Source organism: Cervus elaphus, chromosome 18 (assembly GCF_910594005.1).
Source record: "Cervus elaphus chromosome 18, mCerEla1.1, whole genome shotgun sequence".
Taxonomy (NCBI): domain Eukaryota; kingdom Metazoa; phylum Chordata; class Mammalia; order Artiodactyla; family Cervidae; genus Cervus; species Cervus elaphus.
Window position 1 is genome coordinate 16,568,165 of NC_057832.1, and position 288,358 is coordinate 16,856,522.

The following is a 288,358-nucleotide window of genomic DNA, read 5'->3' on the forward strand; positions in this document are numbered from 1 at the left end:
TGCTATGTCAAAACCACCATATTTTGGAATCAGTAACTTTAACTCATTCTGTCCCCTATTCATAATGCAGGTTTTGAGGTCATTACATTTATTGAATAGAGCAGTTTCATTGTTAGAAATCTCAGCAAAGTGATCTATGGAGAAGAAAGGTAGAAACCAAATCTCCCCCTGATGTGTGGATGTGAAAGTCTAAACCAACACCATGAAATAAAGAACCCAAGAGTTACGTTTCTCTTGGACCACAGTGCACGTAGTAACATTCTGTATTGTGTCTATGCTGTGTCATTAATCCACGTCCTGCCCTGTGTTTGGTGATACGTCATCCTTATGTGGAAAGAGGAGGGGGGTTAGTTTACTGAGATAACCGCCCTAGGACTCCGACTCTGAGAAGCCCTCCTGGGACCAGGATGGGTCACACGACTTTAGACAGTGTCCCGGGAGGAGATCAGGTTCACTCTCTCTGTGCAACCCAATAGCAGGTTACCTGAAGTTCTCACTGAGCTTACTGCCCCCTGGGGAGGGGTGACATCACCAAGGGAAGCAGGGGGACTCTGGGCCCCCGGGTGGAGTCTCTAGTGGGGAGCAGAGGGGCTTCTTATGTGCTGAGACAACCCTCCTGACCCACTTCCCAGGGGGCTGGGCCGTTTGTTGGCAGAATCATACCTTTGTATAACCTTGTCCCATAAAATGTTTCCCTGGGATGATGGAGAGATGGCTGATGTCTAGTGGCCTTTAACACCAAAAATTAAATTTTGGAAAGCTGATCATACCTGAGATTGTCTAGGTGGCACTTCCCCTGAGGATTTTCATGGAAAGCAGTGTGCAGAGCCCATCAGGCCCAAGATAAAAACGAAATATAAGCATTTGTAAATTTCCAGAGGATTCAGTTAGCAGTGGCTTTGCAGTTTACTAAGGTCCACATGGGTCAATTTTTTAGTGATGACAAAAACATTAAATTTGCTTGACTATTACTCATACTTTAATGACTGAATGATTTCTTTGTATGGAATGAAGCCTCTTTGCCTCTGCTGACCTCTAGCACAGCCCCCACCACAGCGCACAGTCATTTCTTATTACTGTTAGACCAGAGGCCAAAAGTCTGTGAAGGCAGGAGACCATGATTTATTCCTTTTTTGTGGTCACAATTAATTTGTACTTAATGGATGCTTACTTTAAATTTTGGAATAAATGTATGGGACAAAAAGCTTTAAAGATGTCGAAGAGTGACCATAATTCTGCCTTTTCTCCATAAACCTATTAATCTCTGACTACCTTTCTCATCAGTGTGCCAAGTGTTGGTGTGCTCGATAAGGGCAGAAGTATTCTCTAACACACACTGATCAGATCAGCCGGGACTGGCAGTGGCTTCTTTTAGCCACATGAAGAGAAGTGGAGTCAATTTGGAAGGACATGTAACTCCAGGAACATTGCACGTGACCGTCAGTGCTATTTTAGCATATTCAACAACTGCTTTCTCACTTGGCTCTTGCGGAGTCATGAACACAGGGCTCTCACTGAGGACTGGAATGTGGCAATCGTGGAGGAGAAAGGATCAGTCCCAAGAGACCCACGAGTCCATGGACAGCTGGGTTGTCTGTACTGCATGTAGATGGAAGGCATAGACTTGTTCCGGGGCTCGGTTTCCCTTACTGCTCCTCTGAGAAACAAGGGTCCCCCTATTTGCTTTCTTCAGCATGAGGCGCCAATAATGCAAACTCTCCAGCCTATTCTGTTCCTCAGTTTATGGCATTATGTAAAGTCATTCTTAGAAGAAAAGTAAGTTACGTGAACGGACGTATTTGTGTGCATCTACCCATGGCCCATGGTGTGAGAGCTTTGAATGAACAGAAAAATGTTGTATTAGTTACCTTTGTACCTGCATCTCCCAAATGACTGAGCATGGAGATAATAAAAGCAGAAAGTTACAAGAAGGAAGTATTACAATTTGTGTGAATTAGACCAGATCCTTCCCCTGATGGCTCAGAGGTAAAGCCTCTGCCTGCAATTTGGGAGACCCGGATTTGATCTCTGGGGCAGGAAGATCTCCTGGAGAAGGTAATGGCAACCCACTCCAGCACTCTTGCCTGGAAAATTCCGTGGCTGCAATCCATGGGGTCACAGAGTCAGACACAACTGAGCGACTTCACTTTCACTTTCTAAGGATCAACACTACATACCTCTCTGTAATGAAACAGAATTTGGACAGGATCCCACCTGAAACCATCACAACATTGTTAATCAGCTATACTGAGTACAGTGTAAAATATACAGTGTAAAATAAAAAGTTAAATAATTTGGATAGGATCTTAGGAAAAACCCATCCTCTTATCTCATGATCCATTCATGGGTGCACTATTCTCAAGATTCGAAGGAAAATCTGACCACAAATAACCTCGCGTGATGGAATCAAGACTGAAAAAGAAACGCAGGTACACAGCTCGGACAGTTGACAACACAGCATTTTTAATCTGTATCTATAGAAAACATGTATAGAAGCTCTCTAATAGAGGGATTATAGAAATACATTTCATATATAATAGTGGACTTCAGTGTACTTACTGTGAAAATAGCACATTTATTTAGAGACGGGTTTTTTTTTTTTTTTTGCTCTAAGTTCTTGTGGATGTTTTGAAATACGTCCAGTTCTTTCTTTTGCAGTCTTTGTGACCCAGAAAAGCAAAAGGACCGACGGTTCCTCACGGTTCCTCGTGGAAAGTGTCGCCCGTTCGGCCGGCGTTTCCGAGTGGCGCAGCAGGCCCAGGCTGGGCAAGGCGTCTAGCAGACGCGAGGCGTGCGGGCCCTACATCTGGCGACATTCGTGTCTGGTGCACATGGCCTGGCGCTCGATTCTCCAGGTGCCCTCCTCGTAGGTGCAGTGACAGATGGTACACTCGTCCGTCTTCACCTCTCTGCCGGCAGGGATGACCGCCGTCTCCGCAAAGCAGTTCGGGCCTGCAAGGAAGAAACAGGCTATACTGGTGTATGACACGTGTGCCCAAGTGCACCACAGATTTAACTCGGGACTTGGCTCTCCCCCACAGCTTGTATCCACTCTCTTTCAGGACCGACAGTGAAAAAGTTACCGTTTCAGCCTGGGAACTGCTCCCACTTTTTTCCTGAAATGCAAGCCATGCTGTTGAAAAGTTTTATGAGTGACAATCCTGTGATTTTCATCGATAGACTGTTCCGTTCTGGGGCCAAATCTGCAATCGCTTGATTGAATTAATTCCAAGTCATCAAAGAAAAACTTGATTAATTGGGACTTTCAGAGAACCAGGCTTTTTAGGAGAGAGCAGAAACAAGCAAATTGCTCAAAGCAAACTAAACTCAGTGTTACCGCCACACCTCTTAGAGCAGGTTTCAAAGGTCAGCGGATGGAACAGCGGCCTGGAGGACTCCAGAAATCCTGATTGCCCGTCCCACCCCCAGGACTTCTGACTCTCAGGTTTGGGCTGGGGCCATGGAACCCGCTTGGATAACAAGTCCCAGGTGATGCTGTTGCTGGTCTGGGGCCGCATTTTGAGAAGCCCCAGCTTAGCTGAGACCAAGGGTCCATTGTCAGTAGCCTTTCTTGAGAACTAAGGACCCTTCAACTCTCAATCCACACCCCGTACCAGCTTCTCTACCAACAGAGGTGCCATGTGCATTTTACTCCATGTAAAATCCAGGACACAAAGAGATGGGTATTGGGGAGATTTCCAGTGTGAATTATTTCCAGTGGAGCAAATGGTTTCTATGTTACGGTTCACACCCCCAGCTCAGAGGGGAACAACTGTGCAGACTCCAGACCTTCTTAAATGAAGACTTGGGCCCTCACTGCAGCCTGAAGAGATGCCCTGACCCTGAATTTCAGGCCAGGCTCTCATGCTCATCCTCCCGTCCTTTGCTTCTAAAGTCTCTGACCGTGTGCTCACACCGAAGCACGTTCAATGCCACTTTTCAAGTCATCAAAAAAAAACACTGCAAAATTAAAAAAGATAAACTACTCCACTAACTCCAGGATAAAAACTGGCCTTTTTATAATTCTGGTCAGAATAATTCTAAGCAGAATAACTCATGCTTCAGTGGCTGCAGTCACTGTAGGACTCTGGATCTTTCTTTGTCAATGATTTGCAACCACTGCAGTCTTTATATTCAATTGTCCCAAATTCAGCTGGTGAGAGAGGCCAGAACGTCAGGCTGCTCTGCTCCCATGTCCTTTGACTAACCCCGTCAGCAGCTCTCAGCCTCCTCCATGTCTGCACCGACATGTTTCAGCTCACCTCAGCTCACCTCAGCCTCTTCTCTGAGGGGCCTGGAGTCCTTTGGTAGAAAGGAATATTGAGGATCCGAGACCTGATTATTGCAAGCGCCTGATATTACTGTGGTGACACGGCTCCCAGCCCCTCTCAGTGGGCACACACACACACACACACACACATACAGGTTTTAAATTGTGAGTTTACGTTGTTAGAATTCAAAATCCTTTCTTCTTAGATTTTATATATGTATATCTTTTCTCTTACAATGAAACACTTCAAATTTAACATATTTATTTGAGTGATTCCATTAACTCTTTGCTTAATTGTACTTAGATTTTAAATTATCTACCTTCTCTTGCACTGAGACTCTTGTTTATTAAAACCATAAACATGTTGGGACTTCCCTGGCAGTCCAGTGGTTAAGACTCCCCACTTCCACTGCAGGGGATGCCAGTTCAATCCCTGGTCAGGGAACTAAGATCTCACAAGCCGCATGGCCAAAATAATAATAATAATAATAATAATAATACACATTCATCTATCTCACAGTTACGTAAAAGTTTTAAAATGACACCATAAGTGTTATTCCTAGTAAACAAAAATTTTTTTTTATAGTTCTTACAGTCAATGTATTTTATTCAGAAGTTGCTCAGTCTTCGCTCTGTGTGGTCCCAGGGACAGTGATGTGTGGAGTGAGGTCCCTCAGTTTCACTGTATCCTCCCTCCAATCCTCCTTCCTCCTCGGCCACCTGCTGCCCCGGCCACTGCAGTAACCACTTTTACTGGTTCTAATTTATCCCCTAGTGTAACTTGTTTTTTAAAAGAGTAAACAAATCATTCATCTTTCTTTCACAAAAGATAACATTCTCCTAACTACGTATTTGGCTTTTTCACTTCTAATTTGTCTCAGGGGGGTCACTGCGTCTGTACACAGAGCTCATGTGAAGCAGCGGCCCTGTGTCCCCCACACACATGGTCAGTGGGGACTTGGAGACCGCCCCCCCCCCCCGCCCCGTCAAGTATAGAAAATGCTTCAATGTGGAGTGTGTTTGTTATCATTTGTTTCAGGCAAGGAAGAGATATGGTAAAGCCAGGCTCACAAGAAACTGCCGATAGCCTCCTAGTAAAATCTGTATTCATGAGGAAAAGCAAAATCCCACATAAATAACCAAGTGTTCAAAAAGGAAGATTAGGGGAATTCCCTGGCAGTCTAGTGGTTAAGAGCCAGCTCTTTCACTGCCGTGGGCCTGAGTTCAATCCCTGGTCAGGGAACTGAGATCCCGTAAGCGAAACGGCGAGGCCAAAAAGCAGTACTTGAAGCACATAATCTGAGAAGTGGGGTGTAGCAGCTCACACTGTCTCACATAGGAAAGTCTTTGCTTGGAAGCTTTCAAAATACTTAGATATAAAGTCATCTCTCTATTGTTGATTGATGAATAGTGAGAAGAAACCCAGATTTTCGGCCGCACTGAGACTCAACTCTGGATAAAATTCAGGGCAAAGGTGCTACAAGCATCTGGACCATCAGAGGTTTATCTCCCAGGCCTGCAATTAAAAAAGAGTAATTATTACATTTTTGACCATTGTTTCATGTGGATTATGTCCTATAACCCCTTCCCAGCACCTTGCAGAACCATCCGTGTTGGTATGGGCACCACGAGGGGATGGTTTTGTCCAACACGGCAAGATTGACAGGAGGGGAGAGGGATTTGTGTTCCAACTTGGTGCATTTTGTTCAAAAGTCACTTAACTCTTGTCTCTGTGTGGTTGTATCAGTGACACAGAGTTAGGCTGTATATATGTTGACCCCTGAAGAATTTACAAAATAAACTTTATATAATATATATATATATAATTTATTCTATATATAATTTATATACATATATTATATATATATATTTTATGGGCTTCCAAGGTGGCTCAGATAGATTATATAGTTATATAAATATAGATTTATATATAGAGATATACAGATAGATTTATATATGTATATTTTTCTGTATATATCTCTATACGTCTATATAAAATATATATGTTTATATATATATGTATGCATATATGGTGGCGCTTTAGTCACTAACTCTTGTCCGACTCTTGCAACCCTTGTTCTGTACCTGGCCAGACTCCTCTGTCCATGGGATTTCCCCGGCAGGAACACTGGAGTGGGTTTCCATTTCCTTCTCCAGGGAACTTCCAGACCAGAAGTTGGCATCCAGGTCTCCTGCACTGCAGGTAGATTCTTTACTGACTGAGCTATGAGGGGAGTCCCATATATGTATAGATTGATAGATGTACTCACACATATACCAAAGGAACGGACAGGTACAATGGGTGTGTACACGTCTGTGTCATTTTATCACAGGTGTAGTTCTGTGTGACTGCCACCAGAACCAAGACAGAACTGTTTCATCACCTTAAACTCAGAGTCGGAAACCCAAGTTAGGTTTTCATCAAGCACAAGTTTCGTTTTCCTACCGGGCACTGATTCCCACAGAGGTCTCTGCTCCGCTGAGTTGTGACGTTGCATATCTGTCTCTGTATGTCTGCAATTTTAGGGGGATTCGTTTGCTTTGTGATCTTACTTTTCTGATGGATCTAAAAAATATCACTGATGTTTCAGTTTGTTGAGCTTCTCATTTGTGTTTAGGAAGAAAAGGTGACTGGAAATCCTATAGATTGATTTTTGAGCCCACTTTGCATTCCTGGAAAAAACAATCCCATGTGGTCATAGCATAAAATTCATTTTATATATTGTTGCATCTGACTTGCTAATATTTTGTTGAGAAATTGTGTTAGCACATATTTATTAAAGATACTGCTTTGTACTTTTTAAAAATATTGTTTGTGTTGAGTTTTGGTATCAGGATAATACTGACTTCATAGAATGAGATGGGATGTATTTCCTCTTCTTCTATTGATGGAAGGCATGATGGAAGTAATATTAATTCTTTAAATGTTTGGTATTTTTCTCCAGTGAAAACAGTAGGACCTGGAGTTTTGAGGGGAGTTTTAAAATTATGAATTCAATTTCTTTAATAGCTTTACACAGATTTAAAAAATCAGTTGCTCAATAGTGTTGCTCTTTGCAACCCCATGGACTCTAGCCCGCCAGGCTCCCCTGTCCATGGAATTCTCCAGGCAAGAATACTGGAGTGGGTAGCCATTCCCTTCTCCAGGGGATCTTCCTGACCCAGAGATTGAATCTGGGTCTCCTGTGTTGCAGGCAGGTTCTTTACCGTCTGAGCCACCAGGGAATCACCCTTCATACAGATTATCTGTGTCAGATTCAGTACTTGAGGGAGCTCATATTTTCCAAGGAGTTGGTTCATAACTTCTAAATTGTTAATGTGTGCAGAACTGTTGTTAGTGTTCCTTTATTATTCTTTTAATTTCTGTGAGAAACATCTCCTGTTTTATTCCTAATCTTAGTAATTTGCATCTTCTCTAATTTTTTTCCCTATGTCTTGCTAGGTGTTTATCAGTTTTATTGATCTTAGAAAACCAGCTTTTTATTTCATTAATTTTCAAAACTGATGTTCGGTTTTGCTATCTTTTTGTTCTTATCTTTACTGTGTTATTCTTTCTATTACTTTTAGTTAGTCTACTTTACTTTTTCTAGTTTCTTGAGTTGGTGGCTTATATTATCAATTTGAGAATTTTCCTCTTTTCAAGTGTAAGTTTTACTTCCATAAATTTCCCTTTCAATTCTACTGTAGCTGTGGTCTCATAAGTTTTGATGTGTAGTTGTTGTCTTTTCATTTTCATGGAACACTTACTTTAATATTATAGACTTGTAGCCTGAGAACCACTAAGAGACTTGAGAAAAAATACCACATATGAGAATTTGATGAACTAAAATAGGAGTCACTGAAGAGAACCGTGACATACAAAAGCAGATTCTGGTCACCGCAGTTATTCAGTGTCAAATAAACCTTCATTAGAGAGTAGGGAATAGAGAAAAATAGTTTTTAATCTTGACCAACTAATCTAACTATGATATCTAACTTTCTTATTTATATGGTACTTTAGAAGAAATATGAAGCATGCTGAGTTTTATAAATATGGAAATGAGATACCATTAGTCCAAGTCACATGACTCATAACTAATTACTAATACATTAAATTCTGTTGATCTGGCCTGGCTAGTATTCAAGGACCCTCAGGCTAAAAATGGCTAATGTCAGAATGAACACATCATATAATGTTTTCTTGCTGAAGAACAGTTGTGCAAGTAGGTAGCTGATGGGCACTGCTGATCTGAACTTTTCTGTGTCCTTCTGACTTCAGAGCAGGGAGGTCATGGTGGGGGGGGCGGCTGTTGTTGACATCGCCGGGACCCCATTAATACGGGCACCCCTTCGCTGTGACTGACACACAGTGTCAGGCCCAGCGCAGGACTCGAGGTGCCAGTGGAGCACTGAAAGACAAGGAGGTCTCTCCCCCGTTACGGGCCCAAATCAGATCTCCCGAAAAGGAGCCTGTGTTGAGGCCCCAGCTCTGTCCTGGTTACCAGTGTGAGTAAAAAGGTGTGGCCGCCATATCCTTACACAAAGGATGCTGCAGCCATCCAGCCATCACATTACAACCACCCAGACGTGAGCCCCGAGGGCACCCAGCATGGAGACAGCAAGCCCGCCATCTAGCCCTCATCCAGTGCTAACCCCCCAAGATGGACCCCGAGGAGACTCAGGCTGAGAAAGCCCAGGACACTGGCCCCGGGGAGCTAAGGTGTAGATCAAAGGAATGATTTCAGTGAGCCCAGACCCTGCATCTTCCCACAAACAGAAAAATGCTGAATCCCTTAACTTGAGATGTCTGGTTTTCCTTAATTAACAGTAATCTTTTGATGTTCTGACCACCTTGTCTCTGTTGCAAAAATTCCTATATATTCTGGTTCCTCTCTTACCTCTTCTGAGCAGTCCCTCAGATTACCCTGAGAGGCTGATTCCTGGGCTTAAGTCTTCAGTTTTGTCCATGAAACAAAACATCATTCTCAACTTCTAGGTTGTTCCCCCCACCCCCCCCAGTAAACACCAGTACAACCCAGCCCAAGATAGGTGCATTCACTGAACTAACAATAAACTAGGCTGAGACTCACGCATTTCAAACCCAGCCTGGAGGGCTGACACCTGTAATTAAGCGCTCCTCCTGGCTGCTCCTGTGTCTCCTGCAGAGCTGCCTGTCACATGCCCCTGCTCCCCATGCACCCCTTGCTGTCCCTGGCGGGGAGCTCCTGGGAGCCAGAGCCACGACCACCTTCGAGTTGCATCCCAGGGTCCAGCACGGCACCTACACAGAGCCAGAGCTCGGGACAGCTACACCTGAGTGACAGCTTTAGAATTAAGTAATGAATTGACACAAGAAAAATAAAACTCCTGTGGCTATGTTGATGGCTAAGCTGCCAATGGTGTAGATTTTACAAGGAGTGGAGAGTCACGGGAAGACAGGATGTTAATGAAGAAGGGCCCAAATGGGTACCTGGGGGCACCTCCTCCTCCTCAGAGACTGAACACTGAGGAAGAGAAACCCGGGCAGCTGGCCTTGTGTATGTTTCAGGTGACTTTAGATATGTCAACTAAAACAATGCACAGTCTAAAAGTTGCAATTATGTTTCATCTGGCACCCTTTTGAGGACTGTAGCCCGGGAAGCAGCCTCTGAGTGAACTCCAATGGTCTATTCTGAAGAGGTAAAGGAGCAGCCAGGAGACATGGGAATTTTTGCTGAAAAAAAATATATAGTTGAACATCAAAAGATTGTGCTAATCACAAAATCCAAACATCACAAGTTAGTGATCTTAGCACTTTTATGTGTATGGGAAGATGCAAGAGTCTGGGCTCATTGAAAGCATCCCTTTGATGTGCATCTTCGCTATCTAGGGCCATCATCCTGGTTTGCTCCATCCTGAATCCACCCAGAGGGTACATGTCAGGGGTTGGCGGGGGGGGCAGCTACAGTGGCCGATGCCTTGGTGGCCCCAAATTTGTTGTTTACTGGAATGGCAGGTGTCTATTTTTTGTCCACAGATATGTTAATAGTATTTGGAAAAGGACTATTTCCTGGAGTTGCCATTTCTTCCATTCTTCATGATGCTACTGAGGCTTCTATTTTGAAGGTTAAACTTGATGATGTGCCATCGTATTGAATAAAGCTGCGCCTAACTACCAGAGTAAGATGATGAATCAATTAAACAGCCTGGCCACAGCACCTGTGTTTCCTCAAGTAGGTGAATGTTTGCAGCTTGTGTGTGGGATCTGAGGGAAGCAGGAAGAGGCAGAGGATTCTGTCAGAATCTGGGACCTCAGCCAGTAGACTGGTCCTTGAAGGAGGAGGTCCCAGGACCTGGGGACCCAGAGCCATCACAGGAGAGGCAACCAGGAGGCGGCTGCAGGCTGGTGGCCCAGATGGAATCTGAGGATGCTCACAGGCATCCCTTTGGATCCTGCTTGCACCCCAAGAGTGGATAGTGAACCCCAGGAGCTCAAGGCCCCCTTGTCAGCTTTCCACAGTGACCAATAAAACTGTATTGGAAGAAATGGTGTAAATTGGAAATAAATGAAAACAATTAGCATAACCTCTAAATATTCTATCTGAAGTCAGTAAGCCTTAGAAGGCCTTTGGCAATGGCAAATGGGCACCCTGTGGTCATCACTCACATGTAGGATTCTGAACTAGGAGGGCCAGCTGGCATATTAGGTTATACCAGAAACTTTGCAGAGAAAGAGATGTTTTGCAAAAGAAAGTCAGATATGCAATCTGAATTCAAATCTCTTGATTTCTCTAAGTTTCAATGTTCCCATCTGTGTGTTGAGGGAGTCTGAACAAAAGATCTCCAGAATCTAATATTTGTAGTGTGAACATTCTTCACCTTAATTTTTCCACCTTGCAGTTAATACTCAGGCATCTCTTGTAAAAAAAACAGAGAGTAAACAAATAAGAAATGGAATATTTCCTGTCATATCAGTAAACAAAGATGTCACAGTCACCAGAATTCCAGCCACCACAGACGGTGGCTGGTGAGCCCTGAGGAAACTCAGGAAGGAAGGGATGCCTGCCCTCTAGCCGCCATCAGACCGCAGCCACTCCCTATGGTGAGCCCTGAGGAAACAGTCTGTGGAAACACAGGACACTGGCCCCAGATAGCTGAGGTGCATACCAAAGGAATGATTTCAGTGAGCTCAGACTCTTGCATCCTCCCACAGATAGAAAAATGCTAAATTCCTTTACTTGGGATATCTGATTTTCTTTAATTCACAATAATCTTTTGACATTCACACTACCTGTCCTTTGCTGCAAAACTTCTATATAACCTTGCTTCTCCCCTTGCCTCCTCAGAACAGTTCTCTCAGGCTCACTTGACATGCTATCTCCCAGGCTTAAAGTCCTAAAAATTCTCACTGGATAGAACATAACTCAACTTTTAGGCTGTGTGTACTTTTTCAGTCAACACTATCCTACAGGGCTCATTATCTTCTCCTTACTCATTTGGGAATTGTTAGTGTTGAATGAAAAAAAATGCACAACCTAAAAGTTGAGAATTATCTTGTATTTGGTGGACAACACTGAAGACGTCAGCCTAGGACACAGCCTGTCAGGTGACTGAGGCTCAGAAGAGGCAGCGGGTGGTGGGGCAGGATATACAGGGGTTTTTGCAACAAGACCAGGGAGTTGGAACATCAAAAGATTACTATTAATTAAAGAAAACTGGATATCCCAGGTTAAGGAATTCAGTGCTTTTCTACCAAGGGAAAGATGCAAGAGTCTGGGCTTGCTGAAGTCATCCCTTTGATCTGCACCTCAGCTCTCTGGGGCTGGCGTCCTATGCTCTCTCATCCTGAGTCCCCTCAGGAGGCACCGAGGTTGGGGAGCAGCAGTGGCTGGGGGCTTGCCAGCAGGCAGGCAGCCTGTTTGTTGCCATCCCGAGTGCCCTCAGGCCTCGCCTTCGGGGAGCTGGAATGTGATGATGGCTTGATGACTGCAGCATCCTTTGCTTGGCAGCGACATTTTTCATTCACACCATGACAGAGTGTATGAAAAACTCTCCCACTGAGATCAACTCTAAGGTTTGGATAAAATATACATGCATTTTAAAAAAATGGTTTGAAGATATCAGACAGCAAAGGACTTGGAGGTCTAGCCATCAGAGAAAAGGCGGGTTCACTGAACTGAACTCCACACTCACAGCCCCAGTGCTCAGGGTGTTTACAGGATCTGGAGCAGAGACGCATGTCTGCTGAAAACGGAGCTCAAGCCTTCTGACTGAGCTGGGAGATGGGAGTTAGCATTGGAGCTGCCAGGACAGCTGGGATCTGAGAGGGAGGCTGTATCTGAGAAGAGGGAATCACAAAAAAGTGAGGAATTTTCTTCCAGGCATTTACAGACTGCAGAGCTGTGATGTGCCAGGCAAGACAAGCAGAACCCAAGCAGAAAGCAGTGGCTGGGTGGCTGGAGCCTGTAGAGACCCACCAGGACTGCAGTGCTCAGGAGGGAGGGTGGAGGAGCCCTGACAAACAGCAGGGGTTTTCAACCAGGACTTCAGACAGGCTGTGCCCTAGGATGGGGCGGGGGAGGTGCCGGGAAAGACATGCCTGAACAAAGCCTCACACCCGTCCACAGCCAGATCACTGCGCCCTCCTGTATTCTGTCGGCCCAGAGGCTTCATGCGGAGCCTGCACAATGTCACTTTCACAGTATCTGTCATTTAATTAAAAATAGCCGGGTAAGCCAAGAAATAATCCCAAGCCAAGAGACACGCAAAATAGGAAATGAGACAGGTGACTATTACACAAGGGTTTTTTGAAGGCGGGGATTTTTGAGATCTGCCATCATTTTTAAGTAATAGATTAACGTGATCCAGAAAACAGAAGAAAAGTTGGAGAATTTCACTGAGAACTGACTATACTGAAAAAGTTGAAACTGCAAGTTCAGTTCAGTTCAGTTCAATCACTCAGTTGTGTTCAACCCTTTGCGACCCTATGAACCACAGCATGCCAGGCCTCCCTGTCCATCACCAACACTCGGAGTCCACCCAAACCCATGTCCATTGAGCTGGTGATGCCATCCAACCATCTCATCCTCTGTCATCCCCTTCTCCTCCTGCCCCCAATCCCTCCCAGCATCAGGGTCTTTTCCAATGGATCAGCTCTTCGCATCAGGTGGCCAATGTATTGAAGTTTCAGCTTCAACATCAGTCATTCCAATGAACACCCAGGACTGATTTCCTTTAGGATGGACTGGTTGGATCTCCCTGCAGTCCAAGGGATTCTCAAGAGTCTTCTCCAACACCACAGTTCAAAAACATCAATTCTTCTGCTTTCTTTATAGTCTAAATCTCACATCCATACATGACCACTGGAAAAACCATAGCCTTGACTAGATAGACCTTTGTTGGCAAAGTAATGTCTTTGCTTTTTAATATGCTGTCTAGGTGCAATAACTGAATTCAGTAGAGGGTTTGCTAAAAAGATGAGGCAGAGCAGAAAAGTGTATCATTGACCTAGAAGCCTGGGCTCCCAGCAATACCTGTGAAGTGAATGTGGTGAGATCAGAAATGTGAGGACAGCCCCCTGGGATGCGCCAGCAGCCACAAAAGATACCTGTACTGTGAAGGCCTGGTCTTGCAGTTCCACATGCGGACGGCAGTAGAGTTGGCTGGTCCATGCAGCCCATCCATCCAGGCATGATGAGATTCTGAGCACCCCCAAGGTGGTTCCTGCATTGGGTGGACCCCCACCACCATCACCATATTGGGCTTCTCCAAAGGCCTGGAGGATCTCGATTTTGAATGGTAAGCTGTGCAATCAGTAATAATGTTATGAATTAGAAAAAAAAATCTACACTCATAATGGTATAAAATGTATTGGAACCAGAGTTTTCCTCACCTTGTTTTACACATAAATTGATATCTGAAAAAGAACTGGATTTCGGAAACCATTGAGCAGCTAAGGAACAGCCACAGAACTAACCACGTGGATCAAGACTAAGTTATTATGAACAAGGAAGGAAAAGGAAACCAAGGGCTGTCTCTGTGTCACATGAGCCAGGATTCAGCCTAAGGAGGGAAAAGCTGAAAGCAGATCTAGTGATGGTCTGGAAGACATTTAGCAGGTGGCTCTCAGATACAAAACTAGAAGGAAAGAAGACCCGGGAAATAGAAGCACCATTTATTTACATGTTCACCACGGCCACCCTGGAGCTACAAACATGTGACTCTGGATGGAGCCGCAGACTTGGACACAGATGTGACCGACCATGTGGGCACAAAACCCAGGCTGTTCCGGTCAGAGAACAGTGCCATTAACATGACAGTTATTTGATAATTCTAGTCAATTCTATGGAAAGACAGATCTTATGGCACACAGAACAGAACATTACGAGACATTTTTAGGAAACCCAGACATATTCCACTTCATTGAGAGTTTAATAAAAGTTACAGCTGTACAAAGCATTCTCCTATAACTTTAAATTCAGCCCTACAACTATTATATCTTCCTTATATCCCCTAATTTTATCAAATTGTGTGCGTGCATGACTGCGTGTGTGCTCACTTGTGTCAGACTCTTTGCAACCCTGAGGACTGTAGCCCGCCAGGCTCCTCTGTCCATGGGATCCTCCAGGCAAGAATACTGGAGTGGGTTGCTGTACTTTCCTCCACCGGATATTCCCAACCCAGGCATCGAAACCTGGTCTCCTATATCTTCTGCATTGCAGGCAGATTCTTTACCACTGCTGCTGCTGCTGCTGGCAAGTCCTAATATTATCAAATTAATGTTTTCTATCTTTTTTACTTTGACATGTTACCAGTTATAATTTTATTTTTTGGTCACAAAGATAGTTCTTTTGTTTTATCATTTCTATTTTTAAAAATTTTCTAATTCACTATTTTTCTATTTGTTTTATAAACTACTAACTTCTCTGTTATTTTTAGACTTTCTGTTTTTCCTCTCTGTTGGAACCTTTGCTTGATTTATTTTTATCCTTGTTTAGAAACGGAAATATTTAAGACAGTGAATCCCTTGAGGAATGGTACATATTCACAGCTGACTAGCTCGAGGGTTTGCTGTGTAGAATCTCTTCCTTCATTCTGCTCTGTCCTCTCTGTCCCTTTAGTTCAAACTGGCCATGTTCCTGCCGCTATAACCCGTCTCTATTCCTGGCTTTCACTGGGGTGGCTGGTTAAGTCCAAGAGTCACCAGCATCACTTTATCAAATGGTTTCAGCTGCATCCTTAGTCTTCTCTTCAGAACCAGCTTTCTCATTTTTTGAAATATGGATACACCGAGACTGTTACAAATTCCCAAGTTCTAACTCCCTTCTGCTTAACAGTTGTTGGACTCTTGCTTTCCTAATTCCAGAAATTCACACATTAACTAGTTTATGTCTACATATTGGACTCTTTTCAGTGCTTCTCACTGATGCTCGGTGAGCCATTTCCCTTAACAGACTCAAACATCTCTTCAACAGGGACCTTTTTGGGGTTGATTTGTATTCATGAGTTCACTGTTCTGATGCCTCCTCTAGGAAGTGAGATTACATGTTCTTCCTGACTTTCCTGTCATCATGTCCCTTTCCATCTTTACACCATTTGCCCATCCACACCTCTGAGCTAGCTCACTTCACCAATCCTATGTGTTCACCACTGCAATTTTTAAACATTAGCAAATAGGATTTCAATTTTCTAATGGGTTTCCTAACCTCCCTGAGTTATTTTAGATCATAGATAGGTCATTCTTTTCATTTATTTTGAAAACTCAAATTACCTCTATTCCATTTTTTTCCCTGTTTTGTTTAGTACATTTATTTTATTTTATTTTAGTACATTTACTTTTGCATGTGAGTTTCTGTTTTTGGATCCACCGGCACCTGGCCACAAGTCCATCAGCCTGAGCTGCTTCTCCATGGCAGGGCCTTGCTTTAATGTCCAGTCACTGATCTGGGAGGACTCTTGCTAGACCAGGTTTCTGCTTGCCGATTCAGGTGACCTCACCTCCTTTCTTCCCTCTCTCCTCAAGGTCAGACGGCCCCAGGTCCTCCCTCTTCACTTCCTCAAAGATGATTCTTTCTGGTTTTTTTTTTTTTTTTCATTTATTTTTATTAGTTGGAGGCTAATTACTTCACAACATTGCAGTGGCTTTTGTCATACTCCTGTCTGTCTAATCCTGTCTTGGTGTCTGTCTCAGAGGGTCCGGAACAGCACAGTGAGGAAGACAAAGTCCAGGTAACAAGGTTAGGGGTGGGATGAGCAGAGAGCAGGGGCATAAAACACTTTTAGACATGCTGAGAGGACGGAGTGGGAGTGGACTGCTGCTTGAGGGCAGATGAGGGGCAGGAAAATGCAGACAAAAAAGAGATGTAGATGCAGCTTATAAATCGTCACAATTCCCTTTAGGAAAGTAAAGAATCTGATTCCTTGTAGTAATTTTTTGCTTGTGCTTCTGGAATGAGACTATTCTGATCTCACGGCTTTAAGAGACCCACATTAGTCTCTTCAATTCCAGTCTGGGGGCGGGGACACTACAAGCTTTCAGGAATCTGGACACAGGGCTTGGTTCCTAAACCTTTCCTGTCTCTCCTTCCTCATCTACCTCTCCCTCCCTCTTCTCCCTCCTCTCTTCCCCTACAAAACTTGCAGAGTTGAATCCAAACTATTATACTGACACTCTAAATTACGGGGACCTATGGGGAAAAGACTGGAAGAGAACACAAAAATGGAAACAGCGGATGGTTTACAGACATGAAATAGTAGCATGTTATACTCTTTTTAAACTTGTGTTTTATTGCCATCATATACATGCAAATGGTTAACGCAAGAGGGGCAGGAGGATGAGGGTGGGGGAGGGAGCCAGGCTCTGCAGAACAGAGAGAACATTCCAGGGATCTGTCCTCCTATTTCTCTTTGCAAAGTTTGGACAACTTCCCTGTAAGGGAAAATTACTTCCCATTAGTTTTGTTTTCTGTTCAATTAATAAAAGAACAGAACAAATATTGATTGCATCACCAGTTTGTTCTTCAATTTTTTTTGGCATATGTAAATCTAGTCTTAAATATTTATATACATTCATTCTCCATGTTAAATAATTTCTAAAACAGAAAAAAAAAAATCCGCGAGCGGCAGTTAAGCAGGCAGATGGTGCTTCAATGTTGATCTAGGGGCTGTTTTCTTTTTCTCTTGGGCATATAAAATGATGTGAAAATAAATTTATTTTCAAGATAAATTTCAACAAGGAATAGAAAAACTTAATTGGAGATTATACCAAATAATAAACTTTTAATTTTAGCAGTTTTAGTATTTGTTCTTCATTTCTAAATATATCTATAAACTCAACTCTGGATACAGATCTCTTTAATAGTACAAAAATAAATTTATAATTATGTCAGTTAAAATTATTATTATATCAAAATAATTTCAGTCATCATTAAAGAAAGAGAAACTTCCCTTCATAGCTTATTTATGGTTATGCTAATATAAATCTAACGGAATGAAAGACGTTTAGGGGAAATTGATACATCCTAGACCAGTATCTGGTGGTATGTTTCATGGACACAAGCAAAGCGTTCTAGATGGAAACAGTAAGAATGTCTCAAGGAGACTGTTGGGGGACTTCCCTGGTGGTCCAGTGGCTAAGACTCCTGGCTCCCAGTGCAAGGGCCCAGGGTTGAATCCCTGGTTGGGGAACTAGATCCCACATGCTGCAACTCTGTCTAGTGAAACTATATAAATAAATTAAATATTTTAAAAACTAAAAAACAAACTGTTGGGAAAAACAATTTGTCCCCCCAAATGTGCTTCGTTGGCATGAGAGTTAATTTAGGCTGATTATTTTGAAGAAATAGAAGACTCAGAGGGTTTATATTTACCTCCTCTTTAGCTGCCTAAAGAACTGAGATAAAGGGGCTGGATCAGAGCATCGCCAGGGAGGGATGCGTCTGCAAAGAACTGGGGTGAGGGGTGGGAGTGGGGTAAACGGACAGGGCCCAGACATCAGAGTTCGCTGTGTCACTCTGACCCAGCAGACATTTGTTCATCAGCATTTCCTTTCACCAGGCTTCCCCAGTGGCTCAGTGGTAAAGATTCCACCTATAAGGTAGAAGGTGTACCTGGACACAGATTTGCTCCCTGGGTTGGGAAGATCCGCTGAAGGAGGGCATGGCAACCCACTCCAGTATTCTTGCCTAGAGAGTCCCTTGGACAGAGGAGCCTGGCGGGCTACCGTCCATGGGGTCACAAAGAGTCGGACACGACTGAGCGCTCACTTGTTTTCTCTCCCTCTTCACGTGAACTGCCTTCTTCCACTGTGAAGTCCTAAATCACTACCCCCGACATCCCCTTTTGTCCTTACTTGAAGATGGTATTTAAGGTGCAGGACTTGACCATTTTAGTGAGTGACTCAGCCTTCCTGGGTCTCTTCCATGTATGCAGGCTATTAGACTTTGTTTACTTTTTCCTAGTTAATCTGTCTCATGTCTGTCTAACTCTTAGACCAGCCAGAAGAACTTAAGGACACTTTCTTCCTCTGCAATAAAACTATGGCAGACATTTTGTGGGTCTAGTAACACATATCTTGAGTCTCCTAATTATTTCCAAGACAACCCAAACAACTAAAGCCATGACAGAAGACAAGTGGACATCTTGCCCAAGGGTAGAGGTGGGGTAGAGGTTTGGTCTAATGAACTTTTATTTTGTAAACAAATAGTTCACTGTTATTCCAGGTTTCCTCTTACCCCCAAAACAATTTCTCCTCTGGTCTTATGCATTTCTCAAGTTGGGCAAGCTATATTGTCAGGTAAAGTGGAGTTGCTAGGTGGGCAACACTCTAAAGCTGTGAACTAGTAAAACAAAAAGACAAAAAGACTTGGAGAGCTGGGGCCAAAGCTATTCTCCGTCCTCAAGCTCATGCATCTTCACTTCTTGAACCCATAGCTTGTAAAGCCTGAGGACAACTGCATGCAAGTGAAACAAAACTGGCTCCCTTGGTCCGGAAGAACCAGGGTCAGGAATGAATACTTCCAGCAAGACCAAGGCCCCCAGGCAATTGAAAAGGAACCAAGAAAGGGTGAAACATTTGAATGGATCAATTACCATAGAAAAGATGGATGAAAACACTGCTATTCAAAAAAGATACCAAGCCCAGGTAAACTAACAGTTGATTTTAAAGTAACCTTTAACCATTCAGTTCAGTTCAGTCGCTCAGTCGTGTCCGACTCTTTGCGACCCCATGAATCGCAGCATGCCAGGTCTCCCTGTCCATCACAGACTCCCAGGGTTTACTCAAACTCATGCCCTTAGAGTCAGTGATGCCATCCAGCCATCTCATCCTCTGTCATCCCCTTCTCCTGCTGCCCCCAATCTTTCCCAGCATCAGCGTCTTTTCCAATGAGTCAACTCTTAGCATGAGGTGGCCAAAGTATTGGAGTTTCAGCTTCAGCATCAGTCCTTCCAATGAATACCCAGAACTTATCTCCTTCAGGATGGACTGGTTGGATCTCCTTGAAGTCCAAGGGACTCTCAAGAGTCTTCTCCAACACCACAGTTCAAAAGCATCAATTTTTTGGCGCTCAGCTTTCTTCACAGTCCAACTCTCACATCCATACATGACCACTGGAAAAACCATAACCTTGACCAGATGGACCTTTGTTGGCAAAGTAATGTCTCTGCTTTTTAATATGCTATCTAAGTTGGTCATAACTTTCCTTCCAAGGAGTAAGTGTCTTTTAATTTCATGGCTGCAATCACCATCGGAAGTGATTTTGGAGCCCCCCAAAATAAAGTCTGACACTGTTTCCACTGTGTCCCCATCTATTTCCCATGAGGTGATGGGATCAGATGCCATGATCTTAGTTTTCTGAATGTTAAGCTTTAAGCCAACTTTTTCACTCTCCTCTTTCACTTTCATCATCAGGCTCTTTAGTTCTTCTTTGCTTTCTGCCATAAGGGTGGTGTCATCTGTATATCTGAGGTTAATAATATTTCTCCCGGCTATCTGGATTCCAGCTTGTGCTTCTTCCAGCCTAGAGTTTCTCATGATGTACACTGCATACAAGTTAAATAAGTAGGGTGACAATATACAGCCTTGACGTACTCCTTTTCCTATTTGAAACCAGTCTGTTGTTCCATGTCCAGTTCTAACTGTTGCTTCCTGACATGCATACAAGTTTCTCAAGAGGCACGTCAGGTGGTCTGGTATTCCCGTCTCCTTCAGAATTTTCCACAGTTTATTGTGATCCACACAGTCGAAGGCTTTGGCATAGTCAATAAAGCATAAATAGATGTTTTTCTGGAACTCTCTTGCTTTTTCGATGATCCAGCGGATATTGGCAATTTGATCTCTGGTTCCTCTGCCTTTTCTAAAACCAGCTTGAACATCTGGGAGTTCTCGGTTCACGTATTGCTGAAGCCTGGCTTGGAGAATTTTGAGCATTACTTCACTAGCGTGTGAGATGAGTGCAATTGTGCAGTAGTTTGAGCATTCTTTGGGATTGCCTTTCTTTGGGATTGGAATGAAAACTGACCTTTTCCAGTCCCGTGGCCACTGCTGAGTTTTCCAAATTTGCTGTCATATTGAGTGCAGCACTTTCACAGCATCATCTTTCAGGATTTGAAATAGCTCAACTGGAATTCCATCACCTCCACTAGCTTTGTTCATAGTGATGCTTTCTAAGGCCCACTTGACTTCACATTCCAGGATGTATGGCTCTAGGTGAGTGATCACACCATTGTGATTATCTGGGTCGCGAAGATCTTTTTTGTATAGTTCTTCTGTGTATTCTTGCCACCTCTTCTTAATATCTTCTGCATCTGTTAGGTCCATACCATTTCTGTCCTTTATTGAGCCCATTTTTGCATGAAATGTTCCCTTGGTATCTCTAATTTTCTTGAAGAGATCTCTGGTCTTTCCCATTCTGTTGTTTTCCTCTATTTCTTTGCATTGATCGCTGAGGAAGGCTTTCTTATGTCTCTTGGCTATTCTTTGGAACTCTGCATTCAAATGGGAATATCTTTCCTTTTCTCCTTTGCTTTTTGCTTCTCTTCGTTTCACAGCTATTTGTAAGGCCTCCTCAGACAACCATTTTGCCTTTTGCATTTCTTTTCCATGGGGATGGTCTTGATCCCTGTCTCCTGTACAATGTCATGAACCTCCGTCCATAGTTCATCAGGCTCTCTGACTATCAGATCTAGTCCCTTAAATCTATTTCTCACTTCCACTGTGTAGTCAGAAGGGATTTGATTTAGGTCATACCTGAATGGTCTAGTGGTTTTCCCTACTTTCTTCAGTTTAAGTCTGAATTTGGCAATAAGGAGTTCATGATCTGAGCCACAGTCAGCTCCTTGTCTTGTTTTTGCTGACTGTGTAGAGTTTCTCCATCTTTGTCTGCACAGAATATAATCAATCTGATTTCGGTGTTGACCATCTGGTGATGTCCATGTGTAGAGTCTTCTCTTGTGTTGTTGGAAGAGGGTGTTTGCTATGACCAGTGCATTCTCTTTGCAAAACCCTATTAGCCTTTGCCCTGCTTCATTGTGTACTCCAAGGCCAAATTTGCCTGTTACTCCAGGTGTTTCTTGACTTCCTACTTTTGCATTCCAGTCCCCTATCATGAAAAGGACATCTTTTTTGGGTGTTAGTTCTAAAAGGTCTTGTAGGTCTTCATATAACTGTTCAACTTCAGCTTATTCAGCATTACTGGTTGGGGCATAGGCTTGGTTTACCGTGATATTGAATGGTTTGCCTTGGAAACGGGGACAGAGATCATTCTGTCATTTTTGAGACTGCATCCAAGTACTGCATTTCAGACTCTTTTGTTGACTATGATGGCTACTCCATTTCTTCTAAGGGGTTCCTGCCCACAGTAGTAGATATAATGGTCATCTGAGTTAAATTCACCCATTCCAGTCCATTTTAGTTTGCTGATTCCTAGAATGTCAACATTCACTCTTGCCATCTCCTGTTTGACCACTTCCAATTTGCCTTGATTCATGGACCTAACATTCCAGGTTCCTATGCAATATTGCTCTTTACAGCATCGGTCCTTGCTTCTATCACCAGTCCCATCCACAACTAGGTATTGTTTTTGCTTTGGCTCCATCCCTTCATTCTTTCTGGAGTTATTTCTCCACTGATTTCCAGTAGCATATTGGGCACCTACCAACCTGGGGAGTTCCTCTTTTAGTATCCTATCATTTTGCCTTCTCATACTGTTCATGGGGTTCTCAAGGCAAGAATACTGAAGTGGTTTGCCATTCCCTTCTCCAGTGGACCACATTCTGTCAGACCTCTCCACCATGACCCATCCATCTTGGGTGGCCCCACACCGCATGGCTTAGTTTCATTGAGTTAGACAAGGCTGTGACCCTGTGATCAGATTGGCTAGTTTTCTGTGATTGTGGTTTTAGTGTGTCTGCCCTCTGATGCCCTCTCTCAGCACCTACTGCCTTACTTGGGTTTCTCTTGCCTTCGACGTGGGGTCTCTCTTCACGGCTGCTCCAGCAGAGCGCAGCCGCTGCTCCTCACCGTGGACGAGGGCTATCTTCTCACGGCCGCCCCTCCTGACCTTGAACGTGGAGTAGCTCCTCTCGGCCCTCCTGCGCCCACGCAGCAGCCGCTCCTTAGCAGTGGGGTAGCTCCTCTCGGGCGGGGCCCCTGACCTCCGGGGTGGGGTAGCTCTTCTTGGCCGCCATCCCTGACTTGGGGCGTGGGGGAGCTCCTCTCGGCTGCCACCCCTTACCTCGGACGCAGGGAAGCTCCTCTCGGCCACAGCTCCTGCGCTTTCGCAGTCTGGCGCTCTCCATTGCTATCCCTGACCTTGGGCGAGGGGTAACTCCTAAAGGTCACGCTTCTCCGCGGTCCGTCGCAGTAGGGCTATTTAAATTATCCTGTCACAGGAAAAATTGAATACCACCTCCCAGTAATATCAGGAAGTCAGGAAAACTTTACTACCGAAGCCTAATAAAGACAATATGATGTACTGAGAAATGCAAGTGTGGATCAAATTAGAAAATGTATTAATATGTTTTATATTAATACCTATAAACTTTATCATGAGATAATTTGATAAAATTTAGCAGATATACTTAGTAAAACATTGCAAAAGCAGAAAAGTTCTTAAATAAAAAAAAAGTATTTTTACCAAAAATATCTAATTAGAATTATCTTCTTAAATGATGGGGCACTAAAATCATTTCAGTTTAAATCAAGGACTAAAACAAAGCCAAAAACAAGGACTAGAAAAGCATATCCCCTCTCATAACTGTTTTATTTATACTTGTAGACTGTGGAAAATGAAAAGGGACAAAGAATGACATCACTCAACAAATACTGGGAAACCACTGAGGAGTCTAACATCCTGCTGCTGGTTAAGAAGAGACACAGAAAATCAACTAACTCTCCTTTTGAAAAAGGAAGTAAGGAAACAATTCCATTGACAACAGGATCACAGTGAAAGATTCTAAGAAATAATATTAACAAAGACAGCAAAAGCTTACTGAAAAAATAACTGTTGGAAGAAATGACAGAAGAACCACAGAGAAGGATCCACTGTACGCCAGGAAGGAGACACTTTACATCACAAGTACCATGGCTCAGGGCCTGCCCACTGCGGCTGCCACAGAGTTGCTTGCAAAGGCCACCATCTCTGAGTCAGGGCGCTGACGGCTACCCCTGGGTAGTGAAAGTGAAACAGGAGTAGCTGGGCCCTCGTGGGACAGAAGCTCTGCTTGGTCAGCTTGATCACAGTATAGCAAGCTGGAATGTGCAAACAGAAACCCTCCCTAGGTAAGAAAACATCATCTTTAGTCTCAAATGATTTCTGCAATTTTGCCGAAAGTATGTAGCAAATAATAAAAATGAATAAACACATAAGGAGATCAGTCAACAAGAATGAAACACACAGAATAGAAACATAATTGCTTCAGATATTGGAATTACCTGACACAGAATTTTTTTATACTCAAGTTTAAGGTACTATTAAGTAAAAGTGTAAGGTTACTATTATTGCATTTTATAAAAGACTGCAGTTGAATCTGTATGGAGACAGAAAATCCCATCTACTTTTCTATCTCTAGTCCCAGATCATGTTAGAGTGTTTATGGAACATAATTGGCTATAGTTAGGTAACTGGACTTCCATCTTTCCATGTCCTGAGATAGAAATTCTGCAAGACCAGAAAGGAATGAATGTAAACTCAATACATTAGTATAGCCCCCCAACACACAAAATGTCAATCATAAAGGAAACTGATCATCCATATCAGCAATGAATAAAACAGTCACAAAGATAAATGTCCAAGGAAGTCACAATAATTTGAATCTTATAAATAATCCCCCTGGTTCTAAGTCCAGTCTCACTATGCAGACATTTTTGATTAATGTTATACCATTCAGTTGTTTATGCATTATAAAAGTGACACAGAATTTAAATGCAGTTTGCTCATTATACTAAAGAAGGGAAAGAACAAAAATTGAGAATTTTGGCAGAGACTAGAAACTATACAGAAAAAATAAAATGAAAATCCTAGCACTATAAAAAGTAGTATTTGATATTATCGTGGCAGTGGAAAAAATAACACAGTAAGCATATCTGAAGACAGAGTGAATGAGCTGGAAGATAGTTCAGAAGAAAATATGCAGAATGAATCACAAATAGACAAAAGATGAAAACCTATGGAGAGTATGTGACAGACACAAAGGAGCTCGAGAGAAGATGAAATTAAACCAGGGGTCCATGGACCCTTTCTTAAAGGGCCACAAAGAGCAAGTGTTCTTTGCATGTGAACCGAACAGTCTCCAGCAAACTCAGCTCTGCCGCTGGTAGCATGAAAGCAGCCAAGCACAACACAGGAATGAGTAAGTACAGCTGTGTTCCAATAAACTTTATTCACAGAAACAGGCAGAGGGTCAAATTCAGGCAGTCAGCCACACTGCTGAGTCCTGGTCTAACCGACCAGAAGTTAAAATACCAGCAGTCAAGGAGAAAAATGTGCATGAGCAATTTTTTAAAAGGTTATGGCATCGAGATATGGGCAGACACAGAGAACTGATGTTGGGCACAGTGGGTGGGGGAAGGGTGGGAGGAATTGAGAGAGTACTGAAGCATACACATTCAGTTCAGTTCAGTTCAGTTGCTCAGGCGTGTCCGACTCTTTGTGACCCCATGGACTGCAGCATGCCAGGCCTCCCCGCCCATCACCAACTCCTGGAGTACTCAAACTCATGTCCATTGAGTCAGTGATGCCTCTGTCATCCCCTTCTCCCCCAACCTTCAATCTTTCCCAGCATCAGGGTCTTTTCCAATGAGTCAGCTCTTCGCATGAAGTGCCCCAAGTAGTAGAGCTTCAGCTTCAGCATCAGTCCTTCCAATGAATCTTTAGGACTGATCTCCTTTAGGATGGACTGGTTGGATCTCCTTGCAGTCCAAGGGACTCTCAATAGTCTTCTGCAACACCACAGTTCAAAAGCATCAATTCTTCCGTGCTCAGCTTTGTTTATGGTCCAACTCTCACATCCATATATGACCACTGGAAAAACCATAGCCTTGACTAGACGGACCCTTGTTGGCAAAGTAATGTCTCTGCTTTTGAACATGCTGTCTAGGTTGGTCATAACTTTTCTCACAAGGAGCAAGCATCTTTTAATTTCATGGCTGCAGTCACCATCTGCAGTGATTTTGGAGCCCAGAAAAATAAACTCTGTCACTGTTTCTACTGTTTCCCCATCCATTTGCCATGAAGTGATGGGACCAGATGCCATGATCTTAGTTTTCTGAATATTGAGTTTTAAGCCAACTTTTCCACTCTCCTCTTTCACTTTCATCATCAGGCTCTTTAGTTCTTCTTTGCTTTCTGCATAAGGGTGGTGTCATCTGCATATCTGAGGTTATTGATATTTCTCCCGGCAGTCTTGATTCCAGCTTGTGCTTCATCCAGCCCAGTATTTCTCATGATGTGCTCTGCATATAAGTTAAATAAGCAGGGTAGCAATATACAGCCTTGGCATACTCCTTTCCCTATTTGCAACCAGTCTGTTGTTCCATGTCCAGTTCTAACTGTTGCTTCCTGACCTGCATACAGATTTCTCAAGAGGCAGGTCAGGTGGTCTGGTATTCCCATCTTTTTCAGAATTTTCCAGAGTTTGTTGTGGTTCACATAGTCAAAGGCTTTGACATAGTCATAAAGCATAAGTAGATGTTTTTCTGGAATTCTCTTGGTTTTTTGATAATCCAACAGATGTTGGCAATTTCATCTCTTGTTCCTCTGCCTTTTCTAAATCCAGCTTGAACATCTGGAAGTTCATGGTTCACATACTGTTGAAACCTGACTTGGAGAATTTTGAGCATTACTTTCTAGCATGTGAGATGAGTGTAATTGTGCTGTAGTTTGAGCATTCTTCGGCATTGTCTTTCTTTGGGATTGGAATGAAAATTGACCTTTTCCAGTCCTGTGGCCAGTGCTGAGTTTTCCAAATTTGCTGGCATATTGAGTGCAGCACTTTCACAGCATCATCTTTTAGGATTTGAAATAGCTCAACTGGAATTCCATCACTTCCATTAGCTTTGTTCGTAGTGATGCTTCCTAAGGTCCACTTGACTTCACATTCCAGGATGTCTGGCTCTAGGTTGGTGATCTTACCATCATGATTACCTGAGTTGTGAAGATCATTTTTGTATAGTTCTGTGTATTCTTGCCACCTCTTCTTGATATCTTCTGCATCTGTTAGGTCTATACCATTTCTGTCCTTTATTGTGCCCATCTTTGCATGAAATTTGCCTTGGTATCTCTAATTTTCTTGAAGAGATCTCTAGACTTTCCCATTATATTGTTTTCCTCTATTTGTTTGCACTGATCATGAAGGAAGGCTTTCTTATCTCTCCTGGCTATTCTCTGGAACTCTGCATTCAAATAGGTATATCTTTCCTTTTATCCTTTGCCTTTTGCTTCTCTTCTATTCGCAGCTATTTGTAAGGCCTCCTCAGACAGGCATGTTGCCTTTTTACACTTCTTTTCCTTGGGAATGGTCTTGATCACTGCCGCCTGTACAGTGTCACAAACCTCTGTCCATAGTTCTTCAGGCACTGTATCAGATCTCATCCTTTGAATCTATTTGCCACTTCTACTGTATAATTGTAAGGGATTTGATTTAGGTCATACCTGAATGGTCTAGTGGTTTTCGCTACTTTCTTCAATTTACATCTGAATTTTCCAATAACAAGTTCATGATCTGAGCCACAGTCAGCTCCTGGTCTTGTTTTTGCTGACTGCATAGAGCTTCTCCATCTTTGGCTGCAAAGAATATAATCAATCTGGTTTTGGTGTTTACCATCTGGTTGATGTCCATGTGTAGAGTCTCTTCTTGTGTTGTTGGAAGAGGGTGTTTGGTATGACCAGAGCGTTCTGTTGGCAAAACTCTATTAGCCTTTGCCCTGCTTCATTCTGTACTCCTAGGCCAAATTTGTCTGTTACTCCAGGTATTTCTGACTTCCTACTATTGCATTCCAGCCCCCTATAATGAAAAGGACATCTTTTTTGGGTATTAGTTCTAATAGGTCTTGTAGATCTTTATAGAGCCGGTCAACTTCAGCCTCTTCAGCGTTACACGTTACCATATGTAAAATGGATAGCTAATAGGAGGTTGCTGTGTGGCACACGGACCTCACCTGATGCTCTGAGACAACCTGAGCGTGTGGGGGGGTCTAGAGGGAGGGAACAGATGTATACTCACGGCCGACTCCCGTTGTTGTATGCAGAAACCAGCACAACATTGTAAAGCAATTATCCTCCAATTAAAAAAAAAGATTACAGCAGAAAACTTCCAAAATTTATGAAAGACATTATGTCACTGATCAAAGAACTCCTATAAAACAAAGAGTATAAGCTTTAAGAAATTAGTAAACAGCTTGGAATAGCATTATAAAAATGCTCAGAAAAAACAAACATGCAAAAAAAAAAAAAAAATCAAATACAGCAACCAGAGAAAAACAGCAAAGAGCAGCCTGAATGTAAAGCTGAATGTTGGGAATTACATGATCGAAAACAATGGAAAGATATGTTCAGAGTTTTGAGAGAAAATGACAGTTAAACTAGAGGACACACTGAGCAAACATTATTTAATAATTCTTTACATAAATTCCAGGAGACTTTTTGAGGTGTCACATTTGGGTGGGTTTCAAATGAACAAGTGCTGAGGAAATTCATGACTACCAGGACTTACTAGTGGGCAATCTTCAAGCAAGACAATTACTTTCCCAGAAGGAACTCAGATTGGCAGACACTCAGAAGAGCAGCAAAATCATAAATATGTGAGTGGATACAAATGAACATCGTCTGAGAAAATGACAGTATTAATGTATTGCTATATATATAACAAAGCTGGAGGCAGGTTACCTGATTTCAAATTATATTACAAAGTTATAGTAATAAAAACATAATGGTATTAGCATTAAAGAATGATATATAGGCCAATGGAACAGATGAAGGAGCCCAGAAATAAACCCACACAAATAAACTCAACTACTCTTCCCAAGAAGCTCAAGAATATACAATGAAGAAAGGACAATTTCTTCAAAAATGACATTGGAAAAACTGGATTTACACATGCAAATGGATAAAACTGGACCTCTAACTTATACCATACAGAAAAATCAACACAAAATGAATTAAAGACTTAAAAATAAGACTTAAACCCATAAAACTGCTAGAAGAAAACTTAGGTAAAAACTCCTTTGACAGTGGTCTTGGCACTGATTTCTTGGATATGACACCAAAAGCACAGGGGAAAAGAGTAAGAATAAATAAATGAGACTATGTCAAATTGAAAAAAAAAAACAGCAAAGAACTTCTGTACAGTAAAGGCAACAATTAACAAAGTGAGAAGGCAACCTGCAGAATGGAAGAAAATATCTGCAAGATTATATTTTCGATAGGGGTTAATATCCAAAATATATAAGGAATTTATATCACTCAATCACAAAATCAAATAAAAAACCCAATGAAAAAAATTGGCAGAGTACCAAACAGAGACTTTTCTAAAGAGGGATGCAAATGACTGTGAAAAGATGCTCAACATCAGTAATCATCAGGGAATTGCAAACCAAAACCACAATGAAATATCATGTCACATCTGATAGAATAGCTATTCTTAAAAAAAAAAAAATGATAAGTCTTTGCAAAGATGTGGAAAAAAAGGAACCCTTGTGCACTGTTGGTGGGGATGTAAGTTAGTGCAACTGCTGGGAAGACAGTATAGAGGTTCCCCGGATTTTTAAAACAGTAGTAACATATACTCCAGTAATCCCACTTCTGGGCACATATCCAAAGGAAATAAAATCACTATTGTAAAGAGATATCTGAGCTCTCACGTTCATATTCACAATATGCAAGATAAGAATCAACCTAAACAGTCATTGCTGGATAAAGAAAATGTGGTATATATACAATGGATTACGATTTAGCCTTAAAAGGAAATCCTACCATTTTACAACGGCATGGGTATAACTGAATGGCATTATGCTAAATCAAATAAGCCAGACATAGAAAGACAAATACAGCATGATCTCATAATGTGAAATTTCAAAACGTAGAAACTCATTGAAACAAAGAGAAGAACTGTGGTTCCCAGGGGTTGGGTGTGGGGAGATGTTGGTCGAAAAGTACAAACTCTGAGTTATAAGAGAAGTAAGTTCTGGAGACCTAGTGGACAGCATGGTGACTACAGTTAATCTTGCATGTTTGTGATATACCTCAACACAAGGTCACCACGTGAAGTGATAGACAGCTTGAGCTAATGGAGGGGGAAAGCAGTAAAAGACCCCCAAACAGACGAAATAAATCAAGGAAGGAGAAGCAGACTTAAGCCAAATGACACAGGATGCAGGAGGCTGACCCCTGTAATGCAGGAATACACACTCTCCAACAACATTCACAGAACTCAGGGCACACTCCAGGGCAGGGAGAAGCAGACAGGGCATTCACAGGTGCCCAGCAGGCGTGGTGGGGAATAATGGCATCAGGAGACCACTCCCTGCTTCAAAAAGTACTAATCAAGGCTTCCATACAAGCTGCCTTTGCCTGAAAAGTGACCATGACTCTCCAGGTATAAAAGGACCAGGTAGGAGGTTCTCTGTGTCACAGCTACAGACTAGTATTTGTCCATCCACCAGTCTGGGCTTTGTTCACGGTAGGGTCCTAACGGAGGAAGGCAAAGGGTGGATGGATGAACGAGTGACTGGGGAGCATCTCTGAGCATCAGCTGTGTGCCAGGAAAGCACCGTGTTCTTTCTTCCAGCGTGTTCTCATTGGGTTTTCACACCACAGCGATGGATGCTAGCGGCTTCCCTCTGGCAGCATCTCTCGTTCTGGCAGAGACTGACATTCAGATAGAAAGTTCTGCAGCTCCAGGGTGTTGTGAGGAATAAATGTGGTTAAATGCACTTGATCCCCCCCAAACCTGTCAGAAGGGATTGGGCAAAACCACCATGAAACGAGCACATCAAAAGCATCTCGCTGATAAATTTAGACTTTGTGTTTTAAGTTGACTTGGCAGGTCGTGTCATATTCCTTAGATATGAAGGCTGAGCAAATAAAGGAACTCTGCCACAGTAATTAAGAGAATAGTTTTCTAGCTAATTAAGCCATATTTATGCATACCTAATGAAGCTGTGTTGACAGGTAATGATTGAATACAGATACAGGCTGTCAAGAGAAAGGCGGGGGAAGTGGGATCTGAAAATAGGATAAAATGTCAAGGATTATGAAAAGGAAACTCTTCCCCTGACCCTCACCCTGGAGCTGCTCTCCATTAATGCTCATATACTTTCTTCAAATAGGTATTTAATTGCAGTACTAAATTAAATATGAATTACATAAAAAGCATGGGCTTCCCAGGTGGCTCAGTGGTAAAGAATCTGCCGGCTAATAAAGGAGCTGCAGGAGATGAAGGTTTGATCCCTGAGTCAGGAAGATCCCCTGGAGGAGGGCATGGCAACCCACTCCAGTATTCTTACCTAGAGAATTCCATGGACAGAAGATCCTGGAGGGCTGCAGTCCATGGGGTCGCAAAGAGTCAGACATGACTGAGCATGTACAGAACGATACATAAAAAGCAGATCTCTGAATACATCTTGAGAACTACCTTATATTTATCTATGAGTGTGGTCTTCAAAGGACTTGTACATATGTTTGATTATTTTTAGAACTCCATGAGGCAAGTGCTACTTTCCCATTTTACAGATGTGAAAACCAAGGCTCGAAGCTGTTAAGCTATTTGCCACTGTGTCAATCACAGGGTGGCAAGGAGAAAAATAAAAATCAGGACTCGTAAATGAAAAGCATATATATTTTCCATTGCACCAACCATAACTGCTCCCCATGTGGCAGAGTCCCCTGTTGTGTCTAACTCTCTCAGACACTGCATCTCAGTGTCCTTCCATACGGATGTGACTTAGCCACTGACCCTGGACCCACTGGTCCTGGAGTCCGGGTGCTCAAGAGTGACTCCCACTCCTGAAACAGCTTCTGTGCAAGTCATGACCTATGAAGTGGGTTATTTCCTGAGAATGAACTTACAGAAGTAGAATCCCTGGGTCACCCATTCTGAAAGTTTTTAATACTTTATATATGTGATCAAGTCTCATTTCAGAAATGCTGTGTGATTTCACATTCCTGGTGTAGAAGATGAGGGCTTGAGTGCAATACAGTATTGGGGCCTTCTGCTCCTTCTTAGAGCTACTTGTTAGCTGTGGTAGCAAATGCCAAGGAGACAGTGGTGGAAACCATGGGCATGATTTCCATCCTGGTGCAACTGAGTCTGGGGTCCGGGCGGGGCAGACAGATGCTATGGACAGTGTAGAAACAGGACTACTGTCTGGGTGTACTGACTGTGGCCAGCTGTGTTCCAGGCACTAAATACATAGTAAGTGATGCCACCCTCATCCGACCTCATCAGACCACTAATACACCCCCTCACTGTACAGAGGAGAAAAGTGGGTACCAGGGGTGAGCTGGTGACCCTGAGCCTCAGAGCTGAGAAGGAGAGGGGTGTGCTCCCCTGCCCTCTGACCCTCCTTCCGTTAAGGGAGTAGAGTAAGTCCTCTACATAAGAATGAGTTCTGTTCTAAGAGCACATTTGTAAGCCCAGTTTGTTCCTAAGTCCAACTAAGTGAGCTGGGGAACCCAACTAACAATCGGCTCTGTAGTACACTACTGTGATAGGTGTATAATACTTTTCACACAAGTAAGACTTTGAAAGAACAGAAAAAATAAAGCATGTTTAATCTTACAGTACAGCACCTTGTAAAGCACAGCCTACAGTACAGCCGCTGGCCTACAGGGGCTGGCACGGAGCGGACCAGAGGAGGTGGGAGACAGCAGAGCCGAAGGGTCCTCAGCAACAGGAGATGGAGGGCCGGCTGCAGTCTCAGGCATGCCTGTGTTGACGGAATGCATGTTTGCATCTTTGAAAGTTCACAATTTGAAGCCTTCTATGCAGGGGACTTACTGTAATCACTCAGATGGAGGCTCCCCCTTGCAGCATGCTCCCCCAGGACACAGCTTTCCTGGACCGTTGCTAGCTCAGCACTGGGGCCCCACATGGTAAGTGTATTGGATCCAAATGCTTGTATTTTTCCACTGTATAAGTCCATTAAAAATGTATTTCCCATAGAAACAATGTCATAAACAGTTTCTAGCCTTGTCCCCCAAACTTATTTTACTCATTTGAAATGATATTAGAATGCTAAAATTATTTTAACTACATCTTTGTGCAATTTTAAAACTCATTTACAGAGAAGTTGGGAATTCCAGGAATCTGGTCCCTCCTACAAAGAGGGGCAGGTGGAGGGCAGGTTGGAAAAGATGGCCTCGGAAGACATAAAAGCCAGGACAGACTCATCACCCCACATCCCTTAGAAGGAAGTTGGCCTGCCTAGGGCTGCCAAGGGGGTGTAGAGTGAATTTCAAATCCCAGGAAAGACAGCAGAGTAAGATAAATGCCCTAGGTCCTCTCACCCAGACTTGGCAACTCTAACTGTTTTATATGTTTGTGTGGTGTGTGCCGTTCCTTGATTTTACAAACTGTGGCTACAACACCTCAGGTGAGGGTCTCTTCTCCCCACTAATTCCAGTCCCATTCTTCCTCACCCCCAGAGAAAGCCTGTATCAATCTCTGCTGTGTGTGCTCTGGCTCCATCAACGAAACTCCACACCACACACACACACACACACACACACACACACTCCAATCATAATAATCCACCAATTTTAATTTGTTCGATTTTTATATTTTAACAAGCATATTATAAAATATGGGCTTTCCGGGAGGCTCAGTGGTAAAGAATCTGCCTGCAATGCAGGAGACACAGAAGATGCAAGTTCAATCCCTGGCTGTGGAAGATTGCTTGGAGGAGGGCATGGCAACCCACTCCAGTATCCTTGCTGGAAATCCCATGGACAGAGGAGTCTGGCGGGCTACAAAGAGTTGGATATGACTGGAGCCACTGACCATGGCACAGCATGGCATAGCACATTATAATATATAATATTAACCTATCTTGCTTTTTAACTGTTTTGCTTGGTTATGCCTCTGACATTTCTCCATGTTGACATAAATTCAAATTCTGTAAAGCAGTACATTTCGTGTTTGTCCTGTATGGTAATGTACTGTTTGGTAATGAATGTACCATAATGAGCTCATCCGCTCTTCTACTGATGAACACTCTGTAGACTGTTCCCATTTTCTATATCAAAAACAATGATTCAACAAACATACATGTTCAAGTCTCCTTGTATTAACATGAATCCATGGGGGCTCTCTCCATGTTCCCAGAATCAGAAATCCACGATCACTGCACATTGCCTTGCTCTGTGTGTGCTCAGCCGCTTCAGGCGTGTCTGACTCTGTGACCCTATAGACTGTAGCCTGCCAGGCTCCTCTGTCCACGGAATTCTCCAGGCAAGAATACCGAGTGGGCTGCTATGCCCTCCTCTAGGGGATCTTCCCAACCCAGGGATCGAACCTGTGTCTCTTATGTCTCCTGCACTAGCAGGCAGGTTCTTTACCACTACCGCCACCTGGGAAGCCTGTTGCCTTGCTATACATACTTAACATTTAAAAATCTTCTGCGGAGCTTTCCCCAAAGCAGCCCCTCCCTGCATGCTCGCCCCAGCTATGTGCAGCATCATTTCTCTATGGTGAGCCAAGAGCTGTTACTCTAATTTTCCAAAATACTGGATGAGAACTGGCTTTCTTCTGTATGGTTTTGTAGTTCCCCCCCCAAAACTACAAAGGCTGAATATTGTTCTGTATAATTTCTGTATATATATTCTGTATACATAAATATTCTGTATATCTCCTTTCACCTCCTGCTCTTTTCCCAAATATTTCTTCTTATTAATTTATGATTTAATTCATACCAAATCCTTATTCTCATGGTATTTTTGTATTTTATTACAGAAAAATATTACATGCAGATATATAGTTTTTAACTTCGAGAAAAATTTCACCACCCCATATGCTATAGATTCTTACAGGGTCAATGCCTGTTTTTCACAGATGGAATCCTAAACCATCTGGGTCTAGTGTTTTCATCCAGAGTGAGGCTCTGTGAGCAGCAGAGATCAACTCGTCGGCCACTACCCCACAGGTCTTTTCTCTCAGGGTTCCAGTAGGAATGCTACCCCTTCTCCAGGCTGGGAGAGGCTGAACCAGGGTGTTTCTACATATACTGGGATATCCCGGCTGTTGAAAATCATGTTTGTCTTTTAAAAAATATTTACTTATTTATTTGGCTGGGCTAGGTCTTAATTGCCGCCTGCAGGGTCTGCAGGGTCTGCAACTCTGTTGCTGGATGTGGGACTGGCTCCCTGACCAGGGATGGAGCCCGGTCCCCCTGCATTGGGAGCATGGAGTCTTAGCCACTGGACCACCAGGGACACCCTGTAAAACTTTTTCTTTGGGGACGTTCTTGCAAATCCTTCCTGCAAGAGCTATGCTTTTCTGACTGAAGTACGTCTTCCCTACATTTTCCCGCCACAATCCAAGGGGATCACCTGGGCTTGGTTCTTGTAAATGAAAAAAATGCCTTCACTTCACCCTTATTCTCGAATGCGAGTTTTAATCACTACTGAATTCTAATTTACAATTCTTTCCTCTCCACGCCTTCAAAAACTTAAAATGCGTGTTGCCTGTTCACATGCATTGTTGTTGAGGGATGAACTGATGTCACTTGGACCTCTGGTGTTTTATAGGAAGCTGCCTTTTCTCTCTGGGACTTCGCAGGAAACTCTCCCGCAGCAGGATCCCTGGGACACGGCTGGTGAGCCCTTGTTCCCAGGCCACCCAACCAGACACTTGGTGGACACATTAAAGTCAAGACCTGGCACCCATCAGCTTTTCTCAAGAGACACTAAACTGACATCTGTAAGCTTTTTTGAAAGCGCCTTCCTCAGCTGCCTGTCTGCTGCTCCCCCTACCCATCCTCCCTGCACTGACTTGCTCTGTATGTGTGACTAATCAGCTGGAGTTTTTTACAAAAAGAAAGTGGTTTTTATTTAATTTTATTTATTTTTAATTAAAGTATAGTTGATTTACAATGTTGCATTAGTTTTAGGTGTATAGCAAAGTTAATCAGTTATACACACATTCTTTTTTAGACTTTTCGATTATACGTTACCACAAGATATTGAATATAGTTCCCCATGCTATAAAGTAAACTCTTGCTGACTATCTATTTTATATAAAATAGTGTATCTACGTGAATTCCAAACTACTCCTTTTTATCCTCCCTACCCTCCTTTCCCCTTTGGTAACGGTATGTTTATTTTTTATGCCTGTAACTCTGTTTCTGTTTTATAAATAAGTTCATTTGGAAGGAAAAAGGTAAAATTGGCATTATATTCCAATGACATGCTGCTACATATAGAAAACCCTAACGACTCCACACAAAAACAACTAGAATTGATAAACAAATTAAATAAGGTAGCAGGATACAAGATTAACCTACAGATATCTGTCGCATGTCTCCACACTAGCAATGATACATCAGAAAGAGAAAGTTTAAAAAAAAATCCCTTTTAAAAGTGCATCAAAAAATAAATAAATACTTAGGAATAAGCCTGACCAAGGAGGTGAAATACTTATATACTAAGAACTATAAAACATTGATAAAGGAAACTGAAGGTGATTCAAAGAAACGGAAAGATACCCCATGCTCTTGGATCGGAAGAACTGATATTGTTAAAATGGCCATACTTCCCAAAACAATCAGATTTAATGCAATCCTTATCAAATTACCCATGACATTTTTCACAGAACTAGAACAATAATCCTAAGATTTATATCGATTTTTAGTTTCAATGACCATATATTTCACTTGTAGGATTTTTTTTTACTTCTTTCTATATCTTAACTACCTTTTTCTGTTTCATAGTTTGCTGTTGTTTAAATGTTTTATCCTTCCATTAGTTTTAATTTTGCTTAGTTTTTAAAATTTTTCCTACATGTTGTCCTCTTACTCTTTCTTTCTCTGCTCTTTCCCCTCTCTCTCTGTCTCTCTCTAATCACACACACACACATGCACACACACACACACACACAAACTCATGTGTATATGTATGTGTTGAGGGGTATAATTTCCCATAGCTTGATTATAAAATGTGTTCTGCTTTCTGTGGTCACTACTCTCTTTGAAGAAACCGTTTGCTTGTTTTAAGTTGTCTCCTACACCTCATCCAATCTCTTGCCCCACATCTGCACAAACCCAGGCACCACCCTATGCTTCCTTCCACAACACTCCATTATCACATCGTATGGTAACAAAATGAATAAAAGCACGTAGAGGTTTTTGTTTTGTTTTCTGCAATGCTTCTCTTAGGAGAAACTACTTTTCTCTCTCTTATTTTTCTACCTAAGAACATATTATGGAACCTCCACCAAGCAGCTCATCTATAACAGAGTCGCCCCTTCTAATTACTCTGTATCAGCTCATGCGTGCACACACCCTATTTCCTTTGGTCTTTCCATTACTGATGAGTGTTCACCATAATTCTTTATTTTTTTCTGATTATACCAATAACATATGAAAAAGAAACATGTCATGTCTGGAGGTTTCACTGTACGGTGGTCTCAGGGGTTAAACTGTTGGGTTGAAAGACACATGAGATTTCACTTCTAGGTAATCACACTCTCCTTTTTACCCAGGAGGCAGTAAAAGTCTCATAAAGATACGAATGATTGGAACTTCTCTGGTAGCCCAGTGGTTAAGAATCCATCTTCCAATGCAGGGGATGTGGGTTTGATCCCAGGTTGGGGTACTAAGATTCCACATGCCATGGGGAAAGCCCATGTGCCAAAACTAAGACCTAACATAGCTAAATAAATAAAAACAATATTTTTCAAAAAGATATAAGTGATAGGTATCAGCACTCATTTTTATTTTCACTTCTCAAATCCTGCTATAAACTGATACTGTATTTCTTGATCACTTTATTTTAAAAATACTTTCTTCAAGTCCATTTTGGAATATCCCACTCTCTTGACATCCTTAGGAACACATCTCCAGTTTGTTGGTTCTGTGGGATATTTTTCATGGCTTTGTATTTTTTTTACTATGTTTTACTATTTTTGATAAAAACTCATATTCTAAAGCAGTTGGAGAGTCTAAGAGAGCCCAGCCCATACCCTGGAGCAGTTTCATAGTCACTTTGCCTGGGTGCTAAGGAGTTCACCTGCTATTAATCAGCTTTTTGATAGTTTCTTGAACTAAGTTTGCCCCACCAAAATCATTATGAAAGAAGTGGTGGATCTAACTCTCCCTCTTGAGGGTGACTCTGTTCCGGTCATGACTTACTATGCATACTGTATCTTCAGCTGTCTAGATGGATGCAGGACAGGGGGGAATTTCTGTTACTTACTCATAATACTGCCATGGTTTCCCAGCTCTTACTTTAAAAGGAGAGCTTTCTCTGACCTTCTTGATGCACATGGGCTTCTAGAGCCTCAGCTCACCTGTGCAGGTGTGAAGATTTCAACCTGCAAGATACACCCCATCCTTTATTACCCAAGTAACTGTCAGCACTACCATCTACTCATCATTTAAAACGTTTAGCTATGTATATGCATTCATGCATGCTAAGTTGCTTCAGTCCTGTCTGACTCTTTGTGACCCTATGGACTGTAGCCTGCCAGGCTCTTCTGTCCATGGGATTCTCCAGGCAAGAATGCTGGTGGGTTGCCATGCCTTCCTCCAGGGGATCTTCCCCACCCAGGGATCGAGCTTGTGTCTCTTACATCTCCTGCATTGGCAGGTGAGTTCTTTACCATTAGCACCACCTGGGAAGCCCCAGTTTTCTGTATAGTAGAAGATATAAATGCTGCAGGTTGAAGAATGTTTACACATGTACATGCTTGTGAAGCTACCACCCTGATCATAAACTACGACGTCTTTATGTCCCCAGGAAAGTCCCCCTCTTGCCCCTCACACTGTGGCATTCTTCTCTCACCACCCACTACTTATCTTGTTCTTGAACTTCAAATAAATAGAACCATAGGCTATGTACTCTTTTTTAAGGCCTCTTTTATTCGGTGTAATATTTTTGAAACCCAACCCTGTCTTGCATGTAAGAAGCAGTTCATTCCTTATGACAGCCGAGTGGTTCTCTGCTGTAGGAATTTGTCATAGCTTGTTAATCCACTCGCCTCTTGATGGGCACGTAGGCTGTTTCTGGTTTGGGGCTGTTCTGACTGGAGCAGACATGTACATTTCTATAAACATCCTTCGGTGGACCCGTGCACTGTTCTTGGGCACGTGTCTAGGAGGAGAACTGTGTGCATTGGGAGGCTTGGGGTTAAGTCTGCAGCATCACGTTAAGAGAAGAGCAGGTGCTTTTCCACAGCAATCAGGATGGTGTGGTATTGGCACAAAACCAGATGCATGGATCAATGGAACAGGAGAGAAAGCCCAGAAATAAACCCGAACCTGTGGTCAATTAATCTGTGCCAAAGGAGGCAAGAATATACAATGGGGAAAAGACATTCTCTTCAGAAAGTGGTGTTGGGAAAGCTGGCCAGCTGCATGTAAATCAATGAAATTAGAACATTTCCTCAAGCCACACACAAAAATAAACTAAAAATTTATTAAAGATTTAAACATAAGACACAATGCCATAAAACTCCTAGAAAAGAACATAGGCAACATATTCTCTGATATAAATTGTAGCAATGCTTACTTAGGTCAATCTCCCAAGGCAATAAAAATAAAACAAAAAATAAACAAATGGCATCTCATCAATCTTATAAACTTTTGCATAGCAAAGGAAACCATGAACAGATTGAAAAGACATCAAACCTATAGACTGGGAGAAAATACTTGCAAGTGATGTGACTGACAATGGCTTACTCTCCAAAATATACAAACAGCTCCGACAACAACAAAAAATGACAGACAATTCAATCAAAAAATGGACAGAAGAATTAAATATATATTTCTCCAAAGAAGACATACAGATGGCCAACAGGCACATGAAAAGATGCTCAACATTGCTAATTAAGAAAGAAATACAAATCAAAACCACAGTGAGGTACCACCTCATACCAGTCAGAATGGCCAGCATAAAAACATTTACAAAGAATAAATGCTGGAGAGGGTGTGGAGAAAAGGGAAATCTGTTACACTCTTAGTGGGAGTATAAGTTGGTGTACCCACTATGGAGAACAGTACAGAGGTTCCTCAAAAAGCTAAAAATAGAATCGCCATCTGTAGCTGTCCAGCAACCTCATTCTTGGGCGTATTTCCAGACAGAAGCATAATTAAAAAGACACTTCACCCCAATGTTCACGGCAGCAATAGTCACAACAGCCAAGACATGGAAACAACCTACATGTCCATCTCAGAGGAATAAATAAAGAAGATGTGATTTATATGCACGATGGAATACTACTTGGCCACCAAAAAGAAGGAAGTAATGCCATCTGTAACAACACAGATGACCCTCAAGACTGTCATACTGAGTTAAGTAAATCAGAAAAAGAAGACAAACATCCTCTGATATCACGTATATGTGGAGTCTGCAGACAGAGGAAACAGACTCACAGACAGAGAGAGGAGACTTGTGGCTGCCAGTGGGGGTGGGCAGGGCAGGAGGGGGAAGGGCTGGGAGTTTGGGCTTAGCAGATGTAAACTACTGTATACAGGATGGATAAGCAACAAGGTTTTATTGTATAGCACCGGAAGCCCTATTCAATATCCTGTGATAAGTCATAATGGAAAACAATATATAAAAATGTACACATGTGTGTGACTGAGTCACTTTGCTGCCCAGAAGAAATAAACACAACACTGTAAATCAGCTACACGTCAATAAAAAAGATTTTTTTAAAGAACCAGCTGCTTTACATCCTTGAGATCACTTTCTATTGGCAAGCTTTTTAAAATTTTAACCATTATGGGGAAAAACATATCCTTTTTAAACACTATCTTTTATTTTAACTCCTTTGATCAAAAGATAGCAAAATAAGGATTTAAAATTTTGCAAAAGGATCAGTATAAAAATCTAAGCAATTTAAAACTCGGAAATAATCATGACACAGTGGTTGCAACACCTATTTTGCAGTATCTGAAAGTCGCTCAGTTGTGTCTGAGTCTTTGTGACCCCATGGACTATATAGTCCGTGGAATTCTCCAGGCCAGAATACTGAAGTGGGCAGCCTTTCCCTTCTCCAGGGGATCTTTCCAACCCAGGGATCGAATCCAAGTCTTCCACATCGCAGGCAGATTCTTAACCAGCTGAGCCAAAAGGGAAGCCCAAGAATACTGGAGTGGGTAGCTTATCCCTTCTTGACCCAGGAATTGAACTGGGGTCTCCTGCATTGCCAGAAGATTCTCACCAAATTTGAAGTATCTGAGACCATTCTGTTTTCCTATCTGGAATCTTCCTACCCTACTGGAGGCTTTGGTTTTCAGTCTTCCATCTATCTGACCGTCCTTCCCCCATTCTCCACCTAGACAGGTGGACACAGCCTTTCAGATGACTTGACCATACCTCCCTGGAGTCCTGGGTGGCATGAATCCTCCACCCACTGTGTTATCTGAAAATGCTTAATGTAATTATCACATGGAATTACGGTCAATGTTGCCTCTTCTCCTAAACTTTTGAATGACACATGTTACTTATATTTATATCCACAACTTACTGCAGCATTTAAGCACCTACTGTTCCATGAATTTCATGGAAAAAATGAATGAAAAAGTAAATGATCCCTCACTTGTAGGGTTTTCAAAAATTCCTTGTCATTCAGAAAGATAAAAAACTGATATTTTTCTAAGTTGTAGTTTATTCCTCTGGAAATTACATGCTAGGAAACTCTATATAAATTTGAGACCAAAAAATCCTTCCATGTAACACGTTTCTTACCTCCCCACATGAGCCTGTTTAAATGATGCCTGTGAATGCCTATAAAAACCGGTCATAGGTGTATGGTCATCCATGCATAGGAATGTCTGTAGCCACTTTCTCTACTAGGTGATTCCGATGTTTTATAAAATATAAACATAATCTCTGTGAAATAAGTCAGAAAGAGAAAGACAAATACCATATGATGTAATTTGTATATGGAACCTAAAATATGACACAAATGAACAGAAACAGAATCATGGACATAGAGAGCAGACTGGTGTTTGCCAAGGTGGGGAGGAGGTGGAGGAGGGATGGGGTGGGACTTGAGCATTGGTAGATGCAAACTATTATGCAGAGAATGGATAAACAACAAGGTCCTACTGTATAGAACAGGGAGCTATATTCAATATCTTGTGATAAACCATAATGGAAAAGAATATAAAAAAGAATGCATGTATGTATATAACTGAATCACTTTGCTCTACAGCCATAATTAACACAACACTTAATCAGCTACACTTCAATAAAAAATAAAAGCACACTATGTCCAAGTAGACATGGTGGCCCTAAATTAGATGTACATCATCTCACAGTCACTAACTGTCATCCTCAGCTGACTTGTGGTCAAGGAAATAAATCACCAATGGAGATTTTGGAATGTATACAAAATTAATTTGGCAAAAGAGGCTGGTGTCTGCTTTAAAACAAAGCATGCATGTATGTCTCTTACTAATTAAACCAAATCGCTCCTTAAGCTCTAGAGAATTTATGTGCATTACTGCAAAGATAAGAACACAGTTATTGTAAGGAAAATGGATTATTACCTGAGTCTTTATCCCTTTGATGGAATTTTCCTGACATAAAATCCATGCTGCTGTAGGCAGTGGGCAGCTGAATCTGTCTGGGCAGATCTTCTCGCTCCCTGCTTCTGTACACGGGGCCTTGGGAGCAGCCCCATGCCCTCAAGTTCATGCTTGACTGACAGGTGTACCTTAGGGCCCGTCTCCTGTGTCCTCAGCCCAGAGCCCAGAGGAGCCGGTGCCTTAGGCTTTCCGGCCCTCAGGCATAGCCCAGGACCTGGATGTCTCTGTGAGCTTTACATTCATTTTTTAAAATTTATTTTATTGAAGTATAGTTGATTTACAACATTGTTAATTTCTGCTGTAAGCAAAGGGACTCAGTTATACATATATATTAGTATATTCTTTTTCATATTCTTTCCCATTATGGTTTATCAAAGGATATTGAATAGAGTTCCGCATGCTTTACATCCTTATTTTTAACAGCAAGTAGTAGGCGTCAGTGCGTGGGGCATGTTTCATTTAGTGTGGAGCATCACTTCACTAACATTTTTCTCAAAGTGGGCGTGCAGCCCCACCCCTCCCAGTACTGACATCTGGGCCATTACCATGCTCCCCCACCCCTCCAGTCTGTGCTGAGCGGAAAATTTTGACACGAAATAAATTAATGAGAACATAGCCTGTCTCATTTTCTCCCAACTCTCCCTTCCCAGTGATCTCCAGGAGTGAAAAATCTTTGAACATGTATTTTAGTGAGATCTTGGTCAATATCATTTCCCTGTGGAATTGTTCAAGGATATGGACAAATACAATCTGGATCTCTTTGCAGGAAGTTGCTACAATGAAAAGGCTTTCTTCCCCGCTCTTCTGTATCCGGTGGACTCTGGAGAGACAGCCACGGGATGTTTGCAGGACCCCTGGGTGTTGCCATTTAAATTTCATGAGCCATCTGCTCTCCGCTGTGAGTTATGAGGATAATGATGTCCTCACTTCTGGATGATCCCCGCTCTGGGCTAACGTCTCAGTTGGGAATCTCTCAGAAAGAGGAGGACACAGACAGCTTCCAGATCTTTCTGTCCTGGGAGTAGAGGGGGCTCTGCCTCCCCACCCCTGCTCACTCTGGGCACGTCCCTGCCTCAGGATGTCCAGACTAAAAGGAAGCAAATGCAGAGCCAATCCAGCAACAGAGGAACCCACAGGCCCTAAAGCAGAGCTGGACACTGCCCAGAACCTCAGCTCCCAAGGTGGTGTTTACAACCATCCTGTGAAGCAGCATCTCATTTTATCCCCTCCTCCTAACAAATGAGGAAACACCAGCATCCCTGACATTGGCAGTGACTCGTAGGAAAAAACCTACCTCTGCCTAAGAGTCCTTGGTCCCCCTGATGGGAGAGAGGTGAGCCAAAGAAGGAACCATTTAGCTTAAGGCAGAATTTAGAGCAAAACTGGAGCAGCTAGTACCTTCTGGATGGAAAAACAGTTTCACATTTCTAATATCACCAACTTGCAGAGAAGTCTCAAAGGAAGAAATGGCCTCGGAGAAAAACATAAAATCAAGGCATGGCCTGAAGGTCATCTTTCCTAAGAAAGATTTCAGGTGGTGCCTTGCAGAGTTCCTGCTGGACAATGCGTGCTGAGAATCACAAGGACCTTGTGTCACAGTTGAGATGCTGCCACAGTAGAGGGATTCCTGTGTGCTGAGACCTATGTGGTCCAGGACAACTGGGAGGAGTTGAGATGCCGCTCTTCGCTTGAGTGTTTGAGATGGAGGGGGTGGATCATTGGTGTTGAGGGTGGTTGGCGCTCGGCTGCTGCCATGACTGCCCCCTTGTGGACACTTCTCCGAACTGCACCCTGACATGACAGTGAAAGTGTTAATCGCTCAGCTGTGTCCCACTCTGTGCGACCCCATGGACTGTAGCCCACCGGGCTCCTCTGTCCACGGGGTTCTCTAGGCAAGAATACTGGAGTGGGTTGCCATTTCCTTCTGCAATGCATGCATGCATGCTAAGTCGCTTCATCGTGTCCGACTCTGTGACCCTATGGACAGAAGCCCACCATGCTCCTCTGTCCACGGGGTTCTCTAGGCAAGAATACTGGAGTGGGTTGCCATTTCCTTCTCCATATATACCCTACTATGTATAAAATGGGCTTCCCTGGTGGCACAGTGATAAAGAATCCGCCTGGCAATGCAGGAGACGCATGTTCGATCCCTGGGTTGAGAAGATCCCCTGGAGAAGAGAATGGCAACCCACTTCAGTATTGCTGCCTGGGAAATCCCATGGAGGAGGAGCCTGGCGAGCTAGGCTAGTCCACGGGGTCACAAAGAGCTGGACATGATTTAGTGACCGAACAACAACAATGTATAAAATGGTAACTAGCGAGAACCGACTGTCCGGCACAGGGGGCTCTACTCAGCTCTACTCAGTATAAACTACTATATGCGTACGCATGGCTGATTCATGTTAGTGGACAGTAGGAAACCAACACGACTTCGTAAAGCAGCTCTACTCCGATAAAGATTAATTAAAAAGAACAGAGAAGGGTGTCAGTGAGAAAGCAGAGGAGACAGCTTTACACACCCACCCCCACAGAGATCAGGTCTGCTGGCCTCCTGGGCGGCTCCCAAAGGTTTTCAGCGGCCAGTGAAGCAGGAAACAGGCAAGTGCTGGCTGAAGAAGAGCCCCCGGGGCTTTCACTCGCGGGCCCGGGTTCAGCCCGGTGTGGAAGCCTGCCCTCGCCTCCACGGGTGGGAACGCAGCCCTTGGTTTCCAGGGCAGCAGAGCTGACTGTATCTGCAGTGTGGTGTGTGTCTGTTTGAAGCTGTCTGGGGCACCCCGACGGAGCCGCACGGGGTCCCTGCTTCTGCTCACTCCTAACTCACTAGCGCAGAAGAGCAGCAGGCGCCGGAAAAGCACAAGCAGCCTGCAGCCACGGAGGCGGCACGTGACTGCTGACGCGCTTCTGCGGGGTCAAAGGGCGACGGGCACCAGGCCACCGGAGGCGGGGGGACTGCCTGCCAAGAGTCTACGGGGGTGTAGGTCACTGGAAAGGGCCCATGCTTATGGGAGTTCTGGAACACCATGCAGAAGCCCAGAGCAAGACACATGGTCGGAAACTTCTAAAAGGGCTCTAAGCTTTCATTGCAGGCTGATCCCTATGCTTGCAGAAGCCTCACTAAGGACTGAGGTAGGGCCCCAGCACAGACTGAGCCAGTCTGCAGAGACTTTTTTTTTTCCTACCTCTGTTCTGACCCTGATGCTGGGAAAGACTGAAGGCGGGAGGAGAAGGGGACGACAGAGGATGACACGGTTGGATGGCATCCCCGACTCAATGGACATGGGTTTGAGTCAACTCCAGGAGATGGTGAAGGACAGGGAGGCCTGGCGTGGCGCAGTCCATGGGGTCGCAAAGGGTCAGACACAACTGAGCGAATGAACTACAACAGCAACAAATTCTCAGATAACAGGAAATCCTGGAGAAGCCACAGGAAAGCTGCTACAGTTAGTGACTGAACTCGGCAAAGTTGCAGGTTACAGGATGGACGCGCAAAAATAATTTGTATTTCTATATACCAGCAAACAATCCAAAAGAAACGCAAGTTATCAATTCTCTTTCAAATAGCATCTAAAAGAAGCAAATATCTAGGAACAAATTCAATGACGAGGTGAAAAACCTGTTGACTGAAAGCTATAAAACATCGCTGAAGGAAATTTAGGAGGATACAAATCAACAGAAAAAATCCCATGTTCATGGTTTGGAACACAATATTGCTAAGGTGGCAATATTCTTCAAAATAACCCACAGATTCTATACAATCCCTTCAAAATTCCAACAACTTAAAAAAAAAATAGAAATACAGAGCCAAACCTTAAATTGAATTTGTAAGAGGTCTCAGGTAGCCACAATAATCCTAAAAAAAAAAAAAAGTTTTAGATCGACACTTCCCAATTTCAGAACTTAATACAAAGCTATAGAAGTCAAAACAGTGCAGAGAACAAAAAACAATGAAACAAAATTGAGAGTCCAAAAAGAAACCCAGACATCTACGGCTACTGGTTTTTGAAAAAGTGAAAAGTGTTAGTCTCTTTGCATCCCCACAGACTGTAGCCCACCAGGCTCCTCTGTCCATGGAATTCTCCAGACAAGTATACTGGAGTGGGTAGCCATTCCCTTTTCCAGGGGATCTTCCCAACCCAGTGATCAAACCTGAGTCTCCCGCATTGCCGGCAGAATCTTTTTCAGAAATCCACAATTCCCGCATTGTGGCAGATCTGAGCCACCAGGGAAACCCCTGATTTTTGACAAGGATGCCAAGTCTATTCAATAACATGAACAGTCTCTTCAACAAATAGCATTGGGAAAAGCAGGCAACCACATGCAAAGAATGAAGTTGGAATCCTACCTCACACAATATACAAAAATGAACTGTAAATGGACTTTGACCTAAATATAACAGCAAAACCATAAAACTCATAGAAGAAAGCAAGTACATCTTCATGGCCCCAAATTTGGCAATGGATTCTGAGCTAGACCACAAAAACAAGAGCAACAACAACAACAAACATAAACTGGACTTCATCAGAAGTAAGAACTTTTGTGCATCAAAGGACATTTTATCAAGACAATGCAAAGACAACCCACAGAATGGGAGAAAATGTTTGAAAATTGTATATCTGATAATGGCTTAATATTCAGAATATTAATAATTCCTATAATTCAGCTATAAAAGACAAACAACCTAATTTTTTAAAATAGACAAAGGAATGGCTTCACTGTGACTTATTTACTCGTTTATCAATCTCCCATCTCCTTTCTATCAAACACGCTTCTCTGAATAGAAGCCCCAGGAGAGCAGGGAGCTCGTCTACCTGGAACTCATCATTGATCAATCTACCCCTGTGTCTAGAATGGGAGGCTTGGAAAAAATATTTGTTGAATGAACTGTATGAATACATAAATAAAGTCTCCTTTTGTTCCCCAAAAACAACCACAACAAAAAAAACCCTGCAAGTAAAAAAGAAAAAAAAATGCAAATCACGCTATTTGGGCCAGATAGCTTTATTGATGGGGAAGGGCAGAATGTCTGTTGGTAATCAATTTCACTCTCATAAAAGAAACCAAGACCATGGACAGCAGCTGTCCCAGGCATGGACTGATCTGAGATAACAGGAGGACGATCTAGAAAGTTCTGAGAAGGGTGTTTGTGGGCATGCAAGGGGCGCCAGCCCCGAAAGGCAGCCTTACACACCTGTGCAAAGCAGAGGCTGGTTACCCGGCAGGGCCTGGCTCCTCACTGGCTTGAGTCTCCTCTTGCCCCGGCTCTGGCCCCCCCCACCAGACCCCCGGCTCCCGCTGCACCCTGCCTGCCTGTGGGGAAGGCGGACCTGTCCGGGAGGCAGGGAGCCTGGAGGCTGAGGACTGAGCTGGCCCTAGGGGATGATTCTGGCTGAGTGACTGCTCACATCTGCTACCACAAGGCCCCCAGAAACGGTTTTGGAGAACTGCCCTGCCCTCCAGCTCAAGCACCAATCCTGTCCTGACTTAAAGGAGCAGGATCTTCCTAAAGCCTACAGTTCCAGCTTTTCCCTCACACCATCCTGACAGGCCCCCCATCGTCACCTCTCCTGGACCCCTACGCTCTTTCATTCCTGGACCAATCACACCGACACCCTCATCCCGTGAAAGGTGAACTCCCATTCAGATGCAGTAGCCGGGTTCCTGTCAAGTCAGGGTACCCCACCACTAGCGATGTGGTATCTAATTAACCTAAGCTGTCAGGGATGATGAGAAGGATCCTGATCTTAGGATCTCCTCAGAGAGAAAATGGACTGTCAGGAGACTGTTACCCAACCACTTTAACCAGTGATTGTGAAAAACCCCAACTTCAAAGACAGTAATATGCCAAAAAGAAAGCAGTGTCTTTTGGAACTACAAGAGACACTCTTTATTCTAGTAAGAACCAGATGTGAGCAAGCTTTTCACACCATCATCTCACTGATTTGTTTTCCCAGCTTTGCTGAGGACCACAGTCATTTCTGCTTTAAAATATGAAAGCTGACAACTCCTCATCTCTCCCAAACAGATAGGACATCGTACCTGGTCTTGCATCTCTACAATATTCCCTATTTCTCTTAAGAAAATGAGTAATACTTCCTTCCCTGACCCTGAACCAGGCAGTCACCAAGGCCAGTCATTGGAAAAACAAGCTTTCTGAGCTTCAGCTTCCTCATCTAAACGTGTGAGGATGACAACAGCTGTCTCATTGAGTGTTGTGACAAATGTGACCTAGTTAGAGCATTGGGCACATGCTTGGCTCATGCTAGAGATATAGTAAGCAGCAGGTAGAAAAGTAAACATACTAAATGCCCTTTATGCAAATCCTCTCATTTAGCCTTATCCTGAGGATCGGGTGCTACCGCCATCAGGAACTGTTCGCACCTGCTCTATCCCACTGCATCCTTGGAACGGTGGACACAAGACTCAAGGGTCTGGAGCCACAATCTTCTCCCAACAGGCAGAGCAGGTCGGCCCCGGGCATCCACCCAGGCCAAGGCCCCTTCACGCAGATCCCCACGGGCCCTGGGAAGGACAAGGCGGACACCTTCATGGTGGGGCTGGCGATCAGCCACCATCCTGCAGCCGCCTGGGAGACTGCTCGTCAGAGCCTGGGCCCCCACCCAGCAGAGGGGCCCCGGTTTTCTGGGCTTGCTCCCCGCTTCTACGGGGATCCAGGGCACACAGACCAGCCTGGTGACTGTCCTCACTCAGAGACTCCCCCTGCACCCCGCTCTGAATTCCTGTGGCTTTTGCTTTGGTCCTTTGTTACCGCGGTTGTGTTCAGTGTGAGGAGGAATGGGAAGCGTGTTGGGTTGGAGGTGTGTAGTAATGTGGACTTGTCTGGAAGGCGAATGGCCTCCTCTCCCCCACGGCCAGCTTGTTCACTGTGACCGGAGTCATCAGAGGGCCACCCTCTGCCGGCGGTTGTCTGCGCGTGCAGTTCAAGGATGCCGCCACCAGATGGCGGCGCTGTCCAGGTCGTCCCCTGACGCTCGGTCTGTTTGGGCTCTGTTGACCGGCTCCCTGGGGCACGGCCTTGGGTGACCCTCCGGGATGGGTCCGGGTCGTGGATGGGTGGCCGTGCCAGGCCCGCTGCATCCCCAAGAGGCTCACACCACACCTAAGAGTATGGTGCACCACTGCAGGACCCTCTCACTTTCCAGCTTCCTCAGCCAACACGGTCCAAGGCGATGCAGGGCATCCAGCATCCCAAACAGATGCCTGTGGGATTTCTCCCTAGAGGCTGGCCCAGGCTGGCACCCGCTCCGAGAAGAGGGCTGTAGAAAGGTCTGTTCCATCAGCCTGTCTTTATCTCTTGTGTTCTGAGGCTTTGACTTCTGGTTGCTGTCGTTCAGCTGCCAAGTCATATCCTACTGTTTGTGACCCCATGGAGTGCAGTGGACCAGGCTTCCCTGTCCTTCACCCTCTCCCAGAGTTTGCTCAAACTCATGTCCATTGAGTCAGTGATGCCATCCAACCATCTCATCCTGTCGTCCCCTTCTCCTCCCGCCTTCAATCTTTCCCAGCATCAGAGTTTTTGACATCTGACGTGTGTGTGTGTGTGTGTGTGTATCAGCTTCCCTGGTTACTCAGATACTCAGATGGTAAAGAATCCACCTTCAATTGCAGGAGACGTGAGTTTAGTCCCTGGGTCAAGAAGATCCCTTGGATGGGCATGGCAACCCACTCCAGTAGCCTTGCCTGGAGAATCTCATGGACAGAGGAGCCCGTCCATAGAGTTGCTAAGAGTCAGACACGACTGAAGTGACTGAGCATGCAGGGATGTCCATACATACACAGACACCCGTTCAGAGCCCCGGTCCGCACCACCTGCTCTGCGGGCCACCACTCAGGACAACCGGCCCCCTGCCCTAATTCTCCCAGGATTGGGCACCAGACAACCAGGGTCGCCCTGTGCCCCAGCTCTGAAATGATTTGGAGTGTCAGTCCTCAGCCTCGCGCCTCCCCAGGGGACCAGACAGGAGAGTCAAGCCTCTGACCCACAACTCCTGGTCCCCTCGGGCCCCTGAGTGGTCCTGGCACCTCCCCTGTGGTGCGCATGCGCCTTCCTCCTGGGAATCTATGTTTCGGGCTCTCTTGTGACTACAGTCATCGGCTGATCTGCTGGCCTCACCATTCCAATAATCATGAAACCCCATGCTCCATGGGGTCACGGGTCTGGCACAGGGCTGGCGTACACGGAACACCATCCAGGTCTCACTCACCGTGTGGACCTCTAAAACTACCACACAGGCAACGTTGTGATGCCAAGTTCAATAGGATGAACCAGGTCTGACAGTTACACTGTCAAAGCTCACGTCACTGACATCTCTATGGAACTTAGAGCCTAATCTGTCATTATGTTAGCAAATATTCTAACTTTTTTTTTTCTTTCTTAACAATTGCATCCCACAGAAGACTCTTATTTCCTGGCGGTGACTTCTACAATTCATCTACTCTTTTAACAAGGCCATTTCTACATCTTCTGTTGTTTTGAAGCACTTTGTGAATAATAAGCCAACATTTTCAAAGACATCCAAGGTTTGTAACACAGACCTTCCGCTCCCTGAAAGCTAGAGACTTAAATTCTGCATGTAGGAAATTCACAGCCTCACACTGAATAATTCACGTATGCAATCTGTCAAACTGCTAATTATTCCTTCAAAGAAAAACAATCAGATATTTGTATCATAATATTTTACCTCATCTAGGCAAAACTGCCAAGGTGTCAGCATGATTAAGAAACCTACTTTCCTGCCTGTCAGGTGATGCTCGGGGAAATTTACATATGCATCTGTACACGAGAAGGGGAAATGCGCTCCTTCTTATGTTATGAAATTGTGGGTTCATTCGACGCATGTGGTGGGGGAGACTAATGTGTCAGGACCTCTGGGCTCCGTGGATACAAGACACAAGTCTGTCTGGTGCTCAGGGCCCAGTGTAGGACGTGAGTGAGGCAGTACCAGTAACACAGCCTGATCAGGAGACAAGGAAAGGGTGCTCTGTCTTAGACTCCCAGGCCTTCTGCATTCTGCAGGACCACATCCAAATTAGGAAGGTGCGGAGTGGCAGGTGCAGAGACAGAGGCAAGGGAGAATCTAGCTGTTTTCCAGATGTCAGAATATTCCCTGGGGAACAGGGGGCAGAGCTTGAGCACAGAAGTGAGAAGCCCCCATGTGTGACTGTCCATCCGAGGCTGCCCAAAGTAGGAAGGGCTTGTAATGGGCAGGGATGAGGTCACATCTCATCTTAGGTAACAGCTAAGCTGTGGGTCTTGTGGCAGGTGAATGGGAAAAGGAGATAGAAGGTCAGAGTAATAGGGTTTGATGGTGGAGAAGAGAGGAGAGATGCAGAGACACAGAGGAGGCAGAAAATTCAACAGATGGGACTGACTGGATGAGGGGCAGCTGTGGGTACCAGAGAGAAAAGGGAGAGAGTCCATGAAGATTTCTGGGTTTGGGCCAGAGGAAGAGAGAGTTCCTGGTGCTCCCAGGGAAGCCCTGGCTGCGGAGGAGGATGGAGTGAGAGTCGTGTGAGGGCAGTCGTGCTGATTGCTCCACCTTTAAAGCAACTCAGAACCCCCAGTGTTCCATCTGGGGAGTCTTGCTTCATTCCTAAGGCCCAGTTCTCTCTGCACCAGGGAAGAAGCCCATTGGGTTGGTCGGCTTTGCTACAGTGGAGTCAGCAGACTCAGACATGCTTCTGAAATCTTTCTGTAAATCCTTCCCTGGGCCATCTCTATAGCACATGATTCAATGAATTGTATGCTCATTAATGAATATGAATGGCTAAAAGAATGTGCCTGGAATGCAGGAGACGCAGGTGTGATCCCTGGGTTGGGAAGATCCCCTGGAGAAGGAAATGGCAACCCACTCCAGCATTCTTGCCTGGAGAATCCCATGGACAGAGGAGCCTGGCAGGCTACAGTCCATGGGGGTCACAAAGAGTTGGACATAACTTAGTGACTGAACAGCAACAGCAGGACTAAAAACCCTCAATAAATGGAAGATGTCAGCATTCCTCATTCCTGAGAAGATCAGAGTTCGAAAACCTTGGGAAGCCAGGTTAAGGAGTGCAGGCCCATGCACACACCCTGATCGGTATAAGCAATCCTGCCCTTGAACAATTGCTACCAAACTCCTCACCAAATCTCCCTGGGTTGGGACACACAGTTTAGGAGGCAGGAGCCTGCTCTGTCCCCCTTTGTTTGGCAAAGCAACAAAGCTATTCTTTTCTATTTCACCCAAAACTCTAAGATTTGATTTGGCACCAGTGCCAAAGAAAAGGCCGAGATTTAGGCATCACTGCTACATGATTATTGGGTTATCTGTTTAAGGAAGGATCCTACAGGCAAGACTCACTGTCATGACATGGAGGTGGCCTTTTCCAACGTTAGTATCCTAACCCCTATTTTATTCTCACATCAGCTCTAAATTTTTAGGGTTTTCCTTATATTGTTTAAACTACTGTATAGTTTAAATGGTCACACCTAGCAGGCATCCACTTAAAAATGAAAGTTACAGCATATTTGTTTTCTTTCTTATTCTAAGTGAGCTAGAGTGGATGGGTCATATATTTTTGGATATTTTTTGTTTCCTGAATGATCTATTCTCAACAGCCACTTTTTTTCCATTCATGTCTGCACACTAAACTTTAGCATGCATTTATTGAGTATAATGCTAACAACAGTACTTAGAAGGGGTTAAAATTTTCTCCTCATGAGGGCTGCACATTGTCTATAAAGCACGTGACATAAAATCCATATTTTATAGCAAGACAAGAAGAATGTACATACAAAAGCTTTTCTCCGCCCTTTGGCCCCTTGTGTCCCCAGCACTGTGCGCTGTGTGTCTGTCTGCACTTAGGCATCCACCAAGGTTCCCCACCGGCAGGAACACCTGCTTGAACGTACACAGCAGCATTCTCCAAGTGTCGATGGGACAACTGCTTAGCATAACGCTGCTTCTTGACCTTGTAAGGGGTCACGTGACCCACCATGATGATGCTTAGATCTGGATCATGTAAACTGTCAATAATACGTAACTAGATGTTGAGCCCTCTGTCTCTGAAAGTTATATAACCGTGCCTTGACTTCTAGTGGATGGAACAGCTCTCAGAACTTTCTGAGATGCTCTTCCTGGGTTATAATCCTCAAATTTGTCTCAAGTAAAATTTTGCATGTCTTAGATCAACTAATACATTTTCCTTGACAAGTAGAACGTGAAGTTTGTTTGGTGACCGCTCAGAACCGATGAGAAAAAAGGCCCAGCACACAGGCTCTCCCAGCTCAGAAACAGGCACAGGCGAACATGATTTCCTAAGAAAGGGGGCTCTATGAAACATGTCTCCATAGACTGACACATCGTCAGACATATGGACAAGAACAGTGAATGGGAAGAGGGATTATAAGAGAAACAGACCTTTCTGAGTCAGTCCGCACCACAGCCTTGTTAGGGAACCATCGACTAAAACTGCCCATCTTGGCCAGGCACAATGATAACAACTTGGCTGAGTGGTCTCACAACAGGAAGTCCCGACACGGGACACAGTGCTGATGGTAAGAACTAACTGGAAGTATTCAGGAGGGGCAGAAGGCAGGAGGAGACACTCGCCCATAACGTGCCCTGCCAACCTCCCAGAATCCTTTGCACTGGAAGCCATCTTGGCTGAGAGAGGCACACGCCAGCTACCAGTAAGGACCCTGAGTCGGACTAAATATGGGCCAAGTAAGACGACTGTCCGGAGACAGCCTGGAAACGAACCCCATCACCATAACACCTGAGACCGTTCTCCTGGGCTCCCTTGCCCTCCTACTCTCCACCCGGGCGCCCCTTCCCAATCAAGTCTGTTGTTTCTCATCACGCGTGTCTCCTCAGACAGTCCATTTCTGCGTTAGACAGCGCCCACACTCGGGTCCTGGAGGGGATCCCCTTTCCTGTGGGCCCATAAGCCCTCTCTCACCAGAACGTCTGAGGGAACCAGTCCCACATCCAAACCTGTTCCCAAAGTTGTGACCCGTTCTGCGGGCTCCAGTCACACTGACTGGGCGCAGGCGCGGGCGCGAGCTTCCGAGGTAAAGACACCTGCAGCTGTGACAAGGGCGGGCTTCACATCCGGAGGTGAACAGTGAGCCCTTCCTTAAACTCACCCGCACGTTTAATTTCTGCTCCCCACTCTGGAACCTTTTACTTTTGCTCGCCTACAGTTCTGTGCACTCTCAGTTCTGCTTCCTGCTTTTGCCAGATTCTCATACTTAACACAAATGATGTGTAAACATCTCAGACTGCCTCAGCAAACACTAGTGTCCACCACAAAGCCTCAGCCGTGGTTGTGTTCTCGGGCCAGTAGGGAGCTGCCCCTGCTCTTGCCCCCTGAGGCTGCCACGCAAAGGCCACTCTCTCTGGAACCCCTCCTGGGCCAGACAGACAGCTTTGCTCCTGTGTCTTATGTCTCATCACTGGGACAGAAAAACCAACCCACCCTCCTCCAGGCCCCCAAATCAAAGCAAGTACCTCAACTCTCCTCTTTATAGGGGCTCCAATCAGGAAGAAAGTACTTCTTCTCCTTCTCCTGATGCCCTTTCTGTCTGCCCTTCCCCCCCTCTGGTGCCATCAGCTCCATCCCAGTGACCAGCGGCACTCCTGCTTGGACTGGGTTACCACTGACTCAGGGTTAGAGAGAGGACAAGAGAAACCAACCCAGTATGAAAGGGGCTTGACTCACCATGGACTTGAGGGCCCCTGAAGCTGGAAATTCACGACAGTTTTCCAGAATGGCTCCCCAGTGTTCACCGCAGCACTGTTTACAACAGCCAAGCCTTGGAAGCAGCCTCAGTGTTCACCGACAGGGGACGGACAAAGATGTGGTGCATTTATACAGTGGGTTATTACTCAGTCATTAAAAAGAATGGAACGATGCCTTTTTCAGCAACATGCATGGACCTAGAGACTGTCATACAGAGTGAAGTCAGACAGACAGAGAAGGGGAAATATCGTATGACATCCCTTACATGTGCAATCTATAAAGAAATGATACAGATGAACTTGCAGAACAGGAGGAGACTTACAGACTTATAGAACAAACTTATGGCTGCTGGGGAAAAGATGGGGTGAAGGGGCAATTAGGGAGTTTGGGATGGACATGTACACACTGCTATATTTAAAACCGATACCCAACAAGGACCTACTGTACAGCACATGGAATTCTGCTCAATGTTATCTGGCACCTTGGAAGAGAGTTTGAGGCAGAATGGATACATGTGTATTTATGGCTAAGTCCCTTTGCTGTTAATCTGAAACTATCACACTGTTAATGGGCTATACCTCATAGAAAATAAAAAAGTTTGAAAAAGAAAAAAAAAACAAACAATGAAACAGTGAATAAGCAGCTTATTGTACGTAAACGTCTCAAACCGTCACTGAAGCAAGTTTCTTAGATATTTGGGAAGAAAAATAATAATTTTGAAAGCAGGCAGGACCCCGTGGTGCCCTCTTGGGTACAAAAGCTCCTTTGTTCCCTTTGCTTGTTGGTTGAAAAAGACTTCAGTCTCTGAGGCCTGCCCTGAGTTCCAAAGAGGAGATTCAAACAGTTGCTAATTAGGGAAGTTAGGGGATGCAGAAACAGAGGAAAAGCAGTCAAGCAAGCAAAGAAATGACAATAGTCCAACATAACAATATCTCTGAGTTCTTCTGCAGGAACCAAGGCCCCTGCCCCAGTGGAGGATGGTGACTTCAGGCTGAGGTCCCGTACCCGGAGCACTGCCCTCTGACCTCACCCCCAACCCATCTGAAGAAAGTCACACACCTTGCAGCCCTCACCTCAATCTGCCTTCAGAAGTTCTTCCCTGAGACTTCTGAGCGTGAGCCACCCAGTTTTCTTGCTCAGCCTTGCATAAACCTTTCTTTGCTCCAAACTAACGTTTCCATTTGTTTAGCCTCATCGTGTGTCAGGCACATGAACTTATGTTCCACAATGTTATCGATATACCTTCTCTTCCCAAAATAAATAAAAGCAGAGGAATTCCCCAAGCGATTATTTATTTGGGTGCCTGACATCACCCCTGCCATGCTGGACTGCATCATACAGCCAGGGACCTTGACTAAAGCAGCAGAACAGCCTGGGAAGAAATGGGTGGACACAGAGTCGGGTCCTGACAACATGACGTGTAGTCCCCACCAAGCAGAGGCTCCATGAGAGCTGTAACTTTGATGCCACTGGTGTGTGTCCTCTACCTCGGTGAGGACACTGCGCTGGCTACCCCCTCACCACATTCTCCAAAGCTCTAGAACACGATGAGGATTCTAACGGTTTGCATTTGGCATACAAAGAAATGTGTATTTATTTACATGCTAGCTAAGGAAATATGATAGCTTTCAAGATTGACTCTGCCTCAACCCAAGGACCCTGGCTCTTTTCAGGCAGCCTGTCCTCATGGGGAGAGGAAGGTGGCAGGAAGGAGGGACCAGACTTCAGGGCAGGAGGGCCCTGTGGGGTGAGTGGTCCCTTACCGTGAGAGAGAAAAACCCTGGTGTCCATCTCCCAAAGAAAAGTATGACGCTCACTCCAGGGGACTCACCACAGCCTTGACCTTAGGAAGACACAACTTGGAATCACGCATATAGGAAAATCATCAATAAAATCTTAGTTCAGAAGCCACTACACTACATCTGTTTTGAATACTTCTAACGTTAGGTTTTTGAAACATGGGATCTCACAATCAGCAATGCGGTTCCAACCCCAGTGTTTAACTTGGGGTCCTGTCGGAAGACGCTTCCTTTGTCAAATGACTTCCTCTCTCTCTGTAGGCAGCTCTCCCAGCCTAAAGCAGCAGGGAAGGGGGCAGGGCACAGCCTTTAAAGACTGGCACAGCCATCGAGGACACGACAGAAATTGGTTAGAACCAACTAGGTCCACAATGACAGGAGTTTCGACTCCAGGGGGCCTCGAGCCTGCTGATACGTTTGTTGTGATGCATCCACAGAACGCCACACCCGCAGGCCTCGTGGCAGCTCCAGAGCCTACTGTAAAAGGTGGTGCCCAGCTCCTGAAAGTCTCTGCCCCTCTCCAAACCAGCTGGAATAATCCTACCACTCATTAGCCAATGAAATTGCCAGCCCATAAAAATGAATCACTCCATATTTCGGGGCCTCTCGCCTTCGGCAATGGCCCACACTCTGTCCGTGGAGTGGGTTTCTCTGTAAATAAATTCACATTTTACCTATCACTTTGTGTCTCACTGAATTTTTTCTGCAATGACACATGGAGAGCCTGAGCTTCGTTAAGACCTGAGACCAGGTGTGTGATCTCAACGAAAAGACAGTGGGTTCAAGTCCCAGTCTGGGTTGTGTGGCTTCAACCTTACAATGTTTTCAACCATTTTGGGGCTCCCGGCTGCACTGGTCCAACATACCTGGTCCTGGACCTTTCAGGCCTGAACATGGGGACTTTGATCTCAGGAAAGGAAAGCAGACCGAGTTTCCACACCCCAGCCCTGCCTTTACTGAAGGTGCCAGACTCCCCAGCTCTCCTCTGTGATAAGCCCCAGGCTTCTTTTCACTCCAGTCAACAAGAATGTGAAACACAGTTCAGTGCAGGCAAGAATTCTGGAGGGACTCCAGACATTTTGGAACAAGCTAAGCCTGGATGCCCCTCAGTGCTGAAGGTATTAGACCGTGTGGGACAGAGCCTTGCAGGTGGCAGGGTGCTGCTGAGAGCAAGTGGTCACCACTGCCCAGCGGGATGCCAGCAGCAATGAGGATCTCAGGACACACACAGACTGCATCCATGTTCTGCCTTTGCATCCTGCCTCACTCAGCTCACGGGGCCATAACAAAACAACACAGGCTGGGAGCTTTAAACAACAGAAGGGTGTTCCTCAGAGTTCCAAGAGGTAAGAGGTCAGGGGCTGGTGATTCTGCTTCTGAGGGCGCCCTGGGCTGCAGGCACCTCCTCCTCCTCGTGTCCGCATGCGGCACAAAGCCGGTGTTGGTGTCCCTTGTTTTTCTGATAAGGACCCTGATTTGATTAGGGTCCTCTGCACGACCTATTTAAGCCTCACCACCCCTCACAGGCCATCTTCAACCACAGTCATATTGGGGGTGAGGGCTTCAACACAGCATTGCAAAGGGAAATTTTTCAGTCCCTAGCAATCCTTAATAGTTGTGTGACATGGGGCACCTTATACAACACTGCTGAGCCTTGTTTTTTGATTTGTGAAATGTACATTATATTTATTTCGTAGACTCACTGTGAGGCTTAAAGGATAGATTAAAAACTCACAGACAATCCTGGAAAATTTTGGGTCTTGAAACATACATTACAGTTATTTTTATGACCATCCTAACTCAACGAGGATGTTAGCTATGTTGGTTAATCCCTCCTGCAGGACTTTGATCACATCCTGCTGCCCTGTCCTCCAAAAGCAGACAGAAACCACAGGCAATTTCTAGGAGGAAGGCCCTGGAGGGCTCTCCACCTCCACATGAACGGTAAGGGTCCCTGCTCCCCCAGCCTCTGCAAGGATCCCAGCTAGGAACATCTGCTTCTCCATGGATAAGACCTGGAGAGACAGGAGTCTGCTCAAATCCTGTCCTGGCTCACAAGCCTCTGCCAAGAGCCAGACCCCCTGAAAAGCCCAAGCAGTTCTCCTAGGAATTGAAACCGAGGACTCATCTGCCAAAAGACATTCTTTAAAGAAGAGATGATAGGTAAATCTGATTGCAAGTCTTTAACACAAGACCCTTCAGGAGTCCTGGATGAAAATGTCTCACATCCATAGAGCAGCTCACCTCTCCTGGTTCTGTGTTCCTGGCACCAGCCGGGGACACAGCCCCTGACTCTGCCTCCCAGCACCCATCACCAGGCTTGTCCGCATGGAAGAGTGCTCTTGGGACCCCTGGCTGCAGCCCACCGCTACTGTAAAGTAATATTCGGATTGACCAGACCATCTGAGACTTGCTTATCTGCCTGGAGAGCCAGCTTCTCTTGGATCTGCTTCCACTGAGCTGTTCGGCACCTTCCCATCGCAGACACAGAAGGTGGAAAGCAGATTTTCAAACTTTACAGTTGCATTTCCTGTAAGGAGTTCCAAGATGCTTTTTTATTATGTTATATCCCAAGAACTTAATGGGAAAATTTCTATGGGGCCTCAAAAAAAAAAAAAGAAAAAGAAATTGATATGACCCTCTTCCAGCAACACATTTTATTTATATTATTAACACCATGGATCATGGAAGGTATTGGCTACTAGTAAATGCAAAAAAAAATGTGTATTCTGTCTCCAGTAAGTGTATATGACCTTCAGAAAGCATTGGGGTGGGGGGGGGGGGGTATCCTGACTTTGCTATTGGATTTATTTTTTTTTCCTCCTTTCTTTCAAACTGCATCAGTTTTTAAATCTTACATCGCTTCATGTTCTGTATCTTCCATGAGCCTTGTCAAGTACTTTTTCAAATGAAGTGGAATGAAGCAGATAAAACTCCTTTTTCCTGCAAGCTTCCCGACTTTGACCGAAGAACACACACAAGCCAGTGATTCCCCCACGGCTGGGCCAGGGCAGGTGGCCTATTCTGATGGGGTGGTCAGGATCCACACCCTAAACTCCCCACTTCCCCGCCCAGTCTTCAAGGTTCCGAGGCAACAGCTCACGTGAAGGATGACTCTTCACTCTGAGCCAGTGAGAGGCCCCTTCAGGTCCTTCCTGCGCCCTGGGAATATCCATCCTCCCCCTGGTATGGCGAGTCAAGACTGAGGTTATCTGTCATTACTGGCCTCTTTGTATCTAACACTAGATTTTTCTTTGTATCTATCTTTCTGACAGAGATAATTTTCAACAATTATTCTAAGATGTCTGAGCTTAATTAAGTGTGATTACATAAGGTGGTATGAGAAACATTTGCACGGCTCATTGAGTTTCACAGAGTTCTGGTTATTTAAATATCCCTCATTGAATATTGCAGTTGCAGTTCTTAATTTAAAGTCCTCACATCTCTATGGAATATGTTTAAAATCTATTTGAAAAGAACTGGGTTATTTTTTTAAGATTCTCCTTTCACTTCAATAGCTGTCACATATTTTCATCTATAAAGTCAATTTTTAATGTCACACAAACCAAGTAACTGAGACTTCAAAGACTAAAGTTTCAAGTCACTAGTGACTGCATTCTTTAGCAATAAATTGTGCACCCATTCTTATGTCTTCTGAAATTTTGTTCACAGGCAGAACAAAGGTAGTGTGAACTTCTAACCTCGCTTCTGAGAAAGTTGATCTACAGATAGTTATATCTATAACTAAACAATGGTTTGTTTTCTTTTTCAGAATACACACATAGATAAAATTATTTTTTGGCACCCAAAATTCTGAAAAATGTTGCCTGACTCCAAGAAAAAAATTTATGCATTCTGTGCATGCCTAAGCACAGATTTTAAATATGGTTGGAAATAAAGCTATAGACAAGACATTACTTTCAGTGTAAAAATATTAATGAATGCCATCAAAATTAAAAATTTTTTACCAGTTGAAAAGTCTTCCTTTAGTTACTGGGCTAAAATCGTCTGTCTAAATTAAATTTGATGACTTGATGCTATATTGGATAAATATGGGAACAGAATCCCAGACTTTGGTTAAACCCAGAAAGAATACGAAATACCTAATAGGTCCCTTTCTCTGGCTTCTATTCACGATTGTCTTCATGTTATCACTGAAATGTCCAAGAATGGATAACCAAAGAGTTGTATTTTCTCCTAAAGCAATTTAACTATCTTCTACTGTCTTGTATAACGAACTTCTCATGACGTTATTTTAGAGGCTTTGTTTTTGTAAAAAAAAAAAAAAAAATAGTAAACAGAAACCCCAAATGAATGGAGCTGGGAGGCCAGCAGGGGGAGCTCGCACACCCAGAGCCCACAGCCTGAAGCACAGAAAGACAGACCCCTCCTTTTTTCTGGCAAAGACTCAGTCAATGAGAAGCCAAGGATTCTGTTTACTAAGCCCGCCCACCTTCCTTTATCCTCCGTTAAAAGCATCCTCCTCTGGATGAGGGAGCTTGCACTTGGCTCCCCAGGGTTGCAGACTCTGTTTTGCAAGTCTCTGCTGATCCCAAATAAACCCACAGTCTATTTATTTCCAGTTAACAATTTCTTTTGGTTTAAAATACAATGGTCATTATAACAAATTGAAAGAAATATGTAAATAAAAAACCAAAAGGTTTAATAACTTTCGAAGACAAATAGCCAATACCATTAGCTTGTATATGTCCTTTTGGTGAGAATAAACAAATCTCTAGCCTATTTTGTTACACTTTCTGATTAGTTGTTCTGGTTTACAGGAATACTACTGACTTTTTTGTATCAACAATTTAGTGAACTCCTTTATTAGTTGCAATGGCTTATCAATAGATTCTTTGGATTTTTTACATTTTGTCTTCTGTGAATGAAATATTTTTCTTCCCCTTGAAATTCTTACTCCCTTTATGTTTACTTGTTTCATTATATTTATTAGAATTCTCAATAAGGTTTTGAATTTTTTTAAAATGATGAGAGTGGTTATCCTTTTCTTTTCCTTGAAAATAATACTTATGCACCTTTAAATATATTTGCTTTAGGTTTTCTTCATACTACTTCCAGATTGTTAAACTTTGTTCTTGAGATGATTTTTATTCTTTAGCCATGAATGGGGACAGAATTTTGTCATATTTTTCTATTGAATCTTTTGAAGCAGTCACACATTTTCTCACTTAATGTTTGAATGTGACTGATACCTCACTGACTTTCTTATGTTGACTATTTGTAAATCAGGAAGTAAACTCTACCAGATCATAATTTGGTTTTTGTTTCATATTAATGGATTTGGTTGGATGGTATTTTATATAGTAATTGTTTTATATTTGTAAATAAGTTTGAGTTACAGATACTGTCTTTTATCAAGGTTTTCTGGGCTCTCAATTCTTTATGAATTGGGAGAATTTCCTATCCCTTATTCAAAGAAACACAAGGTCTGCCTCTTTCTGGGAAATTTGATGAAGCCTTCCTGTGAAACAAATGAGACCTTATTTTTGTGAACAGATTTTTAAAAACTAAATCACCAGTTCTATTCTTTTAAAGTTTACATTGTTATTTAGGGCTTTACATTTTTTCTTCAGTCACTTTTGGAAACTTATGTTTCTTAAAAAATTCTTTTTTTACTTAAGTTTCAATATTTTCACTAAACTATTTACTGTATTCTTTTTCTAAAAGAAAAAGAACACATTGTATTCTTTTTTTATTAAAAAAGAGACTGTGTTGTAGTCTCTTTTATAATCTTAATTACAGTGGTAATTGAGTCTCAGATCTTTTCTCCTAAATATCACCTCTTTTCTGTTTTCTGCTGAAGCTTGTGAGTTTATTATTGTTTTGAATTGCAGTCTCACCTTCAGTGGAGTTTTATAATTTTCTGGGATTGATTTCTTTATTTCTGACTTGTGAAAATGCCATCACATGGTCTGAGCTCTCTTCTGCCAGAATGCCACATCTAAGTGCTCATCTGAGATCTGGGAACAGCCAGGTAGCACGCTGGACCAGCAAGGACTGTGCTGAGACTGAGCCATCTGCAGCCCCGGGCCACCTGTACTGCTCAGGCCACCCCAAGCCCCTGAGTCTATGAGTCTTTGCTCAGGAGAATGCCGAGTTGCTAAAGGGCCCCTGGCCAGCCCCAGAGCCCAGCCACACAGAGCAGCTCCCTACCTCCCACCTTCTATCACCTTCCATTTCTCCAGGGTCCGCACCCCCTTTCTGCTCTCTCTTCTCCCCTTAGAAACCTCCCTCCCCTCCTTCTCAACTGGACTTGAGTTCCTCTACATTGGTGTCTCCCCCACTGCCTTGGTCTGAAGATTAGTCTTGCCGTTTTTAATTGGTGCCTAGTGTTTTGCTCATGGACAATCTTCAACCCTGTTTTTTTCTGCCCCCCCCCCCCCAGCAACATTTGCACCCCTGGCCCATGTGTGTGAAGAGGAGCAGAACAGGCCTCTTTGGAATAAAGATTGTTGGGGACTGATTATTTTGACTAGCTGCCAACCCAGGAGAGCCTCAAAAAAGCACAAATTATGCTTTTGTGAAGGAAATGTGTATTTATATGGGAAATCTACATTTTAGGGGTGTTTCCCTCTAGGTATCAGAAAGAGGATAACTAATCAGAAGAAACTCTCTTCCACAGAGAAAGCTCTCAACTTAAAGTCTGCAGGACAACCTAACCTTTGTTTTCTGTGCTTTTCCTGGTCATGTCCTCACTGGACTCCTACTCATCACCCTCAACCTCATTTGCCTTTAGTTAATAAATTTCTGCTTTTCTCTTGTTAATCTGTTACTATAGGGGGTCTCAGGCAAGAACTACAAGAGGTGGTGGAAAAATTTTTCCCTCCCTACACGTGTCACCTGTTGGTATATCTCCACCGTCTACTCACCACTGAACACAGTCTACATTAGAAAACTTTATCGAAAGGGTGTGTTCTAGGTCTTCCGAGTCACAACATCTGCAGCCAAATTTCCTGTCCACACAGGAGGTCACAAGCCAATCCTTGGTTCTCCACAGTGGCGTCACTCAGCTGGGTCCAACTCTGTGACCCCATGAAAGTGCAGCCCGCCAGGCTCCTCTGTTCATGGGATTTCCCAGGCAAGAATACTGGCGTGGATTACCATTTCCTACTCCAGGGGATCTTCCCAATCCAAGGATTGCACCAGCGTCTCTCATGCCTCCTGCATTGGCAGGTGGATTCTTTACCACTAGCGCCACCTGGGAAGCCCCCAGCCGGTTTCAGACTGCCAGAGTCACTGTAGCATCGGTTGTCTGATATTCCTCTAGAGTTTTCTTCTTTCTTCACTTGTAGCCCTTGTGGGATTTTATTTACATGTTTCCTTTCAAATGAAATTGTATTTTTCAAAAAGAAACAAAAAAAAATCTATATTTATTCAGCATTTTGAATCTGCAGTAGGAGAGGTTCCACCTGCTGTGTTGCCATAAATGCTTGTATTTTCCATGGATTCTTCAGCATATTTTACAGACACTTAGTGGGACTAGCAAATCCGCTGAATAATCAGTTTGCTCATTAACTTGTTCCAGGCATTTCTATTTATATAATTGGACTCTGGAAGCTCTGAATCTTGTTGCCAGGCTGGGCTTCTTAATGTGTGAAGAAAGCTCTCTGCCCAGATTCATCCTCCATATAATTGAACTATTGGATTCCCACAGAGTCCCTCATGGAAATGAATTAGCCTCTGGGGATAATGAATAGAGGACAAAGAACATACAAATGAACCACAAGTCAACCTTGAAGTCTGCCCCAAGGCCTGCATAACCCACAAAATGTTATTCAGTGGATCAGAGCAGTCCTGCTGCAGAATGAGGGAAAAGTTGAAAAGTACAAGTGGACATCACTCCCAAATCCTATGCACCAGCCTAGGACCTCTGCTGGTCTCGCCCTACCAAGGTACCAGCCCCCATGTACAGGTCAACCTTATAGACCCTGGCTATGATGATCCAAAGGCCACGTCCACAGACAGCTCTCTGGCCTGACCTCCTCCTTTGAGTTCCAGAATAGAAATTCCTACTTGATAAAACCACTTGGATTTCTAATAGGCTTATCAAACTTAACTCATCCAAAAGTGAACTCCTAGTCTGACCCAACCACCACCTTGCTGTGCCCACATCCTTCTCAGAATCAGCATGACATCAATCCCACTTATTTTGTTGCTCAGGCTGAGGTCCCTTCAGTGAACCTGGACCTCTTTCTGTCTTGAATGCCCAGATTCAACTCATCAGCAAAGATGACTGGTCTGATCTTCGATCTCCAGCCCTCTCTCTGCTCATCCTAATTTCCTGGATTTTGCACATTTCCAACTCAAGATGTACATGGTCCATAGTTGTGATTCTAGAAAAGTTCTTCTCCCTGGGACATGTGTAGAGTGTGGTCTCCTTGAGGACCACACTTCAACCCCGGGGCCTGATGAAGCCCCTGAGGGAAGCAAATTAACCCCTGGGAACAGTTCATTGTCAAGAAGCAAATAGAATCTGAGAAAGCCTTGCTAATGTTGAATGCCATCTGAAAGTCAAGAAACTCCCCCATTCTTTTGTGTTCTGGTAAACAGTGGACTCTAAAGCGTCCCTCTTCCCCAAGGGACAGATGAAACTCACAGAGGACCCCTTGGTTACCCAGGAAAAGGTCATATCTAATTTGATTTGCAAATGGTGAGAAAATGACCCATAAATAAATAGTAAATAAAATGAAAATTTTCATAGTAACTGAAAACCCTAAGACTAGACTGGCTACAAAGAATCTGGATGCATAAATGGAGTCAAGCATTTATATTTTGTTGTGAGGAAAATGATCAATTAAAAATCATGGTTATGAGATCTTTAGTCAAATTATTAAAACACACACATTCATACAAAAGTGGGCTAATAAAATAAAAAGGAAGCCTTTCCAAAAATACTTTTTCTTTCTCCCAAACTGTCTCTCAGTTCCTGATGGAGTGTGATAATTCATTACCTTTCAGCCTGAGCAGCAGACAGCCCCCTGGAGGAGAGCCTGGCCTCAGGGAGAATGTTCTCTGACCTTCTGTCCAATCATCCTCCTTTCCCTGCTCCCCATATCCATACCCAGCTCCACCGTGATCACTCCTCTCCTCTCTATCAGAGCAAACCTACTTGGCTGGGCTGCAGACACTTGCAGAGGTGATGGTGTGATATTGCAATGGTCCCTGTTCCCCCTTGCAATAATTTTTTCTGAATAAATGTCTCTTCTCCTTCACTTGAGCGTTTACTGGTAGTCTGTTGCCTTGTTGATAGAACAGGATGGTATCATTGTTGCCCTAGTTGGGATTTGCTCTCACCGTCACAAAGGCATGGCCACCCAGTCTTCACCCACCCCTCCAGTGCGGGAGGTCGTGGCCTCCCCAGTGTCTGTCTCAATGGGGAACAGCCCCCATTACTAGGATCATCTCTTTACACCGAGACAAAATCTGCCACCTGTTTATTCCACACATGTAGGCCCTCAGAAGCTAAGCAAACAGATCTAGTCCCTTTCCCAGGAAATAAGTACTCAATTATTACATTTCTTCCTTGAAACCTCAGCAGATTCTCTTCTCCAGGTTAAAAAATTAAGCTAAAGATGTACACTATTTGTCATATTGTTCCTAAATCCGGGTGCTGCAGCATGGCATGATTCTCTTCAGGACTGCCACTGAAAAAAAATTAAATTGAGCTATCAACAATCTGAAGCACAGGATATTATTTCACAGACAGAACATCCACATCAAAATAAATTAGAATGGCTCCAAAGAGTGAGAAGAGATGAAAAATTCAAAACCACCCATGACGAACCAGTTTGATGGGATCAGAGGGGCAGAGTGGGCAGCAGGACAAGGACGCTTCACTCAGGACCCAGGAGAAGCTCTCAAAGCCAAAGAAAGGCTGTTCCCTGGAAAAAGCAGACAAGCAGATGCTATTGCTCTAGTCATGCTAAAGCAGTGAATTCCAGGGTACTCGGCAATTAATAAACCTTCCATGAGGTGAAAAATACTGAAAAGTGAAAAATAACGAAGGAGTGATGTCAAATAAACAGCAGCCCAGGAAATAGACTATATCAGCAAATAGACGTGCATGCACTTGGTCGCTAGGTCATGTCCAACTCTGTGCGACCACATGGACTGTGGCCCACCAGGCTCTATTCTATCCATAGAATTCTATCCATAGAATTCTCCAAGAATACTGCAGTGGGTTGCCGTTTCCTTTTCCAGCGGATCTTCCTGACCCAGGGATCAAACTCATGTCTGCTGCATTGCAGGCAGATTTTTTACCATCTGAGCCACCAGGGAAGCCCCCCAAATAGACACGAATCAAAGCAATAACAAGGTGGGCTTGCACGTTTGAAATTGCTTCCAGGAAACCCCACGTGGGTGAAATCAGAGCATTAGCACAGTACCCACACCCTGAGGAGGAGTGACTCTGAAAGAAACTGCTTCTCTCCTGTTCCAGGACTCATCAACTTGGAATATTTTTTTAAACTTTAAAGAAAAACAATGAAGATCCAACAACTTGCCAGGACAGAAAGAAGAAGTCCTCAGGTTTCTTCCTGGAGACTTTGAAGAAGGGGATGTGATGAGCATAGCAAGAAGAAAGGGAGGCCCCCCTGCAAATACTCATCCCATGATGCTGACTCCTGCTTTGAAGACAGAAGAAAAATATCTCAGTCGCTGGAGGACATGAGAAAAATCTGTAAACAGAGTCCTGAGACTGTAAAAAAAATCACTACACACAGCAATAGAGATCCAAGAGCAGATTAACCAGAGAAAAATAACACTAACTCAAAGGACAATGGATGAGAGTCAAAGGAATCGCTATGAAGCTCTGCCTTCAGTTCAGTATAAAATGTCTCAAGAGAGGACCATTCCCACCCCATGAAGAAGTAGTTGGGGAAACTATAAAACCTAAGCTGGTTGTTTTGTGGTTGTCATTTGTCTAATGTGTTAAGCATTAGAGAGCTGCGTCTGCAGAAAGACCCAAGTGAACTCAATCCAGAAAGGGAGAGCCTTGTATGAGACAAGAGATGCCTTTACAGTGGCAGAGTGAGGAGGCGGCAGTCAATGTGGTCACCAACTTGAACGATCGTGAGATCAAGGACCAGCCTGATACTCAGACCCCAGGAGAACACCTGCCTTGGAGGTGCATGCCCCCCGAGGCCTGCAGAGCAGAGAAGCTGCGGAAGATAAGGAAGGCAGCATCTCAGCTGGGGAGCAACACCCAGAGACCCAAAAAGTCAGTGACCAGATTGTAAATGGAGAGGGACTCAACATTTCAGAAAGTGGGTTGTTGGAATTTAACACTCAGCAAAACACACACAAGAAACCTCCAGGCAAACTGTGTTCAAATTCCAAGCCTTGCGAGAGGGCAAGTCCTGACCCCACCCTGAAAACATCCAGAGCCCTAGACGGCCTGAAAACACCTGGGGGACCACCACCTGCCAGTTGGAAGGGCTGCATTTACAAAGATCAAGTGCTAGTGAAGGGCGGGTTGACAGAGGGAAATGGCATAAACTCTCCGGTAACTTAAATACAAACCTAACCCACAGCCCACTCGATATATACCTGAGTCACGGAGGGCATGCGTATGTTTAGGACAAGACCAGCACGAAGTCCATGGCACTGTGCTTAGCACAGCCCAGACTGGAGGGGCCCAGAGGTCCATCAGATTGTAGGATGTTTATACAGTAGGTATTATTCTGCAAGAAAAAGAAGCTGAAAGACAAAGAGCACTGTGAATGAAGCTAAAAATGTTAGCCTGAATAGAATAAACCAGATACAAAACTTCTCTTCACTAATACGAAGTCTAGAAACACACAGAAATTATCGATACAGATAGAAACAGGAAAATACGTCCCTCTGGTGAGTGGGGCAGTGTGGGGATTAAAACGTAATGAACATGAAGAAATTTTCTTGAGTGATGGTAAGGTGGATAGACATAATTATCAAAACTAAGACTGGGTGATTAAGACTGCATTGTATTATACCAAAACTGTGTCTCACTAAAAGCTTGATCAGAATAGAGAAGCAGACAAAATTCATTCTGGAAACATATGCGCAGAAGAGCTTGGGCAAAGTGCTGCATTTCATGGTGGAAAACTACAGGACCACGAAGTGAAGAGCTGTCCAAGGGGCCTGTCCCCACACAGAAGTCTCGCAGTAGGACGTTGGGGCACCTGGGCCATTATGTGCCAAGACCTTAAGATAGTTCCTTGTACAAAGCAGACTTCCTAAATGTGATTACTCTTAAAACTAGGATGCAGGAACTTCCCCGGTATTCCACTGGTTGAGACTGCATTTCTACTTCAGGAGGCATGGATTCCATCCCTGGTTGGGAACTAAAGTCTTGTATGCTGTGAAGTGCAACTGAAAAAAAATTTTTTTAATAAAAAGTAAAAATAATGGTAAGAATGGCAGACAATTATGAAAGCAGCTTTTTTGAATGCAGTAAAATACAGCAGATACATTTGGCACAACGTGCGTGTTCAGTTGTGTCTGACTTTTTTGAGACCCTAAGGACTGCAGGCCCCTCTGTCCATGGGATTTCCCAGGCAAGGACACTGGAGTGGGTTGCCATTTCCTCCTCCAGGGGTTCTTTTCAGCCCAGGGATCGAACTTGTGTCTCCTGTGTCTCCTGCATGGCAGGGGCTTTCCCAGGTGGCACTAGTGGTGAAGAACCTGCCCGCCAGTGCAGGAGGGCACGCCAGTTCACTCCCGTGTTCTTGCCTGGAGAAGCCAACAGACAGAGGAGCCTGGTGCGTACAGGCCATAGGGTCACACGGAGTCGGACACGGCTGAAGTGACTTAGCACCACCTAGTCACACGATAACCTCTTGTCTCTTACAAAGGAAAGAGGGCTACTGTTCCAATGATTAATAAATACAGAAACAAAAAGAGACTACAAAGGCTGGCAACAATGTTGAACACGTCCGAAAATGGGTTCAGTGTTAATAAAACACTCAAATGAGCTGGACTCTTCCACAAAAAGGAAGATACTGCTGCATTCAGATGAATAAAACAAATTAAAGCTGGTCAAAACAACTTCACTGAGAATAAACACAAAATCAAAATAAATATTCTAAAGTTGTAGAATGGGCAAAGCTTCACTCTATTTGCATAAGTATAAAAGCTTCTGAATTGACTATCAAACTCCGAGATTATTAAAAACTACATAAAACCTAAATATAAAAAATTCAAGCCCTACTCAAAATTACAACTGCAAGCTGAGATATCTAATTGGGTTATCAGAATATGAAACACCAGGCTAAGCAAAGATAATAAAAATATTTGAAAATTTAATAAACATATGAAAACATGTAAAAGTAATAAGGAGGAGATGCCATTGATGTGCAAGTGAATATAAGACAAGGAAAAAATAATTGTGGATAAATAGTTTTTCCTGAGTGACTAAAGATGAACGTTTTACCTAAGAAAATATATCAAATTCACATAATATTAGGTTTACCATAAATCAAATAATACATACTACTTTCTGTGAAAAACTACACATCTTTATTTATATAATACACCTATTAAGTGTCAGCCTTCATTAAAGAACTTATGTCATCTTTTATGATGTTTTCCAAACTTTTAAGCAAGTACTTTAAACAATCGATTTAGAGACCTAAGAAATCTGTTAAAGACTTTTTAAATGTAACTGCTGAAAACCTCACACCAGATCTGCAGTGTATAAAAACATTAATAATAAAAATATCACTGGTTTTGACATGTAACATTTCCATTCATTTCTAAACAGTGTACAATTTCAGTATGATTTCTTCTTTAAGCTAAAAATAAGTGAGAGAAGGATTTTTCTGTTTTTCATCTCAGACACAGCCTCCAGCCTGTGGATCTGCGGACTATACCCTTAGAATCACACCTGGGTTATCATGAGTCTTCAAATGAAACTCGTTGAATCACTAACTATAAATTTCACACTTTAAAATCAGTGAATAATTCATTTGTACCTAGTATATGATTTAAGTGTTCTAAGTTGTTTAGCCATTGATTTTCTTTTTTGACTGTTAGATTTTTCTTTTTTGTGTGTGAGAACATAGACTATAGCTTGTTAAAGAACCTTCTGAAAACTCAAAGTAGAAGATTTCGATAACGGTGGTGGTACAGTTGAAAAATCCTCTTACAGATGAAAACTAGATGAAACACTAACAATTAGGAGGCACTGGAAAACAAAAGCAGGAAAAAGTCTGAGAGACTTTACTCTGAACAAATGCTGAGAACAAAGGGTGAGAGTCAGGACTTTGTACCTTTCTGCTGAGGGTGAGCCTATCACCCACCTTCTACTCCACTCATAGGAAAACCAGTGTCACTGCCTTCAGGAGACAGTCAGGGGCAGCTGGAAATGAGCAGGGAGGTCCCTGCAGTGCGAGAGTCACGCAAAGGTGCAAAATCTGAGCCCTGAACCTGCCTCCCTGATGACCAAGAAGGAGGGATCTGCAGGCGAGATCCGAGGAGCTGGCCTGAGGGAGGTGTGTGAGAAGGGCGTCCGTCCTGAAGGACAGAGCACCCTGAAACAGCCCCTGCAGCGTGCGGCTTTGGCAGGAAGAAGCTGAAGGCTTGCTGGCGGGAAGTGTCTGAGGACGCAGGTGTGATGGGCCGGGGAGTGGGAGCATGTGGGGAGAAACCGGGAAGCAAGAAACAGAGACAGGCTGGGCGGAAACATGGGCGGGGACAGCACAGGTGCCCGGTGCCCAGCTGGCATAGGCAGGCCCCGGCCGTGGCGCTGGGCAGCAGGGGCGGAGGCGTGAAGGCCTGGGCAGAGCCCCTGCAGTGGTGGGAGACACACACGTGCGGTGTGAGTCAGGAACGCCAGGGCCCGCTGGGGCAGGCAGCAGCCGTCCTCAGACACACAACAGATCTGGAGGCGGGAAGCATCCACCTACACTACACAGTTTAAAACTTTTTTAATGGAAGTATTTATTTACAAAGTTAATTTCTGCTGTCAAGCAAAGTGGTTCACTCACACACATATACACACTCTTTTAATATCCTTTTCCACTCTGGTTTATCACAAGATCCTGAATATAGTTCCCTGTGCTATACAGGAGAATCTGGTTGTTTATCCATTTTTAAACAAAAGTAAGTAGCCATAAAAAGAAACAACCACAATTATATCTACCCGCCTGATGCTGGAGGATAAAGGCTGTAGGAATCGACTCTGACAGGGTCTAAATGTTGGATATGCAAAGACAATAAAGCAGCTGTTAAAATAAGCAGGAAGAATCTTTTTAAACATGGTCTTAATGAGTCAATGAGTGAACATACAAACTCAAACCTGAAAAATGAGAACTGTAAAAACATTTCTGTAGAATTTCCAGAGCTAAAAGGACAATAACTGAAATGAAAAACTCACTAGATGAACTCAATAGCAGATTGGAGGGAGCAGAAGAAAGAAGCAGTGAACTTGAAGGTGCACCAGTAGAAATTATCTAAGCAAAGAACAGAAAAGAAAAAGGCAAAGGACTAATGAACAGATCTGCAAAGCCCTATGAGACGGTTAAGACGTTTTCATATGTGTACTTTGATCCAAGAAGGACAGAGGAGAGAAAAAGAAGCACAATAAATAACTCAATAAAAATTCTTACAAATTTGTGAACTTAGCAAGGTGGTAAGACAATGATTAACAAACAGAAATAAAATGTATTTATATCTTGAAGCAGCAAGCACATGGAAAATGAAATATAATAGCATTTGCATTTAATATTAGGAAAAATAATGTAAGAAACTGAATGAACAAAAGTAGTGCAAGACTTACACACACACACACAAAAACTATAAAACTCACTGAAAGAAATTAAAGACCTAAATAAATGGAGAGAGATGCTATATTGGTGAATTGGAAGACTCAATCAGGTCACAGTATCTATTCTCCACTGTAATCTATAAACTCAATGCAATCTTATCAAAATCCAAATAGGTTTCTTGTAGAAACTAAAAGTTGATTTAAATTTTTTTATGACAATGCAAACTCCAAAGCAATCTAAAACACAAGATTTATAATAATTCCATAGGAATGCAGAGTCCAACACTAGCAGAAATATCAATGGAACAGACTAGATGGTCCAAAAATAGGCTGAACTTATATGGTGAATCGATTTTTGACAAAAATGTCAAGACAATTTAATGGAAATAAGATAATCTTTTCACAAATGATTCTGGGACAACTTGGTATTAATATGGGGGGAAAAATATTATCCCTTACCTCCCACCATCTACACCAAGTATGAACTTCAGATGATGTGTCTGAGACATGAAATAACAAAAATTCTGAAAAGCAAAACAAGAGAAACTTTAGCAACTTGAGTTAGTCAAGTGCGCCATCGATAAGATACAAAAAAATATAAACCACAGAGGAAAACTCATAGTCCGTCAGTTCAGTCTCTCAGAAGTGTCAGACTCTGAACCACATGAACTGCAGCACGCCAGGCCTCCCTGTCCATCACCAACTCCTGGAGTTTGCTCAAACTCATGTCCATCAAGTTGGTGATGCCATCCAACAATCTCATCCTCTGTTGTCCCCTTCTCCTCCTGCCTTCAATCTTTCCCAGCATCAGAGTCTTTTCCAGTGAGTCAGTTCTTCGCATCAGGTGGCCAAAGTATTGGAGTTTCAGCTTCAGCATCAGTCCTTCCAATGAATATTCAGCTCTGATTTCCTTTAGATTGACTGGTTTGAGTCTCTTGCTGTCTAAGGCCTCTCAAGAGTCTTTTCCAACACCACAGTGCAAAAGCATCAAATTTTTGGCTCTCAGCTTTCTTTATAGTCCAACTCTCACATCTGTACATGACTACTGGAAAAACCATAGATTTGACTAGATGGGTCTTTGTTGGCAAAGTAATATCTCTGCTTTTAAATATGCTGCCTCAATTTGTCATAGATTTTCTTCCAAGGAGCAAGTGTCTTTTAATTTCTTGACTGCAGTCACCATCTGCAGTGATTTTGGAGCCCAAAATAATAAAGTCTGTCTCTGTTTTCATTGTCTCCCCATCTATTTGCCAAGAAGTGATGGGACTGGATGCTATGATCTAGTTTTTTGAATGTTGAGTTTTAAGACAGGTTTTTCACATTCCTCTTTCACTTTCATCAGGAGTCTCTTTAGATCCTCTTCACTTTCTGCCACAAGGGTGGTTTCATCTGCATATCTGAGGTTGTTGATATTTCTCCTGGTAATCTTGATTCCAGCTTGTGCTTCTTCCAGCCCAGTGTTTCTCATGATGTACTCTGCATATAAGTTAAATAAGCAGGGTGACAATATAAAGTCTTGATATACTTCTTTCCCCACTTGGAACTAGTCCATTGTTCCAGGTCCAGTTCTAATTGTTGCTTCTTGACCTTCATACAGATTTCTCAGGAGGCAGGGCAGATGGTCTGGTATTCCCATCTCTTCGAGAATATTCCATAGTTTATTGTGATCCAGACAGTCAAAGGCTTTGGAGTTATCAATAAAGAAGAAGTAGATGTTTTTCTGAAATTCTCTTGCTTTTTCTATGATGAAACAGATGCTGGCAATTTGATCTCTGATTCCTCTGCCTTTTCTAAATCCAGCTTGAACATCTGGAAGTTCTTGGTTCATGTACTGTTGAAACCTTGCTTGGAGAATTTTGAGCATTAATTTGCTAGTCTGTGAGATGAGTGCAATTGTGCAGTAGTTTGAATATTCTGACATTGCCTTTCTTTGGGATTGGGATGAAAATTGACCTTTTCCAGTCCTGTTGCCACTGGTGAGCTTTCTAAATTTGCTGGTGTATTGAGTGCAGCACTTTAACAGCATCATCTTTTAGGATTTGAAATTTCTCAGCTGGAATTCCATCATCTCCACTAACTTTGTTCGTACTGATTCTTCCTAAGGCCCACTTGACTTCACATTCCAGGATGTCTGGCTATGGTGAGTGATCACACCAATGTAGTTATCTGGGTCATTAAGATCTTTTTTGTAGTTCTTCTGTGTTTTCTTGCCCCTCTTCTTAATATCCTCTGCTTCTGTTAGGTCCCTACCATTTCTGTCCTTTATTGAGCCATCTTTGCATGAAATGTTCCCTTGGTATCTCTAATTATCTTGAAGAGATCTCTAGTCTTTCCCATTCTATTGTTTTCCTCAATTTTTTTTGCACTGATCATTGAGGAAGGTTTTCTTATTCTTATGCTATTCTTTGGAACTCTGCATTCAGATGCATCTATCTTTCCTTTTCTCCTTTGCCTTTCACTTCTCTTCTTTTCTCAGCTATTTAAAGATCTCCTCAGACAGCCAGTTTGAGTTTGACGTTTTCCACTTCTTTTTCCTGGGGATGGTTTTGATCACTGCTTCCTATACCATGTCACAAGCCTCTGTCCATAGAGTAGCTGAAGAACAGGTACTCTGTCTATCAGATCTAATCCCTTGAATCCATTTGTCACTTCCACTGTGTAATTGTAAGAGATGTGATTTAGGTCGTAACTGAATGGCCTAGTGGTTTTGCCTACCTCCTTCAATTTAAGTCTGAGTTTTGCAATAAGGAGTTCATGATCTGAGCCACAGTCAGCTCCTGGTCTTGTTTTTGCTGACTATATAGAGCTTCTCCATCTTAGGCTCCAAGGAGTATAATCAATCTGATTTCTGTATTGCCATCTGATGAAGTCCAAGTCTAGAGTCATCTCCTGTGCTGTTCGAACTGGGCATCTGCTATGACCAGTGTATTCTCTTGGCAAAACTCTGTTAGTCTTTGCCCTGCTTCATTTTGTTCAAGGCCAAACTTGCCTGTTACTCCAGGTATCTTTTGACTTCCTACTTTTGCATTCCCATCGTCTAAGATGAAAAGGACATCTTTTTTGTGTGTTAGTTCTAGAAGGTCTCGTAGGTCGTCATAGAACTGTTAGGTAGGTAGAATAGGGAAAAGGAGTCCAGAATGGTCGTGGCTAACAGACCTGGCAGGAAAAAGCCCACGAAAATAGAACAAAGGAAGGTCTGAGGACAGGAGTGAGAACCTCAGGTAAAACAAACAGCACTCCTGGCTGGCCCAATTTACATAGGACAGGCCCAGGGAGAGAAAAACATATAAAAAGAGGAGCCAAAGCTAGCTCGGTCTCTCTGTCTGTCTCTACCATGCACTGGGGCACTCTTCTCTTCGCGTCTTTGGGTCGACATGCCCTCACGCCTCGAAGATGGATTTTCCTGCTCTTATCTAAATAAAATAGAGCTGTAACACTGATTTGTCTAAGAGCTATAACACAGTCCATTCGAGACCTGAGAGCTACAACACTGTCTGACCAAGACCCGAGAGCTGTGACCCGCCGAGGGGGCTTTAATGTCCGTCACTCCAAACCTTTGTTGTGATGAGACAAAAACCGAGGAGCATACACTCGCCTGACAGAAACATCTGACTTCAGTTTTTTCAGCATTAGTGGTTGGAACACAGACTTGAATTACTATGATATTGAATGGTTTGCCTTGGAAACGAACAGAGATCATTCTGTCATTTTTGTAATTGCATCCAACGCATTTCAGACTCTTTTGTTGACTGTGAGGGCTACTCCATTTCTTCTAAGGGATTCTTGCCCACAGTAGTAGATATAATGGTCATCTGAATTATATTCGCCCATTCTGTCCATTTTAGTTCACTAATCCCTCAAATAGGAGAAGGAGTACATCAAGGCTGTATATTGTCACCGCTTATTTAACTTATATGCAGAGTACATCATGAGAAACGCTGGGCTGGAAGAAGCACAAGCTGGAATCAAGATTGCCGGGAGAAATATCAATAACCTCAGATATGCAGATGACACCACCCTTATGGCAGAAAGTGAACAGGAACTAAGAAGCCTCTTGATGAAAGTGAAAGAGGAGAGTGAAAAAGTTGGCTTAAAGCTCAACATCCAGAAAATTAAGATCATGGCATCTGGTCCCATCACTTCATGGGAAATAGCTGGGGAAACAGTGGAAGCAGTGGCTGACTTTATTTTTCTGGGCTCCAAAATCACGGCAGATGGTGATTGCAACCATGAAATTAAAAGACACTTACTCCTTGGAAGGAAAGTTATGACCAACCTAGATAGCATATTAAAAAGCAGAGACATTACTTTGCCAACAAAGGTCCATCTAGTCAAGGCTATGGTTTTCCCAGTGGTCATGTATGGATGTTAGAGTTGGACTGTGAAGAAAGCTGAGTACCAAAGAACTGATGCTTTTGAACTGTGGTGTTGGAGAAGACTCTTGAGAGTCCCTTGGACTGCAAGGAGATGCAACCAGTCCATTCTAAAGGAAATCAGTCCTGGGTGTTCATTGGAAGGACTGATGCTGAAGCTGAAACTCCAATACTTTGGCCACCTGATGTGAAGAGCTGACTCATTGGAAAAGACCCTGAAGCTGGGAGGGATTGGGGGCAGGAGGAGAAGGGGACAACAGAGGATGAGATGGCTGGATGGCATCACCGACTCGATGGACATGAGTTTGAGTAAACTCCGGGAGTTGGTGATGGACAGGGAGGCCTGGCATGCTGCGATTCATGGGGTCGCAAAGAGTCAGACACGACTGAGCGATTGAACTGAACTGAACTGAATCCCCCAAATGTCAATGTCTGCTCTTGCCAGTTCCTGTTTGACCACTTCCAATTTACCTTGATTCATGTAATGTTGTTTTTTACAGCATTTGACTTTACTTCCATCACTGGTCACATCTACAACTGGGCATTGTTTTTGCTTTGGCTCAGGCTCTTCATTCTTTCTGGAGCTATTTCTCCACTCTTCTCCAGTAGCATATTGGGCACTTATCAATGTGGGGAGTTCATCTTTCACTGTTATCTTTTTTTGCCTTTTCATACCGTTCACGGGGTTCTCAAGGCAAGAACACTGAAGTGGTTTGCCATTCCCTTCTCCAGTGCACTATGTTTTTTCAGAGCTCTCCACCATATCCATCTGTCTTGGGTGGCCCTACATGGCATGGCTCATAGTTTCATTGAGTTAGAGAAGGCTGTGATTCATGTCATCAGTTTGGTTAGTTTTCTGTGATTGTGGTTTTCAATCTGTCTGCCCTCTGATGGATGAGGATAAGAGGCTTGTGGAAGCTTCCTGATGGGAGGGACTGGCTGTGGGGGAATCTGGGTCTTGCTCTGATGAGTGGGGACATGTCTCAGTAAATCTTTAACCCCATTTTCTGTTGTTGGGTGGGGCTGTGTTCCCTCCCTGATACAGTAGATGCCACTAAAATTAAACTGCCACCAAAACTAAGTACCTCTGCTCTTTGAAAGATGCCGTTAAGAAAATGAAAATGTAATCTACTGACTGAGAGAAATATTCACTGTATATCAAAAGATTTGTATTAATCTTTTTAAGTCAATGATAAGGATCAAATAACTCTATAAAAATTGGGCTAAAGGTTTGAAAAGGCTCTTCACAAAATGAGCTGTACAAATGATAATTGGCTACATGAAAAGATGCTCAGTAGTCAAAAGGAAAAAGCAAATTTACCTCTACTAGAACTACCAGAATTTCTAAAAGTAAACACTGCCAGACCAAACGTTGGTAAGTCTGTGGAGGTAATGGTGTAATACGGTGTGCCTCAAGGATTGTGTTGACCCTGTTGTGAAGTTGGGGCTGAAATCTCTCAAGTACCCACCTTGTGCAGTAACTAAGCTCCCATCCTAACTTCTTCCCTTCTCAGGCTCTGACACTCCTAAGTTAGAATACACATGCTCCACCTGCCCCAACACTTCACACTCAGGAATGGCCTCTTCTTGTGGAGACCATGGAATTATTCAAAATCCCCAACTGCTAGGAAGCCAATTAGCTCCACCTGCAGGCCAGCTCAGTTCAGTTGCTCAGTCGTGTCTGATTCTTTGCGACCCCATGGACTGCAGCATGCCAGGCCTCCCTGTCCATCACCACCTCCCAGAGCTTACTCAAACTCATGTCCACTGAGTCAGTGATGCCATCCAACCATTTCATCCTGTTGTCCCCTTCTCCTGCTGCCCTCAATTTTTCCCAGCATCAAGCAGGGTCTTTTCAAATGAGTCAGTTCTTTGCATCAGGTGGCTAAAGTATTGGAGTTTCATCTTCAACATCAGTCCTTCCAATGAATATTCAGGACTGATCTCCTTTAGGATGGACTGGTTGGATCTCCTTGCAGTCCAAGGGACTCTCAAGAGTCTTCTCCAACACCACTATTCGAGAGAAGCAATTCTTTGGTGCTCAGCTTTCTTTATAGTCCAACTCTCACATCCATACATGACTACTGGAAAAACCATAGCTTTGTTGGCAAAGTAATGTCTCTGCTTTTTAATATGCTGTCTAGGTTGGTCATAACTTTTCTTCCAAGGAGCAAGCATCTTTTAATTTCGTGGCTGCAGTCACCATCTGCAGTGATTTTGGAGCTCAAGAAAATAAAGTCTCTCACTGTTTCCGTTGTTTTCCCATCTAGTTGCCATGAAGAGATGAGACCAGATGCCATGATCTTAGTTTTTTGAATGTTGAGTTTTAAGTCAATTTTTTCACTCTTCTCTTTCATTTCATCAAAGAGGCTCTCTAGTTCCTCTTCACTTTCTGCCATAAGGGTGGTGTCATCTGCTTTATCTGAGGTCATTGATATTTCTCCTGGCAATCTCAATTCCAGCTTATGCTTCATCCAGCCTGGCATTTCTCATGATGTACTCAGCATATAAGTTAAATAAGCAGGGTGACAATACACAACCTTGACGTACTCTCTTCCTGATCTGGAACCAGTCTGTCGTTCCATGTCCAGTTCTAACTGTTGCTTCCTGACCTGCACACAGATTTCTCAGGAGGCAGGTCAGGTGGTTTGGTATTCCCATCCCTTAAGAATTTTCCACAGTTTGTTGTGATTCACACAGTCAAAGGCTTTGGTGTAATCAATAAAGCAGAAGTAGATGTTTTTCTGGAACTCTCTTGCTTTTTGGATGATCCAGCAGATGTTGGCAATTTGATCTCTGATTCCTCTGCCTTTTCTAAGTCCATCTTGAACATCTGGCCATCCAGAACCTGCTGGCCATCTCCATGTATAAGTTTCCCCAGGTTCCTGTCACCCTGCCCCTGGAGGCAGCCGCTCTGGAGTGGTAAGTGACAAAGAGTTCTGCCTTTCACCATTCCAATGTCTTTCTGCTGTGTTCTTCCATTCAGGGACCCCTGAATGGGGTATCATTTAATTATGAAACAGAATGGAACATTCATATTTACTGAAGAGAAAGCAAAATGGAAAAGTCACTTTGGAAAACTGTTGGGCAGTTTCTGACAAAGTTAAACATGTGTATACATTCACACTTAGAAGTTTCAATTCCTAGGAATCAACCCAAGTTATCACTTTCTGCATAAAGGCTTATATGCCAATGTTTGTATCAACATTATTGGTATTTGTCAGAGACGGAAAACAACTCAAAAGTCCATCAAGTGGTAAATGGATAAATTGTGGTATACTCATAAATGGGATGCAACAAATATGTGGTTTATCCATACAATGGAATATAAAAACAACGTGGTGTATTTGTACAGTGTAATACAGTAAGATGTAGTTTATGCATACAACAGAATATAATAAAATGTGGTATATCCCTACAAAGGAGTATAATAAAATGTGGTGAGCCCCTATAATGGAATATAATAAGATGTGGCATATCCATCCAATGAAATATAATAAGATATGGTGTGTTTATGTAATGGAATGATACCCAACAAGAAAAATAATGTGACTGATACATGCAACAATAGTGTAGATGCATCTCAAAACATGATAGATGAAAGAAATCTGACAGAGATCCATCTCTCTGACTGCAGGCACATGAAATTCTACAAAAGGCAACTTAAAAACAGCATCACAACAGAAAGCAGGTCGGCAGTTGCTTGGGAACAGAGTGTATGGGTTGGGGGTTAGGGATGAGAGCTGAGAATGGAACTGCCGAGCCAAAAAGAGGCCTTTTCTTATATGCAACTTAAAAATGCTAAATGAAACAAAAAACAAAAAAACACACATTAAAACTAAAGTAAAAACACCACATAATATATATGATGAAGCAAAGCTGACTGAACCATGAAGAAAAATCTATACAAACAAACTTGTTAAAGCCACCCTTATCTTTGTAGTTAATTTATCATCTACTACCCTTAGACCCAAACTCTGTCTTGTCAACTCTTCAAAAATGTATGGTTTATTTGTCCAAAGGTAGAAGAGCCTCCTCCCTGATCACTTCATCGGATCCTTAACTCTCTGGTGAAGGCTCCCATATATGTGTAAATTTTAATACAGTCTGTGTAATTTTCTCCTTTTAATCTGTCTTTGTCAGTTTTCTTTTCAGACACAGCCATGAACTATAAGAGGATCAAGAAAATTTTTTCCTCCCCTATACTAAGAGTAATTATTTTTGGTATAGTTCAAAAAAATCTATTCAATTTCTTAACTATATAATCTCAATTTGAGAGCTCTTTTTAAGTTGCCTATTATTTTAAATATTTCATCAAATTATCTGGAATTTTTTTTTCCAGTTACATTTTATGTTAAATGGGAGGCATCCTCCTTTTTAATCGCTACTTTCACGGATATGCCAAATATTTTCACAGGTAACATCTTTACAACACTGTATAGGAACTTTCCTTAATCAATAGGTTTGAAGACAAAAATCATCAAGTAATTCATCTCTGTTTATGATTTTTTTTTGAGTGCTCGCTGAATTCAAATGTTAGAAAAGTCATGGGCTTTCTCAGTACAGAATATCTAGAGATACAGCAAAACATATAAGCTCAATCAAAGCATTCTACCCACAAACTGATATAGCCAAACACACACTAAGAAAATTTGAAAATTAAACCTTAAACATACGTGGGGGTCCCACTGTATGCTTGGCTCAGTTGCTCTGGAGACATCTCAGTATGGTCTGGTTCACAGGTTTCGTTGCAACAATGGTAATTTTTTCAGACTTCAAAAGCAGATTTTTTTCTACCTGTTGAATACTGATTACGGTTCTCCAGTTGATTTTGAAAGAAACATGCAGCCAAAATACAGAGAATTCATCTACAAAAATAAGTCAAAAATTGTTTTCAAGCACTTAGCTTGACTTCACAGTGTTTCTTCCCAGGTTCAAAAATTTCTAAAGAAAAAAATCCAGCTGGCAAAAGAAGCACTACAGCCAAGCTGAGTTTTTATTCACAAAAAGACATGCTTAGAAAATTATTTAATAATTTTGACAATTATAGCTTCTGTAGTTATTTCTAGCATATCAATTTGTTGGGACACAATTATGAATAATATATGCACCACAATTAACTTCAAATCTACCCAGCTGATTCCTTAAGTTAGGTAGGTCATGTTTTTATAATGACGCTCTTTTCTGCAAAATTGAATTCATAGTAGCAGTTAAAAATAATTTTACTTTCAACATCGAACTTCTCAAAATGCACCTAAAATAGAATTAGCAATTGCACTAGATGTTTTGTCTTTGACGAAATTAATTTCTAAAAGCTTGGCTTTGATTCCTGAAACTGAATTGTGAAAAAAAGTCAACTGACTTTGTTTTTGAAAATAGCTGAATTGATCTATCTGAAACACATGAAAAACTGATATAACACTGACATTATTTACTTTTTTTTTTTACTGTTTTTCTATTTCTATTGGAGACAACTTATTGACAGATGTTGTTTTACTTTCTGTACAAATACGTGAAACCCTGCAGTTGAAAAGGAGTAAAGTTAATCCGGATTAAACGTCTCTCAATGAGAACTCACAGCTCAGAGAATGATAGCTTTGTCACGCCTTCTACTGTCATGCCTGTTAAATCACTGTCTTTAGACGGTCTTCTCAAAATGACTACCAACTTATGAACTAGACTTCTCAAAATGACTACCAACTTATGAACTAGAAGCTGATGCTTCTTAAATAGATGGGTGTTTTCTAGTTTATTCCTATGTGATCACTGAGTTTACTACAACCCTCCAAAATGACTAGACAAAGTTTGTGCGAATTGCAAGTTCATCACCAATAGCTTTGAGAAACAGAAAATCAATACTGAAGATTTTTTAAATGTTCACTTTCTTCCTAATTTCATTCCTTTAAAAAAAATGTGTTTAAGCCTGATGCTAAGAAAATCATTATTTACTGGCTGAGCCACAAGGGAAAACCAAGAATATTGGAGTGGGTAGCATATCAGTTCTCCAGGGGATCTTCCCGACCCAGGAATCAAACCAGGGTCTCCTGCATTGCAGGCAAATTCTTTACCAGCTGAGTGATCAGGGAAGCCCTATTCGCCAAACAGTGAAGCGTTATTCAGACTTGCATGGCAGGGGTGGAGGAGTCAGGAGAGGAGGGCCGAGGCTCAGCTGCTCATTCCCGTCCAATCAGCTGCTCAGGGACCCCTTCCCGCCAGACCGCTGCTTCCCTTGTGCTAAGTCGCTTCAGCCGTGTCCGACTTTGCGACCTCATGGACTGCAACCCACTAGGCGCCTCTGCTTGGAGAATCCCTTGGGGTAGAGATGGCTTTTTTCATCTTTTTAGCAATTTCGAAAAATTTTTTTGAAATTTTGGATTTTTGCCCATTTAGTGAGGTGTTGTAAACCACTGTAAGTTTAAATGATGGGGAAGAAGAGCCAATTTCAGCTTTTCTTTGCATTCCCAGTATATGAACATGCCATCAGAACACAGAACAAAAATCAGATTCTTGTCTGTTTGATAAGAATTTGTGAAGTAAATGTTACTAGTTAAGCATTTCCCCCACAGGTAAAAGACCACTTGGAGGGCACTGGATTTCATTTTTCTTTTTTTAAATAAATTTACATTCTCTCCAAATTTCCTCTAAAGTAAGACCAGACTGTACGAAAATAGCTTTCCTTAAAACAAATATCCTTTTATTCCCACCCCCCACCCCACCCCAGCTTATAAAATCTTAATGAATGAGCCCTTCCTGGAGGCTTTTCATTACTCAGGGGCCAGAGGGAACAGCCTTACATCTTCATTATTTCGATGCTGTATCTTACATAATGAACAGCAGGCGGCCTTGGTGATCATGATTTCCTGGAGCCTGGGGTTTGAAGCAGTTGGTGTGAGATGTTCCTGGCACTCAAGATGGGTCAGTGCCCAGAGAGACAGTGGGGCTGAGGGTCAGGAAGGTATTTACCAGAGCTGAAAAGACAAAATTTCCTTCCAGGGTTTCGGGAGCTTGGTATGGTCACTCTTTCAAAGTCAGGGCAGGGAGACTGGTCTTATTTAGGAGGAAATAAGATCCTGGAAACATATAAAAAATACTGTAATTGACATTTTATTCTCAGCAGCTAAGAATGGAAAATAAAACAAGCAATTCCCTGGCCTCAGGGCCATTCACGGCTGCACAGGCAGAAACCAGCGAACGAGGCATCCCTCCTCGGGGAGCCAATGTCCGGGGGTCGCAGGGTTTTCTGTGAAGGAAGGTGAGAAGCGTGTGTAATACAGGACACAGACGTGGGCACTGGCCCTGGAAAGCAGGTCTGTTCCAGATTTTCTGACTCATTCCAGGTGGACGGAGCAACTGCAGCAGAGCAGGTGAGTGATCTGGCCGACGCTCTGGGCAGGGTCAGCCCAAGCAGGCAGGGCCTGCGGGAAAGCCGGGGGCTGTGTGCTGGGCCTCTCCGGGGTGGCGAGGGGCCTTCAAAAATCTAAATATTAGGAGACAACTGAATTTGGGACGTTTAGGGGGAAATGTATGATACTTCTGAAAATATTAATCACTTATTTCCTAAGGCCTAGCCCTCCTTTACATTTTATATATATTTTGTTGTTATTCAGTTGTTCAGTCATGTCCGACTCTTTGTGACCTCATGGACTGCAGCACGCTGAGCTTCCCTCTCCTTCACCATCTCCTGGAGCTTGCTTAAACTCATGTCCATTGAGTCAGTGATGCCATCCAACCATCTCGTCCTCTGTCATCCCCTTCTCCTCCTGCCTTCAGTCATTCCCAGCATCAGGGTCTTTTCTAATGAGTTGCCTCTTTGCATCAGGTGACCACAGTACTGGAGCTTCGGTTTCAGCATCAGTCCTTCTAATGAATATTCAGTGTTGATTTCCTTTGGGATTGCCTGGTTGGATCTCCTTGCAGTCCAAGGGACTCTCAAGAGTCTTCTCCAACACCACAGCTCAAAAGCATCAATTCTTTGGTGCTCAGCCTTCTTTATGGTCCAATTCTCACATCCATACATGACTACTGGAAAAACCAAAGCTTTGACTATACGATTTCGGTGTTCTCGCTGGAGAAGATGAGCACACATCCGTCTACTCCACCATCTTTAGTATACATTATATGTATATATGGCTTATATATGGCTTCCCAAGTGGTGCTAGTGGTAAAGAACCTGCCTGCCAATGCAGGAGACATAAGAGATGCAGGTTGGATCCCTGGGTTGGAAAGATCCCCTGGAGGAGGAAATGGCAACCCATTCCTGTATTCTTCCCTGGGAAAATCCCATGGACAGAAGAGGCTGGTCTGCTACAGTCCATGGGGCTGGCCGCCAAGAGTCAGACTCAACTGAGCAAATGAGCAGTACATATATATATATAATTTATAAAGGCAACTTCATATATATTCTCCCCTATTTTGTTTATTCCCTTGGCATAAATGAAAGTGAGGTCCAGGCAAGGCAGCACAGAAGGATGGGGGAACCCAGAGCCAGCAACCTTTCTGCCAGCTCCAGACCCCTGGGAAGGCTCCAGTCCCCCTGCCTGGATTTTACATGTCTCTCCACTCACTTTAGGGGAAGGAGATATAGGATCCTCTCTCTGTGGGTATTCAAAGAGTAAGTGTTTTAACTTTTATCTTGTTAATTTACGTAATGACTTACTGATATAAGGAAGATGGAGAAAAAAACAAGCAAACATCTGAATTAACCAAAGAAAGGAATCTTGTTCCTTCCATGTCCCCAAAGTGGATTGTTGAGTAAGGCTTCCTGGGACAGGTTTGCATTAGTGTCAAAGAATAATAGAGTTATTATTATTGTGAGACACTAAACATATAGTGTCAGTATATACATAGTGTCAAATAATAATAGAGTTTTAGCACTGAAGGGCTCTTCAAGTCCTCTGGTCCAATTTGGAAAGTATTTATTAATCTCTGAATCGGGCTCCTCAGCCTCTGAACACTGCTGAGGAATAGTTCTAATGGTCAGAAAAGAGTGCTGGACATTGCATCACTGTCTGCCTTCTTTCACAGTCCAGCCATTTTTAGTCAGTCCCCTCCAGAGGACCTGGATGCAGGTGTACCAGCATCTGGTGCTCTTGAGGGGTGAAGTTTGAAATGTTCTTTGGTACCTACTGTGACTGCACGTCTTCAGGTGACCAAAGCATTGTTCAAACTACCGCATTTTTATCCAGCGTTACGAGAATCAGGGCATCACATACGTTAAAATACAGACAGTCTATTCAGAGGCCTGCCTCTCTTATTATTTAAAACATGTGAGTGCTCCTGATTAAAGAACAGTGATGTTTCTCGCCCTACAGTAATGCTTTACTCAGCGATGGCTGACGTGTTTCCCATAGACACTCAGCGAATGTGTGATTAAAGATAAATTCAGTTCACAGTTGTCAGGATTACCAAATTGTAACTGCTCTTAAGTGAAGGCATTTGTCTGAGAAAAGATGAGATGCAATTTTCAGAACCAGTGGGTTATGGGTACCTCCCAGGGTAATGGGCTCTTTTACACCTGGAGTTTATCTTCCTGAAAGACAAATAAGAGCTTTGGGTTTTGCTGTTAGTGTAAGAGCAGCATGTGTCTGCTGATCATCAAAGAGGGTATTTTACATCTCATGGACGCACCCACTGAAGGTGTTTGAGGAGAATATTCATTGGCTTGTTCTCTGCGAGATGGAGACAGATTGGGTGAGCTGTCCATGGGGCCGTTTGTCTCAAACTGTCAGCCACTGACAGCTCATTTCTACCAGAACACATCCCATGGAAGGGTTCTGAAGGCAATTCAAGTTACCTCTGGTAATGGCACTATTGATCAGGCTGTGGATGGGGTGAAAGTACCTGCCCGCCTTGGATGAATGGCTTTACTGTATCTTGTGACAATTGATTTCCCTTTTGCTGGAGATACGTGAGGCAACTATATTAATGACCAAGCGGCTTTTAACAGATAAATGATGGTGAGGGAGTAGGTATGGATAATCTTGCAAAGGACAGATAGTCTTGCTTGTGAAATACAGCTGGAAACGTGACCTCTTTTATAGCCGAGGTCCTCACTCCTGGCTGAGGCTGGACAAGCTGCCAGAGCATTTGTGGTACAAATTTAGGGGTTCCTTGAAAGAAAAACTGGTGACATGTGGAATGTTTAAGAAGCACAATTTTTTTAAAGTATTTTTAAAACATAAATTCCTATGGCTGATTCATATTGATGTATGGCAAAAACCTTCATAATAAAGTAATTATCCTCTGATTAAAATAAATAAATTTTTAAAAATACCAAAAAAACCCTATTTTTTAATTGGAATATAGTTGATTTACAGTGTTGTGCTAGTTTCAGGGATAGAAGAGCCAAGCAATTTAGTTATATGTACATATATACATTTCTATTTTTCCCAGATTCTTTTCCCATATAGGTTATTACAGAGTATTGAGTAGAATTCCCTGTGTTCTACAGGAGGTCCTTGTTGATTACCTATGTTATAAGAAGCACAGATTTAAATGGAGCCCCTAGGAAGTCAAGGATGGGAGAAAATGGCTCTGAGGCTTGACTAGGCAGCAGGCACTTAGCATTTAATCCTCATGACAATTCTGGCGGGTGCCTAGGGATAAGCACCTCATTTGTAGGTGAAGACAATAAGCAAGTCCAATCAGGGGACAGGGCTTCAGCTGGAGACTAACATGTGTCCAGCTCCAAAGCCAGGGTTTTACACGCTGCTTCTCCATGTTTAGTCTAAGTTGTCAGCTGCACACGCTGGGCAAAGAGTATCCGTGAGTCATGGTCTTTCTTCCAACAGAACCTTCAACCTTCCCTTCCGAGTACCCTGGGTCTCGCCAGCAGAATAACTGCTTCTGTTCAAATACAAGTGCACCTCTTCCATCCCCCAGGCCCTTCTCTGGTGCCTTGCTACCTTGGGATTAAATCTGATCCCCTAATATGGCATAATGATCATTCGAGAGCTAGTCTGTGCCATCCCCTGCCCCTGCCTTTCAGGACCCAGCCGTGCCTCCACTTCCAGGCCTGTGGGACTATCCCAGCCCACAAACAGGGGCATCTTCACCCCTCCATAGCCCCCACCAAGGACTGCAGTCCTCCCTGCCCCCATCCCAGCCTCCTCCCCCCAGCGAGATCACTCCCGGTCCCTCCTGTGATCTTCTCCATTTGCCATCTTATCTCCTGGCACACAGCAGAGGATCAAACAGTATCAGCTGATTGGATGAATGAAACTCATCTAAACCCACCTCCTTAACTTGACTGTCAAAAAACATCCACAGATGTAGTTACATTTAATATGTTCATTTTCCAGAAAGGATTACAGACAAATGAGGTTACTTGATCAAATTATTATTCTGAAAACCTCATTGTATTCCAGAGCAGTCCAATAATTGTTTTTTTAATATGATTTTTTAAATTATTTATTTATTTATTTTACTTAGTTGCAGCACACTGGCTTAGTTGCCCCTCAGCATATGGGATCGCAGTTCCCAGACCAGGGATCGAACCCTAGTCCCCTGCATTGCAAGGCAAATTCTTAACCACTGGAGCACCAGGGAAGTCCCCCCAAATTGGATTTCATATCAATGACTTTCAACCATCAAGAACCACTCAACCTTCTCTTTATTTTTTTTTTTTATTTATTTTTTTTTTTACCACTCAACCTTCTCTTTAAAGTTATTTTGTTAAGAAGGTGGAAGAGTAGAACACACTGAAAGAAAAAATATCATCAAGCTAATGTCTAGTTTTTGGGCTTAATATTCAAACCATGGACACTGTTTTCTATAAATTAAATTAATACAAGGCTAGCAATTTTATCACAGAACCAGAGGTTTCACATTGTATACGACCTCCTATAAAACAACATGGTGATATTATCAGAGTGATAAAAATGTTCCCAGCCTTTGCCCTAATCATCTCACTCTTGGGAGGTTATCCTAAAGAAATAATTCAGAGCAAACAAAGGCCGTACACTTGGCGATGTTTCCTGCAGTATTACTCAGTTTTCCCCCTACTTTCCTCACCACTTTCATCATCATTCAAGGAAAGCAGCAGACAATATTTACAGACCACTAGTTTACCCCTCTAGTTGATGAACTCATTAAGGGCAGGAACCTGACTCATCCTTGCATGTCATGTAAAATATATAATAAGTGCCTCCATGTTTTATAAAAGCAATAAATATGCACACACACACACAGACTCCTCTACAAAAGTCTAAAAAAAGAGAGTCAAATATTCAACAAAAGAGCAGTTTTAATGACCTGTCTCCACCTTTCCCACATAAGAAGACAATGTGATTCAAGCTCTGAGCTGTGAGAAGGACGCACAGGGGAATTAAGCTGCTTCAGGAAGCAGGATGGAGGTTTTCTGCGTGAGGACGCTTGTGCTCACGTCTTGGCTCCAGGCCTGGTCCTCTGCAAGTTCACAGAGCATGCTGTAAAGTGCAAGTGGCCGAGCTGCATGGAGGCTGGTCTGGGACCTGAGTCCTAGCACCGTCTGAAATCCAAGGACAGATGCAGCTGGACTCCGGAAACACGCAAATAAAGCCGCAGTTGTGCGGCTTCTGCCTAGAAGTTTCAACATGCACTTCACTCAGAAAAGCACTTCATTGTGATAATCAGGCAACAGCGACTTGGTGGCAGTCTCTTAAAAACTGAGATTATGCCCAATGTTTGCAAACAAAAGTGTCATTTTAAGCTATCCACAAATTTGCAATGAGGAGCTGATGATTCAAAGATCTCCAGAGGAGATGGAAACAAATTAAGCTCCTGAATTCAAGAGATCAAACCCGACCCATCTCTTCTCTTTGTCTAACTTGTCAGAAGTGAAGAGATCTGAGGGCTGTCTGAGCTTGGGACACTGAGGGCTTGGCCCGGCGTGGACCTTAGTAAACCCAGAGCCGATCTTAGTTCACGAAGGATGAGGAACACTGTGGGGCAGGTGAATGCTTCTCTAGAACATAAATATGGGTGCCCACGGGTTTTGTGAGGATTCATGGAATAGCCTCTGAATCATCGCTCCCACCAAACCAAAGTGTAAGTAAACACATGGAATAGAAATATGCTAGCACTTTGGAGTTGAGCTCTTGGGAAATGCTAACAAGGAGGTGAATAAAGTTTTTACATTAAAAATACTTAGAAGGGAGTTAAAAAGTATAAACTTTGAGCTATAAATTTAAAAAGTCATAGGGATGTAACATACAGGATGGTGATTTTACTTAATATTGTGTTGTGTACGTGAAAGTTGCTGAGGTTAGATTTTAAAAGTTCTCATCAAAAGAAAAAAATTTGTAACTGTATGGTGATGGATGTTAACCAGACTTATTGTAAAAATTTTGCAAAATACACAAATATGCAATCATTAAAAAATATTTTAAAATGCTATTTGCAGCAACATGAATGGACCTAGAGATGATCTTACTAAGTAAGTCAGAAAGAGAAAGATAAATATCACATGATATCATTTATATGTGGAATCTAAAATATGACATAAATCAATATACCTACAAAATAAAAACAGGCTCATAGACATATAGAAGAGACTTGGGGTTGCCAAGGAGTTGCGGGGGAGAGGGAAGGATTAGGAGTTTGGGATTAAGAGATGTAAGCTAGTATATACAGGATGGATAAACAAGATCCTACTGTATAGCACAAGGAACTGTATTCAATATCCTATGACAAACCACAATGAAAAAAAAAATATATGTGTGTACACCTGAGTCACTTTGGTGTATAGCAGAACTTAAAACAACACTGTAAATCAACTATACTTCAATAAAATTGAAAAACAAAAGCACACCAAACCAGGGAAAAATATACCACATGCCTCATATCAGCAAGTTACTAAATAACTGTGATCAGATTTAAACTGTCTTGATTTTAGTTTTTTGTTTAATATAAAAAAATAAGAACAACAGTAGACAATTCTATGCCCCCAGAGACTATAAACTGGAGTGAGAAAAAAATTAATTATGTATTATTTTTAATTATTTTTAAACTGTTCAGTAGGAAGTAATTTTCTCTGGGGCATTTCTTTTTGTAGGTAATATTTATTAGGACTTTCTTTTCTGCTTCAGCTACTAGACTTATAGTCAACTCTGCAGCCTATCTCTAACAATGAGCTATTGAAACACAGGGTGTTGGGGAGCAGGGATCTGTACTAAACTATCCAACCATCTCTGTCATCCCCTTCTCCTCCTGCCCTCAATCTTTCCCAGCATCAGAGTCTTTTTCAGTGAGTTAGCTCTTTACATCAGGTGCCCAAAGTATTGGAGCTTCAGCTTCAACATCAGTCCTTCCAGTGAATATCCAGGGTTGATTTCCTTGAGGATGGACTGGCTTGATCCCTTTCATGGATCACAGCCTTGTCGTGGCAAAGGGGTTTGCACAACTCCATGATGCCTAGACCCACGTCGTGCAGGGCACCCCAGACAGAAGGGTCATAGTGCCGAGTTCTGATAAACTGTGGTCCACTGGGAGAGGCAATGGCAACTCACTCCAGGATTCTTGCTGTGAGTACCCCACAAACAGTACGAAAAGGTAAAATAAGACTACATGTTACATATTTCTATGAACTCTGAAATCTCTAGAAAAACAATAAAATGCTTCACAATCTCAAAAAGATCTCATTCATGCCTAAAGCTGCCCAGCTCCACAGTATGCTTCTTTTCTTAAATTTGGGAGGAAAAATCAAAGAGTAAGAAGATGAGTACCTCAAAGCAACAGTTTTCCAAGGATGGTTCCAGACCAAGGGCACCAGAAGCACCCAGGGAGGCACATATTAAAAAGGCAAACTCTTTGGCCGGTTCTTGTGCTTATTCGCTCAGTCATATTCAATTCTTTGCAACCCCAAGAACTGTAGCCCATCAGGCTCCTCTGTCCATGGGATTCTCCAAGAAAAAGTACTGGAGTGGGGTGCCATTCCCTCCTCCAGGGGATCTTCCCAACCCAGGGATTGAACCTGTGTCTCCTGCATTGCAGGTGGATTCTTTACTGCCTGAGCCACCATGGAAGCCCTCTCTGGCCCCAGCCCTGACCAGCTGGATCCAGAACTGTGCAGAGTGGGAGGGATCAGTGAGTCTGTGTTATAACAAGCCTTGCAGGTGATGCTCACCAGGCCTGAACGGGGTGAACACTGCATTCTGGGGTCTGGGATCCCCAAAGAGCACACTATTTGCATGAGATCTGGAGGCAGCCAGATTCTCAGGGGATCTGCAGCCCCGTGTCCTAGGAAGCTGGATCATCAAGAAGAGTCTAGAATGCCATGAGGAAGTGAGGCACTGAGGAGGGAGAGAGGTGCCTACACTGTAAGTGAAGGGTACAGAACAGGAGGTTTGCACATCTACATCATGCATGGGGCTCCGAGCCCAAAGTCTAGCAAAAGCCACAAACCTTTAGGGGTTTGTATGTCTGCAACTTTCTACAACCTCCAAGCCCTTCAAGGTACATAACAGGATATACTTAGGAGGGTCTCAGCTAAGGCACCAGCACAGGGTTTGAAACGCTTTAAGGAAAGATGAAAGGCTATGCAGTCAAGGCTGGCCTTAGAAGTCAGCCAAAGGAAATTACAAAAACTGCACTGAGCCATCTTTTAAAGAGATCTGTCTATATTTCTAACAGCTTTATTGAGGCATACTTGAAATACTATAAAACTCACTCAGTGCAAGCATACAATTTAATGATCTTAGTAACCAACCCAATTAATAAACATTCCATCACCTCAGTAAATTCCCACACACCCATCTGTGGTTAATCCTCTCTCTGATCCCAGGGGCTTTCTCCCTGTAAAAAATCTGTCTTGTCTACACATTCCAAATAAGAATCATACAATATGTGGTCTTTGCAACTTGCTTCTTTCATTCAGGATGTTTTTGAGGTACAACCATTTTGTAGCATGCATCATTTGCTGATTTCTTTTTTAAGTTTTTTTTAATGTTGGCCATTTTAAAGTCTTTACTGAATTCATTACAATATTGCCTCTGTTTTCTATTTTGGTTTTGGGGCCACAAGGCACGTGGCATCTTCGCTCCCACACCAAGGATCAAACCAGCAGCTCCCGCACGGGAAGGCACAGTCTTCACCCCTGGACAGCCAGGGAAGTCCCTGATTTAATAAACCCTGATTGGGAAAGATTGAAGGTGGGAGAAGGGGACGACAGAGGACGAGATGGTTGGATGGCATCACCGACTCAATCAACATGAGTTTGAGTAAACTCCAGGAGTTGGTGATGGACAGAGAGGCCTGGCAAGCTGCAGTCCATGGGGTTGCAAAGAGTCGGACATGACTGAGCGACTGAACTGAATATCCCACTGCCTGGAAATAAACATATGCTGTTTATCCATTCATCACTGCTGGACATTTGGATTATTTTCATTTTTTCAGCTATGAAGGATAATCCTGTCATGAATATTTATCTAACACCTTTGCATAAACATATGCTTAGTTTTCTTGGATTGAATTCCAGGATGCAATTGCTAGGACAGATAGTAAGTTTTCTCTTCACTTTTTTTTTTTCTATTTTGGCCACATCACAAGGCCTATGGTATCTTAGTTCTCTGACCAGGGATTGAACCTGGGCCCTGGCAGTGAAAGCTCTGAGTGCTAACCACTGGACTGTCAAGGAATTCACTTGCTTCACTTTTTAAGAAAATGCCAAACTGTTTTCCAAAGTGTATGGACTATTCCCACCAGCAATGGGTTCCAGATGCGGAGTCTAGTTTCTCCACATCTTCCACATCTTTGCCAATGCCTGGTATCGTCTTTATTATTATTATTATTACTATTAAAACTGTTCTAGTGGGGTACACCGGTATCTCAGTGTGACTTTAATTTTTATTTCCCTAAGGACTAAGGAGGTTGAGAATATTTTTATGTGCTTATTTACATTTGTTTATCTTCTTTGCTGAACTATCTGTTCAAATACTCTGCCCAATTTTTATTGGGTTGTTTATGTTCTCATTGTGTTATATGAATTCTTTATATATACTGGACAAAAGACTTTTATCAGATATATAATTTGCAAACATTTTCTCACAGTCTGTACCTTATATTTTCACTTTTGTAATCATATGTTCTGAAATATGGAAACTTCTCATTTCTATGGCAATTTATCAGTTTTTCCCCTTTTATGAGTTATGATTTTGGTGTTGAATCTAAGAACTCTTTGCCCAACTAAAGGTCATGACAATGTTTTATTTGTTATTATATAAAAATTACATTTAATTCTGTGATTCATTTTGAGTTAACGCTTGTATGTAGACTGATTTAAGCAAGGATCTAAGTTATTTTTTTTTCTTTTTACACAAGGGTATGTAATAGCCCCAGCCCCATTTGTTGAAAAGACTGTTCTTTCATTTTTTCCCCATTGAAAATGCCTTTGTATGTTGGTGAAAAATAAATATGTAAGGATTTACATTCTGGACTTACTTCTAGACTTTCAACTCTGTTCCATTACTGCATGTCTATCCTTGTATTAACATTACAGTTTTCGATTATTAAGACTTTATAGTATGTTATGAAATTGGAGAGCACCAATTCTTCAGTTTTGTTATTTTCCAAATTGTTTTGTCTATTCTTTATGATCCATGGGAATTTTAAGATCAGCTTTTCAATTTTTAACTCAAAAAGTATGCTGGGATTTGTACAGAATTTCATTGAATTTATAGATCAATTTTGGAAGAACTGCAATTTTGATGATATTGAGACTTCTATTCATAAAATGTCTCTCAATTTATTTATATCTCCTTTCTTTCAGTAATAATGTGTAGCTTTCAGTGTACAAATCTTTCACATTTGTTGTTAAATTTATTCCTTAGTATTCTACTCTTTTTGATGCTATTGCAAATGGAACTATTTTCTGTTTCATTTTTACTGTCTATTGCTAGTGGTTCACTGCTTGCTACCCCAAAATAGACTTTTTATACATTAATCTGACATTATTCTTCATTAGTTCTAATGGGGGTGTGTGTGTGTGTGTGTGTATGTGTATACTTTGGAATTTTTCAAATGTAGAATCATGACATGTCAGAGTAAAGGCAACTTTACCCCTTAATTTGCTTTATCATTTTCTTCTTCTTTTTTTTCCCCATCATGTAGAATATCCACTACAGTAGTGGATAAAAGTGGTAAAAGTGGATAATCTTGCCTTTTCCCTGACCTTACTGACACAACATCCAGTGTTTCACTACTATGTATGATGTTACCTGTGGCTATGGATTATTCTCTGGTGGCTCTGTCTGAGAATTTGCCTACAATGCAGGAGACCTGGGTTCGATCCCTGGGTTGGGAAGATCCCCTGGAGAAGGGAATGGCTACCCACTCCAGTATTGCTGCCTGGAGAATTCCATGGACAGAGGAGCCTGGTGGGCTACAGTCTATGGGGTCGCAAAGAGCCAGACACAACTGGGCAGCTAACACTTTCACTTTACTTTGCATAGATTATTCTTAGCTGCACTTTATCAGGATGAGAAATTTCACTTTTGCTATTTTGTTGGGAGCTTGAATCATCAGTGAGTGATGAATACTGTCAAATACTTTTCCTTCATTTTTGAGGTCATTTTTTAAATTCTTCATCTTTTTGATAATACATACATTACCTTGCAATCCTGGGATAAATTTCACTTGGTTATACTGTATCATCCTTTTTATGGTGCTGAATTCAGATTGTCAATATTTTGTCAAGGAGTTTTCCATCTATAATCACAGAAAATATTGATCTGTAGTTGTGTTTTCTGTGTGATGTCTTTGCTTTGCTTTAGTACCTGGGCCATAATAATTCTCATTTTAAAAATTCATTTATTTGTTTTTCACCATGCTGCATCTTCATCGCTGTGCAAGGGCCTTCTCTAGTTGCAGTGAGCGGGGGCTGCTCTCGGGCTGCAGCATGGGAGCTTCTCATTGTGGGAGCTTCTCCTGTGGAGCACCGGCCCTGCAGCGCGAAGGATCAGTAGTCGTGGCACATGGGCTCTGTTGCCCCACAGCATGTGGGACCTTTCCAGATCAGGGTGCAAACCCATGTCCCCTGCACTGGCAGGCGGATTCTCAACCACTGGACCACCAGGGTCAACCACCTTGTCGATTTTCCTAGTGATTTTTCTAAGCATTAAAATATGCCTCTTAATTTATCATTATCTACTCCAGATTAATACTAGTTTAATTTCACTAAAATAAGAAATTCAACTTACTTTTCTCTTGGGACTCTGTGTACCAAGAACATACCCTATCACAGAATGTTATGAAAATAGTGGTGAGTAGCAGCATCCTAGTATGCAAAACTCAGTGAGACAACTTGTTTGTATGATTCGTGGAACCAGAAGAAGGACACTGAGGTTCACAGAGTGGGAATTCCTTTAGATTTTTCTCTCTCTACTCTTCGTCCCTACTTTTCCATCTCTCTGTTTTGATGTGTTAGAATGGTTTATTCACTTGTCAGATATAGGCACTGCATATTTTTTCCAACATGTGGGCTGCTTTGCATTGGTTTAATAGTGTTGTTTGATGAATAGAGGTTCTTAATTTTAATAAAATTCAACTTATCAATTCTTTCCATATGGTAAGTCTTCTAAGTATCTTTTAAAATTCAACTTTGCCGAATCAAAATTATAAAGATGTTCTCTGTTTTCCTCTGAAAGCATTATTTTAACTTTCATATTTAAATCTGTAATATATTTGGAATTGATTTTTTGGTACTATGTGAGAAAGGAGTCAAGATACCTTTATTGTCAGACTGCTATCCAACTCACCTAGTACCATTTACTGGAAAGATCACTCCCTCCTCTGTGCCACAGGATCACCTTCATCATGCATCTAGTGATCTTTTATGCCTGAGTCTTTTCTGACTCTATTCTGATCCCATTTGCCAGTTTTTTGATCTTTGAGACAAAACCACAGTGTGTTCATCACTTTTATAGTGCAGATTTTACAGCTTCATTATTCTTCTGTATTTCACTGGCCAGCTTTTAACTTCTGTATTTCCATGTAGATTTTAAAACCAACTTGGTAATTTGCACATAAAAGTCATTGTATTTATTTTTTATTGGAATTATGCTGAATACATAGATTTTGTTTATTTAACAGAATAATTTGAGGCTGCCAGCATCTTTACATTACTGAGTTTTCTGATCATGACATTGTCTATCCTTCCATTTACTGAGGATTTCTTTAATTTCTCTCAATAAAGCTTTAAGATTTTTAGGTGTGCCAATCTTGTACAACTTTGTTATATTTACTTCTAATTATTTGATATATATGATGTTATTTGAAAGAGTACTTTTTAATTCATTTCTATTTGTTTGTTGCTGGTATCTAGAGATACAGCTGATTTTTACATACCAATTTTATAAAACAAACAGTATAATCAAGTATTAATTCTGATACTCATAGTTTCCTTTATTTTTTATGGACAAAATTGTATCTTAAGCGATGACCAAGTGTTTCCATGAGATAGGTATTGTTTCTTTGGTAAAAATTTTAGAAAAGTATAACATTGAAGCCATGTGGGAATGGTCTTTTCCTTATGAGAAGGATATCTTGCACACACACACACACACATCATTCCACGCTGTCCAACTCACTACATGTGGTTTAATTATGATCTTATCCTGCTGTCTGAAATACACAAGAGAAAAAGCAAAATCCAACTGTGTCTAATTCTTAGTGCTTTTCACATATTTTCCAAGAGAGTGCTTCTAATAATGTGAAATCTCTGTATTTATCTTAAAAGTTTCGTAAAAACTGTCCTTTTCCTCCAAAAAATAGCCATCCTCATTCTCTGGTGGAAATAAAGCTGCAAATAGCTAACACCAAGCAGCACTGAATACTTCAGGGAGATACACAATCCCTGTAAATCGTGCTTTTGGTGGACATACCCCCTCAGGTATAACACTCCACACTGGAGAGCCAGAGTTAATCCCAACAAGACTCTCACATTTCAACGCCGACGTCCTACATTTGTCAGCCTTCTTCCTCTGAATGCTCAAAGTAAGAAAACGTGCCCACATGCAGGATGCGGTCTTCTGACCCCCGGCTTGAAAGGAATGTGTACCATGAATGCCAGCCTCACGAGCACCAGGGAGAACCCAAAATCCTGCAAGTCAGCAGAACACTCACTGTATCGTTGGAAAAATCTGAAAATCAGTTCCACACAAACAACCATTTTATCAAAGAAAATCCTTGGGAGATTGATCTATACAAGTCAACAAAGTGAATATTTTAAGTCGTATGTGATTTGTGATCATTTATTTATATTCCAGGCATTCTTGATTTCAAACTTCTGCACCTTTAATGCAAGTGATTTTGGCAGCTTGCAACTGAACTGTTATTATCCTTCTGTTGGGAGAAGGAGTTAGTTAATGCCACAGGTTAAAACATTAGAGTGTGAAAGTGAAGACTGATTTCCCAAGATCAGGAGTTAAAACCTTCACGTTCCACCCAAGCTAAGTCTATCCAAGCATTTAATTTTATATAAGGCATCACTTCTGATGTCCTATAATCTGTAATCTATCAGATGTGTAACTTTTTGTTATGAAGACACTGATTTTTGTGTGCAGTTATAGGGACAGACCACCATAAATTATTCACTGATCTCAACCAGCTATCATAGGACTTTCATTTCTAGGAGAAACTGTTCTCATTCTTCAAGCAAAATTTTCACTAAGAATTCCAAACACTATCTGCCCTGTCAAGGTCAAAATACCCTATAGCTAGAGACAGATGAAACCTAGATTATGTCTAGTGAATATGTTATAACAAAACTTAAGAGAGAACTTACATGATTAGACACATTTAAATTTATTTCTGGGTCCATTTCTGAAAATAAAAAGTTGTTGTTTTGATATAATTAATCTAACCTTTGAATACAAATCCTTTTGTATTAATCCTTCTTAATCTAACTTTTAAAAAACATATTCATCCTCCTTCTAAGAGTCTCTAAGATAATACTCACCAAATCCTGCCTTATTTCATCTTATGCTGTCTCTCAAGGTTACAGGCAGAGCATTTAGAAGTTTGATTTCAGAGCAACCATCTCCTCTCCCCTCAAACCATCAGTGCAGTATTAAAACATCCCATGAGTCTCTGACCAGACCTTATTTATACAGATCATACTTTTGAACATTGTTTGCTTATCCAAAAAATAAAGTTATATCTTAATAATAAAAAGTGAACCAAACAGAAATAAGTGACTTTAAATCTTCATAAGAGTTCAATATATCCACACAAGAGAAAGAATTAATTCAAATAAATTATAACTGTATACCCTAACTGGGATATATCTTAAGGGCAAAAAGAACTGCAAAAAATCATGAACTTTGCCCAGTAGGTTTCATGCTGATTGTGGTATAAATAGAAGATACCCGTGTGCTTTATGGAAAAGAACAACTAAGCAAATATATTGATAATATTGAGTTATATACAGAAGTGGGGACACACAGAGATCAAAAGACATAAAGCAAACGAAACAGGCAAACGTGAGCAATGGGTATATATAGTGAAGGGTATATCTCTGTTCCTTGTGCTATTTATCAATATTCTGTAGCTTTGAAATTTTTATAAAGCTTTGGGGGTTGGAAAAATCCTCAAGGATGCAAGCCACGTTTTCCTATCTTTTGTAAACATTGAGATGAGGACTCCCTGACTGTCTAAGGCCAAAACTTTGTTTTTTATCATAACTGACAAGTGAGACACAGTATCTTGGATACTTAGGACGCCAACTATTTGAGCCACTTGTATTGAAGCTATTCACTAAATACTGTTGACTTGGGGAAAGGCGGAACCAGGCCGCCAAGCACAGGGTACTGCAGCCTGGACCTCAAAGGTCCTGGTCCCAAACCTAGGCAGAAGCCAGCTCCCCCCTTCTCCAGGATCGCTTCTCTTCACAGCCCACTGAGATGCTGCCACCATCCTGCTTCCACAGAAACTTCACTTCCTCTTCTATTGACTTCTTTCAGGAATCTAAAAATCTCCCGTGTGACATCTGGATGTCTGTGTGTCCCTGGAGGTGTCTGAAGCACCTCGCAGCTATACAATGTCGATGGGCATGATGGCAGAATCTCAGAATTGCCTCAGACACTAATAACAGCCTGGGCTAACCATCCGCCACTGACAAGGCCCACATCTCCTGGCTTGATGTCCAGCAACTCCACAGCTGATAAGCTGGTAACCTCATAAGTAAGCTCATCTCTTCTTTGACACACTCTGGCCGTGGGGGAGTTGCTTTCATCTTTCTGAGACACCCTGCTCTGGCCTCATCTTGCGTCATGGCCGTGGGACCACACAGAGGCAGCCCAGCCCCCTCCCAGGGCAGGACCCCTCTGTACCTGAAGATGCGCTTGCCTGACCAGAGTCAACTCTCTTCAAAGCACTTCATCCACCCACCCACCTGGGTCACAGTTCACCCCACCCTCCTGAAGAACCCACTCTCATCAACACCCTCGTAGGTGGTGCCCAGACAGGCTCAGAGCTCAGGTACAAAGCAGTTTCCATCCTGCAGGCTGAGGAGACCCTCTCCCTTGCTAACCATGGCCATCCTGCCATTTCCCTTTGACAAAGCGCAGGAGGCATCCGATCTCCCCTGGCCTCTCACACGGAAGAAGAGAGGCTTTTTTCTCTTCCTGCCTAATTTGCTTACGAAAAATATTCATCGATGTCCCACGTTTAATTCACTTAGTAATGAAAAGTAAATGAGCCCAACCGGCATGTTTGATTTGTGGTGGAAAGACAGAAACTGCTTTGCAAGAACAAACAAAGTTAAGTTAAAGTAAGCGACTTGCCCCGAGAGTGGAAATTGAATTTTCCTCCAAAGACCTTAATGCCTTTAAAACATGGGACTGATACCGATGATAGAGCAGACCTTACTGGAACCCAGCTCCCGTGGGTTCCCCGGGGCCCAGAGGGCCAGGACTCGCGTGCTAGGGCGTGGATGCAAATATCGAAATTCACAAGCATCCCAGCCTGCATCCTGTTCTTTATCCGGTCCTGCATCCCATCGTGCCTCTCTTCCTGCATCCACGGAAGGCGCTCGGGAACGCGCGCGTCATGGTGGCGCGCAGGGCCAACCGCGCAGGCACCTACCGTTTTTGCAGATGGGGCAGCACTGGTCCGGCTCGTACACGGGGTCCACGCACTCGGTCTGTGGACACGCGGACACCGCACACAGCACTTCCCCGCTGGCCTCGCAGCGGCACCGCTCACACGGCGACACCTGCAACACAGGCCACGGTCAGGGGCAGCGTCTCCATCCTCGGCTGAAACCTCACACTTCCCCAGCCCGTGAGGACAGGGACTGAGGTTGGGGAGGCTCCCCTGGGCGTGAGTACACCGACCCGACGGGGACCGAGGTTGCTCTCTCCCTCCCAGCTCCACACCCGGGAGCCTCTGTATTTTTATTAACCCACACTGTGAGCTTCTTTACAAGCTTTCTGTTGAAGAAAGATTTTTGTTTCTCTAAAAATTACGCAGCACGTTGTACTGGATTCTTGCCCACCCAGGCATCCCGTAGATGCTGCAAAGCCCTGCCCAGGGCCAGCCGGCCTTCAGGGCCCACTCTCAGCATCTCTGCCCAGTGAAGACAGCAGAGCACGACAGGAAGGGGAGGGGCGAGGGAAGGAGGAACCTAGGGCTTCTCAGAGCTGGGCACCTGGCCAGGGGCTGTCCCAACAAGACCTCATTTAACTCTCAGGGAAGCAATAACCACACCTACTCCAGTGAAGGCCCTTGTTTCTGGCAAGGAAACTAAGACTCAGGTGTCAGGCAACTGGCCACAGGTGGGGCAGACCTTTCATCAGGGGCAGGGCTTCGGCTCCAGAGTCCAAGGCCACGCATGGGCCATCGCTTCCATCACCCAGTGTCACCCGTCCTTCACATCCTGGCTCCAACTGGCCTTGCTGAGTTTGCCAGCCGTTGGCCCCAGTGCTACCTTTTTGGATCTCTCCAATCAAGCACAATAAGGGGCTTCCCAGGTGGCACTAGTGGTAAAGAACCTGCCTGCCCAAGCAGGAGATGTAAGAGACACGGGTTCGATACCTGGGTTGGGAAGATCCCCGGAGGAGGGCATGGCAACCCACTCCAGTATTCTTGCCTGGGAAATCCCATGGACAGAAGAGCCTGGGGGGGCTGCAGTCCAAAGGGTCGCACAGAGTCGGACATGACTGAAGCAACTTAGCACGCAATCAAGCATTATGGCCATTCCTGGCAAGGCTGGACACTGCCAACAAATCCCCCTGTAGTAACTCAGACAGGTCGTGGTGGGGATGATATTTATTTTCCTGGAAACCCCCAGTGGAGTGATTTTTCATCTGGGTTGACCCATGACAAAGTGAAATAGGACATGCAGACCCAGCAATCAGACACTGTGATGTGGGATGCATGCTTTAAAGGACAGTGCAGATGGGGGAAGGGTTGTCAAACCGAGTTTTCTGGACAGGGAGGCCCTGCTTCGCTTTTGCCGGTAATACCTGTGGCTCAACCAGCACCACACAAACGACTCTTGTGGCTGCTGCCTTGGACTAAACAGTGCAAATGCCCCAAACTGACATGTCCACTCAATGAACTGGCATCTCCACCGAGTGGCCTGGTTCCTGCATGAAGCAAAAACTCTATTTGTACTTAAAGGCATGGTTTTCAGGCACTAGACCACCATGTGGCTGAGAGTCAGGGGTGAGGGGTGTGTGTGTGTGTGTCTTCACACTTAGAAAATAAGAGAAATAAAACACTGAAAAAAAACACTTTAGAGTTGCCCAGGACAAAATCTTGACTGGTTTGCATTACAACCGTAGAAGTTAAAATCATTCTGCCAGCAATGTAAAGGCGCATGTTTGAGAAGCAGCGCCGGCAGGAGGAGGTCCCCTGGCTTTCATAACAAGCATGGCTGCGCTGCTCCCCGCCTGTCCTCTGTCTCCCACCAGTTCCCCGCTCAGCCTGTAGCATCCTTGCGTCCAGGTTGGGTTTACTCAGTTAGCAGGATATGAAAAGAATTGCAGAATTTTCAAAAGCAGAGATCCTGAGTTGCAAGGGCTACAGCTCACTACAGCTCAGAGGCTCCAGAGGGGAGGCATAAAGTGCAGAGTGGGTGGGTTAGACAGAGGCGAGGCACTTCCCACCCGAGAAGTGAGGATAGCCCCATTGGGAGGGCTGGAAACTCAGGAAGGAGCAAGAGGGCCAGGACTCACTGCAGTCTGTCCTCAAGAAACGGGCACAGGGAGCTCCCTCGTGGGCCAGCGGCGAAGACTCCATGCTCCCAATGCAGGGGCACAGGTTCAAACCCCGGCTGGTCAGCTAAGATCCTGCATGCCTCCTGGCGTGGCCAAAAAAAGGGCAACAGTCAGGCACCACGCCACACCCTGGCTGTCATGCAGGAAGCAGGAAAAAGCCCCATTTGGGTTTGGGAATTTGAAAGGAGAGAAGGGCCCTCCTGTCCTGCCCCCAGGACAGGGCCAGAAAGGCTTCATCACAGGTCCTAAGTAGCCCCTCCTGAAAACCAGTCTTCCTCCTGCTCTGGGCCTGAGACAGCGCCCTGCCCTACCACGGAGCCATACTCAAATCACACAAGCAGCGTGGGCTGCTGTTTTCTTTAGGGACACAACTTGGGGCTTTCCTGGTTGTCCGTGTTGAGTCCTGCCTCAAGGGCACATGTGCGAAGCCTTTTACTAAGGCCACAGGAGCAGAGCCCAGAACCAAAGTCACCTCTGAAGCTGACTGACCCCCTTTGTAACTGTTGTCAAAAGCCCCCGTGATCTTCACAAACAGACTGCTGCTGCTGCTGCTAAGTCACTTCAGTCGTGTCCGACTCTGTGCGACCCCATAGACGGCAGCCCACCAGGCTCCCCCATCCCTGGGATTCTCCAGGCAAGAACACTGGAGTGGGTTGCCATTTCCTTCTCCAATGCATGAAAGTGAAGTCACTCAGTCGTGTCCGACTCTTGGTGACCCCAAGGACTGCAGCCTACCAGGCTCCTCCGTCCATGGGATTTTCCAGGCAAGAGTACTGGAGTGGGGTGCCATTGCCTTCTCTGTCACCAACAGACTAGGTGACTCTAAATTAGGCAAACATGCCCAACAGGTGGTGCCAATAGTAAAAAACCCGCCTGCCAATCCAGGAAACAGAAGATATGCGGGTTTGATCCCTGGGTCGGGAAGATCCCCTGGAGGAGGGCATGGCAACCCACTCCAGTATTCTTGCCTGGAGAATCCCCATGACAGAGGAGCCTGGAGGACTACAATTCATAGGGTTGCAAAAAGTTGCACACACCTGAAGTGACTTAGCACGCACACATACTACCGTACACTGCCCTAACCAATCACCTAGTGCCAACCTCCCAGCAGGAATTTTCTTTGTTTGGAGGCTATAAAAATCAGCTACTGACCTACGAAAGCTGTTGACTCTCCCTGGTCTGTCAGGAAGTCTGGCTGCTGTGCTCACAGTCACATTATGTCTGCTCTTTGTTCTTAATAAATGCACTCCCTTCTGAAATGCTCTGTGTCTGGAAATTATTTTCCAGCCCATGCTTGAACTGCCTCAACAGTCCAGTGGTTAAGGCTCTGCACTCTCAGAGCAGAAGGCCCGCGTTCAATCTCTGGTCAGGGAGCTGGATCCCACATACTGCAAGCCACAACAAAGATAGACGATCCTATGCTGACTTGGCACAGCCAAGTTAATTCATGAATAAATTAAGTAACTTAAACTAATAAATACGTTTTCTAACAAAAGGTTTGCAACTTGATCAAAGATTGGATTGTGGGTTTTACTATCACTAAATATTTGGAAATCCTGGTTCAACTATGTAGAGGTTTGTTTACTTCTCAAAAATCAGAGTTTAGGCTTACAGTCAAGATCTCACAAGGGTGTCCCTCCCAGACTTCAGCTCCTGCTCTGCCTTCCCCAACCACGTGTGTGGCTGAAAATCCCCTTGCCCAATGGTAGCAGGTGGGGGCAGAGACTCTGGCCTCTATGACCCTGGCGGGAGGTCCGCCTGCCCAGCGCCTGACTGGATTCCACACGGCTGCTCCGACTCCAGGCACCAGATCTGAGCACTGCCGAGCCAAAGAATCCTCAGCTACCAGCTCAAGCACCAAAAAGCCTGCTGCCATCCCACGTTCTCTGTCCTTCAGTGCAAACTGAAGGTAACGATGCCTAGTGCATTCCTGAATCTGTGAGCAGCAACGTAAGCTTCTAAGATGCATTTCTGCAGTCTCTCCTGCTAGCAACAGCTACCTACACTGTGTGTAACACATCCAATGACTGCAATATCACCCTCTGCAATCCTCCAGTTACAAATCCAAGTTTTGTAGAGATAGATAACAGAGCCTGGACGAACACTGGGTCATTTAAGGAAGAGGAGTCCACTCTCAAGGAACCCACCATGGACTGGAGTAGTCAACTGTTGTGTTGAAGGAGAACACAATTTTTCAGAATGAGAGTAAAGATAAGCTCTAGGTCGTTCATTCATTTATCCCAGTCCTGAGGCCAGATGATGAACCCCCACTGTGCTATTTCCAGAAAGGTGGGAACATGGGTCATGGCTGGGAGAGGGGTGATGGCTAGGAAGGCCGGCAAGGGGCCAGCAATTGACCGGCCCGGGATCCAAGTCTGGATGCCAAGGGCCGCTCTGTCTCACAGGCCTCCTCTGCTTTCAGAGTCACCCCAGTGACCGTGACTTTTGAACAACTTCAAAGTGGATCTCATCTGAAGGGCTTCCCTGGTGGCCCAGATGGTAAAGAATCTGCCTGCAATGCAGGAGACCCCGGTTCTACCCCTGGGTCAGGAAAATCCCCTGGAGGAGGAAGTGGCAACCCACTCCAGTATCCTTGCCTGGAGAATCCCATGGACGGAGGAGCCTGGCGGGCTATAGTCCATGGGGTTGCAAAGAGTTGGATACTACTGAGCAACTAGCACTTTCACTTTCAACCTGAAGCAAAACCATGAAGAACAGACTTGCCGGAACCTGTTTTCACTGAACCATCTATGAACAGATGAAAGAAAGATATTAACTTGACAGTGGCTAACGTATTCATAGTTAGAACCTTAGAATGCTCAGTAATGACGGACACATCCACATCACATGTGCACAGGCAGTAAGACTCTGAATTAAACACTGAGTTTATTTCTAAACAATTAAGTAGGGAAAAGCAATATAATTTACATGAAATGATTTACACATGAAATGTAAAATGAGGCTTTCATGATGGATACTGCTTACATCAATCACCTCATACATAAATGATCTATATAAGTAGTGATTTGGGAAGAACTTCCGTACAGTCATCTATTAGCAGCTGTATTTTATCCCACATATTTCACATTCATGAATTCAGGTGCAGTTAGATCTCTGTCTGTAAGGAGCTTTGCCTTGTGTCATTCCATAACCATGGTTATAATCATTACAACCATGAGAAGGATCAGGCTCTGAAATACAGCAGGAAACTATTGTGTTCAAAGGCTGAATTTGAATCCCACTCTTGTCTGTGTCCTAAACATCTTTCTACTCTCAAGGCAGCAACTTATTTTGTACAACATGTACTTTTTTACATTTTTTACTTCTTTTACTCAGCATTGTGACCCTGAGATGTATCTGTGCTGTAGCATACCATTCCTTTTTGATCGTATTCCATTGGATAGACATGCTACAGTTTGTGTATCCATTTACTTGCTTATGGACATTTGGGTTGTTTCTGGTTTGGATCTGTTACCTATAAAGCTGCAATGAAAACTCGGGCACACAAAAAAGAAACTAATTTCCAGACACTTTCTGCTGCTCCATCCTGCCTACACAGCACCTTCTCCTCACCATCCGGCAGAATGTCCACCTACTTGGGAATGCCAATATACTTTTCTTAAATCTGGTTTCTACACATCTTTCTGTCCTATGCCACCAGAAAAGGCCAGTGGCCCAGGTGAGAGGTCGAAGATGCCTTGTGTCACCTGAATTCTGCTGTCTGGCTAACAACCAGAATTATATTTCCAATCTGGAACTTTGTCTTGGGGTTGCTGGCGTGGAAGCCATGAAATCCCACTAATTCCATGCTGACTGCAGATGCCTCTGCCAGACAAATGAGAGACCATGAAAATCCAAGTAAAAGGTCTCAAGAAATTGTAACATTTTCACAGATGGAATTAATTTATGCATGAAGAGATGTCAGCCCAGACCTTTCTCAACTAAAATCATTCAACCTGAAACAAACCCTTCTCTTTATTTTGTCCAGCAGAGAGATCCTCTTTATTTTTCTAACCCTTGTGCTGTTGGATTCTGCAAAGTAAGATTAACATGAAAACAAAGAGAAACACTGAAGTCTGGGGCTTCCCTCTCCCTTCCCCTTTCCTGCTCCCGCATTCTCTCCTTTCTTCAAATCTCTGTAAGCCCTAGGGCCCCTTGAATTCCTCCAGGCGCGCTGACCGACAGGACAGTCCTACTCTCAGCCTGCGGTCAGCTGCTAACTAAATTCAGCACAACTCAAGAGCCAGGGCTGAGTCCCTGTCACATCGGGATAGTTACAGCAACTGAGCCGCTGCAAAATGCTGCACAGGTTCAATAAATATTGACTGAGTCAAGGGGAAAATGGTTGGAAAGACACAAGAGCTGAAATTAACTTGCACAGCACAGGAGAAACAGAAAAATGTGAAATCTACAGCTTTGCTGCAGAAAGGGCTGGTCGCCAGCTGGTAAGGAGCTGCTGGAGGATTAGATACCCTCACACAAGGCAAAGGGACGACAGGTCCTTCTATTATGAGGGATCAAGATTTGGATTACATGCTTAATCCACAAACAGAAGGGAAGATACAGACGTTAGAATGACGTAAACACAGAAATGGACGCTTACAGAAAGGATCCGACAGTGCAGAGAGGGATGCATGGAAATGAGGCCCCTAAACCCACAGCCTGACATCAGTAGGCAAATCCTGGAGATTCTGGAGCAATCCAGTCCTGCACGTGGGAAGCAGATGAGCCACCATGCTCTGCCTGTTACATCTCTCCTAACTGTTCTACTCTGCATGTCACGGTTTCCTATAAACAGCTAAATCTTATGTGGAATAGCTGAGGACTCATACTCTGACAAGCTGGAACCAAGACTGCTGGGAGAAATACCAACGATTTCAGATACGCAGATGATACCACACATTGGTAGAAAGTGAAGAAGAACTAAAGAGCCTCTTGATGACGATGGAAGAGAGAGTGAAAAAGCTGGCTTGAAACTCAACATTCCAAAAAGTAAGGTCATGGCATCCAGTTCCATCACTGCATGGCAAATGGAAGGGGAAAAGGGGAAACAGAGACAGACTATTTTCTTGGGCTCCAAAATCACTGTGGACAGTGACTGCAGCCATGAAGTTAAAAGATGCTTGCTCTTTGGAAAGGAATCTATGACAAACCTAGATAGTGTATTCAAAAGCAGAGACATCACTTTGCTGACAAAGGTCCATATAGTCAAAGTTAGGGCTTTTCCAATAGTCATATATGGATGTGAGAGTTGGACCATAAGAAAGGCTGAACACTGAAGAACTGATCCTTTCAAATTGTGGTGCAGGAGAAGACTCTACTGCATGGATATCAAACCAGTCAATCCTAAAGGAAATCAACCCTGAATATTTATTGGAAGGACTGATGCTGAAGTTACAATATTTTGGCTACATGATGCTGAAAGCTGACTCATTGGAAAAGACCCTGATGCTGGGAAAGACTGAAGGTAAGAGGAGAAGAGGGAGGCAGAGGATAAGATGGTTAGATAGCATCAATGACTCAGCGGACGTGAATTTGAGCAAACTCTGGGAGACAGTGGAGGACAGAGGAGTCTAGGGTGCTGCAGTCCATGGGACTGCAGACTCAGACACAATTTAGCAACCAAACAACAACATATTCTCTTACTTACCCAATGGACCAACTTCAAATCCAAATATGGAAGTTACCAGATGTGGACACACGCACGCTGCAGACTGGGGATTATGCAGGCCTGTGTCCTGGGACAGAAAGACAGGAACAGGCTGCCCAGGACCTACCACCAGATCCTCCAACCTCCACTGGCCAATCGCATAGGCTCCGTACCTAACAGAATCCTGTATCCCACAGAGACGTACAAAGGCATGCCTAAGTCATTCACCTCAGTGCCCAGTCTGGCTGGGGAGCTGAGAAACTAACAGAAAAGCAAACAATGGCAGATGCCAACTGAGCTGTACGCATATTACAACTCCTAAAGGCAAAGCTGTCACTAGGGGCTGGAGGGAGAGGAAGGAGTATAGACTGGAATGTGGGTAAGTCAGCTGCAGAAAAGGCACCAGGCAGAGAAGGGACACCATCAAGGCAAGGAGGATGTCTCACCGCTCCTCAGTTCCCTCCCAGGGCCAAGAACCTACCCTAAAGAGATACAGAAATCTAACCTGGTGAGAACAAACATTTCCTACCATCAGCAGAACTAAAAGACTTGTTCTAAAACCAAAGAACAAGAACTCAGTGTTGGTACATCTGAGTTTTATGTATATATTAGTCATTCAGTCATGTCTGACTCCTCATGGACTGTAGACCATCAGAGTCCTCTGTCCGTGGGATTTTCCAAGCAAGGATACTGGAGTGGGTTGCCATTGCCTTCTCCAGGGGATCTTCCCAACCCAGGGATATACTATGACTTTGTTTGGTTAATTATTCTGATAATCTTCAATTAAGGAACAAGTTGCCATGCAGAGATATGTACAAATTTTAACTTTTTTTTTTCAGGAGCAGTTTTTCAATAGTTTTTAAATAAAAACTAAAGTAAGTGTTTTCAAGTTGGGATACTATATCACTTTCTCATTTCATTTTTTTTTAATCTGCAAAACAACAATCTCAAGTTTCAAAATCAGAAAATTTTCTTAAAAGAAGAGAATTCCTCTGTTCACATAATATCTTTTCTCTCCCCTCGAATGGACAGTAAGTTCTTTAACAACCACTCTTTACTTTTCTGATGTTATATTTTCATAAGATAAAGTTATTTTAAGAAAAAATTTAATGTGATAAAAGTAAATGTTATCAAAACTAACAAAAAAGAGAGAGAGAAAGAAACAAGAGGCCCGAGCTAAAACTGCCCTTCCCTGAAAGGAGTCTGGGCTTGGCCCTGGATGACAGCATCCTCCAAAGCCACTGTCACGCTTTTGTCACCAGATGGCGAGAGTGTCCTTTCTAGCTGCTAAGTGTCTTCCCAAAAGTGCCCAGAGTCACACTCGTGAGCAGGATGCACTTAAGGGGAATCAAAAAGTCCCTTCTACTTAAACCACAGGTCTCATCAGCTTCTGACAACTGGGAGCTGGATTATTTTGGAGCTGGAGGAAAACGCAGGAGCAATGCTTTTCAACCCTTCTTTTGTATGGAGTGAACACACACCCGCATGGCTGATGAACTGCCAAGAAACCTGCTTAGCAAGTCAGGGCAGCGGCTGGAACTAGCGTCTGGTCAGGGCACTGGGTCATTGAGGTACCATCTTCATGAGTATGTCCTGGGCCACACTTCCTACTCTGACCAGTATCTCCTGACTCCTAGCAAGAAGCCTGAAAGATGCTATGTGGGTCCCAGCTTTGTTTTCAACAATTGCTTTGGACTAAATCCTTCCCCAGCCTTACTACAGGTTCCACACCTGAAGCTGTCTTAAATGAGAGCAAGGCCTCACTAAGCCCCTAAGCAGCAGAGGCCTGCCGGGGACAGGGGGGCACCAACCAGCAGCCTGCATCTTCCAGGCTCCCAGCGCTCTCTGAGCTCCAGCCCCGTCCGTCGGGGCCCGCTCCCTATAAGGCTCTGTGCCCTCCCCCACCAGAAGGACAGCAGCTCTGAAGTGAAGTGAATCTGATCCACAGCCAGCTTCCAGCCACCACACTAGCCAATGGCCTCACAGCTACAGCAAGCGGCTGCTTCCTCTGCCTTTAGAGGTTTTTGTTTTGTTTTGTTCTTTTTGTCTTTACCCTGGCTGTCAGAGAATGGATTCGCACATAAAGGGACTTAATTAAGAACTGTCCCCAGGACCTGTCAGTTTACAGTCTCAGGAAGAACACACCTTCACCCACCACACACACACACACACACACACACACCCCTTCACCCCACCCACACACACCTTCACCCACCACACACCCACACACACCTTCACCCACCACACACACACACCCCTTCACCCACCAGACACACACACACACACACACACACACACCTTCACCCACCACACACCCACACACACCTTCACCCACCACACACACACACCCCTTCACCCACCACACACACACACACACACACACACACACACACCCCTTCACCCACCACACACACACACACCTTCACCGACCACACACACACACACACACACACACACACACATACACACACACACAGCAGGTGAACAACAGTCTGACAACCTGACAAGGCCCTGCTTTCTTCTCAGGCACCAAAGACTGACTTCTCCTTTACAGTTTAGCTTGAAGCAGGACCCTCTGTCTAACATTTTTCAAAACTTCTTGTGACTAATTCCTTTGGATAAATACGGATCATGGGGGAACGCACTCACGCGGGGGAAGACATGGACAGTGTTTACATGGTGTATGTTTGCGGCAAGCAGTCAAACAGCTGGGATGAGAATGAAGAAGGCTGCTTCTTCTGGGATGAAGATCTCGACCTGGTGAATGTCCTGGAAGGGTCCCGATCGGACAGATTGCACAGTCAAATAAGATGCAGCAAAAAACCTGCTGGCCTCCTGTTAAGAGCTGAACATTTGTAAATTCATATGGTTAAAGTTCATGTGGCGAAGCTGTCACCCACAGTGTGATGGTCTCTGAGGGAGAGCCTGTGGGAGGTCATAAGGGTAAGATGAGGCCGAGCTCATGAGGGCGAGGCCCTCAGGGTGGGGTGTCCTCCTGTGAGAGGAGGAAGGCCCTCTCTCTACCGTGTGAGGACGCGCTGAGAAGGTGGCCGTGTACCAGACAGAGCTAGCAGAATCAGACCCCACAGGCATCTCAGTCTTGGACTTCAAGTCTCCAGAACCAGGAGAAGCCAATTTCTGTTGTTTCAAGCACCCAGTCTCATGTACTTCACTCTGGCAGCCTGAGCTAAGACACCACCTGTGCCCCCATTTCTGCAGTGGAGAGCGGGTGTGTCCACGTGGACCCAGCCTGGGCCTCCAGCTCTTGGCCTGCTGCAAACAGAGCTGGCAGAGAGGAGGTTGGGCTGACAAGGTCTGGCAGGACCCCAGGGCCACAGGCAGCCAGGCTCAGAGCCCCAGCCTGGACCCCGCTCCCAGTAGGGTGGGCCTCTCTCCTCCCACTTGGGATCACGGGTGATGGTGAGATTTGGATGGAGCAGCTTTAATGCTTTACCTATTCACAGATTTCTAAAATTAAGACCTTAATAGATAGGACATGAGGCCAACTGGGCATGATCACCCACTCGGGCCAAATGGAGGGAAAAGGCCAGGAGAGCAGTTCTGTTAAAGCCAAACTGGGACCTCCCTGGTTGTCCAGTGGTTAGGACTCAATGCTTCCACTGCCAGGGCACAGGTTCAGTCCCTGCTCGGGAACTAAGAGCCCACAAGTTGAGTGGTACAGCCAAAAAAAATTGAAAAGCCCAACTCCTTTTAAATAACGAGAGGATCTAAACTCTTTTGTTTTGGAATTAGCATAAAGGTTAAAGATAAGTAATCCTAAGGAGAAAGAAGCAATAAAATGAATGGGCTTCCCTGGTGGCTCAGCAGTATAGAATCTGCCGACAACGTATGAGACGCAAGAGACGTTGGTTTGATCCCCAGGTCAGGAAGATCTCCTGGAAAAAAAAATGGCAACACACTCTGGTATCCTTGCCAGGAAAAATCTCATGGACAGAGGAGCCTGGTGGGCTACAGTCCATGGGGTCACAAACAGTTGGATATGACTAAAGCAACTGAGCATGCACAGCCTTCCTTTAATATACAAAAACTAAGTGTCTTCCAAGAGCAGGCTTTTAAAAGATGGGTGTGAGGAGTGATGAGAGGATTGGTTTCCTTGGGGATACAAGTTCAGAAATGAGGCAGTGAAGTGGTGATAATAGGGGACCTGGCAAATGGAGAAAGTACTTAACACACTGAAGCCCACATGTGTATCTCGTCCTAACACACATACACGTACACAGACGCAAACAGAACCATGCTGCTTTCTTTCAGCATTCTTCACTTGAGATGGAAGTGATAACGCTTAAACGCTAGACGGGGAGAGATGAAGACCTCCAGAGGCGAGCTGACTCAGTGGAGCCGGAGGGAACAAGGGTCACAATTGCCAATGAGAAACTGGCCACGTGGACACATCGGAGGTTGGAGCCTGGCTCCCAGCAGCCTGCTCAGCTGTCAATCACCCAGCAAGTGCTGGACCACGGGCTGTGCCTGGAGCGCGGGCATCCTCAGCTCACACCTTTGGCCCCTGCCCTTCCCCTTGAAGCTCAGCCTCTTCCACAGCATCCTGCAGTTACAACAGGCCAGCCCAGCGGTTTCTCCAGTTAATGAGGTCCCTTTCCATGGAGGTTTAGAACACCATGGGGCTCACTCACAAGAAAGGGGCCATCTTTGCGCTCAGACACATCCCTGAGGGCAGACCATTCAGTTGTGTCAGTGGCCCCTCACTGTTACCCCCGGGCAAGATGAGCTTACTTCCTAGGCTCCCTGGAGGGCACAGGAAGCCTGAGGGGAACTCTGTTGCCAGCAGGAGGTGACCTGAGCTGAGTGGCTGACATCACAGCACAGTTTATCCCTCAGGCCACTGGCGTCCCCTGCTCCTCACAGGCCCAGGCAAAGGCAGCAGGCTTGTCAGAATTCTTTCTCTTCCTGCCTCCCAGCCCCTGACGTTTCTGCAAGTGTGACATGGCTGATCTGCTGGCCAGTGGGGGAAAAGGTGCTCCAGGCGGCCCTGCTCCCCATAGGAATGGACGGCCAGCATCCTGGCCCCCTGGCTTCCCTGCACTGGGGCCTGGGGGACAGAGATACCCCTACGACAGCGTCCATGGGCCGGGGGCCCTGTGTCCCCTGAATATAACTGTCAGCAATTCAAGAGTGTGACCAGGCTTAAAACTATGGCTCCTGACATCTTAACAGGGATGAATAAATACGAGTCCTGGCTTGTTGAAATGAACTTCATTTGTTTCAAGCCCTTTGAAACAAAACTATGGAGATAGATTTGGGGGACAAAAAACTCACAGAATTTAAAAGTAAAACGCAAGTAACAATTTTTTTTTTAAAGATTTTGTGACATGGGCCATTATTAAAGTCTTTTTTGAATTTGTTAAAACATTGCTACTGTTTCATGTTTTGGTTTTGGGGCCACAAGGCATGTGCAATCTTAGCTCCCCAACCAGGAATCAAACAGGTGCTCCCTGAGTTGAAAGGTGAAGTGTTAACCACTGGACCACCAGGGAAGTCCCCAGGGAATTTTTTAAGTTGGACCAGGGAAATGTAAACGACTGTGCCATGTCAACGTCCAACAAAAGCAAAGGCCCAAGACAGAAGGTCCAACCTGTCTGGTAGAGTGTGTGTTACTATTTATTTCTGAGCTGCCTCAGGAGCAGAAGGGCCATATCATTAAGAAGTGGCATCACTAGCTGTGGTTTTATACACGTGTATGTATATATATATATATATACACCTATATGCGTATATATATACTTAAATACATTATGTATGTGTGCGAGTGTTAGTCGCTCAGGTGTGTCTGACTCTTTGCCATCTCACGGACTATAGCCCACCAGGCTACTCTGTCCATGGAATTGTCCAGGCAAGAATACTGGAGTGGGTAGCCGTTCCCTTCTCCAGGGGATACTCCCAACCCGAGATCAAACACATGTCTCCTGCATTGCAGGCAGATTCTTTACCATCTGAGCCACCAGTTTTTGTCGTTCAGTTGCTCAGTCGTGTCTGACTCCTTGTGACCCCATGGACTGCAGCACACCAGGCTTCCCTGTCCCTCACTATTTCCCAGAGCTTGCTCAAACTCATATCCATTGAATTGGTGATGCCATCCAACCGTCTCATCCTCTGTTGTCCCCTTTTCCTCCTGCCTTCAATCTTTCCCAGGATCAGGGTATTTTTCAATGAGTTAGCTCTTTGCATCTGTCGGCCAAAGTATTGGAGTTTTAGCTTCAGTATCAGTCCTTCCACTGAATATTCAGGGTTGATTTCCTTTTGATTGACTGGTTTGATCTCCTTGCTGTCCAGAGACTCTCAAGAATCTTCTCCAGTACCACAGTTCAAAAGTATTAATTCTTTGGCGAAGCTCATGTAATATTATGTACACTTAATATATGTGTGTGTATAAACATATACACACACATATATCTTTCTTTAGATTTACTGGGACTCCTGAATCAGGAAATAGGGGTCTTTCAATGAGGAAGTCTCCAGCACTCTCTCTTCCTTTCCCCACATTCTCTGCTACCTCTTTCAAAATTCTAACTGCACATATGTTACCTTCTCTCTCAATCCTCCATGTACCCAAGCATGTCTTTCCTACATTCCATCTGTGCACCTGAGTTTCATTCTGGGCCACTTCTTCAAGTCTACCCCCAGGTTCACTAGATTATCTCAGAATCTGCATCTATCATCCTGCCAAACTCTCCCCTTGAAATAAAGGTTCTATCTGATTCCTTCCCCAAACTGATGAGTACTTTGGATATAGTGATATGGTTTACCCATCCAGTTTATTCCCACATTTATTTCCCTAGGCATAAAAAATAATTCTCATTTATATTCTGACACCTGAGTCTGATCTGACTGCTTTTTGTCTCAGCTGCTCTTTCTCCTTATGTGTTATTGTTATTTTGACATCGTATTCCTTGGAACTGTATTTGTGGGGAGTCTCTGAGGCCAGAGTGTTTGCCTCTGCCCGATACCTGTGGGCGCTGCCAGTCTGGGGCCCCTTTAAATGAAAATATTCCATGTGGATTATCCAAAACACTCAGGGAAGCATGACTATCCATGTCCACAGGAGGGCACATGCAACAGCTGACCGTGAGCCCCAGCTCTGCCCACACTGAGGCCGTCCAGGGGCTGTGTCTGCACTGCCCTCCTGCAAGACAGACTCTTCTGGGGAGCCTGCTTTTATGAGACATATCTTATCTGACTCTCTCCACCTGTGGTCCTGGACTTGCCACGTGCCCCAGCCTGGCCATAAGTACCAAGCGTCCAGGTCTCAGGCATCAGTGATGGCCCTCAGCCAGCCACCCCTGAAGCCAGCCACCCCTCTGGCTGACTTTCCTCTCTGGGTTCCGTTGTCCACCTCCAGAGACTAATTTCTCTGCGAGTGTGTGTGTGTGTGTCTCTTTTTGCCATTTCTGCTGTGCTTTTAAGAAGATGTGCTTTATTGTATGAAATCCAAGATTTCATGACTTTTGTAAAAACAGTGGGTTTTCAGGCTATGAGTCTTCTATATTCTCAAGCAAAATCACTTCTGCCATGATCAGAAATGCACAGAGCCTTAATTTTCCATTGCTCTGTTTTTCCAAGGGCCGAGGGCCTCCCTGAGAACTCGCAAGGCCACGGGCAGATGCCTGACATCATCGCTTTCTGCATCCATTCGAAAGGCACTCTGTGTCCTGGCCGCACCCCAGTGCCCGGCAGAAATAGAAAGAGAAGTGAAATCCAGCTGGCAGGATCTCAGCCTTGGAACAGATAAGCAGCAAGAAGGATTTCCGGCTACGTGGTCAGAACCATGCCATGAAGGATGGCTACATGGGCTGCAGACTTGAGTGGAAAACTGGATCCTTGATTCAAGCTCACAACTGTTCTATGTGAAACAGGCTTGGTCTTTCCTCCCGAAATCGGCCCCAGGATTCCTCTGCCATTTAAAGGCAAACCATCAACAGCCATGGGGTCTGAATGAGGGGCCTCCACCTACCTACCCGGCAGACACCCCTTTCCCCATGACCAACCTCTGGACACATCTGTCTCTGCAAGGTCCCTGCTCCGGAAGGACCCGGCAGTTTGTCACCGTATCACCAGGATCTAGGCCAATGCCTGCAAAGATTTATTCAAAAAAGTCTTTTTGAATAAATAAATGCAAGAATGAATTTTCTGTTGGGATGTATCAGATCTGAGAAGGAACTATGTGTGGGAACACACAGCCCCCTAGAGTCACCTCCTAACAATGAGGACCTTCTTCATGGGCCATCCTCCTGGAGACCAAGTGCCTCGCTGGAGGCAGGACCACTCCTGAGACGCTCACCCTCCAGGCCACAGGGGCAGCAGGCTTTTGCGCTGCTGTTTGTACGGAGCTCTGTGGGTTCTCACATCTCTTACCTCCTTCCTATAACGTGAGAGACAAGCAGGATCCTCTCTACAGTTTCCTACCAGCTCATAAGGAGGCTCTGTTGCCTGGACTTCCCCGTTGGCGCAGTGGTAAAGAATCTGCCTGCCAATGCAGAAGTCACGGGTTCGATCCCTGGGTTCGGAAGATCCCCTGGAGGAGGAAATGGTAACCTGATGCAGTATTCCTGCCTGGAAAATTGCATGGACAGAGGAGCTTGGCGGGCTGCAGTCCATGGGGTTGCAGAGTTGGTCATGACTGAGTGACAGCATGCAGGACTAACATCCTTGGGCATAGAACAGGGCTCACAGCGACTTCAAGGACTCTCTCCCTGAAGTTCTAGAAACTGCCTATCCATGCCAACTGAAGAGCAAGGCTGGAGATGGTGGCTCGGGGCCCTGAGCCTCCTCTGATGCAGGCTGGCCTGTTTGATCTTGGAGAAGTTACTGCTTTTATATGGTGACACCTCTTCACTTGTGAACAGAGAGCATCACAAAGCCACATGACTGCAGGACCATGGGAAAGTCAGGACAGGGGGGAGATGGTCTCCTAGGGGAGCCAGTGCCCTTCTCAAGGAGCAGCTTGGCCCTGGCAGATGGCTACCATCTGGGACTCCCCCTGTTCTCATGACAGGCTGGCAATTGAAGTATCTGTATGAACCTCTCACTTGTTAAATGTCTGCTCCAGCGACACAAACAGCTGATGTTCTGCGAGCCGAGCAGAGCGCCTCCCTGGGCCAGGAATGGTTGTCAGGACATCCGTCTGTCCCCCCTGGCCTGATGACCTTTCAGGTCCTACCCCCCGGTCAAGATCTGGAACCCACTGGAACCTTCCTCCTTGCCCTCAGGGAGCTCCTGGGGCTCAGAGCTCATGTTCTCTTTACAACTCAAGATTTCATACTTTGAAGCCCACAGATGCTCATTTTGTTCCCTATGGCTTTGTCCCCTGTGTTATAAGAGAAACATAACATACATCCACGCAAACACAACCAAATGCATTCAGTGTTTACCAGGCCAGTATAAGCCTTTCCTTCTCCAGGTACCAGACATTCTCCCAGCCACACACAAAACGCCCCTCCCTCCCCTGGGGTCAGGAAGATAAGCAGGCAAGACTGGAAGGAAAGGTCTAACAGACCAGGACTCAAATCCTGACCCGCCCCCCACCCCACCACCCCCTGCAAGCCCCGTTACTGGCTTGATGACTTTCATCAAGTTACTTAAATGTTTTGAAACTTAGTTTTCTCTCCTTAAAAACAAAAAACAAAAAACAAAAAACACCAACTCATCAGCCTATTGTGTAAACCACACCCTCAACATATAAAACATATAAGCCCTGGATAAATGTTGGTTTTCTTCTTCTTGTCATAAAAGACTAAACTTTTAGGTTAGCAGATATTGGTCCTGTCTAAAACGTCTGTAAGACAATTGGGCCACGCCAAAAGGTCCTTAAAATTTGGTCCTGTCCAAAGAATCCAGGCCAAATGATTTGGGACAGGACCAAACAGCAGTTACTTTTTCCTTTTCTAATGAATATAGTTGATTTACAATTCTGTGTCAGTTTCTGGTATACAGCAAAGTGATTCCATTTTATATATATATAAATATCAATATATATGTATATATAACTTTTTCAGATTCTTTTCCATCATTGGTTATTACAAGATACTGAATATAGTTCCCTGTGCTATAAAGTTCTTGTTAAATAATTATTTTACATATAGTAGTGTGTATTTGTTAATCCAAAACTCGTAAATTATCCCTTCCCCAGCCTTCCCCTTTGGTAACCATAAGCTTATTTTCTATGTCTGTGAGTCTATTTCTCTTTTGTAAATAAGCTCATTTGTATCATTATTCTGGGGATTCTACATATAAATGATATCAATATCATATGATATTTGTATTTCTCTGTCCGACCTTCACTTAGTGTGATAATCTCTAGGTCCATGCATGTTGCTTCAAAGACCTCTTGGCATGGAGCAAATATCTTTTGAAAGTTTTGGACTGGACCAAGTGATCATGCAAATATCAAGGACATTTTGGCATAGACTGGACATCTTATGGACCAGAGTTTTTAGGAAAGTTTTGGATTTGAACAACTGTCCTGCGGGAACTTTTATAGCACTTATCTCATATGTGCATACAAAGTACCATGTGGAACAGGTAAAAAAAGCAGTCATTCACATTAAGTTTCTCCCACTGAGTTAGGGACACATCCGAAAGGTCTTGCTCTCCAAATAAAATCGTTACCACTTAAATGGCTTTAGACAGAAAGGCAGAAACTAAGAAGTCCAGAATTCATCAAATCTTACTAGGAACCAAAGCAAACTCAGTGGTAGCAACAGCACACACGTGAAACCGACTTCCAGAAAAGAACGTCCACTTAACACAACTCAGTTCACTTTCCTCTGCAAAGGAAAACAATAATGGTATCATTTTGATTTAAGTAGCATCAGTAGAAAGAATGTAAATCCTATTTGACTAAAAACATGGAGAATAGTGTCTTTGTCCTTCTTGGCACTTTCTCATAATTGCATTACAGATCTGTTGAGATGGTGCTTTTGATTCCAAATTTCATGTAGGTTGTTTTTCCATTAATAAACTCCTAGAAAGGAGATTTTGTAAGAAGTCAGATGCTGAGGCCCCAGGAAAGGCATGTAACTCAGCGGTCCCCAATCATCTCACATGACTCCCTCATTCACTGATTTCCTGTCCAACTTTCCACAAGCTTTGAAAGACAGCCTAGCAAGGAGCACGTATTAATAATTCATTTTCTCTTTTCTTCAAAGGCTTATACAATTGCCAATCAGAGCTCCTGATCTGCCATAATAACCAGTGTGGACACACAGAACTGATGTCATTCCAACAAAAGCAAAGTGGAAGTTCAGTTCTCCTAAGTGGCATTATCTAGGGGAGTCACACATTCCATGAGATTCTATGAAACAGGGAAACACGCTTGCAGACCCCAATTCTCTCTTCACAGTCCCCCAGAAATCAGGATTCCCAGGGGAACAGGTTCTGCTGTTGCTCAAAATGGAGTCATTTTTTAAAGAAAGAATTTCACGTTAGACTTGCTGTCGGTCTGCATGGAAGTTCTCAGGGGCAAATTTAAAAGCGAGGCCCTCACATGACACAAGCACCCACTGACTTAAGGAGCACGATAATTCCTAAAATGGGCTCAGAACGGAACAGACACCAAATCATCGTGACCTGTGTGGGCAGTTTCATTATGTTTTATTTATGTTAATCCAGCATTTTGTGTACTACCCGTCACTCTGCCTTTTCTATGAATTCATTCTTCCAATCACTCTTGCTGATGCATCCTTGTCCCACCACACTCTATACCTCCCTGGACCCAAGCCTATGAGGTCAACTCTGATCACTGACACCCGATGTTACAGGCTGGACTGGGTCCCCTCCGAGATTCAGATGTTGAAATCCTAAACCCAAGAGCTCAGAATACGACTGTACTCAGAGACAAGGTCTTGACAGAGGCAGTCAAGGTGAAATAAGGTCATACGAGTGGGCCCTAATCCAGGATGAGTGGTGTCCTTATAGGAAGAGGTGATCAGGACAAGATACACACAGGGGGATGACCACGCAAGGACACGAGAAGACAGCCATCTACACGCCCAGGAGAGAGGCCTCGGGAGAAACAGCCCCACCCATAGCTTGATCTTGGACTCCCAGCCTTCAGGGCTGTGTGACAATAAACTTCTACTGTCGAAGCCACCGCGTCTGTGGCATTTTGTTAAGCAAACAGAACAGTGTTCATGTATAAAAAATATAAACCAAGAGACAGGCTTCCTTACTCAAAGTTGGAGACTTGTTGGTGTGAGAACAGGATACTTTAGGTATGATTTGAGAGGCAATGGAAGACATTCTAGTAGAAACTATGTTTTTATCTGGATATACAAATGAAATTGCGAACAACCCCTGGATGAGGGTATTACTCTAAGTATTATTAGCAGCTCAATGGTATTTCATTGAAGAGTGAGGTCTTCAGCCGACATCTGCCCAAGATCAACTAGGCTGTAAGGAAGGAAGGTTTTAAAGGGGTAAAGAGCCTGGAGAGAAGCAAGAGACAGACAAGTACAGAGAAAACTGGGCAGAGAGTGAAAGTGAGGACTCTGTGGGGCCCTCCCTAGTACAAAAACCCTTCTGTGCTTTCTATTTCTCCTTGGTAGGACACAGATTTCAGCCTCCAAGACCTTCCCTGAGTTCCAAAGAGCAGATTCAAACACCAATAATTAGGGGCATGAGGAATGCAAAAAGGAACAGTAGTGCAGATGGAGGAGGGCCCTGGTTCCTCCTGGGGCATGGACACAGACCTCAGATATATATCTTTGAATTCCTTTGCAGGAACTAAGGCACCCGCCTTCCTGGACAATGGTAACTTCAGGCTGAGCACAAAATTCCTGGAGCACCGCCCTGTGATCTCACTACCAACCAATCAGAGGAGGGTTACACACCCAGCAGCCTGCCTCCCAAATTTTGTCAATAAAATGTTGTCCTAAACCCCTCTCCCTCCCTGTTCTCCTTGCATTGTTGTTTAGTCACTCAGTCGAGTCCGACTCTTTGAGATCCCATGGACTGCAGCATGCCGGCCTTCCCTGTCTGTCACCAACTCTCGGCGCTTGCTCAAACTCATGTCCATCAAGTCGGTGCTGCCATCCAGCCATCTCATCCTCTGTGGCCCCCTTCTCCTCCTGCCTTCAACCTTTCCCAGCATCAGGATCTTTTCTAATGAGTTAGCTCTTAGCATCAGGTGGCCAAAGTACTGGAGCTTCAGCTTCATCATCAGTCCTTCCAATGAGCACCCAGGACTGATCTCCTTTAGGATGGACTGGTTGGATCTCCTTGCAGTCCAAGGGACTCTTAAGAGTCTTCTCCAACACCACAGTTCAAAAGCATCAGTTCTTTGGCACTCAGCCTTCTTTATGGTCCAACTCTCACATCCATATATGACAACTGGATGCATGGCCCTGCCATAAATACACCTTTATATCTGCTCCAAACTCTGAGGTTTCAGTTGGTCTGGCTCCAGTGTGTGCCTGACACAGTGACTGCAGACAGGCCCCCAAGACAGAGATCCACAGGAGGGCTGGGAGGAGTGATGTTCTGCCCGGGGCCACCTGCACATCACAGACACAAGGATCACTTCTGTCAGGCTCCCAGTCTCCACCAGTAATCTCCTCTCTCTCAGAAAGTAGAGTACAGACTGCCAAAGCGCCTGCATGCCTCAGGGAAAGTGGACCAGAACCAGCCTCCCTTTCACCTCCAATTTTGCCATGGTCAGCAGTGTTTCATGCATGACCCTTGAGACCACAACCTCCACTGAACTGCATTTTTTTTTCAGAGAAGACCCCAAAGCTTCAGATATAAAATGATTTCCTTTTCTGTTTTCTCTACTATGCAACCTGCAAGCCCTGACGGATCTCCTGGAAGCCCAGCGGACCCAGACGAGGCACAGGAGCAAACCCCATGGACTCACAGCTGACCCTGCTTAGTTGCTCAGTTGTGTCTGATTCTTTGCGACCCCATGGACTGTGCAGCCTGCTAAGCTCCTCTCTTCATGGGATTCTCCAGGCAAGAATACTGGGGTGGGTAACCATTCCCTTCGCCACTGCATCTTCCTGACCCACGGACTGAACTCAGGTCCCCTGCATTGCAGGTGGATTCTTTACCACTGAGCTACCACAGCTGACCCTAAACCCTTCTAAGCTCAACCTCCCGACACCCCTGGCAGAGCCCTGCATCCTTTTGGTCTTGGAAGGAAACGTGCACAAAGCCACACTAAATCAGGGAAACACCTAGAAATGTTCCTGATACTAACAGAAATGAACAAGCATGATGTATACAGTGAAATCTTTATGCAATTGTACATGTCATAGGAGCAGGAATATAGTGGAAATTTTGCGGCAGCTGCTCAACCCTCATGCATGTGTCATCCTAGCAGCTGGTAATGATTGGATGAAAGTTAAGAATGAAGTGTCACTTGAAGATGAAAGATGCACTTAATACCCTAAAAATAGCTTTATTAATATTTTGATTCTTCCCGAGGTAATCATCTCTCCAAACTCCCTTTTCTTGCTAAAATCTCCCATCTCCAGAGTGGGAAACACATTCCACTTTCATTTGTTCATTCTCATGCTTAGTCGTGTCTGACTCTTTGCGACCCTATGGACTGGAGCCCTCCAGGCTCCTCTGTCCATGGGATTTCCCAGGCAAGAATTCTGGAGTGGGTTGCCACTTCCTCCTCCAGGGGATCTTTCAGACCCAGGGATCAAACTTGGGTCTCCCGCATTGCAGGCAGATTCTTTACCAGCTGAGCTATCAGGGTAGGCACTAATTTTTGGAAATAGGAATCCAACAGGAGATTCCCCCACCAACCATACGCACAGACAGTCCATGGCATCCAGCTTTTAGCAATGAATAACTCAAACAGATTTGAATTCTTCCTTCTGCCTGTGATGGCTGCTCTGTGATGTGTTTGGGCTTCTGAGATCAAAATGTTAGTAACTCCTCAGCCTACCTCGTGGGATACATAAGAAATGATTATGTTACTACGCACAGTGCAGACAATAAATACTATTAATTAAAAACTCCTTGTCTTAGATCTTATAACACTTTCTTATGAACCTGAAACTACAGGGAACTGTTTGACCACAGCACCATTCTGGCCAACACAGAAGGTAGCTCCTATGGGTCCCATCAGCTCCCAGGGCCAGCTTTGCTTCTGCACTTCCGGGCTGCACCCAAAACATCTGGAGAGGCATCTGCCTGGCTCTTCAGTCCTCTAGGAGAATTTGAGGGCAGAGTTCCTGACTTCTGTTGTATGGCCAAGGGCCTGGTTCCTATAAAGTTCTCATCAAAGTTGTCTGGTTCTCCAAAGGGCCGAAGCCAAGCAAGCCATGTTTGCCTGGAGTTAGACCCTGAATGTCAGGTGGTTAGAACTCCAGGGAGCCTTAAGGAATGGCTAGCCTTACTTTACAGATGAGGGGAAAGACAGTCTTTCTACAGCACTCAGGAATTCATTCCTGAAACTCACTACCTGCTGTCACACTCTGGCCACATTCTCAATCTTTAGATCTCAGGCTCTGCTCTGGAGACCCTGGAGGAGATTCCTCCCCATCTGCCTCTTCGCTCAGCTTTGGGGGCTGGAGGTCCCAGGACACCCTCTGCTGCCCAGGAAAACATTGGCATGCCAAGTCAACTGGCCAAGTCCAGGCAGGCCAGCGGCTGAGCCAACCCTGGAGGGCTGGAAAAGCTGCTCAGTGGTGCAGGTGGTCTTCCAGGGCCGCTAGTGAAGAAGCAGGGCTCTGGGGGGAGTTAGCCCCTGGCCAGTACAACCACTGGGCAGTATCTCCATCCAGCACCCCGTGGAGCTAGGCTTTAGGTTTAAATAGAGCCTAGAGTATGAAAGCAGCCTTGAGGCACCGAATCTGCTTCTTACCAGCTGCCTTGCCCTGGACACCTTATTTAAATATTCTGTGTCTCAGTTTCCTCTTCTCCATCAGCTGGAGATAACAGATCATATTCGACTTTATAGCCTGGCTTGAGGTCTAAGTAAGTTAGTATAGGTAGAAATGCAGCCCGGGGGTGTGATTTTACTGTAGGCACTCAGGAGACAGCACTGCTAATATTATGGCCAGTACTTACCTAAAAATAAAACCATTTTTAAAACCACAACCTGGACTTCTTTTTGCCATGGCCCATATTTTGGCATCCAATCAGCAAGCATTTTGTTTTGTTTTAATTTCTAGAACATCTGCCTGATACCCAGCACATAATCCAGGGAAATCGCTTATTTATATGAATAGTCTCCCTTAATGGACTATTAACTGAAGAATACATCCCAAAGAGCAAGGCAAATTGCCCTGTGTTTGAAAACAGGGTGAACATTTCAGCAGCAACACGTTTAACTCCGGAGCAGCCAATTCAGGTTAAAAGCGCAGCCAGCACTTTTGCCTGGGCTTTGGTGCCACGGGGCTTTACTCTAAGGAAACCCTTTTGGAGCAAACGCATGTCAGCCGGGCACGTGGCTTTCAAAAATTACCTCTGCACTGAACAAGAGAGGGGACACGGGCACAGCGCCGTCCACCTCTGAGAACCACAGGGCGCCTCTTCTCCAAAGTAGGGGCGAGGAGCCAGCTCACCCGCTCCGGGGACGTGCAAAGTCGGCCGGGCGCTGGCCTCTTACCACGAACTCCTCCAGGGTCTGGTAGGTCCTGCCCCGGAAATCGCAGTAGTTCTTCCTCTCCTTGCACTGCGGGCAGCACTGGCTCGTGTCGACGTGTATGCAGCGCGGGTGCAGCCGCGGGCACTCGGGCTGGGCACACAGCGGCCCCTCCTCGGTGCACAGGCACGGGCAGGCCGAGGGCCCCGGGGCAAACTTCTCCCCGATCGCGTACACGAAGCCGCTCTCGTCCACGCAGCCCTTGCCCCGGTAATCCGGGTACGCGTACTCCTCCGGCGGCTCGGGCGTGGGCTCCGACTCCGGACGCGCCACGTCCTGGGCGGCGGCGGCCGGGGGCTCTTCGTGCGGGGTGTCCCCGCGGGGCCGCCCCGGCAGGTCCCCGGCCCCGGCGCCCCCGCCCTGGGCGGCCCAGGCCTGCTTCTGCCTGCTCCACGCCTCCCGGCCGGCCAGCCCGCGGCCGCTCTTGCCCTTCCAGTCCCGGCCGCCGCCGCCGCCCTCGTCCCTCGCCGGGCGCCCCAGCTCGCTCACCCGCCCCGGGCCGTCCCGAGACGCGTGCTCGCGCTTCTCCTGGCCCGGCCGCTCCGGCGCCTGGGCCAGCTTCTCCAGCGGGATCCTCGGGCTGCACAGGGCCACCATCAGGCAGCAGGTGAGCAGGAGGGAGCTGGACAGCGCGCCAACTGCCATCGCAGTGGAGCTGGGCATTCCCTACCGCGTCCCGGCGGGCGGGCGGGCGGGGAGCGCGGCCGAGGGGCGAGTCGCATTCACAGCCCGGGGGCGCGCCGCCGCCAGCCGGGAGCCGCCGTCCCTGCGGAGAGAACAGCAGCACAGCTGAGCCCCGCGGCCCGCGCGCGCCCGGCCCCCGCCCGGCCCCGAGCCGCCCGACCCCGAGGCTCCCTAGCTGGACTCGCCGGACCACGAGGGCGGGGGCTGCATTCCCGGCGCCCGGGCGCCGCCGGGGGTCCTACAGATCCCAGACTGCGGGCCTGGACACGGAGGCGAGTCCCAGAAAAACACCACCCCGCAGTGTGCCCCCTGTCGTCGTTATTAGCGGGTGGTGGAGCGCTGGGGCTGCAGCGAGCTGGGCCCGCGCCCCCTGCAAGGCTCGGATGGAGCCACATAACTCCAGCGCCTGGCGCCCCTCTTCTGGTTCCGGCCACACTTCCCCAAAGGTCGCGCAGTGGAGAATTCCGCAGTGGAGTGGACGGTGAAGACTGTGCAGAAAAATAAGAGGGAAACCCTTCCTCGCTTGCCTGAGGGCGTTTGGGGAAGAGAGGAGGGAAGGAAGAGAAGAAACCTGGCCGGGCCCTGCGATTCATCTGAACAACTTTTCAAACGCCGCCAGTGCGGGGCGCAGACGCCCCTTCCCCGCCCTCCAGCTCAGACCCGGCTGGCTGCCGGGGGAAGAAGGTCCCCGACTATCCCCCAGCCCACCCCCAGTTCCCGGCTGCGGGTCGGGGATTCGCAGGCTTCTCTTCCTCCGCCAGCCACCGGGCAGCGGCTCAGCGACTCAGGGCGCAGACCAGATACCCCTGTGTGAGTCGCAGCGCTCAGTCTCCTAATTTCTTGGACCCTGGAGGGGGTCGTGGCGGTGGAGCAGGAGGGCCCGGTAGACAGAAGGTGTGCAGTGGAGGAGGCTGGAGATGCAGGGCGGGGGCGAACGCCCCTCAGTCTCCCGGTCTCCGGAAACCTCTCTGGTTCCCAAACTTTCTGCGGCCCAAAGGGGCCGACAGAACCCTAGACTACACGCTGCAGGGTACTGGCCGCCCAGCCTCTCTCCACCTAGCCGTCCAACTCCCCAGATCTGTGCGCCCCGGAGTGGTTTCCTCCGCCTCCCCACCCTCTTCCAGTAAGCAGGGTTCGTCTGTGCCCTCTGCTCATTTCCAGTCCCAGCCGGGTGGACCTCAGCCCGGGCGATCACCCATATTTACAAACTTGGGGCCTGGGGTGAGGGGACTCCTCCTGAGCAGCAGGGAGGCGGAAGGGCGCCCGGGGCGCGGACACCCAACATGCATCTTCATCCCCGAGGGCGGGCGCCCAGCCTACATACATGAGCGCAGGGCGCCGGCCGGACGCGGGGCTCGCGGCGGGCTCAGGGGCAGCAGCGGCGGGCACGGACCCTGGGCGCCGGCGCCCATCCTCCGGCCGGCGAGGGCCCGGAGCGGAGCGCACGGCGGAGAGCTCAGCCCCACCTGCGCGCGCTCCGCCCGGCGCGTGCACTCGGCTAGGGCGTCTCCGCGGTCTGGCTCGTGGCGCCGGCGGCCGGGAACCGTGGCCCCAACTCGCGTCAGTTTCTGCGCCGCCTTCCGCCGCTCATCCTCCGATCTGGTCCCAGCGTCTCCGCCACGAATCGCGCCCCGGGGCGCCCCAACTCGTTCTTGCTCTTCTCGGGCAGGCGCGGAGAGCTCCCCGGACGAGGCAGCCGGGAGGCTGGGGTGTCCGCGGCGCGTAGGAGGCAGAAGAGACGCCCGGAGCGCGGCGGGCGACGGGCCCCGAGGCCGGAGTGGGAGCCCTCGCTCCCGCCTCTCCTGCCGCAGCCGCCTCCCGCCGCGCGCGCTCCCCGCCCTCCTCTGCGGCCGCGGTTTGGGAGGCGTCGCCGTGGCGGCCGGCGCTACCCGGGGGTGGAAGACCTCCCGCCCCGCCGCCCCCCTCGCGGCCGAGACCCACCTGTCAGTCTCCCGCGCAGCCGCCTCCCCACCTCCGCCGCCGGCTGCCATCCTCCAGCCCTGTCATTCACCCTCCGCTGGACCTTCCATCTGGGCTTTTTCCTTTCCTTTATTCCTCCCTTCAATTCCTTCCTTCCTAATTGGCCCCCTCTGGCTTTCCTCCCCGCGGACAGCCTGTTCTTGCGACTGTTGAAAAACCAGAACCAAACTGTGTTCAGTTTGGAATTCGAAGGCCGTGTTAGCTTAGCTTAGCAGCTTATGGGGAGTTTTTTTTTCTTTCCCTCCTCTCTTCACATTCAGAAACCCAGAAGTATAGGCGTGTAAGGGTCAGAAACCCATAACAATGCGTGCTGCCCATCGCTCTTCTCCTCCACTCCCCACCCCCACCCCGTCCCGCTGGTCCCCTTTCCTGGGGTGACAGACTTCTGTCACCGAATAGAAACGTCTGCCAGGTTAACTTCTCTGGAATGCTAAGCTTAAGTCCAGCAGAAGCCTGTGTGGTTCAGACTTGTTTTTACTCTTTGATCGGATAGGAAAAGGAAAGAGAAAAGGAACCTGTTCAAATTAACCCCTAAAATGAAATTGTTTGTAGAGAGGTGTGTTCCCAGGCAGTGGTTCCTACTGTGTCATCTTAAAATCACTGACAATACTCAGCTGTGTAAACACACCTTTATCCTACAAGGTCAGGCCTTGGCCTGGGGCTGGGTGTTTGAGAGCAGTCACCTTCCTCCTCCGCAGGAGATTTGGCTGGATCCCTGGGTGGGGAAGATCCCCTGGAGGAGGGCATGGCAACCCACTCCAGTATTCTTGCCTGGAGAATCCCACGGACAGAGGAGCCTGGTGGGCTACAGTCCACGGGGTCCCAAAGAATTGGATATGCCTGAGCAGCTAAGCACTCACAGCACCCGCCTCCTGACAGTTAACAAAGCATCTGAATGAACTGCAGAAAGGCCCTCCCCCAGCCACAGAAAGGCTGGGCAGAAGACGTTTCTCCTGGTTCACCAAGCCAACCTCCTGCCACCATGGCCACCCTTCCCCCCCGCCAAGCCCTGCACCAAAAAAGAGAAAACCAGGTGGGTGGAGCATTTCAACATCCAGAAAGATTTAAGCCCTTCTGCCTTTGCATCCTCACTTCAAAAGACTGGTCACACTGGCCTGTGGGACTGAGCAGCCTGGCCACCCAATCATTTCACATCATGTTTGTTTTTGTTTTAACACCAAGGACTCTCAGATGGTTACACTGGTGTAACCCCTAGTGGATGTGACTAAGAAGAGTAAAACTTTAATGGTATGTGCGAAAGATTCTACTTCTAGCTAACAAGTTGGTTGGGGGTCCAATGGAGGGAATCACGAAGCCTCGTCTGATCTCACCCCAGTCACAGAGCACTTGAACCAGAAGCCTTTGTGCCTCCGTGTGTGGGCACAGTGGGGCACTGTGGTGAGACATGATGGCCCTCACAGGGGCCTGACAAAATGAGGGGTTAATTATACTGCCCAGTGTCCCAACTCTACCTTATGGCAGGAACTAACTCTCAGGGGTGCTGTGAGAGGGCAGATGAGATGAGGGGAGAAGCAGTTTTAGAAGGATTTCTGTCCTTAGTGGAGAACAATATTCATGCCATCTTGATTAGCTGAGAAATTCAAGGAAATATCCGAGAAATAAAGGGGAATCCGATCCCCTTTCTGTCTCTCTGTCTCTCTCTTTCTTCCCTTCTCCTCCCTCCCCCTTCCTCCTTCCCTCTCTCTCCCTTCCTCTCTTTCTTCCATCCTTTCTCAATTTTTTGTCTTCCTTCCTTCTATCCTTTCTTTTACCTGAGTTCTTCTCAGGTTGCAGAGTAGAAGGGAGCGGCAGAGGAATTTCTGGCGGTGGAGTAAGGTGACGAGGTCTCATCAGGTCCTACTTGGGGCAGCTTTGTGATCTCAGACGATTCACCTGCTGTCTCAGGGTCAACATGTCTCCTCTTTAAAAGAAAGAAGAAAAAAAAAAAAAAGGAAGAAAAAAAAAAAGCGTCTCTGGAAGAAGAAAAAAAAAAAGGCATCTCTGAGTAGGTAGCAACCCCAAAGAGCTTTGAGACCATGGCATGTTTCTGCCCCCCTGAACCTGTAGTAACTGACTTTTTTTGTCTTAAACCATCCAACAGAAGTCCTGAGTCTGTGAGTCTGTCCACAGCCCCCGGGCCCATCCTGAGCAGCAGGCAAGGTGGACGGGTTCCAGTCCAAGTTCAGAGTTGCCGCGTCCTCAGCGTTTGTGTCTCCTGAGGTTTAACTCGTTTACTTTCCTTTTCATCAAGGCTTGTTTCTGTCTCTGTCACAGGCCTTGTAGCAGCAGACTGTGTCTTAGCTCTGGGGTGTCTGCACACACCTTTGAAAAGGTGGCTTATTAAACCAGGGGCTCTTGCTGGCCTTGATTCATCTGTCGTGCTTTCAGCCCCAGAAGCAGATGAGGAGGGAGGGGTAGGAAGAGCTGGGAGAACCGTGCTTACGACTCACACAATCCTGGGCATGTTCACAGCCGTCGCATTCATTTCCTGCGGCATGCCTGGTATAAGGGGCACCATTACTGCTTGCTGTTTTGCCAGTGGGGAGCCACGCCTCAAGGAAGCTGTGAGCTGGCTAAGGTCCCAACTCACAGGGCAGAGCCGGGTGACCCCGGAACCTCAGACCCTAACTCCAGGGCTCCTGGGCCAGCACCACAGCTGCCTTGCTGGTGCTCTGTGACTTAACTGTCCATGTCACGGAGTACTCCTCAACTTCCCAATCCAGCCGATCCCTCGTGACTTCACATCCCGGGTCCAACTCTCCCAAGGGCACACGGTGGCAGAGGGGATGGGAGGATCAGAGCGGGCTGTGTGCCCTGTGGTCAGCTCCGGGGACATCCTTGTGGTCACGTGTGTAGACCAGCCCAAACTAACCTCCCTAGGGGCTCAGTCTGTTTCTGCCGAGGAATCAGGGACAGAGTGATACCTGCATAACTGAAGGAAGGTAACTCCTTCGAGGAAAGAATTAGACCAGATGCACTGGAAGGGAGGGGTATAAGGAGATAAAGTGGCAAGTGATGTCATGAAGCTTGGGTCTGCTCCCAACTTCCCTAGAGGGGTGAGACAGGGTCGATGCGGGACTCCAGGGGAAGACGTGGTGTCTGCGGCTTCAGAGTAGAAAAGAGACTATGGGATGAGGTTACATGCGTACGTGCCAGTCACTGCAGTTGAGTCCAACTTTTTCCTAGGCTATGGGCTATAGCCCACCAGGCTCCTCTGTCTGTGGGACTCTCCAGGCAAGAATACTGGAGTGGGTTGCCATGCCCTCCTCCAGGGGATCTTCCCAACCCAGGGATGGAACCCTCATCTCTTATGTTTCCTTCATTGGCAAGTGGGTTCTTTACCCTAGTGCATGTGGGAAGCCCATGTGATGACGTTAGGATGAACAGATAAACAGCCATGGTACAGAGGGTCTGATGGAAACTAGAAAGTGGATGGATGCCTGGGGGCCTAGCATCTTGTGCATTTTCTCCACAAGCAAAGAGCTGATTGGGATGCAGGGAGAGCTTCTCCAGAGGTGGCCGTGGATGGGAGGGTGCTGCCAATACTACCAACCCTACTGGGAGGGGATGCAGAGTCATTTCTGTGGGAAGGAGAGCCTTCTGGAAACTCCTCTTCCAGTAGAGACAGGGCAGAAAATGCAGAGCTTTGAACCTCTCACTACATCCTGCTGGCTCCTGCCTGTCTGGGTCCAACACCTAAGGGTTGCCTTTATTGAGTTCACACCTTTGCTAAATTTGCATTTATCCTGAATTCTGGTCTTGGGCCAGGGAAAAGCCATAAAATCTCCGACTTTCCAAGCTGGAGGGGCTGAAAGCCACTTGCAGCTGAAATCAGGGGCAGCCGGATGTTTGTGGTCGGGCAGAAGGCTGAGCACTAACTCAACCTAATGAATGAGAGAAGCCACCTTGGACACTCAGATGCCTTTTAATAGTTGTGCCCCGAGCAAGCCTGGCTGTTAGGGAGCCACCAGTTAAAGTTCTCTGGATCAGGCTACACGGGCAGCAGCTCCATCCCACTCAGCCTCTGATCCTCGGCCAGAGCCTAGAGTTACTGCTCCCGGGCTGGCCGCTGCCTGATTGCCCCACACCTTGGGGCTCATCCCTCCAGCTGTTCTGCCCAAAGTCAGCAGCATCTGCTCAGATAATCAAATGGATGACTTACAGGCATTCTTCTGAAGTCAGTGGCAAAGCATGTTTCTTGAAAGGTGGCCAGGAATCCATTTCAAATACACTGTAAAGACCTGCACCGCATTTACACCCCAGACCCCCCAGACCACAGACACTTGGACCCATATAGAAGTTTCCAAAACAATCCTAATGGAACCAGGGCCCCTCAGAATTGATTGGTCTGAGAAGGACAAAATGGGGTCATGGATTTCTGCTGGTGCAGGCAGTGCTCTTGGAGGAAGGGCCTGGGTGGAACAGAGGTGAAAAGCCTTGAGCCCAACTCCGTACGGTTTTCCTCCTCCTTTTGGACAGTTCCGAAGGAGGCAGCCTGTCAGATGCCCATTCTGGGCAGGGTTTTCCTTGCAATTGATGAAGGGAGTCTGGGGTCCACTCTGGAGCACTTCTGAGATGGGGTGTGTTTTCACATGACTGCATCTTTGGCGCCTGGTCTTCCCAGGAGTCGGGCACCAGACGGGGCCATGGCACAGCCAGAGACCTAGCTCTGTTTATACTCTGCTCCTAGGTCCCCCGGAGTGGGATGAGAGCCCAGCATAGCAGGAAGCGGAAGACCTAAATAGACATTTCTCCAAAGAAGACAAGCAAATGGTCAAGAGGCACATGAAGAGATGTTCAACAGCGCCATAACTATTGTAAAAATGTAAATAAAAACTATGAGCCATCGTAACACTCCAGTCAGAATGGCCTTCATCAAAAAATCCACAGACAATAAGTGCTCCAGAGGGTGTGGAGAAAAAGGAACCTCCTGTGCTGTTTGTGGGAGTCTAAATTGATGCAGCCACATTGGAGAACAGTATGGAGGTTCCTTAAAAACTAAAAATAGAGGTACCACGTGATCCAGCAATCCCACTCCTGGGCACTTTTCTAGAGAAAAACATGGTCCGAAAGGATGCATGCTTCCCAGTGTTCACTGCAGCACTGTTTAGCCAAGACACGAACACAACCTAAATATCCGTCAACCAAGGAATGGATAAAGAAGGTGTGGTATGTATATACACTGGAATATTACTCAGCCATAAATATTACTCAGCAACATGGATGAACCTAGAGATCTTCATACTGAGTGAAGTAAGTCAGGAAGAGAAAGACGGACACCATATGATATCACCTATATGTGAAATCTAAAAAAAAATAAGGGGGATACGAAAGAGAGATTCACAGAGAATGCACTTATGGTTACTGGGGTGGTGGGGGAGGGTGGAGGAAGGAATAGTTAGAGAGTTTGGGATGACATGTTCATACTGCTATATTGAAAACAAAGGAAAAGAAAGCAGAGTCCAGAGCAGAGGGTATCCCCGAGGATCAGTCCCACCATTGGGTCAGTGCCACAGATACCTTGTGTCTTTGGTAGAGTCAGGCACCTGTCTTCCTTGGATGACTTCTTCCCTGGACTCCAGGCTGAGTGGCCTCTTGATCCTTCCATGGTATGCCAATCTCCGGGGGATCTCAGCACTCTCCAGATGTCATGAGCTTCTGGAGTCACGGACAGGAGGGGGATAGACCCCCAAGAGAATCATTTTGGAAATAGTGGCCCAGAACACTACTAGGGCTCAGACTTGGGCTTCTGACGTGAGCATGTATGTCACAACGATCATAAGGAAGTGCTTCCTCACCCCAAACTACTTCCAAATAGACCCCGAACATGGGAACATCCAGACATCTGGGACTTAGGGGTACAAGGACGGTGACTGAGTCATAAATCTGAGATAAAAGCAGAAGGAGATGGTTTAAGCACTAAACCATGTCCTTAAACCAGGAGGAATCAAGGACCCAGGGAGACTGTGAGAAGCCTGTGATGGGCAGGATGTCAGTCAATGTCATCCATCATGTATCTCATGCTAACAGTCCGTGACATCCTGCTGCACAGACAGCTTTCCCTGGAGTCCATTTCTGCTGGTCCTCCTGGGCTAGGGGGTGGTGATTTGGACCTGCAAACCAGAACAAGGCTGATATCATATGATGGCCCCCGCAGGGCCGAGAGCTTTTTATTTTCAAATCTCCATTCCTGAGCATTTGCAGAACAGTGTAGCTTATACTTGTTTAATGAGTTCCACAGCCCAACCCCCTTACCATAAGTCACTTCTGTATCTCCAGCTCCTGCGGCCTCTGCAGTATGTAGCCGGGTTGTGACAAACGTTGGTCAGATGAATTAGGGAAGAATCCAGACAGTGTGAGCTTTGAGGGTTGTGCCTTGCCTGAATCTCTTGCGACTCCCCAACCTCCACACTAGGCTGAGTCTCTCATCGCAGTCCTACAGGTGAACTTGAGGGTTTCCAGACTTGCTTTTGCCCTCACTAGAGAATGTGCAAGTTAGGTTTATCTCCAGCTATTGAGAGAAACTCCTTTCTTCCAGCACCAGCAAAAGGAAGAGTGTAACTTCTCTGTGGTCTTGAGCCGAGAAGAAGCCTTGTCCACTGCTTGGTTGTCACCTCTGTGTCTTTTTCCTCCCACTTTCCTGCAAGATTCAAGAAAGAAATCCTTTAAGGAGTCAACTGAGGGTTGAGGGGTGCAAAACCTGGTCCCCACCACTGGTCAGTAAAGAGTCAGTCAGGTATCCACCAAAGTTCAGTCCTTGGTCCTTGATTCCTCCTGGGGTAAGTGCCAACCCCTGATCATTTCCTTCTACTTTTCACTGACTGGTCAGTAAAGAGTCACTTAGATGTCCACTGAAGTTGGATAGCCTGCAAGGGTTCCCCACAGTATACTTGTGGAGTTGGTCCTCTGTACATCTGTACTCCGTCTTATTTTTTACATCAATATATTCAACTGGGTCCATTATTCCCAACAGCCTCATTCTAGCTTCCTGTAAATTGGCTCACCAGTGGCTGTTTGTTTCATCTGGAGATGTGAGGAGCACAGATTTGCCTTTCTGTGACCCAAAGTGGGCCATCTCAGTGCACTACTGCTGGTTTGCTTCCAGGTGGAAACCAATTCACCCCCTTCTCCTCCCACCTTCAATCTTTCCCAGCATCAGGGTATTTTTCCAATGAGTCAGTTCTTTGCATCAGGTGGCCAAAGTATTGGAGTTTCAGCTTCAGCATGAGTCCTTCCAGTGAATTTTTAGGACTGATTTCCTTTAGGATGGGCTAGTTGGATCTCCTTGCTGTTCAAAGGACTCTCAAGAGTCTTCTCCAACACCACAGTTCAAAAGCATCAATTCTTTGTCGCTCAGCACTCTTTATAGTCCAACTCTCACATCCATACATGACTACTGGAAAAACCATAGCTTTGACTAGATGGACCTTTGTTGGCAAAGTAATGTCTCTGCTTTTTTTTTTTTTAATGTCTCTGCTTTTTAACATGCTGTTCGGTTGGCCATAACTTTTCTTCCAGGGAGCAAGCATCTTTTAATTTCATGGCTGAAGTCACCATCTGCAGTGATTTTGGATCCCCCCAAAAATAGTCACTTTTCCACTGTTTCCCCAACTATTTGCTATGAAGTGATGTGACCAGATGCCATGATCTTAGCTTTCTGAATGTTGAGTTTTTTTTTTTTTTTTTTTTTTTTATTCATTTATTTGGGTGCACCAGGTCTTAGTTGCAGCATGTGGGATCTAGTTCCCTGACCAGGGATTGAACCTGGGCCCCCTGCATTGGGAGCTCAGAGTCTTAACCACTGGGCCAGCAGGGAAGTCCCTGAATGTTGAGTTTTAAGCCAACTTTTTCACTCTCCTCTTTCACTTTCAAGAGGCTATTTAGTTCTCCTTTGCTTTCTGCCATAAGGGTGGTGTCATCTGTATATCTGAGGATATTGATATTTCTCCCGGCAATCTTGATTCCATTTTGTGCTTCATCCAGCCCAGTGTTTCTCATGGTGTACTCTGTATGTAAGTTAAATAAGCAGGGTGATAATATACAGCCTTGATGTACTCCTTTTCTTATTTGGAGCCAGTTTGTTGTTCCATGTCCAGTTCTAACTGTTGCTTCTTGACCAGCATACAGATTTCTCAGGGGGCAGGGCAGTCTGGTATTCCCATCTCTTGAAGAATTTTCCACAGCTTGTTGTGGTCCACCCTGTCAAAGGCTTTGGCGTAGCCAATAAAGCAGAAGCAAATGTTTTTCTGGAACTCTCTTGCTTTTTTGATGATCCAAAAGATTTTGGCAATTTGATCTCTGGTTCCTCTGCCTTTTCTAAATCCAGCTTGAACATCTGGAAGTTCACGGTTCACGTACTGTTGAAGCCTGGCTTGGAGAATTTTGAGCATTACTTTGCTAGCCTGTGAGATGAGTGTGGTAGTTTGAGCATTCTTTGGCATTGCCTTTCTTTGGGATTGGAATGAAAACTGACCTTTTCCAGTCCTGTGGCCACTGCTGAGTTTTCCAAATTTGCTGGCATATTGAGTGCAGCACTTTCACAACATCATCTTTTAGGATTTGAAATAGCTCAACTGGAATCCCATTACCTCCACTAGCTTTGTTCATAGTGATGCTTCCTAAGGCCCATTTCACTTCACATTCCAGGATGTCTGGCTCTAGGTTGGTGATCACACCACGATTATCTGGGTCATTTTGAAGGAGGTCAACATCTTCATTGCCTCCACCATTGTTTGGCCTCAGGTCAAATAACAGGGAAGGAACACAGCCCCGCCCCATCAACAGAAAATTGGATTAAAGATTTACTGAGCATGGCCCCGCCCATCAGAACAAGACCTAGTTTCCCCCTCAGTCAGTCTCTCCTATCAGGAAGTTTCCATAAGCCTCTTATCCTTCTCCATCAGAGGGCAGACTGACTGAAAACCACAGCCACAGAAAACTAACCAATCTGATCTCATGGACCACAGCCTTGTCTAACTCAATGAAACTATGAGCCATCCCATGTAGGGCCACCCAAGATGGACAGGTCATTGTGGAGAGCTCTGAAAAAACATGGTCCACTGGAGAAGGGAATGGCAAACCACTTCTGTAGTCTTGCCTTGAGAATCCCCTGAACAGCATGAACAGTATGAAAAGGCCACCGCCTATACTTACATTCAAATCATCTTTCTCCTTTGTGTTTCAAAGTTACTATTATTATTTCATCCATTAGAGGCTTGTTTACTAGTTTATGCTCATACTGATTTTAATAGAGATTGCATGCAGTCAAAGAGATATATGGATATATCAAAGTTTGCTACCAAATATCCATTCCCTTTCTTCTAATAACAAACATTAACCTGTTTTCCTCTAGAGAAGAACCAAGCCCTATTCCATCCTCAACCACCTGCTTCTCAGGCAGAACTGTCAAATGGGGCAAGGGGCCATGTCTGGCCGGTGTCATGGTCCTCTGACCACAGAGGGTGCTTCAGGGATGTTCATGCGGTCCTTCCAAAGCTGTGAGAGTCACATCTACCTCTTCTGCTTGAATCATCTGAGCATTAAAGTTTTTTTCTCTTTCTCATTGACTTGAGTCTTGTGAAAATCCAGCCTGGACCTGCCAGGGTTTTTACCTGAAATGGAGACAATACAGAGGAAAATTGAAGCAAGAAAAGAACAGAAATTCAGTCTTGAAAATATTACGTGAGGTCCTCGCAGCCTTAGAGAAGGCTGGTATCTTCCATGGTCAAAGCCAATGCACCTTTTTTTTTGCCCATGTCTATTTGAATTTGAGTTTCCCATCCCTTGCAAATTAGAAAACTTGGCAAATATAATGGCTCATTGATGGAATTCAGCAATGTCATAATTCTAATAGCAGCCCCCATATATCTGCAGACACCAAAATCCCACCATAATGGTTAGACTGTCAATGGTTTTAGTCCTTTCCTCAGCATTAGAAAAAGTGCCCTCTCACTTAGAAATGAAGCCACTGCTTTTTCTACACAAGAATTCCTTTCATGCCATCCCAGCAAATCCTCCTCTGTGTGCTCAGAGGCAGAGCTGTGTCTGAATTGCACAAAGACTCACCATTGCCAGCGCTGCTACATTTTTTTCTGGCAGCCCCAGCATCCAATCAAGATTTCTGGGTCTCTTCCAATTATAACACCATTTAGAAATACTGAGCATCTCCCAGCCTTGAATAATGTATTGATCCCTTTAAAAGAAGAAATACTCTCACAGACCCCCAATGTTTGCTTCAGTTCTTTTCATTGTAAAAAATGTATGCAGATAGAAAACACTACGAACTCTTAGGCCTTTTGCTTGTAAGTACTTATTTAAAAAAGCACCTATAAATTTACTGATAGGATATAAAATAAACTACAAAACCAATGGAACTGAAACGAACCACATTTGTTTGAGGAGACAGAGGAGGACCGCTCCTGAAGATCTGTGGGCAGGGTTGGGGGCCATGTCATCATTTTTGCGGGTTCTGAGCCCAGCATGGTGAGAAGGCTCATGCCTGGCAGGGTGTGAATCCTCCAGCATTTTTCTGTATTCAGATTACTTCAGTGAGCATGGCTTCCTATAAAGTCATTGGCCTCTACCTATCACACCTACAACATTCATTTACGAAGGCTCACTGCTATTTCTTTTTTTTTAATAGCCACTTTTTAAAATTAAAATATAGTGATTTGCAATGTTGTGTTTGTGAGGCAAGCAGAAGTAACGTAGCTTAGATTAGGAGTAGACCTTCCTACTTGGTACCACTGTTTGCCAATTAGGACCAATTAGCTTTCACTTAATACTGACTGCTGTTTGCCAATTAGGAAATTAGGAACGGGGCGGAAACCCCCAGGAAAGTCCCGCGCGCGCGGGTATTGACCAATGAAATTGCTTTGCAAACGTGTAACCAATCTGCTTCTCACCCTACAAATTTGTGTAACAGCTTGGGCTCGGGGCTCTCTGACCCGCACCACTGCGTTGGTTGCGGGCGGAGAGTCCTGGCTCGAGTCAGTAATAAACTTCCCTTCCTGCGAGTTGCATTGTCTTGGAAGCCTTCTCTCTTCCCGCTCGGGGATTCGGACATCGGGCATAACAGTGTTAGCCTAAGGTATAGTAAAATTATTCAGTTTTGTATTTCAGATTCTCTTTCATTATAGGTTATTACAAGACATTGTGTATAGTTCCCTGGTATACAGTAGGTCCTTGTTGTTTATGTATTATGTATATATAGTAATGTGTATTTGTTAATCCCAAAGTTCTAATATATGACCTCCCCCATCTCACTAATTTATCTTTCCTCCCTGCTTCCCCTTTGGTAACCAGAAGTTGTTTTCCGTGTCTGTGAGTCTGTTTCTGTTTTGTCGTAAGTTCATTCCTTGCTATTTCTTACTGGGCCTGTGAGCATTAAAATTGTACCAAGTGTGGTGTCAGCATACTGACAATCATCACAGAGCTGTGGGATGTGAAAAATGTCACTGTCCTCCCTGAGGTGATCCTCTGGGGGTCTAGATCACCAGCGTTTCTGAGGAACAATCTACAAACAATAACTCTCACAGATTTTATACGTATTGTGCTACATTTTGACCAACGTGCACACTTGTGTCACCAGACCCCAATCAAGATAGACATGATTACACCTCACAAAGTGCCTTATTAAACCCTTCAGTCCGTCCCTTATCGGACGGCCAGCACCAGCCCTCACTTCCCTCCCAGGAAACTTCTTTCATTCTGCTGCTTCAGGGCTTCCTTCGCCTGGACTCATGCCGCCCCTTACAGCCTTCCATGTTTGGCCTTTTTCAGTAACTCGAACATGTCTGCGATTCCTGCATATATTGTGGGGGCCAGGAGGCCGTTTGTTTTCATTGCTGAGTAATGTTCCTTTGTACGGCTCTGCAGTAGCTTGTTTTTATGCTTGCGTGCTAATGGACATTTTGCATGTTGACTGGCTTTTAGAATAAAAGCTGACATGAACATTTTTATACAAGTCTTTTTGTGGATACATGTTTCCATTTTTCTCCCCAGTAGAACTGCTATGTCTATAAGTGTGTATATAGCTTTATAAGAAATTACCAAATTGCTTTCACAAATGATTGTAAATATTGTACATTTCTACCAGCAGTAAGAGTGCTCTCACTGTCCCATATCCTTGTCAACATTGACGTGGTCCATTTTTAAAGTTTTAGCCACTCTAGTGGTGGTGATCAGTGTGGTTTTCATTTGCTTTTGCAATGTTAGCTGTTACTATTAACTTAACTAAGTTGGATTCTTTTCATGTGCTTTCTTGACTTTTGGTGGTATATCTTATGTTTTGAGAATTGCTTGAAATCGCCCTTTTTAAGTTGGTTATCTATCTCATTGAATTTCTAGAGTTTATACATTTTCGATAGAATTCCCTACAGAAAAACATAGTGAATGTTTTCTCCCATTTTCATTGTTTTAAATTTTTTTTTAAAGCTTGCATTTCAACAGTTTTTAACAATGACATGAAGATAAACTTTTAAAAGTTCGTACTCTCATTTTTTGAACCAAAGTCTCTTGAAGAACAGTAATTTTTATAAATTCTGGCTTATCAAATTTATTCATTAGTGCTCTTTTTTTGTGTATGTGCTTTGTAAGACGTCTTTGTCTACTCCGTGACTGAGGATAGTTTCTTCCATATTTTCTCCCAGATGCCTTACAGTTTTAGTTTTTATGTTCAGGTCAATATCATTTTGTGGTTTATCCAAGGTTGAGGTCAAGGTTTATTGATTTACTTTTCACATAGATATCTATTTTTTCCAGCACTGTTGTTAGGACAACTTTTCTTTCAGAATTATTGATAGAATTGTCAAAATTCTATCAACCATTGTATTCTCGAACCTCTGTTTTGCTGCATTATTAATACAAACATCCATCCTTATAGCTGCATTATTAATACAAACATCCTTATAGCAACACCTTATGTCCTATTTAAATAACTTCATTGAATTTCAGTTACGTTGCTCAGTTGTGTCTGACTCTATGTAACCCCATGAACCGCAGTACGTCAGGCCTCCCTATCCATCACCAACTCCCAGAGTCCACCCAAACTCATGTCCATTGAGTCGGTGATGCCATCCAACCATCTCATCCTCTGTTGTCCCCTTCTCTTCCTGCATTCTATCTTTCCCAACATCAGGGTCTTTTCTAATGAGTCAGCTCTTCACATCAGGTGGCCAAAATACTGGAGTTTCAGCTTCAACATCAGTCCTTCCAATGAGCACCCAGGACTGGTTGGATCTCCTTGCAGTCCAAGGAACTCTCAAGAGTCTTCTCCAACACCACAGTTCAAAAGCATCAATTCTTCTGCACTCAGCTTTCTTTATAGTCCAACTCTCACATCCATACGTGACTACTGGAAAAGCTATAGCTTTGACTAGATGGACCTTTGTTGGCAAAGTAATGTCTCTGCTTTTTAATATGCTGTCTAGGTTGGTCATAACTTTCCTTCCAAGGAATAAGTGTCTTTTAATTTCATGGCTGCAATCACCATCTGCAGTGATTTTGGAGCCCCAAAAAATAAAATCAGCCACTGTTTCCACTGTTTCCCCATCTATTTGCCATGAAGTGATGGGACTGGATGCTATGATTTTAGTTTTCTGAATGTTGAGCTTTAAGCCAACCTTTTCACCCTCCTCTTTCACTTTCATCAAGAGGCTCTTTAGTTCTTCTTCACTTTCTGCCATCAGTCAGGGTGGTGTCATCTGCATGTCTGAGGTTATTGATATTTCTCCCGGCAATCTTGATTCCATCTTGTGCTTCTTCCAGCCCAGTGTTTCTCATGATAACTTCATAGTAAGCCTTGAATTCAATTAATGTATTTCCAACCTTTAAAATTTTTTCTTAGCTTTTAATAAGTCTTTGGAATTTTCATGTGAGTAGTTGAATCAATGTGTCAGTTTCTATAGAAATGCTTGCTGGAGTGGTGCTGAGACTATAGATACATTTGAGAAAAACTGACATCTTGGTAACATTGAGTAGCCTAATCCATGAACATAGTGTATTTCTGAATGTTTAGCTCTATTTTCTCTGTGGAATTTTAATGTAAACATCCTGTGCATACTTTCTTAAATTTATTAGAAAAATATTTTCTGTTTTTAGATGCTATAATAAATGATACTTTAAAATTTTATTTTCCAGTTGTCTATTGCTAGTATATATAGTAATGCAATTGGTTTTTGTATATTGACCTTATATCTTATGACCTAGTTGTCATATTAGAATTATTAATTCTAATAATTATTCTAATATTATTTTTTATTTTCCTAAGAATTTTTAAGCAAAAATTATATGGAATTCAAACAAAGACAATTTTAATTATTTTTCAATTATTATGTTTTATTTTTTAATGTTTCTTTAGGGACCTCCAACAACATGTGGGAAGAATATTCAGAGCCTTGTCTCCAGTTCTACATGGAAAGTATTCAAATTACATGATTGAATATAATTTTGGCTTTAGGTTTTATTTATTGTTCATCTTTATTAGGTTGAAGAAATTTCTATTGTTTTCTTTACTGGCTGTTTTTATGATGAACAAGTGTAGAATTTTGTCTGTCTATTTTATGTGTCTGTTAACCTTCATATATGATTTTCTCCTAATGTGAGAATTACATTGCTTGATTTTTGAATGTTGGACAAATATTACATTTCTGGGATAAACCCAACAAAGTTAAGATGCTCAATTCAATTTTATAATGTTTAATGAGGACTTTTATGTACATGTTCAAGAGAAATATTGATTTACATTTTTTCTTCTAAGATCTCTATCAGGTTTTGCTCTTTGGTAATGCTGGCTTCACAGAAGAAATTGGGAAGCATTTTCTCAATCTCGCTTTTCTGAAAGCATTTAAGATTCATACAGTTTCTTCATTTAATGCTTAATAGAACTCACCAGTGAAGCCATCCGTACCTGAGGGTTCCTTACTGTTAGAGGAAGTCATCGAGAGGACGTGACTGCTGGACCAGGGTAACTGGCGGTTCCTCAACTCCACCTTCCTCCTTGTTCTTAGAAGGTATGATCTGCTTGTCTTCCCCAGCATAGAAGCTGCCGGAGGACACAGCTTTGAGATAGTAGAGTGTTGTTGAGACCACTCGGATGATACATGTGACTGAATCCAGGTAAGTCCTCTCTATAAACTTTAAATATTCTGGCAGGCAGGTGCTGAGAGTTACTCATCTTGAGGTGCCCAAGAGAAGCCTCAAATGTAAGGTCCCTGCTTACTGAACCTGCTACCTTCCCATCTGGAGAGTCTGCCTCCTCCTTCATTTTCTCCCTGCCCTCTGAGTGTGAAGACCAGGTTCAGATCTCACCTGGGAGGGTTCTGAGGTTACAAACCAACACTTGTGAGTAGAATTTCAATGATAAATTCTACTTGAAAAGTAAATATATCACAGCCAAGTTTTCTAGTTTGTGCCTTTTTTGGTAAGGTATTTTCAAGAAATTTGGCCATTTTATCTAAGTTGTCAAATTTTGGCATAATGTTATTCATACTATGCCTCTGTCATCCTGTTAATGCTGAAGCCAGTCAATCTTAGTTGTCTCTCCAATTTCATTCTTATAGCTTGTGTTTTCTTTCTGTTTCCTTGAAATTTTAATCTTTTCAAAAAGCAATGTTGGGATCCATTGATGTGTTCTGTAGCTTATTTTCTGTTTCACTGGCTATGCTGTATTCTGTTTTTTTTTCCCTCTTGTTTGAATATTAGAAGCTTAGGTAATTAATTTCATATTCTTCTAGTAAAATATAACAATTTAAAGCTAAATTAAAATTTTACTCTGAAGAACACTATATCTTATATATGTTGACATGTTGTCTTCTTACTGTTAAGTTCAAAATATTTTAAAATTTTTCTAGAGATTTTTTTTCTTTGATCTAGTTCTTATTTGAAATCTTCCACAATACACCAAATATTTGGAAAATTTCTAGTTATTTTGTTATTACTGACCTTGAATTTTAATATAATTTGCATGTCAGAGAACATAATACTTAGGATTTCAGTGTTGTGAAATGTACCGAGACTTGTTTCATGGCCCAGTATGTTATCTGCCTTGATCAATAGTCTTAGAGCTCTAGAAAACACTGTGTATTCTGAAGTTATTAGGTGTAGTGTTTTACAAATGTCAATTATGTCAAGTTGGTTGATAATATTATTCATATCTCTATATTCTTAGTGATTTTTTTTGTTTGTTTATATTGCCTATCATTTACTGAGAGTTAGGTATTAAGACCTTTAACTATGACCATGTATTTGCCTTTAATATCTTTAGTTCTGTCCATTTTAGCTTTCCATATTTTAAAAATATTATACATTTTCATATACATTTAGGCTTGCTATGATTTCTTGGTTACTTGATCTTTTTACTATCATGAAATGGTTCTCTCCCTGGCTGGCTATATTTCTGTTTGAAATTCTGTTTTGTTTGATATTAATATAGTCACATCTGGTTTTAAGTTCTTAGGCATGGGTCAACAATGGCCTGCCACTGGCGGCAGCAGTCCTGGGAGGCACAGAGTACTGGCCTAAGTCCTTTTGGAGGAGGTTGCCATTACACCTACCATAGAGGCGGCCAAAGGCCAAACTACAGGGAGGGAGCACAGCCCCACCAATCAGCAGAAAATCAGATTAAAGATTTACTGAGCAGGGCCCTGCCCACTAGAGCAAGACTCAGTTTCAGCCCCCCACCCCCAACCAGTCCCTCCCATCAGGAAGCTTGCACAAGCTGCTTATCCTCATCCATCAGAGCACAGACAGAATGAAAACTACAATCCCAGAAAACTAACCAAACTGATCACATGGACCACAACCTTGCCTAACTCAATGAAGCTATGAGCCATGCCATGTAGGGCCACCCAAGATGGAAGGGTCATTGCAGAGAGTTCTGACAAAACGTGGTCCTCTGGAGAAGGGAATGGCAAACCACTTCAACATTCTTGCCTTGAGAACCCCATGAACAGTATGAAAAGGCAAAAAGATAGGACACTGAAGGATGATCCCCACTGGTTGGTAGATTACAGTATGATACTGGAAAGGAGCCAAGCACTGGCTCCATAAGGAATGCAGAGGCTGAGCCAAAGTGGAAATGACGCCCAGCTGTGGTTGTGTCTAGTGGTGAATGTAAAGTCTGGTGCTTTGAAGAATAATGCATAGGAATCTGGAATGTTAGGTCTATGAATCAAGGTAAATGGGAAGTCAGACTCGGGGGATGGCAAGAGTAAACATCAGCATTTTAGGAATCGGTGAACTAACATGGACTGAAATGTGTGAACTTAATTCAGATAAACATTATATCTACCACTGTGGGTAAGAAGAAATGGAATAGACCTCATAGTCAACAAAAGACTCTGAAATGTAGTTTTTGGGTGCAGTCTCAAAAACGACAGAATGATCTTGGTTCATTTCCAAGGCAAACCATTCAATACTACAGTAGTCCAAATCTATGCCCCAGCCATTAATGCTGAAGAAGCTGAAGTTGAACAGTTCTATGAAGACCTAAAAGATCTAGAACTAACACCAAAAAAAGTGTCCTTTTCATCATAGGAGACTGAAATGCAAAAGTAGGAAGTCAAGAGATACCTGGAGCAACAGGCAATTTTGGCCTTGGAGTACATAATGAAGCAGGGCAAAGGCTAACAGAGTTTTGCTAAGATAACACACTGGTCATAGTAAACACCAGATGGACATGGACATCACCAGATTGTCAACACTGAAATCAGATTGATTGTATTCTTTGCAACTGAAGATGGAGAAGCTCTACACAGTCAGCAAAAACAAGACCTGGAGCTGACTGTGGCTCACATCATGAACTCCTTATTGCAAAATTCAGACTTAAATTGAAGAAAGTAGGGAAAACCACTAGGCCATTCAGGTATGACCTTAGTTCAATCCCTTATGCTTATACAGTGGAAGTGACAAATAAATTCAAGGGATTAGATCTGGTAGAGTGCCTGAAGAACTGTGGATGGAGTTCTGTTACACTGTCCAGGAGATGGTAATCAATACCATCCCCTAGGGAAAAAATGCAACAAGGGAGAATGGTCATCTGTGGAGGCCTTATAAAGAGCTGAGAAAAGAAGAGAAGTGAAAGGCAAAGGAGAAAAGGAAAGATTCACCCATGTGAATGCAGAGTTCCAAAGAACAGCAAAGAGAGACAAGAAAGTCTTCTTAACTGAACAATGCAAAGAAATAGAGGGAAACAGTAGAATGGGAAAAACTAGACATCTCTTCAAGAAAAGTACAGGTACCAAGGGAACATTTCATGCAGTGATGGGAACAATAAAGGACAGAAACAGTATGGACCTAACAGAAGAAGAAGATATTAATAAGAGGTGGCAAAATACACTGAAGAACTGTACAGAAAAGGTCTCAGTGAACTGTATAACCACAGTGCTGTGGTCACTCACCTAGAGCCAGACACCCTGGAATGTGAAGTCAAGTGGGCCTTAGGAAACATTACTACGAACAAAGCTAGTGGAGGTGATGGAATTCCAGCTGAGTTATTTCAAATCCTAAAAGATGATGCTGTTAAAGTGCTGCACTCAATATGCCAGCAAATTTGGAAAACTCAGCAATAGCCTCAGGACTGGAAAAGATCAGTTTTCATTCCAATTCCAAAGAATGGCAATGCCAAAGAAAGTTCAAACTATCATACAATTGTGCTCATTTCACATTTTAGCAAGGTAATGCTCAAAACCCTTTAAGCTAGACTTCAGCAGTACATGAACTGAGAACTTCCAGATGTACAAGCTGAATGTAGAAAAGGGAAAGGATCCAGAAATCAAATTGCCAACATGCACTGGATCATAAAAATAGCAAGGGAATTCCAGAGAAACATCTACTTCTTCTTCATTGACTATGCTAAAGTCTTTGGCTGTGTGGATCACAACACACTGTGGAAAATTCCTAAAGAGATGGGAATACAAGATCACCTTACCTACCTCCTGAGAAATATGTATGTAGGTCAAGAAGCAACAGTTAGAACCAGACATGGAAAAATGGACTGGTTTAAAACTGGAAAGGAGTAGGTCAAGGCTGTGTATTGTCACCCTGCCTATTTAAACTATACGCAGAGTACATCATGTGAAATGCCAGGCTGGATGAAACAGAAGCTGGAATCAAGATTGCCAGGAGAAATATCAACAACCTCAGATATGCACATGATGCCACCTTTATGGCAGAAAGTGAAGAGGAACAGAAGAGCCTTATGATGAAAGTGAAAGAGGAGAGTGAAAAAGCTGGCTTTAAACTCAGCATTCAAAAAACTAAGATCATGACATCCGGTCCCATCACTTCACAGCAAATAGATGGGGCATGAATGGAAATAGTGTCAGACTTTATTTTCTTGGGCTCGACTATCACTTCAGATGGTGACCACAGTCCTGAAAAATAAAAGATGCTTGCTCCTTGGTAGAAAAACTATAACAGAAACAGCACTTTTCTGACAAAGGTTCCTATAGTTGAAGCTATGGGTTTTCCAGGAGTCATGTAGAATGTGAGAGCTGGACCATTAAGAAGGCTGAGTGCTGAAGAACTGATACTTTTAAACTGTGGTGCTGAAGAAGACACTTGAGAGTTCTTTGGACAGCAAGGAGATCAATCAGTCAATCCTAAAGCAAATCAACCCTGAAGCTCCCATACTTGGGCCTCATGGAAAGAACTGACTCATTGGAAAAAACCCTGATGCTGGGAAAGATTGAGGGCAGGAGGAGAATGGGTAGACAGAGGATGAGATGGTTGGATGCCATCACTGACTCAATGGACGTGAGTTTGATCAAACTGCGGGAGATAGTGAAGGACAGGGAAGCATGGTGTGCTGCAGTCCATGGGGCTGCAAAGAGTCAGACACAACCGAACGACTGAACAACAGCAACCATTTGTATGGTGTATCTTCTTCTGTTTTTGCAGTCTTTCTATACACTTTACTATTTAACATTCATCTCTTGGGACCAGCATAAAAATGGGATAGACCAACCTTGCCATTCTGAGGCATGAACAACTGTGTCCCTTCTTTATGGCCTTTTAAATGAAAAATTCTGCCTTTTATTTGAAGAAAGTGAGTCACTCAGTCATGTCCAACTCTTTGCAACCCTATGGACTATACAGTCCATGGAATTCTTTAGGCCAGAATACTGGAATGGATAGCCTTTCCCTTAAGTTTATTGCAATCATTCACGTGATCAGCTTTATGTTTGCTATCTGTGTGTCCTTTATTTTCATTGCTCCTTTGTTCCCCCTTTGTTGTTTTCTTGCGGGTTCATTAGGTGTTTTGCATCATTTCACTGTGTCCCTTTTATTGACTATTAGATACATGTTTTTGTATTACATTTGTCATGGTTGCTATAGGGATTCTAATGATTAGCTTTAATTTGAAATTCCAGCTTGATTAATATTGCAGTACTTTATGTGTAAGGTAAGAATTTACAACAATATAATTCTATTTGCACCCTATCCTATTTTTCATGCTACCATTGTTAGACATTTTGCTTCTCCATATGATACAAACCCCAATATAATTAATTAATATATATAAAATATGTGTGTGTATATATATATATTGCTTTGCACAGTCACAGACTTTTTTAATGAGAAAAAAAACAAAACAATATTTCTATATGCTCACATTCTCATTCTTTCTAGTGCTCCTCTTTTCTTCTAAACATAGAATTTTCCATCTGGTATCCTTTTTTAGTTTCTTTCTAACTTGAAAAACTTCCTTTAGCTTGTCTTATAGTACAGGTCTGCTGGCAATAAAAATCCCTCAGCTTTCATTTATCTGAACATTTCGTCTTTATTTTACAAAATTCTTATCACTAGATATTAAATGCTAAACTGATAGATTTTTATTTTCCCTGGAAATTTTAAAGATGTTGTTTCACTATATTTGATCTTCCATTGTTTTGAATGCAAAGTCTATTATTTCTCAAACACTGTTTACCTGTATCTAATATGGCTTTTTCTTTGGCTTCTTTAAAGTTTTTCTATATGTGCTTTTAAGTCATTTAACTCTGTTGTTGCTAGGTGTCATTTCATTTATACTTCTGTTTAAAGATTCCAGAGCTTTCTATATCTCTGAGTTGCTGTTTTTGATCAAGTTTAAAAAAAAAAATTGGTCAAGATCAGAAAACCAATTTTGTTTCCTCTTCCTCTCCTCTTCTTTTCTCCTTCTGTGAAATGATGCCTTAGCCCTTAATCTCTAGGACAATCTGTAGTCTTGTCCCTTTACATTTCTTTTCATCCACGGCACCTCAGTGATTCATTAAAACACTTTCTTATGGCTTTTGACTGATATAATAGGTCTGATTTTTTTTAACATCCTTCTAAATACTAACTGAAGTGGAACTTACTCATCTGATTTTAAAAATGATTTGATGAATGAAAATTAACTGAAAACCAATGAAACACATACAATAACCTCAACGGCTATCTGCAAAGCTTTCAGGATCCTCAGGTGTCACATTGGAAAAAATATTATTTTAATCAAGCACATCTCCCTGGGAAGGGAGGTTAATAAGGAACTTTTCCTCGCCTTGGAAGCCTTTGCATAGAATATTGGAAGAGTCAGTGGAGAGCCCTCTTATTTAACCCATAAAACTGAGAGCCAGATCATCCTCAGAGCCAGGGCAAGAGTCTGAGCTAAAGAGTCAGGCTTCTTATTCCTGGATTCTTTCCTCTTGGGATTGCCAGACAAACATGTAAAATACCTTATGAGATATACTGTATCAAAAATATTGTATACTGTTTATCAGAAATTCAAATTTAGCTGAGAATCCTGCATTTTTGTTTGCTAAACCTGACAACCCCATTTCCATTGATTGCATAATGCTGACTTTTTGTGTTAAGAGTTTCTATAAGAAGACATGATAATGACAGCTTTCCCTGTTTTCCAAGTCAAAAGGTAAAAATAAATGCCTATTTTAACATTCTGCTCCTCTCTGTGATCAGAGCTTTGCTGGTAGAGATTTTTGACATTTAGTGAAATCACTTTATGGTCCTGACTTCTGGGGAAAGGATCCACGCAAATATTTGTGGAACTGAAGTTTCTTTTGTTATACTGTAACCTCTTTGAGGACAAGGACACAGTCTTCTTACTGCTATTTGAAAAGCATTTAATAAAAAATTAAACTTGCTCATTTAAGAACATTTGGAGAATTAAAACAATGCCCAGGAAAGCAATAAACACTGATTAGACCACTCGAGAAAAGCTGCTTCACATCTTGACCCATTCCTTTCACTCTTTATATAGACAGAAGAAGGGTGTGTGTATCATAATTTTAGAATCACTATGTCTCAGACTCCAGCAGTCAGCCTGTGAGCAAAGTTATATGCCTATATACAGAAACAGTTTCCTGTCATAACCTACAAGGAAACTTTTAAATGCTGACTGCATACCTATTTACACACAGATGCAATTCTTAAGGCTTAAGATTACTCTGCCTTTTGTGTCTTAGTAATTGTTATTTTTTCTTTCATTTTTCAAAATTTGGAGGTGGTTCGTTTCTGCATATTTTTTATATTTATTTTTTATTGAAGTATGGTTGACATAATGTGTTAGTTTCAGGTGTATGGCAAAGTGATTCAGTTTTATACATGTATACTTATATATATTCCTTTTCAAATTGTTTTTCCATATAGGTTATTGCAACATATTGAATATAGTTCCTTGTGCTACACATAGGTCCTTGTTGGTCATCCATCTGATACACACTAGTGAGTGTCTGTTGATACCAACCTCCTAATTTACCCCGGCCCCCTTCCTCTTTGGTAACCAGACGTTTGTTTTCCATGTCTGTAAGTCTGTTTCTATTTTTCTAAGTGCTGGCTTTTTATTAAATATTTTTGACATTCTAAAATGTATTAAATATTTATTTTTATTATTATTTTTTTGTCAGAACCCTGAAGCATGATCCCTGACCAGGGATCGAACTCTTGCCCCTGCTATAGAAGTGTGGAGTCTTAACCACTGCAGTGCAAGAGAAGTCCTTGTTTCTGTTTTGTGAAAGTGAAAGTGTTAGTCCCTCAGTTGTGTCTGACTCTTTGTGACCCCAGGGACTGTAGCCCACCAGGCTCCTCTGTCCATGGGATTCTCCAGGTAAGACTACTGGAGTGGATGGCCATTCCCTTCTTCAGGGGATCTTCCCAACCCAGGGACTGAACCCAGGTCTCCTGCATTGCAGGCAGATTCTTTACCACTGTGCTATCAATGAAGCCATGTATTTGTTTTGTAAATAAATTCATCTGTATCATTTTTTTTAGATTCCTCATATAAGCTATGTGATGTGATAATTGTCTTTTCTGTTACCCTAGATCCCTTGCTTCTCCAAATAATATAGGCAACCTCGAACCTCCCAGTTAGAATCCCCCTGACCCCTCCTTGTAGAAACCCACCTGTTCCCATTGTAGCAGCTACTTGCTTGCTTGTATGTGGCTTTGAGTCCGTCCATTAGTTCGCTTTCCCATCCCCTTGAACTCGTTCTTGGCTGTGTCCATCCAATGCCAAAGCGGGCTGGAGTCATCTTGAGTGGCAGCCACCCATCACTGAAGAAGCCTTAAAACTGACCCAAAGGAGGAAGATGTTGGAAATCTTAGAGGCAGGCTTAGGTCATCTCAGCAGTCTAGCTTTTGATTCCCTTTATTAGAGATGAATGTTGTCTACAAATATGTTGCTACAGTGACAAATAGTAACTGCAGGGGCCATATGGTCCTCTGTATGGTTAGTATGTGCATAGAGCATTTCTATTATAGCATGATGCTTCAGATTAATATCTTTATCTGATAGGTGGCCATGGATATGTCTTTGCTTTGAAAAAACCCATCCTGAAAAAGCTAATCTCTCCATAGATCATGGACGTTGGGGAACCATAGCACAGAAACTAAAGGAGGCCCTTGCTTTCAAAAATAGGTGCTTCTGTGGGCTGGAAATAGAGCTTAAATGTCAGGAGTCTTGATTACCAGGGAGGCCTGTTTGATATTCCCCCAATTTTTTCTTCAAATATAAATTCTCAAGAAGGCTTCCAAGTCTCACAAATCCACCTGCTTTGGGGAACTGAGCAAAGTCATTTCCATACTTGCTCCCAAACTCACTGAATAAATATTTCTCCACCTGCCAAGTGTCTGGAGCTTGGCCATCTTCCTCTCCTGCTGCAAATCTCCCCCGGCCTTCAAAAATGTCTTGTCCCCGAATGCCTAGCTCTTTCAGAGGCTCGCAGCAGAGCTCTTGGGGCTGTGGGTGACACACAGATTTCAGCAGTGCCTTTTCTTTCCTAAAACAAAAAGTCCCCAAGGATGGTGAGAAGATCAGGCTCTGGAATGGTCAGTACAAGTCTGCATGCTCCCTGCTCAGGTGCTTGGGGTTCAGTTGCAGACTTTCCCAAGTCCAGCTTTCCTGGATCGATCTGGACTTATGTAAGTCACGGGTTTGAGCAGGGTCCCCCTTCTTCCCTGGGTGGGGCTTCCTGGTTAGCTTAGCTGGTAAATAATCCACCTGTAATACAGGAGACCTCGGTTGATTCCTGGGTCGGGAAGTTCTGCTGGAGAAGGGATAGGCTACCCACTCTAGTATTCTTGGGTTTCCCTGGTAGGTCAGATGGTAAAGAATCCACCTGCAATGCGGGAGACCTGAGTTTGATCCTGGGTTGGGAAGATCCCCTGGAGGAGGGCATGGCAACCCACTCTAGTATTCTGGCCTGGAGAATCCCCATGGATCGAGGAGTCCAGCAGTCTGCAGTCCATGGGATTGCAGAGTCAGACACAACTGAGTGACTAAGCGCAGCACAGTGCAGCCCCTGCTTCCCTGGATTCCGTGTACCCTGGAGACTCTGGGCCTCTCTCAGACTGCTGCTTGAAGTGTGGCTGACATAATGGGAAAGACGTTCTGCTAGTATTTTGTGGCTTGTAAGAGGGTCTCTTTTTCAGACAGTGGCGTTGAGAAGAAGCATCAGTTAGTGGCCCAAGCCTGTCAGCTGGACTGGGTCTTCCTGCTGCTTCTTTTTCTTCCTCTTTTCATCTTTATCTTCAGATATCCTCTGGGACTCCTCCATCAACTTGGACCTTCCTTTCATTGAAAAGCTCATTTCAGGTGACTGCCTGCACTTAAATCACTTTCAGGGTAGCTAGCAGTGATGGGATTGAAGTAGTCTTTGGAAGCTAATGAACATGACTTTCCATGGGCTTCTATAACTTCTTATCTGGAGATTGGAGGACAAATTTGATGATCTTCAGTATTTACAAAACTCACACATCGGGGTATGAGGTTATATGATGTGTGCATGCGTGCTAAGTCACTTCAGTCATGTCTGACTCTTTGCAACCCTATGGAGCCCATCAAGCTCCTCTGTCCATGGGATTCTCCAGGCAAGAATACTGCAGTGGGTTGCCATGCCTTCCTCTAGGGGATCTTTCTGACCCAGGGATGGAACTCAGGTCTCCGATGTCTCATGCATTGGCAGCTGGGCTCTTTACCACTAATGCCACCTGGGAAGACTTTTCCCACAAAAGGAAGTCATTTGCAAGGGCCCTAAGCTACTCCTCCTTTTCTATTCTGTCCAGTAAATCTCTTAGGCAATTGCAAGTTTTGTTTGTGGAGCTTCTGATGAATTCATTGCCAGCTCTGACCTGGTGACCACCCAGCCCCTCCTTCCCACTCAGCCTGAAGCTGGTGCTGCCCTTGGAGCCCCAGGCTTTGGCCTCTCTCTTCTGCCCTGCCTTCTGTACAGGCTGTTCTCTCATTGGGAACTTTCCTAGTCAGTTTGGGCTTGAGAATCTTCACTGTGAAGCACCCATAAAATGCCATCTTTTCCAGAACACCTCCCTCCAGTCTCCCGGTGGGACATAGCTGAAGTGTCTGTACAATCATGACACTTTTCTACACCCATCTCAGCCACCATCAAGGCCTCCTCTGGCTCAGATGGTAAAGAATCTGCCTGCAATGAAAGAGACCTGGGTTCGATCCCTTGGTGGGGAAGATCCCCTGGAGAAGGGAACTGCAACCCACTCCAGTATTCTTGCCTGGAGAATTCCATGGACAGAGGAGCCTGGTGGGCTACAGTCAATGGGGTCCCAAGAATCAGTCACGACTCAGTGACTAACATTTTCACATTTCACCTGTTATGTAGCTTGTTGAATACATGTTTCTTTGAAGAACTTGTCTCTGTAGCTCTTGCATAGTAAACACTGTGAGATCAGAATCCCCCTCTGTTTCATCTTTATTTCTTTATTTCACAGAAGATCACCATGTATGCAGAAAACTCACTGCAAACAGTTTTTAGTAAATTGATTCATTTATTAAAATATGAAGTACTTGCCCACATGGTCTCCCAAGATCTTTTGCCATTTTATATCCTTAAAAGTCCATCTTTACTGATAAAGCTTCTCTCGCCTCGAGCTAACCATTTTAAAAGAAATTATGGGATCCTCAAAGCAGCAGTTATTTAAAATGATAAAGCTATTTTATTTATTACAAGGAAAGCTTTGTGTTTGAAGAGAGAAAGGGGATTAGTAAAGACAGAATTATCATGCACGCACACACATATTCACCCAAACTGACACATCAGTGGTGGTTCTTTCTAGACAAATTCTATGTTACTTTTTCCCCATGTTTGCTTACCTGCACTTCCTCATCTCTAACAATGACTATACTACTTGAGCTTATTGGGAAAAAAAAAAAGGAAAGAAAACAATGAAATGCACAGCTTAAAGTTAAAAAAAAAAAAAACAAAACAAAACAGGAAAGCCATAATTTGGGGGCATTTATCTGTTTCTCAAAGTGTAAGGAGCTGTCATGCAGAGCTTGGTGAGTCTCCCTTCTCATCCTTTGCCTTCCTGTCATTCTTCTTCTCCAGTCTGATGATGGGGACATTCTAATGCCCTTTGTTCTATGCCTGTTTCACACAGGAGCAGGATCTGCAGTGTGGCGGGTCCTGCTCACAAGAACCCCCATCACTCTGCTCACATCAGGGAGCTGCTCACGGAGGCTTTCCACCCCACCTGGGTTTTCACCTGCTGCAACCCTGGCAGTAGGTCTCCCCTTAAATTTCCCAATGACCTATTACTCTTGAACTGTCACACTATTTTTTTTTTAATATTTTATTTCATTGTACTGTAGTGAAAATACTTAACAGGAGACACATGATGAATGACACTGATTGACTTTGAAACGTTGAACCAGCATGTATTCTAGAGATAAAACACACTTGGTTGGGATATATGACAGTCTTTACGTGGTGCAGGATTTTATTTGTGAGGATTGACTAAGTATGTGTGCACTCATGTTCCTGTGATATTGTTCTGTGATTTTCTTTGTTTGTTCCATCTTTGCCTAATTTGGGTATCAGAGTAAGGCTTGCATCACAAAACACATTCTCTCTTTTTGTATTCTGGATGAGTCTGTATAGTTTGGGTATCATTTCTTTCTTAAGTGTTTCTTAAAAATTGAACAGTGAAGCCACCTTCTGCAGTTTCGGTGCTAGAAGATGATTAACTGTCAATTTAATTTCTTTCATAGATATAAGACAATTCAGATTATCGTATTTTAAGCACAATACCCTCTAGGCCTATCCATGTTGTTACAAATAGCAGGACTTTTTAAAAATGAAAATCTAATATTTCATCATATATGTATTTCTTTATCCATTCATCTATTCATGGGCACCTATTTGCTTTTGTATTGTGACTTTTGTAAATAATGCTGTAATGAATGTAGAGGAATGTAGAGGTGTGTATATCTTTTTCATTTAGTGTCTTTTTTTTTTCTTTCAGAAAATTACCCAGAATGAGAATTGCTGGGTCATATTGGGGTTCTATTTTTAACTTTTTGAGGCACCTCCAAACTGTTTTCCATAGTGGCTGCAGCAATTTACATTCCTACCAGTAGTGAATGCGGGTTCCCTTTTCTCCAAATCCTGGCCAAAATTTGTTGTTTTCGATAATAGCAATTCTGACAGGTGTCGAGTGATATCTCCTTGTAGTTTTGATTTGCATTTCCCTGATGATCAGTGATGTTGAACATATTTTCATGTGCCTATTGACCATCTGTATGTCTTCTTCGAAAAAAATGGCTGTTCAGGCGCCCTGCCCACTTTTTAAATCAGTGTTATTTGTCCTAATTTTGCCAATCTCTCTGTGCTTGTTGCTTTGTATCAGATATATCAGCCACATGTCCTAGTCTTGAAGGGGTGGCCTGGTATGGAAGATGTCCTGTTGGCTCCACTGGTGCAGTGCCCACTCATCACCAGAACTGGTTTCCCCGGGGTTACCCCAGGGGTGGGCTCCTATTGTGGTTTGCTGTGACTGCTGCAGGCATCCTGGTGGTGGAGGCTGATCCCCCCGGTGGGAGCACTTTGGAGGGCCACCCTGGGGTGTGTGGGTGGGGCAGGACAGCTCATCAGAGGAACGACCAACGGGGCACACACGGTGAGCTAGTATGATGGAGAGTGACAGAAATAGGACCCACCAGAGACGGGTCAGCAGGTGGAAGGAGAGTGAGAAAAAAAAAGGGACCATCCAATGCTTCCATCCTCGAGTTTTCAGGAGGTCCCGCTCTCCCTGGCACCCCCTTTAAAATCAGTCAAAGTATCTCCTGCTTCTGAGGTCCAGGTGCCTTTCAAGCTGCTGCCTCTGCTCTGGAACTCAGAAGGAGAGAGTCTGTGTGGCAGCCTTCATGTCTCAGCCTCGCTCAGCCCTCAGGCGCTCCAGGAGGGAGCCTTTCCGGTTTCTGAACTCAGAGGCATGGGGAGGGGTGGTTCATTCCTCTGCAGAGGTGCCCCAGCGGAGGATCCCCATGTGGGGCTCTGACTCCTGGTTCCCTGGGCGTGGGGGCCTCCGTGGTGGTGATACTCCCCTGACTTGTAAGCCTGCTCTTGTGGTGCTGGCTCTGATTGGGCCGTGTCTCTGCCCCTCCTCCCCACCCACATCTGGCCTTTTCTTTATATCCCTAGTCGTAGACAACTTGCGCTGCTGGGCTTCAGGGCATTCTCAGAGGCTGTTGTCTGTGTAGGCATGGTAACCTACTCCAGTATTCTTGCCTGGAGAATCCCATGGACAGAAGAGCCTGGTGGACTGTGGTCCACGGGGTGGCCCAGCACACATGCCATGTATATGTCGAATATATATGTATATTTTCTGTGTGTAGAGTTATTATTTATAAAAAAATCTATAATTATGTAATTAATTATATATATTATATATACAAGATAGATGTCATATATGTACCATATGTATCTCTTAATTATATATAATTACTGACTTCATTTATAGGCTAGTTCTTTTCTTCCTCTGAAGATGTTAATTTTTGTTATGTTTTAGTTTTTCTTCTCCCAGCATGGTCCCTATTGCCTCCAAGTTGTTTTTATTTTTTGTTTGTTTGTTTATTTATAGCTATTATTTCAGGAAGTCTTTCTTTTCTGTGATAGGAGCTTTCTTCAGATATGTGATAATACATGGCTGTTGTCTGATGGTTGAAAGGGCTGAAAAGCTGATCAGAGGCTCTGTTGTGGGTGAGACTTGTTAGTTTTGATCTCAGGTATAGTGGGGCTGTTGTGGGGTAACCACTGACGCTTCATCTCTAGGTCCTTCCTGTTGGGTTCTCAGAATTCGCCAGAGAAGAGCCTCTCCATCATGGGGTAAGGCCTTCCTCCGTCATCCCCGGGGAGCCTGGTGTGGGGATTGGGAGGGGACTCTGTTCCCACAGGACCCTCTCAGTCACTGAATTCTCCTTGGGTGGTGAGTAGGTACCTGTATTCTCAGGAGAGCTTCGAGTCCCCAAAGGCATTTTCAGGCTTCTGGCTGCTGCATGACCGCATAGAGCGGAAGGCATCTCAGGGCGGAATGACTTCTCTTCTTGCTGTCACTCAATCCTCTTTTAAAAAGCATTTCCAAAGGTTGCTTTTTGTCCTAAATAAAACATCTTTTATAAATTTGAAGGACACGCTCAGAGATGTAGCTCTGTCCCTGGGTCCATTAAAAAAGGGACCGGAGCTCTGGGTGTCCCAGTGAGCACGTGAGGGAGACGCACGGCCTCTGAACACACACAGGGCTTGTGCTTCCACTCTCGAGTGAAGCGAACACACACTTGAACGCAGCAAAGCTGCGTGCAAGGTCAGAGACTCACAGAAAGGGAGTTTTAGAAAAATGTATTTTGTTCAAGTACAGTTGATTTACAATGTTGTATTAATTTATACTGCACAGCGAAGTGACTGAGTTGTACACATATACATGGTATTGCAGGCAGCTTCTTTCCTGCTTGAGCTGCTGGGAAAGCCCCCCATGCATTGTTTTTACTGTTCTTTTCCATTATGTTTTATCATAGGATATTGAATATAGTAGGATGTTGTTTGTCCATCCTACAAATACTAGCTTGCATCTGCCCTTCCCATCTCCCGTTCCAGCTCTCTGCCACTACCCCTCCCACTTGGCAACCACAAGTCTCTTCTCTATGTCTGCGAGTTGTTTCTATTTTGAAGTACATTTGTGCTAAATTTTAGATTCCACATATATGCACATGACATTTGTCTTTCTCTGTCTGACTTACTTCACTTGGTATAAGATCTCTAAGTCCATCCATGTTTCTGCAAATGACATTATTTCATTCTTTGTTATGGCTGAGTAGTATTCCATTGTATATATGTACCATATTTTCATTACCCATTCATCTATAAATGGACATTTAGGTTGCTTGAATGTCCTGGCTACTGTAAATGGTGCTGCTATGAACACTGGGGTGCTTGTATCCTTTTGAATTATGATTTTCTCAGGGTATATGACCAGGAATGAGGTTACTAGATCATATGGTAGTTCTATTTTTAATTTTTGAGGAATATTCATACCGTTTCCACAGTGTACCAATTCACCTCTCCACTAACCATGTAAGAGGGTTCTCAGAGGAAGGGGTTTTGGACAGAAGTCATTAGGTTCAGGAGTTTGTCTAGATTACTTTCCCTATATATTCTCCTATTTGTTAACTCATTTGTACATTATGTGAATATTTTGGGGCTTTATTTAGTCCATCCTTCTTAACGTCTGTAAATGGGATGTTGTTTTAAATTGATGAAAAATACTGAAGTTCTGTATGAAGGAGGGAAAAGGCCTAAAATGTGAAAATAAAAACTTTGTCTGTTATAGAATACTAACCAGTAACCAGTGGTTCACTTTGATTCTATAAATGTTAAAATATTTTGAAATCTGAAATAAAATATTCATCTATGTTTAGTGTTAAAAATGTCAGGCATTCATTCGTGTCCGACTATTTGTGACCCCATGAACTATAGCCTCCCAGGCTCTTCTGTTCATGGAAGGCAAGTATTCCAGGCAAGAATACTGGAGTGCATAACCATTCCCTTCTTCAGGCGACCTTCCCTACTGAGGGGTCTAACTCAGGTCTCCTGCATTGCAGGCAGATTCTTTACTGTCTGAGCCACCAGGAAAGCCCCGTGTTCATTATTAGTAATAGTTATAAATCCTGTAACTCACTTTAATTTTATGTTAGCACCAGTCTTGACCAGAATTTCATAAAACACATAAGCTCATTAGTTTTATACATATTACATTATCTAATACATTTTTGAGAAATATTTCAAAAATGCAGGTTAACTTCATTTTTGCTTCATTTTTATAAATAAGCTAATGAAGTGGACATGTGATTGGAAATTGCTAAAAGCATTCCAAGAAATGTATTCATCCTAGTTTTTCCTAAGAAATACTGAAATTTCCTGAGAAATACTTCAAATATACTTTGATGTAAGAGTATATCTGGTCTCAGAAAAATTCCTTTAAAAAAGACCTCTAGGGACTTGCCCAGTAACTCAGCAGTGAAGAATCCACCTGCAGCGCAGGATACCAGGCTTGGTCCCTGGGTCAGAAGTTCTCCTGGAGGAGGGCTGGCAACCCACTCTGGTATCCTTGCCTGGAGAATCCCATGGACAGAGGAGCCTGGTGGGCTGTAGTCCACGGGGTCACAGAGAGACGGACAGGACTGAAGGGACTGGGCCTGCGAAGGCACCCTCGACAGTCCCAGATCCTCCTGTCATCTACAGGAGTGATGAGTAAAGTGCGGACACAGCTGAAGAAGGGCTGGACAAAGCTGACTTTGCTCCCCAGCATAAGAAGTCCTCAAGGAAGCCTGTCAGGCTGCCTGGCTTAGGCGAGCCCCTCGTATCGCTGCTCCATGCCGCGAAGAGTTCTTTGCAGTGAAGGTCCCTGATGCTGTGGGGCCATGCCCCTACCTGGCCTTGGGATGAGGGAGCTCTGAAATCTGTTTGTCTTTCGGGCCAGAGGGGGCCCCACTCTGGTTTGACACTGAGGGGTTCTCTGGTAGGATTGGAGGTCTGCCAGGAGTGACTGACTGTAACTGTTGGGAGGAGGGTCCATGTGAAAGATGGAGAGAGGGCCTGCCTTCCTCCTCTCTATCCAGCCTCATCCCAGCAGCAGCTCTGAGCACAGAAACTGGAGTCATCAGTCACTAAACACACACTCAGGATGTTGCTCCGTCAATCATTCAGCTTCCAGCTGCCTCCTGCTCTGGATTCTCTTTGCCCAGGTCTCTGAGGTCAGCCCCCACCCCATCCATCTGATTTGAAGCCTTCAGGAATTTCTGTTCTTATCTCCTTACCTGGTATCACTTTTTCTGTTGCTTTGTGTGTTCTTTCAAATGAACCTTTATTTTTAAAATGTATCTGGAAGGAGCATGTTTCAATACCTGTGTTTAATCTTCCATTTAAATCCAGAAACTGAGTGCACTCTGCCTGAATTCCACCCCCCACCCCCCCACTGCTGCACCATCTCCGTGGTTAGCAAAGTGTATTTTAAAAATGAAGACAATAGGAGGTGACCTGTCTCATCCTTTATTAAAGCATATATTGTGTGGCTTGCCTGTTGCATCTAATGATAGATCTAATGATAGGAAAGACCCCTAAAAGAAATAAGGATATCATTTTTTTTGTCATTGAAAGTTATTTTATTTTTTATAATTGGAGGATAATTGCTTTACAGTGTTACATTGGTTTCTGCCATACAACAGTGTGAATCAGCCCTAACCTTTTGAACCTTCCAGGCGCCCCCCCCCCCCCCCCCGGCTCCATCCCAGTCCTCCAGGTTGCATAGAGCAGTGGGTTGAGCACCCTGTGTTACATAGCGACTTCCCACCAGCTGTTTTACATGTGGTGATGCGCACGTTTCAATGCCTCTCTCTCCTTTGTCCCACCCTCTCCTTCCCCTGCTGTGTCCACAAGGCTGTTCTCTATGTCTGCATCTCTATTCTCGCCCTGCAAATAGTTCATCAGTACCATTTTTCTATATTCTATATATATGTGTTAGTGTATGATATTTACTTTTCTCTTTCTGACTTACTTCACTCTGTATAATAGGTTCTAGGTTCACCCACCTCACTAGAACTGACTAAATATTCATTCCTTTATATGGCTGAGTAATATTCCATTGTATATATGTACCACAACTTCTTTATCTGTTCATCTGTTGATGCACATCTAGGTTGCTTAAGATCTCATTTTTAAAACCAAACACACACACACACACACACACACACAGAGGCCCAACAAAACATATACATGGATAGCAATTAAGAAAGCCCAGATGATCAATGAAATAGAAGCTCTTTAGAATGAATTTTAGTATGCATTCTCAGTCATTTTGATCATATCTGACTCCCTGAGACCCCATGGACTATAGCCCACCAGAATCCTCTGTCCATGGGATTCTCCAGGAAAGAATACTGGAATAGGTTCCATTTCATCCTCCAAGGGATCTTCCTGACCTAGAGATCGAACCCATGTCTCCTGTGGCTGCTGCACTGCAGGCAGATTCTTTACCACTGAGCCACAGGGAAGACGTTTAGTATAAATAAGGCCTTAATGCATTAACAAAGAATAATTGCAAATCAACAAAGGAGAGAAGAAAAAATTGGAAATAAGATGTTAATAAGTGAAACAGTTATGTATGTTTAAAAAATGATATTATTAATATATGTTTTCAGAACCGTTTTAGGTTCATAGCAAAATTGAGGGGGACAGAAAGGTTTCTAGTATACACTCTCCCCGAACAAACACAGATCCACTACCAAGGGAGGGTATATTTGTTGAAATGGATAAACATACACAGACACATCATTATCACCCAGAATCTCTAGTTTGCATTGCTGTTAACTGTTGAAGCTGTATATTCTATGGGTTTGAACAAATGAAAAATCGCATGAACATATCATTATGGTATTGTGTAGTATGTTCCCTGCCCCAGACTCCTCTGTGCTCCACCTGTTCATCCTTCCCTTCCTCCAGCCTTAGGCACTTGCTGATCATTTTACAGTTTCCATGGTTTTACCTTTTCCAGAATGTCATATCGTTGGAATAATTTAGTGTAGCCTTTTCAAATTAACTACTGACACTTAGTAATGTGCATTTAGGATTCCTTCCTGGCTTTCTGTGGCTTGATTATTCCTTTATCACAGAGTAATAGTCCATTGTCTAAATGGACCACAGTGTATCTATCTACTACCCTACTGAAGGATGTACTGGTTGCTTGCAAGTTTTGGCAATTATGAATGAGGCTATTATAAAAACCCATGTGCAGGTTTTTGTGTGGACCTAAGTTTTTTACTCCTTTGGACAAATACCAAGTAGTATGACTGTGGTATCATAGTAAGATAATGTTTAGTGCTGTGAGAAGCCACCAAACTGTCACACAGAGTGGCTGAACCATGTTGCTCTCCCAGTAGCAATGAATGAGAGGTCCTGTCGGTCCACGTTCCTGTCAGCATTTGATGCTTTCAGTGTCCCAGACTATGGTTATTCTAAATATGTACAGTGGTACCTCACTGCAGTTTTCATGTGCATTTCCCTGGTGACATGATAGGGATCATCTTTTCATATGCATGCTTTCCACCTACATATCTTTGGTGGAATGCCTGTGAAGTCTTGGCCCATTTTTTGATTGAATTGCTTTCTTATTGTTGGAAGTGAAAATGAAGTCGCTCAGTCGTGGCCGACTCTTTGCGACCCCATGGACTGTAGCCTACCAGGCTCCTCAGTCCATGGAATTTTCCAGGCAAGAGTTCTGGAGTGGGTTGCCATTTCCTTCTCCAGGGGATCTTCCCAACCCAGGGATCGAACCCAGGTCTCCTGCATTGCAAGCAGATGCTTTACCTCTGAGCCACCGAGTTTCATGCATTCTTTGTATATTTGGATAATAGTCTTTTATCAGATGTGTCTATTGCAAGTATTTTCTCCCAGTCTGTGTTTTATCTTCTCATTCTCTTGATATTGTCTTTCATAGAGCAAAAGTGTGAAAGTTTAATGAAATCCAGCTTGTCAATTATTATTAGCTTCATATCTAAGTCATTATTGTACCCTAGGTCATGTAAGTTTTCTCCTGTGTTATTTTCTAGTTTTTGTTTTGTTTGTTTTATATTTCTGTCTATGATCAATTTTGAGTTACTTTTTGTGAAGGATATAAGGTCTGTGTCTAAATTTGTTTCTTTTGCATATGGATGTAGCTTGTTTCAACACCATTTATTGAAGAAACAGTCTTTGCTCCATTGTGTGGCCTATGTTCATTCCTCAGAAACCAGTTGACTGTATTTCTGTAGGTCTGTTTCTGGATTCTTTATTCTGTTCCACTGATCTATTTATGCCTATTCATCTTCTATTTTGCCAAAATCATACTGTCCTGATGCCTGTAGCTTTATATTAAGTCTTAAAATCAGGTAGAGTCAGTTCTCCAATTTTGACTTTCTCCTTCAATATTGTGTTCGATCTCTGTGTCTTTTGACTCTCTATAGAAATGTTAGAATTATTTTTTCAAGATCTACAAAATAACTTGCTAGGATTTTTATTGAGACTGCCTTGAATCTTTGGATCAAATTGGGAAGAACCAGCACCTCAATAATGGTTACTGGGAAGTTGACAGTCTTCCCATCAGTGAACATGGCAATTGTTATATTTTTAATATAAAATAATTATATATTAGAACAAGTAAATGAGCAATTAACTGATGTTTGTGATGAGACTTTTCTTTCAGAGAAAAATCAATAGATAAAGTCAAGAAAAATGTGTAACTGATTATGAACATTTTACATTTTCTGTAGTCCCAGGTATTCTCATTGTAACATTATTTATTATTTTTTCTACTTTTCTATAAGCTCAGATATTCTACATGGCATGAATTATATATTAATACAAATTGCCACAACAGTTTGCAAACAACTTAGAGACTTTAATTGCCTGAACTTCTAAATCACAAAATGAATGTAAGCTAGGGTTTCCCAGTTTGAAACCTTAAGTTTCTTATTAATTCATACACCTTCTATATGAATGTCCTGGTTTTTCCACTAAATATTATCTGACAAGCACCGTTTTATAGACAGACTGACATGAACTGTAAATTGTTTTCCTTCCAAAGTGAAGATGAGCAATGTCTACACAACTACCACTTTAGCAGCTCTATAAAATGTCCCTTCTCTCTTAATTGTTTTCCTGTCAAGAAAAAGAAAAAAGGAAGACATCAAACACAGATCATCCTTGAATACCTTAAGTGCTTACGGAGACTAAAAGTTTTATACTCATCTTGAACAGTGAGACTGCAATGTTTATTAGTAATTCACATTTATTCTAGTAATTACAATTGGTAGTAGGAATAAAGAGAAGAAAGACTGTCCTGGGATGGTTTATATATGGAGGTGGGTTGAAATGACAAAAGGGGTCTCTAGTGTCGTGAATACTGAATAGTGTGATATGTGTGGTGTCAGGGGTATGGTCTCAGAGGATGGTGTTGGGGTGGAAGCGGGTTAGGGTGAGATTAGGGTTTACTCCACTGCAGCAGGTGAAAACACAAGGACCCCACGGTCTGCTGGCAGGCTGCACCCCTTTGCAAGCGGAGTGATTTGCTTCCACTTGCCTCAACTGGGCGAACCATTCGGGATCATAACTCAGCCAAACTACAAGTGTTTACAGGACGCCACAAAGAGTGTACATGGATGTCTATGGTCTACATTGTTGAGTAGATTTGCTTTGAACTAGGGACAAGCTGCAGCTAGTTCAGTCTGAGAGGCGATCATAGTTGCTTTGTAATCATCATTTACATTCTGACTGATCTCCAAGTCCATTATAATTGATCGGTATTTGTTCTACAGCAGTGTTAAATGTTTTGAACATTGCTAGGTTTATGCTGCATGCATGCTAAGTCACTCAGTCATGACTGACTCTGTGTGACCCTATGGACTGTACACCGTCAGGCTCCTCTGTCTATGGGATTCTCCAGGCAAGAACACTGGGCTGGGTTGTCACACCTTTCCCCAGGGCATCCTCTGGACCCAGGGATCAAACCCGTGTCTCATATGTCTCCTGCATTGGCAGGTGGATTCTTTACCACTAGCAACACCTGGGGAGCCCAGGTTTATACTGCAGGGAATTTGAATATCTACAGATGAGCTTTGAGGTGAGTTTGCCATTGGAAATTGCAGAAAGTTGCTCACTACTTTGTATAATAAGGTAAAAGGAAGCTAAGGAGGGGAGACAGAAGGGAAAAGAGGTGGGAAGCCAGTGACACGGTCTGAGCTTGGGATACATATGGGATGAAATGTCCACCCCCTCGAGTGGGCAGATGGCTAAATGACCATTTAAGTTAACTTTATTTCACTTAAATTCTTTTTTTTTTTTTTTTTTTTTAGTATTATCCAGTAGGTTTAAAGGAAATCTTAATGCTGTAATGTACACAACAGTACAAACACCTAGGTCTTCATCACCTGCCTTAAGGGCAGGACCAGAAGCGGTTCCCTTGGACCTCTTACTTTCATCTTCTACCTTCCCTCCAACTCCAGTGAGAAAACCACCATCCTGGATGCTGGGTAGCTCATTATTTTATTTATGATTTTATCTCAGTCATCTAAATTTCACTTACTGTAGCCTGTTTGACACTTTACATACATGTACTATCCAGTATTTTTTTATCCAATATCTTTCTCATGAGAAATATATTTTGCCATAGTGACAAAACATAACCATGGTTCTTGAATTTTAGTCCTACACTCCCTGATGACCAGGAGGGATGGGATGTGGGGAGGAGGGTAGGTTGGGGAGGGAGGAGATATATGTATAATTATGGCTAATTTTTGTTGCAGTATGGCAAAAACCAACACAATATTGTAAAAAAATTTTTTTTAATTAAATTTAAAAAACGGAAAGAAATACGACATTCCTCATTCTGATTCTCCTGTTCTTAGGCGTTTTTTTCCATTTGTTTGTTTCTTAACAGTGTTGTCTTTCTGGTGCACACCTGCGAGAGATTCTCTGAGGTGTGTGATTTGGAAGGAATGTGCTGGATTGTGTGATGTACACGTCTGTGACTTTACTCAAGTTTATCAAATTGTTTTTGGAATTGATTGTAGCAGTTACACAGCAGCCAGCAGTGGGTGTCAGAGCTTGTTGCTCTGTGCCTCTCCCCAACATTGCAGGCTATAAAACAGTCAATAATGGTTTGATGGATACTTGTTTCAAATGAAGATGAGTATATATTTGTGTATTTACTTGTCATTCATGTTTTCTCTTCCCAGAAATAGCTGTTTAAGTAGTTTGTTTGTTTTCTCTTAGATTGATTTTCAGATTGCTACTGAATTGTAAACGTTCTTGACATGTTTTTTATATTGTCCTTTGTTGACTATATATATGGCACTATCCTTACCAAATTCTTGGTTTCACTTTTCATTCTTTTTTTTCTTGTAAATTAATTTATTTGTTTTAATTGGAGGCTAATTACTTTACAATACTGTAGTGGTTTTGCCATACATTGACATGAATCAGCCATGGGTGTACATGTGTCCCCATCCTGAACCCCCCTCCCACCTCCCTCCCCATCCCATCCCTCTGGGTCATCCCAGTGCACCAGCCCTGAGCACCCTGTCTCATGCATTGAATCTGGACTGGCGATCTGTTTCACATATGATAATATACATGTTTCACTGCTATTCTGTCAGATCATCCCACCCTCGCCTTCTCCCACAGAGCCACAAAGTCTGTTCTTTACATCTGTGTCTCTTTTGCTGTCTCACATATAAGGTCATGATTACCACCTTTCTAAATTCCATACATATGTGTTACTATACTGTATTGGTGTTTTTCTTTCTGACTTACTTCACTCTGTATAATAGGCTCCAGTTTCATCCACCTCATTAGAACTGATTCAAATGCATTTTTTTTAATAGCTGAGTGATATTCCACTGTGTATTTGTACTACAGCTTTCTTATCCATTCATCTTCTGATGGGCATCTAGGTTGCTTCCATGTCCTGGCTATTTTAACAGTGCTGCAATGAACATTGGGGACACACATCTCTTTCATTTCTGGTTTCCTCGGTGTGTATGCCCAGCAGTGGGATTGCTGGGTCATATGGCAGTTATATTTCCAGTTTTTTAAGGAATCTCCACACTATAGTCCATAGTGGCTGTACTAGTTTGCATTCCCACCAACAGTGTAAGAGGGTTCCCTTTTCTCTGCACCCTCTCCAGCATTTATTGTTTGTAGACATTTTCAAAGCAGCCATCCTGACTGGCGTGTAATGGTACCTCATCGTGGTTTTGATTTGCATTTCTTTGATAATGAGTGATGTTGAGCATCTTTTCATGTGTTTGTTAGCCATCTGTGTGTCTTCTTTGGAGAAATGTTTATGTTTATTTGTTTAGCAGAAGCCCTTAATTTTAATGTGGTTATTGTAGGAACAAATCTTTTTTCTAGCTCTTTAAAATCATTATAGATTCATAGGAAGTTGTAAGTATAATATGAGTAGGTTCCATGGACCTTTCACACAGTTCTTCTGATGGTTGCATTTTACATTACTATAGTGAAATATCAAAAGCAGGAACTAACACTGGTGCAATGTGTGTGTGTGGTTGTCTGCCATTCTGTCTCATGAGTACATTTAACACCGCGGTCAAGATACAGAACTGATCCATAACCACATGGATATTCCTCCTGATCCCCTGTTAGTGTCACGCAATACCCACTTTTCTGCCACTAACCCTAACCTTGACAATGTAACCACAAAGGCCCAAATGGGCCCTCTTCTGTTTCTAATGATGCTGAGTTGTTTTTTAGATATTTCAGAGACAACACAACAAAAGCCAAGTCACATAGCTCGTGAAGTATGAACAAATAATAATATCACTAATACTGGGATGGTCATTTTTTGAATCACTGTTTGGGGTATATATGCTTGTATTTCTGCTTGGATACATACCTAAGCTCGGAATTTCTATATCACATAATATATGTATATTTAATTATAGAAGATTTTTATCTTTTAAAAATATTTTCTACCATGTTGATGCTATGTGGCTATGATAGCATTTGTAGGTTAACTGTATATCTAGCATTCTTGCTATACTCATGAATTTTTTCATAAGCAAACATATTATCTGTATGCTATTTTATTTTTATTGTCTCCAATCTTGATAGTTTTTAGTTTATTTTCTTTTCTTACTGCATTGAGTAACAATACTAGTTTGCAGTATAAAGTTAATGATTAGTGTCCTTGCACTTTTTCTTCACTTATAATGCAAGTATTTATGGCTGGGTTTTCTTTTAAAACTCATTGGGTATGTATTAGTGTTAACTATCATTCAAAATAAATACTTTCAAATTGTGTTTCTTCTCTGACTCTGAGTGTTTAAAACAGTTTTTAAAATTTTTGAACGTATGGACTTCTTATTTGTGTCTGTTATTGATTTCTACATAATTGTATTTTCATGAGAAAAAAAATTGTCTCTGAGTCAAAGCCTTGAAATGTATTGAGGTGGCTGAAAAGAAATGAAACAAATCTATGGTTTGATTTGTTCATTAGGTCAAGGTGGTTATTATAACTCAAATCTTCTATAGTCTTACATATTTCCTATGTGCACTCAACCTATCAACCACAAATAGGGTAGGTTTGCTAAAATGTTCTATGAAGATCGTCCTTATTTTTTGTGTGTGTCTTATTTGAAGGTCAGCCTACTTCTTAGCCTATAATTTTAGTATAAATATTTTCAAATATACAACAAGGTTGAAAGCATTTTACAGTGCAGTCCTATAACACTGCCACCTAAATATCACAGTTAACATTGCAATATGCTTGGTTTTTCACACGTATGTTCCTTTCTTTCTCCACTTTTCAATCCAGCTTATTCTTTTGACACATTTCAAAGTAAACTTCAGTACACTTTTGCTTCTGCTGCTAAATCGCTTCAGTCGTCTGACTCTGTGCGACCCTATGGACTGTAGCCCACCAGGCTCCTCTGTCCACGGGATTCTCCAGGCAAGAATACTGGAGTGGGCTGCTGTGCCCTCCTCCAGGGGATCTTCCCGACCCAGGGATTGAACCCGAGTCTCTTCTGTGTCCTGGATTGGCAGGCGGGTTCTTCACCACTAGCGCCATCTGGGAAGCCCAATATTTCAGCGTGCATCATGTATAACATTGAGAAGAGTTCCACATTTACTTGCTTTGAAAGAATTGAGATAAAATTTACTTGCATAAGTGTATCTTTGGTAAGTTCCCATGACTGTGTACACCCGTGCCAATAAAACCTTTATCAATATGTAGGGCATGGGCTTTGCCCTGATGTCTCCTCCTGATAAATCCTTGCTTAACCCAGGCAAATATTCCTCTGATTTTTTTCTACCCCAGATTTGTTTTACCTGTTTTTGACATTTATATATGTAATAATACAGCATCTTTTATAAGGCTTTTTCTTCACATAGTATTGTGATTTCGAGATTTATCCATGTTGTTTTGTTTCTTCCTTTTTCTATATCTGGAAAAACAGATTCTATTTTTCCTACATCTGTACCACTGTTGTTTTATTGATTTTTCTATGGATGGACACCTGGGTTGTTTCTAGCTTGGGGACATATGTATATACAAATTCACATCTGTGTATTTTATTATTCTTGATGAATTGTACCTTTTAATTAGAATGCTGAAACTTTGTCTCTAGAAGTGTTCTTTACCAAAAGACTATTTTCCAATTACTAATATAACAGCACCATTTTACCTTTGGTTATTATACCTGGCAATCATTCTCCACACCTAAATGTTGATCCCTCTGAATTTTGATCTCTCTTGGCGTGAGAATCTGTCATTTATTAAAAATTTTTGATTCTTTTATGTTTATTTTAATTTTTATAGTTTTGAACTTGTTTTTCATCTTTTTATTGTGCTGTTTGTCTTTTAGACTGGATCTCTATCTTTTTTTGGATTGATTATATAATAATAACCAATCTTTTTATAATCTTCATGAACAAGATAGAACTTCTGAGTGCTTTAACTTAGATTATTTTTCAACTTTTATAATATTTTTGTTCAATATATCGGTTTTATCCTATTTTGTTTCATCTATAAATTGAACAGTAATATTAATTTTAGGCCTAAATAGTAAACTATGTTACTAAGTATTAAATTGGTTACTTATCCTGTTTGCTTGCTTCTTTGACTTTTCAGCTTGGATTATTAATCTCTACTGAAAATATAGTCTGTAGAAGTTACTAAATTATTTACTAGTGGAAAAAGACTCTCACTTCTTTTTCAGTAAAATATCATTATTTCTGTAATTGATTTTATGTTTCACTGATTCTGGTGCAGAATCTGAAGAGTTCTCAGTCATTATCTGAACTAATATTGCCTTCTTGTTTAATCCTTTTAAAATCTCTTCTCTGAATTTTTATTAATAATCTTCTATGTGTGTTAACCTCTTCTTTATATTTTAAAAATATTTTACGGTTTTCTTTTCTCTGTGTTGTACTCTGAATAATTTTTCATAATCCATTCTCATGTTTCTTTATAGTCCAACTCTCACATCCATACATGACTACTGGAAAAATCATAGCTTTGACTAGACAGACCTTTTAATGTAGAATTTCTAGGCAACTTGTAGAACTTCTAGGCAATTGACTGGTTAATCATTTCAGTGGAAACAGTAGTTCAGAACTAGAGATTACCTTACCAGTGTAAGATTTCAGAGAAATTGTTGCATATATTGTGAAGTTTTAACTTCCATAGGCTGTGGATTATATACAATAAAACTGTCTTTTTCAGATATGGGGGCACTGTTAGATTTCTGACCAGAAACAAATCCTTTCTTAACATATATATTAATTTTTTCTCTTTTATTTGAAAGCTGAGCACCAAAGAATTAATGGTTTTGAACTGCGGTGTTGGAGAAGACTCTTAGAGTCCCTTGGACTGCAAGGAGATCAAACCAGTCCATGCAAAAGGAAATGAGTCCAGAATATTCACTTGAAGGACTGATGCTGAAGTTGAAACTCCAGTGCTTTGGCCACCTAATGCAAAGAATTGTTTCATTGGAAAAGCCCCTGATGCTGGGAAAGATTGAAGGTAGGAGGAGAAGGGGACGACAGAGGATGAGATGGTTGGAGGCATCAACAACTCAATGGACATGAGTTTGAGTAAGCTCTGGGAGTTGGTGATAGTCAGGGAAGCCTGGCGTGCTGCAGTCCATGGGGTCACAAAGAGTTGGACATGACTAAGTGACTGAACTGAACTCATGTTTGCTAATTTTATTTTTATCTGTATCTAGTATTCTCTTTAATTTATCCAATGAAGCTACAATATTAGTATTTTTTTCCTAACTTTTGAGAAATTCATGTATTTTTCCCAAATTTGCTTGGTCTCCTGCTCATGGCTTATATTTCAAAGTGCCACTTTTATTTTGGAGACATATGTCAAACAGTTTATATTCTGTCTCCATTCTGATAACCATATTGTCTATTTTTTCTTGTTTTGTTGCTTTTATCCAAAACACCTCACTTCCTTGATTGTTCTATGGTTTTTTTTCTCTTAATGCCTTATATTTGGAACCACACTTGCGGAAATTTATCTGTGAGTTGAAATGATATTCCTTCAGGGATTTGTTTCTGTCAGTCACCTCTAATACCATCAACCCAAGGCTATATTGTGTTAAATGCTTCATCTGAGGTTTTTCAGACAACTCTGGTACCATAGATTGTGTCTACAAGCTCTGGTTAGGTTTGGTGAGGCAGATTAAAAAAAAAAATTCTCACTTATGCTTTTGGTTCAGTTCAGTCTCTCAGTTGTGTCTGACTCTTCGCAACCCCATGGACCGCAGCATGCCAGGTCTCCTTGCCCATTGCCAACTCCCGGAGCTTGCTCAAACTCATGTCCATTGAGTCAATGATGCCATCCAACCATCTCATCCTCTGTCGTCCCCTTCTCCTCCCGCCTTCAATCTTTCCCAGCATCAGGGCCTTTTCAAATGAGTTAGTTCTTCACATCAGGTGGCCAAAGTATTGGAGTTTCAGCTTCAGCATCAGTCCTTCCAATGAATATTCAGGACTGATTTCCTTTAGGATGTACTGGTTGTATCTCCTTGTAGTCCAAGGGACTCTCAAGAGTCTTCTCCAACACCACAGTTCAAAAGCATCAATTCTTTTGTGCTCAGCTTTCTTTATAGTCCAACTCTCACATTCGTACATGCCTACCGGAAAAACCATAGCTTTGACTAGGTGGACCTTTGGTGGCAAAGTAATGTCTCTGCTTTTTAATATGCTGTCTAGGTTGGTCATAACTTTTCTTCCAAAGATCAAGTGTCTTTTAATTTCATGGCTGCAGTCACCATCTGCAGTGATATTGGAGCCCAAGAAAATAAAGTCTTTCAACTATTTCCACTGTTTCCCCATCTCTTTGCCATGAAGTGGTGAGACCAGATGCCATGACCTTACTTTTTGAATGTTGAGCTTTAAGCCAGCTTTTTCATGTTCCTCTTTCACTTTCATCAAGAGGCTCTTTAGTTCTTCTTCATTTTCTGCCACAAAGGTGGTATCATCTGCATATCTGAGGTTATTGATATTTCTCCCAGCAATCTTAATTCGAGCTTGTGCTTCCTCCAGCCCAGCATTTCTCATGGTGTACCCTGAATAGAAGTTAAATAAGCAGGGTGACAATATACAGCCTTGACGCACTCCTTTCCCTATTTGGAACCAGTCTGTTGTTTCATGTCCAGTTCTAATTGTTGCTTCTTGACCTCCATACAGATTTCTCAAGAGGCAAGTCAGGTGGTCTGATATTCCCATCTCTTTAAGAATTTTCCAGAGTGTTGTGATCCACACAGTTAAAGGCTTTGGCATAGTCAATAAAGCAGAAATAGATGTTTTTCTGGAACTCGCTTGCTTTTTCCATGATCCAATGGATGTTGGCAATTTGATCTCTGGTTCCTCTGCCTTTTCTAAATCCAGCTTGAGCATCTGGAAGTTCACCGTTCACGTACTGTTGAAGCCTGGCTTGGAGAATTTTAAACATTACTTTACTAGCGTGTGAGATGAATGCAATTGTGTGGTAGTTTGAGCATTCTTTGGGATTGCCTTTCTTTGGGATTGGAATGAAAACTGAACTTTTCCAGTCCTGTGGCCACTGCTGAGTTTTCCAAATTTGCTGGCATACTGAATGCAGCACTTTCATTGCATCAACTTTCAGGGTTTGAAATAGCTCAACTGGAATTCCATCACCTCCACTAGCTTTGTTCATAATGATGTTTTCTAAAGCCCATTGACTTTGCATTCCAGGATGTCTGGCTCTGACTTGGTGATCACGCCATTGTGATTATCTGGGTTGTGAAGATCTTTTTTGTATCACTCTTCTGTGTATTCTTGCCACCTGTTCTCAATATCTTCTGCTTCTGTTGGGTCCTTGCCATTTCTGTCCCTTACTGTGCCCATCTTTGCATGAAATGTCCCCTTGGTGTCTCTGATTAAGCCTATGCTTTAGCTGTAAATAACTATGATTCCTGTTGTTCCCTTCGGGTTTTCAGTATTGTTGTTTTTATCCACACTTGAAGGTGTGATGTTCATATCTCACCCCTAAACACAGATCACCATTTAGACTCCCAATGCTAGGTCTGCTCAAGCTTTCAATACCTGTTTCTTACAGAAGTACTTTTAAGAATAATACTATGAATTTCTTTGTGTTGCTAAAATATAAACTTTTCTACCCTTCCTAAGAAGTTTTCAGTAAAGTTGGTTCTGTAGCTATGTTAATTTGTTTTGTGCCTATGATTCTTTTTATCAGAATAAGACAGATGGAGAGGACTCTTGTAGAATTTCTAGGCAATTGAATGGTTAATCATCTCAGTAGAAACAATAGTTCAGAACCAGAGATTTTCTTACCAGTGTAAGATCTCAGAGAAATTGTTGCATATATTGTGAAGTTTTAATTGCTATAGGCTGTGGGTTATATACCATGAAACTGTTTTTTTTTTTTTTCAAGATATGGGGACACCATCAGATTTCCGACCAGAAGCAAATCATTTCTTAATATAGATCTTAATTTTCTCTCTTTTATTTGAACTTGTTTTGTAATAAAAAATCTACAGCAAATTTTACAGACGCTACAGTTTCTGCTTTCTTCTCCTCAATTGAAGTCAACTGCAATACTTTGAAGACAATTGTTCTTTAGGCCCTTATTTTCATTATCTAATGGCTATTGCATTTTATGATGATAGTCTGCACATAGAAAACACAAGCAATGATTGTTGGATTGATTGAAATGGATTTGAATCATATGTGTTATCTTTTGGTTTACTGTGAACTTAAACTCTTTACACAATTCAGCATAATCATACTTCAAAGTCATTTTTTGAAAATGAGCATATAAAATGGACAATTTTTATGCTAGATAATAATTAAAGAAAACAACTACTTTTAAGAATGAAAAAGTAAGTTAAATAGTTCATGTTTTTAGATCTGCAAATAGTAATGTTTAGATCTGCAAATAGTAAACGGTTACATAAATGTTTGATTTTATTTAACTCAGATACTAATTTGGCCTTGTTGCCAAGCCTGCTTTTAATTGCTTTAGAATTACCAAATGCCTGCCATCGAAGAGAAAATACAAGTAATCAGACCCTCTGTGAGCACAGCAGATGCAGGAAACAGAAAGTAGAGGATGGTGCCCATCCACAAATTCCTCTCCTAGAAAGAGATTTCAGAGTTCAGTTTGGGATTGTGCAAACAGCATATGGATTTGCTTCGACTCTGAGGATCTAGTCCAAGAGCTGATTTGCTTAATTGAGATCCTGCATCTATTGTCTTAAAATACCCATCTAGAGAAAGTGCTAATTCTACAGGCAAATAATATAATGCATGTGAAAATGATTTTAAAACCAGTAAGTCATGATACAAATGTGAGTTATTATTGTAACTATGATCTATAATGTTTTATTTGGCTCCTGAGCCTCTATCTGCAGATGTTTTTTCTTAATATTCAAACTTAAAACTCAACTACTGAAATTGAGTGCTTTAACCTTGTTATAGTTTCTGAGAAATGGACACACCCACAATTTTTTTGGTTCAAGTTTTCATGGTAGTAAAATGATGATGGGTAGCAATGATAGTTTTTTAATATAAGTATAAATAACATATATTAGTTTCCAGTGTACAGTGTAATGATTGAATATTTGTATATATTATGAAATGATCACAGTATGTCTAGTTAACATCTATCATCACACATACATAGTTGTAAAATTGCTTTTGGTTCAAATTTCATGCTAATAGAATGGTCACAGATAGCAATAATAATTGTTTTTAATTGCAGAAAATCTCTGTCATTACTTTCTGCTCTCTCCTAAAAGCCAGGCTATGGGTAATATTGAAAATTAGCCCTTTCTTTGATTGTTTTTGTGCTCCAAGGTACAAACTGGTTTCTCCCCTCAGTTTCTACTTGAATAGGAGATTATGGGAAAACAGTAAGACACATGGAGAAATGTTTGTGTATCAAAGGTTTGTGAGTAAACAGATTTGTGGCTTAACATAAATTTCTGTGTGACAAGACTTTATAACAGTAAAACATTAAAAACAACTTTTCATCCAGTTTATATGGATTAAATAAAAGTTGATATATCCATATGGTAGAATATTATATGGGGTTTCCCAGGCAGCACTAGTGGTAAAGAACCCACCTGTCAATTCAGGAGATGTAAGAGATACAGGTTTGATCCCTTTGTCGGGAAGATCCCCTGGAGGAGGGCATGGCAACCCACTCCAGAATATTTATGAGGAATTTATGAAATTATGTGTATATATGCATGATGTAATTTTCCGTGAAAAAGCAGTAGTTAGGGTTTAAATTTTGCGTAAAAGGTGACAGAAATACTGGATGGAATACATTCAATGATGTTTCTATTTTGCCTATAATATTGTGCAAGTTGTGGGATCTTCATTCCCCAACCAGGTACTGGACTCTGGACCATGGCAGTGAAAGCTCAGAGTCCTAATCACTGGACTGCCAGGGGATTCCCTATTTTGCCTAAATTTTGAACAATAAGCACATTTGTTGTTCTTGTTGTCAGGACAAAGAAATAAAATATTACTTAAAAATGTAAAGCCTCTTCACTAAGACACTCATTGGCCATCTACAACCAAACCCAGCCAGCAACCTGAATTTATAAGTGAAATTGATTGAAACACAGCTTCGCGCACTTGCTTATGTGTTGTCTGATCCTCTGTGTTCAACAACTGCAGAGGTGAATAGTTGGACAGAATCCATATGGCCTGCAAAGCCTGAAGTATTTATTATCGGGACCTTTACTGGGAAAAGTTGGCTGATGGCAATTGTAGGCTCTTATCCTGCTATTAGTCTCTTCCTGGCAATTCTTTTTTGAGAAAAGTTATTTCCTCTTTATTGACGTATGTGCGTGCATGTACACTCAGGTGCTTCAGTCGTTTCTGAGTCTTTGTGACTCTATGGACTGTAGCCTTCCAGGCTCCTCTGTCCATGGGATTGTCCAGGCAAGAATGCTGGAGTGGGTTGCCGTGCCCTCCTCTAGGGGATCTTCCTGACCCATGGATCGAACCCATGTCTCCTGCTTTGCAGGCAAATTCTTTACTGCTGAGCCACTGGGGAAGCTCTTATTGAAGTATACTTTTTTTTGCTTGTTCTTTTATTTTTAAAATAGAGATATAGATATTTTAAAATAGAGATATAGTTGATTGACAATGTTGTGTTTGTTTCAGGTGTACGGCAAAGTGATTCAGTTATATAAATATATATATATATTTATATTTATATTACTTATATATTCTTTCTCAGATTTTTTTTCCCCTTGTAGGTTTTTATGAAATGTTGAGTGTAGTTCCCTGTGCTATACAGTAGGTCCTTGTTGATGATCAATTTTGTAGTGTGTATGTTAATCCCCAATTCCTAATTTACCCCTCCTCAGCTTTGCTCCCTGGTAACGGGAAGTCTGTGTTCTATGTCGGTGAGTCTACTTCTCTGTCTAACTTACTTTCTCTCGGCCCATCCATGTTGCTGCAAATGGCATCGTTTTTGATGACTGAGCAGTATTCCAAGTGTGACTCTACTATAGTTCTGATCCTGTGTCTGAGCAGTGCTCAGCTACCTCTGCTCCCCCGATCCCTTCCTTACCCACAGCAGAACTTCTCCCTGGAACTCCCCACTGTCCATTTTTTGGAGCTCAAATCTCATGGTGCACCGTCAGCTCCATCTGGGAGGTTATGGGGGCATGGACACCAGCAGGGCCCTGCTTGGAGCCAGCACCCCCCAAGATGCCCCTTTAGCCACGTCCTGGTGCATGTTGTGCCCAGAAACCCCATCACTTCTCTGCTCTTTTGGAGGCTGAGGCTGACCCAGGACGTCCCCTCGTGTCCACCTCCAGAGAGGCAGCCCCCGCGCTGACTGCCCTGTGTCCTGACTGGCTCTGTGAGCCTCTTCAGTTCTCTCCAAATCCTTCCTCACACTTTCTGGAGCCCAGTGGATCTGAGACAACCCCACGTAAGAGCCCTTGGCTGCCTGTCTCAGTCCCTAATAAGGTCTCAGTGCTACAGGCTAAACCCTGTCCAGGCAGCAGGCCAGCAGAAGACAGGCCCGGTCAGACACTTGGCACTCCCAGCTCACTGGCAACAGGAAAGAAAATTGATTTTCCTATTCGCGAGGAATGCAATAGGCATTGACCGTCCTTCAAGTGAAACAAGCTAACAAACAAACAAATACACGTGTCCAGACATATAGGCTAGTTCATGTCTGGTGTATATAGGCCTGTGCATGCATCCTTTGCCTTTTTGTACTTTACTGCACAGTATTGTTGCCGTGCAACACGAGGAGCTTACTAATGAAAACCGGATGGAATCAGAGGCCTAGAGAAAGGACAAAGAGAGACAAGAGGGTGAAGAAGGAACTGAAGAACTGAAGAAGTTAATGATGCAGGAAATGGCAAGCGGATTTTCTTTAAGGAGGCACTGTTAGTTTTGGGGGCTTCCCTGGTGGCTGAGGTGAGGTACAGGACCCGAATGTAGAACAAACAGTACCTGAAAGTTGCAGCAGCCGTTCAGAATGCAATTCAGTACAGCTGTGTCGTCTATGATAAGCAAGGAAGAATTATGACCCAAACATCACTGGATCGTGTTTTCAAGAGGGTAGATAGGATTGAATTCAGCAAGGAAGTAAAACCTGTGCCAATAACAGCAGTTGTGAGTGAGGTCGCAGCTTGCCCTTCATCTCCTAATGCTGAGCATCCTTCAGCTGCACCATCTCCCACCTCCTGTCTCCTCAGTCAATAGCTCTCCTTGCCCGTTCACTTGATGTCAGTCCCTGTATGTCAGCTGTTGTATGTACTACTGTACTATTCAAGGTACTGTACTGTTAGATTAAACATGTTTTATTTGCTTGTTTTTTATGTATTATTTGTGTGAAAGCATTATAAACCTATTAGAGTACAGTACTATATAGCCAATTGTGCGAGTTGGCCACCTTGGCTAAGTTTGTTGGACTTACGAACAAATTGGACTTAATGAACATGCTCTCAGAATGGAACTCGTTCATATTTGTAGGGGACCTACTGTGTATTGTGATTTTCTGGGATTATGATTTTTCAGGTTATGATTTTTTTCTGGAATTTTCTGAGTTGCTAGTAGTAAGTCAAATTTTTGAATGTTGATGTCATGAAGTTAAGCCTAGCAGGTCTGCTGATGTGAAGATTCACGTCTTACACACATGGGCTCTGAGTCATAGCTGCCCTCTAAGGAGCCCCTCTCTCATAACTTCCTGACCAACAGACTGCCCAACTCACATCTCTGGAGCAAAGATCTCCAGGTTTTCTGTGTAACCCTGGCTCAGTCCTGTCCATCTGGGAACCTTGACTTTTCTCCTTTGAGTTATGCAAACTTGTATTTTGTTTGAGTAGTTCTCTTTTCCTTTGAGTAGAACTTGGGTCTGTTGTGGCCATGAGTCCCCATTGTTCAGTCTTTCCTATATCACATTTTAATAATCTCCTTCCAGTTGAATATTTTGGATTTAAACCCACTAGTTAGTGTCTGGTGAGGTTGCCATTCTTTTTTACACTTGATTTTGGAAGGTCATGTTTGCCCCTTAGTCTCATAACCCTGGGAAGAGGTGATTGCTTTGGTCTTCACTTTCCTTCGTGGGCATCAGTTCTCAAGGGTTAATGTTTTAAAAGCTCCTCCCACCAGCACACAATTCAATTAGAATTTTGTTCATGTCTTTGAGGTTCTATATGACATTGCTGTTTAGTCTCTCAGTCATGTCCAACTCTTTGCAATCCCATGGACTGCAGTACACTAGGCTTCCCTGCCCTTCACCATCTCTGGGGGTTTGCTCAAACTCAAGTTGGTTGAGTCAGTGATGCCCATCCAATCATCTCATCCTCTGTTGTCCCCTTTTCCTCCTGCCTTTGATCTTTCCTACCATCAGAGTCTTTTTCAGTTATACTTATTTCTGAACAGATAAAATGAAGCTGAGCAAACACTTTGAAGTTTGTCAATATTATCAGAAGGAAGCTCAGACAAAAGTAAAAAATGTTCAGAGATGCCCCATGTCACCCTAGTAGACATCCTAAAAAATGGCCATGCTCAAAGAAGTTCTCTGTGCAGTTGTAATGCTGAGCCTCAAGGCACTTTGTGGTGGCTAGTTCTTTCACACGGGCTGTTAGGGATCAGGCATGCTTCCTTTACAAGAACAGGAGACTTTTCAAGTATCCAAACCGCACCCAGCCTGATCACAGATCTCCCTTGGGAAGGAGAATACAAATACTGCTGAATATGTATTTTATTTCCTACAATTCACTCACCGACACTCCTAGTCCATTAATCACCTTTATGTGATTTTATTTTTGCAAGAAGGGATGTGGTGGCTGCATCCATCATTTGAAGTCATCCTCATAACCTTCATCAATCTGAACGTGGACGTGATGTCAAAGACAACTAACATGTAGCGTATAGGCATCATTTACCTGGAGCTGGGGAATAGGATTCCCGGATGCTTGCTGCTCCTGCAGTGGATAAAAATGGAATAGATGCCCTTCTCTAGCCTTGAGTTTAACTTGTGTTTTTGTCACATCAGTCACTACTGTTTAGGCCTTTTTCTAACCAAACCCTGATGGGCATTGTGCTCTTTAAGAACGAACTCAGCTGTGCACTCACTTCTACTGCACTGAGTCCTAACCAAGGGTCCTTTAGAGATTAAGGCTAAGAGATGCTTGAGTGGTTCCCTCAACCTCAGAAGGCAAAGATGCTGGATCATAACCCCCCGCAAAGACCTGGGAATTCCACGAGGTAAAGCCCCTTCCCCAGGATGAGGAGGTCTCCAGCGAACTTCAGTACCTCTTACTTTACCATTTTAAGCTTTTCGTAAGAGAAATATTGTCAGTGAGACTATTGACTTTTTTTTTTTTATGTTCTTTTGCTTCTTCTTCTTCTTATTTTTTTTTCCAGTGGGTTTTGTTATACATTGATATGAATCAGCCATGGATTTACATGTATTCCCAATCCCGATCCCCCCTCCCACCTCCCTCTCCACCCGATTCCTCTGGCTCTTCCCAGTGCACCAGGCCGGAGCACTTGTCTCATGCATCCCACCTGGGCTGGTGATCTGTTTCACCATAGATAGTATACATGCTGTTCTTTTGAAATATCCCACCCTCACATTCTCCCACAGAGTTCAAAAGTCTGTTCTGTATTTCTGTGTCTCTTTTTCTGTTTTGCATATAGGGTTATCGTTATCACCTTTCTAAATTCCATATATATGTGTTAGTATGCTGTAATGTTCTTTATCTTTCTGGCTTACTTCACTCTGTATAATGGGCTCCAGCTTCATCCATCTCATTAGAACTGGTTCAAATGAATTCTTTTTAATGGCTGAGTAATATTCCATGGTGTATATGTACCACAGCTTCCTTATCCATTCATCTGCTGATGGGCATCTAGGTTGCTTCCATGTCCTGGCTATTATAAACAGTGCTGCGATGAACATCGGGGTGCACGTGTCTCTTTCAGATCTGGTTTCCTCAGTGTGTATGCCCAGAAGTGGGATTGCTGGGTCATATGGCAGTTCTATTTCCAGTTTTTTAAGAAATCTCCACACTGTTCTCCATAGCGGCTGTACTAGTTTGCATTCCCACCAACAGTGTAAGAGGGTTCCCTTTTCTCCACACCCTCTCCAGCATTTATTGCTTGTAGACTTTTGGATAGCAGCCATCCTGACTGGCGTGTAATGGTACCTCATTGTGGTTTTGATTTGCATTTCTCTAATAGTGAGTGATGTTGAGCATCTTTTCATGTGTTTGTTAGCCATCTGTATGTCTTCTTTGAAGAAATGTCTGTTTAGTTCTTTGGCCCATTTTTTTATTGGGTCATTAATTTTTCTGGAATTGAGCTGCAGGAGTTGCTTGTATATTTTTGAGATTAATCCTTTGTCTGTTTCTTCATTTGCTATTATTTTCTCCCAATCTGAGGGCTGTCTTTTCACCTTACTTATAGTTTCCTTTGTAGTGCAAAAGCTTTTAAGTTTCATTAGGTCCCATTTGTTTAGTTTTGCTTTTATTTCCAATATTCTGGGAGGTGGGTCATAGAGGATCTTGCTGTGATTTATGTCGGAGAGTGTTTTGCCTATGTTCTCCTCTAGGAGTTTTATAGTTTCTGGTCTTACATTTAGATCTTTAATCCATTTTGAGTTTATTTTTGTGTATGGTGTTAGAAAGTGTTCTAGTTTCATTGTTTTACAAGTGGTTGACCAGTTTTCCCAGCACCACTTGTTAAAGAGGTTGTCTTTTTTCCAATGTATATCCTTGCCTCCTTTGTCAAAGATAAGGTGTCCATAGGTTCGTGGATTTATCTCTGGGCTTTCTATTCTGTTCCATTGATCTATATTTCTGTCTTTGTGCCAGTACCATACTGTCTTGATGACTGTGGCTTTGTAGTAGAGCCTGAAGTCAGGCAGGTTGATTCCTCCAGTTCCATTCTTCTTTCTCAAGATTACTTTGGCTATTTGAGGTTTTTTGTATTTCCATACAAATTGTGGAATTCTTTGGTCTAGTTCTGTGAAAAATACCGTTGGTAGCTTGATAGGGATTGCATTGAATCTATAGACTGCTTTGGGTAGAATAGCCATTTTGACAATATTGATTCTTCCAATCCATGAACACGGTATGTTTCTCCATCTGTTTGTGTCCTCTTTGATTTCTTTCATCAGTGTTTTATAGTTTTCTATGTATAGGTCCTTTGTTTCTTTAGGTAGATATACTCCTAAGTATTTTATTCTTTTTGTTGCAATGGTGAATGGTATTGTTTCCTTAATTTCTCTTTCTGTTTTTTCATTGTTAGTATATAGGAATGCAAGGGATTTCTGTGTGTTAATTTTATATCCTGCAACTTTACTATATTCACTGATTAGCTCTAGTAATTTTCTGGTAGAGTCTTTAGGGTTTTCTATATAGAGGATCATGTCATCTGCAAACAGTGAGAGTTTTACTTCTTCTTTTCCTATCTGGATTCCTTTTACTTCTTTTTCTGCTCTGATTGCTGTGGCCAGAACTTCCAACACTATGTTGAATAGTAGTGGTGAGAGTGGGCACCCTTGTCTTGTTCCTGATTTCAGGGGAAATGCCTTCAATTTTTCACCATTGAGGGTGATGCTTGCTGTGGGTTTGTCATATATAACTTTTATTATGTTGAGGTATGTTCCTTCTATTCCTGCTTTCTGGAGAGTTTTAATCATAAATGAGTGATGAATTTTGTCAAAGGCTTTCTCTGCATCTATTGAGATAATCATATGGTTTTTATCTTTCAATTTGTTAATGTGGTGTATTACATTGATTGATTTGCGGATATTAAAGAATCCTTGCATTCCTGGGATAAAGCCCACTTGGTCATGGTGTATGATTTTTTTAATATGTTGTTGGATTCTGTTTGCTAGAATTTTGTTAAGGATTTTTGCATCTATGTTCATCAGTGAAATTGGCCTGTAGTTTTCTTTTTTTGTGGCATCTTTGTCTGGTTTTGGAATTAGGGTGATGGTGGCCTCATAGAATGAGTTTGGAAGCTTACCTTCATCTGCAATTTTCTGGAAGAGTTTGAGTAAGATAGGTGTTAGCTCTTCTCTAAATTTTTGGTAGAATTCAGCTGTGAAGCCATCTGGTCCTGGGCTTTTGTTTGCTGGAAGATTTTTGATTACAGTTTTGATTTCCTTGCTTGTGATGGGTCTGTTAAGATCTTCTATTTCTTCCTGGTTCAGTTTTGGAAAGTTATACTTTTCTAAGAATTTGTCCATTTCATCCAAGTTGTCCATTTTATTGGCATAGAGCTGCTGGTAGTAGTCTCTTATGATCCTTTGTATTTCAGTGTTGTCTGTTGTGATCTCTCCATTTTCATTTCTAATTTTGTTTGGTTTTTCTCTCTTTGTTTCTTAATGAGTCTTGCTAATGGTTTGTCAATTTTGTTTATTTTTTCAAAAAACCAGCTTTTAGCTTTGTTGATTTTTGCTATGGTCTCTTTAGTTTCTTTTGCATTTATTTCTGCCCTAATTTTTAAGATTTCTTTCCTTCTGCTAACTCTGGGGTTCTTCATTTCTTCCTTCTCTAATTGCTTTAGGTGTAGAGTTAGGTTATTTATTTGGTTTTTTTCTTGTTTCTTGATGTAAGCCTGTAATGCTATGAACCTTCCCCTTAGCACTGCTTTTACAGTGTCCCATAGGTTTTGGGTTGTTGTGTTTTCATTTTCATTCATTTCTATACATATTTTGATTTCTTTTTTGATTTCTTCTATGATTTGTTGATTATTCAGAAGCGTGTTATTTAGCCTCCATATGTTTGAAGTTTTAACAATTTTTTTCCTGTAATTGAGATCTAATCTTACTGCACTGTGGTCAGAAAAGATGACTGGAATGATTTCAATTTTTTTGAATTTTCCAAGACCAGATTTATGGCCCAGGATGTGATCTATTCTGGAGAATGTTCCGTGCGCACTTGAGAAAAAGGTGAAGTTGATTGTTTTGGGGTGAAATGTCCTATAGATATCAATTAGGTCTAGCTGGTCCATTGTGTCATTTAAGGTTTGTGTTTCCTTGTTAATTTTCTGTTTAGTTGATCTATCCATAGTTGTGAGTGGGGTATTAAAGTCTCCCACTATTATTGTGTTACTATTAATTTCCTCTTTCATACTCGTTAGTGTTTGCCACACATATTGCGGTGCTCCTATGTTGGGTGCATATATATTTATAATTGTTATATCTTCTTCTTTGATTGATCCTTTGATCATTATGTAGTGTCCTTCTTTGTCTCTTTTCACATCCTTTATTTTAAAGTCTATTTTATCTGATATGAGTATTGCGACTCCTGCTTTCTTTTGGTCTCCGTTTGCATGAAATATTTTTTTCCAGCCCTTCACTTTTAGTCTGTATGTGTCTCTTGTTTTGAGGTGGGTCTCTTGTAGACAGCATATATAGGGGTCTTGTTTTTGTATCCATTCAGCCAATCTTTGTCTTTTGGTTGAGGCATTCAACCCATTTACATTTAGGGTAATTATTGATAGGTGTGGTCCCGTTGCCATTTACTTTGTTGTTTTGGGTTCACGTTTATACAACCTTTCTGCATTTCCTGTCTAGAGAATATCCTTTAGCATTTGTTGAAGAGCTGGTTTGGTGGTGCTGAATTCTCTCAGCTTTTGCTTATCTGTAAAGCTTTTGAATTCTCCTTCATATCTGAATGAGATCCTTGCTGGATACAGTAATCTAGGTTGTAGGTTATTCTCTTTCATTACTTTCAGTACGTCCTGCCATTCCCTTCTGGCCTGGAGGGTTTCTATTGATAGATCAGCTGTTATCCTTATGGGAATCCCTTTGTGTGTTATTTGTTGTTTCTCCCTTGCTGCTTTTAATATTTGTTCTTTGTGTTTGATCTTTGTTAATTTGATTAATATGTGTCTTGGGGTGTTTCGCCTTGGGTTTATCCTGTTTGGGACTCTCTGGGTTTCTTGGACTTGGGTGGCTATTTCCTTCCCCATTTTAGGGAAGTTTTCAGCTATTATCTCCTCGAGTATTTTCTCATGGCCTTTCTTTTTGTCTTCTTCTTCTGGAACTCCTATGATTCGAATGTTGGGGCGTTTCACAGTGTCCCAGAGGTCCCTGAGGTTGTCCTCATTTCTTTTGATCCTTTTTTCTCTTTTACTCTCTGCTTCATTTATTTCCACCATTTTATCTTCTACCTCACTTATCCTATCTTCTGCCTCCGTTATTCTACTCTTGGTTCCCTCCAAAGTGTTTTTGATCTCATTCATTGCATTATTCATTTTTAATTGACTCTTTTTTATTTCTTCTAGGTCTTTATTAAACAGTTCTTGAATCTTTTCAATCTTTGTTTCCAGGCTATTTATCTGTAACTCCATTTTGTTTTCACGATTTTGGATCATTTTTATTATCATTATTCTAAATTCTTTTTCAGGTAGATTCCCTATCTCCTCCTCTTTTGTTTGACTTGGTGGGCATTTTTCATGTTCCTTTACCTGTTGGGTATTTCTTTGCCTTTTCATCTTGTTTAGATTGCTGTATCTGGAGTGGGCTTTCTGTATTCTGGAGGTCTGTGGTTCCTTTTTGTTGTGGAGGATTAACACGTGGGTGGGGTTAGATGATTGGCTTGTCAAGATTTTCTGGTTAGGGAAGCATGCGTCAGTGTTCTGGTGCGTGGAATTTGATTTCTTCTCTTTGGAGAGCAATGGAGTGCCCAGTGATGAGTTTTGAGATGGGTCTATGTGTTAGGTGTGACCTTGGGCAGCCTGTATGTTGATGTTCAGGGCTATGTTCCTGCGTTGCTGGAGAATTTGCGTGGTATGTCTTGCTCTAAAACTTATTGGCTCTTGGGTGGTGGTTGGTTTCAGTGTAGGTATGTAGGCTTTTGGACAGTCACTTATTACTTAAAGTTCCATGTAGTCAGGAGTTTTCTGGTGTTCTCAGGTTTTGGGCTTAAGTCTCCTGCCTCTGGATTTCAGTTTTATTCTTCCTGTAGTCTCGGGACTTCTCCAACTATACAGCCCTGATAAGAAAACTTCTAGGTTAATGGCTAAAAGATTCTCCCCCGTTAGGGACACCCAGAGAGGTTCACAGAGTTACATGAAGAAGAGGAGAGGGAGGAGGGAGATAGAGATGAGCAGGAGGAGAAAAAGGGGGACTCAAGAGGAGAGAGACAGATCTACGCAGCTGTCTGTTCCCAGAGTGTTCTCCGTAGCCCAGTCACCTACAAAGATTCACAGAATTGGATTGGGAAGAGAAGGGGAAAGGAGGAAATAGAGGTGTTCTGAGGTAGAAAACAGAGAGTCAAGATTGGGAGAGAATAATCTTCGGTTTAAAAATAGGGCTTCTCTTCTTTTTTTTTTTTTTTTTTCGTAAGGTTATAGTGTATTGAAAATGAAAATTAAGGAGTAGTAGAGGAGTACTAGAGGACTTTAAAAGAAATAAGAGAAAAAGAAAAATAGAAAATAGAAGAGACTATTGACTTTTTAAGGAAGGTGGTGCGGCTGGCCCCCCGCGAGGAAGGCTGGCTGAAATGATGTATTGTGTACAAGATATGATGTCATACTGAGTCCAGGGGTTGGACTTGGAGTTCTGCCCACTGATCTCTCAATATTGTCAGAATTGTAGAACCGACTGAGCTTGAAGGATGTTGACTAGTGTTACCTAAACACCTGAGGAAAAGAACTGTACACAGCAGATATTCAGGTTCTTGGTGGTGGTTTAGTTGCTAAGTCATGTCTGACTCCTGCAACCCCATGGACTGTAGCCCTCCAGACTCCTCTGTTCATGGGATTTTCAAGGTAAGAATACTGGAATGGGTTGCCATTTCCTTCTCCAGGGCGTCTTCCTGACCCGGGATTGAACCTACGTCTCCTGCAATGCAGGCAGATTCTTTACTGACTGAGCTACCGGGGAATTCCTCATCTCCAGTTCCCAGGGGATTGACTTTCCCTTGGGATGCACTGTCAGTTCCTTCAGCGTGGAGAGAGTGGGCAGTCTGCAGGGACTGTGTCATTGGGGAGTCACTTCTGGAACTTAGAGCTGACTGAGCTGCTTTATTGTCTGAGGTTGAATCGATCACCGATAGCCAATGATTTAACCTATTGTGTATATGTAATGATGGGCTTCCCAAGTGGAGCTAGTGGTAAGGAACCTGGCTGCCAGTTCAGGAGACATAAGTGACACGGGTTCGATCCCTGGGTCAGGAAGATCCCCTGGAGGAGGAAATGGCAACCCACTCCAGTATTCTTGCTGGAGAATCCCGCAGACAGAGAAGCCTAGTGGGCTACAGTCTAGGGGGTTGCAAAAAGCCAGACATGATTGAAGTGACTCAGCATGCACATATGTAATGCTGCTGCTGCTGCGTCGCTTCAGTTGTGTCCGACTCTGTGCGACCCCATAGATGGCAGCCCACCAGCTTCCCCCGTCCCTGGGATTCTCCAGGTAAGAACACTGGAGTGGGTTGTCATTTCCTTCTCCAATGCATGAAAGTGAAAAGTGAAAGTGAAGTCGCTCACTCGTGTCCGACTCTGAAGCCTCTATAAAAACCCAACAAGGACGGGGTTGTTCAGAGAGCTTCTGGGTTGAGGAACCAGAACACGCTAACTTGGCACAATGTGGGACTTCAAACTCCATGAAGACAGAGGCTCTTTGGGATTCATCCTCTGTATCTCTTCACCTCTCTCTTCTCTATCCTTCAGTGCCCTGTGCAGTAAATGGGTCATCTAGTAAGTACATCTGTTTCCTGAGTTTTACAAGCTTCTCTGGAAAATTAATCAAACCTCAGGAGGAGTTGTGGGAAGCTGTTGTATAGCCAGGCAGAAGTACAGAAAACTGCCTGATCTTGTGTTGGCTGTCTGTCTGAAGTGGAGGGAGGTTTTACAGGACTGGCTTCCCTGGTGGTTCAGCTGGTAAAGAACCCACTTGCCAATGCAGAAGACACAAAAGACTTGGGTTCCATCTCTGGTTTGGGAAGATCCCTGGAGAAAGAAATGGAAACCAGTATTCTTGTTTGAAAAATTCCATGGACAGAGGAGCTGGTGGGCTACAGTCCATGGGTCACAAAGAGTCAGACCTGACTGAGCACACATGCCCCATATCTAGGGCGTCTCTGTTGTCTCGGGGCAGACAGTGTCAGAACTGAGTTGAATTGTGGCCCCCCCCCCCCCCAAAGCTGGAGTCTGGAGCATTGCTTGGTGGTTTGGGGGAATAGCCCTTGCACCCTCCCAAGCAATGGAATTGGGTACTGGACCCTAAACAGTGCACTATGCAGATGCCCTCAGGGAGGGGCCCAGGCATGCTTGATTTAGAATGCTGCTCTCACCTTATTGAGTAAGAGACCCTGCCATTTGTTCGCACCAGGCCCCATAGATTTTGTGGCCAGATGCACACGGGAACACACAGAATTGCTTGCTGTGAAACACAAAGAAGGCTTTGCCCTTGAGGATTGCCTGCCAAGGGCTCTGGATGTGGAGTGGGACTTTCTGTCAAACATATAGATGGAGGGAGGGCAGTCTGGAGCATCACCAAGGGGAGGAGCTGTCCTTGTGATGGGAGGTACTGGACAGCATCATCACGGAGGTGTGAGGTATGATTATAAATGAGATGGCCCAGAACAAAGTCAGAAGCTGGAAGAAGTGGCATTCCTTGTTGAGACGTCAGTGGTTTGCTCCTAGACCATGATGAGTGTAGGATATTGGAGCCCTGATGTTGGTGGTGCCTGAAAGCCTTAAACGGCACATCCAGGCACTCACATTTTGTGGTGGACTGTTTTTCCTTACTGGATAGTGTAGAAGGCCTGGTTTCCTTTTCTATATAGTAATGTTACTGGCTCATCTCAGGAACTGAAAACATTTTTTCATTTTGTAGCCCAGTCATCCTAGATACCCTGAAAGAATGTCAACAATATTTAATTAAAAAAAAAATTAATCTTTTGCAACTGACCCATGGATAGCAGGTAAAAATCAGCACTGCTACCTTTCGGGAGATGGTTCATGTCATCTTGATCCATTGGCTCTTTGAAAAATGTTTATATCCAGAAGATAATAAGGCTTATAAACTCTCAATGGGGAACAAAATATAAATTAGTCTTTGTTTCTAATTTACAATGAAAATAATTGCCAACATTTATATGAGGCATGCCTAGGCTCCAAAATCACTGCAGATGGTGACTGCAGCATGAAATTAAAAGATGCTTGCTCTTTGGAAGAAAACCTATTACAAACCTAGAGAGCATATTATAAAGCAGAGACATCACTTTGTTGACAAAAGTCTGTCTAGTCAAAGCTCTGGCTTTTCCAGTAGTCATGTATGGATGTGATAATTGAAACATAAAGAAGGCTGAGCACTGAAGAAGTGATACTTTTGAACTATAGTGTTGGAGAATGCCAGGGTCCAGCCCCGGCGGAGTCCAGGGGTTCCCTTCAGAAGAGAGGCCTCCGCGAAGAAAAGAAAGCGAGTCTTGGTTGAGTGCAGGATCAAGACTACTTTATTCTTTTACAGCAGTGCTTATATACCCTAAAACCAATAATCCTTCAAAGAGGTTTAAGGAAGGGGGAATGATAAGATTGTACCAGGTGCATAATCATGGGTTACATCATAAATAACTTTCCAGAACAGTCAATACCTATACATAAGTTTTAAACAATTCAATGGCAGCAGCTAGTCAACTGTGAAAAGGCATTTACAAACCTTATCTTGGGAAGCTCAGCCCGGTGGACTTAGCTCTGGTATGTAATCCTAAGGGTCAGAGATCTCACGAATTCCCTCCTGATCACACCCTAAGGAATCTTCTCAATCTCCTAATGGACTCTATCTACTTTTGCTTATGGGATAGATAGGCCTGTTTATTGGGACCCATGTGCCCCCAGGGCCTGTGTTGCTGCCATGCAAAGGTTTCAAGGAGGGATTTTAGGTAAGAGTCAGACTAGTTTTTAGGGAACATAGAAGAACGCCAAGCATCAGAAGATGAAAGGACGAAGGCCTGGGAGTGGATGGTGGGGCGGTCCCAAGAAACCCCCGGAGGTCCGGATGCCTTTGTATGTGGAGTGGTCCCAGAGGTCCGGACACCTTTGCGTGGCAGCACCTTGAACCCAGACCTTGTCACAGGTGGGGTTTCTCTCGCCGGCTCCCGACAGGAGAAGACTCTTGAGAGAGATGGCAAGGAGAACAAACCGGTCAATCCTAAAGGAAATCAGTCCTGAATATTCATTGTGAAGGACTAATGCTGAAGCTGAAGCTCCAATACTTTGGCCACCTGATGCAAAGGGTCGACTCATTGGAAAAGATCCTGATGCTGGGAAAGATTGAGGGCAGGAGAAGGGGATGACAGAGGATGAGATGGTTGGATGGAATCACTGACTCAATGGACATGAGTTTGAACAAACTATGGAAGATAGTGAAAAATAGTGTGCTGGTGTGCTGCAGTCCATGGGGTCACAAAAAAGAGTCATACATGACTTAGCAACTGAATAACAACAAATGTTTTAAGTACTATGCTAACCATAGATACCTCTGCTTATTCTTATAAAAATACCACAAGGTAGGACCTATCAGTACACTCATTACACTGTTGAAAAACTGGAGCTTAGAACATAGAGAGCAGACTTGTGCTTGCCCTGGAGAGGAGAGGTGGGGAAGGAAGGTTTGGGAGTTGGGCTAGCAGATGCAAGCTGTTATATGTAGGATGGGTAAACAACAAGTTCTTATTGTATAGCACAGGGGACGATAGTCAGTATCCTGTGATAAACCATAATGGGAAAGACTGTTAAAAAAGAACATACATACGTGTGTGTGTGTATATATATATGACTGAGTCACTTTGCTCTACAGCAGAAATTAACACAACATTGTAAATCAGTTATATAAAATAAATTTTTTAAAAAACTGGGGCTTAGAGAGTGAATAATTTTTGAAGGTTATATAGATAGTAAATGTTGGAGCTCAGCAATCTGACTTCAGAGAAGTCCCCTAACTTCTGTATTCAATGAGAAACATAAACATAATTCTGACTCCTCTAATGTACTTATTTATACTGAACTAGCCTAAGAAGGCTGATACTATCGCGTTAATTGCTTGGTTGACATCAGCTCCTTTGTTTAAGCCCTGACCCAACTCAAGGGGAACTCAGACCCTCCTCCTCCTCTCTGCATCACGTTGATCTGGAAAGCACACCACTGGTACAGTACTTAGAATGCTAGGTTTGATCACTGGCTGGCTGACCCCACCCTCCCTACCAGTCCTGGGTCCTCCAAAGAAATGATGCTATGTGTCTGAAATCAGCATTTAGAACAGTATTTAACATGTAAGATCTCCTCTCTCTCTCTCTCTCTAGTCACTAACTCATGTCTGACTCTTGCAATCCCATGGACTGTAGCCTGCCAGGCTCCTCTGTCCATGGGATTCTCCAGGCAAGGATACTGGAGTGGGTTGCCATTTCCTTCTTCAGGGGATTTTCTCGACCTAGGAATCAAACCTGGTCTCCTGCATTGCAGGCAGATTCTTTACCAACTGATCTATGAGGGAAGCCCCACCCATATCAAACGAAGGGGTGGGTGAAGGGCTGTGGATAATTCCAGACTGGAGTTTGGGAGATTTGAGGGGGTCACAATGTCACACTGCCCTTTTGAAGGTTGACCTATGCCCACCTCATCTTCCACGTTCTCTCTGTGTCTTCAGTCATGATGAGCAACCTTCTCTTAAAAGTTTCCCCTTTCCAAATGGCTGGCTATTTTTGCTTTTATGAGCAAGGCTAAAGGGAGATCCTTCTTCTTTGTTTTTTTGTTCTTGACAACTTTTCCAGAAATTGAGGATTCCACAGGGAGGTTTTAAGGAATATGGTGGCTCAGAAGGTAAAAAGTCTTCCTGCAATGCAGGAGACCAGGGTTCGATCCCTGAGTCGGGAAGATCCTCTGGAGAAGGGAATCTCCAGTATTCTTGCTAGAAAACCTCATGGACAGAGGAGCCTTGTGGGACACAGTTCATAGGGTCACAAACAATCAGACACAACTGAGCAACTAACACTTCACTTTCACAAAGACTTTCCAGCCAGCAGAGCCATCCCATTCTACTCAAGACATTTTAATTTCTGTCTTCAAGGAAGCCCTGGTATTTGGAAAGTTGAGTAGAGATTCTTTGTTGATTCTGGGCAAACCTAAAAGTTTGGTAATTCTTCTGTGTTCCTGTCCTACTATAAAGGAAAGCTTTAGGTTTTTTGCGTTTTTCCTCCCAACGCCTGCCAAGTTAACATTTTTTTGACTTCAGGATAGTTGGGAGCCAAGAAAAGGCACTTCTTTTATTTAAGGAGTATAACATTTTATTTCTTTACCCAAAGTTTTTTTTTTTAAAACAACTTTTGCTTTTCTCATTTCCCTGAAGTCAAGTTACTGAGAGGAGATTATGCCACAGAAACTGCTACCTTATTTGCTTTTCTTTCTGACTCACAGGGTAATGTCCTTAGTCAGTAATGAAAAAGGCCAAGCTCCATCAAATTCACCTTCTGATTGCACATGATCATTAGTCATGTGCGGGGCTTATCAGGTAGTTTTGGGAGGTGAAGCAAAGCAAACTGATCCTGCCATGAAATAAAATGAAAGCTTGACTGGCTCTGGTTAAATCCCAGCTCTGAAATTCCCTAGATACAAAATCTTGCATAAGATCCTTTTTCTCTCTGGATCATACCTCTTTTTTCTATAAAAATAGAGTTGCTCTGGAGGTGTGTCATTATTTAATTTAAAAACAATTCTCTATAAAGCTTCCATAATAGTGTCTGGCAAATAGTAGCTGTGCAACTCATGTGAAAGTCCTTTCAGATTTTCTGTTTAAAAAAAATTTTGGCCACCCCCATAACATGTGTGACCATAGTTTCCTGAACAAGGATCAAACTTGCATCCCCTGTATTGGAAGGCAGTGTCTTAACCATGCACTTCATGGGAAGTCCATGTCTTTTCTAGTTTTCTTTGTTAGAAGTTGGATATCAAACATCTGTGTAGTAAGCAGGTTGCAGGTATCCAGATTGATCAGCTGTACTGCCTCTGCTTGGAAACTCTGGTGGTAACTCACGACCCTCTGACCCTCCATGGAGTCTCTTCTAAGTCCTACTTGTAGAGAGATCTCTCTAAGAATGAGTTGAAGAGACATATTGGGATTGGGCAAGGGTTTCATGCAATTTTAGATTTTGCTTAACTGTTGTAGCATTTCCTTTCCCACCCCCAGGTAAGAGGCCAGGTGACTGCAGACTCTGGGATAAGCGCCCAAGGAGCCCACCTCCTGGCTCTCACATCTTTTCCTGTCCTTCTCCACTTTCGTGTGGGCAGGGTCTGTCTCCAACAGGAGGTGGCAGAGGTGATGTCACTTCCATGATTACATTTGGCAAGACCATAATGTGTGTCTTTCAAGAAGATTCTAAGGGACTCACTGAGGGGCCTGCTCATACTCATTCCACAACACAGAGTGATCCTTACCATCTCCACTCAGTGTTGGAGGAACGTGTTTGAGCATCTCTCAAACATGGGACGCTGTGTTCACAAAACTGCCCCTGAACCAACTGTGCCTCCCTGCTGCCTGCCCTGAGCTCTGGGTTGAAGATCCCTCTTCCCGTATTATTTTTGTCCCTGTTCTCCTGCTTTGGTTGGAGAAGGAAATGACAACCCACTCCAGTATTCTTGCCTGGGAAATCCCATGGACAGAGAAGCCGAGCAGGCTACAGTCCATGGGGTCGCAAAAGAGTCAGACATGACTGAGCGCCTAAACCCCCACCAGCAGCAGCTTTGGCATCCCAGCTCACTGACGCTCTTGGAGCTGCCCTGGCTTTACCTGACTACTTCAGGTGTGCTTCCTGACTTGTAGTTGAGCATTTTTTGGACAGAGGGACAGATTTTCAAGGAGAAAAATAAACAAACAAACAAACAGTTCCTTCTCTTTTACCCAACCTAGTGCAGGGAATTTCATCCTCGTTAATTTTCATCACGTTGGCTTTGCCACTGCTATTAGAATCATTTGAGATGCTGACATTCAATTAATTTGCTAATTACCCTGGCTTTTGTCCACTCCAAAGAAACAATGAGTGCACTCTCCAAATATTCAACTATGTCTACGATACATTTGTAGGACGAATCTGGACAAAGCATAGAGTCTTTTTCTCCAATGTAATGTTTAAAAACCCAGATATTTCCTTCCTATTGGGTAAAGCAGACATAACCAGAATTGTTGCTCAGACATTGTTGGGAGATCTTGAGAAGAACTTAACACTTTTGTGTTTAAAGGATTAAATCCAAATACATTGTCTCCTTTCCTTTATGGTTCACAGTGATTAAGTGTTTTATGCCTTTGTTGTTGTTGTTGTTTGTGTTTGGAAGGGATGGACCTGACCTTCAAATGTGTGTGATAGAGACTTTGTCAAATGTGGGCCACATCATTACTATGGACTTGCTTTTCACACTGTAAGAATGCAATGTCCAGATTTTACTGAACTGCTGATGCTACATAAGGAATGCTTATCAAAAGAGAGTGAAAGAGAGAAGTCCATGTGTGAGTTTCTCTCTGCTCCTCCCGCCAGAGAGGCTGTGCTCCACACAACATGCTCAGTGGATCCTTCATCCATCCCAGGCTCTCTGAGCATGCCCTGAAGTTACAGACATTCATTTTACTGGACCAGACATATGTCTCCACAGCCCTAGATGGAGAGTCCCATGTTCTTTATTGCAGGCCAACAAGAGGTAATAACTTTTAGTCTTCAAAGTGAAGATCTAGATTCAAACTAAGAAAAGGAAAATACCATAGCTTGTTTTTGCAAACCTATTGCTTGCCTGATGGATACTTAAGCAACAAAACAATTTTCCTCCTGATTGTTGTTACTTTGAAAGTATTGGCACTGGCTCATCCTCATCTAGAGAAGTCTTTGAAGTGTTGTAACTGTGTGCCCACTTTTAACTGAGTGGTACCACTGTCGGCATCATCATTGTCCCCTTTGCTGGAGGCCCTGTGACAGGCTTGATGCTGGCTATGCATCTTTTGTAACACCCATAATTTCCTTAAAATATAGGTTTGAATATTTTTCTTTTGAAAACAAGGAAACTGAGGCTCAGAAAAGTTAAGTGCTCAGGTATGTGACTTCAAAGTCCAAAAACGTGAAGATGATGTTCGTTTCAAGCATGCATGCTCACACATTTGGGTGAAAGAGTCATGTTCAAGTGGTGGGTAAAGCTGGTAGTGGGTTGTAAAAATAATTGTGTCAATTTAAAGACACACTGACAGAACCACATACATTTATTGAATGGAAATGTACATACTGAATAAAAATTAGTCAGTTGGTAACTTAACTGTCTATTGAATGAAAGTATAAAACTACATTTAAAGTTATTAAGTATGTTGCTTAATTTCAAACAGGTTTGAAATCTCATCCCAGTTCCTTTTTGACTTCTTTGTCTTTGAACAAGCGGCTATAAAAACTCCAGGAAAAATGCTTCCAGTCACATATTTACAAGAATCAGATGGGACAAATGTGCATTATCAGATCACAGAAGCCATCTGAGTGCATCAGGCACGTGTATTCCATCCATCATCCTCAGCTGGAGCAGAATCTCTCTTTCTAGTACCACACATTTTTTAGGAAAGGGAAAAAGTTATTCCTTTAACCAAGCATCTCCAAAATTGATTTCTTCTTCTAAAGTTCTTTTTTCTCCCTAAAACAAATCTGTTTCAAACTGGTGAGTAAAAGCTGGACTGCTTCCCCAGAAGCTTCTCATGAAGTCAAATTTCTTTAAATGCTGGGACGTGATGCGTGTGTTTCTCAGACCTCACTGTCTTTACATCCCATGATTTTTCACTCTGATATTCTTCCCGCAAAGACAAAGTCCACTTCCCTCCCCTTCCGCTGTGAACTGTGCCTTGTGGCTGGTTCTGACCATTAGGTCACAGCTGACCTCAGCAGAGGCTCCTGCTGTCAGCTCCACAGCTGGGAGGACTCTCTGAGAATCTTCCAGGAGCTGGGAGAGAACACAGTCTGGTTCTGCATGGAGGATGAAAGACACATGGACCAGAGTTACCCCAGCTGATGCACTAACACGTGAGTAAGAAATAAAGGCTTACATGCATATGTCTGTGAGATGCTGAGCTTGTCTGTTACCCAGTGAGAGCTGGCCATTGTAAACCTTTCAGTACTTCCTCGGACCTGCTCCCTCCTAATTCTTTTGCTTCATCTCCCTGCTTTTCCCTGGAAATCTTTCCCCAGGGGCTTCATGGGCTGGCATCTCCTTGAGCACGTAGTGTTGGTTTACATCATTTCCCTACTGGCCTGCATGCCTGGAATGATTTTCTTCAGACTTATGTCTGCCCACTCTTCCAAAAGAAGATGATAACCACAAGCATTAGCAGAATGGTTTGGGGAGTCAAATGGCCCTGCATGGTAGAGATGGACCAGGCCACTTAAGCTTGAATGCATGTACCTCCCCTAACCTCAGTTTTCCCATCTGGAAAACGTGGACCACAACATCTCATAAGGCCTTTACAAATAGTACAAAGGAATAAATCATTTGTCATGCAAATTTAACCTGCTCCGTGAGATTTGCTCATGGTATTTATGGTTAGCTAATGTACTTAACTCATTTGCTTTTATTTTGTGCTTACTTTCCCCTGTGGTTATTTGTCTAACTTTCATTTTGAGAGTCCTCACTTTGGGTAAAAATGGGGAAGGAAATGGCAACCCCCTCTAGTATTCTTGCTTGGAAAGCTCCATGGACAGAGGAACCTGGCAGGCTATAGTCCATGGACTCAGACAGTGTCAGAGCATGCATGCATGCATGCATGCATTCATACATGCACACATGAACTTTGAATAAAAGGCTATAGGTGTTCCCTGGATCCACAAGAAAGCTCATTCCCCATCTTTCTCAGGGTCTCCAGGCAGATGATGTAGAAGCACAACAGAGAAAATACATTTTGAGGGGCATGATGCAGATCATCAAGTTTCTGTCATAGTATGTCCTTAGTGGTTGGAAAGAGGTTGAGAGATGGTTAAGGATTCTAGAAACATCTTTGCCTACTCATGTTTACACTTTTTTGGTTAAACCTTTAAATTGAATGCATTCTACACTCAATTCCCGCTCAATGACTCAGTTTTCTTTTAGATGTTTCTTTTCACCCAGCTCAAGTTGACAGTAAACAGGCAAATTTTCACTATGATTGCACTGCTAGTTATCACTGAATAAGAGCATTTGTTGTTCTGTTCTAGCCATGAGGAATGAGGATAGACACATACAAAGGTTGCTTCTTTTATACGGCTTGCTTTGTGGAATTTCTTAAAAATTATTATTTCCTGCAAATTTATAACCTCGTAATTCCTATTCAATATTTGAAAATATTTTAAAACATTTTAAAACTGCAAATTGAGTAAATTCTAAATAGCTGTATAAATATAGGGTAATTTTATTACAATTAAAAAATCTATGTATAGGTCACTTTATTTTGGGAATTGTTTATGCCCATCTCTCTGTGTTCTGTCTACCCGTTCCCCATAAATGAAACTCACTCCACTGAATTGGAATTGAGGAAACCATAAGCTTTCTGCAGGGTGGGGCGGGGGGGAGACAGTTCTCATCCATGCTGGTTGGTACATGGTAGGGTCACATCTTTCCTGTCTTCCTGAATTATTGCTTCTTATTCTCTCCATCTATACACACAAACTTCCTGGGGCAAACTCCATTATCTCTGTTCCATTTCAGACCCTCCCTCCTCGTTCTGACTGAGCGTTCTGTTTACTTCTTAGAACCAAGAACATTGATCATTCTAGCGTGTTTTCTTCCCTTGGAACACTATGGACATGATTATTCATATGTAGGAGTAAACAAATTCAGCTTGTTTTCTTCTGGGAACCAATAAACCTAGAAGCTATTAATTTAGACCAGAGAAGAGGAGTTTGAAAAGCATTTCCCTTTTTAGTGATGCTTTCCTTGTAATTTTATTGTGTTACATTTGGGAAATAACATGAGAGTCCTCTTGTGGTTAATTTAACACCTGTTCTAGAATGGAAAGGTGTTTTTTTTGTAGTCATTTGTGTATTAATTATGTCGCTTTCCTAAAGAAGAAAAAAATAGATTATTTTGCAACAATTAACAAAAACAAAATTCAATATGAGTTCTAGGTAGTACTGCACGATACAAACATTTTCAGAAATATTAGAGTCAGTAGATGGTGAATCATCATTCCCACACAGTGTGTTTCTTCCGGACACTTTTTACAATGTCCTTTGGTGCATTTTTTTTGGTATAAATTATGAGAAGCTTGCAACTTTGCTTTCCATAAGGTTCAATAGCTTTGAAGCAAAAAGTTTAGGATTTGAATGACTAAAGGACAAAGCATCATGTGTATAGGAGAAAAGAGTTACTGTTTTGAAGCCAAAGAAATGTGAATTTGGACAACTTATTAATAAATTATGCAGAATTGAAAAATATCCTCTCTGCATCTTAGTTTCTTCAACCCTAAAATGGAAATAATATTAAAGACAGGACTAACCTATTGTGGGGTTAAACGTACAGTCTCCAAAATATATTAGGTCCTTTCCTTTGAAGATGATATTTGGTTAAGAACACAGCGGAGCTCGCTACTCCATCACTGCAAGAGGGAATGACCATGAGTTTTGGATCCAGCCTTCATCAGCTACGTCACCCTGAGGAGGTCACCTGCCCCCGACGCGGCAGCCTCACACTCCTCCACCACAGAGGGAGCAACCTTTAAACCAATTTTGTGAGGTTATTTGAATAGGAGAACATGTCAGAGGGTATGATTATCAATTGAAAATTGCATTTTTTTCCTTTCTTTTCTTTTTTTGTGGAGTCAGTGAGATATAATTTACATACCACAAACCTCACTACTTAGAGTGTGCTTTGCACACTTTTTATTACACTTATTCAGAAATCAGCCACAATCTAATTTTAGAAAATTGTCATTAACCCTCAAAGAAATTTTGATCTACTTGTGGGGAGGCAGGGAGGAACAATATAGGGGCGGGGGAAGGGGAGGTACAAACTCTTTGATGTCAAATGGCTCAAGGAAGTATTGTACAATAGGAGAAGTCTAGCCAATATTTTGTAATAACTGTAAATGAAAAGTAACCTTTAAAATTGTATAAAAATAAGTTTTTGAAAAGTACAAGGCTTTCCAGAGTCACATTACAGTAATAAATTTAAAATTAGCTTATAAATGTGAATAGGATAGAAAATGAACCTACTTTTTAGTGAGAATATTCCATTTCTGGCACACATCTATTGAAATATAATATTAGTTTTGATATTAAGTTCTGATTAAAATTCCAAAAATTGAAAATATGGATTTGATATAATCTTTGTCAAAGGTAAAAAATGCAGCTTTGGTTAGTGCAGGTCTAAGTTGTTTTTAAAGGTACTCTAATGGGAGAAGTATCAATAACCTCAGATATGCAGATGACACCACCCTTATGGCAGAAAGTGAAGAGGAACTAAAGAGCCTCTTGATGAAAGTGAAAGATGAGAGTGAAAAAGTTGGCTTAAAGCTCAATATTCAGAAAACTAAGATCATGGCATCTGGTCCCATCACTTCATGGGAAATAGATTGGGAGACAGTGGAAACAATGTTGGACTTTATGTTTTTGGGGGGCTCCAAAATCACTGCAGATGGTGACTGCAGCCATGAAATTAAAAGACGCTTACTCTTTGGAAGGAAAGTTATGACAAACCTAGATAGCATATTAAAAAGCAGAGACATTACTTTGCCAACAAAGGTCCGTCCAGTCAAGGCTATGGTTTTTCCAGTGGTCATGTATGGATCTGAGAGTTGGACTGTGAAGAAAGCTGAGTGCTGAAGAATTGATGCTTTTGAACTGTGGTATTGGAAAAGACTTTTGAGAGTCCCTTGGACTGCAAGGAGATCCAACTAGTCCATGTCTAAAGGAGATTAGTCCTGGGTGCTCATTGGATGGACTAATGCTAAAGCTGAAACTCCAGTACTTTGGCCACCTCATGTGAAGAGTTGACTTATTGGAAAAGACCCTGAAGCTGGGAGGGATTGGGGGCAGGGGGAGAAGGGGACAACAGAGGATGAGATGGCTGGATGGCATTACCGACTCGATGGGCATGGGTTTGGGTAAACTCCGGGAGTTTGTGATGGACAGGGAGGCCTGGCACGCTGTGATTCATGGGGTCGCAAAGAATCGGACATGACTGAGCGACTGAACTGAACTGAACTGAACTGAACTGACTGGCAACTGAAACTATGAACCTCATGTTATAACTTATTTAAGTGAAATAAAAGATGCAATAAAAATGCCTTTGACCATCAATCACTCCTCATTTCTACCCATGATTGCCCCCATCTCATTGACCCAAAGCTTTAGGCAGCACTCATCAGCCTTTATCTCTAAATTTCATCCATCACAGATGTTTCCTATGATGCAATCATAAATATGTACCTTGTTTGAGACCAGCTTCTTTCACTTGGCATAATATTTTTGAGGCTTATTCATGCTGTTACAGGTATCTTGCTTCTCCATCAGCAAGTAGCAAAGTTTTAATTTCTCTGTATCTTTGCCAACATTACTATTCCTTTGTGTTTTTTATTTCAGCCATTCCAGTGGGTGTGAGGTGATCTCATTGTGCTTTTGAGTTGAATTTCCCCTAATGACTAATGATGTTGAGCATCTTTTCATGTGCTTTATGGCCATGTGTATATCTTGACTGGAGAAGTTTCTATTCAAATCTTTGCCCACTTTAAAGAGTTATTTATATATTCTGGGTACATGTTATTGGATGTATTATTTGTAAAGATTTTTTTCTTTGTATGCATGAATGATACTGGAGGGATAAAAGCAAGGCAGCTTCTATTTCTGCTGAATAATAGGTGTCCTCGACTATTACAGGAAAATCTACAAATAAGCACCTATTTTCTGCCCTGCTGTCCCCCACCAGCACAGATCCCCACACCTACCTGTCTCAGGCAGATGATGGTTTGGTAAGACAGCAAGAAAGTGGCTCAGAAGTCCAGCAAACCTTTATTTTTTCTGTGTTGTTTGCAAATCACCTCTCTTTTCTGAGCCTCAGCTTCTGTTTCTGTCAACAGGGACAATAACACTGTTCCACATGAACAAAAAGATTAGAAGACATGGTCTGTGTTAAAGCACAAGACCAACACGGAGTGGGTATAAATACACGGTTGCCTGTCCCCTGTTATGTGGATTGAGGGGTGTGGATAGAGAGGAAACAGATTTGCTGCTAGGCAGCTTCCAGCCCCTCTGACTGCTCAATCTTGGGTGCCCACCCACAGAGCCTCAGGCAGTGCTGGACAGAGAGGTGCCCCCATGCTCCTCCGTAGGGTGGGGCTTATTCAGTGCAGTCAGCATGCTCTTTTGTAAGTTTGAACAGAAACCAAAGAAAAACCCACACAAGGGTTATAGGGGAAAGCATGTGTCCCGGCTGGGAAGGGGCCGAGGCTGGAACCGGAGACGTCAGGGAGGCTCTGGCTGGGGCGCCGGCGCCGCGGTGACGATCATCACGCACCTGCTTCCTGGCTAAGCCCGGTCCCTGCACAACCTGGGCAGGGCCATACTGTCGGAGCTCAGAGGGTGGCCCTGCCCCACTCATCCTCGCTGCTCCAGGCGTGGCCTCCCCAGAGCGAGGAGCCTGCCTTCCCCAGGAGCGAACACCCAGAGTCCCCCTAAACAGGAGGAAGCCACGGTTTATACTTGTTTACCCATTAGCTGACTTAGTTATTAAATGGAAATTGCTTTGTAGATAGGTGAAACCGAGTGTACTGGATATTAGTCCAGCATGCCCACCTGGACTAATACCCAGCACAGACTCTTAGGTTTAGCTGGGTCTGTCGTGTGACAGGTGGGCAGGTGAAGACATGAGGAAAGGATTATGATCCTGTATAGTATGATGGCAGAAGTGAGTATCCATAATGTCAAGGCTGTTGATGTCTGTAGGCTTGTAAATTTAGTAGCATAAACCTAACATTTTTACACCTTCTAATTGTCTTGGTTACACTCTTGGAACTCCTGGTAAAGGCAAATTTTAGTGACTGAGGGAAGAAATCCTTTTGTAGACCTGAAATCTGTCCTTGGCACAGAATCTGGTGTTCTAGGTGATGGTGTACTAAAGACCTAGCCTTAGATGCTCCCTAGGTGACATTGTTTCCTCTCTGTCATCTGCTATCCTGATCATCTTTTTTTTTTTTTCCTGATCATCTCTTACCCGCACTGGCTTTCCCCGGGCCTTTTGTGTCCACATTCTATATAGTGCCTGGAGTGGCGTGCGTATCCCATTGACCCCTTCCTCATTTCTTCCTGGTTAATTCCCACTTAATGACCAGAACCCTGTTCAAATGTCACCTCCTCCTGAAGCTCCTCCTGACTGCTCTTAGCAGCATGTTGACTGTAGCTCTTCATTCACCTGCCTGCGTGCCCTTCTTGATCATGGGAGTTTCAAAGGTTGAAAGTGACTCATTATTAATTCTTATCTCTCACAGTCACACCAGTTCACCCAACAGAGTTTGCAAGTCCTAATCCACATTCAGTTCAGGGATGCTGTACCTAATAATTAATTACTCCCGAGGGAAGCATTCCTAACTGCTGGGCACCTCGCCTCCTCCCAGGGCCAGTTGTTGAGATTTCCACCCACCCTCTCTGAAGGTTTGAGGCTGTCCCATGCTCCCATCTGCTCTTTTTTAGATTTTAGACTCCACAAGCAACAGATGATTTTGGCAACTCAAGGACAATCTCCCACCAAAGAGTCCTGTCATTCTTCCTTTCTGCTTTCTTGTAAACATTTGTACTCACTGACATGATTTCTACTTAGTGTTTATTTCTCTTTTTACCAAATGAGGTAGTTACTGCCTCATTTGCATACAAGATGCAAGACTTGAGAAGTGTCCACAAATCACGATAATTAACACTTCTGCACACTCAGTTTCACCTATCTACAAAGCAATTTAAATTTATTAACTAAGTCAGCTAATGGGTAAACAAGTATAAACCGTGGGTACCATTCTCAAGAGCAGGAATTGAGATGCAGAGGCTCTAAGTGATTTGTCTGAACTGTTCAGCAAATGCAGGGCAGAGAGAGAGTCTGCACCAGGCTGGCTGGCTCTCAGCCCCTCATCAGACTGCTGGCACAGGCCAGGCTGCAGGGCGGGGAAGGAGGATGATCAGCTATGCAAATCAGGCCGTTGCATCATACAGACGCATCGCCTGCGCCATGTCTGGTGGCTGGGCACAGCTCAGGGAGAGCTGGGTCCTCAAGGGCTGTTTAACCAGCTCAGCGGGACACTGCTGTCCTGGTGAGATCCACAGCATCTCCTCTGCTACTGGGTTGTGTAAAGAACCTCTGAGTCCTCACATTTAGGATTGTCAGAATTGACTTTTGTAAATGAAAGGCTTTGTCCCTTTGAGAAAAGTCAGTTAATCATTTAATAGATACTTAAAAACAAAATATTGGTTAAGCTATTCCATGGTGGGTATTTGGGAGAAAAGGTTTAAAAAAAGTCAGTCTCTCTTTTTTTTTTTTAATTTATTTTTATTAGTTGGAGCCAATTACTTTACAATATTGTAGTGGTTTTTGCCATACATTCTTTATGAGAATGCTGTTGAGTTCCAGATGCCTTTGTATGTGTGGGGTACTTTCATTTTCCCAGGGAAACTCTGGGAAGTGTGATTATTTGTGATAGATTGAGAAACTTGCCGAAAATCAAAGGTAGAAGTGAACAGCATCTGGCGATTTAGACTCAGGTTCATGTGGTTTTGAATCACATGCATTTTTAGTGAATCAACAGAAAATAGTACAGATCAAAAGTGATACACTTTTGGAAAAGAATCTGAAATAGAATATATTTATGCATATAGGTACATGATACGTATGTGTATATATATGGAATCATCTTGATGTGCACCTGAAGCTAACACAGCATTGCGAATTAAAGAAATACTTCAATAAAAATTGTCATTTAAAAAAAGCTGAAAAAAAAGATACACCTTTGCAAAGTGAAAACACCTAAGCTTCCAGCATGAATAAAAATCATGCATCAACAGTCAGAGTGTTTTCAGGCAGTTGTACAAGATATTCACTGTTCTGGAGCCCATATCCATTTTAAAAATTTGATTTTTGTTGGAATAGAGTTGTGTTACAATATGTTGTATTATTTTCTGCTGTAGAGCAAAGTGAGCCTGCCATGCATACACATATATTCCTCTTTCTTGAGTTTCTTTCCCATTTAGGTCCCCACAGAGCGCTGAGTAGAGTTCCCTGTGCTATACTGCAGATTCTCATTAGTTTCCTGTTTTATACATAGCATCAGTAGTGTATCTGTCAATTCCAATCTTCTAATTCATCCCATCCCCTATTTTCCCCCTTGGGGTCCATATCTTTTCTCCACATTTGTGTCTCTATTTCTGCTTTGCAAATAAGTTCATCTGCATCATATTTCCAGATACCACAAATAAGTGAATTGTTATTTAAAAAAAAATATTTTTAATTGGAGGTTAATTGCTTTACAATATTGTGTTGGGTATGATGCACCCCCAAGCAATTAACTACTTTTAAGTGGGGGGAGACAGCCTGGTGAATGCAGACGCATCCTTCCACCTGATCTCTTAGTAACCCTGCTTGTGCTCTGGTCTCCTTATCGCAAACAGCTAGATAAGATGATCTCCACCTTGACTTGCAGCCATAAAGAGGCTGTAGTCTTGTCTTGTTTTGAGACGGTGACTGGTGAGCGTGGCAAGGACCATGAGTGCCGCCAGGGTGGTCAGAACACAGATTTGGGCCATTCCTACCTGTTCATGGATCCTTGTCTGCAACTTGTTGGCCCTCTGTTTTGGGACCAGTTATTTAGACACTTTGTTTTGTGTTACTTCATCTGTAAAAATAGAGACAATGATAGTAATTTCTATACAGTATTTTCTGTGGATTAAAAGGGTGAATATATGGGAAACATGGAAAGCAATGCCAGGCACATGTTATCATGTCCTCCAGGTCCCCCGCGGGCAGGGCTGTGACCTCCTGATTCTCAGCTGTCTCTCCAGGGCAGGGTGTCTGGTTGGTACTTGCCGTATGCTGAATGGTGGGCCCGAGGTGTGGTGGAAGGAATGTTACAGAGACCTGACTTCATCTCAGGGCTCTGTCATTACTTCTATCATGACCTTGTCATCTCCTTTGTTTATTCTTTTGAGCATAGTTCATAGAAGGACTTGTCTTTTTCTGCATCTTTCCTTAACCTGGGAAAAATCCTAACTGGGCTTCCCAGGTGATAAAGAACCTGCCTGCCAATACATCAAACATAAAAGACATGGATTCAATCCTTGGGTCAGAAAGATCCCTCGGAAGAGGGCGTGGAGACCCACCCCAGTGTTCTTGCCTGGAGAATCCCATGGACATAGGATCCTGGTGGGCTACAATCCATAGCATCGCACAGAGTTGGACATGACTGAAGTGACCTATCATGCACAACCCTAGACTGCTGTTCTTCCTCAAAGCACAGGCTGGACTTCTTGGTAAGTAGAGTTCTGAGCAGAATTAGAATGGGACCTACTTTTTAGGCTTCTGAGGACGTGTTCCTGGTCCCCCCTGGCATTTCCTGCATCACCCTGTAGAATGGGAAGGCAAAGGGGGTGGGGACGATAGTTCTGGGAAGCAATAAATGCAGAGATGTTAGGAAGGAATTGCACTGACCAGACAGGACAGAGGAGTGTTTTGTAGACCTGAGCATCCCTTTGTAATACTTACTTTTGGTGTGGATGTTACATCTGTGGTCCCAAAAAGGGATGTAAGGGTGTTGGCCTGAAAGAGAAAGTTAGGAGGTGCTTTTCAGCATTCCTGGCAGCAGCTGCTCCATCTTGATGAGACCTGGAGTGAACCTGATGGGTGTTCTGGGAATAATGATAAAATATAAAGTCCAGAAAGCAATCACATTGAAACAAAATAATGGCTACCCAGGAATAACTCTAAGAAGGCAAATGTTACCCTCGGTGAGAGTATCAGAGCATTTCATCTCTCACCGTGGAGAACAGACCATCCTCTTAGATCTTTGCTTTGCAGATTAATTTTTTGTTATTAAGAAGATAAATAGTACACAATCAACACTTCAATCTGGATGATGCTGAAAGCAGCCGATTAATTTAAAATGAAAGGACCATACTCAAATGAACTTACCCTGCAAGGAGTGGCTCATGTATCATGAAGAAAAAATCAGATTAAAATGGGCAAGCTTTGTAATAAAACTAAAGCACCAGGCATCTGGGAATTCAGCCAGGGAGATGCTTGTGGCTCCAGGTTTTCAAGAGAAAAAAAAATACAATTTTAGGGTGTCCTATAACAGGTGTTCTGTAAGGTAGGGTTCTGTTGGCTGATGATAATGCCATTTTTTGAAGAAAGAGACATATTTGTATTTATCTGAGAACTGTATTGTGTTGTATTTATGTGGAGCTTGTTTGTTAAGTTTTCTGCAGGACTGAATATTGACGGGATGGATACTTAATAGAACTGAGTAGCACAGTCTAAAAATTTGAGAGATGATAAATAAGTCTATATTAACAACAGAACCAATATTATGGGTGCCATCTTGAATATATTAAGTATTGGATTGTTTTTCATTTCTCTTTCACTAAATATAACATATATTACTCATTTAAAGCAGTCACTTGAAAGGCTGTACATATTCATTATAATATGACAAGCTTTCTTTGGAGTCTGTAGTTTAAAAACTAATATGTATTCTCCTTTCCATCATTAGAATTAATCCATAATGCCACACATGAACACTCCTAATATTTTCATGATTTTTTAAAGTTTTCACCACCATTGCTTTGTAAAGTTTATTTCATGTAAATATAATCATACCACAAACAGAATTTTACTTCAAAACATCAATTTGATATGAGTTAGTACTTTTCATGATTATTCAGTAACTGAGTGCATAATAAACCATCTTTTAATTAATGATTCCTCTGCTGTTGGACTTTCCCCCTAATTTTCTCTCCCATAAATCAGTGTCTCCTCACCAGTGTTCAAGTTTATTTTTGTAGATGAGTTTTCCTTGGAACCAGCCAGGAGACTTTCATACTCATGTGTAGTTTATAAAGAGTCTTTATAATTTTAGCAAATCTTTTCCATATTACCAGGCAGTCAACTAGATGTCCTTCTCCCACAGATGCATCACTACACTCCCACAGATGCGTCTCTGGCCATAGCCTCTCCCACCGAACCTTCTAGAGTCGGCTGCTAGGATCGGGTTGGATTTAGAACAACATAACATAGAAGCAAAAGTGTCAGGGCTGGGAAACTTCAGATAATGTGGAGTCTTGGTGGTGGTGAGGGAATGTTGGAGTTTTATTTGCCTTCTTTGAATCTATGCTACCCTTCTTGTACGTGGCAGTCATGTGTCCTTAGCTGGGTAGACTCTACCTCTGACTCAGGAGGGTCAATCATGGTAATACAGTGATTGGTTGGAAAGTGGGCTTATGGCTTGAGATGCTCCCCATATAGTGAAGCTGAAGACATTTTATAATCAGTATGGAAGAGACAGTGCTTCCCCAGATGGGCAGGATGGCCCTCTGGTAATACTAACAGCCGTGTCTTGGGGGCAAAGGCAACACATTTAAGAATCTAAACCTCACGTCCTCACAGAGAAATAGCTGTTGCACCAATAGTACCAAAAAGACTAGGTATGAAACCTATGAACCTCCAAACTTTCTAATCGCGGAGCTGCTAAAACTCCTTCCTGACTTAGGACATGTGAGGGGGCTTTTTGTTCCTTCCCCCGACAAGATGGTAATGAAACAGGGTGCTGGTTTAGCCTGGGATGAGGAGATGGAGAGGTCATTTGAAGATAAATCCTGGTAAGGACGGGCAGCCACCAAGACAGAAAAGGGCCCAGGAACAGAGTCACATTAAGGCAGACAGGACCCACGTGTGGCAGGGAGGTGGAAGGACGAAGAGCATCCTGTGAAACTGAAGCTTAAAATTTTCAAATCGGGTAGAGCATTGATTAAGTAATGCAGCCAGGAATTGAGCCCCGATCTGGTTGATGCCCTGCTTTTTTGCTTTTTCTACTCCATTTTCAGCTCATCGCCTTTCACAGGAAGCCCACAAGCCTGACTATAAGGGATGGTGTAGAAGATATTTCTGCAATAGGTGGGTTTACAAAGAAAAATTCTTTCAAGACTGCCTCTTCCACTGATGGCACTGGCAGGTTTGCAACCAGAAACACGCGCACGCTGAACTTGACCCGTTCAGAGGTCTGATTCAGCCGGACACGCAGGGCTTTGTACCCTGAGGAGCTGACACGTCCATTTGCACAGACCTGGATTGTCCTTTGAGTTGTGATAATATAAACAGCCGCCCGGGGTGAACACAGTAGACAGTGTTACATCTAATGCAGTGCAAAGCTGACAAATACTTTATGCGGAGAATACTCATGATTTTATGTTCTTTCATGAACACACTGGAAACTCTGGGATGAACGCTATAGCACTGACATCAGTGGGGTAGAAGATTTTGAATGTGGGTTTAATTCTGGAAATAGATGACCACTTGTCATCTGTCTCCCCAGAATTTTGGTAGCAGGTGTTCTATAAAGTGCTCAGTGAGCCAGGAAGCAAGGGAATTCTTAGGAGGAAAACTTCCCTTGCTCTGCCGACTTCTACCTGTCTCAGCCTTCACTCTAGGGGCTGAAACTCAGATGTGGTTCTTTGGAGGAAAAACCCCTGATGACACTTCTCTGTTCTATTATTGTTCTTGACATACAATCATTAAGTTGGATTGATTCGTTAGGGAGAATTGAAATGTTTTTGCTGCTGTAAACTTCAACCCCTCCTTAAGCAATCAGTTACACAGGAGTCAGGGGGCCACAAAGACATATGGATGGAGACTCTGAATAGCACAAGGGTTTAGCTACATAAGCTTGAAATATTTGTGTGGATGATTAACAGACGAGAAAGGGAAGCGTGAGCAATTCAGCTTTTATGATGTGCCAGTCACAGTGCAATAGTATTTATAGGCATTACTTCATTGTGTCCCCACAATAATCTCACAAAGAAAATCATTTAACCACCATTTTCCAGATGCGGAAAATGAGCTTCTAGAAGGACCAAGCATACAGCTAACGAGTGGCTGCACGCAATTGAAACCCCGACCTCTGAATCCAAAGCCACTGCTCGTGTCTCCTACATCAGGAAGACCCAGGACATAAGTCTAGTTCATGAGATTTCAAAGCTTGTACTCATCTATTAACAAATATAAATATAAAAAAATGCAATAGAAGAGAGTGATGGATTAATGCGGTAGAGTTTGGGAAAGCAGAATTTATGTTCACATTAAAATAATTATGCTATTAAACAGATAACCCTTTGAAAATTGATTCCTGATTTAGACTAGACTAGATTTAAAAAAAAGGCCATACTATTGAGTACAAAACATACTTACCAATCCATTATAAAACATTCAGAATGAAGGTGGAAATTTGGGCATGTGAGTACAAATGTTTGAGTGTTTTAATTTTTCATTTGTAAAGTAGGAACAATTTATCTTTTAAACAGATTTAACATCAAGAACCTACTACATTCCTGTCCTATTGTATGTTTTCAGAAATACTGAGCATTTTAATATCTGAGCTGCGATGTGGCTTAATTTAAGCAAGACATCAATCTAAAGCAAAAGTTAGAGATAGTTTCTACTAAATAAACTTGCACAAATGTCAAAAACCAATTACAAAACTACTATTTTATTTTAGTAATACATTTTAATTCTTGTTCTTTTTCAATAAGCGGTAAGTCTTCAGACTTCAGATTAGAAAATTCAGCTAAGGAAAACAATAAAATAAAAATCATTATTAGCCAGAACCTTTAGAAATAAAATGATTTTACTATTAACCTGAATGTAATCATACTTATTCTCGAACCCTACATCTTATCAGCAGCTATACAAAGAGGAGGGAGGGGAGAAACCCAGGCTGCTTCCCCTCACCAGGCATGCTCTCAGTGGGAGGTGAGGTGGTCTCCTGATGACCCCAGAGCGACATATGCCTGAGGGATGCTGTTCCCTCCCATCACTACTGAGGAGCTGTGCTTGGCTCCAGGCGGAAGTGGGAGCATCCTTCTTCCTCCACTTGATGCTGGTGCTGGGCGAGGTGCCTGCAGACTCCTGGAGCATGCACACTGCTTCCCATCAGAGGCAGCCGCTCTGCCTCTCTGCACGGGGTCCTTAGCTCCATAAAGCTCAGCCATGGTGCAAGCTGTGCAGATTTATAATTCATTTTTATAATTATAATATATAATTATATTATATATTTTATATAATTATATATATTAATTATATAATTATATATATTAATATGTGTTAATTATATATCATATAATTCATTCCTTCTCCCTGCTGCATAGATCCTAAACAAATTGATAAATGGTCTCAGAGGCAGGTGAGAATTAAAATATCAGAGTGACTAGTCCTGCTGTGTTGTTGAAGATGGCAAGGTTTGGAGGTACAGACGAGAGTTTCCTGAGTTCCTTGCAATGCCAGCCATAGCCCTGCTGGGCGCCCTCCACCGGACCAGTCCGCTCGCTGCTTGTTCACTGCAGAGACAAGGAGTGTGGGGCTGGGCAGCTCGTGCCTGAAGGGAGCTTCCGAGGCAGAGCCAGGTGCCCCATCACAGGGGAACATGATTAGAGGGGCAGGTGGAGGGCATGCACATGCGAATTTAGCACAGTGTTGCTTAGAGAGAAAAACACTGTAGTGCCACTCAAGGAGAATGGACTAGAAAAGCCCGCAGGACGCATTCAGAACCCTTGTCTCCTAGATGTTGCCAGAACTCCCATATCGCACCTGGCAGCTCTCGGCACTTAGCTGCGGCTGGAACTGCCTGAACAGTGCTGGACACAAATGGTGCCTTGGCCCTGCCTCCAGGCAGTCCAAATGAATCTACCTGGACGTGGATGACACTTCAGCATTTTCAAAATTCTCCCCCCGGTAATTTTAATAAGAAGCCAAGGTTGAGAAATCCAACAGGACCCTCAAAATGATTCCAATTCTATTTGATGTATTTAAATTCTACTTAATTAGACCAAACCATCTGGACCAAAGGCACAAAGCCCTGGATAGATACACAGAAAGGAAATGACCTGCTCTGAGGCTGATGGTGATGGTCAAGTTCAACACTGGATAGGTTATCAGGAATGTCATTCTGTCCCATGGAAAAGCCCATCCACAGTGTGAATTTGAATCAGAAAATGGTTGTCAATGAGAGTAAAACACACCTATGAGGGGAGTAGTCGTAGAAGGATAATTGCTGACTGTGACATCTACTAAACAGTATCAAACACATGTTATAAATCTGACTCAAGTACTGAAGAAAAGGGAAGGGAACCACTTCCCAGGGTTGGATGTATTTAGTAGCAGATATTTCATTTGCTTAACAGCAGAGGGAAGCCTCCCTCACAGGGCTTTTGATCAGGAAAGAATCAGGTAGAGTTTGAATGTGTCAATAAACAGAGCTGAAGACCAGCAGTGTCATCTAAGTGTGGTTCAAATGAGGATGAACTCACAGTTACATCATGTGGACTCAGAAAAGGATGGGGTTAAAAAAAGAAAATTCAAGAAGAATTCAGGCCTGGCAATAACTGAAACTGTTTAAAGAGCTTCATAAACTACATGGTACCAATAATTTCAGATAGAAATTGTATTACATCTGTAGATTGCTTTGAGTAGTATGGGCATTTTAATGTCCATTCTTTTAATCAAAGAGAGTGAGAGTTTAAACTTTGCATCCTTCCAGGGCGGAAAGGCTATTTTATTCAATTTTTCTCAGTATGTGCCAGTGTTCTGGGCTCCCCAGGTGGTGCTAGTGGTAAAGAACTCACCCGCCGATGCAGGAGCTGCGGGAGACAAGGGTCCGATCCCTGGGTCGGAAAGATCCCCTGGAGGAGGGCACTATTCTTTCCTGGAGAATCCCATGGACAGAGGAGCCTGGCGGGCTACAGTCAGCAGGGTTGCAAAGAGTCAAGGATGACGGAAGGGACGAGCCACATGTGCCAATGTTCTAGGAAGCTCTTGAGTTTACTGGGAAGTAGTGAAATAGCTTCCCTGGAGGCTCAGACAGTAAAGTCTGCCTGCAATGCAGGAGACCTGTTCGATCCCTGGCTTGGGAAGATTTCCTGGAGAAGGGAACGGCTACCCTCTCCGGTATTCTTGCCAGGAGAATCCCATGAACAGAGGAGACAATCCATGGGGTCATAGAGTCGGACACGACTGAGCTACATGCAGTAGCTCTGTTTTGCATTTTGCCCTATCCAATATACCAGGGTTTTGAATCAGATTTTTCATTTTTTTTAAGGGAAAAAAATGTTTAGTGCTTTAGGAAAGCAGCCAAGAAGACTCCATCTTAATGCTAAATGTACATTGTTATCATTCCAAAGAGTGAACCCAAACATTCTAAACAAATCCTTTACTTGTCACCAGGAACTTTCACTCCCAGGGCTATTGTTCTAGATGGAGAAGCAGGCTGGCTGGAGCCCACGCTGATGTAGGGCTCCAAAGGCAAAGCAAGTTATAGAGAGAGACTCTAGATACAATTCTTTCTGGACAAGCATGCTTCTGGCTACACATCAGTGTGTTTTTATTAAGCTAATTGTCTTTTATTAAAGTACTGTTGTTTAGTCACAAGTCATGTCTGACTCTTGTGACTCCATGGACTGTAGCCTGCCAGGCTCCTCTGTCCATGGGATTTTCCAGGCAAGCATATTGAAATCGGTTCCCATTTCCTTCCCCATATTAAAGTATTGCTGATTTACAATGTTGTATTAGTTTCGGTGTGCAGAAAAGTTATTCTGTTTTACATATATGTATTTTTTCAGATTCTTTTCCATTACACAAGGTTATTACAAGATATTGAATATAGTTCCCTGTGCTATACACTAAGATCTTGTTGTTTATTTTTTAAATTAATTTTTATTGGAGCACATTTGCTTTACAATGTTCTGTTGGTTCCTACTGTAGAGCAAGATGAATAAACTGAACGTATGCATGTGTCCCATACCTTTTGGATCTCCTTCCCATTTCAGTCATCACAGAGCATTGAGTAGATTTCTCTCTGCTGTACATCAGGTTCTCATTAGTTATCTATTTTATACATCGTCTCAGTAGTGTACACTCGTCAGTCCCAATCTTCCAATCCATCTCAAACCCCGCCCCCCATCCCGCCTTTTGGTGTCCATGTTTGTTCTCTACCTCTATGAATCTATTTCTATTTTACAAATAAGATCATCTATACCGTTTTTCTAGATTCTACACATTGGATCTGCATTCAAATGTTGTTTAGCACTCTAAACATTTGGGCAATAAAATAAAAGAAAGAAACATTAACATACATTACATAAGCCTCTTCATTCCTGTGTATGGATAAAAACAGAATACACACACTCAGCTCTGCTCCCATAGGAAGACATGTGAGTTAAGTGAATGTGTTTATACACTCAATCAGCTCTGTTTGAATAAAGAGTAAAGTGATCCAATTTCTTCTTGTTCTACATCAACTTTTCTAAATTCATAGGTAGTCTGCACTTAGGCAGAGAACACACGACTGGAAACTCCTAGGCAAACGCTGATGGGTTTAATAGCGTGGAGCATGGGAATGAGACCGTGGGTAGGGGAGACGGAAAGCACGTCTGAAGAAGCACGCCCCTGCTTGTGACTGGCTCACACGTGCATGTGTACACACCTGGATTCCCTGGTTTGACAACGGGAGACATTTCTTGTGAAAGTCGGATCATGAGCCCTAGGTGGACAGGCATCGGACGTCCAATGCATCTCTTCCATGACTGGGATTTAGTAGCTCATCTAACTTAATACCTCATTCTCTCTCTCACCAAACCCTGAGGTTGGGAGACCTGCATTGTGTCTGGGATCTGAGCTCCAGCAGAGCTACTATCCCAGGTGGGGCCACGGCCTTCACCCTCCTGCTATGCCCACTGTTTGTGCTAGTCTGTTTTTTATTTTAAATACTGTTTATGCCTAAACAATAACTGTTTTATCCCCTAGAGAGGTTATCCAGTTGCCTCAAGAAGAATCATTCTCATCCCACGTCTGTGAATCCGGATTAATTCATCTGAAGTGGTCTCAAGCGTATGATTAACATTTTTGGTGTGTAAGCAGGTTTGGAAGCATAGCTTTCTGATTTTCACAGCAGGATTGAAAATTTTGGAGGTTGTGATATTTTATTTTAATTTTATTCTACATAATATGTTCCACTGAGGATTCTTTGAAGCCTAATGAGCCGGCACAAACAAGTCATTTCCCATAGGTCAGGGCTGCAAATGGTCCAGCATGGCTCCTCCTCCTAACCTTTAATTTGAATTTCTGCTGTTATCCTAGTAATTCAAATATTTTGCAGCATTTTTCTTCTATTTTTTAATGATGGAAAATTGCTTTACAACGTTGTGTTGGTTTCTGCTGCACGACAATGAAAATCAGTCAAGAGGAAAATCCTCCTCCTCCGGAGCCTCCCTTCCCTCCCCCCACACTGACGCTCTAGATCATCAGAGTGCCAGGCTGGGGTCCCTGCGTTGTATGGCAGCTCCCCACCATTTCACATGATCCACACACATGTCAGTGCTACTTTCTCAGCTCGTCCTACCCTCACCAGCCCCTGCTGTGTCCACAAGTCCATTCTCTACTGGGTGTGCCTGTTTCAATAAATGTCTTCATGTTGTCTTATGTTAAAAAATTGTTGTTGTTTAGTCACTAAGTCATGTCTAACTCTTTTGAGACCCCATGGACTATAGCCCACCAGGCTCCTCTGTGCATGGGATTTCCCAGGCAAGAATACTGGAGTGGGTTGCCATTTCCTTCTCCAGGGGCTCTTCCCAACCCAGGGATTGAACCTTGGTCTCCTGCTTTGCAGGTGGATTCTTTACCTCTGAGCCACTGGGGAAGTCCTTACAGAATAATCGTTTCACAAAGAATTGGTTTAGCGAAACCAAGGTAAGCAAAAAAGGAAATCTGAAAAGTCATTGGCAAACTAGCAGATCCCAACATCAAAAAGGTGGGCTTGGGCTCAGGGGGTCTGACGGCTCAGACCACGTAACTGTCACTCCACCCCCCTTGGAGCCCACACTTTCCCACCTGTCCTTCCTCTTTCATACCAATCCCTCACCCCCTCTCCCCTTTCTATCACACTGTATTCTTTCTCTCAGTTTTTTCTTGTCTTCATAAACTTGGCTTCCTCAGCCTTAGATTTAAGGAGCCTCAGTTTAAATAGTTATTGGACAGACTTTAGTTTTAATATCCTGATTCCAAATGGCTGGAGGAAGAAATGGACTTTGCCAGCTTGCACTCAAGGTCTATCGCTGTTGTGGTCATCGGCACCTTTAGGGGAGTGTGCCCATTTGTAACCATGGGCTGATTTCTAAATGGAGACATGAGCAGAACCATGGTGACAGATTGTGCCTGTGAAAGAGACACTGAAGGCAAACTCTACATAGAACCTTTCAGAGTCAAGTTTCAAACAGCATTTGTTTGTAATAAAAAGGAAAGATGGTAAAAGAAGACTTAAAGTGTAAACCTTTGAGTAGGAAAGTAAAAATTACTGAGGAAAAATAAGAAACAAAGTGTAACAATGGAAAAATAAGACTAACATCTTTGTAACATGAGAGATACTTCACCAAGAAGATATTTTTTTATCTGCAAAATATTATATAGAAACACTGTGGCTATCTACCTATCTATCAATCATCTATCTATCTGGAGAATCAGAGAGTTAAAAACAGACCCCTCCCACCCACACAGATGCAGAATTCCAGGGGGTTGAAGGAACCTGAGAAAAGGAGAGAATTTTCTTCATCACCAACTACCTCAAGAGACTGAAACAGAACAGGTGAATGTAAGAAATGGGAAATGCTGTTTGACAAGTTCTTTTATGAATCTTGGACCTACTGTTACATTTTAGGAATATATAACTAGCACTAGTGAAATGTATCTCTGAGGCACACTATTCCAAGTGGTACCTATTCACTATTTGGCTGGGCGCACACTCTTGTCATGTCCACACACAGTCATGTGTGTGCACTCTGTTGTGTCTGACTCTTTGTGACCCCATAGCTTCTCTGTCCGTGGAATTTTCCAGGCAAGAATACTGGTGTGGGTTGCCATTTCCTTCTCCAGAGCATCTTCCTGAACCAGGGATCAAACTTGTGTTGCTTGCAACTCCTGCATTGGTAGGCAAGTTCTTTAACCACTGAGCCACCGGGTAAGCCCATAATTTGGCTGTATTCAGTCTTAGTTGCAGCTTGCTGGCTTCTCTGGTTGTGAAGTGTGGGTTTCTCTCTGGTTGTGGTGGATGGAATCTTAGTTCCCTGATCATCAGTCTAACCCACATCCCCCGCATTGGAAGGCAGATTCTTCACTACTGAACCACCAAGGAAGTCCCACAAGTGATTTATATGATGCAAATTCTTAAGTTAAAACTATAAATGTAAAAAACATTCTAACTGTTCTCTAACTGATATGCAAACCTGGATTTACACAAATATCTAAGTTCTCTCTTCTAAGACTCATATAATCATAAAAGATTTTTGCCCTCATGTATATGTTTTGCTTCAAAGTGAAATGTTATATTTTAAAGTGCATGGCTTAGTGTCAAGTTCATAACTGAAATTTATTTTCTGATTAAATATTTTAATTGTGAAGAATTCATGTACCTTTTATTTCAGTTTTAGAAAAAAAAGCCAATAAGTTTCAATAACTTACTCAAGAAGAGTTTTATCTTGAACATGGCAACAAAGTCTGCATTTTTCTTCTTCTGGAAATTATTTAAAAGTAAAATAAAAAGAAGCAAATTTTTTTTAAACTCAGGTTTTAGTAAAATAGAAAATAGATATAATTAATAGGTTCCAAAAACATTCAGGAGACTAACCAGGAGTGGAGAAAAAAAATACTAGGCTGGAATGAATAAAGGAAGAGACCAGTAGTGTCAGGTAGAAGAAACACATACTAAGAAACACTACTGTTGAAAGAGAAAATCATAGACCCGAGTGTAAAAATCTACCAGTTGAAACACTGTGGATGAGCTTCAGTCAAAGGAGCAGAGAAGGTGGCAGGAAGAGCTATGGGTACATGAAAAGCCTCTCTGTCCTCCTCAGCCAGTATGAACCAAATTCCAGGAAAGTTGAGTTATTACATGATGAGGGATGAAAGAAATATAGTATTTGTATAAGGGAAGTGTAAGAAAAAAAATGAAGAAACGAGCAGCAAAGATTACTAGTAGATAAACAACATCACGTTGCTGACAAAGTGTGTATAGTTAAAGCTATGGTTTTTCCAATAATCATGTACAGTTGTGAGAGTCAGGCCATAAAGAAGACTGAGTCAAAGAACTGAGGCTTTTGAACTGTGATGTGGAGAAGACTCTTGAGAGTCCCTTGGACTGCAAGGAGATCAAACCAGTCCATCCTAAAGGAAATCAACCCTGAATATTCATTGGAAGGACTGATCCTGAAGCTGAAGCTCCAATACTTCATCCACCTGATGCAGAGAGCCAACTCATTGGAAAAGACTCTGATGCTGGGAAAGATTGAAGGCAGGGCAGGAGGAAAAGGGGACGACAGAGGATGAGATGGTTGGATGGCACAATGAAGATGAGTTTGAGTCCCCTGGAGGAGGACACGGCAACACACTCCAGTATTCCTGCTTGGAGAATCCGCATGGATAGAGGAGCCTGGAGGGCTACAGTCCATAGGGTTGCAAAGGATTGGACATGACTGGGAGATAGGGAAACCTGGCTTGCTGTAGCCCATGGGGTCGCAAATGGGTATATCTTTCCTTTTCTCCTTTGCTTCTAGCTTCTCTTCTTTTCTCAGCTATCTGTAAGGCCTCCTCAGACAACCATTTTGCCTTTTTGCATCTCTTTCTCTTGGGAATGGTCTTGACCACTGCCTCTTGTACAATGTCACAAACCTCTGTCCATAGTTCTTCAGGCACTCTGTCCATCAGATCTAATCCATTGAATCTATTTGTCACTTTTACTGTTATAATCGTAAGGGATTTGCTTTAGGTCATACTTGAATGGTCTGGTGGTTTTCCCTACTTTCTTCCATTTAAGTCTGAATTTGGCAATAAGGAGTTCATGAGCTGAGCCACAGTCTGCTCCCAATCTTGTTTTTTGCTGACTGCATAGAGCTTCTCCTTCTTTGACTGCAAAGAATATAATCAATCTGATTTTGGTATTGATCATCTGGTGATGTCCATTTGTAGAGTCTTCTCTTGTGTTGTTGGAAGAGGGTGTTTGCTATGACCAGTGTGCTCTTTTGGCAAAACTCTGTTAGCCTTTGCCCTGCTTCATTCTGTACTCCTAGGCCAAATTTGCCTGTGACTCCAGGTATCTCTTGACTTCCTACTTTTGCATTCCAGTCCTGTATAATGAAAAGGACATCTTTTTTGGGTGTTTGTTAGTTCTAGAAGGTCTTGTAGGTCTTCGTAGAACCATTCAATTTCAGCTTCGTCAGCGTTACTGGTCGGGGCATAGACTTGGATTACTGTGATATTGAATAGTTTGCCTTGGAAATGAACAGAGATCATTCTGTCATTTTTGAGATTGCATCTGAGTACTGCATTTTGAACTCTTTTGTTGACTATTATGGCTACTCCATTTCTTCTAAGGGATTCTTGCCCACAGTAATAGATATAATGGTTATTTGAGTTAAATTCACCCATTCCAGTCCATTTTAGTTCACTGACTCTTAAAATGTCAATGTTCACTCTTGCCATCTCCTGTTTGACCACTTCCAATTTACCTTGATTCATGGACCTAACATTCCAGATTCCTATGCAATATTGTTATTTCCAGCATTGGACTTTACCTCCATCACCAGTCACGTCCAAAACTGGGTGTTGTTTTTGCTTTGGCTCCATCTTTTCGTTCTTTCTGGAGTTATTTCTCCACTGTTACCTGGTAGCATATTAGGTGCCTACCGACCTGGGGACTTCATCTTTCAGTAGTCTATCTTTTTGCCTTTTCATACCGTTCATGGGGTTCTCAAGGCAAGAACACTGAAGTGGTTTGCCATTCCTTCTCCAGTGGGCCATGTTTTGTCAGAACTCTACCATGACACGTTTGCCTTGGGTGGCCCTACACATGGCACGACTCATAATTTCTTTGAGTCAGACAAGGCTGTGAATTAAGAAGAGGTGGGAAGAATACACAGAACTATGCAAAAAAGATCATCAAGGCCCAGATAACCATGATGGTGTGAACACTCACCTAGAGCCAGACATCCTGGAATGTGAAGTCAAGTGGGCCTTAGGAAGCAGCACTATGAACAAAGCTAGTGAAGGTGGTGGAATTGCAGTTGAGCTATTTCAAATCATAAAAGATGATGCTGTGAAAGTGCTTCACTCAATATTCCAGCAAATTTGGAAAATTCAGCAGTGGCCACAGGACTGGAAAAATTCAATTTTCATTCCAATCTCAAAGAAAGGCAATGCCAACGAATGTTCAAACTACTGCACAATTGCATTTATCTCACATGCTAGCAAAGAAATGCTCAAAACTCTGCAAGCCAGGCTTCAACAGTATATGAACTGTGAACTTCCAGATGTTCAAGCTGAATTTAGAAAAGGTAGAGGAACCAGAGATCAAATTGCCAACATCTGTTGGATCATACAAAAAGAAAGAGAGTTCCAGAAAAACATCTATTTATGCTTTATTGACTACGCCAAAGCCTTGACTGTGTGGATCACAACAAACTGTGGAAAATTCTGAAAAAGATGGGAATACCAGACCACCTGACCTGCCTCTTGAGAAATCTGTATGAAGGTCAGGAAGCAACAGTTAGAACTGGACATGGAACAACAGGTTGTTTCCAAGTAGGAAAAGGAGTACGTCAAGGCTGTATATTGTCAGCCTGCTTATTTAACTTACATGCAGAGTACATCATGAGAAACGATGGGCTGAATGAAGCAGAAGCTGGAGTCAAGATTGCCAGGAGAAATATCAGTAACCTCAGACATGCAGATGACACCACCCTTATGGCAGAAAGTGAAGAGGAACTAAAGAGCCTCTTGATGAAATTGAAAGAGAAGAGTGAAAATGTTGGCTTAAAACTCAACATTTAGAAAACTAAGATCATTGCATACGGTCCAATCACTTCATGGCAAATAGATGGGGAAACAGTGGAAAGAGTGAGAGACTTTATTTTTTGGGGCTCCAAAATCACTGCAGTTGGTGACTGCAGCCATGAAATTAAAGGAAGGAAATTAGATTTCCTTCCTCCTTGAAAGGAAAGCTAAGATCAACCTAGACAGCATATTAAAAAGCAGAGACATTACTTTTTCAACAAAGATCCACCTAGTCAAAGCTATGCTTTTTCCTGTAGTCATGTATGTGTATGAGAGTTGGACTATATGCAAAGCTGAGTGCTGAAGATTTGATGCTTTTGAACAGTGGTGTTGGAGAAGACTTGAGAGTCACTTGGATTGCAAGGAGATCCAACTAATCCATCCTAAAGGAAATCAGTCCTGAATATTCATCAGAAGAGCTGATGCTGAAGCTGAAACTCTAATACTTGGGCCACCTGATGTGAAGAACTGACTGGCTAGAAAAGACCCTAATCCTGGGAAAGATTGAAGGTGGGAGGAGAAGGTAACAACAGAGGATGAAATGGTTGAATGGCATCACTGACTCAATGGACATGAGTTTGAGTAAGCTCTGGGAGTTGCTGATGGACAGGGAAGCCTGAAGTGCTGCAGTCCATGGGGTTGCAAAGAATCAGACGTGACTGAGCCACTGAACTGAACTGATCTGAACTGATGGGGTTGCAAAATGTTGGACATGACTTTGCGACTGAACAACAATGAACATTCATTGGAGAAATATTGCCCTGGAGAAGATAAAAATTGTAATTAAAACACTGGCTTAAGTTAAAAACAATACACCAAAACATAGTGAATAGTTGCCTGTGAGGAAAGACCACAAAACAAGAATAATTCAAAACAATCAAGGACAATACACAACAAAGGAGGAAATGAGGAACAAGCTGAGAGAAATATAATTGTTATAGAAATAAATGCAAGTAAAAGGCAGAGGGATACTGTGGGAAGCATAGTAGAGGACAGAGAGGGGATAAAATGAAAAAAATAAGCAAAATAAATGAAAAATAAAAATTTGTTAAAAGTGAAAAAGAGAGAATTCAAACCGTGAAACACAAGGAAAGGTAATCCAACACATGCAAAATTGGTATTTGCATAGAACAAAGCAGTAAGATGGCAAAATATTTAAAGATATACTTGAAGAAATAAAATTAAGACTCCAGTTTATATCTAGAAAGATTATACTCTATGCTGAGCAAGACTTTTCCTAAAATGGTTAACTGTGAGGCACAAAATGATAAAGCTATTGGAGCCCAGACACAAGTGCCAGGCACAACTTATTTTACTGTGTTTTACTTTATTGTACCTTAAGGATATTGCTTCTTTTTTTTTTTTTTTGGTCACAAGTTGCCAGTTTGTTGCATCCTGGTTCCAGTAAATCTCTGAGCACCATTTTCCAACAGCATTTGCTGACTTCATATCTCTGTGTTACATTTTGTTAATTCTTGCATTATTTCAAGCTTTTTCATTGCTATTACGTTTGTTATGGTGATCTATAGTCTCTGATGTTACTACTACAACTCACTGATGGCTCAGATAATGCTTAGCATTTTTTAGCAAAAAGTTTTTTTCCTTTGAGCATTTTTAAGATTTATTAACTTCAGAACTATAAATACTATAAGCTTACAAAGTAATTTGAATGTTTATTTATATTTTTATATACCTACTTACTGTTGTAAATTTTATTTATTTAGTATTTTTAACTGAAGTATAGTTTCTGTACAATTTTATATAAGTTATAAGTATACAGCATAGTAATTCACAATTTTTAAAGGTTATACTCCATTTATAGATATTATAAAATATTGGCTATATTCTCTGTTGTGTTATATATCTTTGTAGCTTATTTTATAACTAATAATTTATACCGCTTACTTACTCCCCTACTTCCCTTCTCCCCTTCCTTCTCCACAGTGGCAAAAATAATTTATTCTCAACATCTATGAGTCTGCTTTTTTTTGCTAAATTAGCTAGTTTGCTGTATTTTTTAGATTCCACATACAAGTGATACCATACAGTGTTTGTCGTTTTCTGTGTGACTTATACTTATTTCATTTAGCACAATGTCCTCCAAGTCTACCTATGTTCCTGCAAATGGCAAAATATTGTTCTTTTTAATGGCTAGATGTATTGCATTCTGTGTGTGTGTGTGCGTGTGTGTGTGTGTGTGTGTGTGTGTACGTGCACGCGAGCATGTGTATCCTTCACCCATTCATCTGCTGATGAACACTTAGGTTTAGATTGCTTCCATATCTTGGCGATTGTAAATAGTGCTGCTCTGAATATATCTAATTAGTGTCTTTTTTTTTCCTTTTGATATATACCCAGGAATGGAATTGCTGAGTTATATACTAACTCTATTTTTAGTTTTTTGAGAAACTTCCATACTGTCTTCCACAGTGACTGCACCACTTCGCATTTGCACCAACACTATAGGTTTTTCTCCACACCCTCTCCAGCATTTATTATTTGCAGATTCTTTTTTGATTGTCATTCTGACAGGTGTGAGATGACATCTCACTGTGGTTTTGATTTGTATTTCCCTGGTGATTAGTGTTGTTGATCATCTTTTCATGTGCCTGTTGGCCATAAAAAAAATGTCTACTCATTTCTTCTGCCCATTTTTAAACTGGGTTATCTGTTTTTCTGATGTTGAGTTGTATGCACTGTTTGTATAGGTTGACTATTAACCCCTTATCAGGCAGGTCACATCATTTGCAAACATTTTTGTCCATGCCTTAGGCTGTCTTTTCATTGTGTTGATGGCTTCCTTTGTCGTGCAAAAGCTTTTAAGTTTAATTAGGTCCCATTTGTTTATTTTTCCTTTTATTTCCTTTGCATTAAGAGACAGATCCCAAAAAATATTTCTATGATTTACATCAAAGAGTTTTCTGTCTGTTTTCCTCTAGGAGTTTTATGTTATTTGATCTTACACAAAATGCTTAAGGTGATATCAAAAAAGAAACAATAACAAAAACACTATACAGGAACAGATAAATGCAGGTAGATTAGTTCTAACAAATATGAAACACTTTTGTAGAACCTTTGTAATTAAAATAGCTTGGTACTTTTCTTCTAATATCAAGTAGACTAATGGAAATATATTTTTAAAAACCTCTATACTTACAGATATTCAGTATAAACGAAATACTTCCCTGGTGGCTCAGCCGGTAAAGAGTCAGCCTGCAATGCAGTAGACCTGGGTTCGATCCCTGGGTCAGGAAGATCCCCTGGAGAAGGAATTGGCACCCAACTCTAGTATTCCTGCCTGGAAAATTCCACAGACAGAGGAGCCTGGTGGGCTTCTGTAGTCCATGGGGTCTCAAGATTTGGACATGACTGGGTGACTAAACCCACCTACCTTGTACCTTTCTTCTATTAACATCATGTAGACTAATAGAACTACATTTGAAAAAAACCCTATGCTTACAGATATTTAGTATAAACTAAAGTTGGTGTCTCAAATCAGTGAGGGAAAATATGGACTATGCAATAAATATTATTGAGAAAATGAGGCTAGCCATCTGGAAAGAAGTTAATTTGGATCTCTACCTCCCAGTGAACAGCTGGAACAACTCTATGTGGGTCAAAGATTTAAATGTAATTAATGAAAATTGGAATTTATTTATAACCTAACCATGGTGAAGAACTTTCTAACTATAACTTACAATCCAAAAGCCATAAAAAAAAATCAATCTGATGAGTTCACTACTTTAGAGACAGTAATCAAACCACAAAACATATACTTGATCAAAAACAAACAAACAAACTGAGGATAGTCACAATTTTAATGATTAGATTTTCTTGTTAAATAAAAAGATGCAGTAGGCTATGTGATTGAGTTTCCTCAACTCTATCAAATTTGGCAAAAATTTGTCAATATCCTCTACTAGTATGGCTGTGGAATCAAGTAATCACATATATTGGAAATGTGGAGATGTAATTGTTCTATAGGAGAGAAATTTATCAGTATTGATCAAAATTATCAATGCATACCCTTTGGTCTATCAATTCTACTTTCAAGGATATGTCCCATGAATATATTCACATGGTAAAAATGGCATATATACTATATAATTTGTTGTAACATTATTTTTGATAGCAAAATGCTCTAAATTTTCATTAATACAGGATGGTAAGATGAATACAGGTCCTTTTTTTGTCTATAAACTGCCATTATGAAACAATTAAAAAAATAAAAGAACCCACTCTGTTGTATAATAAAAATATCTCTGGTGTCTATCATATATTAAATAAACCAAGATTCAGCCCACTTTGGGTCATATGCTACCACCTGTTTTAAGAAGTTGGAAGATGAGACAGCATCATAGTTTTTGCTTATGTGATCCTGAGAGTATGTCTAGAAGGATATACAAGAAAATAATAATAGTAGTTACCTGGTTGGAGGTGAGATGGATGTTAATTGGGCAGAGGGAGAGCACAAGTGCTAGGCTGTTCTTTTATTTTGTTATATCTAGAAAGGTTATACCATATGCCAAGCGAGAATTAGTCACTTTCTTCTTTTACTTCTTATTTTGAATCATATGAATGTATTATCTTTTCAACAATGTAGTAACTACTGTGAATATAAGAGTTATAATACTTTCATATATGTGTATGGGCGTAATAATGCTGAATGAACTTGAGTGAGATTCATTGACACCTTTGTAATATATTCTAGATTTTTTGGCTTTTCTGGTACAGACATTTCCAGTTGATTCATTCTAAATGTTTACGTAAAGGAAACTATTACTTTTTCCCACAAACATTCTGACAATTTTTGCCTGAAGTGTCAATTATTCCTGGGATGTACATTTTTTCCTTTGCACATTAACTTCTAATTTACTAATGATGTTTGAGAGTTTGAGATCAATGGGTTTAATAGTTCTAATGGCAATGGGAATTGCTCTTTTTAGTCATATGACAAGAAATGTATTGCAACTGTATATTATTTGTACTATTTATAAGTGGAATAGAATGTGTGGTGAACACAGTCGTGGGTTGACTATAGATGTATGAAATTTGAGAGATGAATTTGAATCCATTGCTGGGTTGGCATTATTTGGAGTGATCCCTAACCTAACAGAAAGTCTTTTTATGGCTGAACTGAGGTTTTGTAGCAGCCTCTGGAGTAATGAGATAGGAAACGGACAAATATACAGTCACTTAGCTGGCCAACTGCTGGTCCAGGGAAGACACAGGTATGGCGAATCAGTCACCATTTCATCAACCTGTGTGGAATTACCACTTTCAGTTCAGTTCAGTTCAGTCGCTCAGTCGTGTCTGACTCTTTGTGACCCCATGAACTGCAGCACGCCAGGCCTCCCTGTCCATCACCAACTCCCGGAGTCCACCCAAACCCATGTCCATTGAGTCGGTGATGCCATCCACTTTAGTCTAGGAAATATTTTCTAATTTCCCTGTGCTTATTTTTTGATCAACTGGTTATTTAAGATGTGTTATTTAGTATATACATTTGAGAATGCCCCAAATTTCCTGTTACAGAACATACTTTGTATGATTTCGGTCCTTTCAAATTCACTGAGGCTTACTTTGTAGACACTGAGTGAAATTTGTAATTTATTACTGCTAAGTATATGTGTCAAGAAATAATGACAACAAAGAATCTAGCATTTCAAAGATATTTCTAAAATAAGCAGCTATATACAACTGAATCTTATCACATTGTAAATAATTTAAAGACCAGACTGAAAATACAAAGTCTTGAAATATGGCACAAAATGAAAATCACATCATCTAAATTTAGGAGCATCTGAGAACATGGATGTAAGCTAGTTTCCATCCTTGTTGGATGGATGTCTTCACAGGTTGTTCATTTCCCTGTTGGGTAATATGATAAAAACACCATAGCTTCACATGTTCTTTTGCTTTATTCTTACCCATGAGTCTTTTCTGCATGAAATAGCCCAGATCGGCTACTTTTGATTGACGTATTCTCTTATCACAGATGATTGTGGTTGTCTTTCCTCAGGTGTTAGGGATTTTCACGACAGAGGACTCTACATGGAAAGATGAATTCTGCAGTGTTTGTAGCAGAGACGTGATGTATCACAAATCTCACTTCCGTTCCTTCCTGGACTGACTTCTAGACCTCTAAGTTTTGTTCTCAGAGTCCCTTGGAAAACTTGTTGATGACTGTAAAAATGCTTTTATTGGTGTGTATTCTGTGTATTTATATTTGCTATATAGGAAATTAAACTGAGAACTTTGAAAATCTTAATTTATGTAAAAAATAATAAATCTAGCCCATGTTAACATAAATAATATTTATCATGAAATATAACTATATTTTCTATAACAGAAATAGAAAAATGGCATTTTGTATGTATCTACAAAGTAGAAACAGACTCACAGACATAGAGAACAAACTTGTAGTTGCCAAGGGGGAAGGAGGTAGGGAGTGATGGATGGGAGTTTAGGATTAGCAGGTGCAAACTATTATATACAGGATGGATAAACAACAAGGCCCTAGCATATAGCACAAGGAACTGTATTCAATATCCTATGACAAACCATAATGGAAAAGAATATATATATATATTCTCATATATATATATATATATACTCATATATATATATATTCTCATATATATATATTTTAAATCACTTTGCTGTACAGCAGAAATTAACAGAACATTATAAATCAACTATCCTTCAATAAAAAAGGAAACAATAATATAAATATAAATCCAGAAAAATAGAAAAATGGTATTGTTTGTTTGCAAATCTCTTTTATGTCTAGATTAACAGGACAATGCTGTATTCACCCACCTGTTTCTAAATTCAATCTGTTACAATATACTGTTTTGGTTGAAGTAAATACAAAGGAAACATGACCTCAAACAGACCTGCATGTAGCTTGAAAATGGACTAGCATTTTAAAAGTATTCTTATTGTAGATATTAATTGTAGTTATAATTATAGACGTCTTCTTTGATTTTCTACCAAAATTGGGCATGGAGTAATTTCTTTCTTTCTTTTTTCTTTTCTTTTCTTTTCTTTTTTTTTTTTAGCTGGAGCATGGGGAACCATTCACATTGCTTGCTGGGTCTCAGTTCCCTGACCAGGGACTGAACCTGGGCAATGGCATTGAAAGCTCAGAATCCTGACCACTAGACCACCAAGGAATTCCTGAGACATACTGTCTTTTTCTTAAAGGTTAGTTGCCAAGAACTTTACATACACTGCTGCATTTATCTAGCTTGTTCTCTGGATGTGTCTATTTTTTTAATGTATTGAATATCATGCATAATTTTTGTAACAATAAGTGTCATTCTCTTGGAAAATATGAGTTCACTGGCTTGTGCAAATCTGCCTTCAACTGTTAGAAATGTAAAAGTATGAGACACTTACATTCCCACTAACTATGAGTCAATTCTAGAAACTGGGCAGCCAGGAAAGAAAGCAAAATCTAGAATGAACAGTATGATGTGGCCCTACAGGGTGAAAACAAGTGGAAACTTCTAAATTGGTGGAGCCATAGAATGTGAAGAAGAGAGACCTGTGGAGATCCTTCCCCCAAACAAACGTGGAGATAATCAGGGAACTCTTCACCCATCAAGACCTGGGAAAGCTCTGGATCTAGGAAAGCAGTTTGCCCAAGGCTCTGAGGGAGAGTGGGCAGAGGTTGCCCTGTCCCCCACCTCCCAGTACGCAGAGCATAGGTGTGTTATGATCACATGGCCACCTTGGTTGACAGGTCAGCAACCCACAAACAGCCCAGCTGCACTTGAAGGTGAATATCCTGTATCACCCAGAAGCTTTGGAATTTCAACTGATTTCGGAATTTAGGTAAGAAATGAAGTACATTCCTTGGGGTAGGAGCGAGTGTCCCTTTGTTTGCGAGGAAGAAGGAAATGAATGTTTGGGCACAAGAAGAGAGGACTAGGACAGGGACTGCCAGGGTTTCCTCACCATTTCCTTTCCCCTGAATACAGAGCTGGGCTTGATTTCTGAGCACTCCTTGGGGTTGAGTGTGGCTAAATTGGTGACCACATGGCAGTGTTGTCATGCAAACAGAGACACTGATGCTGGCTTAACTAAGCGAAAATGACACTGTGGTGTTAAATAACAGATTTATCTACTGTTACCATTGTTGTAATACTAGTCTTATTTAGCCAGTGTTGCTAACACAATGGATTGCACTTTCAAAGTTTATCCCTGGGTTGGGAAGATCCCCTGGAGAAGGAAATGGCAATCCACTCCAATATTCTTGCCTGGAGAATCCCATGGATGGAGGAGCCTGGTGGGCTACAGTCCACGGGGTTGCAAAGAGTCGGACACCACTGAGCGACTTCACTTTAATATGTCATATGTGAAATAATTTCTGTGAGCCATTCAGTGACTGAGTTGAGTAGTTCAATGAAAAATACCATGTGGAGGTGGTATTTTATATCCATTTAATAATTAATGTATAGTCAGACATCTGAAAAAATTCAATTGATGTTTAGGGTTGTTAGGAAAATCGTCCATTTGAAAATATTTCAAAAATAAAGTTATAGTAGAGCCTGAAGTCAGGCAGGTTGATTCCTCCAGTTCCATTCTTCTTTCTCAAGATTTCTTTGGCTATTTGAGGTTTTTTGTATTTCCAACAAAATTGTGAAATTCTTTGGTCTAGTTCTGTGAAAAATACCGTTGGTAGCTTGATAGGGATTGCATTGAATCTATAGATTGCTTTGGGTAGTATAGTCATTTTCACAATACTGATTCTTCCAATCCATGAACACGGTATATTTCTCCATCTGTTTGTGTCCTCTTTGATTTCTTTCATCAGTGTTTTATAGTTTTCTATATATAGGTCTTTTGTTTCTTTAGGTAGATATACTCCTAAGTATTTTATTCTTTTTGTTGCAATGGTGAATGGTATTGTTTCCTTAATTTCTCTTTCTGTTTTCTCATTGTTACTGTATAGGAATGCAAGGGATTTCTGTGTGTTAATTTTATATCCTGCAACATTACTGTATTCATTGATTAGCTCTAGTAATTTTCTGGTAGAGTCTTTAGGGTTTTCTATATAGAGGATCATGTCATCTGCAAACAGTGAGAGTTTTACTTCTACTTTTCCTATCTGGATTCCTTTTATTTCTTTTTCTGCTCTGATTGCTGTGGCCAACACTTCCAAAACTATGTTGAATAGTAATGGTGAGAGTGGGCACCCTTGTCTTGTTCCTGATTTCAGGGGAAATGCTTTCAATTTTTCACCATTGAGGATAATGCTTGCTGTGGGTTTGTCATATATAGCTTTTATTATGTTGAGGCATGTTCCTTCTATTCCTGCTTTCTGGAGAGTTTTTTTTTTTATCATAAATGGATGTTGAATTTTATCAAAGGCTTTTTCTGCATCTATTGAGATAATCATATGGTTTTTATCTTTCAATTTGTTAATGTGGTGTATTACATTGATTGATTTGTGGATATTAAAGAATCCTTGCATTCCTGGGATAAAGCCCACTTGGCATGATGTATGATCAGGCTCTACTACAAAGCCACAGTCATCAAGACAGTATGGTACTGGCACAAAGACAGAAATATAGATCAATGGAACAAAATATAAAGCCCAAAGATAAATCCATGTACCTATGGACACCTTATTTTTGACAAAGGAGGCAAGGATATACAATGGAAAAAAGACAATCTCTTTAACAAGTGGTGCTGGGAAAACTGGTCAACCACTTGTAAAACAATGAAACTAGAACTCTTTCTAACACCATACACAAAAATAAACTCAAAATGGATTAAAGATCTAAATGTAAGACCAGAAACTATAAAACTCCTAGAGGAGAACATAGGCAAAACACTCTCCGACATAAATCACAGCAGGATCCTATATGACCCACCTCCCAGAATATTGGAAATAAAAGCAAAAATAAACAAATGGGACCTAATGAAACTTAAAAGCTTTTGCACAACAAGGAAACTATACACAAAGTGAAAAGACAGCCCTCAGATTGGGAGAAAATAATAGCAAATGAAGAAACAGACAAAGGATTAATCTCAAAAATATACAAGCAACTCCTGCAGCTCAATTCCAGAAAAATAAATGACCCAATCAAAAAATAGGCCAAAGACCTAAACAGACATTTCTCCAAAGAAGACATACAGATGGCTAACAAACACATGAAAAGATGCTCAACATCACTCATTATCAGAGAAGTGCAAATCAAAACCACACGCCAGTCAGGATGGCTGCTATCCAAAAGTCTACAAGCAATAAATGCTGGAGAGGGAGTGGAGAAAAGGGAACCCTCTTACACTGTTGGTGGGAATGCAACCTAGTACAGGCACTAGGAGAACAGTGTGGAGAACAGTGTGGAGATTGCTTTAAAAAACTGGAAATAGAACGGCCATATGACCCAGAAATCCCACTCCTGGGCATACACACCGAGGAAACCAGATCTGAAAGAGACACATGCACCCCAGTGTTCATCACAGCACTGTTTATAATAGCCAGGACATGGAAGCAACCTAGATGCCCATCAGCAGACCAATGGATAAGGAAGCTATGGTCTATATACACAATGGAATATTACTCAGCCATTAAAAATGATTCATTTGAATCAGTTCTAATGAGATGGATAAAACTGGAGCCCATTATACAGAGTGAAGTAAGCCAGAAAGATAAAGACCAATACAGTATACTAATGCATATATACGGAATTTTAAAAGATGATAATGATAACCCTATATGCAAAACAGAAAAAGAGACACAGATGCATAGAACAGACTTTTGGACTCTATGGGAGAAGGTGAGGGTGGGATGTTCTGAGAGAATAGCATTGAAACAAGTACACTATCAAGGGTGAAACAGATCACCAGCCCAGGTTGGATGCATGAGACAAGTGCTCAGGGCTGGTGCACTGGGATGACCCAGAGGGATGGGATGGGGAGGGATGTGGGAGGGGGGATCGGGATGGGGAACACTTGTATATCCATGGCTGATTCATGTCAATGTATGACAAAAACCACTACAATATTGTAAAGTAATTAGCCTCCAACTAATAAAAATAAATTTAAAAAATAGAATAAAGTTATAGAGTGCTTTTTATCTGCTCTCAATTTGATTGGAAGAATATTTATATATTAAAAAATAGGCAGAAACAAAGATTATATTGAAAGGACGGCTTTAATTAACTAAAGAAATTGGATTTGGTGGCAATTAAAGAGTAGAACTAAGCTTGGAGGAAAGTTAATCAGTGATAATTAAGATAAAATTAAGAAACACTGTGGATCAAAGCAAGTTTAGAAAATACAGTGAAATAGAGAATAGCTTAATGTCGCTTCATCTAAGAAAGAAAGGAACTCCTGATGAAAACAGAGAAAACAAATGATAATATATTATGAAAAGTAAGCTAGAAAAAGACATTTATTTATCCATAAATAGATCAATAAGCAAACCTTTAAAGTTATCTATGAGAAGGGATCGACATTTTTAATAAATGCAAAAAAAATGTATAATTAAAAAGCATGATGATTCAACAATAGAATGGATAAAGGAACTGTGATATGTCCATGGAACGGAAAATCATAAAGTGATAAATAAGGAAGGACTCGTTTTCCAAGTGTAATTGAGGGAAAGAAGCCACACAGAAAGAAATAGTTACTTTATAATTTTATTTACATGAAGACATTATATTCAGGATCACAGGATTTTTTAATTTTTTAATTTTTATACATGAATACATTTTACCATTTCTAATACTAATGCCCTCAGTCAATGGCCTGTGCTAATATTATTTGCTTATTACCAATATATCATCATGGGTTTGATTTTTTTTTCTCTGTCTGAATCTCGAAAGAGATGTAGCATAATAAAAGCTCTGGATCTGTCAGGACGATTTAGGTTCTAGACCTCCCTGTGCTACACTAGCAACATACAATCTTGGGGAAAATCACATTGTTTCTTTGGAGATCAATTTCCTCATTTGATTGGTTTATGGAATAGAACCAAGGGCATCAATCCGACTCTAGTGCCAACATAATTGCAACTATATAATTTGACTTAACAATGACAGTGACACCATTTTCTTTCCTAATTAGAAAGACAATAACCTCATCCTTCGCTACCTGAGTATAACTACTTTAAAATTTGTACTCTCCTGAGTACATTGTGATACAACCAATACTCTATTGATAACAAGCATATGTAAGCATCAAGCAGACAATTCCAATAGCACACATCTGTAAATAGAAACCAGAGTTAACTCTATGCCGGCTGGTCTTTTCCATAGTAAAATGTATATATTACTAAAGCAAATAGGAACTGTAACAGCTGCAAATTCAGGACTTACCAATTTGGCAGTTCTGTGAATACTGTGCAAATTATTAGCACTTGTACTGTGCTTGGAAGCCATTTTGCAAAAGAAAAAAAAAATAGGAAGCAATTTTATCCTAACATGGATTTTAAAACAAGTGTATTGTCTTGGAGGACACACAGTGTGGAGATTCACATCAAACTAATACTTTGGACAAATATCTTGGGAAAATTGGGTGTCCACTTGACTTTTGTACCTGCGACCAGGCTTTGACCTTGAAGAGGCAAAATAAAATTTTCTCTTCAAACAAAATTGGGTGTGCAAATGTGTGGATTGGATAAGCAAAAACTCAAAAAGAGAGAATTCCTATAGCGATGGATGAATGATTCTTGTATGCAATTTTAAAACTATGGATGTTACAAAGAAAAAAAATGCAAATCAAATTCCACCTCTTTAAGAGATAAAGTTATGATATACTTTTATAAAATTGAAATCATTTAGCATATTAATTCTCCATCCTTATTTTTCACTTAACATTCTATCATATGAATTATCTGCATCATTTACTTGCTTTTAAAAGTAAAGTTAATTGTATTTTGTGACTGCAATTTATGGGTAAACTATACTGTATTTAACCATTATTTTATATTGGAGATTCTCCTTGTTTGTTCTTATTTACAAAAGTGTATTCACTATACAAATATCTGTGTGTATTTCTGATAACAAACTAAACATTTTTTTTTTCCCCTAGAAGCAAATGAAACTACTGGGCCACAGGATGTCTTAATTTTAAGGCCTTAAAGCATATTTTGGAATTAATTTCCAGAAAATATTTTATCAATTTTGTGTTCACAGCAGATGTGAATTTTTAACTTTGTTCAGGATTAAATTAGTATGGATTCATACAAATGGTTGACTGTAAGGTTCTTTGATACTCTGGCCTTGACACAGGCTGGAGGGAGTTCTTTCTTGTGGTCCCCTACGTACAAATGAGTTTCATTCTGAGAGTACATTAAGTTCAATTTGCTTGTAAGTCCAACAAGGTTAGTCTAAGTACCCAAATAACACAATCAACCGTAGACTACTATACTGTGATAGGTTTACAATAGTTTTCACACAATACATAAAAAACAAACACAAAAAATAAAATATTTTTAATCTTACAGTACAGTGTCTTGAAAAGTACAACCAGCATACATTGCCTGGCATGCACATTCACATCTTTGAAAGTCTGCAACTTAAAGATTTTCTGTAGGGGACTTGAGACTTCCCAGGTGGCTCAGTGGGTAAAGAATTTGCCTTCAATTTGCCTGCAGGAGATGCAGGAAGCATAGGTTTGATCCCTGGGTTGGGAAGATCCCCTGGAGGAGGGCATGGCAACTTACTCTAGTATTCTTACCTGGAGAATCCCATGGACAGAGGAGCTTCTTGGGGCAAAGTCCATAGGGTCGCAGGGGTCAGACACAACCAAAGTGACAGAGCATGCATGCCAGGCACATAGAGGGCTTACTGTATTCCTATTCCCCTTGACGACACTCCCCTAGGACCAGGCACTCATGGGTGTGTCTGAGGATAAACAGGGTTTACTGGTCAGAGCAGCTTTGAGAACAGGGATTCACTGGAAGTAATGGAAACTCTGTTTCTTGGGAGAGCTGATAATTAGAATCTATTTGTCTCCGTGGTAAAATATTTATTTCTCCAGAGATATTTCAAAGAAAGTAAAGGATATCTTTTTCTGGTAAGTTCATGATGTGTGTTCCTCATGGTAGAGACATATGCTGTGTAATGCTTAAAATATCAAGAATGTAATTTCATAACAATAAGAAAGAAATCCTTTACTTCCACTTGCAATCTTTCCTCTGGGTTAGTTGTATGACCTGGTTTCTGTTTTATTTCTGTAACGATTTTTGTCTTCTCTAATTGAAAGAAGGAATGAATACATCAGCTGAATGCTTATAAGAATTTTACTGGTGAGAATGTAACTACCAGATTTAGTTCCAAGACAGTTAAGAAGTTCTCTTAACTGTCCTACGTTTTCTTCTTTAGAGCTATTTGAAGAGTTGAGCATTATCTAATTCATATTCCATTTTTTCCCAACCATATTTGGTGCTGAGTTGATGAAGATAGCAGTTTATAAATCTATAAAGTGGTTTCAAGGCTTGGGATTCAAAGACCGATGCAATCTAAACAAATAAAGTAGAAACATAATCATAAGGTTGATAGCTTAAATTTTACAAAAATATAATTAAATATAGCAAATTAACATATGCTATCACTTTTTATCATAGAAATCACTTTAGCATTCCCAGATAGGAAGAGTTTATCTCTTACTCCTCATGTACTTTCTATCTACCTCACAGCCATCACTTTGAAGCAAATTTGCTTCATATTCTTGGAGATGATTGTCTTTATACCTGACAAGTATTTATTTGTTTATTGTTTGATGATTGACTTTTTTGTTCCTTTGTTTTAAAAAATGTTTACTTTTTTAGTGGTAGCAACCAGTTGAAAGCCTCTTTATTCTTTAACTCCCGTTTTGTTTTCTTTAAATTCAGAAGTAACTTAGTAATTTGCTACTTCAAACACCCCATCCACCTCCTCCTCTAAATATCTTCCAATGACATGTGCTGAATCTTGCCAAGGAGATGCTTACAGTGTGTATCTCCAGGCCATGGCTTTGTTCCTTTTACCGAAAAATGAAAACTCAATTCCACTGTGCATCCTAAGGGTTCATTCCAATTTTCAAAAACAGTAAGGAAAGTCTTTAGGATAGCTAGCTAAGCTGAATTTAAAAAAAAATCATGCAAACACAGCTTGTTTGGGACAGGATTCCACTCCCATGGCCCATGAATCCTTGTAATTAATCCTCCCTCTCAACTTCACATTATGATTTGATTAAAGAACATTTATTCTAACTGAAAAAAAGGAATATCATGATAAAATGGCCCTTGTTCTCATTGTGCTGAGGACCATCCATGCATCACTTTAGGCTGACTTTTGGGGACTGGTGAGAGGAATAGGTACTTTTCAAGCTGTTGTTTTTCGGTTACTAAGTCATTTCTGACTCTTTCCACCCCTGTGGACTGCAGCATGCCAGGCATCCCTGTCCTTCACTATCTCCTGGAGCTTGCTCAAACTCATATCCATTGATTTGATGATGTCATCCAACCATCTCATCTTCTATCAGACCCCATCTCCTCCTGCTCTCAATCTTTCCCAACATCAAGGTCTTTTCCAATGAGTTGGCTCTTCAAATCAGGTGGCCTAAGTATTGGGGCTTCAGCCCAAAACTTCAGCTTCAGCATCAGTCCTTCCATTGAATATTCAGGGTTGATTTCCTTTAGGATTGACCGTTTTGATCTCCTTGTAGTCCAAGGGATTCTCAAGAGTCTTCTCCAGCACCACAGTTTGAAAGCATCAATTATTTGGCACTCAGCCTTCTCTCTGGTCCAACTGTCACATCTGTAATGACTACTAGAAAAATCACATAAAATAAACAGTATATAAGAATTTATAATACAAAATCAAGGTCTGTTGCTCTCTTCCTCTCAAATGCTTTCTTTCAATGAGTCATTGGGTTCAATGTCAAAGGGTTCAATGAACTCCATGAACCCATTAAAAATTTTTTTGGGAAATTGATTCTTTTTCTGATAAATAATTATTTGTTAATTCTTGATTGATTGCTTGAGTGACTTTGCACATATACAGTGACTTAGTAAAGGCACACCTTCCTACCCAGTGAGTAGGCTGGCGCCAGAGTACAGAGCTTCATAATGGGAGGTGGGCTGGAATTCAGTCCCTCTGGGTGATCCTCTGTACAGTTCACAACCACAGCTACTGGAGCTTCAGAGAGTAATAGACAAGAAAAGGGCCTTCCTCTCATCAGCCTTCTGGTCCTCGCCTTAGCTTATTTCTGACTGTCCCTCCCAGGCATGGGTCTGCTAAGCCCTGGTGATATTTGTCCACCTAACTTCTTCGTAAGTCTTCCCACCAGGGATAGGAGACCCCAGTCATTTGAGAGCATTTCAACATAATGCTCCCCTTATTTTTCATCTGGAGACTTCCAAGCCCATGCTGACAACTCAAAGAAAAACTAACACATGGAGAGAAGTAATTTCAAAAGCCTCCTGGCTTATGACTTCCCAAATTTGCTGGTATATTGAGTGCAGCACATTCAGAGCATCATCTTTTAGGGCTTGAAATAGCTCAACTGGAATTCCATCACCTCCACTAGCTTTGTTCATAGTGATGCTTCCTAAGGCCCCCTTGACTCCACATTCTAGGATGTCTTTCTCTAGGTGAGTGATCACACCATTGTGGTTGTCTGGGTCATGAAGATCTTTTTGTATAGTTCTTCTGTGTATTCTTGCCACCTCTTCTTAATATCTTCTGCTGTTAAGTCCATACTATTTCTGTCCTTTAATGTGCCCTTCTTTGCATGAAATATTCCCTTGGTATCTCTAATTTTCTTGATGAGATCTCTAGTCTTTCCCATTCTATTGTTTGCCTCCTTTTCTTTGCATTGATCCCTGAGGAAGGCTTTCTTATCTCTCCTTGCTATTCTTTGGAACTCTGCATTCAAAGGGGGATATCTTTCCTTTTCTCCTTTGTCTTTGGCTTCTCTTCTTTTCACAGCTACTTGTAAGGCCTCCTCAGACAACCATTTTGCCTCTTTGCATTTCTTTCTCTGCCTCCTGTACAATGTCACGAACTTCTGTCCATAGTTCTTCAGGCACTCTATCAGATATAATGCCTAGAGTCTATTTGTCACTTTCACTGTGTAATCGTAAGGGATTTGATTAAGGTCATACCTGAATGGTCAAGTGGTTTTCCCTACTTTCTTAAATTTAAGTCTGAATTTGGCAATAAGGAGTTCATGAGTTGAGCCACAGTCAGCTCCCGTCTTGTTTTTGCTGACTGTACAGAGCTTCTCCTTCTTTGGCTGCAAAGAATATAATCAATCTGATTTTGGTATTGACCATCTGGTGAAGTCTATGTGTAGAGTCTTCTCTTGTGTTGTTGGAAGAGGGTGTTTGCTATGACCAGTGCATTCTCTTGGCAAAACTTTGTTAGCTTTTGCCCTGTTTCATTCTGTACTTCTAGGCAAAATTTGCCTGTGACTCCAGGTATCTCTTGACATCCTATTTTTGCATTCCAGTCCCCTTTAATGAAAAGGACATCCTTTTTGGGTGTTAGTTCTAGAAGGCCTCGTAGGTCTTCATAGAACCGTTCAACTTCAGCTACATCAGCATTACTGGTTGGGCATAGACTTGGATTACCGTGATATTGAATGGTTTGCCTTGGAAATGAACAGAGATCATTCTGTCATTTTTGAGATTGCATCTGAGTACTGCATTTTGGATTCTTTTGTTGACTATGATGGCTACTCCATTTCTTCTAAGGTTCTAGCTAAGGTTCTTCTAAGATTCTAGCATATTGTGTACCTACCAACCTGGGGAGTTTGTCTTTCAGTGTTCTATCTTTTTGCCTTTTCATACTGTTCACGGGGTTCTCAAGGTAAGAATACTGAAGTGGTTTGCCACTCCCTTCTCCAGTGGACCACATTTTGTCAGAACTCTCCACCATGACCCATCCATCTTGGGTGGCCCTACACGGCATGACTCATAGTTTCATTGAGTTAAACAAAGCTGTGGTCCTGTGATCAGTTTGATTAGTTCTCTGTGATTGCGATTTTCATTCTGTCTGCCCTCTGATGAATAAGGATACAAGGCTTATGGAGGGTATAGCACAAGCCCTCTTGGAGGAGGTCACTATTAACCCCACCATAAAGCCTCCATAACTTACACAGGACTGGGGAAACAGACTCTTGGAGAGCACAAACAAAACCTTGTATGCACCAGGACCCAGGAGGAAGGAGCAGTGTCCCCACAAGAGACTGACCCAGACTTGCCCGAGTTGCTCTTGAGAGTCCCTTGGACTGCAAGGAGACCCAACCAGTCAATCCTTTAGGAAATCAGTCTTGAATATTCATTGGAAGGACTGATTATTGAAGCTGAAACTCCAACACTTTGGGCCACCTGATATGAAGAACTTACTCATTTGAAAGACCCTGATGCTGAGAAAGATTGAAGGTGGGAGGAGAAGGGGATGACAGAGGATGAGATGGTTGGATGGCATCACCAACTGTATGGACATGAGCTTGAGTTGGTGATGGATAGGGAAGCCTGGCATGCTGCAGTCCTTGGGGTTGCAAAGAGCCACTGAACTGATATGACTTCAAGAAAGTCCTTTGTATTGAATTGAACTCTGCCTTATACCAGCTTAGCCATCTGAGTCATAGATTTTGTCAGGCTTATGGTTCTGAGTATTAGAATTAAACTCTTTTTTATTGTTGCTCAGGCTTAATTTATGACTCATGACAGGGTGAGTGTCATGCACTGCTTGAGTGTCTATTAGCCAGAGACCCTCAGGCTTAAAAATAAGCCATCATTATAAAGTATGAAACTTTCTCTGTTCTGGGCCCAAACCTAACTATGCAGAGTTATATGATTAATAAGCAAGAAGTGAAACACCAAAACTGGCTTGTGTTTGGATATCAGTGGATCCTGAAAACAACCTTTATGTGCATCTGATTAGTTTGAAAAGTAAGAGGGCTACCATCCACAATTCTGTAAGTTTCAGAAAGTGAGGAAACACAATGTTCCATGTAAATTTCCAGAGTCTTTGCTGAGGTGGACTCAAAGTATTTATTACATTTTCCAACCGTACAGCAATCCCATGGAAGCCACAAGTAATAGTGGCCAATTTACCATGCACTGACTTCACCATTTCATATGTATTGGTTCACTGACGAAATTCAGTTTAGCGAGGACACTGGAAAATTGGGATCTGAAGCCCCCTTTTCTTATCTTTCAGGCTCTTCATGATACTTCTCACCTCTGCATCTCCCTATTCCCCAAAGCTGGAAAGTAAAAATCTGAAGCCCCTCTTCTGTAAGTTTCTGGGGTTGTGTCTGTGTCTCTAGTAACTGTTCTGCCCCCTTTCCTTTGCGCGTGCTCAGGATGACCTGCCCAGACTTGACCTCTAGGACATTTCAGCTCATCTGACCTGAAGCAGCAGTCTGGCTGACTCAGCTTTGTCTGTGGCTTGGCCTTTCTGGGTCAGCCACTGTCAGAAATCTGGGAGGCCATGACAACACAGACTGGGTCATGAGTACAGGCATTACCAGACACCATCCCATGGTGATTTCAGGCTTTGGGAATGGGTGCCAGGGGTCCCAAACCACGGCATGACCTACTGAGGAGTGGGAGCCCTGAAACGGAGGTGGGCCTGGCCAGGTGTCCAGGTTCACTCAAGACTTTGTCAGTTTCAGCTCTGATAGAACCGAGGAAACCCGTCATTCCCAGGCAAAGGTGAACTTCTCATCACCCTCAGTTACTGTGTAGGTTTTCCATCGTGGATGTCTATCACCTTCATCGTGAATGTCTCTAAGGAGCAGGGCACTGGGGCAGAGGAGGTGCTCAATAAAGATTTCCTGTTTAAGGAATGAATGGATTAATTGTAAAAGGATGAACATTGGTCAGGAAAAAACAAACACAAACAAGATTCAAGCTGCTGATTATAGTGGGAGTTTCCCTGAAGCCCCTGAAATAACTGGAGCTGAAGCTTTAACCTAAAAGCTTGCATCCCAGTGCTAATGACTAGATGGCGGTACCCAATTCCCTGGGAAGACAGAAGTGATAGTGAGTAAGCTGCCCACTTTTGTATCTGTTCCATTTTAAGTAGGCAGCAGAGACCAGAGCAGGATGCTCCGAGGACACAGTTAAATCTGCTTCTAGCTCTGAGCTGGCTCTATTACTCACTTCTTGCCTTGCTATTGATTTCATTTATTTCACTCCCAGATTTGTGGCAGTATAATTTTCACAGAGAGTTTACTATTCAGCAGTGGTCCTTATAACTGTAAAAGTCTCTCTTTCATCATTGGTCTTCCCAGAGTTCCAGCCTGGTAGTGGATCTGGCGATGGAGTAGCAGGGGAGGGGGTTGAGAGGGAGATGCGTGGGCCCATCTGTACAGCAGTTGCTTCATTTCCACCATTTGCCAGATGAACAAACATCCACTTGGCTCTCTTCTGTGCAAGGCACTGTCTTTGGCCGTGGCTCCCTCCCTGAAAAACCCAAGTTTTGGGGGCCTGGTTGGAAGGCTGAGCCCCTAGACCAGCTGTGGGAGAAGCCTGATGCCTTGAGGAAGGTCCTGGAGACAATTTGCAGCAGGAAACTGTCCAGTGAAGTTGGGCATCCAAGAGGGCTTGGCAGAGAATCTTGGTACCAGGAGACAGGAGAGAAACTGGGGAGGTGTTGTTTGTGTAAGTGAGCAGTTTCAGGATGGAGAGCTGAAAGCAGAACCCAGAGAAACTTCTGGATCTGAAAGATAAAATCTAGACAGAGCAGGCTTTTTAATTCCTGGATAGGGAAGGCCACTTTAGACCAGTGAAGATCGGCAATCATGGGATCCAAGCTTGAGTCCTGCCTCAGACCCTTCAGCACGTTATTTAAAGTCACTGAGTATAGTTTCCTTGTCTATAAAATGAGGCTGAGACTCAAGGTCTCCTGGCAGTTTTGGGTAGTTAAAAGAAACAATTTATGCATACTGTAAAGTGCAGACTTGGCGATGGTTGTTTGTTACTGCTCATTCAAGAATCTCTTTCGATGATGCTGTAGTTGGGTGCATAGTGAAATGTGGGCCTGCAGGACTTTGTAATATCCTCTTGTGCTGGCAGGAACTCTTCCTGCAGACCAGTACCCTGCTGGTGGGTAAGAAATACACAACAGAAGCTAAAACCTGTTAAGTTTGACAGCCAGAAGTACAGCTAAACTGACATTCAATTTCAAAGGAAAGAGAGGACTTTTCTGGCTTAGGAAGTCTTCACAGAACAGTGGGGTCCATGGAAAGGTAATAAAGGGACCAGTGGTTTCCCAGTTGGTTGGCATGTGTGGCACTTTCAGATATTAAAGATGTCTGTCTCTGCCTGACAACTACTGATCCTGGGGGCCAGTATGTCATCACGTGCTGTGAAGTAGGGGAGGGGCAATGCTCAGATGCCTTGCTCCAACACAGTTGGGAACCCAAGGAGAAGAGGGCAGAGGAACCCAGACAGAGGGCTCCAGTGGGAATTCGTAGGGCCTCCATGGCCGAGGACTAGCACTTTGGTTTGGATACACACAGCCAGAAGTTATAGAGAAGGTAGCATAGTTAGGGTCACACTGTTACTCGGAAAAGACTGTGAGCGACGGACCATTCACAGACTTTGAGCAGGAAGATAAGACACTAATTAGATCTCAACTTCAGAAAGTCTCACCTGAAGATGGAGAGCCTGTGTCTAGAGGCTACAGAAACATTCCAGGTGAGGCATGCAGAAGGCATTGGTTAGTGGGCTCACTGTGGGATTCAAGGCAGGGTAAAAGCACCTTTCTGCAGAGGCAGTTTGAGGCTCTTCCTTGGTCATTTCTGTGTGCTCAGTTCTCTAGGCTGGGGACTGAGATGTATACATCAATTGGCCTGCATGTGCTGACTTAAGACACAGACACGTCTGATCTTGTAGTTCAGAAGGCTAGGAGTCTGAAATAGCTCCTGCCTGGTTAACATCTAGGTGTTGTGGGCTGCTTTCTTTCTGGGAAGCATCTGTAATCTGGCTTCTTCTCCTTGAGAGGATGACTGCATCCTCAAGCTAGCGATGGTGGGGTCAGTCCTTCTCATCCAGCACCACTTTGGCACTGACTCGGATTCCATCTCTCCCCTTCCCATTTCAGGGATCCTTGAGATTACATTGGTCCTGCCAGGAAAATAATGGGTCATATCTTCATTCTAAAGTCAGCTGATAGGCAATATTAATTCCATCTGTAACCTTACTTCCTCCTTGCAGGTAATGTCATAATGTTCACAGGTTCCTGGGCCTTTCCTAGTGGCTCAGATGGTAAAGAATTTGTGTGTGATACAGGAGACCCAGGTTTGATCCCTGGGTCAGGAAGATCCCCTGGAGAAGGGAATGACAACCACTTCAGTATTCTTGCCTGGAAAATCCCTTGAACAGAGGTGCCTGGTGGACTACAGTCCATGGGGTTGCAAAGAGTCAGACATGACTGAGTGACTGACACACTTCAGGCATTAGGACCTGGTCATCTTTTTCAGGGGGACATGATTCTGCCTCCTCAGTACTGGACTGGATGGAGCTGGATGGAACAACGAATTGACCACATGTTTGCATTTCTGTGTATACATGCATCTGCACACGTACATAGTTTCACGTTGAGGAAGGTTACAACTGACAGTAGCAAAGAACATGCTGTGAAGGAGAGAAAAATGGCAAATGCAGAAAGAAGTCTCTTGGAACAAACAGGTGACGTCTACTCCCAGTTCTGGTGGTGGAGGCAGGACCTTCTGCCTCAAGTCAACACAGGAGCACAGCTTGGTGACCAGCCCTTTGTGGGTAAGATCTTTGGGAAAGCAACTTAGACTCTTTGCTCCTCCAGTTTTTCATCGCTAGGGAAAGATAATAATGCTTTTTCTTTAATGACTGTTTTAAAGATTGAATGATGTAACAATTTTTATAAAACATCTAGTGTCACTGCTGATTCCCCAAGCCTAGAACTTCTGCGTAGAGAAATTCCTCAATATATTCTTGTTGAATGAAAGAATTCATAAAGATTTTTGTCCTGGTGCAGCAGGGCTATTATTTTGGGAATTCTTTTTAAATGGATTGTCATATTCTGCCTTTTTTTTTTTTGTCTCTGGAGACTTTATGCCCATTAAAACAATGTTTCAGAGAGAAAGAAGACACATCTGTTCATCAATATACTTCCTGACCCAGGGATCGAACCTGAATCTCCTGCATTGGCAGGCAGATTCTTTACCACTGAGCCACCAGGAATGCCTATAAAGAAACAGTACACAGACATTAAGTTATTTTCCAATACACTCAAAGTTTAATAGATATTTTTATGTTTTAATGTTAATGGTGAAACTCAGAATTTGATGTTTCCGATATGCAAAGGAACTACTCTGAGCAGGAGGTTCATGGGTGAAGTTTATTTTCTTCTTTGTGCTTCTCTGCTTGTACTAAATTCACCTATTTAGTGTTGGCACAGGCTCTGGGATGAAGAAAACACTATGCAAGTTAAGTGTACATGAAAATTGGCCAACATCCCCCTACTAAAGAAACATTATTGTAAATGAAAGTTATTGCTTTAAAGAATGTGGCCATAGGAGCTGCAATGATCAGAGAATGGGAAAATAACTGGAAGGGCCTAGCAAACCGTGGCTGCATAGTACAAACCTTGCTCTTCTCACCTGAAAAGTCCTGCGAGCTGCGGCCCAGGCCGGGCAGGATGGAGGAAACTGACAATAAGGTGGATGTCAGGGTAATAGGGAAAGATGGCCTCACCAGAGGTCGTGATGCTTCCACTTCAAACACAGCAGAGGTGCTCTCTGTATAGCTGGTACAGAGGATAATGAAAATGGAAATGCTTAGGAACATTACCTTGTCTTGCTGCCCTCTCTTTTATCGTGTGGGCCATGGGCACTTGGGGACACAGAAATAGATGTAGACACAGATATAGATGTACAGGAGACGCTGATGTAGATACAGAGCTGGGGGTGGAGATGGGGAAGGAGATGTAGACTTCGACGTTGGTGTGGATGTAGGGGTGGAAACAGACACATCTGTAGGTGTGGATACCGATGCATATGTTCTGTAAGTAGGTACAGAGATTGATACCTCATGATCTGCTTGTACATGCCTGTCCAGCCCGCTCTCCCTCCTCATTGTCTAAGTCTGTATATTTTTTTTCTGATTTGTACATACGTTTATGCTGCTTCATGCTGCCTTGCCTTTTCTCACACTGTTTCCTTCACCTGGAGAGCTCTTCTCTCCCTCTCCAGGCAACTTCTTCAAGAGATAGCCCAGAGGGAGACTTCAGAAAACCTTTCATATACTCTTACTGCAGATGGGTTGGTGTTCTGTACCTTCTCCTGATCCCTGCATTTTGCTTTGTCTTGATATTTATCACACAGTGGGGATGAGTGCCTTTCTGCTTAGGATTAGAATTGGTGGGAGGCGGGTGAGCGTAATAAAACGATTTTCAAATCGGGTCCAGATTTCGCCAGGAGATTGCTAGCTGACACCTGATCACAGCCAGGAGCGTTTAGTGCCCACATATGGGTTTGTGCTCATAACTGCGTTGGTGCCAAGGAATGTTTCTTTCACTGTCACTGGCTAATGGGAAAGTACTAGGGTGAATTAACTTATAAGAGATGTGCTTTCATCTAGAGCAGGCCAGATGGCACCGCGGCACACTCACTAATGAAGTTTCACAGTCGTTCCAATACAGGGCAGTGAGGGGAGATGTGAATCATTGCAGACACAAGGGCAGTAGACACAGCGATGCAATTCAAGACGGCATTCTCTGCCGCATCCAAGTGCGACTCAACTTAAATTGTACGGGTTTTGTGTTTGGTATGTTATTTGTAGGTGTTTTCCATATCACATTTGCATGAGAGCTAAAGGCATTAGTACTTGGCCTTAATATCTTGTGAGAAGGCTGTGTGAGCCCTTCCCCTCCCCATAAAAGAAGTTTGAGAAACACAACCCAAATGCCTCCTTTTCTAACTGCTGTATGGGTGACCTTGGGAAAATTTCTTGAACTTTTTAAACCTTAGTGTTCTTCTTTGAAAACAGGGGTAATATTGGTTCCTAGTTTATATAGCTTTAAAAATAAAATTAAATGAGATAGCTGGTGATAATTAAATGATAAAAAATTAAATGACAAAACTAAAAAATGTTTAGTACTGTGAGTTATATGGTTATAAACTAAAAGCATATTATTATTAATATTACTAGGCAAAGTGAAAGCAAGTGAGTGATATGTATTAGGCAACTCTGTCCCTGAAGAAATTCGTATGCTTAGAATATATCTACAGTATAAAACTGTTCATTAAAATAAATTATTTTTCCCTGGAGTTTTGCAAAACCAGGCTTCTTGCAGAAAGGTTTAGTGCTTCAGTCCTGAAAGAAACAGAATATGTATTGATGGCTCTGTCTTTCAACTATCAGCCTTTTAATGGAGCTACCAGCCCCGCCTGGAACAGGTGGCCCATGACTCCTGGAACTCCCAGGAGTACTCATTAGTACATTTGTATCATTTTTTAATAAAGATTCCACACATAAGTGATATCATATGATGTTTGTCTTTGTATGACTTTTCACTTAGCATGACGATCTTTCCATCCATGTTGCTGCAAATGGCTTAGAAATTTAGAGATGCACCCAGTGCATCTCTAAATCCTGACCTGACTTACACCCATCCCCACCCTCCTTCTTTTTGCTGACTCAGGGGTTTTTGATTGTAGGGACACTTGTGTTACCCCCCAACGTCCATCCCCTGGGACTGCAGGCTCCTACATACAGAGGGCCCTCCTCCAGGGACGTTTTTCCAACTTCATCCTGGTTTAGAGGACAGATCCAGGAGAGGAACATGTTCCCACAGGACCCTTTGTTATGTTCTCATGCTTGGATTCCCTCCACCTTGTCCTCTTGTTGCCTGAATGACACCTGGATGGTTCAGACTTGAAGGTACTGCTAGATCTACCAACTGAATGTTTCCAAAGGCCATCATTAGACTCCAATCAGACATCTAAAATATATCCTCATTCCAAAAGTCGTGTCTTGGGCCAGGCTCTAATTTCCCATCTCTTCAGCTGCCTGAAGTTGCCTTTAGTGTGACAATGACTTGCCCTAAAGTTGTAAAAGAGCAAACTTCCTTGCAGATGAGGACAGCGTGGGGACTCACACAGGGTTAGGGGCCTGGAAGAGGTCGCATTCTTTAAGCAGGAGATGCGAAGGCAGGTCTCTGTGACAGGCTCATTGCCAGCATGGATGATTGACAGAAAGGAGGTACAGACTTGAACAGATACCTTAAAAAATGAAACTGTTATGTAGTAAACCCATGCACAGGTGTGTAACAGCATGATCAAAGAGAGAGATGAAAGCAAAGACCTGGTGAGGTTGTGTTGCACACTCATTCTATAGGCACAGAAGAGCAAATTCTGGAGATGTGCAACCACAGGGCTCTTATCTGCTCTGCTGGATGGGATCTTGGTGCAATGTCTCTGGGAAACAGGTAGGCTTGAACTCCTAAAGTAAAATATTTGCATGGCTTGTGACCTTTGCAATTTTACCTGTTGAAACATACCTGAGAGGAACATTCACAGAAGAAAGCCAAGAATGTTCATGGCATCCTGGCCCATGATGGCAAAGCTTGGATCACTCTGGGGGACCTTAGCTGGAGAATGGACTGGTCAGCTCTGTCTATTCCCAAGTGGAAAAACTTCTGCCATTTTAACAAACAAATGCCAGAAACACGTGAAACTAAGGAGGAATCCCACAACATCAGATTAACTGAAAAATCCCCCCAAATTATATATGGCTTGATAACAGATATACAAAATTTGAAATAATATAAGTTAATATTATTTGTGCATACATATGCATGCATACTCAAGCTTTGAGTTATGTCTGACTGTGACTCTACAGACTAGAGCCTGCCAGACTTCTCTGTCTGTGGATCCAGGCAAGAACACTAGCGTGGGTTGCCATTTCTTACCCCAGGGGATCTTTCTGACCCAGGGATTAAACCCATATCTCTTGCATTTCCTGCGTTGCAGGTGGATTATTTACCACTGTGTACACTTTATCAATGTGCACACTGGACCTCCCAATGGCACACTGGTAAATATATATATTATATATAATATGTATTACATTTATATAATATTATATACAATATTATATTATTTATATAGTAAATATTATATTTATATATGCTTATATATTTATATATCTATATAATATAGTATATTATATTATTACATATTATATATAATATATATGTATAATATATGTACATAACATACATAAATATATAAATACATATATATAATATAATATATATTACATGTATAATATATACATATGTTATGAATATTATATTTATTTGTATATTTATATTCATCTATTTATTTATATTTGTATTTTATATATTTATATATCTATTCATATATATTTATATAATCTGTATAATTTTATATTTATATTGATCTATAATGTATTATATAGTAGATATATGATATATGATATACTATATATATTATATTTACATATATACATTTACATATTATATGTATATTATGTTTTTATATAATATATAATATATAATTAAAATATATAATATAATTATAAAATTAATTTATAATATATAATATAAATTATAAATGTAATTATAATTGTAATTATAAGTATGATTGTAATATATATAATTGTAATTATAATATATATAATTATATACATTTATTATGTATAATATATTATATATGTTTATATATTATTATATATATGAAATATATTTATATGATATAAATATATATAAGATGTGTATTTATATATTAAAATATATATTAAATATAAAATATGTATATTATATAAATATATATTTCACATATATATAAGATAAATATAAAATATATAAAAATATATAAATCTATTTTCTATATAAATATATTTTCTATATAAATATATATGATATATATAATATAACATATATATATTATATTAATTAATTTAATATAATATATATAAGTATAATATGTGTATTTACCACTGTGCCATCAGGAAGTCCAGTGTACACATAAATATAAGTATATAAATATTTATATATATAATATATATTAATATAATTTATATAATATATAATATATTGATATATTTTAATATTTATATGTATATTTACCACTGTGCCATTGGGAAGTCCAGTGTATGCATAAATATAAGTATATAAATATTTATACATATAGAATATATATAATAATTATAATATATTATATAAGAATATAATATATTATAATCTTATATAATATACATAATTATATAGTAATATATAATATACAATATAATTACATATTATATATTATGTATATCATATAATATAATACATAAAATAAATATTTTATATTATATATTATATAATTATAATACATAACATAAATATTTTATATTATATATTATATAATTATAATATATATTATATTTATATATATTCATATTATATGTATATTTACCACTGTGCCATTGGGAAGTCCAGTGTATGCATAAATATAAGTATATAAATATATATAAATATATAAATATTATACAGTCTATAATATTCATACTATATATTAGTTATATATAAATATATATAAACAAATATATGTATATATATATACACACACACATACACAGATGTGTATCAGATACAAGTACATATCTGATAAATCCATCATAAATCACAAATATTATAAGTTGAAAATACCTTTAATATGCCTAACCTGCCAAACATCTAAGCTTAGCCTAACCTGGTCTTGGACAAAATAAACATCACTGATACTCCAGGGATCCTGTCTGGAGAGAAGCAGAGCATCAGCAGATGTTACGACTTTGCGGCCATCCTAGAGTGGTTTGCGGAGTGGGTGGACCCTGTTTTCCTGCTCTTTCATCTCCACAAGTTTGACGCCTCCAAGAGCTCTCTGAAGTCATCAAGGCCCTCAAGAATCACAAGGACAAGACCCGAGTGGTGCTGAAGGAGGCTGACCAGATCAAGATCTCATGAGCTGTTGGGTTCATGGGGGCCTCATGTGGTCTCTGGGGAAGATCATCAACAACCCCCTAGGTGGTCAGGGTGTTCCTTGGCTCCTTCTGGTCCCACCCGCTTCTCATCCCAGACAACCACAAACTCTTCAAGGCCGAGGAACAGGACCTCTTCAAAGACATCCAGTATCTGCCTCCAAATGCTACTGTCAGGAAACTCACTGACTTGATCAAGAGGCCATGGCTCACCACGGTCCATGCCTACCTCATCACTTCCCTCAAGAAGGAGATGCCGAATGTCTTTGGTAAGGAGAGCAAGAAGAAACAGCTGATGAACAACTTGAGCAAGATTTGCCAGAAGACTGAATAAAAGCATCAGATTTCTCCCCTGCCCACGATGTCGTAGCCTCCACAAGATGCAGCAACTCCTGCAGACCCAGAGCTTCAGCAAGTTCTAGGCCCTGAAGCCCAAGCTTCTGGACACAGTGGAGGACATGATGGCCAATGACATCCCCTGGCTGATGTCGACGGTGCACCAGGAGGAGTCCCTGATGCTGGCCCAGGCTGTGAAGGGCGGAACCTTCCCCAGCACCATGAACAGGCCCTTTGGGATCAGCTATGACAACGGGGCCTGCTAGGGCATCGACTATGTCGAATGGGTGGTGAGCAAGGACAAGTCCACCTACGACGAGATCTTCCACACACTGTACCCAGTCAGTGCTAAGAAGGAGATGGTGAGGTCCCAGCTGCCCCACACGGTGCTGGGGAAGATCTGGAAGCCAGCCGACATGGACCAGGATGGGCCGCTGTGTGGCGAGGAGTTTACCCTGGACAACCACCTCATCAAAGCCAAGCTGGTGGGCCGAGAGCTGTCCCCGCACCTGATCCTGCCCTCTAAGTGGAGGTACAAGTGAGCACCCTGCCGGCTGCATCCGCCACCTCAGTGCCCTTCCAGGCAGAGACAGGGGAGGGAGTCTGCAGTTCCCAAGACCAGGAGGATTGAGTGCTGTTTCCTCAGCTCGCAAACCACCATCTCTCTGTTAAGGCTACTCCTGGTGAGGCGGGGGGGATACTTGTATGTGAATGATGGAATTTTGTGCATGAGAACTATAGATATTTTTAATATACAGTGTTAAAAAATATGCTCAGAATACTTAAAGTAGCCTGCAGTTAGGCAAAACCATCTAACACAAGCCTACTTTTACAATGAAGTGTTTGTTGAACACTGTACTGGAAGAGGAAGATAGCATGGTGATCTGGGTCCAGTGTGGTTTTGAGTGTGTGGTTTGTTGACTTTGTGATTGTGGAGCTGATGGGCGCTGTGGCTGTAGCCCCTGCCAGCAGTAGGGGAGAGGATCATAGCACCACATAGAGCCAGCCCAGGAAAAGGTCACAATTCAAAATTTGAAGCATGGTTTGTGTTGAATACACATTGCTTTTACACATCACAAAGTCAGAAGAATTTAAGTCAAACCACTGTAAGTCAGGGGCCATCTGTATATATATCCATACAAGGATTCATTTGTAGAAATACATAAGAATGGTATACAAGATATAAAAAGGAAGATGCCAAAGGGAAAGACAGAAATGGAGTAAGAAGGATGGTTCCTTTGGGTAGAAAGATAAAGGGAAGTGGGAGTAGCTGTGATAAGATGTTATAGGTCCCCTTGAATAGAAGACTGTTGTGTGACGATTGTATAAATCTTACGGATGTTGAATTGGTTCATAGTGCCTTTCAGGTTTACTATATCCTCTACTTTTCTGTATAGACATTCTATTAATTTTTGAGATTTTGACATTGAACTTCAACTAAAATCTTAATTTATATACTAAAAAATAATTGTAATATATACTGGATGGCACTAGTTGTAAAGAACCTGCCTGCCAGTGCAAGAGATGTAAGAGATATGAGTTTGATCCCTGGGTCAGGAAGATCCCCTGGAGCAGGAAATGGCAACCCACTCAAGTGTTCTTGCCTAGAGAATCCCATGGACAGAGGAGTCTGGTGGGCTATGGTCCATAGGGCTGCAGAGAGTCAGACACAACTGAAGTGACTTCACACACACACTCATAGTGAAACTGTATGTAACTTTGTTCTGTACTTTCTAAGTCTCCTGTAAATGTATTATCATACTTTGATAATTTAAAAAATAAAAATTAAAGAGGTAAAAAAAAGATGCCATTGGTTTCCATCAAGATGTCAACGTCCTGACCTTTGGGGTAGTTGATACACTGGTGCTTCATGCACAAAATTACTAACTAGGTGGCCGGTGTCATTGAACTAAGGATTATGTTTAATCCTTTCATGGGCTTTTGTGCCATAAAGAAAAACCAACAGTAAACTAAAAAAAAAAAAAAGAACAGTGAACAAACAAAAGTCAATTCTTGTTGCTGAGAAGATGATATTGGATGATATATGTAAACTGTGTTCATACTGTGAGGTGTCCCAAGTTTCAGCTCCTGGAGTCGGAATCTTGTTTCTGAAGACTGTCTGGAGGTTAACAGAGTTCTGAGGGGCAGGCCAAGCACAGTCAAGGGGGCCAAGGACCAGTAGGGGCATCTGGCTTCCAGTAGGAGGGCATGGGCTTGGGGACAGGACTGTTTCAAGGGACTGAAGGAAGTGGGTCTGCAGGGGGCAGCCCAGGACCCAGCAGTGGGTCTAGGCAGTGGTTAAGGAGTGCCTAGGGCAAGAGCACTGGTCACGCTACACGTGAACTCATGAGAAACAAGGGAAGGTTGGAGGTCCACTCATGCTGGTGAGGGGAAGTGGGGGACAGATGGGGTGTGAGAGGGTGTGAGCAGGGAACAGGAGCCTGACTGGAGGTGGACGCACTGCCTGAGTCTAACTCCTGTTCTGTGAGTTACATATGAGACCTGCACTGAATTAACCTACCTCTGTGTTCTGCCATTTGCTTCCTGCAAGATAACATATAAACATATATAACATAAAGTAGCATAAGTATATAATATATAATTGGACTTCCCTGGTGGCTCAGATTGGTAAAGAATCCACCTGCAATGTGGGATATTTGGGTTTGATCCCTGGTTTGGGAAGATTCCCTGGAGGAGGGCATGGCAACCCACTCTAGTATTCTTGCCTGGAGAATCCCATGGACAGAGGAGCCTGGCGGGCTGCACAGCACACAATATATGATTATCCACAGGGAGTCAGACCTTCCTTCTCACTCCCTCAGTCCCTGGTTCCATAGAGCTGCGGGACCGTTTTGTGTGGGGTTCTCTCAGCAGTGAGATGACCTGTGTCTATGCCGATCTCCCAGACTTCTCCATGTAGAAACGGGAACAGGGAAAGTCAGCCCTTTGTGGGGTTGGTCTCTTAAACCATTGCCGTGACTGGAGGCTTCGTTACTAGTTCCGTCTGCTTTGTTTGGCTTTATTTGGCTGCGCTGACACTGGGCGGCCCAGTTGCCTCTGCAGGAGTCTGACTCCTGACCTGTGTGGGTCAAACACAGATGCACAGGGGCTGGTCCCTGGCAGACTCTCCAGGATGCGGCATGGAGGTCATGGATCATGCTCTGTGTCTCTTATCTATGGGTGACTCATGGACTGTTGAGCTGCAGTCATGTTTGAACTTCCTGCAATTACTCACACTTAATATACTGTGATCCTTAATATGCCGTGAATATAGCTGAAATGAAAATTGTGTTATTGAAGGGACGAGTATTTTTAAAATTAATTCAGATTAGATTATGCATTTGTACAAGCCAGGACTGTACACAAGGACTGCCTTTCACCGTAATTTGTTGTGTGTTATTATCCAGCATGTGGAAGATAATCAGTGCAGTCCAGCCCCCCAACCCCCAGGTCCAGGGCACTCCCTGCCCTTTCCACAGTGAGTCTTCACGTGGGCTGCCTGCCGGGGGGGCAGTATGGCTGTCCTTGATGCAGGGCAGAGCGCCAGACATCTTCTCACAGTCATCTCTGCTCCTAGTATCTCTCCACTCTCATGTCCAGGCATCAGTTTCAACTAGTTTAGTCCAGCTCCAGACTTTTGACTCTCAGATCCGGATCTCCACAAGTGTGACACGGTCCTAGCAACCCCCGACCAAACACCCGGGTGAATGGACACCTTGGTGAATAGTTGTTCTCTCAACTCACCACTGTCTCCTTTCATCCTCCTTCTCCCTACTGAAGTTTCAAGCGTGGTTCTATTGATTAAGTGAACTGAGTGATCGGTTTACTCATGCTTTCATTTCCAAATATTTATTAAGGACACAATATGTGTCTTCCATGTGCTAAAACAGATTGTGGGAAGTCTCTTTGTCTTCCCCTGAATGTTGTGAGCTGGGAGCTACAGGCAGAGACCCCAGCACTGCAGACCCCCTGACCCACATCTTCCTCCAGGGCCCCCACATCCTTCCGTTCCTCCGGGAGGTCCATTTAGGATTCGTAAGACATATTGTGTTTAAGGTGAGCAGAACTGATCAAAAACCTTGGCTTTGAAGGAGGTATTTTAAAATTGCTACTGAAATCATCACTGCTGTTTCACTCTGAAAAGCACTTGAGGCATTTTCCTTCTGTTTCCCTTGATCCTTCTGGGCCCCTGTGTTCCCTGTGGATCAGTCTCTGAGGCTAGGGAGGTACAAATCATTTGCTCCAATTAAGACAGAGTGTGGGCTGTGGAGGGGTCCCGAGAGCTTTTTAAAGGGCTCCTTTTGGGAGCTGCTTGGTGCAGGCTGTCCAGCATCTAGGGGCATCTGTCTCCACAGGAGGCCCAGGAGGATCCACCCTCTGGGAGTGGGTGGATCCCATGGTGGTGTTGTAGGATTGGGGAAATGAGCCTGCAAATCCTCTGATTGTGACCACCACACAAGTCACTTCAGAAGCCAAATCGAGTCAGTATGTGTCTCCTAGGAGTTTCCTGAAGGTGGACCATGAGGACTGCCTGGGAACCTACCCAGGACCCTGAACTGGGATGTGGCCAGTGAGCAGAGGACCCTGGAGCCCATTTTTTTGGGAAAGAGACAGATTCCTACAGATTCCTAGTGCCTTGGAATATTCTCCCTATACATTCAAGTTGTTCAACAAAGAAGAAAACGCAGTGTTGGGAGAAGAGGGAGAGGGCACAGGCTCTTCGATATGTCAGATATGTCTTTGATATTTCAGAACAGAAGGAAAACAAAGAAAACATTCATCTTAGTGTCTCCATTTTATAGGTGAGAAAATTGTGGGCTGAAAGATGATGTGTGTCTAAGAACCAGCACAGGGCCTGAAATGGCTTCAGATGAAGTTTTTCACAGACATTTTTCATCACAGATGTTTATTTGCTGATGGTGTCCTATAGAGGCGAATTATCTTGGAGGCAAAATTAAAATCTGGTGCCTGAAACCACACATGGGGAGCCCTGTGCTGCATACACAGGCTTCTTTTCTGCCAGTAGATGTGCTCTGATCTTACAGAAAAGATCAGATGGGATTGATTACACGTCATTTCATAAACTTACCAGAGAATTTCCTCCAAAATCTCCCATTTGGAAAAACTCTCAGGAAAAGTCTCAGGGCTCAAACATGCAACTGAATCCTGGTTCTATGTTTACTGGTTGACCACTAAGACAAGTGCCTTCACTCTCTAGCTCTTGATTTTCCTTTTCTCTCTTTAGAAAATGAACATAAAACAGCTAATTTTATGATTTTTTGGATGAAAATTAATTTTTAAAAAGCATTTTTAAAAGGGAATTCAATATTGAAAGGGTAGTCTTTCCAACAAATGATGCCAAAACACAAAACAGCAAATCTAAAGACCTTACATTTCTCACAAAAGTTAACTCAACATAGACTATAGACCTAATGTAAATTGCAAGACTATAAAACTCTCAGAAAATAACAGGAAAAATTCAGGACACATTAGATTTGGTCATAACTTCCTACAGACTTCCCATATGGCTCAGCTGGTAAAGAATCCGCCTGCAATGCAGGAGACCTGGGTTTGATCTTTGGGTTGGGAAGATCCCCTGGAGAAGGGAACAGCTACCCACTCCAGTATTCTGGTCTGGAGAATTCCATGGACTGTACAGTCCATGAGGTTGCAAAGAGTCAGACATGACTGAATGACTTTCACTTTCCTACAGACAACAACAAAAGCATAATCCATGAAATAAAAAATTGACAAGTTGGATTTCATCAATATTAAAATGTCTGTTCTGTGAAAGACACTGTTAAAAGAATGAAAATACAAGCCACAGGATGGGAGAAAATATTTGAAAAAACAAGTCTCTGATAGAGGGTTGGTGCCCAAACTATATTTTAAAAATTTCTTAAAACTCAAAAATTGGAAAATGACAATAGCAAAAAATTTAAAAAAGGGGAAAAGTTTGAACAGACTTCTCACAAGGAGGATATGCAAATGGAAAATGCACGTATGGAGAGCTATTCCACATCATTTGTCATCAGGGAAATTCAAAGTAGAACAACAGGGCCTCTACACACCTGTCAGAATGACCAAAATTCAGTACACTGACATCACCAAATGCTGGTGAGGAGGTGGAGCCACAGAAACTCTCACCATTGCTGGGGGGAATGCAAAATGGTGCAGTCACTTGAAGATGGTTTTGCAACTGCTCACAAAACTAAGCGTCCTTTTACCATTTTATCCAACAATCACTCTCCATGTTATTCACCCAAAGGAACTGAAAACTATGTGTACACAAAAACCCACACACAGATGTTTGCAGCAGTTTTATTCCTAGTTGCCAAAACTTGGAAGCAACCACAATTTCCTTCAGTGGGTGATGGATAAATAAACTGTGGTACATCCAGACAACAGAATATTATTCAGTGATAAAAAATATATGATTTATCAAGCCACAGAATTACAGAATGAGGAAACTTAAATACATATGACTAAATGAAGGAAGTCAATCTGAAAATGCTACACACTGTTTGATTCCAATAATATGACATCCAAAAAAGGCAAAATTATGGGGGCAATAAAAATATTAGTGGTTGCCAGGAGTTGGGGACACCTGGCCAACAGAGGATGAGATGGTTGGATGGCATCACTGACTTGATGGACATGAGTTTGAGTAAGTGATGGACAGGGAAGTCTGGCATGCTGCAGTCCATGGGGTTGCAAAGATTTGGACATGACTGAATGACTGAACTGACTGAGGGGTTGGGGGAGGGATAAACAGGCAGATCACAGAGGAGTACAACTATTCTGTACAGTACTATAATGGTGGATACATGTTATTATCTGTTTGTAAAAACCGTAATGTAAGTGAACCGTACATTATGTACATTATGAAACAGTGAACCGTAATGTAAACTGTGGGATTTAGCTAATGTTAATGTACATATTGACTCATCACTCCTAGCAAATATGCCACAGGATGGAAGATGTTGCTGGAGGAAATTGTATGTGTGGGGTGAGTGTAAGGTACCTGCAAGCTCTTTGGACTTTCTATATTTTCCCCTAAATTTTTCTGCAAACCTAAACTTGTCCTAAAAATAAAGTTTATTAGTTAAGACCCTGAAGAAAACAAATGTGTGTAAAGCACTCACATGTTGACAATATCCAGTAATTTGGCTCCTTCAGGTGAATCAAATGTCTCCCTCACTGACCTCTGATGCTCTCACTTGGCATGGATGAGTTCTCCATACCCTGCTTGGAGAACTCACCCATGTGAGTTCTGTCTGCTTGGCCAGTTCTGCCTCAGGACCCCTTGGAGAGAAATATGCTGAGAGTGACAGGAGATGTCAGTCACTTGTAGGAAGTCCTGAAACGTGTAGGCACAGCACGGTTGCGTGTGAATCACCTTGTGACTGTTTACTGATTTGCCTTTCTGAATCCCCTGGAGCGCACATAGCCTGTCTACACAGGGAACTTCACTGTTTAGTGTTTCAGTATGAAAAGTGGCTTTGAGCCCTGGCTTACAGGGCGCTATCATTCTGACTCATGTCACTGGTTTCTGTCCAATAAAAATGGTGCAGATAAAGGTGACAAATTCTGCTTTCATCTGAAATGCTCTATTTTGTCACCCAGCAGAAGGAAAGATAAGGACATTTTAAAAGCAACGAAGAGGATTTAGCTTCAACCCATTCAACCCACAGATCAACTGCTCCCACCTCCAGAAACAGGGAAAAAAGACCTAAGAAAAATAAATGGTATTAAGTCACCTTCAGCAGTGCTATGGAACAGAAAATGGTCCCATCTGTGGGCTATACATTTTGCAAGTTTCTATTATTTTTTATTCTGTTGGGGAGTTGGCATGAGATCTGGTTTTCAGATTAGGCTCCCATTCACCAGAGCTTCAGCGTGCCAAGATATAGGGGTAATTGGACAGATGAGGACACTCTCAAGGCTCAGCTCAAAGCAGTCTGGGCTGTAGAGAATGACTTCCATGCTCGCTTTCTTTTTTAACACATGCACACCTACATCAGAACAGCAGAGGAGGCTGGAGGTCAGATACACAGCAGGAGGGGGAGTCACAAAGCCCTTCAAGAAAGTTGTGTGCCTATGAGGCATTCCCCATAGCCAGGTCTCAAGACTCTGTGCTTATTTATTTACTCTGTGTCATCATTTACCTGGGCAATGGGAGTATCCACTGTGGACATGATTGTCAAAGAGACTGAACTAGACAAGTTGCTCCCATCTCTTCCTTTCACAGGGGTTTTTGTGCCCAAAAGGTTGAATGAACCACAGGCCAGAGCTTTAATACCTCACTGCCTGGTGGGACATGTTGATGGAAAAACAGCTCAGAGCTGAGCTCACAGAATAAGCTAACAAGGCTGCCTGCTAACCTGCCCTGGAAAAGTGAAGGCTGGACCAGTTTCTCTGATAGTAGCCAGAAACACCCTCAAAATCAGGGCACCGAGAATGCTCTTCATGTCTAACAGAGACACAGATGTAGAGAACAAACTTCATTTCAGTTCAGTTCAGTTGCTCAGTTGTGTCTGACTCTTTGTGACCCCCATAGACTACAGCATGCTAGGTTTCCCTGTCCATCACCTACTCCCCGAGCTTACTTAAACTCATGTCCACTGAGTCAGTGATGCCATCCAACCTGTCATCCCCTTTTCCTCCAGCCTTCAATCTTTCCCAGCATCAAGGTCTTTTTTAAATGAGTCAGTTCTTCGCATGAGGTGGCCAAAGTATTGGAGTTTCAACTTCAGCATCAGCCCTTCCAATGAATATTCAGGACTGACTTCCTTTAGGATGGACTGGTTTGATCTCCTTGAAGTCCAAGGGACTCTCAAGAGTCTTCTCGAACACCACAGTTCAAAAGCATCAATTCTTTAGCACTCAACTTTCTTTATAGTCTAATTCTAAAAAGCAGAGACATTACTTTGCCAACAAAGGTCCGTCTAGTCAAGGCTATGGTTTTTCCAGCAGTCATGTATGGACTATAAAGAAAGAGAACAAACTTTTGGATACCTGAGGGGGAGAGAGGGGTTGGCTGTCAAGAATACAGTGGTGGATACTGTGATGGACTGAATTGGGTCCCCTCTAAATTCAGCTGAATGTTAGAACCATAACCTCCTGTGAGATGATATTTGGAGATGAGACCTCTAGGAGTTAATCCAGGTTAGGTGAGGTTATGAGGGTGGGGCCCTCATGGTGGATTCAGTAGGTTTATGTGAAGGACACTGAAGACCCTAACTTCCTCTCCTTTTCTCTCCATTTTATGAGGACACAACTGAACTGTGGCTCTTAGCTTCCCAGAAGGCTAACTCTCACCAGGAGCCCAACTGGAAGGCACCTTGATCTTGGACTCCAGCCTCCAGAACTGTAAGCAATGGATTTCTACTGCTTCCTGTACCCTCTCTGTGGTATTGTAGCCTGAGCAGACAAACACGGGGATGAGTTGGCAGCCTCAGGAGCAGCTCTCACATCCATATTTCATCTTTTCGCTAAATACTGTGGGTCAGAGGCATGAGCCAGACAGCCATGCAGAAGGATCTACCTCCTGGCTAAGTTCAGGCCAGTGGTTGGAAAATCAGCTCAGAGGCTGAATAGTTTAAACAGCTCCCCTCCCACGGCAAAGCCTTCCCTATGTCCTGAGGGGTACAGCTCTCTCGCCCTTTCCCGATAGTACTGAGAGTCCCCAGGTGGGACTGGGCACGGGGCCCAGACTAGTGGTGACCAGGGAGCCACGCGCAGCCTCTGCATGGCACTCACGCCCTGAGCATGGAGATGGTGCTGGCTCCCCAGGACCTCTGGGTGAGGCTGAAGGCTGCCTGCACGGGTCGGGGCTCTGGTACCGGAGGATGTGCAGAAGGGGCCCAAAGGTGGCCACCGGCGGAGGGCTCCAACCAAGCCAAAGCTCATCCCTCCATTCATTTACCTGGATAAGGAATCCACCATCACCATCTCAACAGAAGCAGACCAGGCTCATGAGGCAGAAAGGATCTGACCCAGGAAACAGTAAAGAACATAGGAAACCATTACCTTCAATGAGATTCAGACAAGATGATATCTAGAGAATAAGAATAAGAAGTTCTTAAGAATGAAAAAAAAAATAGAAAATTGAAAACAAGAGGGAATTCTTGGTCTTCTGACATGCAATTAATAAAACTATAAAATTAGGGCTGAGTGAACATTGCAGAAATAATGATTTAGAAAAATGTTCATTAGATGACAGCCTGGGGGCCAAATTCAGAGTGAATTTTCGTGAATGCCTCAAGCACATGTGGCTGAAATTCAGAAGCATGGTGATATTTGGGGGCTGGTATCTGAAAACTGCTCAGAAATGAGAGAACAGGGCAAATGAAAGAGAAATGGTGACTAAAAATATGGAGACAGCTTCCCATCAGAAGGGCTCATTTAAGGCCATTCAGAACACTGGAGAGGGATATACATGGACAGATCTTAAATCAGGTTCAATTTCAGAATTTAAAAATAGAGGAAAACCCACAAGCTTCTGACTGAAAAAGATTTCAACAAGTCAACAGTTTAGAGCATGAAAACAAGCCAGAATATCACCAGTCATGCCACTCTTAGCACTAAATGCTTGAAGACACCAGATCAATACTTTCACTTTTCTAAGAGGAGGCAGATTAAAATCCTTACATTCCATATTCGTTCAAATTATTATTCACCAGGGAGGTCAAAAGATGATATTTTAGGAGTAGCAAAGACTCAAAACTATCAGAGTCCATTTACTATTTCTGACATCATTAAGCAAATATTTCAGATAAGGATGAAACAACCAGAATAAAATATTCAAGAAAGGTGGGAAGTGCACTCAGAACACATTGGTTATTGAGGAAGAAATAGCAAAGCATAAGGGATTCAAGTAATTGTGATGCCTGTTTACAAGGTGACAGAATGGAGGCAGTGTGGACATAGGCATGATTTAGCTGTAGATTAAACTGTCTTCTAAGGAGCTCTGTGGGATGGCCTTGCTCTGCTGACATCTGCCACATGCATCTTCTCTGGGTGGAAAGTCCTGGCAAAGCTGAGGGAAGTGTTATCTGAGAGCTCCTAGGAAGTTCATCTACCTTACTCTCTCCAGTAAATGGCCCACATTCTGTCTTTTGTCCTTGGTGTGTGACACCATTTGTCACTGGTGTATGACTACTTCTTGGGGCTTTACCTTCACTCTTATGTGGTTCACAGATGCTGACCCATCACTCCGATGCCAGGAGATTGTTGATTCCAGTTATTCTTCTCAACTGATCTCCTGTCCACAGCTTCTTTAATGATCACATTTATTAGGTAAGGTTCACAAAAGCAAATGAAAGCAGTTTGCACCTGTACTGGTAAATGTCATGTTGATAGAGATGATTTATTACAAAAATTTCCAATGGGCATGTCCCCTGTCTGGGAAATGCATCACCCAATTCTGGCCAATTAAACTCTTCAGTTAAAACTAATTAGCTATAAGAGTCACCCTGGCTCCCTATGTATAAATGGCATGCTCCAGTGCTTGGATGGTAAGATGGAGCATGGATGATGTCAACAAACATTTATCTGTGGAAGGCTTGGTGTATGTCATTAATTAGCTATACACATTTACTTACATTGTCTTATTTAGACTTTAAAACATTTTACTACTTGAATTTTGTCAATCAGAACATAAAGACAAGACAAATGAACTTATTTACAAAGCAGAAATAGACTTACAGACATAGAAAACAAATATGGTTACCTAAGGTGAAACTAGGGGAGGGATTAATAAGGAGTTTGGGACTAACTTATATACACTACTATATATAAACTGGGTAATCAACAGGGATCTACTTACTATAAAGAGCAGGGAACTATACCTAGAATTTAATAATAACTGGTAAGTGAAAACCATTACTTTGAACAAAGCTATAAGAGGTGATGGAATTCCAGTTGAGCTATTTCAAATCCTAAAAGTTGATTCTGTTAAAGGGATGCACTCAATATGCCAGCAAGTTTGGAAAACTCAGCAGTGGCCACAGGACTGCAAAAGGTCAGTCTTCATCCCAACCCTAAAGAAGGGCAATGCCAAAGAATGTTCAAACTACTGCACAATTGCACTCATTTCACATGCTAGCAAGGTAAAGCTCAAAATGGTTCAAGCTAGGCTTCAACAGTATGTGATTGAATAAATTAAAAATGTACAATCTGCATTTAGAAAAGGCAGAGGAACCAGAGGTCAAATTACCAACATCTGTTGGATCATAGAAAAAGCAAGAGAATTCCAGAAAATGTCTGCTTCTGCTAAATTGACTACACTGAAGACTTTGACTGTGTGGATCACAACAAACTGAAAAATTCTCAGAGATGGGAATACCAGACCACCTTACCTGGCTCCTGAGAAACCTGTATGCAGGTCAAGAAACAACAGTTAGAACCAGATATGGAACAATGAACTGGTTCCAAATTTGGATAGGAGTACGTCAAATCTGTTTATTGTCACCCTGCTTATTTAACTTATATGTAGAGTACATCATACAAAATGCCAGGCTGGATGAAGTACAAGCTGGAAACAAGATTGCTGGGGGAAATATCAATAACCTTAGATATGCAGATGACACCACCTTAATGACAGAAAGTTAAGAGGAACTAAAGAGTCTCTTGATGAAGGTGAAAGAACAGAGTGAAAAAGCTGACTTAAAACCAGCTCTCCAACAAATGCTAAAGAATCTTCTCTAGACAGGAAACACAGAAAGGGTATATAAACTTTAACCCAAACCAATAAAGTAAATGGCAGCAGAATCATGCTTATCAAAATTACCTTAAATGTAAATGGGTTGAATGCCCCAACCAAAAGACAAAGACTGGCTGAATGGATGCAAAAACAAGACCCCTATGTATGTTGTTTACAAGAGACCCACCTCAAACAAGGGACACATACAGACTGAAAGTGAAGGGCTGGAAAAAGATATTCCATGCAGATAGAGACCAAAAGAAAGCAGGAGTAGCAATACTCATATCAGATAAAATAGGCTTTAAAACAAAAGCAGTGAAAAAAGACAAAGATGGACACTACATAATGATCAAAGGATCAATCCAATAAGAAGATATAACAATCATAAATATACATGCACCCAACATAGGAGCACCACAATACATAAGACAAATGCTAACAAGTATGAAAGGGGAAATTAACAATAACACAATAATAATGGGAGACTTTAATACCCCACTCACACCTATGGATAAATCAATTAAACATAAAATTAACAAGGAAACACAAACTTTAAATGATACAATAGACCAGTTAGACCTAATTAATATCTATAGGACATTTCACCCCAAAACAATGAATTTCACCTTTTTCTCAAGTGCACATGGAAACTTCTACAGGATAGATCACATCTTGGGCCATAAATCTAGCCTTGGTAAATTCAAAAAATTTGATATCATTCCAAGCATCTTTTCTGACCACAATGCAGTAAGATTAGATGTCAATTACAGGAGAAAAACTATTAAAAATTCCAACATATAGAGGCTGAACAACACGCTGCTGAATAACCAACAAATCATAGAATAAATCAAAAAAGAAATCAAAATATTCATAGAAACAAATGAAAATGAAAACACAACAACACAAAACATATGGGACACTGTAAAAGCAGTGCTAAGGGGAAAGTTCATAGCAATACAGGCTTACCTCAAGAAACAAACAAAAAAGTCAAATAAATAACCTAATTCTACACCTAAAGCAACCTGAAAAGGAAGAAATTATGAACCCCAGGGTTAGTAGAAGGAAAGAAATCTTTAAAATTAAGGCAGAAATAAATGCAAAAGAAACAAAAGAGACCATAGCAAAAATCAACAGAACCAAAAGCTTGTTTTTTGAGAAGATAAATAAAACTGACAAATCGTTAGCCAGACTCATCAAGAAACAAAGGGAGAAAAAAATCAAATCAACAAAATTATAAATGAAAATGGAGAGATCACAATAGACAACACAGAAATACAAGGATCATAAGAGACTATTATCAGCAACTGTATGCAAATAAAATGGACAACTTGGAAGAAATGGACAAATTCTTAGAAAAGTGCAACTTTACAAAACTGAACCAGGAAGAAATAGAAAAGCTTAACAAACCCATCACAAACACAGAAATTGAAACTGTAATCAGAAATCTTCCAACAAACAAAAGCCCAGACCAGATGGCTTCACAGGTGAATTCTACCAAAAATTTAGAGAAGAGCTGACACCTATCCTACTCAAACTCTTCCAGAAAATTGCAGAGGAAGGCAAACTTCCAAACTCATTCTATGAGGCCACCATCACCCTAATACCAAAACCTGACAAAGATGCCACAAATAAAGAAAACTACAGGCCAATATCACTGATGAACATAGATGCAAAAATCCTTAACAAAATTCTAGCAAACAGAATCCAACAACATATTAAAAAGATCATACATCATGACCAAGTGGGCTTTATCCCAGGGATGCAAGGATTCTTCAATATCTGCAAATCAATCAATGTAATACACTACATTAACAAATTGAGAAATAAAAACCATATGATTATCTCAATAGATGCAGAGAAAGCCTTTGACAAAATTCAACATCTATTTATGATAAAAACCCTCCAGAAAGCAGGAATAGAAGGAACATACTTCAACATAATAAAAGCTATATATGACAAACCCTCAACAAACATTATCCTCAATGGTGAAAAATTGAAAGCATTTCCCTTAAAGTCAGGAACAAGACAAGGGTGCCCACTCTCACCACTACTATTCAACATAGTTTTGGAAGTCTTGGCCACAGCAGTCAGAGAAGAAAAAGAAATAAAAGGAATCCAGATTGGAAAAGCAGAAGTAAAACTCTCACTGTTTGCATATGACATGATCCTCTACATAGAAAACCCTAAAGACTCCACCAGAAAATTACTAGAGCTAATCAATGAATATAGTAAAGTTGCAAGATATAAAATTAACACACAGAAATCCCTTGCATCCCTATACACTAACAATGAGAAAACAGAAAGCGATATTAAGCAAACAATTCCATTCACCATTGCAATGAAAAGAATAAAATACTTAAGAATATATCTACCTAAAGAAAGAAAAGACCTATATAGAGAAAACTATAAAACACTGGTGAAGGAAATCAAAGAAGACACAAATAGATGGAGAAATATACCATGTTCATGGATTGAAAGAATCAATATTGTGAAAATGACTATACTACCCAAAGCAATCTATAGATTCAATGCAATCCCTATCAAGCTACCAATGGTATTTTTCAGAGAACTAGAACAAATAGTTTCACAATTTGTATGGAAATACAAAAATCCTCGAATAGCCAAAGCAATCTTGAGAAAGAAGGATGGAACTGGAGGAATCAACCTGCCTGACTTCAGGCTCTACTACAAAGCCACAGTCATCAAGACAATATGGTACTGGCACAAAGACAGAAATATAGATCAATGGAACAGAACAGAAAGCCTCAGAGATAAATCCAAGCACCTATGGACACCTTACGTTTGACAAAGGAGGCAAGAATATACAATAAAAAAAGACAATCTCTTTAACAAGTGGTGCTGGGAAAACTGGTCAACCACTTGTAAAACAATGAAACTAGAACTCTTTCTAATACCATACACAAAAATAAACTCAAAATGGATTAAAGATCTAAATGTAAGACCAGAAACTATAAAACTCCTAGAGGAGAACATAGGCAAAACACTCTCCGACATAAATCACAGCAGGATCCTCTATGACCCACCTCCCAGAATATTGGAAATAAAAGCAAAAATAAACAAATGGGACCTAATTAAACTTAAAAGCTTTTGCACAACAAAGGAAACTATAAGCAAGGTGAAAAGACAGCCCTCAGATTGGGAGAAAATAATAGCAAACGAAGCAACAGACAAAGGATTAATCTCAAAAATATACAAGAAACTCCTGAAGCTCAATTCCAGAAAAATAAATGACCCAATCAAAAAATGGGCCAAAGAACTAAACAGACATTTCTCTAAAGAAGACATACAGATGGCTAACAAACACATGAAAAGATGCTCAACATCACTCATTATCAGAGAAATGCAAATCAAAACCACAGTGAGGTGCCATTACACGCCAGTCAGGATGGCTGCTATCCAAAAGTCTACAAGCAATAAATGCTGGAGAGGGAGTGGAGAAAAGGGAACCCTCTTTCACTGTTGGTGGGAATGCAAACCAGTACAGCCGCTATGGAGAATAGTGTGGAGATTGCTTTAAAAAACTGGAAATAGAACTTTCATATGACCCAGCAATCCCACTGCTGGGCATACACATTGAGGAAACCAGAATTGAAAGAGACACGTGCACCCCAATGTTCATTGCAGCACTGTTTATAATAGCCAGGACATGGAAGCAACCTAGATGTCCATCAGCAGATGAATGGATAAGAAAGCTGTGGTACATATACACAATGGAATATTACTCAGCCATTAAAAAGAATACATTTGAATCAGTTCTAATGAGGTGGATGAAACTGGAGTCCACTATACAGAGTGAAGTAAGCCAGAAAGACAAACACCAACACAGTATACTAATGCATATATATGGAATTTAGAAAGATGGCAATGATAACCCTGCATGCAAGACAGCAAAAGAGACACAGATGTATTGAACAGTCTTTTGCATTCTGTGGGAGAGAGCAAGGGCAGGATGCTATGGGAGAATGGCATTGAAACATGTAAATTATCATATGTGAAACGAATCGCCAGTCCAGGTCCGATGCATGATACAGGGTGCTCGGGGCTGGTGCATTGGGATGACCCAGAGGGATGGGATGGGGAGGGAGGTGGGAGGGGGGTTCAAGATGGGGAACACATGTATACCCATGGAGGATTCAAGTCAAGTATGGCAAAACCAATACAATATTGTAAAGTAAAATAAATAAGTTAATTAATTAAAAAAACATTCAGTATCCAAAAAACTAAGATCATAGCATCCAGTTGCATCACTTCATGGCAAATAGATGGAGAAAAAATGGAAACAGTGACAGGTTTTATTTTCTTGGGCTCCAAAAATCACTGCAGATGGTGACTGCAGCTTTGAAATACAAAAATGCTTGTTCCTTGGAAGAAAAGCTATGACGAACCTAGATAGTGTGTTAAAAAGCAGAGACAGCATTTCGCTGACAAAAATCTGTATAGTCAAATCTATGGTCTTTCCAGTAGTCATGTATGGATGAGTCATGTATGGTCCATCTCTTAAGATGGACCATAAAGAAGACTGAGCACTAGAGAATTGATGCTTTTAAACTTGTGCTGAAGACACTTGAGAGTCCCTTGGATTGCAAGGAGATCAAGCCAATCAATCCTAAAGGAAATAAATCATGAATACTCATTGGAAGGACTAATGCTGAAGCTGACACTCCAATACTTGGGCCACCTGATGTGAAGAGCAGTTATTGGAAAAGACTCTAATGCTGGGAAAGATTGAGGGCAAAAGCAGAAGAGGGCAGCAGAGGATGAGATGGTTGGATAACATCACCGACTCAGGGGACATGAACTTGGGCAAACTCTGGGAGATAGTGAGGGACAGGGAGGCCTGGCGTGCTGCAGTTCATGGGGTGGCAAAGAGTTGAGTTAGCGACTGAACATCAACAAATATACAAATGTGTTGTGCTTAGTTGCTGTGTCGTATCTGACTCCTTGCAACCAATGGACTGTAGCCCATCAGGCTCCTCTGTCCATGTGGATTTTCTAGGTAAGAATCCTGTAGTGGGTTGCTATTTCCTCTTCCAGGGGATCTTCCCAACCCAGGGATCAAATCAAGGTCTCCCAAATTGCAGGTCAATTCTTTACCATCTGAGTCACCAGGGAAGTCCCAAATATACATAGACTCATAAATGTCTGTGTATATAATTAAATCATTTTTCTGTAAACCTGAAACTAACACAATATTGTAAAGAAACTCTCTTCAGTAGAAAGAAAGAAAAAAGAGAATCTGAGCTAATGAGATTCCTCCCTCCGCCCCCCACCCCCGGAATTTTCCACATACATTCAAGCATTAGAGAAGAAAACATCTGTACACTGATCTTGACTCTATTCCAACATGTGGGTACAGTCTTGAATGGCAACATAGTATTTCTCTTCTCCAAGTTCTTTTCAGGGATTATAGCCTGAAACTCCCTACCAGGTATTTCCGATCTCACAAGTGAGTGTAAGCATCCATATTCAGGATGGACTAGAATATTCAATATGGTCTAGAATATTCCATACATCTGTTTCTCCAGGTGCTCCAAGCTGACTCTTGGCTTCAGTCAGAGCAGCAACAGATTCATGAGACTCACCAGCTGCACCCTCTGCCAACCCGCACTGTCCTACCTGCAGGCTTGCTTGTATTATATGATGATCTCTGGCTCCTGTGGGTGAGGAGCTGTCTGGAACTTCCTGCCACTTTCATAACTGCGGTTTTGTTGAGGTCTCTGTTTACTACATCACATAGGTGCCACAATGGAGCTGCAAGCAGGTAAGTGGAGGTCAGTGTCTAGAAGCCAGTGGTATGCAGAGATGAGGAAGCATGGAGACCTGCAGGGAAGAGGTGGTGGTAAGCGGAGGTGGGCCATGACCCTGAAGAAAGATGGTTGCTGGAGAGAAATCAAGGTATGCAACTGGTCAATGAGGGCAGTCGGAAGGCTTGGGCCCTGAAATTGGTACCAGATTGAAGTGGTAAGAAATGCATGAGTTTTTAAATCCAAAAGCCTGCCTTCAACCCAAGGTCCTTGAATTTTCTGAGCTTCAGCTTTCCTCTATCATATGGAGATAAAATTCTAACACACATGATTGTCTTGAGGATTAAATAAGATGATGCAGGGGAGGCAGCTAGGATGACCATAAAGCTCAAAAATAAGATGAAAAATTACAAGCTTTGCCACCTGATAGTGTGGGTACCAGAGCAGAAACTCTGAACATATGCCTGCCCTCACAGAGTCTACTGATACCATTTTCTGTTGGCATGTGAGGATGTATATAGAGCCTGACAAGTGTAGCAGGATCTGAAAGTGATTCCAGGTGGGGAGAAATGGCCTGTAGGACCAGCCCTTCCACATCCCTCCCCCAGTGCTTTATCCACCTGGGTATACTCTTACACGGGCTCAGTTTGGAACAGCAGCTGTGCAGCCCATCTCTCAGATGGCAAAGCAGGCAAGTTCTCAGAGAAATGTCTGTGCCGAGTGAAATAACTTCCATGGGGAAAACAAACAAACAAACAAAAAACGTTTGGAAATAATGAGATAAAGTCTGATGCCAGTAATGTTTCATTGGGGTTCTTTTATTTATTAAAAGTCTTCCTCTGCTTGGCTTCTCACTACATTTATGCTTTACCTAAATCTTCTTTCATAAGCTGCTGTCTGGAAAGAGACATCCCTTTAAATAATTGAATTCTTTTGCTGTAGCGCAGTTTCCATTTATTGCTTTGGAAACCTGACTCTACTAATTCTCCTCCAGAATGAAAATAATTAGTTGGTCTGATTTTCTTTAATTTCGTGAGCTCTAGTTCTAAAAAGAGACCACGTACTAAAGAACATCATACCTGAGGAATGTGATCTTATCTTTATGTCCCCAAGGAAGGAAAGAAGGAGATTTAGTTTAGTATTTGCTTTCTATGTAAGAGGAACAGTGTAGGTAATTTCACACACATGATCTTAAATTTTGGGTCACAGTCTCTCTGAAGCAATGATTATTGTTTTCCTTCTCTAGATGAAGAAACAGGTTCATAAAAGCCAAAATATTAAGATATTGGAAGAGCCAAGGTTTGAGGATCAATCTATTTGATTTTCAGACATGTTCATGTCTGTTTAGAGCTGTCAAAACTAAATGAATACAAGGTCCTGTGATGTTATGAAAAATTTACACACATTTCTAGGAAGCATGTTTTCATTGTGGGGCCCTATGGGCTTTGCAAAAACTGAAAACTTGACTCTCTGCCTTCCAGATACTGTTTTTTTTTTTTTTTTTTTTTTTATTGATTGCATTCATTTTCACATGGTCAGCAGAATAGAAGGCTCAATGAAAGGTTTTGTGAAATGCCATAATCACTTTGGGGATCTAAGATACTGGCACTTGAATTCCCATCTTCCTAGATGCCCAAGTGAGGTGGAATGAGGTCAGTGGCTGAGCAGAGTTGGGGAGGGGCAGTCTCCAATGGGAGAGCTTGCCCATTCTGTCTACACTGAAAGTAAGGAAAGAGGTCTGTATATATGCATGTACATATGTATATACAAGGACTTCCAAGGTAGCACTAGTGATAAAGAACCTGCCTGCCAATGCAGGGGACATGAGAAATGAGGGTTTGATCTTTGGGTCAGGAACATCCCCTGGAGGAGGACATGGCAACTCACTCCAGTATTCTTGCTTGGAGAATCCCCATGGACAGAGGAGCCTGGCAGACTATAGTCCACAGAGTCACAAAAAGTTGGACATGACTGACATGACTTAGCACAGCACACAGTATATATGAAAAATCCACTCTGTTGGTGCGATGACCACAAACTTTCAAAAGCAAAAGTTTGTGTGGGGAGGATCTAAATGCAACTTTGGGAAGATAGACTGAAAATAAGTGTTTTCATTACATGTCAGGAGACAGTTCCCCCAGATCCTCTATCACTGCTTTGTTCCTTTTTGCCTGGAGGGTCAGAGAGGATTTTTATCTTCAAACCCAAGGATGTTTAACTCAAAACTCACTTGGCTTCATGGTCCACTGAGCCAGTGTTCCACTGAGTCAAGCACTTTGTCTTTGGAGACTTTTCCAACCTTAGAAACTGAGCTGAGGGTGGTTAATAAAGTAGTTGAAGCCCAGCCCTCTCTCGGCTTCCTGTGGTTCATGGAGACTCAATTGCTGTGCTGCGTAACTTTTTTATCCAGGAAGAGGTGGGCAAGGGAGGAGGCTGGAGGGTGTTTGAGTCATGATCCTAGTGCTCTGGGTTGTGACATGAGGTCCTTCTCCAGTGCATCTCATTACTACTTGTTGCTATTCATTTGCTCAGTCTTGTCTGGCTCTTTTAGACCCCATGAACTGCAGCACACCAGGCTTTCCTGTCCTTCACTATCTTCCGGAGTTTGCTCAAACTCATGTCTATTGAGTCAGTGATGCCATCCAACCATCTTATTCTCTGTCACACCCTTATCTTCCTGCCCTCAATCTTTCCCAGCATCAGGATCTTTCCCAATGAGTTGGCTCTTCACATTTGGTGGCCAAAGTATTGGAGCTTCAGCTTCAGCATCAGTCCTTCCAATGAATATTCAGGACTGATTTCCTTTAGGAGTAACTGGTTTGATCTCCTTGCAGTCCAAGGGACTCTCAAGAGTCTTCTCCAGCACCACAGTTTGAAGGCATCAATTCTTTGGTGCTCAGTCATTTTTATTGTCCAGCTCTTACATCCATACATGACTACTGTAAAAACCATAGCTTTGATTAGATGGACAAAGTAATGTCTCTGCTTTTTAATATGCTTTCGAGGTTTGTCATTGCTTTTCTTCCAAGGAGCAAGCATCTTTTAATTTCATTGCTATAGTCACCACTGGCAGTGATTTTGGAGCCCAAGAAAATAAAGGCTGTCACTGTTTCCATTGTTTCCCCATCTATTTGCTATGAGGTGATGGAACTGGATGCCATGATCTTAATTTTCTGAATGTTGAGTTTGAAGCCAGTTTTTTCACTTTCCTCTTTCACCTTCATCAAGAGGCTCTTTAATTCCTTTTCGCTTTCTGCCTTAGGGCGGTATCATCTGCATATCTGAGGTTATTGACATTTCTCCCAGCAATCTTGATTCCAGCTTGTGCTTCATTCAACCCAGCATTTTGCATGATTACTCTGCATATAAGTGAAATAAGTGTTGAGGTACTTCTTTCCCAGTTTGGAACCAGTCTGTTGTTCACGTCTGGTTCTAACTGTTGCTTCTTGAGCTGCACACAGGTTTATCAGGAGGCAGGTAAGGTGGTCTGTCTGGTATTCCCCTCTCTTGAAGAATCACAGTTTGTTGTGACCCACACAGTAAAGGGCGTTAGCATATTCAATGAAGCAGAAATAGGTGTTTTTCTGGAATTCTCTTGCTTTTTCTATGATCCAGTGGATGTTGGCAATTTGATCTCTGCTTCCTCTGTCTTTTCTAAATCCTGTTTGTACATCTGAAAGTTCTTGGTTCACATAGGACTTGAAGGATTTTGAGCATTACTTTGCTAGCATGTGAAATGAGTGCAACTGTGTGGTAATTTGAACGTTCTTTGGCATTGCACTTCTTTAGGATTAGAATGAAACTTACTTTTTCCAGTGCTTTGACCACTGCTGAGTTTTCCAAATTTTCTGGCATATTGAGTGTAGAACATTAACAGCAAATCTTTTAGGATTTGAAATAGCTCAGCTGGAGTTCCGTCACCTCCACTAGCCTTTTTTGTAGTGTTTTTTTCTAAGGCCCACTTGACTTCACACTCCAGGATGTCTGGCTCCAGGTGAATGATCATTATGGTTTGTGGTTATCCAGGTCATTAAGATCTTTTTTTTTTTTTTTGGTATAGTTTTTCTGTGTATTCTTGCCACCTGTTTTAATATCTTCTGCTTCTGTTCGGTCCGTACTTTTTGTGTTCTTTATTGTGCCTATCTTTGTATGAAATGTTCCCTTGGTATCTCTAATTTTCTTGAAGAGATCTCTAGTTTTCCCATTCTATTGCTTTCCTCTATTTCTTTGCATTATTCACATTAAAAGGCTTTCTTAAAAAGGGAACCAGAGCCCTTGTCATTGGATGTGGGATTAACTCAAGAACCATGCCTGGCTCAGGCCTTGGGCATGGGGACTTACCAGCGGTAGGCACATTTGGCCTTTCTCTGAGATGGCATCAGACTGTTGATAAGTTTTGGAAAAGTCTCATTAAGTTCAAGGATGTGCTTGCTGTTGGAACACCTGGAGGAGCTGAGCTCTGACACCCTTCCTTCCTTCCAGGAGAAGGCTGGCATTCTTTGGGGTGGAATTCTTTGCCTCTAGCCCTCCATCTGTCTCACTGGTCCTCAGTCATCTTCTTGACTTCTGCTCTCTCTCCCTGACTATTTTCTCTGACTCTGGGTTTTCTGCATTTATCCGAGCTGTCCCATCTAGTCTCCCGCTTGCTGCCAGCAGCTTCCTTCCCACTGGATTGATCCCCATTTCCCTTCCCTTGTGATCCCAGACAGGCTTGGGTGAGTGCAAGTTTTTAGCTTCTTTTTTTCTTTTTAATTCTGGTGAGGGAAGAAGAACACATATATGCACAACTGAATTATTCCCTGCAAACTTGTGCAATTAGGAAACAGCTGCAAGGATGATCCTGGGATTTGTAATAATCTCTAGCATTTGAAGGGATATGGAGATACCATTCTGATATGAGTCCTGAGTGCCAGCTGGGGGTCCCAGAGCTAATTAGAGTCCTACCACTTCCTGGGGACAGTTGAGATCATTTAACCCTTCTTTCTTCAGGCAGCTTTCCTTTCTAGTGAGGGAGGCCCGCAGTTCCCTCCAGTGGTATGTTGGGAAAAGCATTATTTCCTTTTTCTTTTGGTGGGTTGCATTATTTTAGTCGTTGTGTCTGATGTCTTGCTTTCCCCAAACCCCCTTAACTCTGTCTTCTGGTCACTGGACAAAGAGATTGTCAAAACAGGTGCCCCTCAGCCTGTTTCTGCTCCCTCTATCTGTGCCTTTGTTGGGAATCCTGAGGAAGTACTGGGAGACTTTCTTCCTCTGACCTTCCTTACTCTGGCATCACAATGGATGGGCTCCTAAGTCACCATGTACTTGAGAACATGACTTTGCAGGTCACTTGTCTTCATCTTTCTGGTTAGACCGAGGGCTCAATCTTCAGGACTCTAGCAAGCTCTCAGCCACAAAGCACAGAGGGTTTTCCTGTAACTAAGTGTGGGTCCTGATCCTGTTACTCTGACTTCTAATCCAGAATGTGGCTGCTTTCCCTTTCCCTGTCGCCTGCAGGTCCAGGGCAAGTGGTCAACTCTGGGACTGACGGGGCTCCCTCCCGTCTATCTTAGCTTCTATATGTGTGTTCTGAGGCATTCTATCCTCACATGTGGGTCTGTGAGGACCCCTCACACACACTCCCAGTCTTATACTAAGACAAATGTCACTCTTTCATCCTCTAAAGTTAATTTCTTCCCTACTCAAGGAAGCCTCAACAACAAATCTCACTTAATTCAGGATGCAGGTGTTAGGGTGTAGGGTTCCTACTCTCTAATGTTAAAAGCAGTGGAGTCCATGGAGGTCAAGAAGCTCTGTAACATAACAAGTTGAATTTTACTCAGCTGTGTCAGGGAAGAAACTAAAACAGAATAAAAATAGGATGAAACCCTAACTTCTAATGGGAGTGTGTTTGGAGATGGGGCATTTAAAGAGGTTATTAAGGTTAAGTTAGGTTATCAGGGCTTCTTATCCAATAAGACTGGTATCCTTATAAAAAAGGAAGTGATCAGAGGTGTCCACAGTGAGAAAAGGCCAGATGAGGACAAGTGAGAAGGTGGCTACCAAGGAATTTAAGAGCTCTGTGTGAAGAAATAGGGCCAATGACCAAATATTATTAATACAACCAAAGGATACTCCTAATGTTCTTATCACTCAGGAAATGACAAATGTTTTAGGAGCTCTGTGCCAGGAACCGGGAACAAATGGGATGACAATGACGGTGATGATGATGATGATGATGGTGGTGATGATGGCATGATGTTGAAGGTGATGACGATGGTCACTCAGGAAATGACAAGTGCTTTAGCAGCTCTGTGCCAGGAACCAGGAACAAATGGGATGACAATGATGGTGGTGATGTTGATGGTGATGATGTTAATGGTGATGCTGTGTATTTACAAAGTAGTATTTCACATTTTTTATTCTTTTAATATTTTTACTCAAACTTTACTGACTCTTTCAATGATTTAAGCTATTGAAATTTTAATTAGTCCTTAAAAAGACACCACAAGCAAACATGCAGTGTCTGCTAGCTTAGATAAGCCCCTCAATGTATGGTGGGGCATATGGTACTGGGGAGCAAGGAGTAACATATGTAAGGTGGGTACCTGGAATGGAGATGCAGCTCCTTTGTACCTTAGGATTTGTACACTGGATTGACATGGGGTCAATCCCTCAGTCTCTCCATGTTTCAGTTTGTCATTTATAAAATAAATATATTGCACTGTCCACCTCAAAGACTTCTATAAAGACTAAATTTAAATATTATTGTATTAATTGATTATTATAGCATTAGCAATTATTCTATTACTAATGTATTATTATTAATAATATATGAAAAATACTTGGAATACTATGTACCTCTGGAGATTTTGAAACTGAAAAAGTTCCCCAAGGGAGTGTGCTTTTCAGAGATTAAGGGAAAAGTTCACGTAGAGCGTGTCTGAAGCTGAGGTCAGTAACTGATATGGAGCCAACGCTGCTCCATATGGACCATGGTCGGATGAGCCCTCCCTCCGCATCCACAGGCTCCCCATTCATCCTCAAGTTCTCAGCTGCAGCGGTGGGGCGGTCAGCCCATCACTACAGTGTAAAGGGGACTTCTGCGCCTGCTCATCCTCTCACACCTGGGTTGGGGATGAATGGTGATAGGGTGGTGAAGTCCTTCCTCTGGGTAAAAGCAGCAGTGCAGGAAATGCTCAGCACCTTGGACAGCAGAGCAGAGGGTGCTCCCGGTGGGTTCAGTAAGTGCTGCTCCCCAGGGACTGTGCCCCTTCTGCTTTCACAGTCTGCTCTTTATCTCATTGCTCACGTAAAGAAAACAGAATGAAATGAGAAGGAGAGAAGAGAAGAGAATTAAAGAAAGGGAAGCAAAAGACCCCTTGGTGCTTTCCAGAACAACCAACACAGCCAGGGGCAGCGGGTCTGAGCAGGACTTCGCTCTGGGGTCAGTCTCCTCCCGGGAGCCTCGGGGAGGATGTGCTTACTTCTCTGGCAGTCCGTGCGGGTGCAGAGGAAAGGCCGCCATAGGAGCTCTGCTTCCACCTTCCTCCTCATGGCTCTTCTCTGAATTCCATTAAACAACGCTCAGAAGTATCACTGAAAGTGAGCGAATTCTTACTCTGTGTGCGAAGCCAGCCTGTCTCAGCTGAGTCCTACATCCAGGAGTGTCTGAAACGATTAAAGCACCCCAAGATGTGGAGGGTTCTACTCCTCCCTGGGGAAATGGAATAGGGCACATGTGATCTCCAGGGTCCACGGCTAGCACTGGGGCTCAGCCCCTTCTGTGAAAGCACTCAGAAGAAAGAAATTTTCAGGAGGTGTAGGAGATCTTGCCCAGATCAAAGGTAGGAGGCTTGACATTTTACAAATAACTGAATCCCTCTAAAGTGTTCTGTGAGTTTCCTTTCTGAAGTTTCCAATTGGCTATCTACTGTTCCTAAATTAACCCCCTAAAGGTAGTTTCCCTGGGTTGCAGAAGGCATCCAATCTTGTTATGTCTAATTATAACAATATAAAGTCTCTCTGTGAATGAGATTAATCATATAAAATGTATCAAAGTCATGTCCAAGGACTGCAGGGCATATTAATTTGCTTCCATGCATTTTAACTTGGCAGTTCCCGTTAACATTAATGAGATTATTAGGTTAAATTCAGTGCCATGAACAAAGAACAGTCATCAAACAGGCACAAACAATTCATATAAGAAAAAAGTTTCCATAATAATACCCATTAACTGTGTGTATTAAACTAGAATTGCAGTGAAGAGAAATCATGTTATTCGAGAAATTGTTCATAAATCTAAATGCTTGCAGAGCCACTGCTAGTCACCTAAGCATGTGATTGTAACAAAGTGAGCCTGTGACCCTTGCTGGTGATTATTACTGAGGGGAAGACACTTTCTGTTCCAAGGATAGATCATTAACAATAACATCTGTTATTCCTATATTATCAAGATGAAACCTTTGTTTTCAGAAGATGAAACTCCAAGCAAGATGATACTACAATAGGTGCAATTTGTCTGCAAGCTTAATTATTTCCAGAGAAATCAGCTTCTGACAAAAATCATCTTGGCAATCTATCAGGAAGAATTATTTGTGCATTTAGGAGCAAAATGCAAAAATAGCTTCTAAAAATATACTCTTCCCTGAGTGCTTACTTCATATTATTTTTTCAAAACATAATGGGAACTGCAAAATGAGGGTCCAGAGGAATGGAAATGCCTCTCTCAAGTGCATGAGCTCTTCCTCATGCCCCCACACAACACCACAGTTTGGTTGGCTTAAATCACAGTCATGTATTTTCTCAGGATTCTGAAAGCCAGAGGTCCAAGATCAAGGGCAGATTTTGCTTCTCCTGAGGCCCTTATCCTTGTTTTGCAGATGGCAGCCTTTTTGCTGTGTCCTTACCTGGTCTTTCTGTATGTCTTCCCACCTTTTGGTGGGCAGATGGTGTGTCCAGCATCTTCTTAGAAGGACACTAATCAGATTGGATTAGGAACTCGTTTCAACCTGATCATTTCTTTAAAGGCTCTGTCTTCAATACAGGGGCATTCTGAGGTGGTGGGGGTTAGGACTTCCACTTGTTAATTTTGGGAGTGTGCAATTCAGCCCAGAACTCTATTGGTCATCCATGTATCTATCCCTGCTATCTACCAATCACCTAGCTATTATGCTATTTTTAAACCTATCATTTTTGAAGTTCTGGTGCTTAGTCGCTCAGTCGTATCCCACCTGTCAGGCTCTTCTGCCCATGGAATTTTCCAGGCAAGAATACTGGAGCGGGGTGTCATTTCCTACTCCAGAGGCTCTTCCTGACCCAGGGATCAAACCTTTGCTATAACATTGAGAATTCTTTGAAAAATAAAATGAACATATATATGTGTTTTTATTGGAGTATAATTGCTCTGCAATGTCATGTTAGTTTCTGCTGTATGGCGAAGTGAATCAGCTATGTCTACATATATCCCCTCCCCTGAGCCTCCCTCCCCACTACTCCCTACCCCGCTCCTTTAGGTCATCTCACAGCACTGAGTGGAGCTCCCCGTGCTATCCAGACGCTTCTACTGGTCATCTATTTACACATGGTATTCTATAATGTCAGCGCTACTCTCCAAATTTGTCTCACCCTCCTGTTCCCCCTGCTGCCATGCCCACACGCCTGTTCTCTACATCTGCATCTATATTCCTGCCTTGCTAATAGGTTCATCTGTACCATTTTTCTAGATTCCACATATGCATGTTAATATATATTTATTTTTCTCTTTCTGACTTAACTTCACTCTGTATGACACACTCTAGGTCCTTCCACATCTGTACGTTTTTGTTTCAAGATGAGGTGATCCTGAGTTTTCACTTGACCCTTCTTCCTTCTGGGAGTGATCATTTTCTATTGAAATAGGGAGTCGTCAGTTTCCACTTCAGGAGATTATTGTATTTACTAATTTAATGCATGTGAAAACACCTAGCCCTAGTCAGACAGTCATCAATACTTGCTACTTCTTTTACTTTTGTATGTGGTATTCCTTTAGATTAAAACAAATGAGAAAAAAAAAATCCCCATTGTCAAATACAAGTTTAAATGTACATTGTGTGAGCAAATTTTCCAGACAAGACAAAGGACTTGAACTTTGATAGGTCCTAATTAGTCCATTTTTCTTAACTGAAATTTTAAGTCATTATGAACTAACAATTCTTTTCCTTCTAAAAAATAGATATATAAATATTAAGGTAACATAAATTCATTGCAAAATTTTTAAATTTTACCGAAATATAAAGAATAGAGAAATGTATCATAAATTCCATAACTCAACAGTAACCACTGTTAATATTCCTTAGACTCTCTCCTATTTTACTTATGTGTACATAGGTGAAAAACACACACTTCAAATAAATGGGATCACTGAATCAGATTATCTAATGATTTTAAATGTTTAGGTTATTTTACTAATAGAGTTGTTATAATGGATGCTCTTCATTAGTTCCGAGATTGAGATTCTGCACTGGCATTACCTTTAAAAAGAAATGCACACGAGTTTACTCAAGTAATAAAGCATTCAGTAACAAACACTTGTAGAAGGCCTAAGAGATGTGGGTTTGATCCCTGGATTGGGAAGATCCCCTGGAGGAGGGCATGGCAACCTACTCCAGTTGCTTGCTTGGAGAGTCCCATGGACAGAAGAGCCTAGTGGGCTACATAATCCATAGGGTCACAAAGAATCAGACATGACTGAAGCAACTTAGCACACAATCAGTAAACAGTTATTGAGCATGAGTGTATGTTAGGAGCCACAGATAAAAAAACACATGAATGGGATGTGGTGTCATGGGGGCCTGCGGAAGTGCTGGCCCTAACCTAGGAGCTGACCTTCAAAAGCTGGAAGGGGCCCTGGGAAGAGCAAGGAGCCTGGAACAGTGCAGTGAGCTTCAGCAGCAATGCCTGGGGCTGAGTCTGCAGAGGCGGCCAGGGTGGTCAAGCCTCCCCACAACACAGAGTCAGCAGGTTTGGTGTCACGTGAGCAGGCAGCTCAGACAGGTGAGAGACGCCTAGTCAATGCACATTTACTTGGAGAGGAAAGAAAGGAAACAGCTGGGGGTGGCTCTCAGGTTCTGAGTTGTGGAGTCTGGGAAAACCAGCGGTGCCGTCACCGAGATGAAAATGTGGGGAACTTCTGGAATATGTAGATCTTTCTTCCCATCACACAGAATGGAGGCTTAAAGAGACACACGTTGTCATAATGAAGACATAGGCCCAGTGGAGAAAGAGGCTGGGGCTTCTTTTTTAAATTTTTTCTTGGAAACTGGACCTTTCAGATAAAATCTGGCAGTGAGTCTGGGTACTGCCCCTTACAGTTATGCATTTGATGTCCACTGGCGGAGCTGCTCTCATTAAGTCCACTTCTCTCTTGGTGGGGACTTCTGTTGCTGCCTCTATGAAGGTTCATCTTTGGGCTTATACACAGTCACCTGGGCTGACAATGCAGTTAGAAGATTCCCTCATCTTTTTCCTGACCCTCTGTCTTCTTGGGTTGCATGTCCACCCTATGGATGAGTCAGGGTGAGGGTAATGGAAACCCTAAGAGTCCCAAGTCTGCCTGCCTAAGGTAGAGCCTCAGCCTACTAGTCAGGTGGGACTACAAGTCAGGTGGGAAATAAGCTTCTTATTTCTCAGATGCAGTTGCCCAAACTGTAACCTCTGTGACAAGTAGCTGGGAGACAGAGATGTTGATGTCCTGCCCTTTCTGAGAGGATATCTTGGCCCTTGAATTGCAACTGGAAATAGGAGCCAGCAGTTCTTGGCTGCACCTGTCTTCAAGGAACCTCTTTCACAATGAGTCCAGAGGGCAAGAGAGGCAAGGCAGCCACGGTTTGAATGCAAGACTCACTCTTGGGCTTACACAGTCACCTGAGGTGACACTGGATTTAGCAGTTTCTCTCTGTCTTTTACTGTGACTCCCTGTCTTCCTACCAAGTTTTCGTAGATTTTCTCAAATACTTGTTTCTTCAATCACTGTATAATATGTCCTCAGGGCCATTTCTAGAAATATTAAATGGTTCTACTTTTTAAAAATATTTTTACAAGTTTTACTGGGGATTTGGTTTGTCAAGGTCCTATGTTGTCATTCTGAAAGTATAACTCCTTAAAAAAAAAAGTCTATTTTTAAAAACTTTGCTAAAGATTGCCTGAACTTTCTCCCCCTTCACTTCATATGCATTTGCCATGGCTGAAGCTGTCTTGAACATGAGGGCCATTGGATTGAGGTGGCCATTAGACCCTTGTATCACTACCAGCTGGATTTGGTTCATGGCTACTGGATTTGTAATGTATTGCTACATACCAAAGTAGCACAGACTTGGTGACTTAAAATATACATTTATTATCGCATAGATTCTGGGTATCAGCTGTCCAAGAATGACTTAGCTGGATCCTTTGCTTACTTCTCTCTCACAAGACTGAAAGCAACATGTTGGTGAAGGCCATGGATTCATCTCAAAGTTCAAACACAAGATTCACTTCAGGGCTCATGTAGAGTTGACCCTGGAGAGTTCTGTATCTGTTGTAAGCCTAAGCCTTGAGTTTCTTGCTGGCTGTTGGCTTGTCCATCCTCTGTTCCTTGTTACATGGACCTCTCCATTGGGAATCTTTATGAAACAGCTTTTCAGTGTATTGAGATTACCAAAAACATCAAGACTTTACTCTGTTAGAGTTGGTTGAAAATATTAACTGATTTTTAAAAAATGTCAAATCTCAATTATATTTCTGGAACACATCTGATTTGATCATGATGTATCTTCCTTTGTATACTTTGTTCTGTTTGGTTTAATGTCAAGTAGAGAATTTTGCATTGTCAGTTGAAAAAAATACACGGAACATAAAAATTGAGAGTTATGTATTATTTGTTGGAAATTTTTATGACTTAAGCCTGAGAGGCAGCATCTCAAGTGAACCTGAGGGGTTTTATAGGAGTTTTGCAACAAAGGGCAGCTAGCATGAACATCAAAATGTTTTTGTATACATGTTTTGATGCTGTTCTCTCAGATCATCCCACCCTCGCCTTCTCCCATAGAATCCAAAAGTCTGTTCTATACATCTGTGTCTCTTTTTCTGTCTTGCATATAGGGTTATTGTTACCATCTTTCTAAATTCCATATATATGTGTTAGTATATTGTATTGGTGTTTATCTTTCTGGCTTACTTCACTCTGTATAATGGGCTCCAGTTTTATGATCGTCAGTCCAGGTTGGATGCATGAGACAAGTGCTCGGGGCTGGTGCACTGGGATGACCCAGAGGGATGGGATGGGGAGGGAGGTGGGGGGGGGTCAGGATGGGGAACACATGTAACTCCATGGCTGATTCATGTCAATGTATGGCAAAAACCACTACAATATTGTAAAGTAATTAACCTCCAACTAATAAAAATAAATGGAAAAAAAGTTTTTGTAGTTAAAGACAACCAAATATCCCAAGTTGATGAATTTAGCACTTTTCTATGTATGGGAAGTTGCAAGAGCCTGGGCTCACTGAAGTAATTTCTTTGGTATGCACCTCAGCTATCTGGGGCCAGAATCCTGTTTTCACGTCTTGAGCCTTCTCAGGGCTGACCATGGCGAGTGACGGCAGTCTGAGTCTGATGGCTGCTAGATGGCAGGTATTTTTTCCTTCCTGAGTTCCCTCAGGGCTCACCAGCTCACTTTCTGTGGTGGCTGCAATCTGTGATGACTGTGACATCATTCGTTAGCTGGTATGGCAGGAAATATTCCATTTCTTATCATTCATCAGTGATACTGTCCTTTCCTGGGGAGTCCTGTGTTTAAATTGTTTACCTGCCCTGACTTACAACTTAGACTTCTGAAAATGAGTCCAATACAGATAAATGTAAATTACTAAAAAAGTACTCATGACTTTTATTAGAGAGATGTATAAACACAAGAGAAATATTTTAGTACTACCTGCATTAAATAAGCAGTGACGATGCTGCTAAGTATTAGCATATTTCCTGAAGTAGTGAGTATAATTCTATTTACGATTTTATGGCCTGAAAAAAGAGCCACTCTTTTATTGAAATCATCATTGATTTCTGCTTTTATAGGAGAAGCTTGTGAGAAGTGGATTATTTCCTGCCATATCAGTAAACAAGGATGTCACAGTCATCAGCCATTTTTGTTCTTGTTCAGTCACTCAGTTGTGTCCAACTCTTTGTGACCCCATGGACTGCAGAACACCAGGCTTCCCTGTCCTTCACAATATCCTGGAGCTTGCTCAAACTCATGTCCATTGAGTCAGTGATACCATCCAACCATCTCATCCTCTGTTGTCCCCTTCTCTTCCTGCCTTCAATGTTTCCCAGCATCAGGGTCTTTTCTAATGAGTCAGCTCTTTGCATCAGGTAGCCAAAGTATTGGAGCTTTAGCTTCAGGATCAGTCCTTCTAATGAATATTCAGGGATGATTTCCTTTAGGATGGACTGGTTTGATCTCCTTGCTGTCCAAGGACTCTCAAGAGTTCTCCAACACCACAGTTCAAAAGCATCAATTCTTTGATGCCCAGCCTTCTTTATGGTCCAACTCTCCCATCCATACATGACAACTGAAAAAAAACCATAGCTTGGACTAGATGGACCTTTGTTGGCAAAGTAATGTCTCTGCTTTTTAATCTGCTGTCTCGGTTTGTCGTAGCTTTTCTTCCAAGGAGCAAGCATTTTTTAATTTCATGGCTGCAGTCACCATCTGCAGTGATTTTGGAGCCCAAGAAAATAAAGTCTGTCACTGTTTCCATTGTTTCCCCATCTATTTGCTATGAAGTGATGGGACTGGATGCCATGATCTTCATTGACTGAATGTTGAGTTTTAAGTCAGCTTTTTCACTCTCCTCTTTCTCTTTTATCAACAGGCTTTTTAGTTCCTCTTCACATCAGCCACTGAGGTCCTCTGATATGAGCTGGTGAGCCCTGGGGGACTCAAGAAGGAGAATACCCACCATCTTGTAGTCATCAGACTGCAGCCACTTTCCACGTTAAGCCTTGAGGAACTCAGGATATGAAAACAGGATACTGACCCCCAGATAGCTGAGATGCATAAGCAAAGGGATGATTTCAGGGAGTCCAGAGTCTTTCATCTTCCCATAGATAGAAAGGCACTAAATTCCTTAACTTGGGTTATCTGGTTTTCTTTAATTGACAACCATCTTTTGATGTTCAGGGGCTTCCCTGGTGGCTCAGCTGGTAAAGAATCTGCCTGCAATGCAGAAGACCTGGGTCCCATCCCCAGGTTGGGAAGTTCCCCTGGAGAAGGGAATGGCTACCCAGCCAGTATTCTGGCCTGGAGAATTCCATGGACTGTATAGAGTTGGACACGACTGAGCATCTTTCATTTTTGATGTTCAGACTACCTACCTTTTGTTGCAAAAGTTTCCGTATAACCTGGTTCTTCCACTCACCTCCTTGGAGCAGTTCTCTCAGGGTTACTTGAGACACTGTCTCTAGGGCTTGAAGTCTCCAAATTTTCCACTGAATAAAACATAACTGTCAACTTTAGGTTGCTTGTACTTTTTTAGTTGACACTTGGATGCTGTGTCTCACTAATGGTCAGCCTAAGGGAGTTAGTCGGCGAGTCCCCACATCTCTGCTGCAGCAAGACACACAAGACAGTCAAGGTGTCGAAGGGTTGACACAGTTTCTTACCAGTAAAAAGGAAGTTGGGTATTTTCTTTCATCCCATGTTTGGTATATTCTCTCTGTGTTGATATTTTCCTCCAATTAGCAAACTTTTAGATTGATTTTTCTTCCTAGGAAAATATTAGGCAAATTGTACAATCTCAAAGGCATGAAGCTGTAAGTATTCAGAAGTCAACTGGTTAAATCACTCATTTATTCATTCGACTGTTTCTTACTCTGTTCACTGCATACCTAAGGCACCACTGCATGTATAACATCTGAGTGTGTACATTTGTGTTCAATCCCCTCTTTTCACTGTGTACCTCATTCTTGCCTTCAGCTCTGACCAGTGTCAGCTTCCTAAATTGCTCTGAGTTAATTTCTTTAGGGAGTCACATTTATTCCAGGTTTGTTTTTACTCTCTAGGTCAGGGTGACTATAATGTGGAGTGTATCTTAGAATGTGGAATATATCTGAGTGTCCAGCTTCTCCTTAGGTAGACTTTACCCATCCTCACATGTTCATCACCACTTGGGTATCCTGGCATCATTCCTCAGAGGACCTGGGCCTCCCACTTGTCAAGCCACCCCAGCATTCTGAAAAGTCACCAGTGCCCTTGTACTTGTTCACCCAGAAGCACCACACCCAAGGAACCCCCTTCCTCAAACTCAGCAGTCAACCTTCTCTGCTTCTCTCACACCTTGCCCTTGCATCCATCTGTTTTCTATCTTCCCTTTTATAACATCTCTAATCGTGTTCCTCTCTCTAAATCTCTTTGTTTTTTTCTAAAAGACCATACATTTCTTAGCTATTATCTCATCATATTTTGTTTGTATGAAATCTAAAAAGTTTATGCAGAAGAGCCTTCCCTTCAATTTCCATTGCCACTGTCAAGGAGCTTTAAGCAGATGATTTTAAACAGATAACTGACTTAAATTGCATTTTTATATACTTATGCAAGTTGTACAGAGAATGTGTTGAAGCTGGGGTGAAAGTGTAGCAGTGTGGACATCAGTTAGGGGATTGTTACAATATTCCATGAAAGACAAGGTGCTGGCGTTTTCTTTTTTGTAGGATTATTGAAAGGAGATGAGGGAAAATGGGTCAGTTCATTTGGGAATTATTTGAGATTTGAAAGGAAGTTTGGAGAATTTTTGGCTTTACCCTCAACACCTAAAGATCTTGGAAACAGTCATTCTGAGGTAGAAGATAGATGGGCCCCTAGGCTGGACAGCTGATATTTATCAAGTAGAGTAAAATTCAAGCTTTGTTCTCACCCAGACACTCCAAGGATGAAGCTAGTGACAAAAGCTGATCTCTGCTGAAGGAAAGAGATGAGGTGTCCACTCCTGAGGTCAAAGAAGATTTACCTGTGTGCACATGCATGAAAAGACCTTTTGAGGGTCAAAAAATGGGGGGCCCACCCCATAATAAGCATGGACATGTACCCACAGACCTCTGTGGTAGGATCCACCTTAGCAAAAATTTGCACGGGCATCTTGAGGAGGGTCTAAGAACCAGTCAGAGTTGAAGAAAGACAAGATAATTGGCCAAATGTCCACAAAGACCCAGAAAGACTGTCCTAGATGAGTGATTTACATCACCTCTTTATTACACTGCTCATTCAGGACGCCCACGCCCCTCTCTGGGTGTGTGTCTCTGCCTTGCTTCTGGCTTACTGCACCCCTTCTCATTAGGAAGGATGCCCGTGCCCTTTCTCTCTGGGTATGTATTTCTGTCTTGCTTCAGTCTTAAATAAACAGTTTCTCTGTGTGCTTTCCCACATGATATGCTGTGTCTCTAATAATAAACTTTGTACCATTTATTTTTTTCCAGTTTTGCCTCCTTGAATTTTTTTTTATTTCAAATCAGGGAAGAGACAGGGCCACTTTCCTTCTAACCTAGCCCCTGGTGATCTGGTGGTTAGGATTTCTGATTTTCATCTAGGCTACCCAGGTTCAGTTCCTGGACAGGGAACTAAGATCTCTCTCCAGGATCACTGCTGTCCCTCTGATATCAATTCTTCTCTATATAACAAGATAAAGTTAATCAGGCTAAAAATCAAAGATTTTTCTTGAACTCACAAAAGAACAAGTCACAGGGGAAAGAAAACCCAACCCTAAATCTCAGGAGACAAGTAAATCCAGAGAGTCACAGTTGACATGCTGCTGGGAGCCATAAACCCACAGGAATGCTAAATAGTTATTTTGACAAGCTAATGGATGCTGGGTGTGGACTCACAGGAAAGTGAGGAACTCCTGGAGCCCTACTATGATATCATGGGCTCAACCTCAAGGAACCCCACAACTAAGACTCAGAAATATCCACTGTGGCTCGGCAGGGGGAGGGCCAGAGAAATACCCTCAGGGCACCTTCTCAACAGAGGCTCAGGCTTTAGGGAAAAAGACTGGAGGAAGGGCATTGCTACGACTCCAGCCTGGCCCCTTCCCTCTCACTTAAGAAGGTAAGCAGAAAACTAGGAACGCTTGTGATGGTCAGAGCCCAGGGATGCAGGCACATGGTGGTTCTGAGATGTCATCCTAAGATCATAGAACTTCCTCCCCGCCCCCAATCCCCTCGCCCCAGTCCTTACTCCCAAACCAAGGCTCCGGCATCACAGCATAGATTACAAAGGAAAGAGCTGAAACAAACGCATGGTACCTGAGCAGGAGTTCTTAGGTACAGTCAGAGCCAATGGAGGAGATGCAAACCCAGCAGCCTTCACAAGAATGAGAACTGTCAGTCTAAATGTGTATGCACCTGAAACAACAGAGAATGAGGCGTTATTTGGTGGAACTACAAGGAAAAATAGACAAATCCAGTATTACCATCACAAACCCTTTTTTGACTAATTGGTCAATCAAATGGAGAGAAAAATCAGTAAGGATAGAGTTGACCTGAGCAGTATAACAATTCACTACATTGCTTGGTATTTAAAGAATACTCCATTCAGCCACAGCTGATATATACTTTTTCAAGCTTGCATGACTTAGTTGCAAAAATAGCTAACATTCTGGGCCATAAAACATGTCCTAACAACTCTAAAGGGATGGAAATCAGAAATGTTCTCAGACTACAATGGAAAGAAACTTGAAATCAATAACATAATGGCTGGAATATCTCCAATTAATAAGAAATTAATACACTTCTAAATAACATGGGTCAAAGAAGAAGACTGAAGAGAAATTAAAGATACTTTGACCTAAATGAAGTTGAATATGTAACTTGTCAGAACTTATGGGATACAATGAAAGCATGATTTGATTAGAGAGAAATTTATAACACTAAATGAATGATTTATAGAAAAGAAGAAATACATAAAATCAATAATTTGAACTTTCATTTTAGGGAACTAGAGCATAAGAAGAGCAATGTACAGTAAAAAAAGAAAGAGAAAATATAAATTAAAACAGAAGTCAAGGACACTAAAGAAGAAGGAAAACGTTAGAGAATATTAGTGAAAGTAAAAGCTGTTTCTTTGAAGAAATCAATAAAAATTGATAAACTTCTAGTCAATCCAACCAAGAAAGAGTGAGAAATTGCACAATTTCTTACTATCAGAACTGAAAGAGATTTCATCACCACCGATACTGTGAACATTAAAATGATAATAAAGAAATACTGGATGATCTGAGAGAACAGCATCGAAACACATATATTATCAAGGGTGAAACAGATCACCAGCCCGGGTTGGATGCATGAGACAAGTGCTTGGGGCTGGTGCACTGGGAAGACCCAGAGGGGTGGGATGGGGAGGGAGGTGGGAGGGGGGTTCAGGATGGGGAACACATGTAAATCCATGGCTGATTCATGTCAATGTATGGCAAAAACCACTACAATGCTGTAAAGTAATTAACCTCCAACTAATAAAAATAAATGGAAAAAAATAAATAAATAAATTGAACTTTAAAAAAAGAAAAAGAAAAGAAATAATGCAAACAATCCTGTGTTAACAAATTTGATTGCTTAGGTGAAATGAGACTGCTCCTTGTAATATAAAAATTTCCAAAACTCACAGGAGGAGAAACAGGGAATCAGAATAGAGTTAAATCTATTAAAGAATTTAAGTCAGTAATGACTAATCTTCCAAAAGAGAAATGTCCAGGTCCAGATGGTTTCACTGGTGAATTCTACTAAACTTGAAAAAAAAATAGTGCAGTCAGTTTCCCACAGGCTAGTCCAGAAGACAGTAGCAGTGGGTCACTCCCTAACTCTCCGTAAAAGGCCAGCATTCCTCT

General features: G+C 42.4%; 1 protein-coding gene and 1 pseudogene across 4 annotated transcripts; one reads left to right on the forward strand and one right to left on the reverse strand.

Moving 5' to 3' along the window:
- Positions 1 to 2,441: 2,441 nt before the first annotated feature.
- Positions 2,442 to 128,600, reverse strand: VWC2 (von Willebrand factor C domain containing 2). 4 transcript variants are annotated; one of them, XM_043873328.1, is made up of 4 exons: positions 128,253 to 128,600; positions 125,592 to 126,393; positions 101,210 to 101,339; positions 2,442 to 2,952 (listed from the first exon to the last, which is right to left on the reverse strand). In XM_043873328.1, exons 2-4 carry the CDS (start codon positions 126,288 to 126,290, stop codon positions 2,801 to 2,803), a joined length of 981 nt encoding a protein of 326 aa, XP_043729263.1. In that variant the 5' UTR covers positions 126,291 to 126,393; positions 128,253 to 128,600; the 3' UTR covers positions 2,442 to 2,800. The 4 variants fall into 4 exon arrangements, with proteins under 4 accessions (XP_043729263.1, XP_043729262.1, XP_043729265.1 ...); XM_043873327.1 differs by lacking the exon at positions 128,253 to 128,600 and adding an exon at positions 127,636 to 127,916; XM_043873330.1 differs by lacking the exon at positions 128,253 to 128,600 and adding an exon at positions 127,636 to 127,916 and having other exon boundaries at positions 125,548 to 126,393.
- Positions 128,601 to 244,239: 115,639 nt separating this feature from the next.
- On the forward strand, positions 244,240 to 250,558 carry LOC122674670 (annotated as a pseudogene).
- The last annotated feature ends 37,800 nt before the right edge of the window (positions 250,559 to 288,358 follow it).

What these genes read in the sequence shown, in the direction of transcription:
- VWC2 (XM_043873328.1), bottom strand. Translation starts at nt 126,290, where the DNA reads ATGCCCAGCTCCACTGCGATGGCAGTTGGCGCGCTGTCCAGCTCCCTC. An exon ending in AGACCCTGGAGGAGTTCGTG is followed by an intron (nt 101,340 to 125,591) that starts GTAAGAGGCCAG and finishes CCTGTGTTGCAG; the next exon opens with GTGTCGCCGTGTGAGCGGTG. An exon ending in CTGCCCCATCTGCAAAAACG is followed by an intron (nt 2,953 to 101,209) that starts GTAGGTGCCTGC and finishes TCTTCCTTGCAG; the next exon opens with GCCCGAACTGCTTTGCGGAG.